Consider the following 263,285-nt stretch of genomic DNA (forward strand, 5'->3'; position numbering starts at 1 on the left):
ATGTATGCTACCTCCTAATGAACTCTGGGTTAACAAATAGCGCACGTTGAAGTTTATAATATCACGTTTCACTTCAAAAGCTTCAAACAGACCACAAAGGCATTTAAACACGCATTGGGTTATTTTTGCCTGTGAGTTGATGATGACAAACGGCTCGGAGAAAACAATGTGATTCTTTCTTTCCCACACTTGATTCCTTTTCTTGATTGAGAGGTGATTATTAAGAAATGTAAGATAAGCTTATTGAGATTTGTGTACACATTGTTTCCGTGCTAGTGTTATTTATAGTTTCCACCCTTATGAGATTTGAGTTGTTGCCTGGAGTTTTTGTTTATTTCCTTTTTTACTTTCATCCTGTTTTTGACTTGTGTCAAGGTCTCTAAGAAGAATACAAAAGAATCTATTAAAATATACTTTATTGTCCTGTCAATGCAAATTTGTTTTGTTCCATCTAATACAATTTTACAGAGTTTTTCCACATATAATGTCAAAAAACTGTAATTATACTGTTTTTACAGATTTTTCATGTATTTTTCAAAATACTGTAAAAAAGTTAAATTACAGAAAAAGACAGCAAATTTACAAGACGAGGAAAAACTTGTAATTTTACTGAAAAAACTGTTGTTTTAAGGTTTATTTCTGGCACCCCAGCTGCAGGAAAATATCTGTTTTTTACAGGATTACAGGTTTATTTTTGAAAATACGGTCAAAAACAGTACAATTACAGAAAAATACTGCAAATTTACATGAAATCGGGGAGACATGTAATTTTACAGGAAATTTTACAGGAACTATTCTGTTTTTTACTGGATTTTTTACAATGTAATAAATAAATGATTTGCATACTCATATGGAAATTCAATACACCGCTAGCCTATGTGTGTTAAAAGTGTGGATTTGCTGCCTGCATGCATATGCAAAGTAGTTCAACTCCACTAGTCTTAGTATGTGACTCCAATCTCTTTGTTTAGACTGAGCCATCATCTCTTGTAGAGATATAGATCATCCTGTAGTTTCTGTGATGAGACCATGATTAGACACTAATTACCCCAATCCACACACAAACAGCATGCTTTTAAGTATGCACACTAGATTTGTGTTCTTACATGGGTGTTTTTGCTTAGTGTTTTGTCTATGATATTGAGATTGCGTGTCTCGCTTACAGCAAAATACGGTTATTAGATGTCAATAATGTAATCCAAGATGGAGTTATGGTGTTGCATAATTGTGACTGGACTCTGTGCCAAGGTCGTATATTCGATTTCCAGGGAGCACATACTAACAAAAAAATCAATACCTGTAATGTGGTTTTAGATGAAAATGAAACACGTGACTATGAATTCCAGTGTAAAAGCATAGTGATATCCCTAGAAAGCAGATGTTTAGGGTTTCGAAAAGCAGGTGGATAATGCAATGAAAAGGATAAGAATCAAAGGCGCTTTAAAAGTACCGAGGGTACAGGAATGGAGGTGGAGGCTAGAAACAGAGGCTAGTAAAACAGGATGAATATTTCCCGGTGAGAAAGGATGTCTCCTCAGGAAATTACTTTCACACAGGTTATGAAGCTTGCCAAAGTAAAACTCTGTCAGCATTTCAGTTTTTTAATCCACATAGTAGCACACACTACTTTGACAATGCATTCAGTTACAGTTTCAGTTACAATTTCCTGTTCACAATAGTGGATCTCAGATGAATTAATATTCCAACAGTTGAACATACTAAATTTACAGGAGCTATTGTGTAATTCCAAAATAAACATGAAGTTGAGAACCACAAGATCTTGCATTTTTGAGCTTTGTAATTAGAAATGTATATCGAAATCAATGCTGTAAATCAGGGGTCTTCAACCCTGGGTCCGCGGTGGAACTGCAAGGGTTTCGCTAATTACCGTTTACTCACACTTTTTGTTAAAAATGTAAAGCATGGGTACAGAAATATTACAACCAATGTTCTCTTTAAGCCGCGCACGTGAGCGGCCGCGCGGACTCGTTGAAGCTCCCTGCGAAGCTCTGCGTGCGTGCAGATACAAACATCCATTCAGGCAGCGGAAGCAAGCAATGGAAGAAACGTTACATCTGCATCATAAAAAAACCGGTAGGGTTAGAATCAGTGCATTCTCTGTCTCCCTTCCGATAAAAGTACGCATGAAAGGAGTTGCGTACAAATAAAGTGCATTCTCATATGTTTCTGAACTTCTGTTCAAATTTGTTAAAGCTGTAAAGCGCTAATTTGAGAGCCAAATGACACCACACCGCTTCTGCATTGTAAACTCTGACAGAACTATCGTACGTGTTTAAAATCAATGAAACGCGCACCGTGCAGTACTGATGGTGAACGTCAAACAAGTTGCCCCGAAAATAACGTCGACTCCTTGCATCATGTTGCTCTCCTTAGTCTGACATGATGCTCTGCAGAAAAAAACTCTTGTTAATTTTCGTGTAACAGCCGCGACAATGCTGATCCACGATAAATACAACGAGCTCAGAATGATAAAATAGCGGTGTGTTCTGCAACACACAGATAAGTGGAAGAAACAAAAGAATGACACTTAATAAAACGGCCTGATTTTACAACAGAATGCATAAAATCTGCACTATTTCTTTCGTATACACCTCTACCTCGACTAGAATAGTCTTAGTCAGTCATCTCATTGAAGCCTTAATAAAAACTAAGGTTCAAATAAATATTTAATTGTCCATAGCACAGTAAAATGAAAATGTTTGATGCTGCAAATCCCTTAAAATAATCAAGCAATCTATATTAATAACAAAAATAATACACAGAAAAGTATTTAGCCTATGTGCAACAATAGCATAATAGTGCTAATGTAATGTCTTAACATAATATTGCTGTGACAATAGGGTTGTTTCTATTTAAATAGCTTTGTTTACACATTTATTATAAGGGGTCCCTGCTCCATGCATCTCTCATCTAAGGGGTCCTTGCCCCAAAAAACGTTGAAGACCCCTGCTGTAAATGAATAGCTTGCTGAATGTTTGTTCAACTGACTAAAAATTCCTGCTTTGTTTTCCTGATTCTGATTCTATGTCTAATTGTTGCACCAGGACACAGACACTGAGCCCAATGAGCCCCAGATTTTCTATTTAAAGTCCATTAGGAGCTAGAAAGGAGCATTGGCTCGAATTATGAAAGCCAGATGTTGCCGTCTGAGACGGAAAACTACAATTTTTAGTCCGTGCGTGTGGGTGTCGGGGTGTGATGGGGGTGGTTTTATGGAGTATTAAATGTGTGAGAGGATATTATATGAGAGAATTCTTTCCTTCTGGTGTGTAAAATTGAGCTAAAACATAAAGACTGCGAACCATGCAGACCAAATAAACGTGTAATTAGAATAAAGCATTAAAGTCTACATTCTGTAAGTGCATGAGAAGCCAGTCATATTCATGACTCCACCTGCTTCCTTTCGGCTTTCCTGAGGAGCTAATTGACTTCCTGTTGGGAACATGCCCTTTTTGGGCACACGGCTCCTTGGAACGGTGGGTGCGATGAAAATGGGGTGGAGGTGTAGCCTAAAGAATTTGTTTGGACTACATCCTTGCTTCCGTGAATTCTGCCCTGTCAGGAAGTGTGACTCGGCCCAAACAATAGGCAATTGTGAGACTGGATTTGAGCTAGCAGGAAACTCAACACACACTAATTTAAACACACATATGCACGTAGTGCCTAAGCAATAAAACAGTCAAAGGGAAAGCAGTAGTTTAATTGTCTTTTAATTTGTACTTTTGATGGTGGCACCCCAGTTGAGGCACAATGGTTTCCATAAAAACAGCTGTATCTCAATAAAGACAGCTTACATATCTGCGATTTACAGAGAGTACTCAATTTAGATTATTTTTAAGTCTACCGTGCTGGAAAAAACACAGGTCAAGTGTGTGTGTGTGTCCAGAGCTGTGAAGAATGTTGTAGTTTGCCCTCTGACCCCTCTGTGTATTTGTGTATCCACGCCTAGCTTGTCTCCACTTGTGTATGTGAACACACGCACGCGCACGCGCACACGCAAAATTACTAAAACATTTTCTAAAAGAAATTAGAAAAAAACTAGACACAGAGTCAAATAAAAGCATCTCAAACACTTTCAAAACGCTTGTATCCCCACATTGCTTTAATACTTTTAGTGAAGTTTCTCAAATAAATGTTTGGGTCTGTCTGAGTAAACATGTCTGTAAACATGCATCTGCAGTCTGTGCACATATCTCCGTGTAATTACCTCTGTGGTGTAGTAGGGGTGGAATTTTTTTATAGACATACAGCCTGAAAGCAGGCTGGCACTCACTGGCAAGTCATTTGGGTTTTTTAGCATGGACAAGCAATATCACATTTAAAGTTTGATTTGAGTAGTGAACAGAGAGAAATATAGTTTAAACACCTCACAATATAGAATTTTAAATCATTATTTAAGATTTAACAACGTGAAAGAATAAGAAACTTGCATAAAGAATGTGAAGAATAGGCATCAAGACCAACTATCTTAACGGTTAAAACCTTGTTTTTTTGTGTAATTGTTAAAAAAAAGGTATTGAGCATGTACATAAAGACAAGTGCGTCAAGTAACTTCCAATTTTATGTTTCAAACAGAGATAGTGATAGAGAGGCAAAAGTTACAGATTGCATCTTAAACAAAAACCATTTTAGATTTTTTTATTTGCATAAAAATATGCGTTTACATTGTAAAGTACCTGCACATAGTGGTACTTGCATTAAAGAATTAATTCATTTAAAATTGAATTTTAGTCCATAATCTACTTACACAAGACTTTAATAATAACAAAACAAAAACCCACGATGGGGTAAAATAACATGACATAGCGAAGACAAGAACAGTAACGGGAACGAAGACTACCAGGACTAGACTAGTAGCACATCACTGCAAAATAAACTAGACTTACTGACAGGACAGGACAGGACAGGACAGGACAGGACAGGACAGGACAGGACAGGACAGGACAGGACAGGACAGGAACTCACCCACATGACACAAACACAACAGTGATCCAGCACAAGACAGAGGACACAGGGGCATTAAATAAGGGGACAAATCAAGAGGGAACAGGTGTGGGGCATGAAACCAATAACGAGCAATTAAGGAGACCAAAGGGCGGGAACAGAGACGCGACACTGGAGAGTGGAAGGCCAACAGGGCCAAAACGCCTCTCTCCACGTAAAATAAGAGGTTCTGTCATGGTTCTGCCACTAGGTCAAGAAAAGCAAGACAAGATGGGGCAGAACCATGACAATAGCCATCATAAAACGAATCCATGGTTATTAATATATGTCTTCTGAATAGAAAACAACACATTTGTTAGTAAAAATGAAAGAAAGCTTTTTATGAGATTCACCAATAAAATAAACAGAGCCACTTTCTTATTAACACTGCATCATAACATTCATATGCATGTTTCAGCTGAAATTCAGAGGAGCAGACAAGCACAGAGTATCTGGCTGTTGTGTGGTTACCAGAGCAATGAGAGGACCAGGCTGGAGCCTGTGGCTGCTGTGCTGTTGTATGTGAAGGTCTGTCGCTCGGTGGCTCTACGCCCAGCCACCACTCTGGAAAAATTCTTTGGTAAAGGGTCAGAAGCAGAGAGAAGGCTGAAGCCATATACAGCCATTTTACTGAGTACTTGTAAAACTGTGACTTCACAGAATGTTTTTGCTGAAGAATGCATTAAACTAATTTGAGTGGTTCCGTATTTTGAATAAAATATGCTGTTTCTTGCTGACAAGCATTACAGTAAAACTAAATCAAAAGAGTTACATTTGTCTTGCTGACTGGAGATATGTGAAGTTGCTTTCCTGTAGCTCAACCAGTAGAGCGTGGCATGTCCATTTAATTCCCAGGAAAAATGTAAAGCATGAATGCACTTTTAATTTGGATATATAACATTTGCATAATGCATAAAAATATATATATACTGTATATATATATACTGTATATGTAGTTATATTGTAGTTATTTGTGTGTCAGTTTTCATACAAAAAACTTATAGCTCAACTACTTTGAATTAAGAGTGTCTTGTAAGTTTTAAGGTAACTTCACCAACACTTCTTTTCCGTATGGTTTATTGAGAACTCCCTAACATTTCCTGTAGTCTGCATGGCGTAGGACATTCCATGTTTTTTCCTTCCTGTATAAATTCACACTAAACATTTTGCTACCTGCCTTCCCACTGCTGCTTTTAAAGCCTAAAACAACATTTTTGTTACAGTAGGCAAGACATTTAAAGTTTGCTAAAACATGTAAAGCTAGAGAAAATGTTATTTCAGAAAACTTCTACTGATGTATAAGAATTACAGCCTTTCTAAAAACAGAGCTGTTGTGTTCATTGCAGGGCTGCATGTGGCTTTCTTGTGTGGTCCACCTGATGGTGGGCTGTACAAGCGTAGAGCTGTACCCCGTGTGAGCTGCTGCACCTGAAGTGGGGAGTCTGGGGACTCAGCAGCTGGGCATGGGGTCGTGGGGGAAGATGGCAAACAAATGAAGGTTGTTCCCTTCAACTCTGGCTGAGACAAAAGTGTACGATAAGCAAATTGTTTACAAATAATAAAGAGTACCGGAATCATGGGTAACGTAAAAATCGAATCAAGATTCATTTAGGTGAATGCAACTGAGACAGACATAGGTTTAGGGAACCTGACCAGATGATGCTCCAGGCATGTTTTCATTTCCTAGGTACAGGCTCCCTCTTATGGTCATAATCGGCAGGGACTTCTAAAAGATGTTTAAGTTCAAAATTCTTCTGATGATAGCAATTGTAGAGTTCATTTGAATGCACAATAAAAAAACATTGATTTAAAAAAAAAAGATATCAAATGACCCTTTCAATTACAACACTATCAAGATTAAATTGATCAAGATACACTTTTTTAATTAATTCACATCAAATTGGTTAGAAATACAAGACAACATCTTTTGTTTTTTAATTATTGTAAAAGCAAAGAAATAATTGTATTGGAATTAGAAAAATTTGAAAAAAAAAGATCTTCTGAAAGCTGACACAAACCAGGGCAATGTTCAAATGTTTATTTAATTTAAACAAAAATAAATGCCTTGGACAATCCAGACAGTTCCCCCACGGATTAGCTTCAGCTGACTCCTTTAATTCTTCACTTTTTTCCACAAAGCGAGTAAAGGAGCTCTATCTGTTCCGCATACTCAAAACCTGGGCTGAGCAGAGAGGGTCAAATAAAAGACATTGTTCATTGTTGCAATTACACCATCATAATTCACAGAACATTTTCCATCCTCAAACTTACCGACCAGGTGTTTCTAAAATCAGAGGGATATTATCCAGTCGAGGCTCATTTACAATTTCTCGGAAAGCAGTAATACCTATTTGGCCACGGCCAATGTCTTCATGCCGGTCCAGATGGCAGCCTAATTTTCCTTTAGAAAAATAACAGAAGAAACAATGTTGATTCAAGTTACTTTGGATTCAGGTTGAGGCCAGTTGAAACATTTGTAGCATAATGTTGAGTCTGTCAAGTCTGTCATGGCTCTGCCTCACTTAGTCAAGATTTTCTTGGTCCTGTGGCAGAGCCATGACAAAGCCTTAGGTTTTATGTGAGAAAACCATGAGTTGTTTGTTTTTACTTCTCATGTGTTTTCTCGTGTCTTGTCATTGGCCCCGTCCCTCTCATCTCATGTATTGCCTTCCTCCCGTGTCTCATGTTCCTCACCTGCCCTGTGTAATTATCCCTCGTTTGTCTTGCCTATTTAATGCCTCATGTTTCATTGTCCTGTGATCGTTCATTGTGTATGGTGGTGTTTTGTTTGCCTTCCCTGTCGTGTGCGTTAGACCATGTTCGCTATGTTGCCTGTGTACCTTGTAAGTATTTATTCGTAGTGTCTCGTTTTTGATTTAGTTCAGTTTTTGCCCTCTCATGGGAAGTATTTTGTTTTGATTTCTTGTTTTGTTGCCGTGTTCTTGTTCTGTTTTTGCACCCCATCATGGGTTTTTGTTTTGCATTCATTAAAGTCTTGTCCTGTTATCCCTTACCTCTGCCTGCGCCTGGGTTCTCTCTCCGTGTGACCGTGACAGAATGAACGAACCCAATCGAACCCAGCAGGCGGCTCCCAAGGATGATCCCGGGAGTGGGGTTCCATTTGGAACTTCTGCTCCACGGTCAAGCGTCCCGGGGGGTCTCGTCCTGGCTGCCGCTGCCCGGGGGGACTCAGTACCCTCTGGCTGGAGCTCCACGGTTCCCGGTTCCCTTGGCGGCGACCGTGGCGAGTGGGGAGGGAAGGACTCGAGGACGACGTCTGGGGGTTCCCCCAATGCTGAACTACCTCCGGTCCCCACGGGTCCGCCAAAGATGGCTGCAGACCCGGCAGTGCGGAAAAGGAGGAAGGAGCGACACAGGGGAACGTACCGTTCTATGCAGCCGGCGCCCAGTCCGGTGCAGCCGGCGTCCAGTCCTGTGTCCAGTCCGGTGCAGCCGGCGTCCCGGCCGGTGATCCAGCCGGCGTCCAGTCCGGTGCAGCCGGTGCCCAGTCCTGTGTCCAGTCCGGTGCAGCCGGCGTCCCGTCCGGTGCAGCCGGCGTCAGCGATTGATGAAACATCGCGTCAAGCGGTCGACCGGCTTCGCGGGCGTCAGCTCTGGCGCGGATCGTTAATATATACAGCGTCGTTGAAGCAACTTGTCAGAGAAAGTCTTCAAGGGCAGCGTAAGCCTGCAGCCGGCTCCAGTCGCGTAAGCTGTCCAGCGACCTTTACCGGACGTCAAGCTGTCCTAGCGGTCAGCCGTAGACCGGACCTTATCGCGCGTAAACCCTTGTAAGTCAGGGTTTCCAAATAGCACAAGCCCAGAGTTAAAGCTTCAGTGGATCAGTGTCGCGACGGCTCAAGCAACGGTCCCCCCCAGGACTTCCCCCACAGAATCCCCCAGGACTCCGCGCCCTCGAGCGCAGCCGGGGATTAAGACTGTTCCCCCCATGAACTCTTTTGTTCCCCCACCCCCTCTCCCATGTTTGTTGTTTTTGTTGTCCCACCCCAGTCCTGTGGTTATTTTGTCTTGCCTGCCTTTGATTTTGTTTTCATTGTTTTGCCTAGTCCTGTCTGTCACCCAGTCGGTCTTGTATTGTCAGTCTACCCCTTGGTGAGCACCTGGAGGTGCTCATTAAAGGGGGGGGGCTTTTGTCATGGCTCTGCTTCATTTAGACATGTTTTTCTTGGTCCTGTGGCAGAGCCATGACAAAGCCTTAGGTTTTATATGAGAAAACTATGAGTTGTTTGTTTTTACTTCTCATGTGTTTTCTCGTGTCTTGTCATTGGCCCCGCCCCTCTCGTCTCATGTATTGCCTTCCTCCCGTGTCTCATGTTCCTCACCTGCCCTGTGTAATTATCCCTCGTTTGTCTTGCCTATTTAATGCCTCATGTTTCATTGTCCTGTGTTCGTTCATTGTGTATGGTGGTGTTTTGTTTGCCTTCCCTGTCGTGTGCCTTAGACCATGTTCGCTATGTTGCCTGTGTACCTTGTAAGTGTTTATTCGTAGTGTCTCGTTTTTGATTTAGTTCAGTTTTTGCCCTCTCATGGGAAGTGTTTTGTTTTGTTGCCTTGTTCTTGTTCTGTTTTTGCACCCCATCGTGGGTTTTTGTTTTGCGTTCATTAAAGTCTTGTCCTGTTATCCCTTACCTCTGCCTTCGCCTGGGTTCTCTCTCCATGTGACCGTGACACAAGTCATTATATAACCAATTACAGCAATATTGATCATGTTATATGTGTGTTTATGTTATTGGTTCAAAGTAAAATAATACCTTTAGAGTCATTTAGATGAACTGCTTTCAAATAATGCAACCCAACCACACGGTCAAATTCATCAAGCATATTCTTCACACCTCCTTCTGGTGAAATGTCATAACCTACAGAGAACAATTTCAAAGTAACATTTTAAAGTAACATCTTCCATTTAGAAACCAAAAATATGTTTCCAATCAGTTACTGGTAATACAAAGGCTACCTGCTGCAAAAGCATGACAAGTGTCCAGACACACTCCAACACGTGTCTTATCTCGCACTCTGTCTATTATGCTTTTCAGTTCACTGAACTGCCCACCAACAGTGCTGCCCTGACAACTCATGTTTTCAAGCACTATAGAAAGAACAAAAGAATGTTTAACACATGCCAGGGTCCAGTTACACACTGAACGCCCACAGCCACAGTTATGCTCAGAAGCATTAAACATCAGGATTGCCTCTAGTTGACCTGTAATGACGGCAGGGGTTTGCTGGTGTGCGTGGTTAATTGCTTGGGCAATTTTCTCCATGCATTTCTCAGGGGTGGAGTCAATAGCAGCACCAGGGTGAAAGTTAAACTGGCTGAGGCCCAGTGCACTACAGCGACTCAGCTCATCCACAAGCATGGCCTGGCTCTTACTGAACACATCTGCAACGCAAAACATCATATTCTTAAATACAAGCAATGTTTACATACAAATAAAGTTGTTTTTAACTGTTTTAAATCAGTAACTTTTTATTATTTCAACATAGCATCATCTCTCTCAGCTTTTACAGTCAGTGCACATACTGTACCTTCTTTGGGAGAACCGCAGTTCATCAAATAAGATCCATGTGGCAGGATCTGTATCGGATCAAATCCATGTAGAGCACAGGCTTCTTGAAATTTAACTGCAGCGGCTGGATCGAGGGCAGGTCTGGTCCAGGAGCGCTGGGAGCCCAGGAAAAGGGCAAATGCATGACCTCCTATGGCTACACTTGCTTCAACTGCTTTCCATATTCCTCCTTAATAATATTTGGATATTTGAAACATGTTCAACAAAAAACACTTCATTCAAAAGTCCGCACGTTCACTCACCTGATATTGAGACGTGAGCTCCTATGTATTTTTTCATCCCCTTTATCTTCCTTTTCAATGGCTTTTCTTCTCTAATGCTGCCACCTGATGGTTCTGCATCAGAACGTTCATGCTCCTTTATTTCAGTTTCATTCTCCACCTTTATTTTCTTTGCTCCTTTTCTTCGTGGGGCCATGTTTTTCTGAGTTAAAGTCCCTGTGAACCGGAACTTTTTTTACTTCTGTATTCTGACACATTTCCGAGTGAAAAGGAATTAAAAGGAGAAAATGAGTGGGCGTGGCTTTAGTTTTTCACAGCGAATTGATTGGATATGTAAAAACAACTGTTGCATTGATTTCAAATGAAACTGGCAGCAGACTGACAATTGAAGGGGAGGAGTTAACAGATGCTCCGGCCAAGCCGTCTAATTTATGTCATTTCAGATGGATAGTCATTTCAGGGCGGAAGTGCATTTTCAGATTTTAACTGAAGATTATGGGGGTACATGAATTTTAAAAAGAGAATGACCCACATTGGTTAGCTATTTACTATAAACGCTGCAATATTTCATGAAAAAAATAAGAATTGTCATTTTTAATTTCACTGGGACTTTAACAATGAATATTTAGTTAGATTTCTTTGTTAAACACCATGTCAAACATGGGGTATGTGGTATGTTGTAGATGAGTGGTTATGAAAGCAGCAATGCCAAACCTATTAAGCCTTAAATATATTCTGTGATGGTGTGCACCTTGAAGATTTTTGTAACTGTAACAAAAGCTTAAATAAAATCATGTTCATATTTTTATACACAATAATAGATGGGTCACTGTATTTGAACAATATACTTGTATGTATATTATCTGGGCGGGTCATTTATGATCTGACATTGCATCTGATGTGGAAATTTAAATAAAATGCATTGAGTTGATACAAAGACTTCATAAATAATTTAAATAATGTATGTTAAATTTGACGTGATAAGATAAGGTTGCACGAAAATGTGTACATTTCAAAGAAATAATTGGATTATAAACAGTATAACTTACGTTTTTGTTACCTCCAATTAATGAGTTATTGGACTTTTAATATTGAAGGTCAAAAATCTGCCTCGACTGCCCCCCTTCCGTCAAATCTGTCCAGACACACATTCATACTGAGCAGTAAAATGGCCGACCGTCAACCAACTGACTTTACAGCGCTTTAAACATAGATTCCGCCTCTTTCAATTACATTATCGTATTTCATATTTAAAAACTAGCATTATAGAAGGAGTGTTTTCATAACTTGCTATTAGATCTTGATGGAGTATTGTATTTCACGTTGCCTCAAAACCCTGAATTTCGCACTTAAGCACTTTAGCTGTAGCTAGAACCCTAGCTGCAGTGTATGTAATTCCTGAGGTAAGTCCTTTATTTTATGGAGCAAATGACGCATATTGTTCTTTCTTACCATTTAACGTTACATCTTGTTGCATTTTATAACTGCATTGGTGTAAAAGCGTTCGCGTGTGAAGCAGATTTTTTTCGTCGACATCTGTTAGCCACACACTAGCTCCGTTGCTAGTTAAATTAGCCAGGCAGCTAGTTTATCTGCTTGTTTGCAACTTTAGCTTTCCGTGTCGCCGACGGTCGATGGCGAAAATATAGTGGTTTGTATTCGACCAGTACCTTGCATATTGACCTACATAATCCCTTGCATTCAGTGGTTAAACCATAAGAGTTTGCCCCATGGTATAAGCGGGAAAGATATCCTCTGGCTCGGTAATATTACATTACCCATATTTGATCAAATGCACGTTTTGACAGTTGCTTACCCTCGGATGTTTTTTGTCGTGATCCCGTGTGTAAACAATCGGTGCCTTCTGGGGGGTAATAATAAATGACCTCAGGTTTAATGTGTATCAGTGTTTTCTTGCTAACAAACTAACGTTAGCTAACCTTAACGTGCATCGGAGTTTGGCAGGACCACTAAAGCACATCAGTTTGCTTGTATGTGGCGAGATTATAGTAGTTGTCGCTAAAACTCAAATTGTCGTCGAATGTTGTGCAATATTTGTTTTTGCATTAATCGTTCGAATATCTAATGCATGGAATATTGCTTTTTGCACCGGAGGAAATGGGCGGGTGAACGGAGCGCCTATCCGAAAGCGCTGCCCTGTCAATTGCAGGCTCACTCACAGTCCGACAGCAAGGACAGTTTCGTTTCTCCGATCACGACGATGATTTTATTACGTTACTGCAATTTTAATCTAATGCTTTTATATCAGCAGTATAAGGCACAACGTGTTAAATGCGCCTAAAGAACATATAGTTGAGCAAGTTACATGTACAAAATACGGTTTGTTATATCACGATTGTATGTTTAGTGCCGCTGTTGTGTCGTGTGTTTGGTAATTTTGCATTTTAGGTAATAAAGCAGCACCTCTCATTCAGATTAAATGTGATACGCAATGAAACAGTAGATAGATTCTCTTTGGCATTGCCTGCATAGGCGGAACTGTTGACTGGAAAGTGCTATTACATTAAGAATAATTCAGTTGGATGTTTTGTTTTTGAATATGCCATTTATAAGTGTTATGGTTTTTGTGTGTCTTTTCTAGAAAGGAGTGTCAGGAAAGGGAACAGCAGTTCATGGAAGACAAGAAAAGGAAAAAGGAAGACAAAAAGAAACGGGAAACCTCACAGAAGGTAAAGGTTATCTGACAAGAGTGAACAACATAAATGTATAAATATGCATACTTTGTGAATTATGTTTATTGGGATCAACATAGATTGCCATTTTGTCATTTGCGATGTCTTTCCTAGTTGTGTCATATCTGTCATGACGGCTAGATGTCATTGGTTAAATAAAACTTAAAGCTGCAATCCGTAGCGTTTGCCTCTCTATTGCCATTTCTATTTGAAACATAAAATTGCAGGTTTCTTTATGTACTTTACGCGAGTTGTTCCTGCAAAATCTGAACGGACCGTTCAAATCATAATCATAATAATTAGCTTACTGTTGTGATTTGGGTTAAGTTAAGAACCAGGGCCCGGTTGCATAAAGCACCTTAAGTGTAATTTTCCCTTAAGTGTGTCCTTAAGTATACCTTAAGTTTTACTTAAGCTATTCTCCTATTGTCTTTGGTAAAGGAAAATCACCCCTTAAGTGTCATGCTTAAGGGAAAAACTTAAGGTGCTTTATGCAACCGGGCCCAGGGCTGGGCGATATATATATCGCGATTCACACAAATTATATATGTCTAAATCGGTGCTGTGTTTAATGCACAACTCTTCCGTGAACTACGGCTCTTTGATCAGTAGGATGTACTGCTCGATCTAAAATCACTACGAGATTGAGTCGTTTATAACGTGCATTTGAAAAAGAAACACTCGTCAAACATCATCCTTATAAATATACTTTATCTAGGGATGCACCGATGTGTAAATTTTGGCCAATAACGATAACCGATAATTCTTTAACATTGGAAGCCGATAACCAATATACTGGCCGATATACAGTATCTAAATATTAATATAAATTCCATAAGACTGAAACAAAAGGCAAAAAGTGGACAATTGCTTTTATTTGAAAACATTGACTGCAGAAAACAAGGTAAACAATAGTACTCTTTTTTCCCTCTGAAAATCAGGTTCCAAGCCTACTTTACACTAGTTAACAATTCTTTAACCCTCAGGTATATTTTTTATTTAATAAACAAATTATAGATGTTCTTCCAGGGCTACCCAGATATATCTTACTAGCCACATGTCTAACGGGTCTCAAGACAGAAAGCGTTCAGACAGCAGTCTGATTCAAACAATATTGCAATATTCAAAAAATAATTTACACATTCATAAATACTGTATTTACATACTGTTCCTACATCAACAATGTCTTGCTAATAGCAGTAAGTTAATGATCACGACAGAAAGACAGTTCTGTACTGTATTTTAACTGTGAACAGCGTGCAGCTGAAGTTAAACCAGAGGAAATGATTTATCAGCTATATATCGGCCGAAATGTTAGGCCGATATATACCGATACCATTAAAAATGACCATTTATCGGCCGATACTGATATGGCCGATAATTTATTGTGCATCCCTAACTTTATCATTTTTTTGAAGAACAGCGATAGAATAAGACCATTGGCATTTCCTGGAACTGGATCGTTCATCTTCTGTGTCCCACATTAGTTTCTGCGCGAGAGTGCCCTCTGGGTTTCGGATGTTGCGGCATTTAACCGTAATTAATTGAGGAAACTGAGCGTAAGAATCGCACGATATATCGCACAGCCCTAGTAAGAGGACATTGATTGTTTACGTACTTGCTGAGTAGCTCATTTTCCTCCATTTTTAACCAAAAAATTAATTACGGATTGCAGCTTTAATCATGAACCAAGCAACATTTTTGTACGTTCAGTCACTTTAATATCAATCAATGGTCAATAATAGTAATACTATTGTCACCTTTTTATTCCAGGTTGTAGAGCAAAAAAATAAAGGTAACTATATTGTTTATAATGCATATTATCATAATGGAGTTTACTGTGGAAGTGTGTAGAGATTTGATTAATTGGTAACACAGACCATGAAATTCACATGTCACTGTGTTCATGTTCGTAATTTATTTGTTCTTTCTTTACCTGAAAACTTTTCTGCAGTTCTGCTCTCATTTGATCCTAAATTTTCCACTACACAGTGCCAGAATTGACCAAGCCTCCATCTGCACAGTCTCCTGCCACCCCCAACTCAGCTTCCCTTAGCCCTGGCCCCGTCCCCTCTTCAACCCCATCCGCTGCCACCCCGGCTGCTGGCGCCCTCCCTCAGGGTGGGAACAATGCTAAGCGGCCGGCGGTGGCCAACGGACAGCCCTCCCCCGGCACCCAGAATTCTCAGCGCTACATGCCTCGTGAAGTGCCCCCTCGATTCCGTTGCCAGCAGGACCATAAAGTGCTACTGAAGAGGGGCCAGCCACCACTGTCCTCCATGCTGCTGGGGGGAGGCAACAGCGGGGGAGATAGCCCAAATGAAACAGTGGCGTCTGCCTCAGGTAATAATCATCAGGGGAAGTATTAGACTGAAGGTCAAACATAAATTTTAAATTGGGAATATGAGATGAGTTAATATGCTATTGAACACTGATTACAGAGCTAACAGTGATATTTCATTATTATTCCAGAATGACGTGTTACTAATGCTCTGTTACTTGTTTGCAAGTTGTTCATATTTTTTTTTGCACTTGAGGGCCTGTTGAAAGGTTCCTGAAGGTTTCTGCTTTATTTTTCTTTTAGATTCAAGCCAGGGCCCTGTGGGTCCAGCTGCTCCCTCACTGCCCCATTCAACATCCTCCTCATCACTCGCTGCTTCTTCTTCAAATTATGCAAATTCCATGTGGGGGGCCAGCTCTGGCAGCCAGCCCCTCTCTCAGGGCAGGGAAAAGGTGATAGTGGACCGGTCAGACCTGGAGGAATGGCCCAGTATTGCTGCTGGAGATGGTTCAAAGTTGGGGGATACAGCAGGTACCGGATGTGCAGATGGTAGCGGGATTCTGAACTGCAGCGCCTCATGGGGTGAGAGGCATCTTCAGCAGCAAGCTAAAGTTGTGGGCGGAGGGAATGGAAGCAGGAAAGGAGTCAATTCCGGCAGCCCCTCCCCACCCACATCCTCCAGTTCACCCAATGAATGTATGCAGTCTGGTAGTGTTTGGGCTTCATCCTCCCATGAACTCGTAGGGGGAAATGCAGTAGCAGCAGGCTCATTGCCCCCCATATCCAAAGCTGCCCCTCTTGCAGGGAACTCTGATGGGTCCCTTGGTGTCAGCTGTGGGATTCCAGGTGCCAATTTTACTCCTAATGCCAATCCCTCTGCTTGGCCAGCCCTGGTACAGGATGGGGCTGGGGCAGTTGCAACAGAGGGAGGCTCCTCTTCCCTCCAAAGCTCATCTTTGTCTGCCAGCAACCCTCTTTCTGTGAATCAAGCCTCTCATCAGCACCAACTTCACCAAATGCAATCCAGAGACAGAGAGCCATCTTGTGGAGAGTGGGGTGGCACAGCACTGGAACCAGGAGCAGGACCAAAAAACACAGGAGTGGCAGAAGGGGCTGATATGGACTCTGGAAGCACAGGTGGAGGGGATGGCTCTGCTTCCTCAACCTCCTCCACCGGCTCATCATTGTGGAGAGCTCAGCCTTTCCCTGCAAACTCCAAAACGGGTGCCTCAAGGACTGAATCTTGGGAGGATGGAGCAGGGGAAAGCTCCGTATCTGCTGAAGGGGGAAATGCGTGGGGTGTCACTGGCCAGGATGAACGGAGCAACTTGACTGGGGCAAGTGCATGGGGAACAGGCAGTGGGAGTCAGACCTCCGGGGTATCTCAGGGAGCATGGGGAGGGGACCACACATTGGTTGGGGACTGGGGGGCTTCGAGTGGAGTTGGAGGTGTCAGTAATCAAGGTAGGAAAGCTGCATCAAGCAGTAACAGCAGCAGCAGTGGTGGCAGTGTTGGCAACCCGACAACTTCCTCCTCCACACCTTCAACTATGACAAGGGCTTGGGACAATCAGAAAGAAGTTGGAGATGTAGGAGCCGGTGACTCAAGTGAGTGGGGAGGCCAGGGTAGCAGAGGTGGAGGAGAGACCTCATCCTCCAGTGGTGGAGGAAACTCTAGAAGTGGTAATCAGCGCCACCACTGCTCTCATCAGCCTCCCAACCCTGAAGTGGCCTTACAGAATCTGCTTAGCCGGTCTGACCTGGATCCCAGAGTGCTGTCCAACTCTGGCTGGGGTCAGACCCAAATCCGTCAGAATGTGGCATGGGATATGGAGACAGGAGGACCTGCAGCAGCACCAGGAGTGGCCAATTCCTGTTCTGCAATGAATGCACCTGGCCACACTCAATCATACTCTGGTTCGCCTGGTCCATCTACTACTACTGATCCATCACCTTCTTCTCTTCTCCAAGGTGCACCTTTGAATGCCAACTTGAACTCAAACTCCATCCATGGACCACCAGCTGTCTCAACTGGTGAAGTGTGGGACAACAGCAGTAGCAGCTCTTTGCACACCCGAGGCCCTCCACCTTATGGCGTCAATACCCAAAACCCTGGCGTCTTACAGTCAGGAGGTGGAGGCGGTAATTCACCTGGTGGGCAGAGCAAGCCATCTGGGGGCTGGGGAGGGTCAGAAGGCCATGGGAAAGGTTGGGACAGCGATGGACATGAGTGGCGAGAGCACAGAGCAGGGAGTGTGTCTGGCGGGTGGGGAGATTTTCAAACACACTGTACTCCAGCAAGTGGTTGGGGAGACAGTCAGGAGAAGAAAGGAACAGGGGGTAGGAAAGAAATAGGAAGGGGAGATGCAGGCAATTGGGGACAGAGAAAAAGTAGTGACTGGGGAGAGAATGAGCCCAAATCAGGCAGTGGTGGTTGGGGGGATGGGAAGGGTAGTGGAGGTACTAGCGGGGACCCAGATGTGGGTACATGGGGTAATTGGGATGAGGGAGCTCCTAGAGGGGCATGGGGAGCAGGAGGTTCAAGGGTGGGTGGAGACATGGGTAGCAAATCTCAACAAGGCTGGGGTGGGAAAATGCACCCTTCGCAAATGCCAAACAGCCAATCGGCCTCACAGAAAGGCCCGGCACAGCAGCAGCAACAACAATCACAGCCCCAGCAGTGTCAGTCAATGGACACAGGGGCCATGCAAGGGGGTTGGGGAAGACGAGGGGCTCCTTCAGCCCAGACCCAAAGTTCAGGGTGGACTTCAGGGCCCATACAGCAACTTTCAAGTGGTCCTGGCGATAGCTCGGAGTCCAGTGGTTGGGAGGAGCCTTCTCCGCAGTCCATTAGCAGGAAGATGGAGATAGATGATGGAACATCTGCTTGGGGTGATCCTAGCAACTACAACCACAAAAGTGTCAACTTGTGGGACAAGAATAACACCCCATCCGGCCAGGCACAATCAGCGTCCCCTCAGCAGGGGACCCCATCTCTGCAACAGCAGCCGCCTGGAAGAATACCAACAGGCCTTGGGAATAGAGACTTAAATCTTACACATTCATCCAGCAAGGGGCCAGGAATAGGTAAGATGCTTCTAAGTAATACATTAGTAAGGAATTCACGTAATGGGTGTTTTTAATGAGAAATCGCATATGAACTCTTCATTTACAAAACATCCAAAACAAGACATGGGCCAGGTTTGTGCATGTGGTTGTATGGATGTACTCGTTGGCAGAAGTTGTTCGGCCGAGGGTAGCGGGAGAACCACTTTCAGTGTTTAAATCGAAACGTAAAGTGATAGTTCACCCAAAAATGAAAATTCTGTCATCATTTTCTCACCCTCGTATTGTTCCAAACCTGTATAAATTTCTTTGTTTCGCTAAACACACAGGAAGATATTTATATCAAGCAGATATTATCTCAAGAGTCAATGGGGAACGAGATCTGACATTTTTCAAAATATCTTCCTATCAAATGTATTTGTCCATTTTTTGGCAATTTTTTGTTTTGTTTGCAGAGTATTTGGTACACTCAATCAAATAGCAACCAGTGTAGAGTGAGAGTCGCGCACATGCCTAATGTGTAGAACTCAATACTTGTTTTGTTTCTTTATTTGGGACATTAAAAGGGCTAATGTGTGTTTTCTATTTAAGATTTAAAATATCAAAATAAAAGATTATATTTTTAAAACTCAATGTGCGGCTTTTGTACTTTTGAAAGTACATATTAAACAAATATCCTGATTTGAGTTTGTTTCGTTAAAATGAGCAAAAAAAATAATTGAAGTTTTTGCTTTTTATCTGATTCATCAAAACAATAATTGCCTGATTAATCGATTAGTTGCGATGAATTATTGTCTGATTAACCGATTAGTTGTGATTAATAAGTAATCGCAATAGGCGCAGTGCTAAAACATAATGATTGTGTGTTTTTGTGTGGAACGCCTGTAGCATGAAATTACATCAAGCTTTTGTAGCATTGACAATGGACCTTTATCACATTTCCTGTATCCGGTAAGCGAAGCAGTACGTCACTTTTTCCCGGTAGCAACACAGTTAAAATCAATGGCTGAATCCGCCAACCAGCGGTGTTACTGCAGCACCAGGCTGCTTCAAAGCTGAACATCGACCTCCTTACCTCAGTTTTCTCAATTTCTTGACACAAAATAACGGGTGAGATTGATACTGTGAAATGAAGTGCCTTTCTTTTTTCAAATAACATGCAGAAGTACGTTTGTGTGCAGTATGCGCTTCGAAACTGAGGATGTTTATCTCTTTAACTTGCTGAAATGTTCCTATTAGGGCTGCAACGACGTGTCGTCGTGAGCGTGAAATGCGTCGACGTGTCGTATTATTTACGTTTATCTGCTGTAATAGCAGTTTCTGTTTCCGGGAGTGTGTAAGTGAATCAGCAGAATAAGAGAAAGTATAATACACTCGACAAACAGCGATTGAGAGCCTCGGACGCAGTAAGTTAGTGGACGAAGGAATTCCCCCTAACGTTAAGTTACCCCCGGAATGGAATCATCACAGCATGGACACGCAATCACAAACGGACGGAGAGAGGGCACGTAGATGTAGCCTTTCATAATAAACTACTTTATTTTAACAGTATGCTTTACATGAATGATTTACATTAACGCTATTGTACTAGTGTAAATTAGTGTATGTGAACCTTTGCAGATTGTGACCCTTAAATTACTCTTAAGCTTCAAAAAGGACTAACTATCATGAAACCACCAATGCACTTTTTATGTCATTTGATAGGTTTATGCGAGGAATAAACCAATATAGCATAATTAAGAAACTCTGACCTCCGCTGGTGCTGTCTGTCAATCTCCAGTCAGCATGCGTGTGTACGTTGACGGTCTAGTTTTAATGTAAACACGGATTAAAATGTTACAACAACAATATTTATTTATAAGATGTAGTGGAGTAAAAAGTATGATTTGCTTTATAATGTAAGAAAATACTAGAACTTATTGTTTATTTGCAAAGTTTGCCAAGGGATTAATAAAGTAATCCAAAAAATCTTTATTAAATTAATAAAATAATAATCGTTAGATTAGTCGACGAATCGAAAAAAATAATCGCTAGATTAGTCGACAATTAAAATAATCATTAGTTGCAGCCCTAGGTCCTATAAATATATTTCCCATCCAAATGCACATTCTGAATAATAAATTAATTTATTTCCTAACCTACTACAGTTCTGTTTTCTCTTACTAGTCCAATTTCATTTGAGACTAATATGACCGATAAACACCCATTAAGGAAAATACACATGGTTTTATTATAGTGAAAGTGTAGTGTACTATTGTAGTAAAACCATGGGTATTGTATAGAGCTTGGTCATTTTTCGTAAGAGCAGTATTGCTTACATGCGTTGTTAGTCCTTAAAATAGCTGAATGCATGGTAACTGCCTAAAAGAAACGTAATGATATTAAACAATTAATTAAACGAGATGACAGCTCGACTACATTTAATATTAATTCATTTTGGTGTATTTGTGAATTACATGCAGTAAAATGACTGTCAATGAAAACTCACACTACAAATAAATGCACATTCTAATCTTATTCATCACACTACAGCACATTGATCACTAATTTGAAGCACTAACTGACACAGTGTGATGAAATAATCACATATGTTTACCACTGCTTTCACAGATCGGCTTTGCTGGATTAAAACTTCAAATTCGGTTGAGTTTGTACAAATCTTTTCACAGTAATCATCAGAATATCTTTTCTCTTGTCTCTGAAAATGTCTGGAGTTTGAAATCATTTTGCGGACATTCATTATAAGAGGCTTTTAGTCAAATAGGCGATTGCAGCCTATTGTAATAAACGTAACTGGAAAAATGCTTCGACGAGCACTTCCGGTGTTCAATTCCTCTGTGATGAAGTTGATAAGTGAAAATTTGTTTTCTTAATCTCTTAGCTCCTGCTGGATGGGGTAGTAGTGGCTCTCCTTCTAGTCCATGTGTGGACAATGGTACTACAGCTTGGAGCAAGACCACAGAGGCACCCACCAGTTGGGGCGATCCTGATGACACTGGCAAGGCATCAGGTTGGAGAGACTCCTCCCCCAATCCAGTGAAGTCTGGTGAGCCCTCTAGATAATTTTGGTGCAAGTTTTTTTTTATCTTGCTGTTCTGCATATTAGGGATATGAAGAGACACTTATACCACGACATGAGACTGAGTTCACGAGAACGAGAACGAGACCAGATTTTTAGATTTTTTTTAAAGAAATCCTCAATGATGATGATGAAATAGGGGGAAAAAGTTTTTTATTCACCTTAAAAACACAAAATGCAAAAAATGCAGACGTTATAAAATCATCTTGTAATTTATGAAACAAATGAAACTTCTATTTTAATAAATTATATTATGCAGTAATAAACAATATGTAAACACTGCAAATGTGACATGTTTTGTCACAAACTCAACTGACAGGCATTAATTGCACAAAAATGATGCTTTGTTTTCTTAACAGGTGCAGCTTTTAGTAAAGATCTGTGGTTGTTTTCTCCATATGCTTTTGCATAGTGCTCGAGTTAGCAGAGGTGGCAATCATATCACACTGTCAATCCTCCTTCCTCCACTGACTGAACCCTCATAGCCTTCAGAGAAAAAGTTAAAACTACATAAACACGTCATGTTTTATGCTCACATTGCAGATATGTAAGAGATAGATGATCCGTTGAATATGGTGATATTTGTATAAAAAACTTTATTAGCCACCTGTGTCCAAACAAAGAATATAAATTCAGAAACTTTGAAGAAAGAATTTTGTATTTTACAGGTTCAAAGTCTATGCAAGAAGGTTGGGGTGAAGGAGAAGGTTCAGTCAGTGCTTCACCACATCACTCCAGCTGGGAGGAGGATGATGAGAGTGGGGTTATGTGGAACAGCACTGGTTCCCAAGGCAGCAGCTCTTCCTATAACTCGGGAGGCTGGGGACCCAAGAAGGGCAACAAGGTATGTCGGTGACATCTGAAAGCTGTTGAACTGCGTTTGTTGGAATCAGATGTTCCATAAGATTCTGTTTTGTGTAAAATCCGTAATTCTGATGTTATTTAGGGCTCCATGAAGGGTTCAGGAGACTCTTGGATGAATCCAGTGACAAGACAGTTCTCAAACATGGGGATTCTGGTAAGAACTGATTGAAACGCACAGTATCTATCATGAAAGTTTATCTAAAGAGAGTTGTGAGCTGGACTACTTCATGACACTTACATAAGTGTATTAAAGAAATATGTCAAAATACATACAAAGTACAAAGCTTAATGCGTCTCAAACAAGTTGAGACGTTTATGTTGAGCAAAGTTGACATTGTTTTTTGTTGCTAAGAAACATCACAGCATGCCACATTTATTGTAGAACTGTGCAGTCTGCTGTGTGTGTTTATATATCTTATAAGAGCTGCCAATGTGACTCATCTGATTGGAATTTGTGGTCTGAAATATCTGTTTTAGACTGTTAAATGTACTGCTTCAAGTCTTGAAGTTGAATGAAATTAAATTGAATAAAAGTACTCATTTGTTCAAGTTTGTGGTTATACCGTCCACCCCTACATCAGATAATAGGCTTCAGGGAGCATTCAAAAGCATATAGTAAACAGGGCTCTAGACTGCGACTAAATGGTCGCATTTTGCGACTATTTTTCCTGCCAGTGCGACAAGTTTTTCTTAATGGTCGCACCGGTACGACTGCCAAACTGATCAATATATCATTTTTGCGTAATATAAATTTAATGCGCAGAAATGTTATATTACGCAAACGGCGCATTCAGTCACTCATTTTCGTCTCCCCTCCTTCAACCATTCACTTATCTATCAGTGCCCCCGCCCCCAAAGACGTAATTCGCGGTTAAGAGCCGAAGGACCAAAAGAGCAGACGAGTGAAGTGCTCAATCTTGCAACTGAAATAAATATGCAGAACACAAGAATTTCCCCGGCTAAGGTACAAAACAGCAGAGACGAAATGTGTTGCAAGTATTGTATGCATGTGAAGCTAATGCAGGAAACATGCGTTTAAACTTTATGCACTAAACTATTGTATAAAGCTCTCTAACAATACTGAAAAGCATACAAAACATTATACAACACGCTACATACTATTTATTTGTGAGTCGCTATTGATAAAAGCCAAACGAGTATCAATGCAGCTTTCATGAAGAATAATCACTAAAAGCCTTCAGGTCTCGCGGGTTGTTTGAGATGCGTGCGCCCAGAGAGTCAGAGCACAAAATACTAAACGGAGTTCTCTTTCACGCCGCCTTACTCTGAAATGGACATATAAACACAAAGTAATGTCAAAATTCCCATATTAACAAGAAACCTTGTAATGGTATTCAGTTTCGTGACCAAACAGTTGGGAAACAAAGCGTGTGGTCCAGTATATTGCGCGAGCTGTTAAAGGGGCAGCAGCAGCAGCAGCATAATAAAGATCTCGGTTTATAATGTTCATCAAACAACAACGGACGGGCCCAAAAACACTGATATTAAAGGAATTTTGTTCTCTTAATAGGAGTTGTTCACAACAAATAAAGGAAGAAAGTAGCTTTAAGAAAGATGTGCTTTAAATATGGGATAGTGTTGAAAGAGAGTGTACATATACAATAAAAATAATTCAATCATAAACAATGATTTGTATTAATTTCTAATTGATTTATTAATGTATTAAATACATTTTAATGAAGTTTTAGTGATTCTTTTTATCTAACCCCACGACTCTGGTGCTATCAAATTAAGAGCTGGTGCCACCAACTGAATAACTTGGTAGCACCAGTGCCACCTCTCTCAAGTGTTAGTCTAGAGCCCTGAGTAAATTTCTTAAACCGATTTCAGTTTCACTTTAAATATATGTTTGGATGTCTGAGGTTTATTAAAATCATGAATTGCTAACAGGGAGAGGATCCCAGCGGTCGTTCCTTGGATCTGGCCCCCGGTCCACCGCAGGATAAAAAGATGGAAGGAGAGAAGCGTGGCATGGGCTTGAACGAGTACAACGGAGACATGCGTAAAGGAGGACGTGGAGGGGGCGCAGGAGCAGTCTTCCGTCCGCCTGGTTCCAAAGAGGTGGGAGCTTGTGAACCCGGGCCTTACTATGACAAGGTAGTTGCATCTTTTACATCTTAAAGTAATTGAAATGACGTTTGCATGTGTAATGCTACATATCGGCAGGTTTTTCAACTGATTACTAATTTAGTGTCTTTTATTTCAGGCGGGTGATCAGTTGTTTGGTAGCGGAGGTGGGATGGCACAGTCCAGGCACCAACCAGGGGTGCTGCCCATTAACCCATCAGTACGAGCGCAAGTGCCTCATCAGTTCCTGTCACCACAGGTACAAAATGTAGGTTACTGTGAAAATTCCTTATTTTTTTGATAATCTGGATTGTATTGAATATTTGATTAAAATCTCTGTTTACCTATTAGAGCTAAAATGGCAATAAATATAGTCAATCAAATTGACTAGAATGAAAGTGTGCAACACTGCCCACAATAAGATCAGGGTCATTTTTTGTAAAAAAAGAAAAAAAGAAATCCTGTTTAATGTTGATAATAGGATTGATTTTCTTTTTGTTGTTTCAGGTGCCAGGCCCTGTGCTAAAGCCTCCTCCCAGTGGAGGTGTGGGGGGAGGCATCTTTCCTCCCCAGCTTTCGCCGCAGCACATTGCCATGCTCAGCAGCATCTACCCCCCTCACATTCAGTTCCAGCTGGTGAGTTTCAGCCCAGTACTTCATCTCTAAAGTACAGACTCATCCACTGCGTTCGTTTCTGACGTCTGTTTGCTTCTGACCCTGTGACTCGTGTGATCTTGCAGGCCTGTCAGCTGCTACTGCAACCGCAGCAGCAACAACAACAACAGCAGCAGCTCCTGCAGAACCAACGCAAGTTCCCGCCAAATATACGCCAACAGACAGACCCCCAACAGGTGTTAAAAATCCATGATGATTGAAAATGCTCATTTGCATTTTGTGATGATAGAGCGCAAGATAGAATTGATCTCTTCAGGACTCACTGCAGTTTGCAGTGTTATAGCAGTGTTATATTTTGTTCAGATTAAGAGGTATTTGTGTAGATGCAATAAAGGAGTCTGTATTTGATGCAGAAAAAAGAGCAAGTTGGTTGTCATCTGTTATTGTGGAAATGAGGCCTGGGAGCTCCTGGTAAATTTTTGCTGTTGTGTCGAACCTGACCTGATGTTTTGTTACTCCAGCTTGCCAGAATTATGGCTGTTCTTCAGCAGCAGAGACAACAGCAGGGGGGAAGCGCAGTGGGCAGCTCCAAACTCTCTCCTTCTCACCTCGGGGGCCCAAAGATGCCCATGTCGGACCCCCTGACACACCCCGGCTTGGCAGGCTCTGTAGCAGACCTGCATCAGAAAACACAAAGCACTTATTCTGGTGAGTCTCTTTTATGTAACATACCACAGATGTTACATTAGAAATTCCTGTAGCTTAACTGTCATATAAACAAAATGACTAGCAGCGCATTCAATATATTACTCATTTGGTCCCGTTTTGCATCCTGAAGGGTTTGGACCTGGTGTGAGCCTCTCTGGTCTTGAACTTGGTCCCATGGTTAGTGGCCCTGCTGGGCTTAAGGACACTGGAGGCCAACAGTCTCGTTTTAAAAGGATGATGGAAGGTCACTCGCAGGCCCCCTCCCCTCCTGATAGCACTCTTCATAAAAATGGTGAGAGGCCTTTCTTATTCAAAGACGGCATCTTTAAATGTGTCATACAAGATTGACAGTCTCTGCGATTAACTGGTTTTGTGCTTGTATGTCACATAGGTCCCATTGCTGCTCCTCTCAAAATGAGTGGTAGTTCCCCATATTCCCAGTATGAGCTGCTGGGAGGTGAGGGTTTGGGCGTGCCTTCGCAAGGGCCTTCAGATCACTGGCACAGAAGTCCTGGGAACAAAATGGGCACCAAGACTGGCACGTCCAGCTGGCCTCCAGGTAAACAGGCATTTTTAGATGCATTGTTTGTACACTGCATTGTAAAGTCAGACTGTCATAAGAAGACTATATATTTTGCTTTTCATCTTTACGATGTAATACATTCATGATGCACTTACATCTGCTCTTTTTATTTCAGAGTTTCAACCAGGAGTGCCTTGGAAAGGAATTCCGAGTGTGGACCCTGAATCTGATCCCTACATGACTCCTGGAAGTATGCTGAGCTCATCTATGTCAAGCCTCAATGACACAGAGCACCAACTGCTAAGAGACAACACCGGTAAAGACTCCCTACAGTCACTACGAGGACACTCTTTTTCCAAAATGTAAAAAATTGTAATAAAAAGCCACTATAATAAAAAATGAACAAATCCTGTACAACACAGAAAAAAATTACAAGCATTTAGGAAATGTTTTTGAAGTCTGCATGAAACCATAATTGGAATAGTGTTTTTTTTTAGAATCGTGACATGTATATAAATGTAGATTCTTGAATGAGGGAAAAAAGTAGGGTGGGGCTCGATTTCCACCTTTCCGAATTGATTGGATTGTTGGAAGCATGGCCATTTGGCAGTTAGTATAGTCCCGCCCTCAGGCTGAGACGTGCGTCACGCAGAGATGTTGTTTGGAGAGGAGGGAAAGTTTCTGATTTTAATTATTGATTTATTTAATTAAGGATGAATTACAAAAAAGTAACAACCCACACAAATAATTCATATATATATATATATATATATATACTGTATATATACAGTATATATATATTGCAAACAAGTCAATAAGCAGTTTATATAATAAACACTGCAATATTATTGTAAAAATAAGAATTGTTCATTTTGATTCCATGCCAAATGTAATCAATCTTTAGACAGATGAAAATGATGGTAACCGTGATTTCTTGTTTCAGTTTCCAGTATACACACACACAGCACTCTTAAGCTTTGAATTTTGGAAGTAATTTACATGTTCATGTAAATACTCACAAATAAGTCTCATGTTTTGCATTTCTGGAACAGAATCTAATCCCACCCTCAACACCTTGCTGCCTTCACCTGGTGCCTGGCCCTACAGTGCCTCAGAGAGCCCCCTCAACAATGCACACAACCAAGGTACACAAGCACTTTTTAGTCTATTTCTAATGTTCACAATTTCCCTTTTGATTTGAAGAAACACGTGTAATACTTGAAGCATCTGTCCTCAATTAAGTTTGTGTTCCACAGCTAAGGACTACAAGCCCAGCTGGCCACCTGAGCCCATAGGACACAACAAGCCTTGGAAGACCAATCGCAACAGCTCTCATCTGCCACGCCCACCTCCTGGACTGACCCATCAGAAACAACCCTCCGCGTCTCCCTGGGCGGCAGGAGGCCCACGATTTGGTAGAGGCTGGGGAGGCTCTGGAGCCAGCCAGGAAAGCAGATTTGGGCCTGGTAATCGAATACCTTAAAAACAACAAGGGTCATTCTATAATTGCGGGAATCACATGTCTGGGATATATTTTTCAAGTACTGTCAAAAGTAATAAGCAAAATAAATAAAAAGTAAATCACATTAGCTAGCAAGTATGTCTAGCTATTTTTGGTTACTAGATGAACCGTTTCTTGGCTAACCGTAAATGCGACAGTTACACGACCCATTTAACAAATTGTTTATTTAATACAATTATTATCAAATAAAATATTCATATAAATTAATATAATTTATTATCAGCCATTAGCCAGACCGTTCAACAAAAACAAGCCGGTGGTTAGCCTCGGGCCAGGCGCTTGCGTCCAATGAAACATTCTAATCGCCTCTTTACACAGCAAAGGCTGCACAGAAACCGAATCTGAAGCGGCATAAAACCACGAAAATGTGTATTTACACTGACCGTTAAAGCGGCTCTACACAGGAATTAAAATTATGCAAAATAATGCTGAACATAACCACAAAAGCACAGTTCTAACAATATGCAAATAAAATAATGTCTTAAAATTTAAACTTTAAATTAAAAGATATAAACTCCCCAAAAAATACTGACACTAATATTAACAATGCATACATTGGATAAAAGCAATATTAGGCTATAAATGCAACATTTTTAATGAATTTCCTAGCTAACAAACACTCCATATAAATGTGTTATTAGCGCGCCTCACTGCATATTGAAAGACGCCAAAAGTTGTTTTAAAGAGCCTGAAAGTCACTGTTGACCAGGTAAATGAACAGTTCCGGTGTTACTGCAAATGTAAGCAGAACGTTGTCGTGTATGAAATATTGTCCTCAATGAGATGCGTTTGGAAATATAACGACAAAATCCTGCATTTCAATCCTAGCCCGATGAGGCCCAAATCATTTACGCTCCTAGGGCCGGGCATCTGTGCTCAAGCGCTACTGTCCCCACTCCTACTGTCCTCACTTTACGATCTGGACCGAAGCACATACATTATTATGATGCGACTGTTTTGAGGTAAGAGAAGCACACACTCTCTCATCACAATAGAGTAATGTTAAGTTTGTGATTTATTATGTGTTCGACTTCATGCGCGTGACGTGTTGCGCAGACCCATCCGCTTAAGTAACACGGGAGGCTATTCAAATAACTCCTGTGGTGCGCAGCACTGCATAATGTCCGACAAACCTAATATTTGAAGCAGTTACACGCGGTAACACAGGTCTGCATGTGATCGTGTCACGCGTATCGGAAGGATTTTTCCTTACGAAGGAGAGGAGCTAAAGGAGGAATTTAAACAATTCATGTCCAAATAAAAAAAATCACAAACAATCATACTCCAAACATTTTTCTTAATTAACTTTAAAACGTTAAAATAAATCAATTTAATTTGCCATTAAAAAATAATCTAAACTATTTTAATGGCTGAAAACAGTCTCACAATTTACATCAATGCTTTCATTTACATTTACGCATTTGGCAGATGCTTTTATCCAAAGTGACTTAAATTGCATCATACTATATTGATTCTGAGTATATGCAATCCCTGGGATCAAACCCATGACTGACATTGTCAGCGCTATATTCACTGAGCTACAGGAATCATGCATTCAAAATGTGCCACAGTCTGCCTGAGTAAACAGCCGCAGCATGAACAAAAACACTCCAAACATTTGTCCCCAATAAATAATTTTATGAAGAAATGAAACCAAAAATGTATGTTTGAATTATTTAAAAAATCTGCGTTGTTATTATTATCCTAAAACATGTCGCTGTGTGTTTTTGGCTTCATCTTCACTCTCTTGCTTTCTGCTGAAATGGCAATGAATGGCGTAGTTTAGAGCGGCTTTAATGCGCCTTCATTTACACTTAACCTGAGCCGCATCAGAATCGCCTTTCATACTAGGGTCTGAGGAGGGTCAGAGCCGGCATATTTTAGATCGGCTTTCATGCGGCGTTGCGTCTTTACACAGAAATTTAATCCGCCACAGAGACGCCTTAACTCGCCTGTGTAAAGACGCCTTAATATAATGAAAAAAAATCCCAAACCAGGTAACCCTTTGGTTGGCTAATAGAATAAGTATTTGAAAACTTGACATTTCCAAAAGCCAAATGTACCTTAAATTAAATGACTTGAAAGTATACTGTTGTAAAACAAAAAAAGTGGTCAGCTATCAAACATCACAAGTTTGACCTTTTTAAACATTATGTTTAGAGGTTGTCTAGAGACAAATTATCAGTGCATTTGAACAGGATCAAAGCATGATACATTTTCTCTTAATCTGTGTTTCAGGATCTGCATGGAGTGATGGAGGAGCCTCTAGGGGGAGCTGCTGGCTAGTGCTAAGTAATCTTACCCCTCAGGTATGCGTGCTCTGTGATGTTTAGAGAAAAGAATACATTCTTTAATAATTTCACAATATTTTCTCAAATGTATTTGTTTCTTGTTAACTCTCTAGATTGATGGCTCCACCTTGCGGACTATATGTATGCAGCACGGACCGTTGTTGACCTTTCACCTTGGTCTGACCCAAGGTAGTGCTCTGATTCGCTACAGTACTCGCCAAGAAGCAGCCAAAGCCCAGAGCGCACTTCACATGTAAGTGTTTACGAATCCTTGACCCAGAACCATTTCAAATCTTCTGCTACAACATGACGCTAGCATTCTCAAGGTCATGGGTCAATTTCCAGGGAACACATGTGTCTAATAAAACATAAAGCGTCATTTTTTTCTTTTTCTTACCAGGTGTGTTTTGGGCAATACCACAATCCTGGCGGAGTTTGTAAGCGAAGAGGAAGTCGCTCGTTATTTTGCACATTCCCAGGCTGCAGCAGCTGGAAGCAACAGCGGAGCCGGTGCAGCTATTTCCGGGCCAGCGGTTATGGCCGGGTCATCTGGGGCTGGCGCAGTGGGTACCATCAGCGCTGGGAGTGGCGAGAGAGAACGAGCTGGAAGTTCAACAGCAGGAAGTAACAACAGTGGCGGGACTGGGCCCTCTACCTGGCAGAGTTTGGACGGTACGGGCAGCTTCCCTGACCCAGCATCTGCCCAGGGAGCGGGCTTAAGCATTTTCGCCCCGTGGAGCAGCAATAGCGTGGGCGGCAATGCGGGGGGCGTCGATCCCGGCAGAGCCGGCTTGTGGGGAGGGGGTATACAAACCGCAGGGTATACAAACAACAGTCTGTGGGGGTCGCCAGCCATGGAAGATCGGCACCAGATGAGCAGCCCTGCAGCACTGTTGCCTGGAGACCTGCTGGGAGGAGGAGCAGACTCTATCTGACTGATGCAGACACTTACAGAAAATCGACATACAGCAACGCACACATACCTAACAGATATATAAACGTAAAAATTATCTACTATATTATCTCGAACACACGCAGGAACATTCATCACAATACAGGCAGTTTACGTGCATACCGTATATGCCCTCAGTCACCGGACGGGTGTAGAATGCATAAATGTACGGCCAAGTATTTAGTATACATTTGTAACGCCTCTGTAGACGAGATTCAAAGATAAGCACTCGAACAGCAGATAAACACTTAATCTCGCAAGTGCTGAGAAGCAGATCTGCAGTACGAAACCTAGCAAAATGCATTAAGATAAAATGATAGACAACACCGGTTACAAATGTACACGCACTGTTTAAAGCCCACTTTTACCCTAGCAGTGTTCCAGACTCTGTTCCCCAAAATCCAAGCTCCATAACAAAGCCCACCGCCGGGAACATGGAGGAGCAGCGTGTGGAATACAGAGTTTTACACGAGTAAGGCAGTACAGATAGCAACCGATATGCACACACACACGGACACATCCCATTTCTTACTCTTAAATGAAGACTTCAACAGCAAGACTTGAACGGGACGGCAAACAGTTGGACTTAAATACTGACTCAACTGGAAGAATCCTAAACCTTGAGGTCATAGTGATCACACTCGCATACTGAGACGCTCTCACTCAGGTGTGCACTGTAAAGGAGAAACCAGACACACAAAAAACAAGGACAAAAATATGCATCGTACAATGTTGTTACAGCTCCATTTTCATGCAGATTACTCGAAACACTGTTCTGATGTCTGACAAACTGTATCTTGTCTTTCGTTTTAAATGATGGTGAAATCCAGATTTGTTTTTTTCCGAACGCTGACCTCGTTTTATTCTTAATCAAGTATGTTGTCGAAACGACGATCACTTGGATGTTACTTAGCTGTACAAGGTGCCCTTTCTGCCTGTGCGTGCATGAGCGAAGTCCCCCGGTGGAGGCGGTGACGTTCAGAGTGTTTGCGAGGCATCGATGAATGTGTGGCGGCCAGAGATTAACAAGCATTGTGAATTTACAAAGATCAGCGCTGGATGAGGGAGGCGAGCAGATGTATGAGTGACGGCTTATTTCAGGTGTTTGATGTCTATGTGTGCATGATGAGTATGCAGGCGTGGCTGTGTGTGCGCGTGTGTGATTGTAGACGGCAAGTTCAAGAACATTGGCACTAATTAATATTTCTTAAGTTGTGGTTTTAGCAGCCTTTTTTGTTTTATATATTGTCTGAATTGCAATAATAATAAAGAAAAAAGATTTTTTAGAAGATGCAACCAACTGAAGGCATTCGTACAGAAACATGAAACATGCCAAACCTTATTGTACCAAGCCGAGCTGGATGGGTGTTTTAGCGACACTTAAAAAGTTACCAATTGTTTATTTTTGTTGTTGTGTATCATTATAAATTAAGGCGGGCTTTATCACTCGTGTTCAGGTTTTTGTTTCTGATTTTACGAAAGAAATTAATTTAAAAAAAGAACAAGACAATTAATAAAGGTTGAATTTAATTTTTGTTGTCAGTTGTGTGCAGTTTTCATTTATTCTTTATTTAATGTTACGTTAAAGAGAACTTTCATGGATCATTCACACAGCTACCTTTAACTTTACTGTGACATTACAGGCTTGCTGGACTATTGTTATTTATAACCTTTAAAGATCTTTTTGCTGATAAGGCCTTGTTAAAGTATCATTAATGTAGCTGTTATGCACTGCTAATTTTCGGCTGGATGAGAAAACGGAAATTCTGCTCATAGGTTTACATTCCTTGTGCCATTTTGTTATTAAAGAAATCATAAAAATTGTGTTTTGTACTTTTATGTAGTACTACCTTGATAAATCCGTTTGACATTTTCATGCACACTTATCACAGAAGGCTGCAGTGGCTGATGGTCAAAGAGACAACACAAATCAATTTTTTGTAATATTTGAAGTAAATTGTTTTCAAATGTTGCTCCGTGAATATCAATTAATTGTTAAATGCAGCTTATTAGTAGAGTAGATATATATACACACACGTACACTATAAAATGTATAGTGTGTACATGCAGTATACGGATAGTTGACAAATAAACCGTACATGTGTCCTATAGTGTGACAGCAAAAATCTTGAAAAAAAACCTAACAATGAAGATACATCTCTTATGCTATTTTCTACATGTATAACATGTTTTCAAATGTTTTTCTGTTGTCACGCCATAGGACACATGCACGGTTTATTTGTCAACTACCCATACATAACCCTAGTAGAATAGGTTATAGGCTACTAAAAGCTATAATCCAAACGAATATTTGTAAAACATCTGTCGAAAACCTAAAAAGTTTCCTAACAGTAAAGGGAAACTTGATTTATTGTGTACTGCGTGAGCGTTGTACGTCCGTTTGCTAGCACGCGCGCTGCCCCTTGAAGTGATCCGGGTCCTTTCGCTAGTTTGTGAATGACATCATTTCTGCGAGAAGTGCGCTGGGATACAAACAAGGGAGGCTGCTGCTCGCTAGCCTGCTAATGCAAGTAGGTCAATCCGTGTGCTGCCTAATAAAATGAAGGATTTCAATGTGTGAAGTGGGAAGCTGTGGTAAGAATGACATTTGTGAGACGTGTAAATGACGCTTTCACTCTTCGCTGTCCAGGGTCCTGTCGTACGAGCGCAAGACTGTCGATCAGCCTCACTTTTCCACGACCATCACGCTAGGTAAGCAAATATGTTACAGCTCTAAGGTCATATCGGGACACGGGCATTTAACATTCATTTGCTTGTGCTGAGTGATTGTGAGCGTTGTGGTCAGTTAGTGAAACCTCGGTGTCAACGTGTTTTTGGGTGCGGCTGCTACAAAACTGGCTGAAAACCATTGAAGACAGATTTGTCTTGTGTGTTTAAATATGCAAACGTCATTAAACTCTCACGCAACGGCTAGATTATTCTCAATCCTGGCGTTTATAGTTGTTGTTAAAATACTGAATGCACCATATGTAAGTGCACATTGATGATCTGTGATGGTGGTGCGAGAGAATAAATATTAACCTGTTCATTGCAAGTTCATTCGTATTGAACAGGAACTGTGTTGCACTGCATCACATGACTTGATGTCAGATGTAAGATGGATGCCTTCTAGTGGTTCTGACTACATGCGCACATGAGTTTTGTGTGCCTTTTCTGTTCAAAATGTTCAAAATCTGAGTTGGAGATAGTCTTTATATAAGAAATGCTAAAGTGATCTTCCTATGTGTGTGTTGCAGTTGTGTTTGGATACATTGTATCTACAGTATATAGAAGAAGAATTGTGTATTTGATCTGCATAGTACTAATATTCATGTGATTTTAAGGCTGTTTTTAGGGACAAAGTCATGGAGCTTCGCGTTGGGAGTAAATATCGCCTCGGGCGAAAGATTGGAAGCGGCTCATTTGGCGATATTTACTTGGGTAAAACATACATTCTAGGCATTTTCAGTCATTTGTGATTGATCTAGATTTCATGAGATTTGAAGTGTGAAAATAAAATCTTTCAGGCGCAAACATCACATCCGGAGAGGAGGTAGCCATTAAACTGGAGAGTGTGAAGACTAAACATCCACAGTTACATATCGAGAGCAAGTTCTATAAGATGATGCAAGGTGGAGGTGAGACGTCTCAGCTGCTGATCAGTTTCCACCAGTTTAATCTGTTATGTTGTGAATGGGTTTCTAGAAATGTGTCCTTCATCCATAGTGGGTATTCCCTCAATCAAATGGTGTGGTGCTGAAGGAGACTACAATGTCATGGTGATGGAGCTTCTGGGTCCAAGTCTGGAGGACCTGTTTAATTTCTGCTCAAGGAAATTTACACTTAAAACGGTCTTACTGCTCGCAGATCAGATGGTAAAGTTACAATGTTATTCGTATTTTTGATATAGTTTGGCTGTTTAACTTTTTGCTTGTATAATTGAATATAGACAAACTGTATAAAAGTGATAGTTCACCCAAAGATAAAAATTCCGTCATCATTTACTCACCCTCTTGTCATTTTAAACCTGTATGACTTTCTATCTTCTGCAGAACACAAAAGAACATGTTTTGAAGAATGTTGGTAACCAAACAATTGCGTGACCCGTTCACTTCTACTGTATGGACACAAAACCAATGCAAGTCAATGGGTACCGCCGTTGTTTGGTTACCAACATTCTTTAAAATATCTGCTTTTGTGTTCTGCGGAAGAAAGAAAGTCCTACTGGTTTGGAATGACAAGAGGGTGAGTTAATTATAACAGAATTTTCATTTTTGGGTGAACTATTGTTATAAATAAATTACTAAAGTAAACCTACTGTATAGTCATAAAACATAACAGCCAATAAGACATTTTTCATTTTGTACACTTGGAACACTTTTTCAAAGTACTCTCAAAATTTTCTTTTATCCAGATCAGCCGAATCGAGTACATCCACTCCAAGAACTTCATTCACAGAGACATCAAACCTGATAACTTCCTAATGGGGCTCGGCAAGAAGGGAAACCTGGTCTACATTATAGATTTTGGCTTAGCCAAGAAGTACAGAGATGCCCGCACACATCAACACATTCCATATCGTGAGAATAAGAACCTGACTGGTACTGCCCGCTATGCCTCTATTAACACTCATTTGGGCATTGGTAAGAGTACAAGACGGTCACTGCAATACATTTTGGTATTAAAAACATTGCATTGGACTGCTAATTTTGAGCTATTCCTTATTCACTTTCTTTTTTCACAGAACAATCTCGGCGGGATGATCTTGAATCCCTCGGCTATGTGCTTATGTACTTTAACTTGGGTTCTCTTCCCTGGCAAGGCCTTAAAGCAGCCACAAAACGGCAGAAGTATGAGCGAATCAGTGAGAAAAAGATGTCAACCCCCATTGAGGTGCTTTGCAAGGGCTATCCATGTGAGTAAATGGATGCTGATTGATGTTACGTATACAAATGTTCTGCATGGCTGTTATTCACTCTCATGTCATTCAAAACCTGTATATGACTATTTCTTCTGTGGGACCCAAAAGAAGATATTTTGAGTAATGTCTCAGTGGTTTTGTGACTATATAATGGAAGCCAATGGGGGCCAATGTTGTTTGGTTACCAGCGTTCTTCAAAACATCTTTTTTGTTCTGCAGAGGAAAGAAAGTCATACAGGTTTAAAATGACACAAGAATGACTAAATGATGAAAGAAATTTCATTTTCGGGTGAACTATCCCTTTAAATTGTTTTTTGGTTACTCCACATCCTCTTCTCTGATATTTCTGCAGCCGAATTTTCCACCTACATGAACTTCTGCCGCTCACTTCGATTTGACGACAAGCCAGACTACTCCTTCTTGAGACAGTTGTTCAGGAACCTCTTCCACAGACAGGGATTTTCCTACGACTACGTGTTTGACTGGAACATGCTAAAATTTGTATGCACTTTAAAACATTATTTACATTATTTAATGCAGAACAAGGTGCTCAATCTACCTTTCTGAATAAATTGAATTCACACTCAAACACACATCTCACTTTAATATTTCAGCAAATTCCAAAACTGTATTTAGTTTTTTTGGGAGGGTTGCATCTATAGTTCACATAAATGTAGATGTCCAGGAGCAGCGCATACTGTACTTTGAAGTACAGTACATTTGCATTACATCGTTCACCTTATGGGTTCTGGCTCTTTCAGGGCTCCAGCAGGACAGCAGAAGATAAAGAGAAGGAGCAGAGAGGTGAAGGAGAGGAGAGAGATGAGAAGACAGGAGGTGGACCCCAGAGTTCAGCAGCTCGTGCTATTCCCTCTGGCCCCAACCTCCCGGCCTCTAACAGGGTCCGCAATGGCCCAGATCCAGCCAGTTCCACACCTGCCTCACGTGTTCCTCAGTCTGGTCAGTTTAACGATGACTGGAGGCACTTTTTCTGTCAGCGGGTTATTTTTGAAGCATGGTTGTGACTCTTCTGTGCTGTTGTTTTCTTCAGGAAATGCATCTCCAAGAGCTGGTCGAGGAGCTGAGCGAGAACGGAGAGTCTGTTTACGGCTTCACCGTGGCGCTCCTGCCAATGCCTCCCCTGATCTCCCACTGCGCCATGATCAAATCCGCATCACTCCCCCACAGGTTCTGCTCACATGATTTTTCACTTCATTTTCTTAATATGTATTATTGTTATTAATGCTATATTTCTCTAACCTCTCTCTCACAGGTCAGCGTTCCATTCGAACATATGGGGAAGTGAGCGCATATTCAGAGTCATTTACTGTTTTTTTAGGAGGTCCGTCATGCAAACTCCTTTGTAGCATTATTATAGTATGTTATGTTATATAACTTGTATTGTTAAAATATTAACTTCCCTCATTTCGCAGGATTACAACAGACAACTCCCCTAAAGCATTTATATTCATCTTTCTATGTAAAATGGGAGTGTGACACCGAGGCTTAAGTGTAGGCAGGAATAAAGAAGAAAGGAACCACACTTTCGTAAGGGACAACGTGCTCCCCGTCCTCACGCACCGCAGATTGTTGCTGTTGGGATGAAACATCGAAAACGCAGATGCATGAATGAGTTGTGGACAGTGGATGAGAAGGTTTCATGAGGACCACAAGTTCTAGATCAAAATCAGTGGAAGTGGAAAATGAAATTTTTACGTCCAGTCTGATAATGGTCTTTACTCTGACTGTTCTCTGTTTTGTCTGAAATGCTGGGAAAGAAAGGGACTTGCTTGTTGGATTGTAAAGTTAAAATTAATTTTTGATAGACTGTAAAAAAATGTGTCCCTCACACTATTACTTTAAACAGAAGAGTGTTGTATGTTGATACCTTACTGATGTATGAGGTTTCGTGGAACCATCCTTTCCATGTACAATATTAAAATGCAAAAGTTAAGAATTTCCAAGATGTTGTATACAGTAAAACTGGTGTTTGGCTTGTGCACTTAATTGAATGGATTTGTAAAGATTTTGTGGATGATCGTTAAATTATTGAAGGTTATAAAGGCTCCAGTGAGCCTGAATATCAAATTGAATATCATTACAGGCCTGAATTTCTCTCTTACAAATAGAACAATGTGGCTTATAGAAAATTTAAAATGATGACCTGTGCATTGACATTAGCAATGATTCCATTTATAAATAAACTCACATATATATAAAAGTACTGAGCGTTTCAGTTTGTTTAAACACAAAATTCAAAAAATATTAATTTATTTTAAAATAATTTATTCCTATGCTAGCAAATTTTAAATAAGAAGTTTAGCATGACATATTTTAAACCATATAGCATATATATGATTTAAACACATTTTTAAATGATTTAAACACCTTAAAGTGAGATCATTCCGGCAGCCACGTTCCTCGAACGAGGACTTTTATTTTGAAGTTCGAAGCAGTAACCCATTTTAGAAAAAATGAAAAGCTCTCTGTTGTGGCTGTCTTCACAGCTGTTTTCTAGTTTTTTCCCGTTAAACTAATCCGCAAGAGATTTTACTCAGTGCTGTGTTTCGGCAAAGGAGAAATTGCCTTTAAGGCAATTTAACAAAGATAGTTTTAAAAGTAGTTAGAAAGAGTAAAAAATACACAGTAAGCGTTGAAAGGCGCGGTGAATTACTTCATGGGAAGAAATAAAAGGACAGAGAGCAGATTTAGCAGCAGAGAGCATCAGCGCAGGAGTATAAACATGGATGACGGACAGTAGCGATGTCTGTGAGGATCTAAGGCCGATTCTGTTTTCCTTTGTGCACGGCGCATGATTTTTAAACTGCGTTTATGTTGTTGGTAAGTTACATCTGTAACGTTGTTATCAAAACTTTGTTTAATAAACAATGAGCGACTAACCAATGAACAAACTAAGAACGACGTTCTTAAAAAGTAAGGCAATTGTTTAAAACGCGAAAATCTTTAAATGCTTGAAACAAAATTTAGGTGAATAAGAGTTATGTTTTTATATTGTATTTTGTTAATACTTATATTTTTTTGTAAAAACATGCAAAAATGGTCAGTTTGTTAGTAGAATAGAATTGTGTCTGGTGAAAAACGGTTCTTAGTCAACTTGATTGATATTAGCATGCCCTCCAACTGTTGTGTTACGTACTGTGTACTTTGTTAATATGTAAATTATAAGTAATGTGACCGTTATTTGAATTAAGTAAGAGATAATGTACAGGCAGCCGGTTGTTATCGCAGAAATAAGCCCCGACGAGTGTGATCAGGACCCGACGCGAAGCGGTACTTGCCACATGAGAAAAAAACTGGACATAAAATGTGAATTTGAAATATTTTATTAGCTCATTTTTACCGAATGCAGACCTTCCGCGAGGAAAAGCCGTTTCGTTTTAAAGTAAGAAACTACGTTCAAACGTCACGAACAGGCAAATTGGTTTAATCATAGAATCATAAAGACATAGTTATAATTCATTTTTGTGTAATATTAAACTGCCCCTCTCAAAATGATTTGCAGCATCCGGGTTACAGGGTGTTATTAGTTTTTTTAGAGGTTGTTATCCTTGGAATGTCGCGACTGGCCAATCAGAATCAAGCATTCAAATGAGCCATGTAATAATTTAATTTAATTTAAACATTGAGTGAATTGGGGCACGTTTTGACGTTGAGGTTCACCTGAATTAACCCTACAAGGGTCATCTTCGAAGTCAGAACTTTTTAAACTTCCTAAAGAATAGTCTGAATTTACTTTCAATACTCAACACTTTCAACAGGGAGAATAAATGGTCAATTAACTTACCATGGTAAAATTTCTCATTTTGTGTAATATTTGCTATTTAAATGTATTCATTGAGCAGACGCTTTTATCCGATCTATGAATGACAAATTGTGAGTGCTTTAAACATTTTGTCAAAATGTGGTTTGGAAACTTGTAGACCTAAATCATATTTGGTGGTTTCTAAACTAATTTCACAGACGTTGAGACGTGACGTGCCCTTGTTGGATCAGTTTGGAGGGGGCGTTGTCAGAATGGCTCCTGGATCGCTCGCCACGATGGCTCCTGCCGGGCCCAACATTTCCTGGTTTCCAGAGGCTCCTCTGCTCACACCAGAGCAGCCCATCTTCCTCATGACCACCACAGCCCAGGCTGTGTCTGGCTTCTTTGTGTGGACGGCACTTCTGCTTACCTGCCACCAGGTAACCAGCTGGATGTCTACCGATTCTCGCCAGCGTTCTGAACCTGTTTTATTCAGTAATAATAGTGTACTTGCAACATAAAACATTTTCTAAAACCTAAAGTTTCTAAGACCGCGAGGAATGTGATCTTTGCATAATTCTGGTTCACTTCAGTTTATTCTAAATCTTATTAAGTATTTATTTGAAGCAAACTTGATTAGTCACGATCAAATGCCTTTGACTGTTTTTCGCAGATCTACATGCATCTGCGTTACTACAGGTCTCCCAAGGAGCAGAGGCACATAGTGCGCATCCTTTTCATCGTCCCCATCTACGCTTTTGACTCCTGGCTCAGCCTTCTCTTCTTTACCAACGACCAGTACTATGTTTACTTTGATACACTCAGGGACTGCTATGAGGGTAAGTAACTGTGTCTAGCTGACTATTACAGAGGTGCAGCAAGGCTGTTGTGGTCTGTGCTTGTTAAACCGTACTCGGAGTCTCCGGTCTGCTGGGATTTCAACAAGCGATTGTTGCGTGGTAACTGTGTATAGCATGCATCAGTGCAGATGGTACAGAGGACAACTGCTCATGGATAAACTAATAAAGCTGATGCTCATTTGACACCAATATTCTCATTAGTTGTTGTTTGTGGATGAATTTTAAGTAATGTAGGTAAACCTTTGGATTTATGGACATTTGGTAGAAAGCTTTAAGCTTGATTTTTTTGCCTGATGAGGTGTGAGACTGTTTCAAATGTCATGTGGGTGGGATACAAAGCTGTGGTCCACGTTATCTGCGTAATACTTCCAGCTGCACTGACTGTCGTGTCGTCTGATTCCCGACTCGGCAGCAGTAAACTACAGTGAAGAGCAGCTGTGGCTACAGGGTGCATGTGCTATATATAGATCTTCAGCCTCCACTCTCACATACAGTGATTCACACATGACAAAGCAACGCAAGAGGACAAATTAACACCCACTGGAGATGCTTTTATTAATGCCACAGTTTACAAGAGCTAATTCCTGGAGTTTAAAGAGTAATATCCAGTATCTAGTCAAGTCACACATTTTGTTTGAAAATTGATACAGGAAGGGTTTGTCACTAGGGGTCTAATAGGGAAAAAAACTCAATAAATAAATAAAGCAGTAGGTTTTTTGCAATGATTTTGCAGGGTGCCTAATATACATCTGTATAGGGCTATCAAACAATTAATCGTGATTAATCGCATCCGGAATAAAAGTTTGTGTTACATAATGTATGTCTGTGTACTGTGCTTAATTTTGTATTTATAAACACATACACATACATGCATATACAGTATATAAGAAAAATATACAAATTAATAAACTTTATAAATAATTTCAGTTATTGATAAATATAACTAAATACTACTAAAACCTACATCTTTCCTAAATATATATGCACGTATGTGTATGTTTTTGTGTTAATAAATACAAAATTAATATGCACAGTACATAGACATATATTATGTAAACACAAACTTTTATTCTGGATGTGATTAACCTTGATTAATTGTTTGACAGCCCTACTTCTGTAGATGGTATAGATCATTTATTTAAACTAAGTGTTTAATAGGGGGGGAACTACACTGCCCATAGTCCCTGTGAAATAAAAAATGACAACTGCTAATTTTCATGGAATATTGCTGTGTTTATTATGAATAGCTTATCAGTGCGAGTCATTCTCTTTTTAAAATTCATGTGTCCTCCTAATTTTTAGTCAAAACCAGAAAAAATGCACTATCCATCTTCAATGATGTCAGTTGGATGGCTTGGGCGGAGCATCCATTAACTCCTCCCATCCAACTGTCATAATGTAACACCTGTTTTTTACTATTTAATAAGTTCGCTATGGAAAACACAAGCAACATTTAACAAAATGTTCATATATAATTGAATTCAAAACTATCACAACTTCCGGTTAATGGGGACTTTAAGGGCAACCTTTGTAAGAAGACAATCCTAATATTTGAAGAGTTTGGTTCCAAAATGTTTTTTATTATGTTATCATGCTTTTATTGTGTTAGTTATGGCTGGAATACACTACAAGACTTTTAAAATCTGAACAGATTGTTTAACTAGAAAGCATACACTTGCAGACTTTTTGAAAGTTGCAGAGAGAAACACACTAACTGATCAAATCTGCAGACTGGCACAGACTTTCTGCAACAAGTCCAGACTGAAAATCTGGGCAAAATCTGAGTAAAAGTCTTGTAGTGTATTTTAGCCTTTAGCTGTATTTTTTGAGTTATTATGGCTTAAATGAAAACAAACCAACTGGAGTTTGATTGATTTTAATTGGAATGCACAACAAAAAAACACAATATTTAAAAAACGGATTATCTCATTTTGGGACCAAACTCTTCATTTATTATTTGTATATTAATGCAGATTCTAATCTGTTTCATTTTGATTGTTTTTTGCAGCATTTGTGATCTATAACTTCTTGAGCCTTTGTTATGAATATCTTGGAGGTGAAAGTGCTATCATGGCTGAGATCAGAGGAAAACCCATTGAGTAAGTGCCACAGTTTATTCATTCTCTTTGTGTGATGGTTTGGCCCAGAATCAGTCATCTTATTGATGTTTTAATGAGACTCTGCAGGTGCATTTTTGCAAGTTCAAGTTGAGTGATGGCTTTATAAGATCCTGTCTTTTGTTGCAGGTCGAGCTGTATATATGGAACATGTTGTCTCTGGGGCAAGACCTACTCTATTGGCTTCCTGAGATTCTGCAAACAGGTTCATATACTAATAACCTCACAAATATTTAATATAAAACATAACAAAAATATGTTTTATATAGTGCCTTTAAAAGAGAATCCCAGGGTGCTGTTTGTCCTTACAATATGTCTCTAAATTCCTACATTTTATTTATTTATTCTTTGCTTGTTTATTCATTTCTCAGGCAACTTTACAATTCTGTGTCATCAAACCTCTGATGGCCATTATTACAGTCATCCTGCAGGCCTTTGGGAAATACCGTGATGGTGACTTTAAGTACGTGCTTCATATGCTTCGTCTAATATATTAAAAAAAACTACAGAACCTATGTGTTAAACTGACATTTTTATTTGTTTGGCTTTTGTTTCTCACCTAACAGCGTCGCCAGTGGTTACCTGTACGTGACTATCATCTACAACATCTCTGTCAGCCTGTCCCTCTACGCCCTCTTCCTGTTTTACTTTGCCACCCGAGACCTCCTGAGTCCCTACAGGCCCATGCTGAAGTTCTTCATGGTCAAATCGGTTATCTTCCTCTCCTTCTGGCAAGGTAAGCAAATGTTTTATATTTTCAAAAACACATCGTGTTTGTCTGCCAGCAGTGATGCTCGGGTATCCACGATATGCCATGTGGTTGTCAGAGTTGTCATGTGATGTCATTGGTCTTTAGGTATGCTGCTGGCTATTCTGGAGAAGTTTGGTGCCATTCCTAAGATCAGCTCTGCCGAGGTTTCTGTTGGTGAAGGAACAGTTGCGGCTGGCTACCAGAACTTCATCATCTGCATTGAGATGTTCTTTGCCGCCTTGGCACTGCGACATGCGTTTACATACAAAGTCTACATGGACAAGAGACTGGATTCTCTAGGTGAGTTTTAGACCGCAGCTTGGATTCTTTGTACACGAAAACAATGATATATATAAAATACTTAGTGTTACAACTTTTAAATGGATTTTACACGTCTGAATTTTCTTTTCCTGTTCTGCTTTTTCTGTAATCATTCCTTCATTTTTCATTAATTGAATTCATTAATATTGGCTGTTCTGTTCATTGCTTGCTTCATTCCTGTCTTCGCCTTTCTTGCTTTCATATCCCTTTAATTCCCATCATGCCATGCTATACTTCCCCCACCACTGTCATTTCTCTTGTTCTTTCCGTGCTGCATTTTAAAGGCCCTGTTCCTACATATGGACAGTACGGTAGGCAGCAGTTTCTGATCTTAACTCTATTTTCTCATCGTTCTTAATGTACGGACTTGTGTACCTTAAGGCTATGTTCACACAATGAGTTTACTGACAGGTGTGACTGTTCATACAACAAGCCCACAGGAGCGAACTGAATACTGTCTGTTTGAACAAATAACCAAAGTCAAGCCCATTTTATATTCTTGCAATGGCCTTGAATAACACCTGTAACCATAGTGACAGTGACTAAATGGGAAAAAAGAAAGTGTTATCAAAATTGGAACGGTCCTATTGAGGCTCAATTCAACCATCAAATCTTGATAAACAGGTGTTGTTTTCATTATGATTATGATAAGCAACTAGTTCTCATGCGATATTCTATTCACACATCACAGCTTCATTAAATTATGGGTGCTTATAAATGTAAAGGGATAGTTCACCCAAAAATGAAAATTCTGTCATTATTTACTCACCCTCGTGTCATTCCAAACCTGTATGACTTTCTTTCTTCTGCAGTACAAAAAAGAAGATATTTTGAAGAACGTTGGTAACCAAAACAACACCGACCCCCCAACCCCCCCCCCTGACTTTCATTGTATGGACAAAAAATATCTTATTGTCTTCCACAAAAGAAATTCAGTCATACAGATTTTGAATAACATGACAATAAATATATCGTGACAGAATTTCCTTTTTTAGTGAACTATCCCTTTATATAAGTTACAGAATTCGGTGGTCACTTTTGAACCGTGTGTGAATATGATTGTACTCTTTAAAACCGGACTGACAACTGTATTCATCTGCCGTGTGAACGTACCTTAAGAGTCAGTCTAAAAACACATTTCTTTCTTTCTAAAGCTTTGCACAGCTACACTCTTCATCTATAAGTTTTAATAAAATCTGTGTCCTTTTGCATGTAACAAATGTCCCCCCTCCCTCTTAAGGTCACTGTGCCCCCATGAAGAGCATCTCCAGCAGCTTGAAGGAGACCATGAACCCCGGAGACATGGTTCAGGATGCCATCCACAATTTCTCCCCAGCTTACCAACAGTACACCCAGCAGTCGACCCTGGAGCAGGGAGTGACTGCCCCGCCGATCTCCCGTAATCATAGCTCCATAAGCTCTCGGGACAATGAGAAAACCCTCCTGCTCAGCTCCGATGATGAGTTTTAATCCACTCACCCTTTGCGAGTTACCTAGTAAGGGACTGTTTATTGTTGCGGAAGTGTAATGGTGATGTTAACATAGGGGCAAGTTATTAAAGGACCATCTTAAGCAAGTAGTTCATAGTGCAGTAGAATACAGAATTTAAGCTTCTCATACTTGCTTGCTCGCAGACTTTCTGCGCTTTTGTTTAATGTCCTTGAAACAAAGAGTTAAATAACACGTTCAGCTATACATGGAATTCATAGGCAAATTTTGAATGTGCTCTTCAGCGTTTGAATCGATGTTTTTTTTATACTTGTAGTTTTACGTAAGGGGTGTTTTAACATCCCAACATATTTATAAAGAGAGGCAGAAATTTGATACAGTCACTTTTATTCTGGTTTAAGTGCACCTTCACGTCTATGTTTCAACAGTGTTTTATAGAGAGGGTGGGGCTGAAATGAGAGAGTGCCGTGAGGGTGGAGTGACTGTCGGCTCTTTGTAACATGCTGCTGTTGTTTTGACTGAACCGAGGGACAACACAGGAGTGGTTCAAGATTACAGATTTATAGAAATCTGCTGTAGGCTTGGATAAGGGTGAGCTGCGCTCGGCTGTTTGGACTATGGGGTGTAATTTGGGTATTACTTGCCTGGTGCTTTTATCAAATGTGGCCACCCCTGATGTTAAGCCATTATCTAGGTTAGCGGAGCGGTTTAAAAATATAGATCAAGGTTATGCGCTTGGAGTGAAGAAGCTTAGGGTGTGTGAGCTTGTCATTGGATTTATCTATTGTTTTTGCGAAAAAAAACTTACTGATGCAGTTTAAAATAGGCACTTTGTCTAGATATCCCACTAGAGGGAGGCATATTTAACAATTCAAATAGAAACACACATATGCTCATTGCTTATCTTCATGGGACACGTCTGTTATCACTGACCCTTTGAGAGCCACACCAAAGTCTCTGTTTCTTCAGAAGCACCCACCATTGCATATATTCAGAGCACTTGGCCCTCAAAGACCAAGCTTTATGGTTGGTTAAATAGTGCGTTCGGTGTTACATATTAACTGCTGTCCTGTGCTTTTATTGGTTCAGTGTAGGCCAGTATGAAAACAAAGCAGCAGAAACCAAGTACGAGTTTGTATGGTACCAGCTTATTCGTTTGCTAGTGTTTTGCAGTGTATTCTTTCCAGGAAAATTTATTTTAATATAGATGTTATTGTTACTTGCACTAAGCAGTTTTGTATATTTAGGGGGAATCCAAATATTCTAGTATATTTTGGCAAGCTGTCTATGTATTTTATTATTCAGAGAGTTACGGCTTATGTGATTTAAAGACATAGGAAGTCCTGTTATATTTCCAAAACAATATTTTGTGGACACATATTTTGTAGTAACACTAAGAAAGTCTTTGTACAGTCTTGTTGTTTTAAACAGAGCATTATGTATTACAGTGTCAAAGATTGCGCCTCTATTTTTTCTCTTTGATGCTCTGATAAATATCTAGAAGTCAATAAAGAATTGTCTGTATGTTTTTGTAAGGTTTTTCCTTGTAGACTCAATGAACACGTATCGTTTTATGTACAATTTATACAACATTTATTTCAATTAAATGATATAAAATAGACAATGAATTTACCATAGAAAAATACAGATAATAAATACAAACAACATTTTTTGTGCTTTACCCTTTTACAAAACATTTGACACGTTTGGAGGCAAAAGTGTCACGGTCATGATATTATCCGGGTTAAATGATTTTCAATATTGATAATGACATAGCTAAATATATATAATTAGAAAATCACCAGAGATATCATGTTTACGAACAATACAGTATTACCCCTAAAGCAGGCTTGTAGTTGTCAAGAAACATCCTGACAACCACGAGTTGATGTGACACACATGTGATAACCTCGTTTCCGTCTTTCTCATATTCCCTCTGTCACTTTCTAATCCTTCATCTTTCTACCATGTGAGCTGTACTGTAATTGCTCACTTCTCATTTTGCCTTCCCGCTTCCTCTTTGTCCTCTTATTTTCACATCTTTCTTAAATTTCCCTTTCTCACTTTCCATCCAATGGCATTTTTTGAATATTCCAACTGTTCAAAATATTCAGATATGTTTGTCGTCATAAATAGCAAATAATATGATCTTGGTTTTTAAATACAAAAATACCACTACAAACAAGCTGCTCTAATATTAGTACAAATATGACCCTCACGTGTACTGAATCATATGAAAAGTAATGGGGCTTTACCATTACTACACTACTCGTTACAACAGGTAAACGACGTTACGAAAAAATACTCAAACCCATTACAATTATTACGATTGACCCCAAACTAGTCAAATATAAGTAGTATTTAGACCAATCACAGCACAAATTACCTTCAACATTTGTCTTTAACACAAATAAAATAGCTTTAATGTTGTTGAACATTTGTCTTCTATACACAAATTAAAATAAACTGTATGTATCCATAGATCTGCATTGACATGACATTCTCTAGTCCCATCATTAATAAATACCATGGGGATATTCCAGCAAATCTAACCAGCTTCTGAAATGTTGGTGGTCACACATGATGAGTCAAGCTCACACAGTCTAGTGAAGACATGTGTGACTATTCAACATGCATGACCACCCAAAAAGCACAGTAATAACAACACGGGCATAAAAAGTAGCCTAATGGTATATCATTAGCAATAGCTTTATGCAGATGTACACATTTGTCATATTGAGGACAGCACAACAGTACTGAGATTACTCTTGGACATTTATTAGACTGTATTTGTGTATATATAAATTTATCTAAGTGAATCTAACAGTCCCAGACACAACTTTTTCCCAACTGGTGTGTTTTTGCTCCTGTGTAAGTATAAATAAGTTTGAAATCACTGCAAATAGTCCCGTGCAACCGAGCAAACGTGGTCCTGTCTGTCTGTGTACCTATGTGTGTCTGTGTATCCATGCTAGTATGGTTACACTGTGCCCTAGGATGCTCCCTGCTCTCTGGAAGTGTGCACCTGCTGTGGTGTCTTCACTATGGTGATGACGGAGGCCGTGTTCAGGCGGGGCGTGGGGGCCAGGAGAGTGCCTCCTCCAGATTCCAAACCCCGAGCGAAGCGTTGCAAAGCGGCGAGACGGGCACCCAACCCTTCCAATTCCCGCCGCATGCCTGCGTTCTCTGCACCCAGCCGCTCCACCTCCCGCTGCAACTCCTTCTTCTGTTGCTCTAAAGCCTCGCGCTGGGACACGCGCTTCACCCGGCAGCTCGCTGCGTAGCCTCGGTTTTTCAATGTACGCCGCCTCTGTTTCAGCTTCTGAACCTCCTCCCGTGACAAACCACGTAAGTGCATGTTCAGCTCGCGCACTGTTAATGACATGAGCTCGCTGTCGCTCAGCACTGGAACATTCTCGCCACATTCCCTCTTCACCTGAAAACATGACACAGTTTTATTTCAATTACTTTAAATAATGGTTTCAAGTCATCTATATTCTAGAGTTCTCCCAAAGTTATAACTATTAGTAGAGACACATTTCAAATTTGCACTCAAGAAACTGGAGCAAAAATATTGATGACTCAGCCTGCACTACACAGATTTTTGGCCAATCAAATGTCTCCCACCCAAAAACCACCTGCCACCAAGCAGCAGGTAAATAAATCAATGGATATTACCAGGCTCATAAATAATCTGAAACCCTGAAATCTGTTTTTTGCTTTTTCAGTGTTTATTTTTGAGGACAATCTGCAGAATGAAGTGGAATTGATCTAAATTGGTTAAAGAGAGCTAAAGTCTTACACTATTTTGGTGGCAGAAAGAATAATACAAGTAATTCAAATTGTTCAAATGTTGTAATAAACAAGTAGCGGAGCATGCGTACAACATTGTGAACGTTGTTATAATTCTGTGAAATTCTGCTTTATGGGCCTGGTCGTGGCTATAATGTTATGACATATACAACACTATACTATATATACAGTAATGTTACTGTATATAGTAGTGTTAATAAAATAAGTCAAAATGTCTTAGAAGACATAAAGGGATAGTTCACACGAATATATTTTTTTTTATCATTTATTCACCCTAATGTCATTTCAAACCCGTATGACTCTTCTGCAGAACACAGAAGAAGATATTTTGAAATACGTTGGTAGCCAAACAATATTGCCCCCCCTGGACTTCCATTGTATGAACACAAAACCGCTGAGACATTTCTCAAAAAAAAGCGATCAGGATTTGAGTGAACTGTCCCTTTAAATGAAGCATAGACAGACTTGACGTAATTGTGGGTCAGACAGCATTTCATGCTCCACATATATCCTCTGATGTAGTCTGTCAATGATCTTTACCTTAAGAGCTTTACTAGCTCTGCCGTCTGACGTCATTGTCCGGTTTTATGTATCCCTGTATATACTGTATTCTTAAAACCTGTAAATGTATAAAAAGAGAGCAGAAAATCAGACAAAAACAATGGCGTATTACTCGAGGTTTGTATTTTGTTTGAAGTCATGACCGTTTAAAAACGATTTTATATGAATTTGCTAAATCTGGACTTCAAGTATTCCGCCGGTGGCGTTTTTCATAACAGTAAATGTTGCCTGGTCAAAGTCCAGATGAAGAAGTTAACGAACGCTGCTGACCATGAGTTTCCAGTCATGTGTGGGCAGAGCGCCTGAAATAACCGACCGACAGCATTTCACGGAGTCACCGTGATTCAGCACAAGTCCTCCATTCCTGCCTTTACAGCAGCAGATCCCTAATTTTCACTTACATTTCGTGTTTTATATCATTTATTAAGTCTTTGTTCTTTTTAAGCTTGTTCCTTTCGACACATTTTCTCACTCATATTAACATACATAGCTTATATATAAATGTGTGTACACACACCAGTTGTTGGTCTGTTTCCCAATCAGCTTACAAGTTTCAAACTGCTTGTTGGACAAAATTCCATTTTGCAACAATTCATTAAAAAACGAGAAAAACACAATTAAACGTTTAACAATGTAAGAATTCGTTTATTACATAGTAAAAAATTCGAACCTTGCTGACTTAATTTCTCAGTAAAAACAAAATACGCGTTTATATATTTACATGATCGTAAAATAATATATATTCTTACTTATGTGATGTTTTATTTTTGTTTATAAATCTATGAGAACATGTTGTTCGTGGTATTTTCCACAATGTGAACCGACAGCTAACGTTATTTCCTTATTTCGCGTTAGCTCGCTGCTACAGCTCGTGACTTGATGAAAACACACGCCATACTGACGTTCTTGTTTACGAATACTATTGGAATTTATAAAATACGACTGTACACGAACAATTGAAACACAAATCCATAACATGGTATTATTAATAGTGGTTATTATGTTAAAACAAACACTGACTGCGTGCACTACAGCAGGTTCGCTAACACCCCCGTTTCCGTAGTGTAAACAAATACCGAAAGGAGAAGACAGAAAACCTTGCCTGTTGTGTTGTTTTCTCTTCTTTGCCTTATATCACACGTCGCCGAATACCCAGAAGTCCGCGTTTCGGCTCGATATTTTTAATATTATAGGTTATCGCAGAACGGCCCGTGTTTAGACGGACCAGAGAGCAAAACGCCTTTTTCCCGGAATCACTCCACCATCCGCGGGCTGGATCCTTTCATTCATAAAAAACACACACACGATGACTCAAGGCTTTAAGAATGAGGGCGGGACCTAGCAGACACACAGACACACACTGCACAAATGTGTCAACAACCTTGTGAAACTCCCAGAGTAGGCATAGTTTCTCTTTTAACAACCCTATTAATATTTTATTGCGTAAATGTGTGTTTTATTCAGGTTCTTTGTAATCTGAATTATAAAATAAAAGAGAACTGAGTAACGGCAAATGAAAGTAAAAGTGACAGAAGCTCACACTTCCTAAAATATAGATGAACTCTTTTAGAAATTATTGTTGTATAACTTTTTAGTTGAGTTTAAACTTGAACTTGACAACTTGAAATATATATTTAATCGTACGCTACGCAATCATAAACTGCAATAGCACCTCCCTGTCGATAGGTGGCCCAATAGGTTTTTGTGTTCCCCTACATGCGCCGGGAAGTACATCCGCCTCACGTGTAACCGATGTGACCTCAGGTTCCAATGCGTGCTGTGTTGATCTGTTGAGTCGTTGCAAGTGTGTAAATCATCGGGTTTAACAAACAGCACATATCCTTTAAAAATATAACAGCAGTTTACGTTAAATTTACCTTGCGTCAGATTTTAAATGGCGTCAATCCAGGAGCTCTCTCCGGAATCGGGCCGTGTGGAGACACGAATCCCTGAAGATGAGATCGAAGGAGATGATGAAGAGGTATGATTTACCTGGTGTCGGAAACATATAAAGATAAAAAAGAAAGAAAAATAATTAGTTTAGTGCAGCTGTCATGGAGGAGTTGCAGTTTAGCTTGTAAACTCTGACATCCGAGTCGCTTTTTTTGAGCTGTTGAGGGATTCTTGTGACATTTTAATGTATTTCACGGGTTACTTACGAGCTGAACTTACTTAGTTCATTATGTTTAAATGTTATGCATATGGCTTCAAATATCAATTTGAACAAATCAATAGCAGAAACCTCCTACTGTCAGGGGCAGTGTACCTGCTTAAATTTGAAGAATCCCAGGAAGCCTTTCGATTGAATGTTTCCTGTTTGACGAAAGTAATTTCATCTTATACTATATGGCATCCATTATAGTTATAGCTTTGACCCATTTGATCCTTTTCTTATGTGAAATTTTGATTTTGTCTTATAGTTGGATGAAACATTGCTGGAGAGACTCTGGGGGCTAACTGAGATGTTTCCAGAATCACTGCGATCAGCAGCTGAAGGATCTGCACAGTGTTCGATGTCTGTAGCAAAAAAACTGTACAGGTCAGATGAGACATCATATTAAAACGTTGAGCACTAACAACTACAACATCATAACCTTATAGACCTCACATAATATTTCTCCATTATGCTTTTCCATTAGTTTTTCCCGCTCGGCTCTATGGGTCGGTACAACGTCCTTTATGATTCTGGTTCTGCCAGTTGTCTTTGAGACAGAAAGGTTACAGCTAGAACAACAACAGTTACAACAGCAGAGACAGGTACAGTGAAGCACCAAATAAGTTGGATGAATATGAAAACTAACCCACCTGACTCCCAAGTTCAGTCACTGACTTTGTGTTCACTATAGTCTAGACTGTCTGTCTGTCTAATAAAAAATGTGGTTGTTCATTCTCTTCTTTGCTTACTCCAGCTTTAATCCTCCTAGTAGCATGGTCTTGTATACTAACGGTACTGTTTAGCGTGTTGACAAAATGTTTATATGCTCTCCTACTTCTAATCTGATAAAAGCGTCTGCCAAAGGAATAAATGTAAATGTATAGTGAGAGTGAATTCAGTCAGTTTCTTTAAAATGTTTTGCATGTTTTGGTGAACTCTGTCATGGCTATTGTCATAGGTCTTTAGAGGCTGTACAATCCTTCAAATACTTGCTTGTATTTGTATAATCATGCATTTGTATAAACGCATGTCTTTATCTTTGAAGAAATTTATTTTAAATGACCACTCATTGTAATATTTGCATATTTATTCTGTGTCAGTTCTGAGTAACATTCACTTTTGTGTTGTTATGCAGATTTTGTTAGGTCCAAATGCTGGCATGTCTGGAGGAATGCCTGGAATGATGCCTCCTGCTCCTGGAAAGCTCTGATAACATAATTTGACATCCTGGATTTGCATATCACAAAGACTGTAGACACACAGAAAGAGGGGAAAGAGAGAGGGAGCTGGAACTGAAGTTAAGATATTGTGGTTGGTTAACATTAAGAAATCATTTTCTTGTAAAGACTTTGTTTGTACAAGGGACAGGTTCTGTTTTTGTAGGAACTTCACTCTCTCCCTCTGCCTTTCTCACAAAAACATTCTGCATAGATGGATATCTAAGCTGACCTTTTACTTTTCTAACTTAAGACTTCAGCAGCTGTTTGACAGTAATTTGTGACAAATTTGTTATATTTTCAAAGAACCGTTCAGTCTGCGGTGCAACATTGACCATTATAACATACTGTAATAACACTGAAGTCGTAGAGAATCATTCATTATCAATGATCTGTACATTTTTATGAGGGCACACCAAGCCCATTGTTGATTGTCAAATTGTCTACAGAGGATTTTTTGTTGTTGTTGATTTAGAAATGTGAAAGCCTTCCGAAATGGCTCTCTGCCAGTGGTGTCTTTTACAAGTACAAGATAATGCAACGCTCCTGCAGCATGACTTCCAAAACAAGCCATAGTGCAATGAATCGTAAAATATCTCTGTAGGTTTTGAAAAAAAACTTGTGTTGCAGAACATAGCGCTGTCAATAAGTAATCCTGTGTGTTCCACATGACAACGAGATTAAAACAGTCCATCTCTGTCTTTGTATATTTGTGTCGCATACTTTTATAACAGAATAACTGAAACAGCACGTGTTCACGTTAAAGACTTTGACCAAAAGAATGAACTGCCTCAGTCAATTAAGTAATGCAAAATGAAGGTCACAATATCAAGTTATGTACTATGATGATTCACTCAAAACAACGTTGTGATATAAATGTATTTTTATTTATTTTAGGAGGAATAAGAGTTTTCTCACAGTCAAGAAAATTATCCACCAAAGGTTTTCCAGAGAAATACAGCACCACTTCCGGGTCACTTCCGTTAGTTTCTCGTGATCTTAAAAGTCTCTTAAATCTCAAGAAGTTATAAAATGGCAAGAGAACATGTGAAGAGTTCATATGCAAAAACAGATGTCCACAGATGCTCTTTTAAATCATGTTTTTATTGTGCATTACAAGTGCAAAAATTTGGCAAGATTAGATTTTTTTAATTCGTTTAGTTACATCTGTATTCTAGAATTTTAGTGAGTTTACTAGTATTATTATTATTATCTTAAAATGTGGAATAGAAAGAATGCGTAGGCGACCCTAAATGTCTTTTAGACAATTGCTAATTAAGTAACGTTAGTGCATATTTTTACCATCAAAGTGGTTATGTTAGTTATCAGTTGCAAATTAAATAAAGACTACTTGGAAAGTATCACAATTATTTTCTTTCAAATCTAACAAAAAAATCAATCACAAAGGTAAAATTTAACGCAAATATGGAGTTGATGACAGCTGTCAATCTAGACTGAGCTCGAGAGCCCCGCGCTAAAATCAGTCGGCGCGTGATCACTGAAGAAGTTTCTGTCAGCGTTCTCTCAGACTTAAACGTGAGGAGAAATGTCATTTATACTATTTTTTTAGTTTTAAAAAAGTTGTATATACCGTTATAACGATAAATAGCTGTTTATGGTTACGTTTAAGAGCGTCAGGTTAAGAGGTAAAACAGAATCAGTTTAAGAAAAAAATGTAGCCACCGAAACAATAGTATATAATATATTATGACATATTATATTATATTTTTTAACATCGATGATAGAATGAAGTGTGTGGAGGACCAGACTTTGGAGGATGAAGCAGGGTTCCAGGAAGATGAGGTGATGTAACATTCATTTCAATGACGCCAGAGCCATGTCCAATTACAGTACTGTAATTTAATAGTCTCAAAGAGAATATTATTCAAATGTGTTTATTGAAAACATGAACATTTTAACTAAATTACCCACAGGAATCTTTTTTCCAAGATATAGAACTCTTACAGAAGCATGGCATTGTAAGTAAAATGTCTTAGTTCAATAATGTAGTTATGTAATAATAAAGTAATGAAAAGTTCATGACTGTTGCTGTAATTCGTGTCCCTTTCTGTCAAGAACATGGCTGACATTAAAAAACTGAAGTCTGTGGGGATTTGTACTGTGAAAGGAATCCAGATGACCACACGTCGTGCTCTCTGTAATGTAAAGGGACTTTCAGAGGCTAAAGTGGACAAAATAAAAGAAGCAGCTGGAAAGTTGCTGGTAATTTGATTTGACCCCCCTAAACTTTATTAGCATGAACAATATTTTATTTTTATTAAAATTTATAAGTATTATTATAATTTATTTAGTATGCTTAAAAATTCCATACAGGTATGTGGATTTCAAACAGCTTCTGAATACAGTCTGAAAAGGAAACAAGTCTTCCACATCACAACTGGAAGTTTGGAGTTTGAGTAAGGAACAGATCTAAAACAATGGTTCTAATCTGATTGACTGAGACACAAAAATTGCTGGTCTGAGAGCAGAGAAAATCTTGATAAACAAAGCAAAACAAATAGACTTTTCTTTTGAACAGGACGAGGAAACTGAATATATTACTGTTGATGTTAAAGGCTGTGTGTCCAGTCAAACCTGCCACTTTTTATTGATATTTTGTATTATAATCAGTATTGCTATTGTGGTGGTTTGCCAACTGATGTACAAATCAGGTTATAGCAAAACCAGTTGACATCATCTCCTCTAAAAACTACAAGCAGTCCGCATGACACTTGTTAAATATTTTAAGAAAAAATCTTATTAGATCAGTAATGCCTATTTTATATCCTGTTTAGTAAACTCCTTGGAGGAGGTGTGGAGAGTATGGCCATTACTGAAGCTTTTGGTGGTAAAGTCCTGTTTTATTAAATGATTATATAATTGTATGCTATGCCTTTTACTTATTTTACCCAAAGTATAATGTATTTTTTTGTTTTGAAAACTTTTTTATGTCTCATTCAGAGTTCAGAACTGGAAAGACTCAACTGTCTCATACACTGTGTGGTAAGGTTCTGCTTTTTGATATTGTGTTATAAAGTAAAATATAGAATGTAATTTCTAATTATAGCTCTTCTCTGACGTTGAATATTTTATTTTACTGTTTCTTTTTTTCTTAAGTTACTGCTCAGCTTCCTGGTGAATATGGATACACGGGAGGAAAGGTCATCTTTATTGATTCAGAGAACACCTTGTATCCATTCCACATTTTCTGTGCTAAATTCACCTTACTAAACCTATAAAGAGAAGCCCATCTTTTCTCCTTAATAACTGTGACACCAGTCGCCCAGAGAGGTTGAAGGACATAGCTGACCGATTTAATGTGGATCATGAAGCTGTGTTGGATAATGTGCTGTATGCACGTGCATATACAAGTATGTGGAATTGTCATTTTACTTTGCAGCATAGAATGTAATGAGCATAATACCTGTTTTGATCTGTCCGTCTTTTTTCTGATAGGTGAGCATCAGATGGAGTTATTAGATTTTGTCGCAGCCAAGTTTCATGAGGAGGGAGGTGTCTTCAAGCTTCTGGTAAGTCAGAGAGTGAAAGCTTGCCAAAGTTTAACTTTTAGTCAGTAATCCTACATAATCGAAAGGCCATCAACAAGATAATAGATTCCATCATGGCTCTGTTCCGGGTGGACTTCTCTGGAAGAGGTGAGCTGGCCGAGAGACAACAGAAGCTTGCACAAATGCTCTCTAGACTGCAGAAGATCTCTGAAGGTCTGTTTTTCTTTGCAAAATCATCTACTCTATTTTCACTGACCAGAGAAACCTCAAGTAAAAATACCACATAACATCTACTCAATAGTATCTGTTTTGTTGGATATAGAGTACAATGTTGCAGTGTTTGTTACCAATCAGATGACTGCAGATCCAGGAGCTGGAATGACGTATGTATAAAACTAAAAGTTTACCTTTTAAAATATCTAATATTTAAGTTATTTTAACTTTCTTGCTGCTTCCGAACTAATTGGTTGAAAATTATGATCTTAGATTTCAAGCAGATCCAAAAAAGCCCATTGGAGGACACATACTGGCACATGCATCCACCACACGCATCAGCTTAAGGAAAGGACGTGCTGAACTGAGAATTGCCAAGATATTTGATAGGTAATTTATGTTTGCTTAGTTTAGTTTAGTTTGCTTAAGGTAAATAGAACATTATAAAAAACAAGGTTGCTTTTAGCCACTAAATATAAAGATTGAAAGAAACATATTTTACAATAGATGTCATTTCAAAACTGTTTTATAAAGTTTCAGTAATACAGTAAAAAATAGACATATACACACATTAAAGGTCCAGTGTATGAAATTTAGCGGCATCTAGCGGTCGAATTTACTAATTGCAACCAATGGCTCACTCCACCCCTCCCTTTCGAAGCACTTAGATTTCGTCACGTTTTGCTGAAGGAGATAACATATTTACGAAACACGCACCGTAGAGCAGTTTGTCTGTAAGGTCTTTGTGCACCTCTGAAGACATAGTTATGTATATTATATTGCATTTCTGTCCATAGATCCTCCAAAAAATGACACACTGGACCTTTAACATAGTTAGATGTGTGTAAATATGTAAACAACCTATTTGTATGACGGTTTGAATGGTCAATAATATATCAAATGTAACAAAAAGTATGCTTTTTACAGCCCAGACATGCCAGAAAGTGAGGCTACTTTTGCCATTACTGGAGGAGGAATAACAGACGCCAAAGACTAAACATCTACACAGAAAAGCAAATGTTAGCTAAATACCTGAAAATTTCTTCCAGTATTATTCATTAATGTTCCAGTTATTGCATATAACATTGGTTTTGTTTTATTCGAATGTTCACCTGCTTCCTGTCTATTAATCTATATTTAAAAATGCTTTTAAATGTAATTTTAAATAAAATAAATACATTTAAATAAAAAATGCTTAATAATATGTTCAGTAATTATGTATATTTATGAATTTATTGTTATTATTATCATAATTTTTATTTCAATATATTTAGTGAACATTTTGCAGATTCGTCGTTTTTTGTTAAACATTTACCATGTTTAATATTGTTACTTCACACTAATGGTCTTACTTTGAAAACTCGTCGTGGAGGCCATTACGGCGAGCCATCATCATCATCACACACATGGTCACTGCCTTCAGTCCACGTTTTTCCACGAGCCGCGAGCTGCTAACCAGCTACACGTCTATGGTGTCGCAAGAAGAACAGACGCCCCATGCACCATTTCACCACATTTGGAGTTTCCCAATCCCTCAATTCACCTTAAACAAACACTGACATACAGCAGGCTTGGTTTTGGTAAAACTGCGTTGTGGGTTATAGCGCAGCCCGCTAGAAACATCAGCTTACTCGCGTTACAGCCGCTATGGACTCGAGAGACACAGCCCCTGATTCCTGGGAACAGGAGGACGATGTCGAGGCCACGGCGGAGACTGAACTTCAGTCCGCTTTCACCGGGCTCAACGTGAACGCGCCGGAGTTCGTCCCGTCCTTTCTGTCCCGGGGTCCAGCGGAAAACGCCACGTCTGATGGTAAACCGACAGCGTTAATGCACGAGCTGATACGGTCTGGCCATAAAAGGGCTTTTAGCTGTAAATGTTTATAGGAGGTTAGCCGAAGAGGGGACAGTGTTTATAGCCGAGTGCCGTTTAAAGCAACCGTGTTTCGAGCTGTCGGTTTATAAAACGTTGCCTTGACTCGTTTTAATACAAAATGTTGTTCCGTCATAACCCCCAACCTGGTTAATCTTGCGTGGCAGGGTTAGCAGCACACCGGGATATCCTCTAAACAATTTCCCCTTCATTTATTTTGCTCGTATGATATATGACCCACACAATTTTTAAGTGCATAAATTGGCTTTCCCTTTAATGTAAGAGCAACAGCTGCCCAAAATGCATGTTGTTGAGCATGTCTTGTCAAAGTGGATTGCTTGCTGTCATATGTAAAAAACCAAAGTGATGAAATTCTGTTAAGCCCAGCACTGTCAATTTACAGACACATGACCCCAATGTGTCAATAAATAAGTAATAAAGGGAGCTAATATGTGACACCTGTTGTATATTTACACTTTAGCGTAGATCGCAACTTGGAGAAAGCTGTAACCCTATAATAATATTATAGTCAATATTGAAAGTAAGTCAATTGACAGTATGTTGCCTTCCCTGTGTTGGTATATCTATTACACTGATGTGATGTCACAGAAATGGAACATCTATGACAGGGTCACAAATGTTAACATCTTTGGCTTAAATTGTGTAATAATCTTTACAACTGGGTATGATTTATAATAATATTATAACATGTCTTTATTACTCCTTTTTCTGTCTGCAGGAACAGATGGAGTGGCCAGTATGGAGATCTCAGAACCAGCGGGTATGGTAGTGTTTTTTGGATAGTTAGTACTAAGGTTTAAGCTGAACTTTTCTGCTTGGGTTTTGTGTTGCGCTGCCTTTATGCTGGTTCATCTGCCATACAGAGACCAACTAAGGCTTATGACATCAGCACACATGTGCTCATGTTACAGGCCTTATTTATACTTTTACATGCACCTCCAGTCACAGACGGTAACACAGAGAAGCATTCAACACTGCTTCCATGAATGAATCAGTAGTGTTCAATCATTTAGGCCTGAATCCGAATGTACAGTTTATATATGATAAGGGGCAACATTTGATACTGGTCATTTGAATTCTCGGAACATGGATTGTTGTATACTTGCACATAGTCTCAGTTGTTAGCTTGATTCTTCCAAGCTGTTGAAAATTGTGTGGGTCTATAAGAAAGGGTTGCATTGTATATGATCAGCAAAGTGTTTAATAATTAATGCATTTTTATCTTCTGTCATGTGATGAAATGGACATGGAGCTGTTCTGTTAATTGTTATTCAGTGTAGTGTTTGTAGTGGAATATGAATTAGTTTATTGAAATTCCTGTGTTGAATTCTTGTAGTAGTCCTTACCAGTCTCTTTGTTTGCTTGTGTGATGAGGAGGTCCTTGAAGTATCAAAATCAACATAATTATATTACAATATAATATACAATACTATTGCAAAATATTTATTTTTAAGTATTTATTACCGAATATTTCTTTTGAATATATTCAAAAATGTTTTTAAAGATGTGGCTAATCAAAATATTTTCATTGCTGAATAATGGACACAACATGAAGGTATTTGGGCAATTCCAGCATTATGGATGCGACATTTTGAGTTATGAATGTGACACGTTCAGAGAATGTATTTCTTACCAATATGTTTTTATTTTACTAAACCCCTGTTGATATAGTCCAGACATCAGAAAATATCAATCTTTGGACAAGCTTTATATTAAAAAAAAGGGAAAAAATATGTTATGGGTGTGACAAAAAGGACACAATTTTTGAGAGGCAACATACTTTGTAGGATTTCTGTGAATTAAATGCATAAACCAGAAGCAATAATAAATGGAGAAGGGATGGCTTGTCATAAAACATGAACAGTTATTAAATTAGAATTTTCATGTGCCCATTTATGAGGAATATGGGCCGTTATGCATGTGACAATTGGAACTATGGAAATGTATTATTCAAAAAAATACTTACAAAACCTTACATGGGTATTTAAACCGCTAAATTTGACAACTGTGCTATGAGTATGGTAAAAACCTTTTCTAAGAAACTCTCTATGTCTGCACTAAAACACAAGCATGTCAATGTGACTGTGCCCACAGCTGCAGTGGAGAACGGAGAGACAGATGCCAGCACGGTGGAGACGTGGGAGCAGAAAGGAGAGCCGGATGAGGAGGAACCGGGGGGTGGAACCCTAGCAGTGACTGGATGCTGTGGGGACGAGGCACAGGATGAAATGATGGAGGAGGATGAGGAAATGCCCACCCCCAAACTGCCTCCACCTCCACCGGACGCTCCCAAGAAAGAACATGTTAATGTTGTGTTCATCGGACATGTTGGTATGTTTTTTTGGATGTTAACAGTTTCTAATAGTATATTATGTAGAATCATGTAAGATTGGGATATCGAATGTATATCAATTTGTCTTTTGTAAAAGAGCATGTCAAAGATGATATTAATTCTGACATAAATGATTGTTGTTGGTATTATTGTTTGATGACTTCTATTTTATTTTGATGTTGTACAGATGCAGGGAAGTCAACAATTGGCGGGCAGATCATGTGGGTGGATTATTCTGTGTTTTTCTAGCTCTTAATTGACTTGGAACATCTGTAATACATTAGTAATAATGCTTATTATTGTTCATTAAGGTATCTAACTGGCATGGTGGACAAAAGGACACTCGAAAAATATGAACGGGAGGCAAAAGAGAAGAACAGAGAGACCTGGTGAGCATTCAGTGTTTATACACCTTCCTTTGTATGCACTTTCATAATATACTTTTTGTGTCCTACGTGAAGTGTGTTAAAGTACAATATTAGGTAAAAACAAAGTATTAAGTCAAACGTTTTTCAAACATTTATCCCTAAATACGAAAAAAATGTTTCTTCATATAATGCAGTCTGCGTTGGAGTGACATATAATCAATCTGTTTATTTAGGTATCTCTCCTGGGCTTTAGACACAAACCAAGAGGAAAGAGACAAAGGGAAAACAGTAGAAGTTGGAAGAGCCTACTTTGAAACAGAGAAAAAGCACTTTACTATTCTTGACGCCCCAGGCCATAAAAGTTTTGTACCCAACATGATTGGGGGGGCGTCCCAAGCTGATTTGGCAGTACTGGTATGTTCAATGTCATTATCATATACAGTACACAATGTGCATAGTAATTATTTTTTTACTGCTGAATTGTGCATAGTGAATACTATATGAAAAATATCAACGTAATAGAACCAATTCAATAAAATGTATTTGTGTGGTGCTTTTCACAGTTTTGCATTGCAGCTGTATGCATATAGAAAGTAGTTTTAAATTTAAACCAACAGACAAATTCAAATTATGCAGAATAATAAAACTGCATCTGTCTGAGATATGGGTGGTGATAAAAAAAAAAACAGCAATGGCAAACACAAAGCAGGTGCATATATTGTACAAATTTGGCACCTCCTTTATTTCTCACACGGATGTTTGTTGTTGTTGTGTACTGTACACCTTATAGCTTTTTATAGTTTACAGATAAAGTAATAATATAAATATTGCTTGTTAAATTTTAGACAAAATGTATGAAATAATTGTTGGACTTTCAAGCTTTAGTGATTCAGAACAAAGTGGTACATTCTGAGGTCTTGAGGTATTTGCCTAGATTTATCGCCGAACACTTATAAAATGGCATTTTCTTTTTCTGAAGGTCATCTCTGGCAGAAAGGGGGAGTTTGAGACTGGTTTTGAGAAGGGAGGTCAGACGAGGGAGCATGCAATGCTGGCCAAAACAGCTGGAGTTAAACACCTGATAGTCCTCATCAACAAAATGGATGATCCCACTGTGAACTGGAGCTTAGATAGGTAAATAAAATACAGCTTGACTTTTAGATTTGCAACCATGCCTTTTTTTTTGACAGATTGTTCTCATTTTTTGCCACAGATATGAGGAATGTAAGGAGAAGTTAGTGCCATTTCTGAAGAAGGTGGGCTTTAATCCAAAGAAAGATATTCACTTCATGCCCTGCTCTGGGATGACGGGAGCCAACCTGAAGGAACCTTCTGATATGTGCCCATGGTATACGTAAGTAAATATGACAATCGGTACTTTTTATAGGTAGTAACGCTTTACAATAAAGTTGTATTTGCCAACATTGGTAAATACAATTAGCTAACATGAACTAACAATGAGCAATATATTGTAGTTTTATATATTGATACTTGGTGATGTTAGTATTTTTTTATGTTATATGTTTGTTAATAGTTACAACCTTTGATTTTGAAGATGTATAACTAAATGCTGAATTTAACATGAACTAAGATAAATAAATGCTGTGTAGAAGTATTATTCATTGTTATTTCATGTTTGCTAATGCATTAACTAATGTGAACAAATACAATCTTATTGTAAAGTGTCATTGAAATATATATATGCTGTGTTATATGTATTACCAAACAGAAGGAAATTCAATTGAACCTGCATTTTTTAGGGGATTACCATTTATTTCACATCTGGACAGTATGCCATACTTCAACAGATCAAGTGATGGTCCCATCAGATTGCCTATTGTAGACAAATACAAGGTAAAATGAATGAAAAGAATGAGAAACAATAAGTATCTTAAAAGTCTAACGTTGAACATTTATTCTAACATTTAATGACTCTGCGGTACTGTGATGGACGTTCTATAACCTTTGTTCAATCTTATCAGGGACATTTGCATACGTAACATCTTTCTAGTTCAAAGTTAGCTGAAATATTATGCTTAGATGTGACTTTCTATTATCAGGACTGCCTTAATGCTCCAAACCCTGCTATTATTTAAGTTTTATAATGATGAATCCCAATGATTTAAATACTGCAGTGTGGGGGAGTATTTTGTCAGGAAAGAAATCGCTAGTATAATGGAATGAGAAAATTGTGTTCTCAACGGATGCCAGTGAGACTGAATGAGCGAGATATTACATAATCAGGAATCTAGGTCCTGTTTTCAACTCACGAAATGATATTAAGTTCAGTTTATTAAAGCCTTGCCTAGTTTTTTGAAAGAGCTGGTAAGCCCCTGATTTAGTTGAGTGTCCATAACAAGACCGCTAATATCCAAGCTTTAAATAAAATTGACAAGTGGAAAAGGATTTGTCGTTCTTTGATAACCAAAGACTCAGAATTCATTTTTGTCTCTTTAACAATGTGCTCTATAGGACATGGGAACCGTAGTGCTTGGGAAATTGGAGTCAGGAAGTATCTGCAAAGCACAACAACTTATTATGATGCCAAATAGGGTAAGACTGTACAAAACAAAAGTATGCATAAGAGAATGTGTTTTTATTAGTTACAAATGCAATATGTTGTTAGGTCATCGGCTATTTCATATGGTAGCGTGTAACACATGATGTGTATAAAATATTGTGTTGGTTTTTATTCCCCAGCACATGGTAGAGGTGTTGATTCTGCTCTCTGATGATGTGGAGACAGAGTACGCCGGGCCTGGTGAAAACTTAAAGCTTCGGCTCAAAGGCATAGAGGAGGAAGAGATTCTCCCAGGCTTTCTCCTATGCAATGCTGAGAACCTCTGCCACTCGGGGCGCACTTTCGATGCTCAGGTCTTAATTTGTGTAGTTTGTGTAGTCTTTTGTTTATTTTTTATGATTTGAAGATTTAATGATATTTTTTCCTGGTTCTTGTTTACAGATTGTCATTATTGAACACAAATCCATTATATGCCCAGGTTACAATGCAGTACTACACATTCATACCTGCATAGAAGAAGTGCAGATAACAGTACGTTTTTGACCAGTTAAAACATTCACATATAGACTCAGACTGTAACTTACTTGATCATTTATTGTTACCTTAATATCTTCATAAATAGGCCTTAATCTGTCTGGTGGACAAGAAGACGGGAGAAAAGAGCAAGACTCGTCCACGCTTTGTCAAACAAGACCAAGTATGCATCGCCCGTCTTAGGGCTGCAGGAACTATCTGCTTAGAGACTTTTAAAGACTTTCCTCAGATGGGACGTTTTACTTTGAGAGATGAGGGTAAGATTTCCAAAACAAAACTTCCATTCATTTGTACACATGTAGAGATTGTGTTTTTTAACCTATTATTCGACATCAAACAAACTCATTGTAATGTGGCCTTATTTGTCATTTTTTATAGGTAAGACAATCGCAATCGGCAAGGTGCTGAAGTTGGTACCCGAGAAGGACTAAATGTGGATCGAAGGACTGCCCTGGTGCACTCTGAGATTGAGGAGGATGCAGTGGTGCCAGATGTCCTCCAGACTGTTCCATCCTCCCACTGTGGATCAGTCTAGAAAATTACTTTGGAGAAAGGACATTATCAAAGTAACAGTATAAATTTTAGGAAGAACAAAGACAAGCTCAGTGTGACAGCTTTCTCATATTGAGAGCTCAGCTATGCCACTCATGTAGCCCAATTTTCAAAGCCAGTTTCCTTCCACTGATACACTTTAAATCTTAAAATGGATGCAATTTTCTTTTAAAAGCATTGGCTTTTTAATTTAATGTTGGAAATGCAGATGACAGAGTTAAGCTTACTGTCATCTATTTAAGGTAAAGGCCATTCCTGAATGGCCCACCCAAACATAAAGAACATCAGTATACCTGTACCCATCCGTCCTCTCAAAAACTACAGGATCTCTGTTGGAAATCATTTTATAACAGTGTTATATAGGCAGTTAGGGACTGCTGACTGTTTATTATAAGGCATGAAATAGGGTCCATACTAGTCTAAGCTTGCTAGTGACCTGTATTTCCTGGCAAGTCCTGTAAGAGTAGTTCATGATAAAATCACAGATGAAGGCCATACAAGAGTGGCCTGGGTCCTTGAAATAAAATGACACTCATGGTAGAGATGTACTTATGCACAAGATGACCATATGAATTTGTTTACTGTAATGTCATTACTTAATAAAAACAAATGCACTTAAATGGTAATAAATTCAATTGTCACATTCACAAGTGTTCTGTACACTCCTTTTGGGGATGTAAAGGTAAAACTTATGAAGAATAAGCAAATAAATGCATGATCAAATGGAATTAAATAAAAAAAGAATTTTTGGGAAGAAAACATATTGATGACGACACTGTTTTTGCTCATGCATGATGTGCTGATATTCAATAATTTTGTAAAGACACAAAATGACGCTTGGGGGCAGTAGAGAACATCAGATGGACACATTCATAAAATCTCAGATGATAACAACACAAGTTTTTTTCATATTTGAATGGCCAAGAATGAAGAACACCAACCTCTAAGCCACATAAATGCGGTTTTCACTCATACGTTAAAACCTTATCAGTGTCTGTAAATAAAAATGTTGCATTTGGGCAATTCCAACGTTATGGACGTGACATTTTGCGTTATGGACGTGACATAAAAATGCTCAGAGAATGAATTTGTTACAAATATATTGAACCATCTGTTTATATTTTACTAAACCCTTGTTGATAGAGTCTAAACATAAAAAATGTCAGTCTATGAACAAATTTTCTATTTTAAAAAAGGGAAATAAACATGCGTTATGGATGTGACAAAAAAAGGACGTGTTTTTTGGGAGACGATAAACTTTGTAGGATTTCTGTGAAATAAAATGCACAATCCTGAAGCAATAATACCCAATTAATGGAGAAGGGATGCCTCTTTATAGAACATAAAATAGTTATTTTCATTTTCATGTGTCCATTTATGAGGAATATGTAGCGTTATGGATGTGACAATCCTGAAAATGGCACTTACCTGACTATGAAAAATCATGCACTAAAAATAAAACAAATGCTTTACAAATTTGAAGAGAGATCTCACATGGGTATTTGAACCACCAAATGCTAATATCTGTGCTGTTACCAAAGTAAAAACTGTTGGTAAAAACTTTATTTTTTCATGGTAAGGTTGCCATTTTCACCGAATTGCCCATTTATGGAAAGGTCAATTTGCTGATAAAGGCCCACAAAATGTGATTAAGAATAGATTTACGCACATAACCATAATATGCTGTTGTGCCAGAAAGTGAAATCGCATAAATGTCACTTCAGATATGGAGGACGAAAATAACGTAGATATAAAATATATAAATGTAAAAGATAAATGAATAAATGTAAAAATACAGAAATTATTCAGATAAAAGTTAATGTATGGAAATGTAGACATCAGTTATACTAACGATGTCCAAAATATTTGTTTGTTTAAAGACCTTTTCACATAAAACCTTTTTCTTTTCAAAATAAAAGTCTTGTGACGTTTACACCGCGCCTGCGCAGTTCTCGTTTTCGATACACGTGCGTCATGGAGTCTACACGAGAAGATGTGGTTCTCGATCGATCTCTGGTAATTTAGTAAACTGTTATCATTTCCCTTGATTTTATCCGCTGTATTTATTTTTCAGGGTTTGTGTTTATAATTTTAGTAGTTGATTATAAATCTCGAGTGATCGGCGAGGCAGCATGTTTGCGAACTGCTGTGCTGGCGGAGTGCCTTTGAAAACCCAAAAATTGTCTTGTTTTGTTTTAATGTTCTGGTTTGTTGACGAAAGTTTTTACTCGTCTTATAATTTTATTTGGAAAAACTTATAGAACTGTTTTCCATTGTAAAATATTTATTTTAATAATAATTATTACAGGTAAAGACAGCTGCACTGGCGTTAATTGCTCATTTAAAGAGCACCACTTCATCTAAGAAACTCATAATGAATGATGGTCAACCCATCTCTCTTTTGTTTACTCTATGGAAAATCCCTAAAAAAGAGCACACCATTCGCATGTAAGTTGTTTGACTGGCTTATTTATTAAAAGTCAATAATTTGCTGACATCTCATGAGGATTAATGTGCTGCTCTTAACAAGTATGTTACACTTTACAGTCGTTTACCCAATGGGCTGAGAACAGAGTCTGCAGAAGTCTGTCTCTTCACCAAAGATGAGGTCAAAATGACGTCAGAACAGACAGAGAGATTCTACAGAAAGTTGCTTGCAGAGAGGGGAGTCAAAAATGTCACCGAGGTATTCCATCTTTATTCAGTTCTTTCATTTATTGTCTTCGCTATGTATTTGTGCACTTCAGCAAACCCTGTCCTTCCGTCTTCGTGCTGGTCATGGGTTAAAAAGTGCTAAAGTAAATCAGAGTCAGTCCAGACCAGCCTTTTCTCTTTATTGAAGCTCGTCTCTACAGACTCTGAAACATCTGTGACTTCCAGATCAAGTCCAATTCTTGATAAAATAAAGTGTGGCTGTTTTAAAAAGTGGTCTTATGTTGAGATTGTCTTTTTAGGTGATTCCCTTCAAAGCGTTGAAGACTGAGTATAAGCCGTTTGAAGCCAAGAGAAGACTGCTGGGGAATTTTGACTTGTTTCTTTCAGATGCACGCATTCGCCGCAGGTTACCATCCCAAATTGGGAAGCATTTCTATGAACAAAAGAAGTAAGAAAATGGCATTTTCCAACTACAAATTCAAAACCGAACAAAAATGTTCAGTGCAGTATTGATTTGGTGGTTACAGTTATTGTGAATGATGAATTACTTTTTTTATTTCAGAGCTCCTCTGTCTGTAGATTTGCTCAGCAAACACCTGGCCAAAGACATGGAACTTCTGATTCAGGGCACCACACTCACCGTTTCAAACAAAGGGTCTTGTTGGTATGGACGTTGCTAATTTTCTATGATACAAACATTTAGAAACACATCAGCAAACCATCACAGCTGGAAGTGGTTTAGAACTGCTATAGTAGCTTAATGTGCTTCCAGATGAGCTTCCCCCTCCGTTAAAACTTGTTGCTTAAAGCTTTGAAACATGAACCTTTGGCACAGAATTTAACGATGCTTTCCATTTATGAAGATTGTGTATTTGTTATTTCCAGCATGGCACGTGTAGCACATTCAGGCATGACGGCAGAGGAGATTGTGGAGAATGTGCTTGCAGCAGTTTCCACCATCTCCACAAAGTTAGAAATGGTGAGTGGTGCTGAAGCTTTGTTTACGAAAAACAAAAACAGCCAACCGTCTTATTTTATTATTTCAATATTATTGTGTTGCTTTTATATTTTGGGGAATAAGTTTCTGTTTCCTCCTAGAAAGGAAAAAATATCAAAATCATCCATTTAAAAACTCAGAAGTCGGCTGCGCTGCCCATCTACTCCTCTGATCTGAGTCACATCACCTTGGTGGAGGAGAGCAGGGAAAAAGCCAGGTTATTAAAGGTAAAGCTGCCCTCGGGACAACATTCATTTCACACATGTTCATTATTGTCGCTTTGTTTCGTCACTAGTGTCCTTTAATTTTTAGAGGGTACAAAAGATAAAGACAGAAAATGACAACATGGAAGCACCTGAGGATGAAATAAAACAGGAGGGTCAGGACAGTGAAGAAGAGGAGATTCCACAGCTTGTCCCAATTGAGATGCCAACCAAAAGGCCAAAACGGATGGTTAGTAATGCATGCCCATCACCGTGATATTCCTTCTAGCAACGCTGTGTAAATGTTGTTATGGTCTTACAGCATTATTTTATTAATATTATTTATTATTATATATTATTATTATTACAGCATATATAATTTTTTTAGAAATAAAATGTATACAACTTAAACGATAGATATATGTACTTATTTTTTTAGGATTTACCCAAAAAAGGACTGAAAAAAGCACCCAAGCCTGCTGCTGGTAACGGACTAACGAAAACCGTGAAAGACAAGAAACTGGCCAAGAAAACGCCAAAGGTCACAGCACGTGGTCTGACAAGCAAAGCTCGAAGCAAATAAACACAGAAATGCAACTGATGGACAGCTTTTCAATCCTGTTAGCTGTTCATATATTGGACACATTCATATATTAGTTTTGTCTGTTTAAAAACAAATGTACTGTACATTCTTACATTTATAAGGCTTGTATCTACCATTGTTCTCTGACAGATTAAAATATTACAAAGTTTTTATTGCGAATTGTTTTTTTTCTTTCGAGAAAGTGTCATCATTTCAAAAATGAAAATTCTGACATCATTTACTCGCCCTCTTGTCATTTCAAACCTGTATGACCAGCGCTGGCACAATAGGTGCCAGTTACCAACATTCTTCAAAATATCTTTTGCGTTCTGCAGAAGAAAGTCAAACCGGTTTGAAATGACATGAGATTGAGTAAATTGAGGCAGAATTGTTATTTTTATAATTTCACTTAAATGCTAATGGGAAGTTATCTCGGTTTGTCGGTATAGATACAATGTTCTGTTTGCATTAGGTCTGTATAATACAAGTATTATATTACTTTTGTTGAGGCAGACAACACGCCCAGCGACATGTTGGGTCAGCTGCTGTTCCGCTTGTGCTGATGTTTCTGTTTACACTGCTTTAGGTCACAGGGGTTTGGAGTATTTGTATGAGGGTTTGAGAGAAGGCTTTCCTCACCGTCTGTTTTTTCATGATTTAAGAATTTGGATTTTAAAGTCCAGAAATGTGTTAAAAGACTGGGTTAGGAGATATATTGGTCAAGACTTGGATTGTTAGCACCTGTAGCGTTTGTCTTGTGAGGAAACTACCATTGGCTAATCGCAACACGAGGAACAAAATTGAACAGGCAAGTAAAAATGTAATTTCTGTTTCTTCAGTTATAGAGCTGATCTTACAGACCTTTAAAAACTAAAATCCATGTATGTTTCTCTTAATCTGGGTTAGATTTGGACCATTGGGATGCATTCCAAAGCTCAGGGTGATATCAGTGAAGACTGCACTGTGCAGAATGCTTTAGCTCCAGTTCATGACCCTGTACTCAAAACCCCCACCTGCTGTACTTACTACCACAAACCCATCTTCATCTTGATCTCCGGTGGGCTTCTGTTAGGCGCTGGGTTTGTATTCCTCTTGCACAGTTTTAGCGATTTAATACTGAATAGGAATGTGACCATGCTTGAAGTGACCCATGATGGGTTTGACATGGGGCCGTTGTGTATGTCAGTCGGGCTATGGTTTGTTGTGCTCGGTGCGGTCTTGATGTCGATCACAAAACGAAAAGTAAAACGTAAAGAGCGAAAGATGCGGGCGAGAGCTAGAATGGGATGAATAGTAGATGAAGGCCTATTATTGATTAGAATTCTATATTTTACTGTGTAGTTTATTATTATATTGTCAATGGACAAGTATTGCTCACATGGTTTATTTTTATTAGGACGCGTTTCTGATAGTGTATCTGTCAAGATAAAAGCATGACTTGCTCCGCCAAACCTCGCAAGGTTTATTCACTTCAATGTACTTTGAACATCAGTATAATTGGACGTCACCATTACACCACAGCACAGATTCGGTCTGTGACAGTCTTTCTCATGATGCTTGTATATCTGAATAGACAAGCTGCAGTCTAATGTTTACTTGAATTAAAAGGGACAGTAATACTACACGTGATTGCTGCTATGGAGAAAAAACATCCTGGAGTCGGTCGTTGCAAATGTGCCTTTTGGTTTGCTGTTTTTCACGACATCCTTGGACTTTTCATCCTTCTGACGGGGGTGTTTTGGGAGGTCTTCTTCCATGACTTTTTAATATATGCTGGAGCCGTGATCATTTTTCTCAGTCTCATCTGGTGGATCTTCTGGTACACTGGTAATATTGAAGTTCCCCCCGAGGAGCTGGAAGATGACATTGCTCAGTACAAACGGATTAAAGGAATTTCTGGTGTTGTGCGAAAGGTCTCCAGCAGTCTCTCTAATGGACTGAGAAGTTCCTTCAGGAGGAATGGGAGAATCAATACACGGACTGCCAGAGCAGACCAACCGGTTACGATTGTCATGAGTTCTTATCTGAATAATATGCAACCATCTGGGACGACCAACCACCTGAACAGAGATCCTTTAGTGATATAACATACAGGTAAGATAAATTACAACTGTTTTTAAATGAAAGCATGTGAATACAGTGGAAAATAAAATTAGTTTATTTGTTTGACGTGTATGATCTTTTATTGATCATGCAACGTGTTGACTTGTAAATCATTCATAAAGGCTAGCTTTTACAACAGCTCCAATTGGCCAGGACAGAGAGTCAAATATGACTTTTTCAACATGCACAGCAAACTTTGCTCTATATTTACTGTCATGCTGTGATTTGACTTGTTGTATGCACTTCTATTCCCACAGTGCTTTGCAGGAGAAACCCTTCCATTGATGCTTCACACTGCCTGGGGAGTAATGCATTATAGATTTTCACATTTATGTATAACCATAACCATACATATGATTGCCTGATTGCCTACTTGCTGGTTGTGTTGATGTTGTCCTGCTGCAACTAATAACCCGTGTTAAGTGTTCTTGTAACACAGTAAAATATTTGCTTAAGTTTTCCACAATGATTCATTTTAAGCATATTCTGATATAGTTTTATCTGGACTAAAAAAGAATGGAAGATAAAACAAGTTGTGCATAAATAAGCATTTCTGTAAATACGGACACAATTATGTTCCATTCAGAGGCATACATACTATTTTGTAAGTATATATGGGAAGTACCTTTTAACTATTTTTAAATGTTAACTATGTATATATTTTATTGTTTAACAAAAAAAAAACCCACACACACAGTAAAAACATTGAAAGATCAACTCTTTAAATGAATTTTGCAGCGACTTCTCAGCTGGCATATGATCGGGTTTCGAAATGTCATGTTTTTCAAACTTGTCTTGTTTGTAGCATTTATAAAAACCAAGCCAACTGAAAAATATAGATTCAGATTCTGAGCTGGAGTGGACTGATTTTTTTTTACATTGTACCTGTTTGGTGGGAAAATTGGTGTACCAAGGAGACAACAGTGTTAAAGCTGCAAGTTCAAGTTGGGGTGAGAACAGAATATTGTTTATTTTAAAGATTCGACATTTTTTTTAAATTGTTTATTTTAAAGTTTTAACCTTTTTAACATTAAGTCAAGACAAAACACTGTGCCATTTTATAAAAAAATGCCACAAAAATTCCACAAAATATGACGTGCTAAAAATGACATTCAGTATTCTTCTGAGATTCATTTTTTCAATAGTTGAAGAAAACACACAATTCTTGTGTGTCATATTTTGTGGAATTTTTGTGGCATATTTTTTAACAATACATCTATAAAAAGGTGTAAAATGTAAATGTAATATATGAGGGTAGTCCCATTTTAGTCATGCGCAGATGTGACTAAAATTTAAACTGATCACATTGTGAAAGAAAAAAGAGTTGATAGTTTAGGGACACCCCCTTCCCAAGAACTATTTACATACTGGGCTTATAAAATGTTTTCTGCTGTGTAAGTTCAGTGATCCCTTAACATCATTGCAGAAGATGATTCTCTATGCGTGGCTGCTGCTTTACATTATTTTTCACGCCGAAGGAAAATGTGCAAAAAATTATTATTACGATGGACTTCTTGAAGAATGTCAACCATGCTCCATTAGATGCAACTCTCCACCCACTATTTGCACAACATACTGTACCTCAAGTAAGTATTGTTTTATATTTGATTAAATATGAGTTCTTGTTATAGTTTTACAAATAAATTGCATTTTATTGCTGTTCTTCCAAAACCTTGAATGTCCAAATTTGCTGTTTTTCAAGAAATGGAAAACACTGTACTTTTTAAATGATTAAATTTTGTGTTGGCAAGCACTTTTGAATACTTTTTATTGGTTAGATATTTGCAAAACCCAGTGACAAACATAAAGAGTGACTAATAATGATTTATGACAAACCCCCCACAAAATATGGAGATACAAGGTTTCAGAAGTACAGCAGTGATTTTCACGTTGTTTGACTTCAAAATCGTATACAGACCCTCATTGTGCTCTTTTCAGTACCAGAAAACGAACCTGAAAAAACACAAAATATACATTTTATTTTGACCATATTTTTTGTGTTCCTGGGAGCTTTCATGGTCCTGACCATTATTCTGCGAGTTATACGCAAAAAAACCTGTAAGCCCATCAACATCAAAAAAGGTATCTTGATGAAGAATTTCACTTTTGACATATCAAAGGCAGACATCTTTTTGGTAGACTTGTTTAAACACCCTTGCACTGTAAATTATAAAGGGTGTGCATTTAATGTAACATTTTAAGCATTTCTCTGAACATGTAAATACATTTTATATGCAATGTACAGTATCTATATCTATATATGTTAAGTGACATTAATGGTATGGTAACCAAATCCTAAAGTCAATGAAATATCACACAGTAATAGGTCAAGAACAAAAGACATCTGTAAGTGAGAGAAGCTTGGATGTCACAGACAAATCTACGCCTGACCAGAGATCATCTAATGATGGACTGAGTCAACATCACTACAACTCCAGCCTCCCTCTCCCCTCCACTGAAGAAGGCACAACATTGCTGGTTACCACAAAAACAGTGCAAGCCTACCATTGCACTCCTGTCATATAGTGAAGAGACGATGAACTGACTGCACACTTTAAAACCTGTTGCCATTATGGGCACCTTCAAGATATTATGACTGTAAAATAACTAAATGCTGGATGTACACATTCATGTCTAATGAACTGAACACAGGATGGAAGTATTTGACTAGTGAACAGTAGCCTTTTGTATGTCATTTAGATGTACTATTGATCTGTGATGTTAGTTTAAAAAAAAATACTTTTGTAAAAAATCTTATTTGTCTCAGTTTAATTTTTTTCTTTCACATTGAAGTGAAAAACTATCTACATGGAATAGTGCTTTTCTATTTTTTAAACGCGTTGCCTGCGTACATGCCAAGTATTACATACGGCATTAAAGTATTACAAGTATTGCATTACAAGAAAGAAATGGCTAAGATGTGTGCAATAAATGCACAATTCGGTTGTACACGGTGATTTACAATTTAAAATGGCTCGTATTTGGCTTTAAAATACCTTTATACGATGTTTATGCTGGTTTTATTTCTCCCCACGTGATGTTACTGTCACGTGACACGCGGGCAATGTCATGTGACTCACACGAGCGCTCGGCAGTGGGATTAGCGAATTCGAGTTAGCACATCTTTACAAAGTGAAACTCCGCATTCCTAGTGTACTTCATCACTCCACTGCAATGGAAAAGTGACAGTTACTTTATAGAGCAAAGACTTTGTGGTTGTCAAGGATTAAATTGCTTTAAATGTGTCAGTGTTGACCGAGTTAGGCCGCGGTAACATCTTTGTTTTAGTCACAGTAACGTTAAATGAAAACTATGGACTCGAGATGTAAACAATCGTGTTAAACCTTCCCGGGAATTGACACCTGGGGAAAACATACAACCGCGATTCATGCCGTATGCTAAATCGCGATACCCCGTTTAACCTGGATATTCAGAATGAACGGTGAGTTGCAAATCTGGCGATGGATTTATATATGCGATCGGACCTCGTTGCACTGTGTTGTTTACCTGCAGGTTTCGAAACGTTCAGTACGTGTCAATACAGGGCGAATAGGCAACGCCGGGAATATTTGATAGTACCATGTTTAAATTGCCATTGCTTAAAAATGTGAAAATTAGATGAAACCATAGAGATGTAAATGGTGAATAAAGCATTTTTTTCCAGGACTTCCTAATTTTGAAACCCAGTTTGAACATTCACTGACCTTAAACAGTTGTACATACCAATGCAATATTTAAAAATATTTTCTTTATATTTTTCCTTCATACTCTTTTTGTAAAGTGAGTCATTTAGCTACACAAAATAAAAAGAGAAATATCCGTAACTCACAGTCAGGTGAATAAGTGGCATTGATGTCATGCATTGTGGTTTTATGTGTTTATTTTAAGTGTTTACATGTTACTAAATAAGGTAGTTTACCCAGTAATACATCAGGACACTATACCTTACAGGCACACAGCAAAATGACCTAAAAAGACAAAACCTGTTAGAGAGACTCCTTGATGCAGTTAAACAGGTAAGGACTTGACTTTCTTTTGTGAGACAAATAACTTATTTGTTTTCAGTGCTAACAGGAAACACTTCTGTTGGAGGATGCTGGCACAGTACAACAGTGATACAGGGTGTTTGATTGTAATACAGATAAAGGTCATGATGACTGATATAGTTTCAATAAATGCGACAAATTAACAACAATAAATTAGATGTTCGTAAAAATGCCTAAAAAAACAAAACATCTTTCTCAATCGGTTCCATTAATAATGTTAATTAGTGGGTAACATCGGATTAAAAAATATCTTGTTGCTGTTTGTCTCTTCAGTGCCAAATCCGCTTTGGTGGAAGGAGGGAGATCGCCTCCGATTCAGATAGCAGGTGAATATTCCTACTATTTTTCTATATTATTGTTTTGATCAATCTTCAAACAGTTTGGTCAGTTTTCTTCATTACGATTTTCTGATGAAACATGTGTTTATTTAATACATCTATAACACTAAGATAATATATATGAACAAGATACGCAGCTGCCATTACAATAAATTATAGGGAGGAATGCAACGCGCAATATGGCCGCTTTAGTGAAGGATGCCCCGCCTTACAGTAAAAAGAGCCAATCGTTAATGGATAAAGAACAAGCTGCAACCTTCCGATCTCTCTCGTGAGGCCAACACGGAAGTGACTTAAACTGCAATTCATCGACTGGCCGCTAGAGACTGACTCCAAAAGAGAGCAGAATCTCATTGAGAAAAAACACGTTTACAGCCTGGTAAAAAATATTTTGGTCTATATAGCTAATTTTACCCTTCATGAGAACTGTGAGGAGGGTGAAATATTTTTATAACTCACCCGTTTAACTTATATTAAGCCTTAAAATTCTGCGAATTAGGTGCGTGGCCACTTGAGTGACAAGTGTTTTCAGCAACCAGGCGCCTCAGCTGCAACCACGTCCCGCCTCTTTGCTCATTTTCAATTACCCTGGAGTGACGCTCTGCTAAATTGGCGACGGCCGGCTCCGCCCACTTAAAGCTTCAAAACAGCTCCTCAGAAACCTAGGGTTGACGTCACAGGCTCTACGTCCATATTTTATACAGTCCATGATAAAGACCTACGATTCTCAGAGGAGGTGAGGTGAGGTGCTTGCCAGCCTGTGCACATGTGCAGTAGCTGAAGCAACCTAAAAAAGGTGAGTTTTAGTGCAATATAAGCTTAGCAAACCAAAGTTATGGCAAAGTTCATTTCAGGTTTAATAATTGATTGAAAATATGTTTTCTAATTGTGATTTTGTTTAAACGGATTGTCTATTTATTGTACACTTGAGTACAAATAGCCCGCCTTGTTGGCAGAGACTGTTTGCACTAGCTCCGCCCACCAATATGTTATTGGAATAGAGAAAGTGTAAGAACGACGCCATTTCAAACAGCGACTCCAGTGGCGTAAGGTGTATAGTCTGTATAGCTTTGGCACTGGAGACCGGGCCTCTAATCCAACTCTCGCTGAAAACACTCTTTTACCTTTTTCTATCACATTACAGATCATAAAGGCATTTGTTTTCAATAAAATTGATGTGAGACTTAAAATTCATTTTAATTCATAAAGTTTAGGTTTAGGATAAGGTTAGGGGGTAGGGCTTTAATATCTCAATAAGGTGCCATCATTTTAATTTTTTTTATAAATATAATGATTTACACTCTGTTATTATTACATAATGTTAAATGCACAACAATACTGAGGTTTAAATATATCTGCCTTCCCCTATTCAAGTAGATAGGACTGTTGTCTTGCTATGATGTAAATAGCTTCCTGGATGCGTTGCGAACAGGGTGCCGAGTGGCGCGACTTCCGTAAATGGACTTTAAATTGACCCAAATCACAAAATGCACAAGCCACTTTTATTACTGCTGCTTTCTCCGTTGCACTACAATGTAACCAGATCCACTCTCATAACGGCTGCTCTCCCTTTTGCACAAAAATGTAAATATCTAAATACCTACATGTGCCGCGATTGTCTATAGTGTACATATTTTATCTATTTTATTTACTCTATTATTTTTTGAATTGTTATGTTGGTGTCTCACACCATGGGTCTTGAGAGAAACGAAATTTCAATCCTCTGTGTGTCCTGTACAGAATTGACAATAAAGTTGACTTTGACTTACTGCAACTTATTAAGTTTATTTAAATATATATTTTTCATTTTGTAAGTTTTTTTAATCTGTTTCTATAGAGTCATATGCCTGTGTGCTCAGTTTGAAGCGGTACTTCAGCACGGCTTGAGGAAAAGTCGTGGCTTAGCCCTCACAGCAGCTGCTTTAAAACAAGCTGCCGGATTTAGCAGTAAAACTGAAGCAGGTACTGTAACTGATTCTGTCAAATATACTTATTTTCTTATATTTAGCTTTGGTCAGTAGCCAGCCTTCTATATGAATGTGTCAGTCTTGTGAAGAAGAGGCTGACATGCTGTTTTTCATTCGGTGACCTCATTGACCTACTTCATGAGTTATAGTTGTTTCTCATGAGAGATTTTGCCTCAGAGACTTCCCTGGTAACAGTGAACACATGTGGTGCTCTGGGTTGTCCATAGAGGAAACAGATGCTCATTGGTGCACATACAGGAAAACCAGGTGCTGATACTGTTTATGAAACCAGATGGTTATGCAACAAGCCCTGTAAAAATGGCTAAAAAGAGAAACAAGTTTTTTCTGAGGTTTGTCCCTGCACCTGCCTGTGGTTTTGAGTTGTTTAATAGCGAGACTAAAAATGATACTATGAATCAAAGTTGAGTACTTAAGGTTTTTGCAGTAGAAAGTTTGTTGATCTCTTTTAATGGGTTTCCCCACTGTGCTGTTTTAAAGGTCCAATGTGTAATTTTTTGGAGGATCTATTAACAGAAATTCAATATAATGTAGTATATCTTGTGTATAAAGAAATTTTTTTTTAAACTTAGAACGAGCTATTTCTATCTACATACACCGCGGTCCCCTTACATGGAATTTGCCATGTTGTTTCTACAGTAGCCCTCAACGGACGAGCTTCTCTATAGAGCGTATTTCGTGAATACGTCTCCTTTGGCAAAAAAGCGAAAACGACAAACCTAGTTCTGTGTCAGCCTCCGTTGCGCTTTGAAGGGGGTGGGTGGAGTGAACTGTTGGTTGCAATTCGCAACCTCACCACTTGATGCTGCTAAATTTCAAACACTGGACCTTTAAATCCTTGTAGTTTTTTATATAAAGTGTTTTTCTTGTTAGGAGTTTGTATAATGCAATATATGTTGAAGTAGTGTTGCATTGCAATGTTGTTTATAGTGATGTAGGGAGAACACAATTTCTTATATGTATATCATCTGATCTGATAACATGAAAAGTAGGACTAAGCTATTTTTACCTGATATTTTTGTTGTGTTGTTGGATTAAGATTTGTTTGTGCTTAACAGTAAATCGAGCAACATTGTGTTAATTGATCAACCATTTATGACTGGGGATAAAATCTGAAATGCCTGTTCCCACAGGTTATCTTTTACCACCCCAGATCTTTGACCACCTGGCTGCATCACCCAATGTCCAGCCTGCCTATATGCCATAGAGCCTCTATATGCATCACCGCCTCAAACATTGAGCAATAACACTTTAAAAACTCTTATAGACAGATGCTTCATTGTGTTGATTCAATCAGCGATCTGTACACATAAAACCAGCTACAATTCATTCAAAAGGAATACAAATAACCAATACAAGGATGAGATTTTTTATTTTTTATTTTATGGAAATGTTTGTGTGTTTGGGATTTTTTGATGTATGAAAGTTGATTTCTGTATTCTTCTGCTTCTGCAAATCTCTTTCTCTTCATTTTTCTTATGACTTTAAGAAATGACTGCTATTCCTCATAATATTTTCAGTGTTCAATGAATTGACCTCCTTAGGGCTATTATTTAGAAAATGTTCAGATTCAAACACATCTCTTTGTGTTACAGAGCTGACGTTCTGGTTTTATGTAAAGGAGCACTTAAACCGCCATGAGCTGCAGCGTTTCTACTCTCTGCGGAATATCACGTCTGAGCTGGGACGGGGCCGAGCGTGGCTGCGCTGTGCCCTGAATGAGCACTCGCTTGAGCGTTACCTTCACATGCTGCTGGCTGACCGAGCTCGCGTTAGGTAAACCCCCCATAATGTCATCCTGCACTTCTGTCTTTTTGGGTCCCAGCTGAGTGTGTTTTTGTACTTCACTTTTAACAAAAGATTTGCTGCGTCCCAATTCGCCTACTTATAATATTCCCTTAAAGTATATACTCTTTTTGTCATGTAAAAGTATATACATTTTAGTGCGTAGCAAAACTACGCACGCACTGGGACATACTAACACGAAACGGAAGTGGCCGTTGTTGCCTAGACGACACTGTGATCCTTAACTGTCACGAACATCAAAATACAGCTCTTCCTTGCATTTAAAGGGGTCATATGGCACGAACACGTGTTTTTCTGTGTCTTTGGTGTGTTATAAGTTGCCCATGCATGTATTAGACACATAAAATTGACAAAATTTAAAGTGTCGGAACAAAAGATGCATTCTATCTAAAAGCGAATGGTCACCCAGACCTGTCTGAAACGCTTAGTGTAACCACACCCCCACAAATCTACGTCAGTTTGTTGTATGGTTTGACTAAGACCGCCCAAATGTACACGCAAGTAAGGTGGACGTACCTGTCAGTACAATTGCTTTACATTTCCGTCACACGCTTGCAGTATTCGACCAATCACTACGCACTGGTTAACTGGCCAATCATAGCACACCTCGCTTTTCAGAGCGATGAGCTTTGTTAAAAATCCGCGCTTTTCAGAGAGGCGGGGCAAAGAGGAGATACAAACATGCACGGTATGTGGAAAATACAGCGTTTTTGAACCTTAAATCGTGTATACACATTGCATTACATCTAAAATGATAATATGTGCTTTAGCCGTGACATGTGACTCCTTTAAGTTTTTATTAATTTATTATTTTGCATGTAATGTTGACTGTATGCTTACATTTATTAGTTTAGCGAAGCATCTTTCATTTAATTTTATTAATGCAGTGTAATATCAATATAATATAAGTGTCCATGGATTCACACTTCGATTTTCACCGGAAACAATAGACCATTCGGGTACTTTTGAGAATACTCATTTCAGCATGCTATGATTTGGGACATACTAATTCTATTTTCGAATACTATTGAGGACGGATAGTATGCAAATCGAGACGCAGCAATTATCTCTACATATCTTACAGAATTTTGACTGTAATCATTATATTTGAGTGTTTTAATATATGTGTGACTTACTTAAAATTTTATATCTCTGTATCTTAAATGGAACACTCAAAAGCAAAAACGCAGTCATAAATATACAAAAATGATAATTTACTCCTTTTTAATAAATTAACACATGTAAATGCCGCTTTTACATGTGTACACATCTAAAAAAATACAGAACATCTTTTCTGTTATTCTGATCTGTTTCTCCAGTGTTCATTTTCTGCAAATAAATGCAAATAGAAAGAATATTTCTATTTGAAATTTGGTAGAAATAAATTAAGTAAAAATAAAATAAACACATATAAACAGTAAATTCAGAAAAACTGAAAATGGTCTTTGAAATTCGTCATCCACTCCTTTTGCTTGCTTTTGCTATTTTGAATATGATGAGTTTTGCACATTTTGAACTTGTACCTAGACATAAAGGGAGAATGAAATTGCCTGTTGGTTCCATCTTAGGCACATTAATCTTGATTTTCAACACTACTTGCTATTTTATACCTTCAGGACAATATTAAATTAAAAAATGAAACCCAGCCTTACTAGTAAGAGTTATCTAATGTGAAATTACTCATTTTCCCTAATTTAGTGCCTTCTATGAAGAATGGGCTTTTGTCCTGGATGAGGAGAGAGCCAGTATGCTGCCTACAATGGCTGCAGGTGAAAGGCAGTTTTTATCAGGGTGTATGTGTAGACCAACTGTTGTTATCATTCTTCATCTTAATTTTTTGACATGTAGTGGTTTAATTACAGTAACCAGGGATGGACCAATACCAAATACTGAATATTGATCCAAAACTGTGTTTTCCCTGCACATCATACATTACCAATACCATCCAGTGTTCATTGTTTAAAAGTTGCCACATTGAAGATGACAGAGTTTACCTTGAAACCTTTGCATTTTGTTTTTAAAGAGTACATAACTAGGGATTTTTATGGTCCAACTTTGGTTTATGGAGTGTCCAACAACAAGTTTATGTACATAGAAGGTGTAAAAACACTATTATTTTGTAATAATAGGCAGTTATTCTTACCTTGCTTATTGACTGACTCTCAAATGATGCGTTCCGTGATTCATCTGTCTAATCCCCTCCTTTCCGCTAGCCTAGTCTGACGTGATTGGTTAGATGGTCTAGTCTGCTGTGATTGGTCTACCGTGAACGAGGCTCACGAGCTACAGTGTTTGGGGGAGAAGAGTGAAGTTTTCATTGGCAGTCCTAGCAAAACGTAGGCGGGGACTATATGTAGTGACGTAAATCCGCGGCGGTTCGTGAATCGGAATAGGGACAACTCGTTTGCGTGATTCAGAGTCGACTCCCTTTTGTCAAAGCCAATAAATTTGTTATTCATTCACCTTCGGATTTACAACTTGGCAGACTGCTTACTTTCAAACACGGCAACATTACACACTGCATGAAATGTGATTTTCCCGATCTCATGTTATGTACTCTTTAAATTATACAAAGTGTGTATAATATTGTCCAATGTCTTGCTGGACATCCTTTCCTGTGCAAGTGTAAATTTAGAGTGTGTCTAAACAGGGCTCAATTCCATCTTATTTGCCATCAACATTGACAACACGGATCTAAACGGGCAGATTCGCGGAGGGTCGTCTGTGTCCCACCTCCTTAAAGAGTCCACCCAGGGCATGAGCAGTTTATGGAAGGAGTCTACCCAGGGTGTAAGCACGCTCCTGCGGGAAATTGGTACTGCCACTGCAGTGGTTCCTGGTTTTATTCCACGCACAGATGTTCAGTCAGACCCGCTGCCTGTCCTGCCTCGCAGCACTTCTGCAGGTACAGATGTGCTTTAGTTGCCGATGCATGCCGTTTATTTTACTACTGCGACTTTTTATGTTGCTCCAGATGAATGTTTTTATAGTGTTTTAGTGCGACTGATGATAAAAATTGAAATCTGGTTCATTTAGCACTTAATTGCATTTTAGATTCAGGTTTGAAGAAGGAGCGCAGGCGGAAAAAGAAGATAACACACATCATCTCTTTTGACGATGACTTGGACGGGGGTGCGGAAGATGATGACGAGGCAGGTGAGGATGTTGTGAGGAGTCTCGGGAAGAGTGTGGTGGGTCATGTGAGTTCTGAGGAGGCTCTGGATCCTCCAGACTCCATTTATCCTACTCAGAACGGACTGACCGAGCCAGGGATTGTGAGCTGGGAGGAAACACCTCCACAGAACGGAGTCCTGCCTGATACCAAGAGCATTGATAATGAAGAGGAGGAAGAGGAGGATATTTATGGAAAAAGCAGGCCAGAGTTGCAAGAGGATCTTGGGAGTGAGGAGCCGTGAGTTTACATTCATCTTTCCTGGGATGTAGTGTCTTGCTCTTTTCTTCCTGGGTCTTTAAGAAACACCCTCTTTGCATGTGAAAGGATAAACGGGCTTTGCAGCTCTCAAAAGTATCGAAAGTTCTGCTTTCATTGTACATTGAACTCTTTGAAAAAATGAAAGAAAATTATGTTGCCCTGATATGACAGTAACTTTCAGTAACTTTAAACATTATGTTCTTCATAGGATGGTTGTTGGGAGCTTGTCCAGTATTTCCACATGGAGTCCAAGGCAACTTATCAGTGAAAATGAAAATGACGTTGCAAATATTTTCATACCTGTTGCCTCTACTGAGCTCTATACACAAGGTCAGACTCGCATAATAAAAATCATTAGTTCACCCTCATGTTGTTCAAAATCTGTATATAACTCTTTCTTCTGTGGAACACAAAAGAAGATATTTTGAGAAATGTGGTTTTGTGTCTATACAATGGAAGTCAATGGGAGTCCATGTTGTTTGGTTACCAGCGTTCTTCGAAATGTGTTCTTTTGTGTTCTGTAGAAGAAAGAAAATCATACAGGGTTATGATGACATGAGGGTGAGTAAATTATCAAAAATGTTCCTTTTTGGGAGAACTATCCCTTTAACATTGGTTAAGTATCTAGTAACATAGTATGGACTGTAAAATAAAGTGCATGACTGTATATCATAGTAAATTATGAGAGATAGTCATCATGGTTAGGCGCAATGTGCTATTTTTATATTTCAGCTGGTAGTTCAGTTGAGAATGCCGAATTTCATGAACAGAAGGAGATCTCAAGTCCACCAGCTGACAGTGAAAAAACAAGCCAACTCCAATTTAGGTAACTGATGTAAAAGACAACACATTTTCATAAGATTACTGTTAGTAAAGTTTTTTGAGGAGTGCTTATTTATGTTATTTTTTGCTCTATTAGCATTGAAGTCGGATCTCCACAACAGATTGCACCTGTGTCAAGTGTTCTGCCGACCCCTGGACTTCCTGAGTCCATGACTGTTGGTGAGATGACCTTACAATTTATTAAAGGCGGGGTAACCGATTTCCGAATTATGCTTTAGACAACTGAGTCAGGGCCGAGTACCAAAACAACCTTGTAGCCAATCAGCAGTAAGGTGCACAGTGCACAGGACGGACATTAGCCGAGGGTAGGGGTGTGTTTGTTTTGGTGATTTGAACATCAACAACAGCTTAGAGAAATCGGACACCCCGCCTTTAAGATCCATTTTTTGATCCCTATAGCTCATTTGAATAGTTTAGCCCGGCAACCTTCAACTTCATATTTTCCACTCACTTTTCAATTCAATTCAATTCAATTCAATTCAATTCAATTCAATTTTATTTATATAGCGCTTTTCACAATGTGCATTGTTCCAAAGCAGCTTTACAGGAGCAAATAAGAAAAACACAGAAAGGTAAAACACAGCACAGTGCATGGTGTTTATAGACCAAGCAAGATCATTATAATAAATAATATCTAATAAATAAATGAATGAATAAATAAACAAATAAATAAATGCAGTCTCCCGGTGAGCAAGCCAACACTGCACTGTAGTGCACTGCAACAGTGCACTACACTGCACTTTTCATGTTTATTTATTTATGTATTCTGTATATAAAATGTAAATAATCTTAATGCAACTCTTATCTATAAAGTGACCATCATCATCATAAGACTTGACATGTAGGTCCATACATATATGATTTAAAAAAATCTTCATATTTTTATTTATTTTTTTCATTTTTTTATTCTCTATTTGTGTTCCTCTGGGGAAAGGTAACAGCATATGGAAATTGCGGGTTAGTGAATATTTAATGAGAATTTTTGCATGAACTCATCTTTTATCTATACCTTTGTGTATTTGAGCGTTTTCAAAAGCATGTAGAACTGTGAACAGATGGCTAGGTAATTTGTGTGAAATACTGCTCTGTTGTGTAGTGATTTGGCAGATGTGCGGCATTTATAATATTTATTTAAATGGTCATGTGACTTTTCCATTTTAAAAGACCTTGAAATGAATATTAAGGTAATGAACAAGCTCTTAAACGTTCTTTCTTTTATCTACACTTATATGGACAGGCTTACCTATCACCGGAACTTTATCTTCTAGTCTTTCCTAGCACTGCTTTCTTAATTCTTCCTTTTTCCAGTTGAGGGCACTGTTGCTTCAGTTTTCAGGTTCTCATTCTCTCTCTCTCTCTCTCTCTCTCTCTCTCTCTCGCTCTCTCGCTCTCTCGCTCTCTCTCTCTCTCTCTCTCTCTCTCTCTCGCTCTCTCTCTCTCTGTCTTTTTCTGGACAAAATGCAACTTTGAGATGGAGCTGGAGGTGACTGATCCAGTTATATTTTGGCTTTCAAAAATACGAGTAGAAGAGATGAAAAGAGAAAATGTTCCGCGCAGTATGCCAAAATCTGCCCGCGCTTCGAAACAAAATGAGTAAAATTCAATTTCAGATCAAAAGTGGCTTACTCAGCTTGACTTAATAACCTATTAATTGCTTTTTAATTACCAATATGACAGACGTTACCTTTGGGGCTTGAAAATGCCATTGTCTCCAGAATACAATTAAACACAGACGGGTCAGTATTTTGCAGTCCTCAAAATTTTTTTTCACAGAAATGACACGCTTTACCTTTAAGGCAAACTTGCATGTTTAGTCCCTAGTAGGGATGATGGGGCAGTGATGGAGGCACTGACATCACAACACTGATTTGTTAGAATTGCACCAGACACTTAACCCCAGATTACTACAGTGGGAATCTTTCGGCGTGTAGAAAAATCTGATCCTGATAAATCACATTTATCTCAGATTTTTCATGATAAAAATGTGAACTAATGGCAGAAGCTTCATGCTGGTGTGGTGTCTCTGAACCTTCATGCTGGCAAGAACATCAAAGCTTTGCCTCTTGTAGTTTTATCTGTCTGCTTCCTGCAAGGAATACAAACATACTTAGACCAGCTCACCCTGGTGTTTCCCTATAGTTTTCGAATGGGACATTGCACATACACGTTCATTAAACAGCTTTCTGCCAAATTGATCTCCAGTGATCTGATCAGCTTTTTGAGAGAGAGAAAGAGAGACAGCAGTTGAACCATATCGCTCTTCAAAGACGCGAGAGTTGTAGCTCATCACCGAAATAACACAGACATCTGAGGTTTCCTTGTAGCGGAGGTGTTTTAAGCTTGGAAAATTTGAATCAGGCCAGCTAGGTTTATATACAGTAGATGGCGTCGGGCCAGCCTTAGGTTCCTGTGATATTCATTAAATGATAATGGACCGATAGGAAAGTGGAGGCTTTGTATTTCGGAAGCATGTTGTTGGGGTTATCTAGGTTATCCTGAGCCAGGTTATCCAGCTTTGAGAGTACTTGGAAAGCTCTCAGCTTGCCATGGAAGTCTGGATTTAGACATGCAGTGTTACGAAGTGCTCAGATAATATTCCACAGCAAGAGCTATATGTTACAGTCTGATTATTCATAAACGTATGCCTTTAGAGACAAAATCTGCAGAGGCTTCCCTTTCGACTGTTATAAATGTCTTACCCTTTCACGTCACCTTCACTTTAAAGAAATTAATGTAGTGCTGGTATTTTAAGGCTCGCATAGTTCTCTTTATTAGTTCTGTGGTGCAATACAAATGAAAATGTCAGCAGTAGAAAAGCATAACCCTCATTGAAGGAATGACAACGGGTCTGTACGGGATACAAAGTCCCACTGAGATATGGCGTCTTATGGTTCAGAAATCACTTTTTTTGGTCAGGTGAGGACAAAAGCCATTGTTCAGTTTTCTCATTTTGTAACATTAATGTTTCTACCCAGCTGAACTGCGGCAAGCCATTGTGGCCATGATGAATAGGAAAGATGAGCTCGCAGAGCAAAACACGTGAGAATTTCTCTTTTTTTATTCATTTTTTATTTTAAAAATTGTGGAAGTATAACTAAAATATTATATCTAGTATGTCTAGTTTTTTTTAGATACTAAATATATATATGGTATTGGTATATAATTATTATAATAATATATAATTATTCCTATTAGTATTAGTATCTAATTATTTTTAGTTTAGTTTGCTAGTAGCTAGTTTTAATATAAAAACTTTTATAGTTCTAGTTCATGTAGTATAGTCCAGCCTTAATGTTACTTGCAATCCTATTACACATTGTTATTTATTTTATATATTTTGTTTTGATTTAATTTGATTTTTATAGTAACATAAATAACAAAATGGCACACGTCAAGGTTTTTACCCCTATTTGAGATTAGACACGTCCCAAATATTGGAAACAAAACGGGTGCTCCTTATTCATGAAAAGTGTAATTTGCATAGCCAATAATGTGCAGCTGAGTAATTATTATGTGCACTAGTAATCATTAAAGAAAGGTAATGAAAATTGGGTCAGATCTGTGAGTGTGTGTGTGTGTATTTGGCACAGGTCTCTGCGCGGTCTTCTGGATGGAGAGATGGAGCACTCTGCCGGGCTCAGGCAGGAGGTGGACAGCCTGAAGAGGAGACTGGCTGAGCTGGAGGAGAGACATGCATCTAAAGTCCAGGCTCTCATGAGGTAATGTCATAGGAATATGATGCACCAAAAAGTACACAAGACTTCCAAATCTGGCCAAACATCGGACACTTGGAAGGAAAAGGCTGGGCAACATACGACAGCTTTGGAACAGCAGGTTTATGTGTTGTGGTGCACAACAACACACCAAAAAAAAGAACTAGAAAATGAGTGTTGACTTAGTTTGAAACTGATGATACTTTCTGACCACATGCAGCCGCAGAAAAATGGCTGATTTTCATTTCAAATCAGCATTTCTAGATGTATGGTGGCTATTCTAGTCCAGTGTCTGTTGAATTTCAACCTAATCAAACCTCAGGAGTGACATAACAGCAATGTGAACGACTGATAGGATGACAAGACACATGAAAACTGTGATAAAAATCGAGGTTATCACATAAAAAATATTTTTGAACTTTTTCTAAATATACATGTAGAAATTAGGGGTGACCCCTGCTTCGATAGGAGGAGCCTGATTCGACTACCAATCTCACGGTCGAATCTTTGCGGAGGTGTTATGCAATGGGGATCATGACATTTTGGTTATATGGGCAGTGGCGTAGCAGACGGGCACGCACTGTGCCGGCAAAAATATTATTCATGATGTAAAGAAATGGGACATTTTTAGGGTTGGGTACCGAAGCCCCCGGCGCACATGAGCACTAGGTCTGGCTATGACCCAGTGCAGGATCACGTCTCTCCGCGTCTTCTGTGCTGTGGGCCTGGTAAAGAGAAGCAACACGTTAAGTACGCACACGCATTTGTCACTTACTGAATGTGTGGGCATATAAATATGAATTAACACTTTGTAAATGCACGTAGTTCGTTACTTAGACTGAACTTTGCGCAACATGATACAAAAAAATAATAAAGTAATATAACCAAAATCACCACATATAGCAAGCACGGTGCAGATTTTCGGAGCTTGTCATGATACGTGATGTTTAAGGATAATGTCCTTTTTAATTTGACTAATTGTGCCTTGTGTTTTGAATATATGTTCCCCTGCATTTCAGACATTTTGCCTAAACACATTTATGTTGTGACACGAGTCCCCATGTTTTGGTGTGCATTCAGATCCCCACCGGGATATAAAAACATGTCCAAACACACACACATTCTGATTCGATTATGTAAATCCTTAGTCGAGGACATCCCTAGTAGAAATATTACTGTTGTATTGCTTAAAAATGTATTGCTGTTATTTTGACATTTTTCGTTTTCTGCAAATAGAAACAATATTTTTTATTTGAAATTTGGGAGAAATATTGTTAGTAGTTTACAGAATGAAACAAAAACTATCATTTTACCTCATCACGTTCATATAAATAGTACATTTTTAAATCAGAAAAACTGTCTCTGAAATAGTCTCTTAATTTTTTCCGCGGCTGTATATTGTATATAAGGATATTCTGTATAATTCAAACAAAATTCGGAATGTTTTACAGAGATTCAGAGAGTCTAAGTTTGACCAAGGCTTGTGTTCATCAGCTATAAAATGATCACAAGCCGTCAAGAGTTTCATGCCGTAATTAGCTTCAAGTGTGCGTTTTCACAACAAAATACGGTTTTGCTCATGGATCGCAGCTGTGCTTGGCACCACATGCGTATTGCCACATACGTAATAAATGTTTCTAACCACGTCTGCTTCCTTTCTCGGTGTACTGGAAGGTTGAGGGTCCAGCCAGTTTGTCTAACTCAATCCTATTCTGGCTCGGTCAATAAAGACTAAAAATAAGGTTTGGAAACGCTCCGTATGGCTGTGTGCTGGGTGGCAGCACCTGCGAGGCGTGCTCATGAGCTAAGCTCCATTGATTTGGCCTGGCTCAATAGGCAGTGTTTGAGAAGTGGAGATCCATACAAGAGGCCAAAATACTCACACTCCTGTCAATGTGAAGCTCTCCCACACTTTGACATCCAACCCGATTAAGAAAAACGGGCGAAGTGAATCTCGGCTGATGGGTTGAAGTGGGTTTCAGGTTTGTTGAAGCTTGACAGCTTGGTAGAATCTACAAAATAATACATGCATGATTATTGTTTATTACTGTATGACTTAGTCATACAGAAGATATTTTGAAGAATGTTGGTGACCAAACAACATTGGTCCCCATTGACCTCCATTGTATGGACATTATTCAAAATATCTTTTGTGTTCTACAGCAAAAAGAGTCATATAAAGGGAGGGAGTGAACTATGATAAATAATCTCGGTTCTGTGTTTGGTCGCCACTTGATATTCAAAGTAAAATCTGGGTTCTGAAGCCAAACCGGTTGAGAATCACCAGTGCAGGCCATTTTACTAACAGTCTGCTGCAGGTGCCAGTGCTGTGCAAGTGGTTTTCTCTTCCTGAAGTGATTCTGGATTATTGGGAGAGGCATCTTGCTTTTGTGAGCATTTCATCAGCTTTAATGTAGTGGTTCCTCAGGGGGATAATGTGGGGAGTGAATGAACAAATTAATTTAGCTCAGTAGGAGGACAGAAAGCTGAGAGCAGGCGGCAGGCTTGTCAGGATGATGCTGTGTCAAAGTGAGGATTATTGGGGAGAAAACCACATTCAGCATCGTGCTGTTGACATCTGTACCATGCCTGGATGGCGCATCCCTCCGCTTACTCTTCATCAGCCCATTTAGGCTAACTGACACCGAGTTGGCCTTGTTTTAAAGTCACTTCAGTTATGTGTCTCTTAAGTGCTGACAGCCAGTGCGCCGTAGACTGAACATTTTTGTATTTCATAGTTTGTGAGCGTTTAGTCCGCAAGTCGTCCAGGGATCAAGCTGTTTCACTTTAGAAAGTATTTGACCTTAATCTTCCTGTTCTGGCGTACTTAATGGGATCGTTCACCCAAAAAAGAAAATTCTGTCATCATTTGCTCACTCGCAGTTTGTTACAGACCTTGTATACATTTCTTTGTTCTGTTGAAGAAGAACTGTTGAAGAAGATATTTTGAAAAATGTGGGAAACCAAACAGTTCTGGGCCACCATTGACTCTCATAGTAGTTTTATGTGGTTTGGTTACAAACATTCTTCCAAATATTTTCCTTTGTGTTAAGCAGAACAACAAAATTCATACAGGTTTGGAACAACTTGAGGGTGAAAATATGAGGACAAAATTTTCCTTTAAGGTAGCAGCAGCCATTATTTGATGCTTGTCCTACGATACGTTTTGTTTTTTCGACATTTTATTTACATGTAGCCTTAGGGGATAGAAATGGGTTTTGGGTGGAGAGTCTAGACTGTTCATTTTGTCAGACTCTGTCATGCGTGCTCATGTCCAGTCCCACACGGAGTCTTTGCAGAATTATGTGGGGCACTCTGCAGGCTTCTGCAGAACTGGTGTTTCAGTGTTTGAAATGACTTTGTAGACGAAGATATAATTGTGCTAACATATTTATTTCTTATTATCTCTTTATATTAGAAAACATTTTTTTAAATGGATTACTTGGAACAAAAAATAAATAAAAGCAGCTAACAAGAGTCAGTTGCAATACTGTTTAAAAAAAGATTAAGACCTCAAGAAACTGGATGATGAAATGCCAAGAGAACAATTTAGCAAATTCTAGGCGAATGGTGGCTACTATGTAATTTGTGACCCTGGACAGTCTTAAGGGTGAAATTTTTTATATTAAAGCTGAATAAATAAGCCTTGATATTAGGTTAGGATGTGACGATATTTGGCTGAGATCCAACTATTTGAAAATCTGGAATCTGAGGGTGCAAAAAAATCAAATTATTGAGAAAATCGCCTTAAATTAAGTCCTTAGCATAGCATATTACTCACAAAAATAAAGTTTTGATATATTTATGGTAGGAAATTGACAAAACATTAGGGCTGCATGATATTGAGAAAATATGCGACGTTGTTGAATATTGCGATAACGATATTTCTTGCTATGTAACATTTCCTAGAGAAATGCTATTTTTTATTATTTATGTATATGTAATTATCATACTGAAATAAACAGGTAATATATATTCTTCTGATATAATTAAATATAATTCAGGCTAAAAAAAAAACTATCGAGGAAGAGGCAAACATTTAGACTTAACACTACAGTGTGCTCAATTCAACAGGACTTTTATTTTGACGGGTTTTCTGGGAAGCTCAAGATTTTGTGTTTGCCAATAGCTTCACTCAAACAGTAAAACGCTAGTAAAATAAACTCTCAGAACAACTCAGGAGATGAAGTTCATGTGTTCATGTCCTCATACAGTGCAGACGCAGATAAATCCTCGACCATCACCCGTGTTGATTGTTAAACTGTGCACGTAATTCACTCAGACAAGCAGAACAGCCAGATGACATTGAAATAACAGGATTCCGCGTTCGTAAGCACAACCACGACAAACGCACTTCACACATACACGCAGCTCTGTCTAATGCACATATTCGTATTATTCTACTGTACATATATGTCGCACTGTTGTTATTAATTTTTTTCAAGGTACTTGTCCGGTCGGGCAAGTAAAATTCTCTCTCACTTGCCAATACAAAACATTCACTTCTCCCGGACAAGCGTTAATGTCGAGCCCTGCAAAGTATTGCCATATTTCAGACGTAACGTACCGTTCTTTTTAGGCACAAGTTCGTCGCCGTCATTTTCCTCGCTCGTCTCTATTCCTGCCATATTTATTCTCCGCTCTCTGCTTTGAGCCGCTAGGTTCACCTTTGGGCCCGCGATCTAGCCAATAGTATAATAGCACTTACTTGGTGGGTATAAAGATAGTAATTCCCCTTCTGATTGGTCCAATTTGGACAATCTAAGCATGCAACACACAAATGATTGACACATGAAACAAATTTAATTTATCGCATCTCTTTGCGATATGGATATCGCATATACTAGTATCGAGATAACGACAATTTTTCGATATATTGTGCAGCCCTACAAAATATCTTCTTGGAACATGATCTTTACTTGCGTCTGGCAGACGCAGGCATTTCGCAAGTTCCGGTGACTATTCCGGTGACTATCCGGCGTAATTTTTCGTTTTGTTCAAATAGGATACCTTCTCCTCTGTGCGGGAGCTTTCCTCACCGTCATTTGACGGTAAAACAAGCCTCTGGTTCACGCACAGCAGAGGGATAACGGAATCTAGACATTATCGTTAATAGCGCTGTCAATATAAATATTTCTCTTAAACAAACGCATCGATTCGCTTCAGAAGACCTTTGTTAAGACCCACGGAGCCGTGTCGAGCCGTTCTTTGATCGATGGATGCACTTTTTGAAGCTTAGTGAAAGGATACGTAAGGGATAATGTACTTATTATGTACTGCCTGTACATTATCCCACTTATTACACCGCTACTTGCCACATGAGAAAAAAACTGGACATGAAATGTGAATTTGAAATATTTTATTAGCTCATTTTTACCGTATGCAGACCTTCCGTGAGGAAAAGCTGTTTACTTTCGGTTTTAAGGTAAGAAACGACGTTCAGATGTCACAAACAGGCAATTTAGTTAAATCATTTGTAAATATAAAGTCATATATGTTATTAAAAGATATAGTTACATTTCATTTGTCAAAAAAACTGTCAAAATTATTTGCTGCATCCAGGTAACCGTGTGTTTTGAGAGGTTGATATCTGGGAATAGCGAGCCTGCAAATGTTGCGACTGGCCAATCAGAATCAAGCATTCCAATGAGCCGTGTAATAAGGGGTATTATAACTCCGACTGCATTATTCTTCAAGAAGAAAGTAATAGTCAGTTAGGATGCCTAGAGGGTGAGTAAAACATGGGGAAATTTTTATTTCTTGCCTGAAATATCAGTTTAAGATTGTTTATGTGGTCCAGGGTCACATATAGAGTTCATTTATATGATTATTATTATATTATTTATATTATTATATTATATTCATTTATATTACTGTTATTCTAAAATGTGGAAAAAATATAAATAATGAATGAGTAAGGAATCCTAAACTTTTGTTTGGCATGCAGGTTAATTGAGTGCATTGTAAAGTTGTAAATTGTAAATCTTGATGCACTCTGTGATTATTTGTAACAAAGAACAATTCTCCAAAATAAGAAAGGCCAGGATGCCTGAATATAAACTGGCAGAGTTTCAACAACTGAACTTAATTGTCACAAGTGCAGGATGTCATAAAGGCCCAATCAGTGTGAAAAAAAACACATTAGTCTACAAATTTGGTTCCTAGCTTGGGCCTGTCTTCATGTCCATCTTAACATGCTTGTGATCAGTTTAATGTGCTGTGTGTACACTGACAGTCTGTCAACTCTTCTGTATTCGTTTGACTGGTGCCGCTCTGTATTTCATCACACGGAGGACATTGAGGTTGTTCTGCTTCTCTCTTCTTTGTTGCTTATTTAGTTAATTCTTTGTCTATGATCCAATTTCACTAATGGATTTACATTTAAGGAAGAGTGCTTTTAAAACGCAATATAGTTGTGAGGTTTTGAGTGTGTTTGGACATAAATGGGCCCCCAGCCAACCTGATGGAAACAACAGTACTACTAAAACGTCACTATGCACTCAACTCATATTCCAAATGACAGAATATTTCATAAGTCACGGTGAACTGTGTAATTTTTGCGCCGCCAATGAAGAAAAATTGCAAAAATAATGACCGTTGTTCTGGTTTCCCTGTCTATTCTTGGTAGACCAAACATAAATGTATGCCGTTGGGCCAGTGTTGATGCCGGCTTTTTGGGATGCTCAAGCAAACAACATTGTTATAAAGTCACACAATTTAGAATTTATTAAATGAATTAATAATGTGATTCTGCATATTGAATTGGAGTAGAAGGTGGTTTTTCAATATCAAATATTATAATCTTCACTTTAAAGCTAAAGGCTTTAACTTGTCTTATTTTAAACCATTATTAGAAACCACTGACCTGGTGTGTAATGAATAATGTCAAGATCAGTGACCTTTTTGTTCTATATGATTTTAACACGCATTAATACTGCCTCTTTTAGACTTTGTAGTGAATGACATTATCGGTCTATCCAAGGCGGCACTCATTAAGTACAAAACCATGTGATCCATAAGCCCTTAGAAGGGGCATCAACAGGCAGCGGTCCCCCTCTTGCGCTGGATGTTAATTCTCTAACATGAATATACTATCATGTGTGAATACCACGGCTCGCTCTGCAGGCGCAATGGAAAAGATCAATGTGGCGCACCTGACTCGCCGAATCCTCCCCACAGAGATGCTGTCACTTATTAACTTTAATTAAATCGCCGCTGAACCACACACAGCTCGCCGGTGCGAAAAACGACCGGGCCCACTCCTTTGAGAGGCTTCCAGACGCCTTTCCGAGCTCCTTTATTCTCCCCCATCCATTGAAGGGGTATAAAATGGGTAGTGATGAGCGAGTTACAAAAGACATCCTGGAGGAATAGCAAAGAATGTTTTTCACAGTAATACAACCTGGATTGATTCTGATTGATTTTTCCCAAACCAGCCCTGTAAGCACAGGTCTCTTTCTCTTAAACCTACAGTGTAAAGCAGCTGCTGGAATTGAATTCTGTGGGGAGCTTTCCATGGAAGGCTCACCGTGGGCTGCCTGTGCATGCTGCAGATTCATTTGAACTTTGTGTGTCAGTGTTAGATTCTTCTGTTGGCCTTCCGAAGGTTTCCGTACTTCAAGATTTGTTTTCTTGTATTCACAAGAAACAAAACGATTTTTTAGCTTTTTTCAAAGATAGTTGCAATAAATCTCAAACAGTTCAATCACAGTGCGTCATTGTTTTGTTTTGCATTTTGAAACATTATCTTCATTCTTGGTTGGTTTTGCAGGGAGAATGAGGTTCTGAAGGTCCAGTTGAAGAAGTATGTTGGTGCTGTACAGATGCTGAAGAGAGAAGGCAGCCAGGGCAATGATGGTAAGGCGTTGTGGTCACCGTTCAGCTCCTTTCTTGAAGCTCTGTAACATTTTCAGATGCTAAGGGACAGTCCACCCAAAAATGAAAATTCTGTCATCACCCTCAGGTTGTTCCAAATCTGTATAAATTTCTTTGTTCTGATGAACACAGAGAAAGATATTTGGAAGAATGTCGGTACCCAAACAGATCTCATCCCCCATTGACTGCCATAGGAGGTAAACTAAATATTATGGGAGTCAATGGCGATGAGATCTGTTTGGTTACTGACATTGTTCCTAATATCTTCCTTTGTGTTTAGCAGAACAAAGCAACCCGAGGATGAGTAAATGATGACAGAATTTTTTCTATTTTTGGATGAACTATCCCTTTAAGAGTTTAGCGATTATTTATGAAACACATTTAATATGGCTGTTAATATAACATACATTTTCCGTGAAGTGATGATAACTGCTATTTTCACTTCCATTCATTCTTATGTGAATTTGGTTAAATAGGTTTGCCTGTGATTGGGTATCTGTATTTTAATCTTTAAGTTCTATTGTTATAAATGATTTGCAATTAATTTTGGTTGATTAATTAGCATAACGTCTCGTTCATTTACCCATTAACCCATAGAAAATTTGACTTTTTGTGTATTTAATAGACATTTTATGTCTCTCGTGAACTAGGAGATATTTTTGTGTTCAAAAGGTGTGCAGATCAAACCACCTTATCAAAGACAGATATATTTTGTTAATTATGTTTTGTGTAAGATGTGTAGTTATCTGTGCAGTGATGCGTTTAATGGGAAGACATTTTCAACTCCTAGGGGGCTTACAAGAAACATTTCGGATTAGTGATGCACCAAAATGGAAAACTCTGGGCTGAAATCTATCCCAAAATTCAGGATGCACTTTGAAAATTGGAAATGGGTTGATTTAAAGTGTCACGAAACCTCCCCTTTCAGCTACATTCTACCGCAATGTCGTTTTTTTCCCAAATGCACTTAAAATGGGCGTGAACGCTGTGAGAAGAACAGCCGTTAAAAACCGGCGAAGGTTCCGGCATGGGAGACGGGCGCTCCAATCACAAGGCGCTGTCAGGAATAAGTAGGTGAAATGTCTTCTCATTGGTCAAGAAAACACAGTCTCATGAATAATAATGAGACACTGACGCGTCATCGATGTACTACAGTATAGAGGGTATGCACGTGTTGTCACTTTCCCACGAGAGCATACCGGAACGCGTCTGCTTGAGTGGTAAAACACTGGGAAAAATGAATGGTTACAAAATCATTAAACGCAATTCCGCGCAACATTTCAGTGTCCAAGAACACTTGATTCCTTTGTAAGTCATAAGGTAGTCGTAAGGATCACCGTCGAGTCCAGCTGCTTGTAGTTTCAGCGAATAATTGCGTGTTTTAGTCCCGGTTTTTTGTTCCTCCTATTGAATGCAGCCATTTTGCCTTAGTTTTACCACTCAAGGGAGCGTGTCCTGGTGTGCTCACGTGGGAAAGGGACGTCAATGCATACCCTCTATAGTACATCGCCACGTCACATCCTTTGACGTTGGCCAGATGAGGATTTTAAACCCGGAAGGCAAAAATAGCGCAAAAAAGCTAGAAATTAACTAGCTTTCTCTACTGTAATAACTCACAGTTGGTAACATTGTTTTCTATGATGTGCAACACAACCAACTTTGTTTACAACTAAATAAATGTTGTTTAGTGTTTCGTGGCTCTTTAAAAAAAAAGTTTAAGTTGGTGCCAGGGGTCCAGTGGACTGTGTGCCGACATGTTGTGCAGAACTTTTGGCGAATATAAATAAAACATTTTTTTGTAAAACTGTATTCATAGTAGATTTTTAACACCAAAATTAAACAGAAAAATTTGAAAATATTTTAAAACAATACTAAATACTGTAATGTATATTATTCTTCATTTACTTCTGTGATACTGGATCAATTTAACATTTAAAAAAAATGTTTTCAATTATCAGAATAATGTAAAATTCTAGTAAACTGAAGTTACTGACAGATCTGATGATCATTTACATCTATATATGAGTTGCATTTCATAGGTTTTGAGCTCGGCTGTAAAACATGCAGAAATTTTCTATTTCTGATCAAATTTTTTGTTGAAATATTGCACTGCAGTTGTTCCTTCTCTTCTGCAGACATTAGCATGTGTGTGATAAATGACATGACATCCCATATTGGGAAACCGTCGTATGTTTGAACAGCCTGTGTCTTATTATTTCACAGCTGTCTTGCGATATAGTAGATATTTCAATTGTCTGTACATCATTTCATCAACATATTGCATCAGAAGATTATTGTTTCTGTAAGTTCAGCGTGAAGTGCTTTTATGCATTGTTGAAAGAGTGCCTTGTGGCGGGAACTAGGCTTGTTGGGATAGTCGGTGTCACCGGTGATACACGGTGTCCACCCTTCAACCGATTACATCACTTGTCCACTGCGGCACCGACCCCCACCATCATTTTGAGTTTTTATAGTAATAAATCACTTAGTTTAGTTAAAGACCAAACTACAGTTGCGCGTCTGAATGCATCTGCTGTATTCAGCGTAAGCAGAACAAAAGATCAGCAGCAGGAATTCGATTTTATTCATCATGTGAGGAGAGTGAAGTGCTGACTGACAAGACGATGGCGGAGGCTTTTCTGTCAAAGAACATGTAGGCTAGTAGAATAGGTAAGCACTGTCATCAAGAGCCGGTTAAGTTTTAATTTTGTTTTTGTTCTAATTTTAAAAAGCCGGTGCTTTGCCATTTATTTAACATAAACGTTTTTCGTTTCGTATCCCTTTCTTATTAGTTTCTTTCTTATGTATTTATTTATTTGACATAAACGCTTTTCGTTTCGTATTCACTTTCTTATTTGTTCTTATTTATTTTTATTTTTTTTGCACAGTGTGTGTCGTGATTAATCGTTTTGTTAATATAGGCAACTTATTTAACGTAAAGTTTTTTATTTTCATTTATTATTTATTATTTTGCTTGATCTGTGTCGTGATTACTCGTTTTGTTAATATAGGCAACTTATTTAACGTAAAGTTTTTTTATTTTCGTTTCTTATTTATTATTTTGCTTGATCTGTGTCGTGATTACTCGTTTTGTTAAAGGCAACCTATCTGACGTTAAGGTTTTTTATATTTGTTTCTTATTTTTTGCATGGTGTGTGCAGTGGGTATTCGTTTTGCAAGGTCCGTGTTTAATATAAGCAAATGTCATTGTACTTTTTTGTAGTTCCCGAATTGCCCCTAATTCAAAACTGAAAGTAAAATGCGTCATGCACACGGCCGCATCTTAGACCACCCCACAGCAAACCCCCCACCCCCGGTGTCACCGGTACTACCAGTGTTTTACGCTTCTATTAACCGGTGGGAAAATGTCATCACCGTCACATCCCTAGCGGGAACTAAAATGTGAAAGGTTTATCAGAATTCCTGTGTGGGTAGGTAGTTTGTATCTCAGCCTTCCGATAAATCCGGTTCACTGGGTGATGTGCACCTGGCAACAATCGGTTGCGAACCTTTGTGGTCGGGTTTCATGCCGTAATGAATTCGACAAACATGCGCGTCTCCACACATCAGCAGTCGCGACTCCAGCGATTACAGTGTCAGTAAGATCTGTGTGTGAAAGGGAAGTCCCACAGGAGAGTGAGCTGAGAGAAACACCAGACTGATGCCTAATAAAAGGCCTTTTACGGCTGCACGCGGCGCTGGGTCTATTATGGCTCCTTGTAGGATGAGATGCTATTAATGCAGCACGATTAATGCAAATTTCTCAATTTTCCTTCTACGCCTTTCTTCTCTCCACATTGTTACAAAAAAAACCTGAAGCCACGAATAGCCGAGTCTAAATTATTCCTCTCTTCTTCATGTCTTCTGGGCTAATGATGTGTCGTACTGTACTCTGACTTTGATGTTGAACAGCAACTGGAAAGGATGGCTAGGACATATTAAACTAATTTACAGTCACACAATACAGACCTTTGTCATGTTGTGTGAGGATGTGATCACACAAAATAAGCTCCTGATGTGATCTCATGCTACCTGAGGTCATGGTACATTTTTAAAATTCCTCTTCCTGAAGTCGAACTATCACAGTTTTTCAAGCTTTGTATTAAAATGTGCATTTAGGTAAACGCCCCATTCTGACTAAAACTGGGAATAGAAAAATCGCTTTCATTCCCGTTTTAAATATCCTTTCATTTGGCTTTGGAAGGGAGCAGAAAATCTTGCAAATAATGGAGGCTACTGTAAGCATCTCATCGCTTGAGGAGAATGAAAGGGGAGCTGGAGCAGCTGGGGTTTCGCTCTCCTCATTCGTCAGATATGTGGGTCAAAGGAAGAGTCATCAGTTCTGGGATAACCCGAGCTGAGAGAATCCCTACATTTGCCTTAGAGGATAGATGGGAGTTCTGTAGGATGCTATAAATCTGTATCAGTGTGAGGTGAACTGAGAACTCGCGTGATGTATTTTTCAGTTACTCATTACCTGATTTTTGTGGAGATATCAATCTACGTGTCCGAATATGTATTGAAAAAGTAGTATGTCAGATGAGTAGGGTGCTGACCACTTAATATTCATGATATAGTAGGTGACTTAGTGCTTAGATGATGTACTGAAATTTGAAGGTGTGCAACCATATTGCCATCCCATAAGGCAGGGTTTTCACTTTTTTGTCTGCTGAACCCCTTTGACATAAATGATTTACTTGAAGTACCCCCTGAGAATTTAAGTAATTTTTAAAATAATTTGAGAGAACATTGTATGTTTAACCTTAAGAATTTTTTTTAATCTGTTTTAGCATTTATATCAGTAGTATTTTATATCATAACTATTGTTATTATTAAACCTGTAACATTTCTTTACAATTTAATCTTTTTTCTCAAAGTACTGGAAACAATTTTTATGTGGCCCCAAACTTAACTTCTGGTAGACCTCTGCAAAGAATCAATAATTGTTGAGTAGTTTTAATTTTAGTTAATACAATTAATTTCCAGTAAAATATTAACACAAATTTAAAAATATAAAAACTTCGGACCAGGTACGTGCGTCCGCTGAAACCCCTTGCAATTCCATCGTGAACCACCAGGGGTTCGTGACCCCCGTTTGGGAAACTCAGCTATATGTAATAATTTTAATGTATTAAATCAAAACAATACCTTAATGTTCGTAGACATTTAGGAAACATGCTAAGTTCATTTATTGGTTTGTCCAAAAAGCAATGATATAGCCAGTTATTCCACTCTGAAATGTGTGTTCCGTGTCGGAATGTCTGTTTTTTTTTTGGTCCGTGTGACCCCGCCCACTGACGATTTACCCACTAGTGTATTTCGACAGCTCGTTTACCAGTTGGTGACAATCATAGCTTATCGCAGCAAACAAACGATCTGGGTCAGACATAGCAGATTCCACCCTTTCCGGTACTATTACGTTGCAAACTTAGAAAGAATTACTATATATTATTTTACAACTTACGAGGAGTAATATACAATTTTATTACGCTTATTTAAACGAGACAGCAATATGGCCCGTAAATGCGATCTCCGGAGGACGCAACCTCTGAAACGAGCTGCTGATTGGGTTATATTTGCTACAAACGTATAAATGATCAGATAAACGTAAAGTGTAAAAGCCATTGCACATTGAGTGAGAAATTTGCATCTGAAATTTCCGCACGTTAAAAAATAAATACGACCTCACGTGGTTTCAATCACACTGCCTTCCGATATTTTCGTCCGTCATAAAAAGATTCAGACTGGGTTCGATTTTCTGCGTTTTTCGCATCCGTAGCAAGCATTTTGAGAGCCGTTTTGACAATCCAGAAACACCGTACAAACGAGCGCCTAATACGAAAAACAAAAAACGCATACGAAAATTTCGGACTGTATGTGCAAAGACCATAAGAGTTGATGCTTTCCATTAAACTCTTGTAAGTGTCTGGCAACTCCTGTGAGCGTTCGAATCTGAGGAGGAGGAGGGGCGGTAAAAAACCCTGGCCAACATTTTGAATTTGGACTGCGATACCAAGCTTAACCGTTACATACGGCTCCTTTAAGGCAAGCTGTATTATTTAAAAAGTTAAACAAAAAACACTTTAGTTCACTGAAAATATGAAACCCTACTTTAGTTAACTAAATTATGCCATCCTAGATTTTCAACCACTGCAAAAATGAAGATACCACTCCAGTTTTGCCTTTAATCAGCATTTCTGCATGTATTATGGCAATTTCCTTATAGTGTCTGTTGAATTTCAACAGAAACAAACCTCAGCAACCACATAAACTCACCAAACAGCAATGTGAAAGTCTGAGAGAATGCAAAAAACCCCCCACCAAACAGGCTTATTCCATCATATATAAATTTTTTAACTGATCATAAAATACATGTAAAACATTAGCATTGTGTTGTATAAACATGAATATGAACTAGTTTCGTTTGCAGTATTCAAGATCTGCAAACATTCCATCTTTTAGTCATTTTAACCCATTTGTCTAGTTTCAATTTTCTGCAAATAAAAGAAAAAAAAAACATATATAATTTGGAATTTGGAAGAAATGTTGTCACTAGTTTACAAATGGAAAACGTTAAATCTTCATTTTACTTAAACACATTCCTATAAATAATACATGTAGAAAAACTAGCTGCAAAATGTATATGAGCTGTATATGACTTCATTTCTTCAGTTAAACACAAATTCATAATTTTATGTAATGTCTATTACGGCATCTTATATGGGAGCCAGCATGGTAAAGCTCCGTCCATTCAACAATATAACAACTCCAGTGATTTAATAAATGTATTTAAAGTGAAATGATACCTTTGTAAGAGAATCTAAATGTATTTTAGCCACCCATATGTTGCATATCAATGGCCATCTACAGAACATCCCAGTATGTTATGTTAAAATATGTGACATGTGGATAACATTGTCAGGAGACACGCAAGAACCAATAACCAATGAGTGGTCACAGAACACCATGGGTTGAGAATTATATCCTTCATCAGATGCATCATCTAAAAATACAAGATTTCAGACACGTCCATGTCTATCATGATACCAAATTTCCACAGCGTTCAACTCGATGCATTGCTTCATCAGCCCTCATTGACTCGTAATGCATCCATTTATTGGAGCGTCTGACAGGCCAAATGAATCTCAGTTCAGGAAATAGATCAGGGTTGCTATTTAAAAATGAATAAACGTGCCGGGCTTTAGCCTCGCTCTCGCGACAGCCACATTTAATGAGTCAATGAAGGCCATTATTCACTAGCGCAGTCAGAAAGCCGTTAATAATTTCACGTTTCGAATTCATTACACAGTGGATTGTATTTACCCATCCCTCTCGGGTCTGGAAGCCAAAGCGGTTTGTTGTTCGCGCCTCCGTTTTGGTCGAGAGGTGCGGATGAGTGTGCAGCCGCGTGTGGGTAACGTGGGTTATTGTGTTTACTTTGACTAATGCGGATCCCCGCCATGCGCGAGAGAGCTTGGTCTTTATTAAACGGAGGGGGTGTGTTCGCGGCAGATCGGAGACGAGAGGGAGCGTAGGCGGGGCCAGGTGGTCTTCTGCGAGGGGGATGACGTACCTGATCACCTGTTAACCATCGGTGTTAATGAACATTTTTATAATCGCCTGCGGGTTAAACAGGGACCCTGGCACTCGGCCTCAGGCTCAAGCTGTGTTGGTTATTGAAAGGCCGATCGGATATAGAGAGGGCAGACGGGTGGACGCCAGGTACCTCAGTAGGAGCACCTGGCCGGTGATGCCTTTCATTGCCTGTGGTTATTTTTCATTTACTGTCGAGCTGTCGCCCGACACCTCCGGGGATGCTCCCCTCTGGCGACTCTAGTTCTCAACTGCTGGGGACCTCGAGATCTCCGCTGACAGTCGGAGTGCGACAGTGGCACTATTGCGATTTGGGTCCTTCGGTGGCACCATGAGAGGAAGAGAGAAACAGACAGCGGAGTGAAAAGGGCAGAGATTACATTCATCCATCAATACTCTGGGGGTTTATTTTTATTATTATTACATACACATCTTTCATTATTTAATCACCCTTATTACACGGAGTGCTCGATTCTGATTGGCCAGTCGCGACATTTGCAGGTTCGTTATTTACAGATAACAACCTCTCAAAACTAATAACACACGGTAACCCGGATGCAGCAAATCATTTTGACAGGATTTTTTTGACAAAAAAAATATAAATATGTCTTTTAATAACATATACGACGTTATATTTACAAATGATTGAACCAAATTGCCTGTTCATGACATTTGAACGTCGTTTCTTACCTTAAAACCAAAAGTAAAAGGCTTTTCCTCACGGAAGGTCTGCATTCCTTAAAAATGAGCTAATAAAATATTTCAAATTCACATTTCATGTCCAGTTTTTTCTCAAGTGCCAAGTAGCCGTGTAATAAGCGGGATAATGTACAAGCAGCCGCTGTTATCGCCAAATAAGCCCCTTCAGTCGGCTGCCTGTACATTATCCCTTACTTATGTCATTCCAAACCTGTAGGACTTCCTTTTCAGAACACAAAAAACTATATTTTAAAGAACGTTGGTAACCATACAGCGTTGACCCCCATTGACTTCCATTGTATGGACATAACCCCCTGAGACATTTCTCAAATAGAAAGTCTATTTTGATTTTGAACAACATGAAGGTGAATAAATGATGAATTATTGTTGTCTTGAGTGAAATTGAACAACTTGCATTAGAAGTAGCAAATGTAGAGGAACCAATGCAACAGACAGTTGCATTCCAGCGAGTACCGTCTGCTTATCTGACGTTATTCAGATGAAGCTGGACTTCAGAGGCCTGCATCATGCTGAGGCCCTCCAGGAACACTATGCGCTTGAACAGAGCCGAGCTTATTAGAGAAGCAGACCTTTGCTGCTGGCTTATCAAAGGGGGGCCGGCCGCTCTGTCTGTCCCCGGGCTTCACATGAAGAGTAAACGCAGGTGTAGATCACCCATGCTAATGTGCCTCTTCAACATACACATTGGTGGTGGTTACCACGGTTAATTGAACCGTTTCATGTTAACATAGCGACCATACTTTTACTTGATCAATTTTTTTCTTATGTGCATAACTATGTAATATTAAGAATTAGGGTTAAATTGCATCAAAGCCAGATGAAACTATGGACTGCAAGCTATGTGAGATAGTCTGTGTTATATGGAAATCATCACATTACCTACATTAAAATTTGTTTATTAATAATTTGTTACGTTCTATCTTTGGACAGTTAATGTTAGCTCAGAAAAAACAAATATTTTAATATTTTTAATTTAATGCATTTAATGAATAATTTGCTATTCTATAAGGGGGGATTCACATTTAATGAATAGTTTGCTATTCTATAAGGGTTGATTCACATTTAATTAACAATTTGCTATTCTATAAGGGTCGATTCACACTTAATTAATAATTTGCTATTCTATAAGGGGCGATTCACATTTAATTAATAATTTGCTATTCTATAAGGGTCGATTCACATTTAATTAATAATTTACTATTCTATAAGGGGCGATTCACATTTAATTAATAGTTTGCTATTCTATAAGGGTCGATTCACATTTAATTAATAGTTTGCTATTCTATAAGGGGCGATTCACATTTAATTAATAGTTTGCTATTCTATAAGGGTCGATTCACATTTAATTAATAATTTGCTATTCTATAAGGGTCGATTCACATTTAATTAATAATTTGCTATTCTATAAGGGGCGATTCACATTTAATTAATAGTTTGCTATTCTATAAGGGTCGATTCACATTTAATTAATAATTTGCTATTCTATAAGGGTCGATTCACATTTAATTAATAATTTGCTATTCTATAAGGGGCGATTCACATTTAATTAATAGTTTGCTATTCTATAAGGGTCGATTCACATTTAATTAATAATTTGCTATTCTATAAGGGTCGATTCACATTTAATTAATAATTTGCTATTCTATAAGGGGCGATTCACATTTAATTAATAGTTTGCTATTCTATAAGGGTCGATTCACATTTAATTAATAATTTGCTATTCTATAAGGGTCGATTCACATTTAATTAATAATTTGCTATTCTATAAGGGGCGATTCACATTTAATTAATAGTTTGCTATTCTATAAGGGTCGATTCACATTTAATTAATAATTTGCTATTCTATAAGGGTCGATTCACATTTAATTAATAATTTGCTATTCTATAAGGGGCGATTCACATTTAATTAATAGTTTGCTATTCTATAAGGGTCGATTCACATTTAATTAATAATTTGCTATTCTATAAGGGTCGATTCACATTTAATTAATAATTTGCTATTCTATAAGGGTCGATTCACATTTAATTAATAATTTGCTATTCTATAAGGGGCGATTCACATTTAATTAATAGTTTGCTATTCTATAAGGGTCGATTCACATTTAATTAATAATTTGCTATTCTATAAGGGTCGATTCACATTTAATTAATAATTTGCTATTCTATAAGGGTCGATTCACATTTAATTAATAATTTGCTATTCTATAAGGGGCGATTCACATTTAATTAATAATTTGCTATTCTATAAGGGTCGATTCACATTTAATTAATAATTTGCTATTCTATAAGGGTCGATTCACATTTAATGAATAATTTGCTATTCTATAAGGGGTGATTCACATTTAATGAATAGTTTGCTATTCTATAAGGGTTGATTCACATTTAATTAACAATTTGCTATTCTATAAGGGTCGATTCACACTTAATTAATAATTTGCTATTCTATAAGGGGTGATTCACATTTAATTAATAATTTGCTATTCTATAAGGGTCGATTCACATTTAATTAATAATTTGCTATTCTATAAGGGGCGATTCACATTTAATTAATAGTTTGCTATTCTATAAGGGTCGATTCACATTTAATTAATAATTTGCTATTCTATAAGGGGCGATTCACATTTAATTAATAGTTTGCTATTCTATAAGGGTCGATTCACATTTAATTAATAATTTGCTATTCTATAAGGGTCGATTCACATTTAGATAATAATTTGCTATTCTATAAGGGGCGATTCACATTTAATTAATAGTTTGCTATTCTATAAGGGTCGATTCACATTTAATTAATAATTTGCTATTCTATAAGGGTCGATTCACATTTAGATTTAGATTTAGCTTTGAAGGTTTGTGAAAAGCACATACAATTGTTTATTCTTTCATAATGTGTTTGAGGTGGAGTTGTTTGTAACTATGAAGTTATTCCATTTTTATTAGTCTCACTGTGTTTTGAAAAGATACAGGCAACGGTACAGCCATCGGTATCGGCGAGTATCAGAAAAAAATATCTGTACTCGTACTCCGTCTTTAAAAAATGGTATCAGTGCATCCCTACTCAGAATAACCTTCTGAGACTTTAATTGCTTCTGTTGGCTGCTACGTTTTTCATCTGTGATAAAGTAATAATTTGCAGTATTTCAATGAAATTTCTAATTTCAGAATGCTTTGAGACTGCTTTAATGAAGTGTTTATGTCAAGCTGTATTATAGTCTCCTTCCAATGCATCAGAAAAGTTCTGTATTCCACAAATGTTCCATGTCAAGAACAAGTAAAAACAGTTCATGCTAAAATGAGGGCATTTGACTATATATAGAACAATTTTAACAGCTTGACCTTTATGGACTCTCTTGGTATCGATTTTAATACTGTGGAAGAAACTGGAAGGTTAAGGAAGACTGAGGGAAGTTTAGCAGCGCTGCTCATGAAGCTTTCGCTTTCAAGGGATAGTTCACCCCAAAAAATACAAATTCTATCATCATTTATTCATCTTCATGTCATTCAAAGTCTGTATATGACTCTTTCTTTTGTGGAACACATATTTTGAGAAATATCTCGGTAGTCTTGTGTCCATACAGTGGAAGTCAATGGGGGGTCCATGTTGTCCGGTTACCAACATTCTTCAAAATATCTTTTTGTGTTCTGCAGAAGAAAGTAAGTCATACAGGTTTGGAATGACATGAGAGTGAGTAAATGACAAAATAATTTTTAATATTTATCCTTTCAAGAACTTTGTTCAAGGTGAGTCTCACCTGCATTTTACAGGTTCTAACTTTAACAAGTTCAGCAATGGTTATTGTTTAAAGATTTCAGGGTAACTTGATTCAAAAACTTAAGGTTATATAACCTTTCATTACACACAACCATGTCGTTGAACAATACATCTCCTCGCACTTTATGCTCCATAATGGTGTCTGTGCATTAATTATGCAGGCAGGCGTTTGACATTGTTTTTCATGTGCGTTTTGATGCAGCCGACCCTCTGACCTCTTATCCTTTCAGGATTTTAGTGTTTCCTTTGACATGTGGCGAGGAGGTCAATTTTTTCAACCCCAAACGGATTCACATCATTTCTTGCATCTCTAAATTCATCAACACTGCATCCGACATAAATTCACCCAAAACCAGGAACTATTGGCGCATCTGTTTGCTCCAGCTGAGTTCATCTCATAAGCGTCTCAAACGGCAGCTGCCATCGCTATTACTAAGGAAAGGAATTCTTCCAGCATCATTAGGCCTACAGGCTTTTCAAATATGACTATTATTTTTGGTTCATACTATCCTTGTGCTGTTTTTTAGTATTGGTCTGTAATGAGTTTTCAAGGAAAATATTCTAACTTTGTAAGACAGGAAATGTAAGACAGCTTGTTGTCGAGATGTGTTCAAATGCATGAGATCTGTAGGGAATGAGGTGCATTCGAAATAATGGTTGTTATTCTAGCATACTTATTTATCATAAATAGCATATGACTGTAAGGGAACAGCGATGTAAGGTTCGCATCACAATGCTCTATCTTATTAACATTTTGCCACTTGTGACTTAATATCTAATGACAGTTTAATCTGAACAGTAATTAGGTTCCCGGCTGATTAAATCGGATATGCATGTTGAAGCTTGTTTGTGTACTTGCATGGATGCCAAGGGAAGAGATTACCTCCATATCCTGTAAGAGAATGTCCTTGTTCAGCCTTGAAGACTTCAGAAAAGTTTGACATCCTCCATCATTGCAACAGTTTGATGTGGAAGTTTTAGAGGTATGAGAACTTTTGAACCTATTTAAAGAACAGGGAAGAATATTAGCGGCTTTTACTTGTCATGTGTCAAAGTCAATGAAAGTTGAAGTACTAGTTTGTTTCAAATCCGTATTCTGTTATTTGTTGTGTACAACAAAAAGTAAAAATGGCTTGGTGGCTCTTGTCATTTAGCAGCAGTATATAGACCATCTCCACAATGACAATAGAATACAACTATACAGTACATGCAAATATATAGTTCATATGAGTTTTGAAGCTCTTCTAAAGCCTTAAAAAAATAGCATTTAGTTCTTTTCCCCACCAATACGTTTTTGTTGGAAAAAATAAACTTTTCTCTCCGTTTTGGCTTTTCGTTTACTCTGAACCAGCATGTTTGTCAAAGAAAATGCTTTCCAAAGCGAATACATTTGAAAATTGTATTGTGAACTATGAAAACTAGGGCTGTCAAATGAATAATCGCGATTAATCACATCCAGAATAAAAGTTTGTGTTTACATAATCTATATCTTTGTACTGTGCATGTTCATTTTGTATTTATAAACACATAATGTACATGCATAGACGTTTTCATCTTAACGACATAAACAAACGTTACTGCGCATGCACACTTTTGTGACCCCAACTGAACTTCCGGTACACATTCACAAACAATAGAGTGCCTGTAGATTATTTCTGAATCAAAAGAAACCGTGAAGAACCGTTACTTTGCTAAACTTGTCTCTCCAATATTTTGAATTTAGACTGCGATACCACGCTCAACCGCTAGATGTCAATGTACAGTACCATACGGTTTCTTTAAATGCGACCGAACTACAGGACCCATTCAACAAATTGTTTATTTAATAAAATGAACATACAACAAAATTCAACAAATCGTTTATTTAATACAATTATTATACAGTAAAATAATGATACAAATTAATATTATCATAAAGTAAATAAAATATAAAGTTATATTATTAGACACTAGCCAAACACAAACCGGAAGTTAACTGGGGGGAAATTTCTGAATGTATTTATTTATATTTACCGATAATTTAAATGATATATAAATGTTGATTCATATTTATATTTTTCTTAAATATATGCATGTATGTGTATGCGTTTTTAAAAACAAAATTAATATGCACAGTACACAGACATATGTATATATATATATATATATATATATATATATATATATACTGTATATATAACGTAAACACAAACATTTATGCTGGATGCGATTAATCACGAGCTAATGAAAACCGAGGCCTTGAAAACGGCAACATATTTTTCGACTGCTTTGGCTGCTCTCTGATTCAATAGCATTCGATAGTCGTGTTGCATATTTCAGATTGTATTTTTCATAGAAGAGAGAATGTTTACTCGCAGTATTTGCTTGGCAGTGGGCATTTGTTTCTTTTGCAACTTTATAGTGTTGTGTTATCTGCTGAAATGACTCCACCTTATTGTGTCCATCCATTTAAAAAAATCAGTGCCTTTCCTCTACATTGCCATGACATTTTAAAGAACCGAAAAATAAATAAACGGCTGACAGAAATGATGCATATTGAAGCGTCTTTACTTGCCAACTCTAGTGTGGATCTGTGTTAGATAACTCTTTTGGTTGATTTTTATTCATAATTTGTACCGTGCTTGATCTTCTGGTCACTGTGAACTGTCATAGTGTGCCATTGTAAGAGCCGCATAACAATTCTTTAATCATTTGTAATCTTGTGTTTGACAAAACCGCACACCACATGGAACAAACTGAGGATGAGTAAACAAAGACAGAATTGTCTGTCAATTTGCAGAACAGTTTCTTTCATTTCTTTTTGTCTTGCAGCCACTGTTATTAGTCTGCAGTGACAGATTCTTCGCAATGATACGCACACGGCATATGGAGTAGTGATGTCAGAGGCCCACACAGGCGTGGTAATTACGAGGGCCATACGCTTCCTCTATATGACATTTTTAGATTAGTGCGTTCAGTGCCGAAGCCCTCTGGATATAGAAAGTATCACATAAAAATGCTCTGATGCGTTTCCTGCTCGTGGTCGAGGGGATGGACTGTAATCTCTCCACATGAAAAGAGTCATTCTCAGTGAAATTGCATGGAATAGCATCTTTCTCAGGGGTTGCTTTGTGATAACCTCACTGTCGGTTATTCATAGAGATTTAAAATGGAAAATTGTGCTCAGGAAATGTTTAATGGATGGCTGAAGGTCCACTTTGCGTCAGTTCAGATTTTGACAATAGAAAATTATTACATTTAAATTTTAAAAATATTAATTTAAAGGTGCAGTTTGTAAAAAAACGCAGCTAGAGGGCGCATGATCAAACCAACAACAATGCCGTAGCTTGGTGACGCTGTGAAGGAGCATGGAATGATGGGATCTGTTGTCTTCAACTCCACCGCTGATGGCCATCAATCAGACGGGAAAGAGAAATCATGTTAGCGGATGAGGTAAAGTTTTATAATTGTTGCGAATAATTGTGGTCCATAAATAAGTGACTGCTCGAAACAAGCTAGTGGCTTGCTAGACGCTAGAAACTACTGCCACATTTGTCCACGACACTGCTGTCATGTGGTTTCTACGTCAGTAAAGGCGGTAACAAAGGGGAACGCGGATATGACGCCATTGACAGGCGACTGCACAACCCGGTGTCACTGTTTAGAATTTTCTCACGATTTACAAGTAGTTGGAAACATTTGATATAAGTACTCAGCTGAACAAAATATGTAACAATAGCTTAGTGGTTTTTGGATATTTTACTGCAAAATTATTACAAACTGCACCTTTAAATGCGTTATACATTTACGTGTATGCATTTGGCAGACATTTTTATTCAAAGTGACGCATTCAATGTCCATATTTTATCTTTGTCCATTCCCTGGAATTATGACATTTTTAGCACCATGTTCTACCAGTCGTGGAACCCGGAGATTTACACATTTTCCTTCATCTTTCTGCTTGACATGTTGTGTTTTTATTAGTTTGATTAAGGCGATGAAAATAACGGCTACATGGCATCTTTGATTGAACATGATAGTGAGATTTAAATTGCAAGTTATTTTGGAAATGAGACGTGAGGTGGCTGCTTGCACAGCAGTTTTTGAGACTACATTCAGGTAATGGTGTCATTGTCAATATGCTGGTATCTTAATTCAGGTTTCACAAGATGAAAATGCTCACAAGATCATATATGATGCTATCTGGAGAAGTGAAATACCACATAAAATGTGGCCTTGATCAGATAAAAAAAAGCCAACAGGATGGTCAGGACATCAGTCTTGTCACCCTGAAAGTGTTCATTTTGCAATAATGGCCTACAATAAACAATTACTCGGCTGCCTACTAAAAACATAAATTTATGGACATGAAATATAGATTTTAATTTATTATTAGGGATGCACTGAAATGAAAATTCCATTGCAAAATGGTTTAAAGAAAAAAAACATCCATGCAAGCAATTCTGACTGACAACCATTACAGTTCACGTCACTCCTCCAAACTTCGCCCACTAAAGCTGACTGTTCTCTCAGAAGGTGCACTAGTGGCAGGGATGCACAGAACATACTTTGACAAGTTGACAAGTTGTTTAGTACAGGGAACTGTGTGCACGCGACCACTGTATGATGTCAAAGGATGTCGCGAGAGGCGGGGCTACTGTCAGACTGCCCGCTCCAGTTCAAGTACACAAGTTACCGACCGGTAAAGACGCTTTCATTCAGAAATTTACTCCGGTGCTGTGTCTGTCTCTGACACTTAAATGCTCCACACACTACCGACACGTTTGCTGAATTAATAAAGCGCGCGCATCGCTCTGTCTGCGCTGGTTGCTGCTTGATCATATCACACGTCACACGTTTGCTTTTTTCGGTTGACGAACATTCGGTGCATCTCTATTTATCATCTTGCTTGTAGAGAAACTTGAAGTACCTGCTATCAAAAACACAGAAAATGCAATAAACAATCAGCATGACAAAGACAGCACCAATATTACTATGTAAATATACATGTTATTTTTAATATCTAACACATTTTCTTATTGATGTTTTCTTTTTATTATCGTGCTCCAGGTGACCTTTTTTAAGGTTTTATAAACTTTATAGGCATATTTGTGTTGAAGTGAATAATGAAACCCTCCGAGACCAGTCAGTTGCAAGACGGTGAAACCACAGAAATAAAACTGACATGACAGTAAAACAATCTCACAGCAATTTGTAACTATTTTATGTGAAGGTTCAATTGTATGAATTTGTATAATCTCGTTTGTATATTCTTGTACGATTTGCTTCTTTAGGTTTAGTGTTGAGGATTCATTATTGTTTTTCCCAATAATTGTATATTTTTTGTGATTCACATTATACACATTTATTTGAATTAGGGCAATTTGATGCAAATGTCAAGCTTAAAATGAAAATATCTGTTTTTTTCACCATACTGATAGGTCAGATGTCAATATTTGGTGGTTTAAATACCCACGTGAAATCTCCATTAAAGTTTTTAAAGCACTTCTTTGTTTTTAAAACATAGTTTTCCATAGTCTGGTAAATGAATTGTCACATTCATAATGGTCTATATTCCTCATAATGGGTACATAAATATTAAAAAAAGGAACTATTTTGTTGTCTATGAAAAGCCATTCCTTCTTCCTTTGTTGGATATTCCATAACATCCATAACACATGAATTTTTCTCTTTTTAAAATGGAAAACTCATGTATAGACTGTTTTTTTCTGATGTCTGGACTCCATCATTATGGGTTTAATAAAGTATAAACGGATGATTCAAAATACCGGTAATCAAGGGTGTAACTTTGGTTTTTAGAAGTGGGGGGGACACAAAATGGGGGAAAATGTTTTTAATTTTGTTCCTATCACAAATTCAAAATACCTATGTTTTGCGTTGTTTTTGATTGTTTAAATTGATTAAACCATGAAACCAAAAGGTGTTTTTATCGTGTAGCAAAATTTGATGTTCATGAAGGGGAAAAATGCGAGTATTGACTGAGAAACGGAGGAAAACATGGCTTGTAAACCTGAATCTGCGGTCGGAATGAGACGAGCCTGATGACTTTCTAAAATGCTTAACAAGGTTTAATGAACCTAAACAACGACCAGGAAAGCCCACGTTTCTGTCAAGCCTTGTCATAAACACTAACTGCTGTTAAAAGAACGAATCCTTATTGAACGAAATCACGCGTTATGCGTTTCTTCCCCATAGAAGTCCATTATAAGGAAATAACTTTACATGGCCTACCGAAACAATGACCACGTAAAAACTAATTTCTATTAAATTCTAATCAAAACCAAATGATTGAAAACAATCTTTCAGTGATCTATTTTTAGAGTGTGCACGCGATGTGCGCATCGACACAGGCAGACTCTCTGTTTCCTGCTCAGTCCTAGTACTTCTCCATTGCGATGACGGCGTGTGGTTAAAAAATCAATACAAACAAGTTTAAAAGTGAGGGGGACACGAACAGGATTTTGAAAAGTGAGGGGGACATGTCCCCCCTGTCCCCAATGGAAATTACGCCCCTGCCGGTAATACATGCATTCTCTGAGAATTTAAATTTCAAGTTTTGACTGAAAATGTCACATCCATAATAATGGAGTTACCCATTAGCTGCCTCATAAAATAGTTACCAATTCCTGTGAGATCAATTTGGAAAGGAGCACTGTTTGTTGCCATAGACAGGGGCCAAATATACAGTTTAGCAGTCATTACACAAAAGTGATTGACCGTACAAACTCATAATTAAATCAGAATCAAGTACTACACAACCAGTGTATAATAATTACACTTAAGCACAGCTTTGATTTTTATTGTTGTGCAGTATGGTTTTTCCATAAGCTGATTTGAGTGCATGTGGGTTGTAATTCATTTCTATCTCATAACCAGAAATCACCTATCTGATGTCTGATGTACTGTATCACTGTCCTCAGCAGGAGCCTGCAATTTTACTTTGTGTCAGAGGTGGTACACCAACGGCCTCTCCTGTAGATTTCATTTTCAGCTCTCTTCAGAGACTCTCGGTCCCTAGTGATGAACGCTGGCCGTGGGTGAAGGCCATTGTGCCCCAGTGTCAGACTGCAAGTTCTCATGATAGAGTGTGATGGCATCAGACTAACACTGGGTCCCTGTGCCAGCAAATCCTACTCTGTACTTCCCAAGACTCCTAATAGGAAATATCTAAATTACACTTGCTAATGGAGTGCAGAGATGACAATTCTTTTTTTCTTAAATTTTCTATCAGGGACATCTTGCCTATTTGAAATGAAAGGCTTTCTCTCATTAACTATTTAAAAGGAAAAGGGAACATTCGCATATGCATACCCACTCAGCCCATTTCTTCTGATTTTACTGTGCGTTTCCGGTCTTTTAATAAATACTGGAGATCATTAATACCTAATTTTTCACGCCCTAGTTCAAAACACAATAGATGAAGGAAATCAATAATGTAGTAATCAACTGCAAACTTAAAGGGATAGTTCACCCAAAAATAAAAATTCTGTCATCATTTTCTCACCTCCGAGTTGTTCCAAATCTGTATAAATGTCTTTGTTCTCATGAAAACAGAGAAAGCTATTTAAAAGAATCTTTGTTATGAAACAGTAGGCCACCATTGACTAGGGAAAATGACAGTTCCCCAGAACTGTTTGCTTTCCTACATTCTTCAAAATATCTTATTTTGTGTTCAACAGAACAAAGACATTTATAAAGCTATTTTTCCTACTATGGTAGTCAGTGGTGGCCAAGAACTGTTTGGTTAGAAGCATTTTTCCAAATATCTTTCTCTTTGTTCATCAGAACATAGAAGTTTAAACAGATTTGAAATAATATGAGGGTGAGTAAAAGAAGACAGCATTTTCATTTTTGGATGAACTGCTCCTTTAATATGTGTTTTATATTCTTTAAGCTTGTGTTTGCTTATTTATTTATGAAAGCAGTGGCTTTACATTTTAATGTGACTGTATTGTGTTTTATTTGTTATTTTTTGGGGGGAAGGCTCGCGAGCGAACACAATTCCTAACTTTTGAATAACCCTACTGTCATAACACAACTTTTTTCTGAAGGGTTTGAACCGCGTTCCTGTATGCAAACAAAAAACTTCAGCAAGTGTGTAGCTTCTTACTTAAGTCTTATTTTATATACTCGTTCTGTATAGCTTACAGATATTTCCATATTACAGAGTTGACAACTTGAAGAATGCATCATACAGCAACTTTTTTCTTTTGGTAGCTGATTTCAGAATACAACAATGCTAATTCTAATTGCTAATGCTATGCTAACTCACATGAATTCATATGACGTGAATCTTGAAGCCCCTCCCTAACCCCACCCCTAAACATTACTTGACATAAGTCGATCATACTAAAATGTAATTCACAAAAATTAGCCACCTTGTAAGATAGTTACGAATTCCTGAGATATTGTGTTGCATATTCTCACTTGAATCATCTTGCGCGCAGTGCCATTATATACGCTGTGTTTTTCTTCTGGGATGAAGATTGAACGCATCTTCCCACATTCTCTCCTAGCCATCAATCCTGACAGGCACGAAGCCATGATTAGTATCAGACGCTGTATAAAACTACCTCGCCATGTTGAAAAACTTGCCTAATTTTGCCTCACGAGACTGGTGGATATTATGTTTTTTTTTTGCTAGTGTTTTTTTGGTGGCTGCGTGTTGAAATAATTGATTTGACCTACTTTAACATTTCTCATTAGTCATCTGCAGGTTTATCAGGCGCGGTGCATTTAATTATGGCGGGAAAGCAAATTAATCGTCTGTAGGCTCCGGTCCCTCTCATGGGGAGGGGCATTTCCCTTAACCGCTGTCAAGACTATTAACACAATAACCAAAAAGCAATTAGATTGACTTTTAGAAATGGCAGTCAATTACACTGACTGGAATTAGAGTGTTGAGTGTCCAATAAAGGATCTTTCAGCAAATAACAACAAGCATCTCACCCCCCATCCTTAAACGGCCCAGAATGAACTAAAAAACCAAAAAGCACTAGTGGGGGAACTGTGTCTACCTCATGACTTTTTTAATGACACAACAGAGACACGGTGAATGAATCACGGGTTATTAAGGCCACTAAAGGTTACAGGAATATAATTTGAATCTCAATTACGGACGATTCGAGCTTGGGTCTTATTTGTACTATGGTGTTTTCAGAATTTCACCATTAATGAACCCCAACAAACACTGGTTGTGTTGTCAGTGCAGGCGACATTTTCAGGTCACGATACTTATGGCTTTGATGATAATGTGGATAATGAGGAATGCTTTATATTTTACAAATAGGGATACTTTTTAAGATTCATAGTAAAGATCTGTACAAATCTGAAGTGAAGAGAAATTATGGGTAGTTTTGTCTGGTTTTGTTTTCAGTGTTTTGAAAGATATCTGCTGTGGTTAGACATCCCAAAGGAAAAAGTTTAGAAATGCACCGATTGCAATTTTCTTTGCAAATTCCGGTTTTATTACAAGTGAAACCTGCCGATTCCAATTTTTGCCGATTCCGATTTTCTATCCACAAAATATAATTGACAGTATACTGTATATAAAACCATATTAACTTTTCTTCAATACACATTTTTTTTATTTTCATTGAACAAATGATTGAACATTACAATTTCCCTAAATGCAGTTCTCCAAGCTGCATTAAATAACAGAATCTTCTCTTTCCCAAACAACTCTTAAATTGAATAAGTCTGTGACTGAAAAGAAGTACAAATAATAAAATATAACTAAACATGTCACTTAATTTACTTTTTTCATTTTTGTACTCATCTCACAAAAGTCTAAGATAACAATAAAATACTTCAACTTTATTCTCGTCTGTTTCCGTTTATGAAACTAACATTGCTTTATTTCATTTTTTCTGAAATGTAAAATAAATTGTCTTTATCTTGTGTCTGTAGGATTAAAAGAAGTGGGTTGATTTTGCTGCAACTTCAATAAAAAAGTTAAAAAATCTTATGAGTGAATTCTACTCTAAAGATGTATATGTATTTGCAGTTTTTTGTGTTAGTAAAGAACTCAATCAGATATACATCACATATATTGGTTGATTTATTCATTTTTTTATATTTTGAATTTTTAAAAACAAGTAGAAGTCGTGTTGAATGTCATTTTACCTAGGTGAAATGACCAGTTTTAACGTAAGACAAGGAATCAGGTTGAATGGAATTTACGTTTGTTTTACACAGAGTGAAGGACTTCAACATGAGTTTAGCATGTGTCAGAGTTTAGCATGATGCTAATAGCATCACTGTTAGCATACATACCCCATGTAGACAGAGCAGCGAGAGATGAACTACAGTGTGTACAGTACATGGTGCGTGTGCAGTGACCGGATATGAGAGATGCGCGTCAGTCAGCAGAGACTCGCGGTCCGGTGGACCCACATGCGAGTATAAACGAGCCGTGAAAGACATGCTGTGCGCGCGCACGTTTACATGTTTACTTGCGGCTTTGAGTGTACTGACGGCTGTGACGTTTTTGCCCGCATCACGGGAAACAGAAGATCGGCTTGGAATCGGCAGGACGTGAGACTGACCGGCCGGTCACCGGTCGGACCGATCATACGAAAAACCAGCCGATTCCGATCTCTTGCCGGTCAATCGGTGCACCTCTAAAAAAGTCTTGGTTTTGTTTGATGTGCTTTATTTTAGATGCTACTCAAAGATATAGAAATTATCAATTTTACTCAGATTGCCAAATTGTAAATCCGAAGGTGAATGAATAACAAAGTTATTGGCTTTGAAAAAAGGGAGTCGACTCTGAATCACGCAAACGAGTCGTCCCTAATCCGATTCACCAACCGCCACGGATTTACGTCACTACATATAGTCCCCGCCTACGTTTTGCTAGGACTGCCCAAACACTGTAGCTAGTGAGCCTCATTCGCGGTAGACCAATCACAGCAGACTAGACCATCTGACCAATCAGATCAGACTAGGCTAGCGGAAAGGAGGGGATTAGACAGATGAATCGCGGAACGCATCATTTGAGAGTCAGTCAATAAGTAAGGTAAGAATAACTACCTATTGTTACGAAATAATAGTGTTTTTACACCTTCTATGTACATAAACTTGTTGTTGGACACTCCATAAACCAAAGTAGGACCTTAAAAATCCCTAGTTATGTACTCTTTAAATATGTTAGTTTTTTGCTCATGTTTTTGCTTTATTTATCGCATAAATTGGCTTAATGATGAAGAACAGAATCAGGATTCTCAAAATAAAGTTCTTGTAAGATTACAAGCTGAATCAGACTGGGTTATTTCAACCCCAGTGCTAAAGAAAGGGATTTCTTGATCAAACACCGCCATCTTTCCATCCCCTTATGATCTATTGTAAGACGGCTTTACCATCAGACTATAAAAAGGAACTCCAACAGTAGTGAAATCTCTTTGTTGTTGTGGATGTTGCACAGTATTTGCATTTTAGCAGCGTCGCTCAGCCAACCCTTGCCAAATGTATATCTGTGTTGATGATGTGAGACTCAGCATCACCACCAGCCAAACAAACATCTCTGACCCCTTCCTCATTAATCTTGTTTTATCGCTTCCTGTTAGACGCGTGGCATTACTGTTATCAGGCTTTACTCATTTATTGATACTTGTTCTAATTTCCAACGTCTGCTTTTTTATAGAAGGGCCTAATCGCACACCCAATGCCCTTTCTTTGATGTGAGAGAAACCAGCTGGTGATAAAAGCAGTTGTTCGCGACATATTTGGATTGAACTGCGTCAAGGATTTTGTTTTCACAAAGTGGATGCGACGGGAAAATAGTGAAGTATAAGGATGAAATGGTAACAATTGCCGTGAAAAACAAAAAAATACAGGGAAAGATTAACCCTTAACTTTTAGTTTTAAGGTCACTACTTCAAAGAGAAAAGCAGAACGTTGTAATCTGACAGTGACCGTGTTTTTGACCGTTACTTATTTTATAATTTTTTTGTTGTATAATCTCTCTCAAGTCAGATTGAGGTCAGATGAAGGTGCTCAAATGTGTAAGATTAAGGATTGTGAGCAAAGTTCTCTATGGTTATTCTTTAAAACCCACTCTGCGTTTGCCCTCTCCAAGATTTTCTGTGTTAGTATGCAATTTCACGTCCGGGCTTCAGATTGACTGCATCCTGTACTTAGTAAAGATTGTTGATGGAATGATACGCTGCTGTTATCTCAAGCTGTCTCGCAGGAAGTGACTGGTGCATGATGGGAAAATAGACGGAGATTAGTTTGATCAACACTCTCATTAAGTCTGTGTATATTTTTTTATTCTATCTTCATCACATCAGCAGGGACTTCGTTTCCATATGTCTATCAATGCATATAGTGTACATTTACTCCCACAAATGTATTCAAGGGTGGGCTTTAATATCCTGCATGTCTTTATTCATATCTTTAAAAGATGTGTGCACATACTTTTTTTTAAAAATCCACCTTTCCTGAATCATATTGGATTATTTGAATAATCATGAGGTTCTTAATGAAAGCAGATGTCAGTTCATATTTCCTATATATAGCTGTTGAACAAGATAAGAGGCCGCCAATTATTATTAATTTTTTTGGCATTTAGTGCGTATAGGTGTAACGCTATGCATTACTTTCAAACGTGTACTTATTCAAACAGTTCAGTTCATACCATATTTTTGATGTATTATAACACTAGGGAATGTTTTTATATATATTAAATTGTAAATAGAGTATGTAAAGTGACTTGTACTTGTGATACTTGACTGTTGTGCATTTTATTTTCATCGCCCAACTCGAAACATGTTTTTCTCAAAATTCCGCTTCTGAAAAACACAGCGATCAGCTAACTTCGGATAACCACAAATTTCATTACATACAAGGTATGAACAAAATAAAAACAGTTTTGGAAAGGACTTGAACCCAGCTTCCATATGGTATCAACATCTGTAATATGTCAAATTTCACCATGTGTTGGGTTTTCCCAGATTGCATCACATATGTATATTAAATCTTAAAAATGAAACTTCTTTCATTATTTTACTTACCTTCAGGTTGTTGTATACATTAGTTCTGATGAACACAAAAAAGATATTTGAAAGAATGTTTGTAACCAAACTTTTAGGGGTCACCATTGACTACCATAGTAAGAAAAACTACCACTATGGTAGTCAGTGGTGCCCCAAAACGATTCGATTTCCTACATTCTTCAAAATATCTTCATTTGTGATCACAGAACAAAGAAATGTATACAGTTTGAAACAAATTAAGGGCGAGTAAATGATGACAGAATGTTCATTTTTGGGTGAAGTATCCCTTTAATGATAACCTACACCAGCACCTCAGGCAGTCCTTACAATCTCATTTTTTTCCCAATTCTGGGGCAGTTTTTTATCTTTATAGGCAATTAAACTTGTCCGACGCCCCAAAACAAATACATTTTTGCAGCATGCAACATAAATAAACGAAAAATAAGGTCCAATTTTATTATGTGTATTTCTGGCTGGCACAGAATAATCCTACACACAACAAGTTTTTCATTTGGCTCCACAGGACTATAACAAACCGTAGCATGGACCAATTTAATGGTGGCCCAGTGTGAGAAACCTCACACGCACCAGCGCTATATAAGTGCATGTATTATTAATGCTGTCAGCCGTGACTGTGGTCGACAGAAATCAAGGTTGAGCGGCACATTGGAGGTAATGCGAGTCCAGTCAACTCTTGCTGACAGTAGTGGCGTGTGAGTTAGTGGGATGTGTAGACTGTTGGCAGAGCACAGATAAGACTCAGCGCTGAAATGGCGGGCGGCTGTGTGCGGGTGAGGTGATAATGTTCAGGACTGTTGACTTGTACTGGGTAGATTTATTCCTGGCTTTATGGGAAACTTTTTTAGCTGAGCACCACCTCCTCCGCTCCATCGTTACCCCGGCAGATATGCGCCCTATGGAGCCTTTGCGTGCATATCTCCGCTGTGCCGATGATGCGGTCAACCCTCTATCAGCCGGTCGGTGTTAACTCCAGTCCCGTGCTGTCTAATCCACCAATCGCTGCACCTGAAATCAATCTCTCCCTCTCCATTTCTATACATATGCGGATTTACTTCTCTCTTGGGAGAGAACCTAACAGCTGTTCCGCTGAACGGCGGCCAGGTCCGGGGTTGATTTGTGTTCTTATTGCTTTGCTGGTTTCCGTTGGCCCGTGGTGCCTCAGGCGACGTTCGCAGTGCGAGAAGGTGCTGATTTTAATTGCGTTTTCAATTGCCGAAAGATTTCTTCCTGCTGCTTATAAGTTTAACATTTCAGCCGTCACAGGCTGCTTTACTGAAACTAGATTACACGGGAGGCTACAGTACTGCAGCATTTAAGAAAGCACACGTTTTTTGGTGTGAACAAGAAACTCAGATTTGATTGTTTTACCCCATTTTAAAGGGACAGTTCACCCAAAAATGACAATTCTGTCATCATTTGCTCATCTCATTTGTAACCAAACAGTTCTGGGGCACTATTGACTTCCATATTAAGAAAAGAAAAACTACTATGGTAGTCAATGGGGCCCAAGAAGTGTTTAATGTCTTCCATTTGTTGGTCAAACAGGAAGTATAACTCTGAGCTTATGCTATTGGTTTGGCCGCAGGTTGAAATGTTAGACCTCATCTCATTGGGAAGTTACAGATATGAATGGCTTTGGTACAGTAGTTATTTATGTACATTTACAATTTATTATGTGTACTTGTAAATTACATTTACATTTTATGTACACAAATACAATTGACACTGTATTTTCAAAACTGAGAAAAATGAAATACTGTGGTCGTGTTTGCGTATTGTTCATCATGTGTCATTTTCCCATCCTTCTTTTAAAAATATGAAGGCCTGTGTTGTATTTTTTCGTTTGAATTCTTTTTCTAACGCTTGTTACATTTTGTTCTCTCTTCCACAGCATTAATCATTCAGACGAATAGCGACGGTCCGCCTCCAGCCACACAGAACAAGTCTATGGCTGATGTAGAGGAACTGGCTTCCAACTACGAGCGTAAACTCATCGAAGTGAGTAATTTCTGTCGTTTCCCCTGCAAATTCTAACCTCAGCCTTATAATAAACCAACCTAAAATCATTTTTTTACTGATGTCAGTGGTGAATAATAATGACTTTAATATCGGCTCAGTTTTCTTGCAGCATTTGGTTTGTTGCTTTTATGAAGGTGACGCATATAGCTTGTTTAGAGCATCACGTAATACACTCGAGGTTCATTTTGAAAATGACACTAATTTGAAAAAGGTCTTTCATTGCCATAAATGCGTGATGAGTCCAACAGAGCAACATCTACAGAACTGCCTGGACAATTGATAATGAATGCTTATGAATAATTCATACATTCATAAAGTTCTTTATTTCTGGAAATGATTTCTAAAGCTACTTGTGTGCAGCGTCCTTTAACTTATATGTTTCAGGCTCATTTCAATTTCGGTATTTATGGGCTCATTTTCTTAGTTTTAAAGGTTCAGTGTGTAATTTTTGGAGGATTTATTGACAGAAATGCAATATAATATACATAACTATGTCTTCAGAGGTATTTATAGGCCCTACATAATGAAGCGCATGTTTTTATTACCTTAGAATGAGCTACTTCTGTCTACGTACACCGCTGGTCCCCTTGCATGGAATTCACCATGTTGTTTCTACAGTATTCCTGAACGGACAAACTGCTCTACAGAGCGCGTTTTGTAAATACTTTATCTCCTTCGGCAAAGAAGCAAAAACGTGACAACATCTCAGTACTGTGTCAGCTGCCATAGTGCTTTCGAAAGGGAGGGGTGGAGTGAGCCGTTGGTTGCAATTCACAACCTCACCACTAGATGGCGCTAAATTTCATACACCTTTAACAGTTAAATAGAGAGCAGTGTTTAATTTTGGTTTTGGTTGGCACACAGACATCCCTCTCATCTCCTGCTCGGCTATGCAAAACACTTGCGATTTTTCTCTGTTGACAAATACAGGATATTTATTTTGCTTTCTACAACAGCAGCAGTGAATATGAACCAAATGGAAGATTTATTACATTCGTGGTGTATTTATGAAACTAAATTCATATTTTCAAAGCCGTGCTGCTTTGCAAACTAAAATCAATGGCATCTCAGTCGTGAGTTATGATATAAAGACCAGTGTTTATGTCTATAAATCTAGTCAAATAATTGACTTCACTATACTTCTATACCGCCACAACAGTCCGAGGAGTCTTTGTACGAAAAGCTTTTCTAGTATGTTTCACATCTGCCAGAAACACAGTAAATGTGTCGTCTTAAATGTATGAGACGATTGAAGAGTTCATCATTCCTATGAAACGGCACCAGAGGATCTCTCTGCCACCCACACGCTTTCACTCTCGCCCTGCTTCCATATTATCACTATGGGATATTCTGCCTCTATCTCAGTGGCTGTGCAACACTGCCACACACCAGTAAATGACCCAGTGGGACTTTAGGCTTGGAGCGTGTTCAGACTGCATGTTTTGCTTTGATCTCTGCTGGACAGGGGAAACATTGGAATGGATTGTGTCTGGAGATCTGCGTCCAGAATGTTGCTGCAAACTGAAGGTGCTGAATGATATAAACTTTTACTGCATATTTATTTTAGTCAAGTATTTTATGACTTTTAAAATGGCTCTTTGTAGAAGCTGGGTAAATATTGGACGGAACACACTGCTGGGTTAAAATGACCCAGTGCTGGGTTGTCTTAACCAACCATGAGTGGAAACAAATGATATACATGAACAACAACATACAATTAAACAAGTGACCAGAAATTGTTGTTGTTTTGTGATAGTACATCCACCGATTCTGCAGTTCTGTAAATGCAGCATCCAAACCTACGATTACTGCAATTTTTCTCTGGTACAAGGGGCAGGATTTCATTAACTTTATTCTCCCTCTTCCTGTCTCAATGACTGTGATTAATAACGTGAAGCCCACCTCTTGGAGATATTTTAAAGTCTGGAGAACCGGTCTGTTCAGAAGAGATCTGCTTGAAATCGCTCTTTGATGCGAGTTTTCATTAAAGGGGTCATATGGCGGAAGTACAAATGCACAAATGAAAGTGTGGGAACAAAAGATGCATTCTATCTAAAAGCGAATGCTCAACCAGACTTGCCTGAAACGCCTCGTGTAACCACACCCCGGCGAATCTACGTAACTTCGTAACATGATTTGACTAAGACCGCCCAAATCTACACGTAGTTAAGGTGGGCGTAATTGTAAATCTCATTGTATCGCCTGTCAGTACAATTGCTTTGGAACCTGATGTTCCGAATATGGTAAGAGGCGTTACATTTCCGTGAAATGCTTGCAGTATTTGACCAATCACTACGCACTGGTGAACTGGCCAATCATAGCACACCTCGCTTTTCAGAGCGATGAGCTTTGTAAAAAATCAACGAGTTTCAGAGAGGCGGGGCAAAGAGGAGATACAAACATGCACCGTATGTGGAAAATACAACGTTTTTTAAACTTTAAATGGTGTATACACATTACGTTACATCTAAAACAAACAATAATATTCGTTTTAGCCGTGCAATAGGACTCCTTTAAAGATGTGGTGAATGATCAGCACAGGGGTTTGCGTGTTAACTGCTTCCCCAGTCTTCAATCTTCACACCCACTCTGTTTATTAGACCAGATCTCATTGTTTTCAGTGCGGCGGTAGAGGAAGACTGTTTTTGCTCCAGTCTGGTGGTTTGTGTGATTCCAACACTGTGAATGTGAAGCGGTGTCACTTCAGACTGTCTGAAAATGTTCATTCACATTTACATACAGTAGTGTTCACACCCCGTGGCACAAGTTTGACTTTAAGTAAGCTGTCTTTAAAGGTGGGCTGTTTAGGAAAAATGATATCTCAATATTTTTTAGCTTTTTGATGATTCGCCATGCAGGGCCTTCTGTACTTATATTTTTGGTTGATAGTGCAAGCTTTGAATCAGAGTTCTCAATTGATTGAAATGTACAATTTAAAGTGGTTGAGGGAATGAATGTGAATTGCGAACTCATATAATTTTTTTCTTCTTTTGAAGTTTACATCAGATCTTATTACTCTCATACTCATAAAACGAGAGCAGGTTTAAAACAATTGTAATGGCATAATCTTGAGGAATTATTTTGGCCTAATAAAAAGTGGATTTATTAAATTCATTAAATCACCCATGTTTATTATCATTTACGCCTTAAGCTTACAGTTGATTGGTTAACATTCTGACACAACATTGTGCAGTGTTGTAGGGGATGTAGGAAATGTTGGTGAACTCAGAGGTAATTCAGATAGGCTAATCCAATGAAAACATACAGTGCCTAGCAAATTTATTATATAACCTGTCATAATAAACACAAATATTTTAGGATTTCGTCTAAAAGTTATTTTAAACTTAAAATGTTATTGTCATTTAGTAAAGTATTTCCAAGTAAATGCGTCACTCAGAAGTCAGAAATTCAACCATCAAAACAGAGTTATTATATTTTTGTTTTTAGTTTTATTAATATTTTAAAATAGATTTTGTTGTTATATTTTTATAATATATATATATTTATGCTTTTGTCAATTTATTATTTTTTGTTTATTATTATGTTGCTGTATAATTTTTATTTATTTTAGTTTTGGTTTATTACTATAATTCTTGTGCCTCAAACTTATTTCAGTTTATTTCTGAGACAACATTTCAATTTTTCATTTAGTTTAAAGGTGCGATGTGTGAGATCAAGGAGGATCTATTGACAGACGTGCAATATAAAATACATAACTATGTCTTCAGAGGTGTACCTGTTTTTATTACTTTAGAATGAGCTATCTCTATCTACATACACCGTGGGTCCCCTTTCACGTTGAAGCTGTTGGTTGCAATTCGCAACATCACCGCTAGATGCCGCTAAATTTCACACACAGGACCTTTTATTTTTTCCAATCATTTTTAGGCCAATATTTGATTTGATTTCAATAAAGAGAAATGTTTTCAAAGTTGTACATTCAGTAAAACAATAATATCTCTTCTGCCTCTAAATTAGAAAATGGATAACAACTATAATGATATTTTAGCAATAAAAATACTCCTGTGACTAAAGAGCTTACACATACTGGTGGATTAACCATTACAGAAACATAAAAATGATTTTGGTAATCACTAATACTGTTAGTTTAGGGCAGCTGTGGCACAAACCTTACATTGGGTGGTGGTGGTCTGATACATTTTTCAAGCACTGTATATCTAATGGGGTTGTAATTGTGCATTACACTGAATGAGAATGAGGTGTGATGTTCATTAGCTTGGTTTGATGTATTTTGGGTAATGAACACCAATAGCAAACATATTGTGATAACGAACGCTGCTCGATTTCGAACTGTTTTTAAAAGCTTGCATTCTCCATTACTCCTATAGTACATTTTCTGGTTTTCTTTTACACTGTAACTGTGTCCCTGTCGATTTTCCCATTCTTATTTCATCCCTGCTGCATTTTTATCCATCGGTTAGGATCTAGCTTTCCCTGCCAAACTCTCTTTCCGTCAACAAGCGTTTGCTTGGGAACTAAAGTGATAACAGCACATTGACTGTCACACATTCAGTCCCCTCCCACTTCTCTCTCGCTCTGCATCTCTGACACCTCAAGTCTGTTTGTGTTTGCTAAGCCTGTCCTCTAAGCTCAATTCTCCAACTTGTTTCAGATCCAATTATGGATATAAGAGCTCCATCGGGCCACACTTCCCCATCTCCCCACTCCCTTTTTGACCAAGTCTGTTTTTATTCTGGACACTTGGCTCAGCATTTGTATCTGCGCATTGACAGCAGTGCAGACGAGCTGTAAGCAGAGCCCGCGTCTGGGAGCCACCTGGATACAAAATGATGATAACAGTTTCGGTACTCCAAAATTAAAGGAGTGTCACACTCCCAGTAGTTTTTGTATTCTTGCTTGTGTGACATTGCGTAAATATCTCTAAGCCACAAAGCAGCTTAAATTTGTAAAGTTTTTAATTAGTTTGGAGTCTAATTTCATTCGAATGCAGTTCACAAGCTGTAAATCAGCGAAGCATCTGGCAAACTTGTCATTCGCTAAATATAATATCTCCTCCGCTGCTGTTTATCTACAAAAGCGTCTGGCACATAAACCAGGTGGAAATAATGAACCACCGAATCCCTGCGATTCATCTAACACTCCTCTCATTTAACGCCTCCCATCTTCTCGTTCTTATCGCGGTTCTTGGCAGATTATTATGAAAATGCACACATGCTTCTCCCTTCTAGACATTTTTTCCCATTTCTGCTCGAACTTATTTTTGTGATGCTGTACTTGCATGTTGTTTGTTTTCCACGCAATTGTTTTTCTTTCATTCATGAAAATGACTGGGAGTAATTGAGGAATATGGTGTCCCGATATATCTGAGTCGGAGTGCCGGGGCAGCCCATAATTACAGATACAATGACACGTGTGGATTGGCGCTAATGAGGTTTGATAGGCTGTCTAAAGTGCGTGAACCTGTCGCCTGTTTAGATCATTTCCGAGTTGTAGCACACGGCAGCGCTGGTCGGAAAGGAAGGACGCGGTGTGCTTTTTGCTTACTGAACAACAAACTGATTAGCTCGATTCCTTGCAGAAAATTAATTGGGTTTCTTGACGCTTCCAATTAATTTCCATTTTTTAATGTCCTATTTGAAAATGGGGGCAAAGATGTATAAATGTGATGAATGGGAATACTACAAGCCGTATGTGTGTTTGTCTGCTGGAGATGAATGAATCCTCCACACATGCTGCTCATAAGCGTGTGTTTATAAATGAGCTCAGTGTGTGTATTGATCAGAGTGAAATATGGAAGAAATGCAGTGATTTTGCTTATTTCCCATTTGAGAGTTTTGTCATGGGTTTGGTGTGTGTGTTTGTGCATGCTTTTAGATAGGTGATTGTGCTGCATGCTTGTGTTTTGGTTAGTACCTACAATCCCCTTTATGTCAAGAGATTTTTTTATTCATGTTGACATTTTTTTTCAAAATATGCGTTTTCAACAGACTAGGGCTGGGCGACGTGTTTAAAAATAATTATCGATAATCGACTTTAGAATCATTGCGATATTCGATAATATCAGGTGTATTTGACTTCATGCAACCAGTGTTGCAGTGACTTCTTTCAGCAGGTAAAGCGCGTAGATAAACCATAGCTTTTATGCAATAGAAAAATGTTGCAGGTGTCCTGAAATTTCATCCTACATGTCAGATTATCCTACCAGGCATGCACACATCAATGTTATGTCATTTTTTTGCGCTATAAAATAATCCTACCTGTTTATTTTATACTGCTACGGGAATATGATAGTGTATTTTCGTAGTTAAATCATTCTACTTATTATTTAATACCTATAGTACAATTTGATAGGGTGTTGCACTGTAAATGAATCCTATATGTTTCTTTTATGCTGGTAGAATAATCTGACAGGGTATTTACACTGTAAATTTATTTTATGTGTTTATTTTAAGATGGCAGGACTATCTGACAGGATATTTTGCATTGTAAAATCATCCTACCTGTTTGTCGATGTGGTTTAGATTATATTAAATTTTGCCCTACAGTAGGAAAATCTGACAGGGTATGACAATTCGAAGACAGGTACAGCCCCGCGAGTGTGAGGATTTGCTTTGCCGACGCAGCTCGTCTTTCTCTTGGTCTGTCTGTGCAGCGACCGGCAGAAAACAGCAGCACTTTCAACTGACCGAACAAAACAGCGTTTCCAAAATTCTGTCGCTGTTACAGACTGCCTGGGCATATGACATTAACGTATTTTTTACTATTTGCCCTATTCTTTGGAACTCACTACCGACTTTGAGAATTGGAAATTATTCTGTGAACTAGCTATTTTTAAAGCTATTTAAAGCATACTATATTTATTTTCAAAATGTTGAAGGTATTTATGTAGTTTTGAGACCGCCACCTATTCCTTTCCAAATTCTTTTGAAGTTTCTTTTTAGATCAGTAGAATTGTAGTTTTTATTTGATCAAAACACATGGTTAATGCTGCACAACACGGCACAGGAACTGATAATCAAGTTTAATAAACATGTTTGATGTTTAATATACAGTTATGCATACCAGGGTTTTGGACCAATGAGACGTTGTGAGTAGGGCTGCAACAACTAATCGATAAAATCGATAATAATCGATATTGAAATTCATTGTCAACGAATTTCATTATCGATTAGTTGGTCTGTGACGTCACTTGCGAGCTGCGCAGTTATAAATCAAGCGCATCTTCTTCCCTTTTAAAATTACCGTTTTAGATGTGTCTCTCCGTGCAGCATGAGCTGCGCAGTTTTAAAGTCAGATGTGGTTCTCCGTGGATGCGTCTCTTCGTGCAGCGCGAGATGCGCAGTTTAAAAGTCACATGTTTCTCTCCGTGCTGCGCGAGATGCGCAGTTTAAAAGTCAGACGTGTCTCTCCGTGCAGCGCGAGGTGCGCAGTTTTAAAGTCAGATGTGGTTCTCCGTGGATGCGTCTCTCCGTGCAGCGCGAGGTGCGCAGTTTAAAAGTCACACGTGTCTCTCCGTGCTACGCGAGATGCGCAGTTTAAAAGTCACACTTGTCTCTCCGTGCAGCATGAGTGACGCAGTTTTAAAGTCACACGTGTCTCTCCGTGGATGCGTCTCTCCGTGCGGCATAAGTTGTGCTGTTTTAAAGTCAGACGTGTCTCTCGGTGCATGCGTCTCTCCGTGCGGCACAAGTTGTGCTGTTTTGAAGTCACACGTGTCTCTCGGTGCATGCGTCTCTCCGTGCAGCGCGAGGTGCGCAGTTTTAAAGTCAGACGTGTTTTGCATGCATCTCTTCAAGCTGCGCAGTTTTAAAGTTTAAAGGGGAGAGGTGTTTTAAATGACAAAATTAAAGATTATATTAGTAAAACCCAATTTGTGGCGTTTGCACTTTGCAAAGTACATAATAGGCTAAATACCCTGATTTGGTGGTTTATTTAGTTCAGAGGTGGGTAACGAAGTACATTTACTTGAGTACTGTACTTAAGTACACTTTTTGAGTATTTGTACTTAAGCATTACTTTTTCTGTTTACTTTTTACTGTACTTCACTACATTTGAATGACAAATATCTCACTTTTCATGGCACAAAAAAATGATTTCCTTGGCCGACCCTCCCATCACTCCCAAATTTGGGAGAGACTATTGTCAGTTGCTTCTAATATGACACACCTGAATCAACTCACCAGGTGTATTAATTATGGAGACATTCACAACATTTTGGGAGAAGGCTAATGAGTTCAGTTGTGTATACTTTTCCCATATCTGATTTACTTATTATAAGCAAAAGATGTAATTACATTTTTATCCGATTAATGATTAATCGAAAAATAATCGCCCAACTAATCGATTATCAAAATAATCGTTAGTTGCAGCCCTAGTTTGAGAAACGTTACGATGTGAGATTATCTATTTATTAGGGCTGTCAAAATTAACGCGTTAATAACACGTTAACGCAAATTCCTTTTAACGGCACTAATTTTATTAACGTGCGATTAACGCAGCGCGCATTTTCTGTTTGACCTTGGCCTTGCCCGTAGTTTGAGAAAGTAAACGATGCAGCAGCAAACAGAAATGGAGAAATAAATAGGTCTTCTGAACGTAAAATTCATATATAAAACGATGTCTGATGGTTCTGTCGACAAGACTAAAGTGATCTGCATTTATTGTCGATGTGAATTAAGCTATCACCGCAGCACGTCGAGTTTAAAATATCACTTGATGCGAAGCATACAACTGACGCAGAGAGCTCTCCTCCTCGCGGCAGACCACACTAGATTGTTTTCAGCAGAGACGGATGGACAACTCCACAAGCAACAGACTCACCACATCGATAGCTAAATGGGTGGCTACAGCATGTAGGCCAGTTAATGTAGTGGAGGACGAGGGTCTACTTGAAATTATTCGCATCGCATCTAACGATTACACATATGAACTACCTTCGAGAGCCACTGTTACAAGCAAGATTCACGACTCTTACGAAGAGGAGAAAGCGAAAGTCGAGGAGGCGATAAGACAGACAAACACGGTTGCGCTCACCAGAGATTATGGACTTCCCTCAGTAACCATAGCTACCTGGGGGTCACGGCTCATTATTTTGACACACACTGGAAACTACGGTCGACGCTTTGACTGTCATGAAGACAGACGAGAGGCACTATGCTGACGTTTGCGCTGAGCACTTTCTGCAGGTAGCCAGACAGTGGAATATTGAATTCAAAATTAGCCCACTGACCACCGATAGTGCACGCAACATGATTGCCGCGGCCAGGCAGCTTCCGTTCGAGCATATGCCTTGCATTGCACACAGCCTCCACCGAGCTATCACAGTTGCGAAAATGTAAACATGCTTGTGTAAGTAAATAGCTCAGTGCAGAGAAAGAAGTAATGGGAACCTGTGTTTTTCCAGTTTTTTTTCATGTGTTTAATAGACATGTACAAGTTCTTTGAAAAACATCTATGACCTTTGAAACATGTCTAGTCTCCATGCTCTATGTTGAGTATGGTTTCACTAATAATAAACAATGGATAAAAATGTGCGATTAAGTTGCGATTAATCACGAGTTAACTCATTACAATCATGCGATTAATCACAATTAAATATTTTAATCGATTGACAGCCCTAATTTATTTGTATAAAAACATTCAAGTTCTGTTAAATAAATAAGAAGTATGATATTATAAAGACAACATATTAAATAATAAGCTAAAATAAGAGTAATATTGGATGTATAAATCTTAACATTTTAAATTCAAATGTTTGCAATTTTCATTACAGTGTTGCAAAGACTACTTTACAAACTCCAATTTGTGAAATAAGAGAAAACTGTTGAAAGAAAAACAAAAATAGGGCTGTCAAACGATTAATTGCGATTAATCGCATCCAGAAAAACATTTGTGTTTGTATAATATATGTCTGTGTGCTGTGCGTATTAATTTTGCATTTATAAACACATACGCATACATGTACACTATACATATTTAGGAAATAATTACGTGTATTTTCTTTATATCTACCAATAATTTAAATTATATATAAAAGTTTATTCATTTGTATGTTTTATTTTTTCTAAAATATATGCCTGTGTGTGTATGTTTTTATAAATACAAAATGAATTTGCAAAGTACACAGACTTATATAATGTAAACTTTTATCAGGGTGCAAATAATTGTTTGACAGCCCTAGGATTCGCTTAACAGGACTAGGTGTTATAATCCCACTATTTCAGCACAGTTGAATTGCCCAATAGGACATTTCTCACGCCTTATGCATGACAGGGGGAAGCAGTCAAGAATATGAATAGAGGAAAGGAGGTCTGAGGTTTCACTGGGTTCGTCGGGTAGGCATCCTCTGTGTTTGGGGGATAAATGATTATAGAAATACATAGCATACTTACCTTTCCTTGCCATTATCAGAGAGACATCTCATGAGTTGTGTGTCCCACTTTCATCAAATCCATTATCCTGGGTGAAAGATGCCTTTTGGTGAGGTGCTGCTGATAATGCCCTTTGTATGGTTCCCATCAATGCGACACATCGTCAGTTGTGCACCTCAGCCTCATTTGGTGTTTCGGCCCTTTATCACAAGACCCTCAGCCAAGGGAGGTCCACCGCAGGTTGATCAGACCTGGGTGTGTGTCGCATTGTTACAAGGTCATCTGGCAACCCATGCTGTGTCCATCCACCTAAACCACAGCCATTGGCTTCTTCTTTCTGCACCACTGGCCAGTTATTGATTATCCTCCAATGGACCTGTCTTCTGAGAGTGACGTATTTGTCAGCTATGGTGACCACTGCATTTAACTCATCTAGTGAGTAGTGAGAAGCAGTGGGCAGCTATCACTGCAACTCAAAGGCACCTCAGTCGTTACCCGACGGCCCTTGAATCGAACCGGCAACCTTCTGGTCACGAGTCCGTCTCTCTAACTATTAGGCCATGACTACCCACACCGTTAATGCGCGCTCAGTGCCCCCGGTCCCGTATGGCATACCATTACAACACATTACCAAAATCAACGCAACCATACGTGCCAACCCGTTGGCTAAGGCTGTTATAGCCCCACTGGCTCCGTTAATGCAAGCTCAGTGCCCCTGCTCCTGTATGGCATAACAATAGAACACAACACCATTTTATTACATGGTCAATTGGCAGCCCATATTGCGTCCTTCGGTTTCAACCACAGCCAGTGGCTGCTTCTCACAGCAACAGTGGCAAGTTCTTTGACTCCAAGTGATTTTGCGCCGTTCAATGCCTTCCCACCTCATCCAACGGCCTTGCTGGGCTTGAGAGACCGCTCTGGCGCATCTAGTTGCTTCCTCTTGACGCCGAACCTCCTCCACTACCAGGTGACGCTGTTCCTTTGGTGTCGCTTTTCGCCACGTGGGTGTGGTTGATGCCAAACCAAGTCCCCCTCTGCCATGTTGAACTTGTCCCACGATGTCCTTATGTCTGGGGGCTGCCTTTGCATCTCCTACCACTGTTGTTGGGTTCCATTTCCTTCCTGTCGCTACTGTTGGAGCAGCATCTTTTACACAGGGATCACAGGATTCTTTGAGCATCATCTCTTACCTTGTTTTGGTGCATTTATATTCCTCCACAAGGCTTGAAATGGGTAGAGACAGAGCTCCATTCCTGTACAGCCCTAAGTTGCTAAGGCATCTTGGTAGCCCAAGCCATTTCCTCACTTGTGTACTTACCAATCTCTCCAGGTTATTGGCGTGAGACACCGTGAGCTCATACATTGAAATTGGCCACATCAGGCATGGCAACAAGCCAAATTGGAAGCACCGGAGTATCAGCTTCCCAGAAAGAGCTGTATTATTGACTTTCTTGAGTCCACTGGCTGTCTCTTGCCTGAGTTGTTCCACCTGTTCGGCGTCTTTAATGTCTGCGGTGTACCACCGTCCAAGGCTTTTGATGGGCTTTTCCGTGACCGTTGGTATGGGCTCACCCTTTATACAGAACCTGTCATTGGTAAGCTGGCCCTTGACAATAGAAATGCAAATAGATTTGCTGGGTTTGTCCTCCATTCGTGCCCAACTAATGTTCTCCTGTAGCTTATCCAGCAGCCGCTTTGTACATGCTTTGGTTGTTGTTATGGTTGTCATGTCATCCATGTATGCCTTGATTGGAGGTAGGCGCAACCCATTAAACATTACAGTAAATAAACAAATCTGGAAAGTATGGAAGAAAGAAGAGATAAACACTTGATAAACATGAACACTTCTAAATGAAACAGTAATAATGTTGAGTAGACTTTTGTGTTGTCATTTTATTTTTTTGAGATTTTCTGGGGACCCCCTTGAATCTTCTGGAGGGGTCCCCAGACCTCAGTTTGAATACAACTGGTCTAGTGTGATCTCGACAAAAGTACAGATAATTTAGCATCATGTCAATATACACACATTATTTTGATTCTCAAGAGCCACATCAGGGTTTATGACTCATTTTTTCACTAATTCATGCTTGTTTGTCTGGCCAGGTGGGGCCCTGCAACCAGGACAAACTTGTCAAAAAGTGACACGATGTGTCTGTCAGGCACAACGCAAACCCAAATACACCCTGACACAAGATTTCCATAAACAAATGACTGCGAGTGGGAAATAGCAGGCAGGAAGCTTCCTCCATGTCTGTGTCAGTTACTGTAAGTGACAGCTGACAAGTCACCTGGCAGGTGTGGGAGAGGCTTTAATGAGCAGCTACTGTTTGCCAGCCAAACGCTTCCACACCTGAGAGTCAAAACCCATATTCAGCTCGCCTTGAAAATATGACACTTTCTACAAGCCTTTTCAAGACAGCTGCCTGGTAAGCCCTTTAAGCAGGCTATCTCAGTGAGATTTTGCTGCAAGTTTGTCATATGTACTTGTTTTTTTTTCAGGTCGCCGAGATGCACGGAGAACTGATAGAGTTTAACGAGAGGCTGTACCGCTCTCTTATGGCCAAAGACAACCTGATCGGACAGATGAGACAGGAACTCATCGACTTGCGCGGCCCGGTAAGGACATGAAAACATTCACACACGCGTGTAACCGTTCATACATTCAGTGCTTGTTTACGCCTTCTCTATCTCTGCTCAACAGACACTCTGGACAGATCATTGTCTTTTATAGGTCTGCCTCCTCTTCCATCACCACCTATCTGTCTGTGCCAATATACCTTTACCCACCCATGTGACACAAACAAACACACACGTTTTATAGCTATCTGCATGTGTAGACCTGAACACAAAAGAAGACATTTTGAGAAACGTCTCAGTGGTTTTGTGTCCATACAATGGAAGTCAATGAGGGCCAATGTTGTTTGGTTACCAACGTTCCTCAAAATATCTTTTGTGTTCTGCAGAAGAAATAAAGTCATACAGGTTTAGAATGACATGAGGGTGAATAAATGAAAAAATGTACTTCTGAACTGATCTAAATTATTTTTAATTTAAATAGATCACAATAATATTGAATTTATATTGAATAACATGAATACTTGAGGCCACGATAATCAAGTTGTAAAAATCTGATATTGTATCTTCCCTAATCTGAACGCAAATAATATTAAATTAGTTTTTTTTACTTCATACAAAGCCTTTTTTCAGTTTTTGAAAAAACTATTTCAGTATCTGACCAGGACTATTGATCTGTCTCGGGCACAGTGGAGGACTCCAGCATGCCACAGTTTCCATCCTTCTCTCTCTTTCCTCTTGGCTGCTTATCTGTCGGCCATGGATTACTTTGATACATCTGACAGCAGTGTCCTTCTGTAACTGTGCTTAGCTGTATACGGTGAATGCTTTATCTAACCTCCATGGCTCATGTGTCTGTTCTTCTCCGGTGCCACTTTCTGCCTAGATTCGGCAGCCTGTGACCCCTGCAAATGCTGACATTACCACGCTCTCGTGAAGAGATAAGATGCACAAACCAATAGGATTAGAGTGCCATTGCTGCTTCCTGGAATGTGGGATAAATGCCTAGTCATTGGGATCTTTTCCTCTGATTTTAACATTTTCTGTAATTTCTTCTTAGCAAAGCCATCATTACAGTACTTTTAATTGATTGTGTTTTTGACCTTTAAATAGAAAGTAAACCCTTGAATTGTTCCAAATCTGTATAAATTTCTTTGTTCTTTTGAACACAGAGAAAGATATGGGAAGAATGCTTACAGGGCTCTACACTGCGACCAGGGGCGGATTTAGTGATTTGGGGCCCCTAGGCAAATCCATGTATGGAGGCCCCAACTATGCACCATTTTACTTTACTGCAACCCTTATTTTTCTTCCTCCTCAAAGCACACAACATTTCACCCCCAGTCAAAGTGACAGGGGAAAACTAAGCTTAATAAACAAAAATTAAGAAATATATAATAATGAATTCCCAAATGAAAAACATGGGATAAGTGTCTTAACAAAACACTTATATTAAAGTTCTAAAAAAATTTGATGAAATGAAAACTAATAAGTTATATAAAGCATTAAATTTATTCAATCAAACAGAAAAGTTGAACATTTTAATATAAGCCTTTTTTATAAGAGTTTTTAGCCCGTAAGTAACCAGTCTAACTAAATGAGCAAAGCTCATTCATACCCTACGTTCTCTTGTAGTTCACTGAGCTTTGAACGATTCACTGATCTCTTACATTCTGTGTAAACGAATTGGTTCAAAGGAGTCATTTGTTTGTGAGTCATTCTGATTGCAATGTGCGTTCATACTGGCGAAATGTGTACAGAATTAACGCTGATTCAACGAGCCAACTTCACAGCTAAAAACATTATAATGATGTACAGCAAGTTAATTTAGGAAATCTTTTCAAGAAATTCAAGAAAATGTAAATTGAACGTAAAACTCCTGAACAGCCGTGAAACACAGCTAATACAGCTCTTTTACTGAACTCTTCAGCGTCTCACTGCTGGTAACGAAACAGCGCCTCCATTGTGGCGTAACTGCAGTTGCAAATTACAATCTGTTTAATAATGCACGCAGTGTTTTTTGTGAAGACACTCAACATATTTTTGACGAGAGTCTAACTGAGCGTTCCCACCAAACGCGACTTGCGCGAATGAATCGCGCTATTTGCGCCTAGTTGGACGCTTGAACATTTTGAGTTTACTCGCTTCATTCGCGCGTGAAATTTGCGTCATTCGCGCGTGAAATTCACAACAGACGCAAGCTCGAAAAAATAAAATGGCGGCCAAAACGCCCGTTGGAGCATAGTTTTGTATAAATGTAAGTTTCATTTTCACTTTTAACAACTTCTGATTGCATTTCTAGCGAGAAATTAGTATTGTAGTTTTTAAATATGTGATTAGTTATTGCAAAGACGCTCTCTGTTAATAATTCAAATAGACTTCAGTTGCGCTGCTTATCTGTTTCTCTGGGCTGCCTTCGTGCACAGACGCTGCACGTCACTACTAGAGCAAGCTCCTGATTGGTTAACGCGGCGCGAATCTTCGCCAAAGTCCAGATTTTTCAACTCGCGCGAATCACGCGTCAAACGCCCGAAACGGTCAATTCGCGCGAATCGCCTCATTCGCGCCGCAAGGAGGTCTATCGCGTCTTTGCATTGACTTAACATGTAAATCACTCGCGCGTAACGCTTCATTCGCGTCTGGTGGGAACAAGGCGGCACGAAATTTGATTGAGGCAGCCGCCTCCAATTTCTTTATGCAGGAAAAACCCGGCGACTGCCGTCTCCCCGCCCCGCGAGGGTGCGTCTTCCTTGGTTTGGCATCAAGTGCCCTCTCTCCGTGTTTTTTGTGGTTAAAAACCTTTCATGCATTTAAATGTGACCAAATTTCTGTACTAGTGTGTACAGTATGAATCGTTAGCACTGTACTGACGTTATTATATTATGTCTTTATGTGCCCATCGATCTGCGCAGCGGAGTCAAACAACCTTTCTACCATTGAACTGGCCCTCTCCTACCAAGCGCACAGCGCTCTTTGTTTGACAGATGTTTAGGTCATCAGTCATTATAACTGTGTTGTCGGTGTTCATGGAGAAATACTCACCGGCACATTATCATTGCTTGTGGCCGGAAGAGTGCTGTGTCTGGCGGGAGAGAGATGCACTACTGCTGTAGGAGCAGCGGTGGAGTTTGTGTGGGGAAAAAGTCCACTTTGGCAACAATCTTTTGTAAATCGTCTTTTTTCCTCTCCGCTGGTATAGCTGCGTTCTTTGTTGTTTTATTTCCCTGCGACTTTTACTTCGTTTTGCAGCTAATGTACCACACAATGACACTCTCGCTGTGGGCAGTTCTACTAATTCTGCCGCTGCGTTAACTTTCTCTAGCTGGTGTCGTACTCGTCTTGCGCATATACAGTGGTAATGGAATGGTCCACTCTAATCTATAATGGGGGGAGTGCCTTCGTACAGATGTAACAACGTAAAACGTTAACAGGGATATCCCAACTATTTTGATGATTACTTGGGGCGCTATGTGGCTGCTGACATGGCTTATTGGTTAAGTCCTCCCCTTCCTTTTGGATTGCCTACCTTTGCCTAATAGTAAGTCCGCCCCTGACTGCGACCAGAAATTAGTCTCTGCGACCGTGAAAAAATATTTAGGTGCACTGGTGCGATGTTGCTTTTGGTGCTAATAAATAAATGTACGGTTGCATAGGTGTAATTTTCGGGTAGTCCCCACCACAAAAATAAATTAACAAATGCTTGCGGAAGATGTCTATTGTTTAAGGTCCATTAACATCTAAAACTCGTGGAAAACGCAGGATGCGCCACTTTTTCACCATCCCCCGTTGCTCACACTCGAGTTATATTTGCAGAAGACAGACAGCCGCAACTCCACAAACGCGGCCAGTATGAAATGTGTGCATCATCCGTGCTCGTGACACTTGCTTGTGCATCCAGTGTCCAAGCACAAACACGTGTAAACCAATGAATACATGACATTTTTAGTCATTGGAATAAACTGTTTTTAAGTGTAATGCACCGCAACAGCCAAGTGACCTTCCCCAAATGACAGTTTGGGAACCACACTTTGAGAGCTGAAGTCAAAAGCGAAGTAGCCGATGGATGGACCGCCCACTATATAGGATAAATATTCCCAACGAGTTATTACAGAAACAATTTATTAAAGTGCTGCGTCTAATCTCCCTCTTTCGTTGCAGTTGAGAGCTGGCTGTAACCAAGGCAAGACAAAAAGTCCACATGAGACTGTGCAATTTGATTTCATCGTTTGTAAATCTCAAATCAAATGTTATTAATTAGGCATATGTAGCCTATTTTTAAAATACATTTTAATGATTCCCTGCGTGTTTCGGTTGGTCTGTATTCTGTGGTGGACAGTAGTATATTAACGTTATTCAGTTAAATTTGGCACAGTGATATGAAACTGTAATGTGGTTGACAGATCTGGACCTACTTTATAGATATGCGCTTCCTGAAAAACAATGCACACCCTTAGAATGTTCGCCAGCCAATCACAAAGAGGCATTCAACTGCCCCCATGGTATAATCAATAATAACCAATAAGCTTAGTTTTTATGCTTTCCCATACTTTGTGCATGCTATACAGTGCCAAATTAATGTTTCTTTAAAAAAACATTCAATTGTCTGTGGACCTAAATGTTTGACTGCTCCTAAAGTTTTAAAATAAGGAGCACTGGTGCTCCTAAAAAAATAGGTTACCGTAGAGCCCTGGCTTATAAACAAACAGTTCTTGGACCCTATTGACTACCATAGTGGCAATGATGAACATCGGCAGTATTATCCCTGGTAGCTACAGTGCAAAACTTAATATTGATTGTGAGGTAAACTAAATTGAAAGACTGAATAATGAAACATTTTATACATTTATATTATTTAATTCAAGTACATTGTTGTTTTATTCAAAGTAGAGATGCACCGATTCTAAATTTCTCCATCGGGTAATAACTGCCGAAGCCGATACTGAAGAATAAATGAATATTTCTTAACTTTCTGAATGTTATTAATTCATATAATGACTATGAATTTTGAACATCAAACTGGTGATGTTCCTTAGCATTTTCTGTATACAGAGCACAAATTCATTGCACCTTCCTGTCCTCTTTTGATTGACAGGATATATTGTTCCTGATCATTGGCTGCTTTTAAACTATCAGCCGATAGTGTATGAAAAATGATCGACGATATCGATTATTGGCCGATATAACAGTGCATCTCTAATTCAAAGACTCTTTTTAGACTTTTACTTTATACACATTATTCCTTAGTGCTAAAAATTAGTGCAAATTAATACATTTCATCATTGATTTGCTCTTATGTAGGATACAGTGGAATCATATTCATTTTTTTATGTTTCATTCTATTGTAACACTTTCTGTACTCAAGAATATGTTTTATTTAATCTTTTTCATTGTAATGCTATTAGTAGTCCATATACTTTTAGCACTTACTGTAAGCATTTTTAATACTAAAAGATGAAAGATAGATTTGTATTAATACTTGATTTTAAAAAACATTAAAAAAAAGTGTTACTGTACTGTAATGCTCTTTATTAGATGGGAAGTATGCCAATGTTGGAAGTGTTTGAAACCGTACCGTTCTGATCAGCAAACTCGGCTGGAGATTCACAGAAATTCTCACCACGTCTTCCTGTGTTGTGTTTTTGAGCAGGTTCCAGGAGACCTGAGTCAAACCTCCGATGATCCCAGCCTATCTGACTTTGAGACGTAAGTGGCCTCCTCCTCGCTGTTCTTTTATAATGGTCTGTACATGTCTCTATAGAGAATCAAATCGATAGTATAGAATTTCACCCAATGCCTCTGATTTGCAGAAAGAGAATGTTCTAAAAATAAAGAGGTTGAACGCTGTTTCTGTTTTTACACAGCAGTAACCTTTGTATGTGAAAGGATGTCAGTCATAATAAGAAAGGCCCGGAAGGAAACGCATAGGACATTGAACCCTTGTGTCGTGTAAAGACCCTGTTGGTCTCATTGATGACTAATGGCATCAATATTTGTCATTTTTTCCCATCCATGTCAATAGACTTAATTTCAAACCCCTGGGAGAAAAATACTGTAGCTACTCTGATGTATTATTGTAACACGTTGAGGTATTCTCCATTAAAATTTCTCTTGTGTGTTTCCTTCCCTGTGTGTCTTAAGAACTCAACGTGCTCTTGTCAACGTGTGGATCCCTTCTGTGTTCCTTCAAGGTCGAGGTGCCAACACCTATCATGTGTATCAGGTAGCGCTTTTAATCCTAATAATAAATAATTCTTTCTTTTTATGTGCAGGGGCTGCGTTTAGTCGGGTGATGTTAAATCATGTAGTTCTGTTGAATTGTGTTACAAACAAATTCTTTATATAAAATTCAATTCCTTATATAACGTCTAATAATTTAAGAGGTAAAGGTCACACAACAGACATGTTGACATATGCCACTATATCACCCTTGTAATACGCCTATTTAGATATGATATTGGGCCATGCACTTTATATACAGGCATAGATTTCCATGTAGCAATAATTTCCCCACAGATTAGTTGCTTTTGCTGAGTGAATTGCTTTTGACAGTGTTTTTCGAAGTTTTCTCTTGAGTCTAACCTTGAAATGAATCCCTATGGAAACAGATCTGTTTTATTGTTTCATGAATGAGGGATAATTCTTCGCATTATTTCTCATTTAACCCTGTATAACCAGGCTTCACGTTTCCTGATGGGATTCCTGATTCTTACGCGATTCTTATTTTTAATGATTCCATCTTGACACACTTTTAAATAACAGGTTGTATGAAATTGGATTCTGATATCTTCAGTATTTCTATATTTTCTATATTTCTATATATATTAGGGATGTAACGGTATTGTAAATATCGAAGTATCGCGATAGCATTTTTTTTCGATACTATCGTGGTCGCATGACGATAGATCTTCCAGGCAAAGTGTAGTTTTTTCAGCCGAATGGAGCGAGTTGAGGGAAGCGGGAACTACAATTCCCATCAACCCATGCGTGCCCATCATCCTCTGCGCTCTGCTGCCGCCCGCTACAGATCAAGTTGAGCGAAAATGGCGGATGCCGCTAGTGGCATAGAAACGGATTTACAAATTGTTGAAGCTAGGGCTGGGCGGAATGATGGAATATTCCGTTACTGCGGAATAAAATGTCAACCGTAAGAGATTGTTCGATTCCATGTATTCCGCGGAATGTAAATAAGTAGGCGTGGTTAACTCGGCGCTCTGCAAATTAGGCGCTATTCTGAAAAAAAAAAATGAATCCACCCGTAACAAATGAACGTATCAAACATTTTTTTTAACCTTTTTTCAGTCTGTAGTTTAGTGATCCGCTCCAGTCCGGCGCTTCTCTCACCCGCAGTGCTCGTGCAGGGATCTGTGCCAGCATTTAAAAAAGCTCATTCTCAACACGTATTTCAGAAGTCAGGTTGTTTTGAAAAGCTGTTAATAGTTTTATAAAGTTTAACTTCAGGTGAGCCAAGGTGAAACTTGCGTTGAAATGCGCGATGATGCTCGCGAGCGCGTGAGCGCTTTGATGTGACGCGCTTCTACCTCCAGTTTTGGGAGACGCGTGAGGAGTCACCAGAGACTCGCAGTGCAAAAACAAGCCCGAGAATAAACAAACCTAAAGACAGAGAGTCGCAACACACTAAAAGTGCTCATCTAATAGAGAGTGAAGAGCGATAAAGACCTACAGTACAGACCCCATGAACACCAGTTTAGTCATATACTGTACTCTCATTGTTTGTGCATATTCATACTTTATTGTTATATATGTTGTCTATCTTCCTACTGTATAAATATGATATAGCCAGAAGATAAATATGAATAAATAATAATAAATAATACATCTGATTATCAGAACTTAATTGGATATCTTTAGTACATTTTCATAACTTACCTACATTTTAACTATGGTGAGCATTTAAATGAACTGTAATAAATAAATTAGTTAAATCAATCTAATAAAAATGAGGTATAAAATATAGAATTATAATGGGAGATTGTTTCATGAAATATATCGTTACCGTGAAATAAAATTACTCATTCCGTGAAATAGATTTTTGGCCATTCCGCCCACCTCTAGTTGAAGCTAAAGCGAATTATAAATCGCATGTGTGGAAGCATTTCGGTTTTCCGTAACAAGAAACGAGAAAAGGTGACGGACAGACAAAAAACAATATGCAGACACTGCCAGACTGCGGTGAAGTACAATTCGGGGAATACGACTAATATGAAGAGCCATTTGTTACATCACCCCAAAAAGTTTCATGATGATACGAGGAGAGAGAAAAATAGCAGTGAGTGAAGCAGTGAATGAGGTGAGTATGTGAGTGAAGCAATGAATGAGGCGAGTACCTGACTGGTTGTGAGTTGTTAAAAGTTGACAAACAACTCAAACTTTTTTCATTTTAATTTTTTTATGTTCTCAATTTTTATGTTATTAATTTTTATGCTATTATATTACTGTTCTTTGCACTTTAAAATGACCTAATCTAAAAATAATAAATGTGATCTTTGTTCAGTCATAGTTTAATAAACACTTATGCCACATTTTTCCAAGTCTTCATTTGTTTTTTGTTTTTTTCCTGCACAAAATTCAATAAATATCGTATCGTAGTCTTCATATCGAGGTACTATCGTATCGTGAAATGTTGATACCGTTACATCCCTATTAATATATATATATATATTATATATATACAGGTGCTGGTCATATAATTAGAATATCATCAAAAAGTTGATTTATTTCACTAATTCCATTCAAAAAGTGAAACTTGTATATTATATTCATTCATTACACACAGACTGATATATTTCAAATGTTTATTTCTTTTAATTTGATGATTATAACTGACAACTAATGAAAATCCCAAATTCAGTATCTCAGAAAATTAGAATATTACTTAAGACCAATACAAAGAAAGGATTTTTAGAAATCTTGGCCAACTGAAAAGTATGAACATGAAAAGTATGAGCATGTACAGCACTCAATACTTAGTTGGGGCTCCTTTTGCCTGAATTACTGCAGCAATGCGGCGTGGCATGGAGTCGATCAGTCTGTGGCACTGCTCAGGTGTTATGAGAGCCCAGGTTGCTCTGATAGTGGCCTTCAGCTCTTCTGCATTGTTGGGTCTGGCATATCGCATCTTCCTCTTCACAATACCCCATAGATTTTCTATGGGGTTAAGGTCAGGCGAGTTTGCTGGCCAATTAAGAACAGGGATACCATGGTCCTTAAACCAGGTACTGGTAACTTTGGCACTGTGTGCAGGTGCCAAGTCCTGTTGGAAAATGAAATCTGCATCTCCATAAAGTTGGTCAGCAGCAGGAAGCATGAAGCGCTCTAAAATTTCCTGGTATACGGCTGCGTTGACCTTGGACCTCAGAAAACACAGTGGACCAACACCAGCAGATGACATGGCACCCCAAACCATCACTGACTGTGGAAACTTTACAATGGACCTCAAGCAACGTGGATTCTGTGCCTCTCCTCTCTTCCTCCAGACTCTGGGACCCTGATTTCCAAAGGAAATGCAAAATTTACTTTCATCAGAGAACATAACTTTGGACCACTCAGCAGCAGTCCAGTCCTTTTTGTCTTTAGCCCAGGCAAGACGCTTCTGATGCTTCCTGCTGCTGACCAACTTAATGGAGATGCAGATTTCATTTTCCAACAGGACTTGGCACCTGCACACAGTGCCAAAGTTACCAGTACCTGGTTTAAGGACCATGGTATCCCTGTTCTTAATTGGCCAGCAAACTCGCCTGACCTTAACCCCATAGAAAATCTATGGGGTATTGTGATGAGGAAGATGCGATATGCCAGACCCAACAATGCAGAAGAGCTGAAGGCCACTATCAGAGCAACCTGGGCTCTCATAACACCCGAGCAGTGCCACAGACTGATCGACTCCATGCCACGCCGCATTGCTGCAGTAATTCAGGCAAAAGGAGCCCCAACTAAGTATTGAGTGCTGTACATGCTCATACTTTTCATGTTCACACTTTTCAGTTGGCCAAGATTTCAAAAAATCCTTTCTTTGTATTGGTCTTAAGTAATATTGTAATTTTCTGAGATACTGAATTTGGGATTTTCATTAGTTGTCAGTTATAATCATCAAATTAAAAGAAATAAACATTTGAAATATATCAGTCTGTGTGTATTGAATGAATATAATATACAAGTTTCACGTTTTGAATGGAATTAGTGAAATAAATCAACTTTTTGATGATATTCTAATTATATGACCAGCACCTGTATATATATATAATTTAGAACATACATACTCATTGTTTTTTGTTATTTTATCTCAGTTATATAAGGAAATGGAACCACATCTAATCATGCTCATTGTACTTAAATGCAATGCTTGCATGAGGTTCCTAATGAACTTTTTTAAGTCAACTCTGTAATCCCCAACCAGAGTTTTTCATGTTAAATTGACTTAAATGCATTTCACTGCAGGGTGCCCGTGTAGATGAATGACTAGTTTATCCCACATACTGATGTTGAATATTCTGCATTCTAAATAAAACACCAGAAATAAACTCGTCGCACATGGATAACTTCTATTAATTGCACACCACAACTCTTTACAATTTTTATAGGCCCCCTTACTTTGCCCATGCCTATAATTAAATATTAACGTGATAATTCACCCAAAAATGAAATTTCTGTCATATTTACTCACCCTCTTGTCATTTCAAACCTCATTTCAGACTTTCTTTCTTCCGCAGAACACAAAGAAGATATTTTGAAGAAAGCACTGGCCACCATTCACTTCAATTGTATGGACTCAAAACCAATGCAAGTGAATGGGAGCCAGTTAACAACATTCTTCAAAGAATCTTCTTTTGTGTTCTGCGGAAGAAAGAAAGTCATACAGGTTTGAAATGACAAGAGGGTGAGTAAATGATGACTCCCGAGTCAATTTTTTAATCCTTCAGTCATCCCCCACTGTAAATTATGAGACATTACCACCACCTCCCAAAATTACAGCTACTCCATTTTCCACTTTTGTGTTTCTGCCTCTCCTCTTTGCTTCAAAATTACCCTCTATAAAATAAAATCAGACTGCCGTTGGACTCCATAGAAAGAGCGTAATTGATCTTCACTAATATTAGCAGAGCTTTGTTTTGCTGGCAAGAATTCCACCTCCTCGTGTCACGTAATGAAAAAATATAACACCTGCCTAAAACAACTCATTCCGGTTACACAATTTCGCAGGGAAAAGGTTATTAAAAAGAGGACGTAATGACTCTGTGAAAAGAAATATAGGTTTGTAATGTGACTGGGTTGTTCTGCTGTTTTCCTTTTGTTAGATACAAGCTTTCTGTTATCTGACAGAAATGACCCGTATTCTGTGTACACCGCTGTGCCCGGTGATGTATGGAAAGCCTTGTGAGTCTTAATGGCGCTGCTGTGCCTTTGTAAATGTCCTCCTTAAATCAGAGCGGCTGCGACGAGCACGCGCGTGGCAGGCAGCAATCTCAGCCATCATCAGCGGCGTGAAGCTTACACGAGACACTTTCCCCTCTTCTCTATTTCCTGTTGATGTTTTCTTTCTTTTTTTAAAGAAGTTAAGGGCAAGTTATGGTCATGCGTAGGACGTAGGCAACGTGCCGGTTTTCATTTATATTTGTGTGTCAGTGTTAGACATATGCCCGGTTAACCGAAAATATATATCACGTGATTTATGCACAACTTGTGAGTGAAGTACGGTAAAATGCTGCTGCATCCGAAAGCCAGAGGGCGCTCTCGTGCAGAAACTCCAAATACGCACTGCAGAGGAAGACCATAACACACGTAGTAGTAGGAAATGCCTAAGGAAATGTTTTTATCACCGATCAAGCCTCCTCAAGTATTTTTATGATAATAAAGTATATTTATAATGATCATGTTTGACGGGTGTTGCTTTTTCAAATGCACGTTATAAGCGACTCAAACTCGCACTGCTTTTAGATCGAGCAGCATTTCTACTGATCCCAGAGCCGTGCTTCAAGGACAAGCTACGCATCAATAAAATAAACGATACCTTGCATTATCGCAGCCAACTCGGTTTCAGCAAGATTTGGTGGTAACCGCGGTTAACAGGGCACATGTCTAGTCAGTGTCAGCATCGACAGGCAATGACCACTAGGCATCAGTGTCCATGCGTGTGTTGCTTGTGTAACCAAGAAGAGCCGAAGAAGAAGCAGCTCGTTGTGTACGCTGCCTGAGAAGCATTAGTACTGATAGCAGCAAGTAAACAGTCACTTTTGTTGCAGCTTGAAATGTTAAATACAGAAGAACAAATCATTTACTTAGATAATTCATTCGGCAACGCTATCTCAGAGTTTTTGACCTTAGAGACGCGTCGTTTCATTTTTGGAGAGGTGCATGTCAGGCTACGCAGAGCTACGCACAGCCTACGGCGTAGGTCCTACACACGACCATAACTTGCCCTTTACACGTAATACAATCAGGGCCAAGCGCAGGATTTTAGAAGTACCAAGGTCGAAAAACAAAAAAAGACTTGCCTTGATCTACATATGTACATTTTGAAGGAGCAATGTGGAGATTTTAGCAGCATCTAGTGGTGAGGTTGTGAAATGCAACCAACGGCTCACACCCTTTCGAAGCACTATGGTGGCTTCAAAGAACTAAGATGTCATCACGTTTTTTTGTCCTATTTTTTGTTTTACGATTGTTATTACACACCGTTACGAAACTACAGAGGTCCGGACCTCGGGAACCTCAATGGTGGGTACGGCCATGAATACAATACAACATTTTACAGAAGTTCATCAAATATTGTTTTAAACTGAATTTTATTGGAAAAATATAAGTGCATTAACAAGAAGTAAACAAGTATATTTTTTAGCATTCAATGAAATATAGATGAATTACAAATCAATTCCAGTGTGTCTGTGTCGATTCCTGATACATCCAGTTCAAGGTTATTTTAGTTTACTAAAATTAGGACTTTGAAAACGTTTTTGTTTATTGAAATCAAATAAAATATTGGCCTAAAAATTATTGGGCAAAAATAAACTAACAAAAAATTGAAATGTTGCCTCAGAAATAAACTGAAATATGTTTAAAGCTCTAAAATTAGAATAATAAACAAAACTAACACAAAAATAAATTAATCTTATATAGCAACATAAAACATATATAAACAAATAATAAAATGACGAAAGCATATAACAAAGTTGCTAAATATTTAACTAAAATTAACTTAAAAATCAAAACTATAATAACTCTGATGCAGTTGTAGTCCCTAGTAGTAGTTGTACACAAATTGATTAAAGAAACTTTCTTTGACTTTTTTGATTGTTTCATTGAAATTGTTTGCAGTGAAGCAGTTGTAATGCAATGCAAATGGATGAATTAAACTTTTTTTACTTGACAATTCAAATTGGTTGCTCGCAATGACATTCTCTTCTGTTAGTTTTTATTATATTGAACATGCAACAACTAGTAAGATCTGCTCCAAATATATGCACCAGTGGGTTGCTCATAGCTTTCTGAAGTGCATATACACAAGCACTGATCTGAGCTTTTTTAAAAGACTCATTCCCTTTGATCATCAAGACCATCTGAGCCCTGTCTCTCAAATCTGAGTTCTTGTTTTCATGAACTTTTTCTTGACAACTCATTTTTCCTCCTTACTTCACCGTTGTTATTTTAATATTTTTTATCTAATGAGGAAGGTAGAAATGCCAACAAAATGTTCTCAGAATCAGATATCGAAATCGCTGAATATGAACAGAACACTACTGTAAGTGACTGCTATTAAATTAGTCTGAATCTGTTTTGAAAATGCACATCTCCATAATTTATGTCAAAGTGGACTTTTGAGTATGTAACAAGCTCTGTAATATCAATATCCCAGTCTTCACTTGCTTGCCCATTAAAGCGTCTCATTTAAGCCGAATTTGAGGAGTATGAGAGACTCTGCATGCACGAGCACGCTGCGGTGGGCTACGCTGAACCCTGCATATGTATTTTGAAGGATATTATGCTGATTATAGTGTAATGATGATCGGGATGGTGAAGCCGGTGGTTATGATTATAATGAGAATCACGATGACTTTTAGTGAGATAATGATTCTCATCGGAGTCACATCATCGGCGGCCCGTTATTAATTGCAAAGTACTTTGCACATTGACATTAAAAAATTGCCCGCCGGCTATTGTGTCACTCCGTTTGATTGAAATCTGGCAGCGATGGCACTTGTGATGGATGGACCATCGGCAGTATCATCTTGTAAGTCCTCTCCCTTAGATGTTACGAACCGATTGATACTGTAGACATTCAGTCGTTCTGATTACAAAGACGTTAGAAAACTGTCCTGTTTGTAATCAGATTTTTTCGACATCATCAATCATAAAGAGATGTTTTCAGAAATTTGTTGCGGGTTACGGCGGGTCACACTTTGGCATGGTATTTGCTCATGTCTGAGAGGTTGATTATTAGGTTAACACTTCGGGAAGGAAAGAAGGTGCGAGAGAGTATGTTTAACCTTTAGAAAGAGGCTTGTTACAAAGCCGAACCGATCTCCTGCTCATCCTCATTACGGTGGCTGTGTAGCCGGCATTCATGATTAATTCATATGGAGGTACCGGCTGGAGCTCACTGAGGGCCAGAACTTCACTCAACGCTGAGGAGACTCAATGTCTTCATCATAGCTGAGCGAGGAGGAAAGATGGCAGCTTTCTAAAACTCTTCTCCTCTGTACCCCAATAAAAATAGTGGAAAACTTTAAGGCGGGATGTCTGTTTATAATTGTAAGTGCCAATAATGGAATTTCTCGTGACTAAATTATGTTTTTATCAGTGCCAATGTAGGTCGTTGTTAATACATCATAGGTCAAAGGGCAGACGGGTCACATGACGCAAAAACCCAGGGTAACCCGCGGGTCGGGTTGGGGCGAATAATGAAATTGTCACTTTATTTGCGGGGCGGGACATTAAAAACAAAATAAAAAAACATGTGTTGCGTGCGATTCCCTATAGCCTATATTAAATAATTGGGAATATCGTATTTTATTAGGTTCTTTGATAAGGTTACAATACGTAGGCCTACATAGCAACGTAACTTGCGTGATGTCCCCAAACCGAACACGTCACGAAAGCGCCAAGCAGCTCCCGCCACCAGACACAACAACAAAACAAACGGAGAAATAAAAGTGAAGATGGAAGACGAGGTGCGGGAGAAATTAAGGTCGGGAATTTACATCATTAAAAGAAAAGAAGGTCAAGCTGCTAAATCTAATGTTTGGGACCGGTTCTCAGAAATAGTTGCAGCAGGAGACAACAGCAGTATCGGCTACGTGAAGTGCAAGTTTCTATGGTTCATAAGGGTATGTTGTTGCCAGTTTACAGGGCGATGTAATCTAAGGGCTGTTTCCAAGCACTTTTAGGCTGAAATAAAGTCTGTTTTCATTTACATTACAATGCCTAGTATGTCTTTTTAATGGTCGTGGGTGCAGGGCGGGTTTTAAAAATAGATAGAGCGGGCGGGCCACATAATTTCATAAAAGTGGGACCCGCGGATTGGAAAAAAACCCAAGTCGCGCATCACTAGCGCAGTGACACTTATGTAATGAGGTCAGGTGTATGTTTTTGGGAATTTTACAACAGCTTAGAACACGACACAACCAATCAGACTGATGCGTTTCCATCTCTAGTAAAACAGTGTCAACACAGATGCACACACTGTTGATCAGACCATCAACTCTCTAGTGAATTGGGGTTTAGGAGGCAATTCAGCCAAAGTTAAATGGACAAGAATCTATATTTCTTTTGGCTCCACTGCTGACCTTAGAAGGTTCATACTGCAGGACTGAGCTCACACTGCTAATAAATGAAGCTTTTATAGCAATCACAAACTCTTCACCTACTGTATGAACAGATAGAATTGCCTATAAACTGGAGCTCGGGGAAATAGAGCTATATGAGACATACACTGTAGTAGACTGTAAGGTGCAAACTAATTTCGCTAAATATAAAAGGTGATACCAGCAGGGGAAATGTCTTGTTGCAAAGGTTGCTGATGAAACCCCGGGGTCTTTGTCATACGTTCAGTGCTGAGATCTGTCCTTTTTTCACCTCATTTTCCCTTTTTTCTATTTAATTCTCTAAATCCCCATTTAAATCCATCTTCAATGACACCTCTAATAAACATCTTAGCAGAGTTTCTTTCATGCTGGCGTGTGATGGCACTAACCCAGTCGAACAGTATTTATGGGCCCATCTGCTGCTGTCTTCACCCCTGCCTGCATCGCTGCCTCCCACCCACACTGGCTCACTCCGCGTTGTTTGTCTTGACCCACGGTGGCCGAAACTTTAGAGGGCATCACGCCTGAAGTCTCACACCAAATGAGATCGATGCATGTTGGACAGAGAGGTCAAGGCGAGTGCGGCTCACTGACTCTACTGCTGGATTATTCTTGCCTTTATTTTATTCTGGTAGTTTCAGGGCCGTTCAACTGCGATTGGTTCTTGATGCCAATTTAGCCAGTCATATCTTGGAGTGACAGATGAGGTCTGATCATAAGTACTTGCAATGAATAATTACATACATTTCGGTTTGTTCATCATACAAGCTTTAAATCACAGAACTTAATCACGTGACTATAGTGTTTAGATTAAATAGACTGTGAGTAAATAACCGTTTGAATTCTTTGGTGAATTATTCCTTAATTCAACATATTCCCTAATTCATCTGTTGTTTTTTTGAAGGGTAATGGGTTTCCTTTGAACATAATGCACGCATACACACCTGCTCACACTCTACACACAGGTGACAGATGTTGCGGCTGAATGTTTGTAATGAAATACTCTCGTCACTGGTTCTTATTGCTCCCTCTTCTCCGTTCCTTCCTCTCTATTTCTTTCTCTGGCTCACTCATTCTCTTACAGTACATCATGGCTCTGGCACAGCAATCTACCAAATGGGTTCTATTTTCTGCCTAATTTGCCAAATGTTTTGTCTCGGTAGAACCGGAGAGAAGAGTGAACTTCAGGGTGAGTGGCAGATTGCGAGGCTGTGCACTGCCATGACTGTTTTTCAGAATCAGTGCTCAAAACTATATCATTGGATTTTGCTATTACATATTGATTCTTAAAGGTGCGATGTGTGATATGAAAGGTGGATGTGTTGTAAGAGGTGTATAAAGATCTTACATAATGAAGCGTTGTGTTTTTATTACCTTAGAATGAGCTATTTCTATCTACATACACCACGGGTCCCCTTACATGGAATTCGCCATGTTGTTTCTACAGTAGCCCTAAACGGACAGACTGCTCTACAGAGCGCATTTCATAAATATGTTATCTTCTTCGGCAAAGAAGAGAAAACATGACAACATCTTTGTCCTGTATCAGCCGCCACAGTTCTTCGAAAGAGGTGGAGTGAGCCGTAGGCTGCAATTCGTCACTGTAGTTTGTGGTGATGTAGATGAGATTAAGTGAACGGTGATGAACTTCTTTGATTTTTACCTTGAGTGAAGAGGAGAATTTTAGTAGCTCAGTGGTAAGAGCATGGCGCTAACAACGCCAAGGTCATGGGTTCGATCCCAGGGGATTGCACATACTTAGAAACAAATGTATAGGATAATGCAATGTAAGTCGCTTTGGATAAAAGCGTCTGCCAAATGCATACATATAAATGTAAATATTAAGAAGGTGCAGCAGTTTAATGGGGGAAAGTGTGGCTGCTCTTTAAAGAGCCAATCATCAATCGCTCAATTATGATCTGGGGGACGGTCTAACATGTGCGCATATGCAGCTGGAGCTTTTTAACACAATTTAGATAATTCACCCCAAAACATATATATTTTTCATGATTTATTTGCTTCATGTCAGTCAAGACCTATATGACTCTTAACGCCATACAATGGAAGCCAATGGGGTCCATTGTTGTTTGGTTACCAACATTCTTCTTAATATTTTCCTGTGAGTTTGGAGTGAGATGAGGCTGAATAAATGAGGAAAGAATTTTTATTTGTGGGTAAAACATCTTTAAAAACACATTTTATGGTACAATTGATGTCAGGTTTAAAGGAGTCATATGACACGGCTAAAACGAATATTATCGATTGTTTTGGATGTAATGCAATGTGTATACATGATTTAAGGTTAAAATCATCTGTTTGCCCCGCCTCTCTGAAAAGCGAGGTGTGCTATGATTGGCCAGTTAACCAGTGCGTAGTGATTGGTCGAAAACTGCAAGCGTGTGACGGAAATGCAATGCCTCTTACCATATTTGGAACATCAGGTTCCAAAGCAATTGTACTGACAGGTAAGCCCACCTTACTTACATATACATTTGGGTGGTCTTAGTCAAATCATACCACGAACTGACGTAGATTTGTGGGGGTGTGGTTACACGAGGCGTTTCAGGCAGGTCTGGATGAGCATTCGCTTTTAGATAGAATGCATCTTTTGTTCTGACACTTTCATTTTTGCAATTTTACGTGTCTAATGCATGCATGGGCAACTTATAACACATCAAAGACACAGAAAAACACGTTTTCGCACCATATGAACCCTTTAATGGTTGGTTATTGTCGAAAACATGGCTACCAAGTGAGGAGATTTTCCTTTAAGTTCTTCCTTTGTTTTATCTTAAAGTGAGCAAAGTCGAGTTAGTTTCTTGCTCAAAACTTGAGCAACAATTTCAGTCCATTCCATTCTGTTCTATTCCATAGGCCAGCTAGAGTAGCACCGGGGACCGCAAGATTAAAGCTTGATGACGACAATGAGTGAAATGAACCCAGCGGGGCATTGTGCATTTTTCTTTTTGCGCAAGACTGCAAAACATACCTTATTGGGCAAATGAGAATAATGCACATAATTCTAGTACTGTCTGAAAGACAAATCTCTCCGGGGAGCCCACAGCGGGAGGAGACCCCTGCACTCCGGCAGGCACTCTGACAGCTGTAGTTAAGCTGAATGGCTTGGCAGAGTATGCATGGAGTCTCTGTAAGTAGAAGAGTGTACCGCTCTCTCTCTGACATGAGGAGGCGTCTCCCCTGTATGATTTCACTGGAAATGGAAGGGGTCAAACAACAGCTTTTACCACAGCTGGGCACCTCAAATTAGACACTCTGCCAAACTGTCATTAACACCCGGCATTCCGTCTTCAGAACGATAGCACGTGTAGGGAGTCTGAGCTGGAATCGAGACGTGTGTGAGCGGCATGTGTGTGTGGCTCGGTGTTTTTTCTGTGCATCTCACGATATCTTTGTGAGAAAACACTTCCTCTCGCAATATGGATATAATGAGATATTGTAAATGCCTTTATAGCTGGGCAAAATATTAGCATCCTCCCCCAGGCTGACATTTGCTTTTAGTATGAATCATACACGGGCTGCTCTTTTCTTCCTCCATCACTGTTTCCAAAGATAAATGGCTTTTCCATTATGTCCATGGTGAAACAAATACAAGGCTGAAAATATACACAATATCTTGAATACTTTCCGTTAAAGTAATGCTCAATTGAACTAATTTCTTAATGTTTACCTGACAGTCCCAGATTGATGTAGTTAAACAAAACAAAACAAAAGCAAAGTTAGTTTGAAGTGCTTGGTTAGGCAAGCATTACAATTTTTATTAATCGTACTGAATGAATTATTGAATGAGTGTTATCTCCTTCGGCGAAAACACGACGAAATCTTAATCTTGTGGCAGTGCTTCGAAAGAAACCTGTGAGCGGTGGAGTGAGCTGTTGGTTGCAATTCGCAACCTCACCACTAGATGCCGCTAAAAATAACACACTGAGCCTTTAAACTAAAGGGTTATGTTTTTAAATTGAGGCGGGAGAAGGGTTGCCATAAGGTTGCCACTGTTCTCCTGTGGAATTGTCCTACTTTTAAACTGTTGCCGTGCGTTCATTTTTATTCCTCTAAGGTTTTATTGCAGGGTTCCCACGGGTCATGGAATTTCTGGAATATCGTGGAATTTCAAAAGCTCTATTCCAGACATTGAAAGTCAGTGAATTTTATATATTTTTTGTCCAAGTCATGGAATATCAGGGATTTTTGTTTGTCACTTTAAATTTTATTTTCCATTTATCAAAATGTCATTTTTCTTTACTGTATTTTTTTATTGCATTGTTTCACATATTTTGCGTATTGTTTGCTATTTTCAGCGCCATTAAATTCCCATCCCATTCGTCATCATGCAGCCGGCCAACTGTATCTATGAAGGTAAAATCGTACCAAAAAGATTTGCATGCTCAGGATAACATTTGTAAAAGCGTACGTGACATTGCAAGCGTAAAATAAATTTGCATTCGCAAAAAAGTTTTGTAAAGGTGTAAATCAAGCTGCAAGCGAAAGAAAACAAGTTTTGCAGCATTGTATCATTTTTCGTAAGCGTAATTCATGTGTAGTGAAACGGCAACTTCATATTACGTCAAATAATTATGATCTGTATTCTTCTGACCTCCGTTTTTCCACGCTTACACTTTTGGCACGTTTTTTGAGCTGAAATACGGCCAAAAGCATCGCGAGTCTGTAAACAGAGGTGTGCAAACACAATGGTGTTATGAACTGCAAAACGGATTCATCGCGCAGAACCTGTCTTTGTGTATGTAAAATAAATCTGTTGCAAACGTCTTGCCTACGCAGGCGAAAACTGTTTCTTGCAGTAAACCGATGGTTCCGTCTCGCGCTTACACTTTTGGCACGATTCTCTCACTAATTTGAGTTTGCAAGCGTGAAGTGGGAGGCGGGGCTACCTTCTTGTGACCAATCAAATGAGGTTCCTGATGACTCATCGTTTTCTCTTATCTGATTGGTTCAATAACGCGCCAGTCAAGCAGACATCAGACACTTTAATGCATGCACCCAGACGATCAAACCCAACAAACTTGCGGGTTTCGGGTCGGGTTTGGGTTAGTGTTTAATGAATAGCCTCGGGTCGGGTTTGTAAAAAAAAAGGCTATATACAAAGTTTGCGTGCCGTGGTGTGTGCTTGCGTGTTTGCTGCGTTGTGACCACAAAAAACACGAGAGAAAACACGCACACAAAACTGTTTTTCGCATAAACTGTTCTGCGCATGCGCTCCCGCTCTTGTCCTCGTTGTCTCAACACAGCAGGTGATGGTAAGATGAGTGCGATAAAGCAAAATATTAGCGAGGCATCCAAATGATGCAGAGAAAGCTGCACTCTGGAAGAATTATGATCTTGTCATTACTGTCAAGACTGGCCCGTAGTATCCTCAGCATCCCTGCAAGTAGCAGCAGCAGCGAGAGGAACTTCAGTGTAGCTGCGCTAACGTAACTTTTAATTAGAGGAGGAAGGCGCTCAAACCATCAACATGAGTTTTTGTCTTTGAAGTTCGAGTTCCAGAGAGGTGCAAAAAGGATTTTTGACTTTTACACCTGTTCACCCACAGCAAAGTTTCGTTATTGGTAAGTCTGTGCTATTTCTTTCTTTTTTTTAAGGAACCACAGTAATGTCGATGGGTCAGACTTGGGAATGAGCTCTTTTGACTGCAGGCAACCACACAGAACACCCAGCAAACTGCATAACATAGAACTAAAACCACCCCTGATCTGAACACCATAGTAACCATGTTGAAGATTTTACACTGCCAAGCATCACTCACAATTTCTTCCAAAGATGTATGAATCTAGTTTGAGGTTGTGGATGTATATGATGAAATGTAATTAAGGTTCTTGCCACTTTAATATTGGTTGTTTTGCTTGTCTGGCCTCATTCCAGAATGTAGTGACATGCCTTGAAAGTTTTATTTTATTTGAGGACGGTTTTATTTTTGTCAAGAAAGAGTTGCTTTTCTCCAAGGATTCTTCAAACGCTTTTAGAAGATTAATTTGCGATTATTGAGGTGGGATGTGATTGCTCTTTAGAGGATGATTTGTTGCCATAAATATGTATGCTAATGAGACCGCCTCTATGGGATTATGATCGCTTTAATACACCGTCACTTTGTCATTTTGATTTCTTTTAGTTAAAGCCATAAAACCTTTCCGGCTTGTGTGTGTGGTTTAGTGAGGATGTTCATCATTCAGTGTCTTAATATGATTTCAGTGAAATATCCCACTGATTAATATGTTTCAAGAATTTGGAGGTTTAATCGGAAGTAGGATTTACATTAAGAAGTTACTATCAAGCTCATTTGTGAGGAGAATTGCATTTAACTTTATAAACATCCTATAGGCCTATTCACGAAAGCACCAATCCAGACTAAACTGAAATCGAGCGCACAACCTATTAAAGAAAATGGTTAGTAAAGGCGTAAAAGCCTCCTGATTGTGACTAATTCTTATTTGATATTTTGCTACCTCTCTCTCCAGCACTACTACTCCTGCAAAACACAAGCCTATTGATCCACAAATGTATAGTAATCGGTTGTTAAGTGGCGATGTGAGGAATACCGTTTCCGGGTCCAAGCATCTATTCATTTCAAGCGGGGTTACAGCTTAAACAGCTGTTAATGAGCACTGTTTACTCAAATCGCATATTTATTAACTCGCAGTATACACCCCAGTCTCCAGGCTTACGGAATCTCCAACATCTATATTTTAATTAATTATGAAAAATGAATCACTGACTGGCCATATGGGATTTCGTTACGAAGATAAAGGAATCTTGGTTTTCGATCGTGGTTTTCCGACAGTTTTACAGCCCGCCATGAGCGTATATTAGCATTTTTTGTAGCGGAAACAGTATATGACCTTCCATATATGGTGGTGCGTTACATCAGACTTAACAACCGAATACTTGTCTGTAGAGTTTTGTTGTTCAAATCTTCAAATTAGGTGAGATTTTTAAAGCCATTCCTATTTCCGCATGTCTTCTCCCAGTGCGCTATGGGGAAAACTTTCAGGTGCCCTTTAGTTATTGATCTGGATCTCGGCTCTGCGAGATGTTTTTTATCATCCTCTTTGATCACTCATAGACACGCTTGCCTTCACACACACTTTTCACACTTGCAGACATCTCAATAGGCTGCGGAACGACGCTGCGAATGAAAGAAAGCTCAAAAAGTTTCAGGTTCGCATGCCGTGCCGGTTGCAATGACGTTCTGACACCAGAGTTTTACACTGTCAGCGTGGCCTCACAGGTTCTAACACGCTGTCAGAGTTTAACCTCTCATGAGATCGTGTTACTAAAGCCAGACATACACACTCTGCTCTGCATCCCAGTGGACTGACTGCTGCCGGTTTAGGAGACTTTAGTGTGCTGTTTCACTGTGAGCCCGCAGGTCCTGCTGTAGCCATTTGATCCGGGCTTCTCTGTCCTGCTCTGAAGGATAAAGCAAGGCTTTAAAATAGAAACTTCTCCTTCGTCTTCCTTCTTGGATTGTCTTTGCAATTGTTGTTTATATTTAGGAAACGATTTGTAATATTTAAAATAATTCATTTGAGAAAGTTTTACATGATAATGTCAGTTACTAAGTTACTTGAAGGGATAATTTACCCAAAATGATTTAATCATCATTTATTCACCGTAATGGCATTTCCGAACACAAAACACAAAAGAAGATATTTTGAAGAATATTGGTAACCTAAAAACATTGGTCGCCATTGACTTCCATTGTATGGACACAAAACCAATGAGACATTTCTCAAAATATCATCATCTTCTGTTACACGGAATGGAGTCATATACAAAATTTGAATGACATGAGGGTGAATAAATACATCTATCCCATTTACAGTCTTGAAATATTAAAATTGTAAAAAATAAAATAACAACTGAATATACTGATAAACTAAAACTTAAGCAGTCAAGGAGTACAAAATAAAGACTAAATTGAATTAAAACAACAAACCAAAAATAGCTTTAATATAATAATAATACATGAATACAGTTATCTCTTCAAAACCTGTGTATCGTTTTTTCATCTGTGAACACAAAAGAAGATATTTTGAGAAATGTGGTTTTGTTTTTATACAGTAGAAGTCAACGCGGTCCAATGTTGTTTGTTTACCAAGGTTCTTCAAAAAATCTACTTTTATATTCTGCAGAAGAAAGAAAGTCATACAGGTTTGAAATGACACGAGAATGAGTAAATGATAAAAGAATGGGTGAACTTTTCCTTCCTCCCACCTTGTAATACCTTTTCCGCCATTGACTGTGATATTATAGGAAATCTGGTTTTAACTTCAAATATATCACAACATAATTGCTTTACTCAGATGCATATTACTGTAATGGATGAAATATGTGCTTTCTGTTGTTTCAGGTATACATCAGGATCCTGGACAATGAGTGGAACGTGTATCGGCGATATGCTGAGTTCAGAGCACTGCACAATAACCTGCGGTCACAATTTCCACAGGTCAACACCTTCAATTTCCCACCTAAGAAAGCCATCGGCAACAAGGTACAGCTGTTTCTCTTTCTGCATCTAATACCTCAAACTTGTGTTTCTATAATAAAGCAATAAGCCCCAAGAAGCAGTGGGTTACAGTGTATTTTATAACAGCTAAGGGCGTTGTGGCACGACACGAAGCGGAGTAAAACGGTTATTCCATATGCTTAGCAAGGTTTCATAAAATAATTGAAATAAAATGATATTTAGGCTATGTGGTGCGGTCAGCCGTTATATATTGGGGTATTTTATAACGGCTTAGAACTCTGCTCAGCCAATCAGAATCAAGGACCAGAACTGACCGTTTTATAATGAATCTTATGAAATACTGACAGAATCAAGTCAGTTTTGCATTAATTTTCCAACGTTACTTTAGTAAGAAACATCTGATAGTTGTTTTATCTCAGCGGTGCACAAAATGGCAAATAAATCTAGTGTGTTCTTATAGAAAGTTTTTTAGCAAAAATTAACAAGGTGGTACTTTAAAGGTGGCCTTCAGATGATTTTTAGAAATTGGCATGTTGGAACTACAAATTTTGAATACTCTGATGGCTACCTTTCCAGCACTTTCATTTCAAATCTTGCAGACCAAGATTATGCAGTATTGATATGTGGGGCTTAGGAAGCCATTTTTTAATATTCTTATCTAAAGTCCAATACCAATCACCATCAATCTTGCCACCCGGGGAGCTCCGTGCTATCGACAGATTTCCAGCTTTTCATATCTGAGGCTGATGTGCTCTCAGACTGTCGAATGGTGCTTATAAGAACCCGATTGCTCTCGCTGTGATACTGTGACCCGTGGTCCTGCCCTCTACCCCTGCTCCCATCAGCAGCATCAACGGAGCAGCCCTGTATGCGCTAATGAGGATGGGCCACTCCGACAGCACTCTTGATTCCCTGTCCTTTCATTTTCCTCCTCTTTGCCTCTGTTCACCCAGGGGCGGTTAATTGGCTTGCGGCACCGGTCCCCCTTCCTGCCTGTGATTTGGAGAGTGTGCCAGCCAGAGCCGGTGGCCCCTGAGCAGCCCTTCAAAGGTAGACTTTTTAGAGCGTGAAAGGCAAACCTGATTTACTGGGACCCAGACTGGCATTGCCGGCCTGCATCCCACCTCAAGGACAGCCAATCAAAAGAGTCAATCAACCCCAGGTCTGGCGTGTAGACGGCACGCTTTGTAGATGCTCTGAGCATATTAGTTTTGCACTACCAGCAGTTGGTAGTTGGTCTCAACTTCAAAAACAGGCTATTTTTATCTCATGCTTGGGTTTTCTCTCGCTCTTAACATTAAGAGTCGTGGCCTCATGGTTAGAGAGTCGGACTCGTGACCAGAAGCTTGCCGGTTCGATCCTCAGGGCAAGCAGGTAATGACTGAGGTGCCCTTGAGCAAGGCACCTTACCCCTACTTGCTCCCCGGGCGCTGATAGCTGCCTACTGATCCGGGTGTACGTGGGTGTTCACTACTCTCTGGATGGGTTAAATGCAGAGGTCACATTTCGGGTATGGGTCACCATACCTGACAAATAGGTCACTTTCACTATCAATAGGTCAACTTGTTGTTGTTTTTAAAACAGTTTCATCTGTATTTTGAATTTGAATCTGCATTGTGTTGTGTTTAAGGATTAGTGGAAATGTCTATGAAATATGGCTGTGCAATTACTTGTAATTAGGGTTCTCAAACGATTAATCGTGATTAATCGCATCCAGAATAGAAGTTTGTGTTTACATAATATATGTCTGAGTACTGTGCATATTAATTTTGTATTTAGAAACACATACACCTAAACATACATGTATACATATTTAGAAAATATTTACATGTATTTATTAGGGATGCACCGATACCAGTATCGGGTATCGGCCCGATACCAAGCTCATGTACTCGTACTCGTAATGACACACCGATACCAAAGACTGATACCTCACGTGACATACATAGAGCCCTATGATTTCCGCAATGCGGAAAACGCGGACGGAATAGAGGAATCCAGGCATACAAACAGAATTTGCTGTACAACACGGAATGACACGGAATCTGGCAAATGTATTATTTCCTAACAATAAATTAGCGCTGAACCGCTAACGTAACAGCTAACGAAATATTCAGATACTGTTTAAATATGTATTCTGCTTGTTTTGCGTGACTGTGTGAAAGAGTGGTGCGGTTGCGTGTACTGAACCTGAACGCATTGTGCTTGTGAAGCTTTCAGAGCCAGCATTTCACTGCACGAGGACACGAACACATAACAAACACCATTTGCGGCGATCTGTCAAAATAAAAGTCCGGTTAATTTAAACAAACGCTCTTTGCGGCATCCCGTCAAAATAAAAGTCCGTTTGACTTGAACAAGTTATAATACACTCACATTTTACCACACCATCCCCCTTGAATTTTTTATAATTCAACCACAGAGTATATTGTTTACTTGAGCAAACTGAAGTAAAATTGTAAAATTGTAAGATACTGGTTTATTAACATAATTGTACATTATACAGGCATCGGTTATAGGTATCGGTATCGGTATCGGCGAGTACCAGAAAAAAGTATCGGTACTTGTACTCGGTCTTTAAAAAATGGTATCGGTGCATCCCTAGTATTTATTTATATTTATTTATCAATGAGTAAAATGATATATACATTTTTATAATTATGTTATAATTTACATATTGTAAAAATTACATGTGTATGTTTTGTATGTTACATATATGTATGCTACAAATTAATATGCAGAGGACACAGGCATATATTATGTTAACACAAACTTTTATTCTGGGTGTGATTAATCGTTTGACAGCCCTAATTTTTTTCCAACAATTTTTAAAAATTAAAATAATGAAATGTTTTTCAAAGACAATGCATAATCATGTAAAATAATAGTGATCTTAATATTGGCCAAAATAACCACGATTATGATTTTTGTCATAATCAAGTAGCCCTACTGTAAAATTAATAAATAATGTCAGGGCAAAATTTTGCTAGTACATTTTTTTTCTTTTTTAAACATTGTGAAGATAATTAATATTTTATTAAATAAACTAATAAGTAATATTTATTAATGCTCATTAATTATATTAATATTTATATTGTGTTATAATATTTATATATTAATCTGACTAAAAACGAACAAAATATATTGTCAAATTCCTAAGGACCTACTGTAAAAAATAGTTGAGTCAACTTAACATAATAAGGCAACCATCACAAGCACTTTTTTGAGTTAACTCAACAAACAAGGACTGAAGTCCAATCAACTCCCAAAGATTACGTTAAAGTCATCATTTGTCTATTACTACAATTATATATTAAAAAAATGTGTGCACTTGGATGGGTTAAATGCAGAGCACAAATTCCGAGTATGGAACACCATACTTGGCCTCACATCACTTTCACTATATTTTTTGCTTCAAGATAGACCAAAACATTGGTCAAATGACTGTTTAAACAGTTTGTGTTGAAGGCATTAATAGTGGTTTTGTCACTGTGTCTGCACATACTTCTCAACACTGAACACACAAATCTCAACCGTGGTAACAATCAACATTAAAGCATAAATTAAGCCTGCAAGAACTAAAGCACTAATCATGCTGCAATGCATCCTGGGAACTTTCAAACTCTTTGCAATATTGTTTGTTCAGAATACACTGTTTTGCAAGTTGGGCAAACTTTGATAAGTTTTTGACAAAAACTTGAGAATCTAAGTCCAGTCCACAAAATCTTTGTTAGAAACATGTTTAGTTTAAAATTCTGTTCACGTTACTTTATTGCCTTTGTAGGGAGAACATTTTGCAAGTTGGATTTTTTACCTGCCTATGACTACTAGTTCAATATGAATACTGTGAATACTTCTTAAGGTGTTTGTCTGTTAAGCTTACGCTGCAAGTGATATGAGCAGTTTTGTAAATTGCAATTATTTGCATGACAAATAATCCTCAGACAAAATTTCACGATCTTGACAGGCTTATGCACGGTCTAGATATAGCTCGGTTGTGCTGGTGTGCAGAATCCACGCACCTGCCTCTCTGTTCCTGTTTCTCAGAGCCGAGAGCTGCTAACTGCCTTCCGCTGAAGTTTCGGCAGCAACTTTGACATGCAAATTTAAAGTGGAGTGTGGAAGCCCCGAGGGCTCCGTTTCAACAAGAAAGCAGGGGAAAAAAGGGTGCGTAGAGTGCGGGCTTTTAAATCGAAATGATGGCAGCTGTGCAGGTTTGATGGCGACAGGGCTTTTGTTGGTCATCGGCCCCGTTGAGATTAGCTGCCGTGTAGTCGTTAATTCAGTTATTATTATGCTGGAACTTGGTGGTGGTTCGTAAAAACAGAGCCCGGTTCTCTTACTTTATGATACGCACCATTGCGTGTAGCTGATCCTTTTCTAATGCCGTCGAGATTTTGAGTGTCCTTAGACAGGTTGAATTATTATGTTTGATAAATGAATTTAGGTTTATTGAGTGGGTCATATACAGTATCTCGTACACCCCTCACATTTTAGTAAATATTTTTATTTTTTTTGTGTGACACACTGAAGAAATGACACTTTGCTACAATGTAAAGTAGTAAGTGTACAGCTTGTACAACAGTGTAAATTTGCTGTCCCCTCAAAATAACTCGACACACAGCCATCAATGTCTAAACCGCTGGCAACAAAAGTGAGTACACCCCTAAGTGAAAATGTCCAAATTGGGCCCAATTAGCCATTTTCCATCCCCGATGTCATGTGATTCTTTAGTGTTACAAGGTGTCAGGTGTGAATGGGGAGCAGGTGTGTTAAAGTTAAAATGACGGCGGTACCCATTCACTTCTATTGTGTAAACACAATACCAATGCTAGTCAATGAGCACCGTTATTCGGTTACCACCGTTTATACTTTTAGGTGAACTACCTCTTTAACCCTTGTGTTTGGTTTAGACCTCAAGCTGTTTATAGCCTGTTTGATATGCGTGTTTGCAAGAATTTATCTGAATGTGAAAGCACTCCATCAAATTGAAGGGCCCTCTTTTTGCATTGCTCTTTTTATGGAAGTGTTAGCTTTAGTGAAGTGCATGTACAACATATTGCACGTGGTTTCTTGCCTAAATGTTCTCTCTTTCTCGCTCTTATTATAGTGCGTTTGATGTCTTTTGGTCGTGAGAGACCATCCTGTAATCTTGCCTCACTGAACTAAAAGCCGACTTTGAACTTGCTACAGAACTGTGCTCTCCTCAGGCTGGATTCTGGGGTGCTTGTAACATTGACTAGAGTAATGATGGGAATTGCAAATAGCGCCTTGGTTTAAGAGATCTTTCCAGACTCTTTGAAAGTGTGTGCTCCTGATCTTCTGTACTTGGATGAAACTGAGGCCTTGCCTTGTGTAATCTGCATCTGAAAGTCTCTCATCGCTCGTCTCATTATTCAGTTTGAGACACCAGCTTGTGTAATTACCATTCCAGACGCTTCAACTATCAAAATGAACCAATCACAACACTAGGCCTGCTCTTACAGTACACAACAATACAGACAATTTCTTCAAGTTACTTAAGGGCTGTGTGTAATATTCAGGAGGATCTATAGACAGAAATGTAATATAATATACATAACTACTGTATGTCTTCAGAGGTGTATAAAGATCTTACATAATGAAGCGTTATGTTTTTATTACCTTAGAATGAGCTATTTCTATCTACATACACCACGAGTCCCCTTACATGGAATTCGCCTTGTTGTTTCTACAGTAACCCTAAATGGACAAACTGCTCTACAGAGCGTTTCGTTAATTCCTCTCTCCTTCGGCAAAGAAGCAAAAACTTGACGACATCTTAGTTCTGTGTCAGCCTCCGTGCTTCGACAGGGAGGGGTGGAGTGAGCCATTGGTTGCAATTCACAACCTCACCACTAGATGCCACTAAAACCTTGCACAAAACTTGCACTACTGTCATAAAATTCTGTGTTTTGTCATTGATCTTGGAATATGAATTTGGTATCTTGTTGTTGTCTCAGTCCATGACTCCATCCGCTCGGGGCATGTCACACCTCTCGGTGGTCAGCCATCCTGACAGCGCTTAAACAGATGATTTGTCAGAGGCTCGCTGGGCAAACACGCTAAATGCTCCCCAGCCTTCCCGTCAAATGTGCCCTGACTACCAAGCAGAGCCGCGCTGAGCCCAGCCAACCACGTGAAGAATGATGATATCAAAGAGAAGCGACTGTCAGCTCACCAGTCAAACTGTCAACTCATGAGCTCCTCAGCTACGCTTTTATTTCTTTCATAGCTAGTTTGAAATTTACAGGACGCATATGAGGCTGTGATTTTTGTTTTATCTTTTTAAGGAAGAGCTGATCTTAAAGGGATAGTTCACCCAAAAATGTAAATTATGTCATCATTTACTCACCCTCTTGTCATTTCAAACCTGTATGACTTTTCTCTTCTGCAGAACACAGAAGAAGATATTTTGAAGAATGTTGGTAACCGAACAACGGTGGTACCCATTGACTTCCATTGTTTTTGCCTCCGTACAGTAGAAGTGAATTCCTCAAAATATCTTCTTTTTCATATTTGTGATACTTGTGAATTATTGCTTCATTTCGTGTTTGTGAAACATGAATATGCAAATAAGTCCCCGCCTCCTTTCATAGATACCGGCTCAGCCAACCTGACCCACTCTTAAACCTCATTTTCAAGACGGTCTTTGGTAAACTGCAAAACATTCACAGCAATGGCACTGACTGATACATTTTACACATGGGTTGTCTTAAAGCATATTAAAACACCACATACATACATAAACAAAATTAAAAATTAGATTTTCACCACAGGGGGGGGTTTAAAGAAGGTCATCCATTTTTATATATGGGCAAAACCACATGGGAAATTTAGATATATTAATATTTACATCTTATGTGATTCTACACACATTTTTAATGAATTAGGCCCCTGGTGTGATCATATACTATAGACCCAGTAGACTGTAGAAAAATGGAAAAACTTTGAAAGTTGTTCATGTCTGAATTTTTTGCACATATTGTTTATTACATATCTGGTCTCCAGGGAAAATTAACAGAACCCTGAAAATTCTCATGACCCACATTTGTGGAGCATTTATGATTGAGAAAAGTAAATATTCATGTTTCCTTACGCTTTGGGGCAGTTAGTGTGAGATCTTCACCGCAGCTGGGATGCACAGATGTAGAGAGAGATGATACTGTACATAGCCACAGGCCACAATGCTTTTGGAGGTTCAGAGGGGCTGTGAGTGAAGACATGACGTAGCCTTAAAGGGACAGTTCACCCAAAAATGAAATCATTAACTTCATTAATCTTCATTAACTCGGTCTTCATTAACTCACCCTCACGTTGTTCCAAATCTGTAAACATTTCTTTGTTCTGATGAACACAGAGAAAGATATTTGGAAGAATGCTTGTAACCAAACAGTTCTCAGCCACCATTGATGACCATAGTAGGAAAAAACAAGAGAGAGGGAGCTTCATATGTGAGTGAACTGTTCTTTCAGTCATTTCACTCTGTTTCTAAGACTTTGTGAGTTCGAGACCACTTCTTACCAGCCGCTTGCTGTTGCGCTGAATTATTCACAAATCCTCTGCAGGTCCACACACATCTACGGACCCATTTGTTCTCATCGTTGGCTTTATTCCACACCTTGTTCAAGACTTTAGTAACCGTATTCTTATTGAGAGCAAGAGCGCGGACGGCTCTCGGTTCGCATCGCAAGGTCATTATTGTACCGGCTGCCTGCGTCGTACATTATTGATTTCCACACCATTTAGCTTCAACAAAAGGTTGAAGGAAGCATAGAAATAGAAGACGGTCTGTTGTCTGTTTGGGCTTCTTCTGCACAGCATTAATTGAACTGCGCATTATCTTTGCATTAAAGATGACAGCCCTGGGAGAATGTGGCTCGTTCTCAATGCAGTGTTTACCATTTCTGCTTTCACAAGTCAAAGTGAATAAATAATGACTCCTGGAATTTGTCTATATATTCAACATGCCGTGTGTATGCGGGTTTTGTCTTGCATCAACGTGCAGGAGAACATGCGTGAAATCCATGTGATCCCTCATGCGTCGCTTGGCAGGTGGTTCTTAAGGAAACTTGTGTAATCCTGCAGTTGCTCCGTCTTGCTCTGATTCTGGAAATTCCGTTTTTATTTTGCAAGATTTGTGTGCTCCAAAGGAGGCAAGAAAACTGACCTTTTGTACAAAAGCGTTAACACGGCCAAAATGTCATGCATTTGTTTTTACTTTTTTTTAATTCTCTGGTATATTATGATGGGTTGTGTTGGTCTTCACTGTACCAGCTTTAACCACACTTACACTTTGTCATTCAAATCCGCACACGTGTCCATACATACAGCACATGTGACATATACGAGACCTAACGCAAGCACAATCACTCCAGCTGGCTAAAACCATGTCCTCCTGCAGACAATAGCTTGTGAAGATGGAGAAGCACTTCAGCAGGCCTTTACTGGCTATAATGGAAGCGTCTGGCAGTGATTTTTTTCTGTGTCTGAGAGAGATGGCAGAATGGTGCTTTGAGGAATTTGGAGAGGAGCCCGCCGTTAACGAAAAGAAACAAAACTGGCTCGAAGCGGCACTCGGCGAAGATTGTTTTCCAGAGAAACACTCCATTCTATTTGGCTGGGGTGATCACTTGTTGGTTTTGTCGCGAGTTGTTTGTGCGAATCGCGGGCGTGTTGTTTGCCTTAGCACGTCGTTGGAACATCTTACTGTGGACAGAAGTGGCTAAAAACACCAGTTCTATTACACTTGCAATAAGACTCTGGTTGTGCGACTGTGTGTGTGTTGTTGTGGAATGTGTCAAAAAATAAGACATTTACTATGAGAACTAAAGGGAAAGTATCTCTGTCTGGGTGTCAGTGAGGTGCAGTAAGGATATACAGACACGGAAAAAATGAAGAGACCATTTCAGAGATCGTTCTTTTATTTATGGGTATGTGTTAAGGTAAAATGCTCATTTTTGTTTAATTCTGTGAACTACTAACAATATTTCTCCCAAATTTCAAACAGAAAGCTGTTATTAGCTTACTAATAATTTACCTTATTAGTAAGTTTATTTATTTTATTTAGCCTTGTTGTGCAAGCTCTCTGGAGCTTGTGCAGAGGCAGCAGCTTTTGCCAGAGGGGAACTGGAATCCCCTGGTTGGGCCTGGGTTCTCCTGAGGTTTTTTTTCTCGATTAGAGTTTTGGGTTCCTCGCCACCGTTTGCATACTGTTTTTTCCACTATTTGCCTGGCCGCGGGGGCTGCTTTAGAATTTTAAAGTTTTACTTAATATTGCATATAGGAATTTATTATCTGTTATATTTGACCTGTGCTTCTCTCTCCTTTATCTTAAATGTGTGCTCTCACTGAGCGTGTGTGTGCGTGCGTGCGTGTCTGTGTGTGTGTGCATACTTGTCTGTGTACGTGTGTGTGTGTGCGTGCGTGCGCGTCCGTGTGTGTGTGTCTATGTCTATGTGTGTTAGTACGTGTGCATATTGTGTGTGTGGAGTGATTTGTATGTGGGTATGTCTGTCTTCTGTGTTTTCAACTTTTTCTTGTTTTTGCAGGTACAACTTTAATTGTTTTGCTTATAGTCAATGTCTTATGTACAGCTGCTTTGTAACAATGAAAATTGTAAAAAGCGCTATATAAATAAAGTTGAGTTGAGAGTTTCTTTTTGCATTTATTTGCAGAAAATGTAAACTGGAGAAACTGGTCAAAATAACAGAAAATATGCTCTGTATTTTTCAGACCTCAACTACTGCAAAGAAAACAAGTTCATATTCACTTTTAAGCAATTCCACAGTAAAATTGGTCACACTTTATTTTAAGGTCCAATTCTCGCTATTAACAAACCATTAAATAAGACTTTTGCCTCAATAAACTCCTAATATGGTGCTTATTAATATTTAGTAAGTTAGTTGTTAGGTTTAGGTATTGGGTAGGATTAGGGATGTAGAATATGATCATGCTTTATAAGTACTAATAAACAGCCAATATGTTAATAATATGCATGCTAATAAGCAACTACTTAATAGTGAGAATTGGTCCCTATACTAAAGTGTTACAGCAATATTTCTACATGTATTTAAGAAAAGTTAAAAAATTATTTTTTATGTGATAACCTCAATTTTTATCACCATTTTCACGTGTATTGCCATGCTGTTAGTCTTTCACATTGCTGTTGGATGACTTTGTCACTCCTGAGGTTTGATTTTGATAAAATTCAACAGACGCTGGACTGGAATAGCCACAAAACATCTAGAAATGCTGATTTGAAATGAAAATTTGCAGTGGTCTCTTAATTATTTCCGCGGCTATATTTGGCTTGAGCCAAAAGTTTGTCTTGCTTGGTGACTTATTGGCTGCTAAAAACACAAAACCATCAAAACTTAGTCAGTTTTCCAATGTACTGTAGCATTTGTCATGTTAACAGTTTCACACTGTTCACCCTCATTTCATTAAAATACTGGCGTTGGAGGACATTTTTGTCTACTTTTTTGCTTAGTTGGGACACAACTTGCTCGATCTAGTACTGTGTAAAAGTCTTAGGCCACCATTAGCATTGTTGATTTAGCATGTTGTTTAAATAAACATCCATATTTATTCATTGGTCTTTCCTACAAACAGGAAACACAGAAAGTATGTACACAAAAGTAAAAAAAAAACTTTTTAGAACAGAAACATTTCATAACATAATGCCTTTTCAGGTAAAAGTCTAGTATTAGCATATTTCGTATAAAAATATTTAGTGTGACTTCTCTTAACACTAAGAACGTCTCGAACTCTTCTGAGAAGATTTCCTGAGGTCATTAAACAGTTAGTCAATAATGAGATATTAGGGATCCATTACATTTTAATGGTTTAAGAAGGGTATAAAATACAGTATAAAATAAGTTTCGGCATTTTTAAAAATAAGTAAATCCTGCATGAAATAAGTATTACTTCAAAGTAAATAAAGAATTTTAAGTAAACAAAGTGCATGGTGTCATGGTTCACATCTCTTCGCTTTGAAGAGGGTTCTGAGATGAAGTGGGCATTAAATCAGCCTTGGCAGGCCCGGCCCTCACGGGTAAGCTAATCTGACAGCAGTGATCTCCACCACATATCCCATATCATAATCAACTTTTATGCCTTTTCATGCCTGTTGACGATGGATCACCATTAGAACTTGATGCCCTGACAGTGCACTAATGCTGAGATGCAGGGTGACAGTGGTTCAGATGGCACACAAACGCAAGTTCACTCTCACACACTTAATGGGGTAATTGAGCGATCGCCCTCTGATAGATCAGAGAAGTAGTCATCTTCTTTAAGCACACAACTCATGACCGATGTCCCACACACACATAGAGGAGAGAACTGGAGCATCAGGGCCAAATAATCAGCCATCAAGGAGACATTAATACCATATTAATCTCTCTCACTCACCGTTTCTTGTTGATGTCACCCCCGCCACAGAACTGACTTTGATCTAGTTATCCATCAGCTTAAAACGCTGGGTAACTTTTGATGCTGTAAATTCTGCAAGTATTGATGACACGAGATGAAAAAGAGATGGAATAATGAATACATTTAATGTCAGCAGTTCATACCTTCAACTAACAATAGTGTTTGATCTTGGAAAAATAAAAACATTTACATTTGTGCATTTGGCGATGCTTTTATCCAAAGCAAGTACATTGCATTCAAGGTATACCCATATGGTATAAGGTTGTATTTGTTAACAGTTATGCACAAATAAACAAATGCACCTTGAACTAACATGAACAATTATATTGATATTAACATCCCAAATAGTGCTGTCTTGCTGACGGTTTTATCAGACGTACGCACTGGCCCAACGTTAACTTCTGGTCTGTTTTCGGTTATAATATAACAATTGATTTTATATTTAATTTATTCTACGAGTGTTCATTTATATTCACATTTTATTGTATATTAATTGTATTAAATACAAATTAAAACTACTCAACCGTTATTGATTCGTTGCAGAGGTCTAACGGAAGTTAAGTTTGGCCAACGAAAAGGTTTTTAGGGCTGGTTCATATGAACATGAATTTGCCTGTGCGATGTCACAAATCCAACAGTATCGATATGCTTTTTGGAGTTTGATTACATAAATGCTTTTTTGACGATGAATTTGAATTCATGATAACAAGACATCTTGTATGTCAAAAGCTCATGGAAAATTTGATTCCTCATATCAACATTACTCCTTTTAATTGGAGTTTTCAGTTATTTGAGCTGGTGAACAAAGAACAAACAGGATTTGCCTGTGTTCAGGAATAAAATTGCTATGAATCTGTATAAACAAACACAGAAAACGTGCAGTGAATCAGTGATTCGTTCAATTACCGTTTGAAACTTTAGATACAATACTAGGAATGTACTTTTCTCTTTTATTGATCTCTTACAGCTGGGATACGGCCCGCGGGCTGCCGGTTAAACTGCCCTGCAGCAAAACATAGCTCTGTGTGTCTGTGTTTGCAGGATGCCAAGTTCGTAGAAGAAAGGCGGAAACAGCTGCAGTCGTACCTGCGTATGGTGATGAACAAACTGATCCAGACACTGCCTGAATTCACTGCCCAGCCCACCAAGGAGACCTTACTGCAGCTACTGCCTTTCTGCCAGTGAGTAGATGCAAACCTTCACATGCATTAACCATCAGAGACATGCAGCACAACTCCATGAACTCTAGTTCACACAGAAATGTAGTGCTTCGGAGTGAGATACTGTATATGCTGAAACAGAGTTGTTACTTAGACAGTCCAATCAAACTTTCAGATGCTACAAATGCATTCTGAAGGAAGGAATGGAAGCATTGGGTTGGAATCTGAAATGCTTTTCTGTACAGCATCGCTTCGCCATTGCAATCCAGATGCCGTAATCTGATTTTTAAAGTGACGAACATGTTTATTTATCATGACAACACTTTACAATAAGGTTGTATTTGTTAACATTAGTTCGTGCATTCGCTTACACGAATTAACAATGAACAATACAGCATTTTTCAAGCTTAGTTAGTGATAATTTCAGCTTTTACAAAAACATGTTTAATATTAGTTAATACACCATGAACTAAAATGAAGAATTTTATTGGTATTAACTAACATTAGTAAAATTATATTGCTCACTGTAAGTTCATGTTAGTTAGTTAGTTAGTTAGTTAGTTAGTTGCATTTACTAATGTGAACAAACACAACCTTATTGTAAAGGGTTACCCAAATCACGTTTGCATGGTTAGTTGGCTTTTGCATAAAAAGCTGCATTTGAAAGAGTTAAGACGCACCGGTCAACACAAACATGAGTCAAAACCCAGCATCCCTAAACTGTTTTGTAACAGGAAATTCGATTTGTCAGAGACCAGTCACTTCCTGGATTTCACTGACTAATTGTCTATTTCAGTTGGCTCGTGGATCGATCAGCTCTCAGACTTTCTTCCGCGTGCCGCATCTCGTTGGTTTTTTGTTAGTCCCGCGTCTGCCGGCGTGACCCAATTACAAACAGGAAATTAATGAAAAACTCATTTTAGCCATACATCAAATCTGATTTAATTAAAAGAAAACCGTTGACACGTCGGGAGAAGATAATGGCTTCTGCTTGGCCATGACTGGAGATAATTTGCGTGCTGTGGCCGGATGAATCCAGCTGGTGGAGAAAGTTGGACGAGGTGTGCGAGCTACGTCGGCAGATTTACTAAGATCGTCATGTTTTGTCACAAAACCATAACTGCTGGCAGTAGTTTAGAATGCATTATTTATCACCAAGCTATCTAAAAACCGCCTTTATTCTAAATAAATAGCTGTTTGTCTGACAAATCAGTTCGCCAGTGTGATTTATGTGATTAACGCCGTCGTTCTTTCTGTTCCCGTGTTTTGGAAGCTGCTTTCAGACCGGGAGTGGCTGTTCCTGCCATTGAAACACATTGGTGATAATAAATAAGTGCCAATGAATCTCCCTCTTGGCAAACAGACAGTGGAAAGCTGTCGCACAGGGGTTACAGTGACTGAACGCTGCCAACGAGGGAATCCTTTCATGTTGAAACGGCTCTTGTGTGCCATTCCTGGCATCACTGCCACCTTTGTCTGAGGTTTTTTTTTTGAAATACCTTCTTGCGAGGAGGTTTTTGTGGAATGTTTTTTGCCTCTGCCTTTGAAATGGAAGACACTTGGGGTCTTTGCGCCTTTACAGTAGCGCTTCAAAGAGCCCGAGGAGGTCTCAGCAGAGGTGGTCTCAAAAGGGACTCTCGAGTTGTGAGAGGGACAGCATCCGGTAATCCTCGATTCGGTTTCCAAGCAACGGGCTCCATTCAAAATACGCTTCGTAGATATTACCCGTCTAAAACCTCAACAAGAGGAAAGGCGGACGCCTCGTTCCATAGATAAATGAAGAGTCTCTGTTCTTAGAGGTTATGTAACGTATAGAGGCTCTTTGAGTGGCTACTGTTTAGACTGCGGATCAGCCTTCTGCCGCACGAACCGGCTGAAAACTGTCTGCTTGCATGTGTGTGTATTCTCATTTTTGAGGAGCTGAGGAGGGATGGATGGATTTACTGGCAGGGGGCATGGCAACACCGCACTTACCTGCTCCTGACTTCTTCCCCGCTGCTCAAACTTGATTGAAAGCTGCTCAGCACTTCATTCTTTCCCGTTGTCTATTACTCCTTGTCCAACCTTTTTCATTTTCTGCCTCTTTTTTTTATCTCAGCCCTGTGCCCAATCTGACAGCAGCAGTACTGCTGAGGCACATCGTGGTGTTTGGCTGCGGGTTGCATAACCGCACTTCAGCCTTACGTTTGAATTGTATTTCCTTTGAAAATCTTTTAGTTGAGTGTGATCAGTATGGCTAGGTTTGCTTTCAATAGATTTCCCATCATGCTTTGCAATGATGCTGTGTTTTTTTTTCTGGATGAACACCCACCAAAGGTTTTTCCTCAATGTTAATGGGTCCAGCAAGAGGCACATTTCGATGACCGAAACAGTTGTTTGCTCTTTGTTGTGATTCCATACTTGTAAAGTATGTAAAACACACAGTATTGAGGTGTGGATTAAGTTGCCGTCCTTTTCATCCCTCAAGGCAGAAACAAAGACATTTATGATGCCTTGTCTTTTAGGTTGGCTACGATTCTCAGGTGGTCAGTGCTGTGGTGAATCTGTAAGATATTGTCACCCAGGGCGACAGTGTTCTTCAGAAAGCACTCTGATTGTCTGTCCCCCATCCGCGGGTGCTCTCCGTTCCCTTCGCATTTAAAATGATTCGTAACCTAGCAGGGAACTTTCTCCAAGCACCTCCCGTGCTGCCCCTAACACATCTCATAGTGTTTGTTTGCCCGTGAATATATAACCTGCGGGAAGGTCTAATGTCAGTAACGCTGTACAGCACAGGTGATGCAAGTCCGTAGCTGTGGTTTCCATTAAACTGTTTTTATGGGTATTTTGAAGTATCGCATCAGAAACGAGTGAAAAGGTTTTTACACAAGTTGTCACAAATCAGTTTCTTTGTTTTGTCATTATAGTGTATGGAGTGTAGAAAAAATAAATTTAAAGTTGTTTAACACTAGAGTAGCAATATGTGAAAATGTAAAAAAATTGAGGGGTATGAATACTTTTGCAAGCTACTGTATATAAATAATAAGTGTCTTTATACTAGAAATGCACCAATATATCGGCCTATAATCTGTATCGGTTGATAAAAGCAAATTTTCACAGTATGGATACACGGTCCGATATATGCTGTCAATCAAAAGACAACAGGAAAATGCAATGAATTTGTGCTTTGTAAAGTAAATGTTAAGAAACATCATCCGATTGATGTTCAATATTCAATCATTATATAAATTAATAACATTCAAAAAGTTAAGAAATATTCTTTTAAAGGGGTCATATGACACGGCTAAAAAGAATATTATCGTTTGTTTTATATGTAATACAATGTGTATACAAGATTTAAGGTTCAAAAACGCTGTATTTTCCACATACCGTGCATGTCTGTATCTCCTCTTTGCCCCGCCTCTCTGAAACACGCAGACTTTTTACAAAGCTCATCGCTCTGAAAAGCGAGGTGTGCTATGATTGGCCAGTTAACCAGCGAGTAGTGATTGGTCGGATGCTGCAAACGTGTGATGTAAATGTAACGCCTCTTACCGTATTTGGAACATAAGGTTTCAAAGCAATTGTACTGACAGGTAAGCCCACCTTACTTGCGTAAACATTTGGGAGGTCTTAGTCAAATCATACCACGAACTGAAATAGATTAGAAGGGGTGTGGTTACACGAGGCGTTTCAGGCAGGTCTGGGTGAGCATTCGCTTTTAGATAGAATGCATCTTTTGTTCCAACACTTTAATTTTTGCAATTTTACGTGTCTAATACATGCATGGACAACTTAAAACACAACAAAGACACAGAAAAACACATATTCGCTCCATATGACCCCTTTAAACTTCAGAATTCTGGATAATTGACTTTCAGTATCGGTGGAGAAATGTATTATGGTGCATCTCTACTTTATACAGAACCCTGATTTGCAACAGCAAGCTTGTAATATTGATTTTTAAGTAAACCTGTTGGGTATGTTTGACAACTCGTTAAAAAATAAAGACGTAGAATAACCTGCAATTTTATGTTTCAAACAAACATGCCGATATTTAGACAAAAAGGTACATATTGCAGCTTTAGGAAAATAGCTTACTTCAGGGTTTTTGCAGAAAATGATGCAAAATGTACAGCAAATGCACATCGTTTTTTTTAAAGCAACTTAAAGGATTAAGAGAAAGTGTTCTCCTCTTGTGTTATCGAGCCACAGCTGTGTGTATAGATGCTGACCCTGACCCAACCCCAGCTGATGTCTATATAGCCCTCAGGACTCACTTACATACTCATTCAGCCTCGGGTGTTGTCCACTTTGTGCCGAACCTATTAACTTATTCCGGTTTAATCACCAGTGATGTGTGTCTCTGTGCAGCCTGCGAGGTTGTTAGAAAAGAATTTGGTTTGCAGAAAGCTTGTTTCATTGTTTATTTCCTGCAGAGACATGTAACATTTAGTCATTGTAAGAGCACAGAAAACATCTCTGAGCTGTTGTTTCCTTCGCTTCAGTTAAACATTTAGGTGCCTGGTGGAAATCGGGTGTTTTCTTCAAAGGTATTACAGTGTTTGTGTTCTAATAGGGACACCCCAGCAGCCAGCGAGAGTGGAAACAAAACTGCCCGATCCAAAGCCTCCGGCAGATTCCCCAGACTGGGTCGCAACTCGGGTCGAGAAACCCGCAACCCCGAACCCCAGAGCGGAGACCTGTAACCTCTGATGCGCAGGAAGGACTGCAGGCTTCTAGAACTTTAGAGTGACGTATCAGAGGCAGTTGTGCAAGAGGTACGAAGATTTCCCACAATCCTCGGAGCTCATTAGTATGGCTGTACTGAATCCAGAACCCTCTCTTCTATTATGGATGTACAAACACCGCAGTTGGCAAAATCAACAGTGTTTGCAGAAGGGAAAATTTGGCACATATCAGTTTAGCGGTGAAACTTTGAGTTACTATTGTGCCTAGCGATTTATAGCAGATGTTGTTTTGGGCAAGAGCCAGGATGTACTTTTTACTGCAGTGACATGAAACTTTTATGAGGCTGCGATGAGAATTGTGGTACAGTATCATCTAGAAATAACTTGCACATCATTATGCTTTCATTTATGACTTGACTGTGACAGGAGGGACTTTTTCATTTGTATACATTTTGTTTCCACTCTTTGCTTATTTTTTATGACTGCTTTATTATACATGTAGAAAACAATCACTCTCAACCCTCTCCATTATGTAGATGTTGCTCCTGATTTACATCCACAGTAATTCAGCAAGTCAGCCTTGAATGTTTATTGATGAAATGCTTGTAAAGTATTAGACGGGTCTCCTGTGTGATGGAGCCTTTGTCTCTCTGCCCCTGAAAAGCTTCCATTGGAAATGTCCTGGGCAGCCATTATCCTCTATGACCTGAGAGAGAACTACGGGAGCAGGCGGTGTTCCGCATTGTGCCAAATGAACAGGAGAGATTTTCCTAGCGGGGGAGCCTATGCTGAGTGACCAAGGAAATCATTTTGCCCTATTTTAACTAGAAGCACAATAATGATTGGCCAACATTAAGAATATATCGTTTTTATGATTCTTGACAAATGTGTTGTAAAACAAAAGGTCATGGGGAGGAAACATGAAATGCATAAATTGTCCTCTATCAGATGTAAAGCAGTATGATGTAGAATTGCCTTCCGTCGCATAGAAGGCTCACGCAGATCAGTTTTATTGTGTGCTTTCCATGTATGTCTGTTCACAACCTTTCGCACAGTATGAGTAAGCAACTGTATATGATGTTTTTTAAGCAAATCTTTCTGTCCTAAATTGGTGTGAAGGGAACAAGCTGAATCGCAGAGCCACTGCCGCCAGCCTTAGCAAAAGAGCTTTCTGAATACATGAATAAATACACAAGTACAAACACAGATTCAGTTTGTGTGTCATATTTGCATGGGATGCAGATTTTTGATGGAGGAGGTAAAGCAAAAGTTGGGGATGTGTTTGTCCTATAAGGGTTGTGTCAATTCAACTGGACTTTAACCTTAACGTGGAAATGAACCATCCAGTCAAGTTTACATTATTTATTAAATAGGTTTCCACTTCAATCAAAAATGATATAGTAAATATTTCCTCTGATAATCCTGTGGCTTTACAGTTTCCATGTTTCACGGTCTCAACTGTTATCTTTCCCTATATATCCTCCACTGTCCTGTATTTAACAGTGTCTCTCCCATTATGTCTGATGTTTTTGTGAACATTTTATTAATGTATTAATTATTAGTTACTGCAAGATGCTTGCTACAAAACCTATACAAAGGCATCCTTTTTTCCTTTAAATGGTAACACTAATCTGGTTTACTATATCATTTTTGATTGAAGTGGAAACCTATTTAATAAATAATGTTAACTTGACTGGATGGTTCATTTCCACTTTAATTGGTTAGTTGACAAATAAACTGTGCATGTGTCCTATGGTGTGACAGCAAAAATGTCAAAAACAAATAATAATATATTATTTTACATTATTTATATTTATACTATTTTATATATGTACTAATTGGCTTCGTAACTCTGTCTCCTCTCCACCAATAAGCTGGTGTGTGTGGTGGGCGTTCTGGCGCAATATGGCTGCCGTCGTATCGCTGCACATTGGGGGTGGTAGAGGAGATTCCCCACTTCCATGTAAAGTGCTTTGAGTACCCATAAAAGCGCTATATAGATGTAATGAATGAATTATAATATAAAATTGCATAAGAGATCTTCATTGTTCAAAATGTTGGCTGTCACACCATAGGACACATGTACGGTTTATTAGTCAACTACCCTTTTCTTAAATTTTTGCTCATTTTAAAGACTCAGTCTGTTTTTAAAAAATCATTAAAGGAACAATTTACTCATACGGTTTACTAGTTTCAGATCTACAGTAAGTTACAGTATGTTTTTAACACAAAACAGACATTTATACAGTAAAGAATTGTTTATTAGGTTCATAGCAAATGAAACAAACATCATAAAAACACTGTAAATGAGCTATATGGAATATATTCACTGTACAAACCTGTCTGTCAGGTACACTGTAAAAAAACTAATTTTACAGAATTGTACTGTTGTTTTTTACAGATTTCTCTCATATAATAATAAAAATAACTATAATTTTACCAAATTTTACAGATTTATTAAAAGGTTTTTCATACATTTTTTAAAATATGGCCCAAACTGTCAAGTGACAGAAAAAAATGCTAATTTATGAAAAACAGGAAAGACGTGTAATTTTACGGAAGTTGCCAGGAAAATTCATTTTTCACTAAAAAATGTACAGTATGTTTTTAAAATACGGTGAAAACCCGTCAAATTACAAAAAAAGACTGCACGTTTACAAGAAACATAGAGAAACCCATGGAATTTTTCATGGAAAAAAAATATTTTACGGAATATTTCTGGTGCCCCAGCTGCCAGAAAATTTCTGGGGTTTTATTGCAGGATTTTTTTACAGTGTATGCCTTGAATGATGCTAAGTATCTGTCAAATGACTGGATGAAGAGGTAAGAAAAGATATCTTGAGCAGTCTTTTAAAGTTGGTTTTGCAGTACTTAAAAACTAGATTGCGAGGAAACAGCAGTGTTTGCAAAACAGTTTTCAAGTTTTAAAATTTTTCAAGTTTGTCTTTTTGACTAATTCTGTGTGAAGTAAATAGTGCTAGAAAGCCACTACATTTCAGTATGCAGATAGAAGGAAGATTACTATTTGCAGCTCATTAATAAAATATTTGGATGTTGTTGCTGTTGGTTACATTTTAAATGAAGTTCATGAATGTGGAAATGATTTTCGAACTTACATAAAAAAGCTAAATGTATGGCACACCTAAGGCTGAAATTCTCTGTAAAACAAAGTTTGAATTGAGTCTGTACTTGAAGAATTAATTACTGAAGTTTAGTTGGGGGTTAGTGGTTTAAACCAAAGTCCACACCGGGATGGTTGAGGAATATTAATTACAAGACTGCTTTATAAGCTCTTCAGTTATCACAAGATCTAAAGTGTAGTCTCAGCAAAACACCTAGACAAAGTCTAGGACAGTCTAAAGTCTTAGACAGGCAACATTCAGACTACCTAAAAAACATTCTGGCTGTTTCTCAATACCAAGTTCGCAGAGTCCGGAATTGCGTCCTTCCAAGATCGGACTTGGCAAGTTTGACTCAGAAGAATGAACTTCCGAAGACACAAGGAGGCAAGTCCAGTTATTTTACAAATGGAACAGCAGCGTACTTGATAGCGCAGCTCAGCACCTCATGCTTCAATTAGCGTCATTGTATATCTTTTCATTTTTTTATTTTTAATGTACATATTAAATTTAATTAGAAAACGTGTGTAATACGATATTATACAGCTGCCTCTTTTGTATTTTAAAACTATTAAACATTAATATGTGGTTCAGGCAATATTTGCCTACTCTGATTATATTAATTTCATTTGAAATAAAATTGAATATCAAACAACGGACTCTTCTCGGTTTCAATTCAAATAAAAAAAGTGGGAAAGACGGTGGTGGGAAAGTGTTGGACGTTACGAGGAAAAATTAGACACAGAAAAAAAGGAAAGTGAAATAAGTAAAATAATCAATTAATCAATCAAAATGGATCCACTACAGCAACGCTATTGACAGCAGTATATTTCAGGAGCACTTGCCGAGGTAGGGCTGGCCTCGGCAGGTACCTAAGCGCTGACTACCCGGGATCTCCCACCTCTGAAATCGTCTGAAGAAATTTTCAAATAGTAGCTAACCTTATAATTCAACGCCAGATTTGAAGTCTAAGGGCGTTTTCACACCTGTGTATCGATTGCTTTGTTCCGAAACCGGGGGTTAAATTGCTACAATATTGAAATTGATTTTAGTTCGGTTCGCATTCACAAGGCAATATTTCCAAACAGACCAAACTTTGTTAATAAAAGTCACGTGCGAGTAAACTCTCCTTCGATTGGTCAGAGTGCATCTGTTTATTTTCCGGCCGGTAATGTGAGTGATAATGAGCGTCAGTCTCACGTTGTTTCGCGTATCTCACGGCGGAGCTCGGGAAGCATAAAAGGAGGAGAAGGACGAGAGAGAACCAGGCCTGGATTTTATGTTATGTTTTATTGTGTTTGTGTGGCCGGCAGTCGACTGTGAGGGAGTTGTCAGCACTTTACTTTCTTTTGTTGTTTGTTTATTTTATTAAAAGTTTGGTTTAACGTTCACCAGTTCCCGCCTCGTTCCTTCTTTACTTTGAACATTGTTACAGGGAGCCATTAGCAAAACAATCCCTTTTGACGCAACTTTACATAATTACCCATCATACATTGTGATACAGTCTGGTTCGTTGGTCCGTTGGGTCGGATGGCTTTCACACGTCTACCGAACCACTCCAGAGTTCGTTTGCAATTGGGTCGAGACCACCTTGTTCAGGCGGTCTCGGAGCGAATGTTTTGGGGCGGATCCTAGCGCGGTTGCCGTGTTCACACATGCCTAAACGAATCGAACCAAGAGAGAAAAGGCACCAGGTTCCGAAACAAACCCTTATGTGTGAAAACGCCCTAAACCATCGGTTCCCTACAGGGGGGTCCCGGCCACAAGGGGGCCTCAGCGAGCTCTGTGGGGGGTCGTGTCATATTTTGAAAAGTGTTGAGCAGTGAGCATTAAGGAGAACGATCATATTACTTTAGCTAATTTATCCATGATCCCCTGGCTGACCAAAAAATGGACAAATTTGTAATTCGTCCTCCACAAAAACGACCGAGTCCCACTGATTCACCTACAGCAGCTGATAGTAATGACCCAGGCATACTGGACCCAGGTGAGGAAGCTCCCACCAATTCGTGTCGCAGTTTTAGCAGTGCTAGCAATACTGGAAATACGAAATGCCGGAAATACCAAGATAGTTACCTGAACTACGGTTTTATTTCATTTTCTCGTAGCAAAGAGTCCCTGCTACAGTGCATTATCTGCGCCAAAGTCCTTGCTAACGAATGCATGAGGCCGTCCAAACTAATGAGACATTTACAGACAACTCATCCTCAATACCGCGACAAGCCCAGGACATTTTTTGAGCGCAAGGCAAAAGAATTGACACACTCCCAAAATGAGATGAGGGAAGTCACAGCTACTGACAAGAAACTTAAAAAAATATCGTATACAGTTGCTGAAAAAATCGCCAAAGCAAAGAATGGGCATACAATTGCAGAAACTTTGATTTTGCCATGCGCAACAGAGATTGTCAAGGAATTATTTGGAGAGGATAAATCAAAACAATTGGCTAAGATACCATTATCAAATAATACGGTCAAACGTCGAATCGCAACAATGTCAGAAGATGTGAGGGGTCAGCTTTCTGTGCGACTTCGTGGTAATAACTTCGCACTTCAAATAGACGAGTCTACCGACGTGTCAAAAATGGCACAACTCCATGCATACTTTCGTTATTTGTTTTGTTTTGTAAAGAGCCCTGTACCACGACGACGGCAAACAATATTTTTGAAACTTTGGATAATTTCATGAGATCAAATGAGCATTGACCGAATTATTACTCACTACAGCAGCAATCCTCACACTGATTGATAAAGCCCCACAAATAACATGCAAGTATTGAGGTGCCAGACAGCAGTCATTTTGAAATAGCCTATATTCATTCTTTTTTTTCTTACACACCAATGTGAATACTTATATTTTTGATGTTGCATTTCAAATAAGGCCAATTTATAGGCTACTCCTATAGGCTTACATTTTTAAATTACAAATGACCTCCTAGTCTACTGATGAATTGGTTATTGTATTTTAAATATTATAAATAGGCTATTATTTGTGCATAAACATATCTGGTTATAGTAATAAACATACCGTTTGTTTGAAAACAACAATTTTTTGTCATCCTTGCTGCAAGCTTACAAGAGCGATAATATCATTAGATATGTGTAGGGGGCCCTAAAATATTTTTTGGGAAAAAGGGGGTCTCAGACAAAAAAAGGTTGGGAACCACTGCCCTAAACAACTATATTCTCGCCTCAAAAACTACATTTCGTGACATAATAACAATAGCATTTCCAAATGTATTACTTACAGTTGTGCGTTCTCTCTTCCGCCATTACGGAACATCAGTTGGAGCGAACTGAATTCTGGGTTATGGCCCGTATCAAGTCCGCACAAGTCACCTCCCTATGCAACCTCGATAAAAGGGGCGGAGCAAGAACACATCCAAGGATTTGAACTGTACTTGGCTAGATGTGAACTTTGATTTGGAACAGTACTTGGGCTGCTATTAATGACGTTTCACAAGGACACAAGTACAGCTTGCATTTATCCAAAGCTGTTATCCGCTTTTGGAAAACATGATCAATTTAATGCTTTTAAAGTATATTTGTACCGTATATTTTAAAGAATTTTGTGATTTAGTAACCAAATACAGCAAGGCAAAAATTAAAGTGCAACACAATACATATGGAGCCATTTCTTGATAAATTCAAATACAACATACTGTACTGTTTCCTTAGCTATGTCCGAATTCGCCACCTTTACATTCATTCACTACTTTTTACCCACAATACACCTTGAATTTTGAGTTATTTTCAATCCAGCGTTGGGTCAAAAGGGACAAGCCCAGCCGCTGGGTTCAATTAACCAATACCAACAATAGGTTCAAACAACCCAGTATACTGTAGGTCAGGGCAAGTCAACTAGCGGCACGCGGGCCAAATGCGGCCCACCAATCATCTTTACTTGGCCCGCCTTAACATTTCAAATAAGTGGAGAGACATTAAGAACTGTGTTCTTTAAGAAATGCACGTCCTGAGACACCACTTCTTTGAAAGTCCAAAACGCTGCTACATTCATTACGAAAGTAATTCCCGCGGCTCATAACGATTGACGTCTTATAAAGCTGTTTGATCTATCTGTCCAAAGAAAATGTATGATATTTACAACGTTATAATCGTCAATCCACAGGCAGTCGGTTTGTGCACGTGATGGGTCATATTCCAAAACGCGTCTTGTGCCCTTGAAAGTAACTGCAGGAAGGGTACACTACGTTGAACGGTTGTCTCAGATAAGGGAAAAAAACTGTTGTTTTTATTACTGCATTACTAATTATGTATGATTTAAACGGCTATATTTTCCAAAAACAGCTGTTCATCTCCCTCCAGAACTTGCACTTCAAAGGATCTGCCCTTCTTAGTGTGTGGGGCACATGAATGCGATTGGAATTCACCTGAAGATGCGATAATAGCGTTCAATTTCTTGCACAGATCAATTGATTCGCTTTATAAGATGCCAGTTTAACGTGACAAGGGGCAGGGATTACTTTTGTGCTGAATGTATTATTGTTTTTAACTTTTATTAATTTAACTTTCATTACTGGGGACTGGGGGTGAGTAAATTAACAGAAATGTCATTTTTGGGTAAGCTAACGCATTAAGGAATATACAATACAATTGAAAAGACAATATCATTTTTAATTAAATATCATAAAAAGGCACAAATACTGGATGCAATAAATAACAGAAATGCAAAATAGCAGAAGAAATGAGGCATATACTTTTGGAATCCGGCCCTCGAAGAAAAGTAGTTGAAGACCCCTGCTGTAGGTTAAATCACAACTCAACTGTTGGGTTTGTCCCCCTTTGACCCAACGTTGGGTTAAAAATGACCCAGCATTTTTGGGCGTACAGGATATGTCACCCACTGTTAAAGGTGCTTATGAAGCAAAATGTTGCTTGATTTTGCTTGACGTTTTTAAGGTTGTTGGCAGTTAGGTGGGTGTGTTAAAGTTGTAACTTTACAATCTGCTTTATCTATTATGCAGCTGAAATAGTACGTATTACTTAGAGCACTGACCAAAAACAAAAAAACTAAAAAGTTTCTCTAATTCCTTGAGGGCTTTCTGCAGAATGGAAGACTCTGCTGAAACTGAAATGAGTTACACTTTTACACTCTTGCAGAATAAGCTACAAATCCGTGCCAGATTTTATGCCAATAGTCATACGTCTGGCTGGCAACACTACATCTGATTATATTAGCAGATTGCAGCTCTGAATGATTTTATAAATTACAAAAACGACTTGATACTAAAACATTCAGTTTTAAGTGCTGAAAGCCACACCCTTGGTGCCACCCACAGTCAGAAGTAGATCAGAGGGAATAGTCACAGCTGAGTGAATACAGGCCAGGCAATCTGCACGCTTCCACTCAGATAAACATCCAGATGATGTTACTTGGCTCCTGGTCACAGCTTAGCATTTAAAAAAGAAAAAATAAGGGTCTTTTCCTTTACTACCAGGAGTGATGATGCTATAAATGTTCCTATCAGATCTTTATTATTAGAATGCACTTGCCCTTCGAGAAATTACCTTTGTCACAGTTTATATTTAAACAAACAGATTTATTCTGCGGATACATTGCTAACATTTACTGTTTGGCTGAATTAGATTTCTGTGATTTTTTTTCCGCAGAGAACAGTGACCTTAGTTAAGTCAAGGCTGTTGTATAAACAGTCTTGAGTATTTTAGAGAAAATATGAATACGGAATCCATTTCTTCTTTTAACCCTCTTTTCTCAGCGGCTTTATATAATTGATTTGCATCTCAAAGCTCTGGCTGTGTGTGCAGAAAAAGTATTTTAGTTCTGAATTATAAAGAAGTTTCATCCTTAAAAAATGGACATTTTAATTTTTTGTTGCTTAATTCAAAGACTCCTCTGGACAGGATTCCTGTTGATGTTGAATTCTGTTTCCTGACGACCTTCAAACTTCAATACAAAGTTAACTTTTAGTTGTATCGTTTTCTTTAGCATAATTCTTCTTTCACCTTGAAGCTAGATTTGCTTTGCCGAAGAGCCACCAGTTGAAGAAGCACAACCACACCAGTCAAGAAAAATGGGAGCGTGCAGTCGCTCGCGAATCGCCCACAAAATTCACACCCGCTCGCGAATCTAATGCTTAATGAGGAGGAGCAGCCGACAGGTTTGTAAATACAACATGTGTCGCCTGCATAAACAGTTGGGCTGAAAGACGAGCCAGATTTAGATGATAAATCAGCTTCGCTCTGGGATCATCTGTACAGTTGGCTGTGTTTGCTTTCGTGAGAAAGCCGGGAGGAGACATCATATTTGGCCCATCTGGGAGGTAAAGGAGAAGCCCTAGTCACGGCTTATAAGAAAACACGGCACGTTATGTGTCATTTTGTCTGAGGAACATCTCATGATGAGCGAGGAACAACATCGGTCGTATCTCTATCCAACAAGCCTGATTCAATGTCCTGAAAACTGTAGACAGTAATACCAGGAGATTGGCCCCATTATGGATAGGCTATTTATACGCTGTTGTGCATGAAGCCTTTGTGCTTATTTCAAATGTAATTATGATTCAATTATTGTGATTATGCTAATCTGGGGCGTAGAAGTCTTAGCGAAACATGAAAACACTTAACAACAAAGAACAGGTACTCAAGCAAGGAATTGAAACCTGGGTGTAATTTTGGAAAAACCAGGAAGTGGATACTTGTGCACTCTCTATTGATTTTTGAGGTGTAAGGGCATGACTTGTGTAGACTTGCTCTTCTGCCTGACTCAGTGCTGTGTGCCCGCTGTATGCTGGTCTCTTTAGATCTGCCTGGCCTTACGTGTTCTGAGAACCATACGATCCAGAGATGATATATGACGGCACAGTCTGCAGCCAGTTATTCACAAATACTGTGGATACTGTAGGTGAGCATTAGCTTTTAGATAGAATGCATCTTTTGTTCCAACAATTTCATTTTTGCAATTTTACGTGTCTAATACATGCATGGGCAACTTATAACACATCAAAGACACAGAAAAACACGTATTCGTGCCATATGACCCCCCTTTAAAGCGTATACGTATAATGCATTATAAAAGTAGTTTTAATGGATTTATTATGCCTTGCAATGCACCTTATACTGCATTGTGATGTTTCATGAATAACTGTAAATACACTTAATACATTAAGGGGTGGTTTCCCGCACAGGGATTAGTTTAAACCAGGGCTAGGCCTTTGTTAAATTTGTATGTGTAAGTCGTTTTAAAAGAACATACCTTATAAAAACATTACTGGTGTGCATCTCGAGACAAAATAAATGCACTACAATATTTTAAGATATGTCAGTGTGAGTTGTTTTCAATCAAGACACCTATAACATTTGAGTTAGTCTGAGACTAGTCTTAAACCCTGTCCGGGAAACTGCCCCTATAACACTTATCGATTCATTGTTACACTTTGCATTTTTAATTTGGTTATTCTTTACAACAACATTTATTACAACACACTTTATGAACAATTGTAAAGCTTTATACCCTTTAATAACCATTTACAATGCATTATACATAAAACCTTTAAGTAAAGTGTTACCATGCTTTTTTTTATACAGGTGTCTATGTTAATATAGTTATGTTGGTTTCAAATAGCTATTTCAAATAACTTTTTCTATTTTTTGTTGTAAAAATGTTTCACAAAATCGGTTTTCCTGGCCAATATTGATAGAAATGTTTTGTAGTCTCGTAGTTTTGTAGTCTTGACTTTAAGGTACATGTATGTGGTGGTTATACACTGTAAAAAATCATTTCAAAACTTCAAAAGCTGCCTTTAATCTTTAAGTTAAATTAAGTTGGCTTTAAAGTGACAAAATGAAGCTAAAATTGGTTAAAATAGATTTTTTGTTATACGAAAGGCAGCTAGATGCAAGAACTCAGTTTAATATAATTTAAGTTCAAGTGACATGTTTTTAAGTTACTTTTTAACTTCAAATGTGTGAAATTTTATAGTCTAACTAAACTGTGAAATATTGAATGGAACACAGTGTGATAACTAGCCCCAGATTTGCTTTGTGCCGGTTGCATAAAACAGCCATTATCCTACGAATTAAACTAAAGTCAGTGAAGAAAGATTGTTGCCTGAAATAAGCTCATGGATATCTCTAGTAAGACAATCACGAATTGCACTGCTTTGTGGAATAAAATGAGACGTTGAACAACTTAAACAAAATAGCTGACAGTGAGCACCGTCACAGTGTTTCTTTGCTGAAAATAGGTAAATAACATAAACGGGCACAACAATATTCTACATGAGATTGTTTATCTGGTTTTCCATTACTAACCTAATACTATTTTAGCAAGACTACATTATACAGCCTCACTCAAACACATCACACTCACATACGTTACATGTGCTGTGATACACTTCCACCACCGTGAAGGTTAACCATCAACAATCCCTCCAAGAAATGAACTCATCTATACATTTGATAAATGGAGGTAAACATCATTTGTCTAGCACTGCAAACACTTCATCACTGGTCTAATGGGAAAGGAGATGAACGATGACATGGACAGGTCGACTGAGGTTGTTTTGATTCATTTCTATCATTCACTTTCACCCCCTAGATTGATGTTCCTCAGTAGAAATGCATCCAGACATCTGTGCTGCAGAGCGCTTTAGTTCAAAGAAATTCTGAAAGTTACACCTGACAAAGTTTCTTCCTTCACAACTCATGCATTGCCACACAAACCTGTCACATTTCACACGCATTTACTGCGGAATTTCCCCTCCACGTGCGTCGTGGACGATTCCTCATACCTCTCTGCACCCGGCTTTCTCCTCTGGGTGTGCATGAAACCAGTCAGTGGCGATCAGTGACTCCTCTTCAGGGGAAGCAGTAATGCGAAGCTCGGCAAAACATGTATTTAGCCCGTCATGTCAAAATACGTGCCTGCTGCAGACGCGTCGAAAGGGTTTATGATAAAAGAGACGCTCACGTTCAGAAGACACTGCGTTAACACTTAACTCTGATTACTTATGAGACTAAGCGAGTATCTAGCAAACGTGAGCGTCTCTTTTATTAAAAACCCTTTCGACGCGTCTGCAGCAGGCACGTATTTTGACATGACGGGCTAAATACATGTTTTGCCGAGCTTCGCATTACTGCTTCCCCTGAAGAGGAGTCACGGATCGCCACTGCATGAAACAAAGGTACTTTCTTCTCAAACTTTACAGCATCACACCATCTCTGGATCCATTTAGCAGGTCCCACAGCAAGCTTTTATTGGCACTGAATGCTGATCTGAGATGCCATAGAAACCTTACAGGAACACTTTGAACTGCCATCTCACAACACTTTAATAGCAAAATCAAACCCGCTTGAGAGATATGGAGGTGTGAACCAGGAGGACTTAAGATCTGTGAGGTCATGAAGGGAGTGTACGTGCAGGAACGTTGTATTTCGCTGGGTCATGATGCTGTGGAAGCCAATGATACATTCAGGAGGTCCTTGTGGTCCATGATGGATTGTTTAGTCCTTGAGACTGAGGTGAAACTGTGGTTATTGTGAACTGCCCACAGGAGACCTTGTCAGTCAATATAGGAAATGGCTTTCATTACATTCTTTAGGTTATCACTAGAAAACACAATATAGACAATGGAGCCTTTATAGATTTAAAGGGATAGTTCACCCAATAATAAAGATTCTGTCATCATTTATTCACCCTCATGTCATTCATTTTGACCATTTTTGTTGTGGAACACAAAAGAAGATATTTTGAGAAAGGTCTCAGTGATTTTGTGTGACGTCAATGGGGTATAATGTCGTTTGGTTACTGACGCTCTTGAAAATACCTTCTTTTGTGTTCTCCAGGAGAAACTCATACAGGTTTGGAAAGACATAAGGACGAGTAGATGATGACAGAACTTTAATTTTGGGTGAACTACAGTATGCTTTGGAAGAAGTCTCAAAAGAGAGTCAACTAACCAACATTTCGATTTTCCTGTAGCACTTTGTCTGGGTGTTAGTTTTATTTTTTTAAGTTATATTTTTGGGCCTTTTGCCTTTATTATGATAGGACAGTGGAGAGGTGACAGGAAAGTGCTGGGAAGAGACACAGGGGAGCAGGATCGGCAAAGGACCGCACGACATGAGAATCGAACTCGGGGCGCTGCGAGCGTACTAGCGCTATATGTCGTGCACTAACCACCAGGCTATTGGCACCAACTCTCTGTGTGTTCATTTTGCCACTTTTTAATAAAGTCTCTTACAAGACAGACCCTGGGAATTCCCATTAACATGACAAAGCCTGAGAATATAGTATGATTTTAATATTAAAAAGTTTAAAAACGTACATAAAGGTGTAATTTTATGATGTTAAATGATTGTTTCCTTAAAATCTTACAACTTAAACCACTTGAACCAAGTTAATATCACAAAAAGCGCTTTTAAAATATACAGCTGCGGAACAAAATCAAGAGACCATTCCAAATTTTTATTTCATCAGCATTTCTAGATGTATTCTTGCCATTCCAGTTCAGTGTCTGTTGTTTCAACTAAATCAAACCTCAGGAGTGACATAAATTCATCCAACAGCAATGTGAAAGACTTGACGCATGAAAACTGTGATAAAGATCGAAGTTATCACATAAAAATATTAAATCCTAAATACATGTAGAAAAATGACTGTTGTATTGCTTAAACTTGTTGTATTACAGTATTTGAGGTCTGAAAGAAATAATACAGAGCATCTTTTCTGTTATTTTGACATGTTTCTCCAGTTTTTATTTTCTGCAAATAAATGCAAATGAAATGTATATGAAATTTGGTAGAACTATTGTTAGCAGTTCACAGATTGAAACAAAAATGATTCATTTTATGATCTCTACATTTATGATATATATATGCCTACATATCTAAACAGTTAATTCGGAAAAACAGAAAATAATTTTGTAACGGTCTCTTAAATATTTCTGCGGCTGTATTTCTATTTATGTTTGAGCGGCTTAAAGGGTAACTCCGGCCAAAAATGAAGTAGTTTAACATCTGTATTTTCCCAAAAACGCAAATTAAGGTAGTTTTGGAAGCTTTCTGACTCCTCCTTAGATTGCAACGCAACCAAACACACGAGCCACACGACGCATGCGCGTTCAGACCACACAGGCTCTACATCAGAACGCACATGCGTCGAGCGATGCTGACACCGGATGCACTGTCGTGTGGCTCGCTGGAAACTAACACTCAAATCAAGAAGTTTTTGAATATAGTAGTGGTGGGCAGATCGATCCTGAAGTATCGATACTTTCGAATACTGAGGTTGTATCGAAAAGGATCAATCCTAACAAAAATATCGATACTAATGAGTTTTTAGTTTTTACTACTGATTTTATTTATTTATTTACTAATGTAGCTAATAATTGTATAATGAAGAAATACTATTTCCCATACACCTAGTTTTGCACACGTTGCTCCTCCCTGCCCTGCTGTGTTTTGTAGTCCGCTATCACGTGACTCAGCAGCGCCAAGCGCAAGCGCGCTGACGCTACTGCAGCCGGCGAAAAGAAGAGGAGCATCGTGTGGAGTTTTTTCACCTCGATGAATAAAAACACTGCGAACTGCGATGTATGGCAGTGGGCCTTTGGGGGTAAAAAGCCAAAGATTGAAAGTACTTTATTGTTTGAGACACAAAGTAAATAAAGTGCTTAAATAATTGTGTGCACTTTGTTTATAAAGTCACTTAAAAAAGTGTAATGAAAGGGAAACATGTTAATTTGTTCTATTATTTTGTCTAAACATAACACTGAACAAAAATGGAAAAGCAGTTTTAAAATCTTTATTCTTGAGTAATAATTTTGTGCACTTTGGTTTTTTTTAAAGCTAGAGAAATAGTACTGGGATAACGAGAAATTGTTTTGTTAAATATCGTTTTTCTGTTCTGTTAATCTGTTATTGTACTATTTTCCAGTAATAATTGGTGCAAAGTTCATGTTTGCAAATTCGATTACAGGAATAAATAACTAAGTAAATAGATTTATTTGGTTTAAATGATGTCCAGTGTTTTAACATCTACATGATTGATTAGCCTACAGGCACATTAAGAGCACAAATCACAAAATATTTTAGTGGTCATGAAAATGTATTCAGATTTAGCATATTAATGATGCATTCATCTGATAAATCATGACATTTCATTTACAGGAAAGTAAATGTAAGTTCAAGTGAATGCTTTTTAAAAGTAAAAAGTATCGGTATCGAAATAGGCAATACTGGCCCTGCATTTACTTGGTATCGGATCGATACTAAATTTTACAGTATCGCCCACCACTAGAATATAGTCGTTAGTTTTGTTTGCATTACATTAATGTATACTGAACCACTGGTTGCAATCTAGGAGGAGTCCGAAAGCTTCCAAAACTACCGTCATACAGATGTTAAACTACTTGAGGGTGAGTATTTAATGGCAGAATTTTCATTTTTGGCCGGAGTTACCCTTTAAATGTGAGCGATGATGTGCATTTAAGGTGGAGCTATTTGTTTGTTTGATCGATGACAGACATTCATTTCATTTTTGCATTTTCATGTGTTGATGATAGTGAGGCAGATACTGTATTATACACTGCACCCTTAATGTCAGTGATAACTGTGTGAAGATTCTGATTTGTTGATTTTCACAATGGGTAGCTGTGAAATGTGTGAGACTGTCTGACACACAGTTGGCAGCCGTCTGTATCATGATGTTGAAGATTTACCAAAACGAAAATTCTATCATCGTTTACATGCCTTTGTGTCAGATATACTGGATGAGAATTTTGACAGTATTTTTGAGTGAACTATTCCTTTAATTACTACAGATGCTTATGTAAACGTAGGTCATTCCTGGTGTACATTTATTAATTTGGCAGATGCTTTTATCCAAAGCGACAAGTAGGGGAGCATTTTGTCAACATGCTAAACAGTACCGTTAGTTTACAAGGCCATGTTACTAGGAGGATTAAAGCTGGAGTAAGCAAAGGAGAGAATGAACAACAATAAATTTAAACAGTTATTGGTTAACCACTGAATTAGAGAGCTGTTTGCACTTTAACATCTATAGAGCCGATTCTGATCACTTATCTCATACTGGGGCCGCAAGTCCTCAATTCCCTGTAACTTTATGATGGCTTTTGTCCTTGCACCCTGCAATTTCATGATAGGCCCTGGAGGCTGTGTTCTATCTTCATGTAATCCGCTCTATAGGGACACATCTGCATGGAGCGTCGCCCAGAAAGCTGGGCATTTGTTCTTCTTGTGCACAGCGGCTTGATAGCGTACATGGTCAAGAAACAATTACATCTCTTGAATATTTAACTACGTCTTAGGAGTTCATTAATGCATCAGTTGCCAAGCACAAGACATTTCATGGATATTAAAACATTTATATAGTTGATTTGCCTCTATAGGTGATTTGATAACGCATTGTTTTTATGCCTTGTCATGTTTTGCAGATTTACAAACAATAACCCCAATAACTCCATATTTAGCATGTATGTGCATCACATACAGTCTGAACACTTCACGCTGCTGTATGTTACCATGGAAACATCTCATGCTGTGATTTTTCTTTTGTATGAGGGCGTGTGTGAGGAATGTAAAATCAGATGAGTTTCCGAGTGATCATCATCGAGCCACATATACCGCAACAACAAAAAGAAAAAAGATCCATCTTTCAGCAGAATAACAATTTGCAGAAAAAAATGCCTCAAAGCAAAGAAATAAACAACTTCATCAAAATCGTTCCCATCCAGCACACATTTGGCTGTATACCGAGGGCTCCTACGTCTTTGCTTTTTCTTTGTTTAATCTCCACAAGATCAAACCCAAAAATAAAACATCCCTTTTTTGTAGTTATTCTGATGTTATTTGCATTGCTGCAATATATCATTTGTGAGCGGTATATTTTGTTATTACTTAAATCAATCACTTTTAACTTCAACAGTCTTATCCAGCCCATGATGACCTGTGCAAACGTTCACTTTTTTTGCATTATTTATAGCACATTTTGTTTATATGGCCAAGTAGGTTCAGCACATGGAGGATCATTGGGCACATATGCACAATCCAGATCACGCAGGTGCAAGAGATCATCACATCTGTGCACCTCTACAAGTTAGACAACATAAGTGGGTCTGCTCAAATTACCCATGAGAATAATAGTGTCTATTTCACCCTGACTAAACACAGAGTCCAGCTGAGGACCTGCCATATGAGGAAGAAAACTGGATATGCACAGTTGATTTAGTGTAATATGGTCTGCTCGGAGTCCACACTTTGTGGACGTGAAGCCACATACACTGTTTAATAGACACACGGGCCCTGTTTACACCTGTATTAATATTTGTCTCGAGTGATCCAAGTGATTAGCTGAGACATCGCTATCTACACCTCGTAGGAGCATTTTAAATAGGTCTTCTATGACCACTTGTGACGGTCTTTGATTCCTTGACTGCATCACTAACAGAAGTATTGAAATCATTCAATACAGAAGTATTGAAAAATTGCAAAAGAAAAATGAAAAATAAATTGTGAAAGAATCTGTAAACCAGTTTTGTAATATTAGTAAGATTCGAACCAAAAAAGTAACAAAATACACTGTAAAAAATTCACCAATTTCAGCTGCCTTAAATTTTAAAGTTAAAGGAGCCATTCTTTTGCTGTTTTTGAGGCTTTGATTATGTTTTTTGGGTGTTTAACAATGGATGTTCATGTTTCTCATTTTTAAAAAACGCTTTATATTTCACATATTTCAAGTCTATTGTTCACCGCTGTCCCTCTTCTAACAAAACGACTGGATTTCTTCCGGTTTCTATAAAGTCCCTCCTTCCGAAACGCTCTGATTGGTAAAGCTGACCTGGTCTTTCGTGATTGGTTCCCCGCTTAGAGCGTGTGTCTGAAGATGTCCCGCCCATACCATTTTTGCCTTTTTATATTGGACCCGAGATGGATAATAAAACAAGCAGATTGACCAGCAGACATTTGCAAGCAGGACTTCAAAGGACGTTTCATAGAAGTGTTTTAGAGGTATGCGCACATACACACAATATCAGTGTATTACACAGAACAGCTTTCACAGCCGATGTTAAAATCATGAAAGCTGTTATTCGACCGTTGGTTAGAATGTGTGTAGCTGAATTCTTATTACCAGCTGTAGGACTGTGATGAAAGTGAAAGTAGTTTAGCGCGTAGCTCAGTCAAATGTTTATAATCTCTGATAACCAAACACTACTCCAGCGGCTCTTCCTCTTCTCTAAGGAAGGCCTCGCCCCTTTTTTGGTGTATACCTTTGGGCGGAGGTTATTAAAAGCACTCGGAATAGTGACATCATTTACATGGGAAGTAGAGGGCTGTAGTCCGATTCCAGCCGTTCTCTGTAGTCCTTGAAAAGCGAATTCTGTTATAGACAATATCTCGCTTTGCATTAAACTTTGAGCTTTATCATTTTGCAGATATTATTTATGCTCTAACAGCAACATTACACACTAACTAAAGGTTGAAAAATGGGATCGCGGGGAATGGGACCTTTAAATCAAATTAGCTTTATGGGTCAATTGAACTTAAATAATATTAAACTGACTTAGTTGTATACTAAAAATGTTTAAGTCAGCTCAATATAATGTAAGTTCAATTGACTCATAAAGCTAATTTGATTGAACTTTACAGAGTAGTTTTATGATTTTTTACAGTTTACTTGTTTTACAGCAGCAGTTGGTTGACAGTTGAACAGGTTCTTGAATCCTTCATTGTTTTCAGACGTTATTTATTCTTATATCTAATTCTGTCCACTTTTGATCATATCACAAAAGATTAATACCAGTTAACGGGACAAAAGGGTTCTGGAAAAGCGTACTGTGGCTGTGGAGGTTGCCATTCTGAATTATAATAGTCTATTCACAGACACACGGAAGCGAAGGCCACAAAACCTCATGTTTACATCAAGTATACTTTAAGACAAGGCCGTAGCCTCGATCTGGCCTTGTTTTTCTGCACTTTGTAGCTGGGGTCTTCTACGTGCAAAAATTCTGTTTCATTGTCGGAAAACAAATGCATAGGGCAGAGAGACAAATTCTATATAGTTCATTGTGCACAGATCAGTTAAAGGGATAGTTCACTCAAAAATATATATTTTTTATAATTTACTCACCCTCATGCCATTCCAAACCTGTATGACTTTCTTCTGCAGAACACTAAAGAAGATATTTTGAAGAATGTTAGTAACCAAACAACACTGAACAGAATTTTATGGCACGGCCCACATGCAATGTAGCAGCTGAGACATCAGCAAACAAAGTCTGAATATATCGTCTTCAGTGAAGCAGTTGTGAGCATCACCGAATGACCATTTTTCTGTGTACTAGTATCTTATGTAAATGCAAACCATTATTTACACAGACTGATATTTATGCCTATTTTATAAGCTGAGATCTTGACAAACAGTTTTCATTTCCTTGCAGTTGTAAGCTTTGATGTTTCTTCACATGATTTTACAAAGGATGTTGTTTATGTTTCAGATAAATAAATATTCATGAAATTACTCCCATTTTGTAGTTTCCTTTTGTGCAACCCTTTCATATGAAAGAATATTAGAGGTTTTCTAGTCTTCTATTCATTCGGTCAATCATGTAACTATGACATGTGTTTGTGTAGTTTGTGTGAATATGTGTGTTTGCTTAACTGTAGTGCTTCAAGCCATTCGGATCTAATCTACAAATTGATAGTTGATGCTAATGTTATCTTTATACATACCTTTCTATATAGATATTTTATTTTATTATTCTATTTTAATGACTTTTTTAATCTTAAGTATATAATTAAATCGTAAAGATGTTCGTTTGACATTTTGTTTGTATATAAATATTATGTTGGTGGTATTTTATTTGCGTAGTGACTTCAGATGACCTGTTTTCTTTTTACATGTATGTGTCGTGTGTTGTTAAAAGTTATAGCAAAAACAAATGTTATCCTCTATCAAGTGTGGTAGTACCACATCCATTCTGTCAAAGGTCAAAATGAAAGCATGTCATTCGATTCTCATTCTGTATGTGGATTGAGGTAATGATGTGTCTGAGGGCAAATGTGCACTGACTGGAGCAAAGCAGGTGACCTGTAAGAATGCACAGGCTAAAGGTGACGGTACTGAAGCATGAGCTTCTTACAGACCTCATCCTCTCTTCATTATGTACCCTTAGTGCTTTTCTCAGAGTTGCAAGGTTAATAACATTCTTACAAAAACATTTTTTGCTTTTAATATATAGGGCCAGATAACAGCATGTGCCAGTGCAAACACCTCTTTTGACATTGACTACTGTCAGGATTTACAGTGACACAGTAAAATAAATAGTGCTGAAAAGATGTGGACATACAGTAGTGCATTTTGCGACTGACCTTATTGCATGTTGTAGAAGTTTCCTGTTTAGACGCAAAATTTATGGGAGGCAAGTGTATTTTTTGTAATAAAAATAAAAGTTCTGTCATCATTTACTCATGCTTGTAACAGTTCTTGGCCACCATTAACTACTATAGTATGAAAAAATACTTATTTTGTGTTCAACCGAACAAAGAAATGTATAAAGTATTTGTCCTACTGTGGTAGTCAATGGTGGCCAAGAACTGTTTGGTTACAAACATTCTTCCAAATATCTTTCTCTGTGTTCATCAGAACAAAGAAATGTATACAGATTTGGAACAACTAGAGGGTGAGTAAATAATGACAGAATTTTTATTTTTGGGTAATGTGTTTCTTTAACTTGGGCAGGGGAGTTTTAGTTCCCAGCATGCTTTGCGTGAAAGCAGATAGACAGTGTAAGAAATAGTTAAAGCAAGAAAGGAGACTGGTTATATTTGCATTTAGGAAAATTTCTGATATGTCACAATTTTGGGTTACTAATAGTGAAGGGTGGAGCTTGTGCTTAAAGCAACACTATAAAACTTTTGCTCACGGGTTCCCCGATGTGGTTGACAAGCGCAATTGTCTGTTACCCAGAGGTGGGTAGTAACGCGCTACATTTACTTCGTTACATTTACTTGAGTAACATTTTGGAAAATATGTACTTTTTAAGTAAAATTAAAAGTGTGTACTTTTACTCTTACTTGAGTAAATTTCTAATAGAAAATCTGTACTTTTATTTCGTTACATAACTTACATTGCGTGACGTTCCTTCGTTACTTCATTTTAAAATATGCATTATAAAATGCGTTGTTTATTTCAAGGTTGTCGTCTCTTTTTACGGGCATTCCCGAGTGATCGATTCTTTTGAAAGCATTAATTGAACAATGGGCAAAACCATTTGAATAGGCTAATGAATCAGTTCAAATGATTTGTTCAGTTCGCAGCACGATCTGAATCATCTGAAGCAGGATTAGCGTGAAACTTAAGAACACGCAGAACACAAAGAGCATTGGATGAAGTGGATATTAATCTATATCTATACAATCAAAATTGCAAATGTGTCATATTGTTTGCCGCGACCTGTTCGTCAGACACAGCAACATGCGCGTTACCTGTCAGACACAGAGACGTGGGCTTGCAGAAATATACATTTCATCCTTCTGTTCATATACAGAACAGAAGGAAGAAAACTTGTTGATGGGCGTGTGGTTCACTGTTTACTGTTTGTTTACAAGTAAGAGCGTTTCACAACACACACGTGACACAACACGAGAAAACATGAGCTTTGTTCAAAAATGTGTATTTCATTTAAGAGAGCACTGCAGATGTTCTAGATCATCTTAGGAAATGCTCTGAGCTTAGTTCATGCTTTAGTTTGACATGGTCTATTATTCTAAATAAGTTGTGTAAACTACATTGACATCAGGACTAGATGAAATTTACAGAAATGCTTGTCTCTTCTGTGTTTGTCTATTCTTTAGTCTCTCTAGTATATTGCAAAGATATCTGCTTATGATAATTAAAAATATTGATTAAAATGTAATATTAAAATATTGGCGTTAATATTAATTTTATGTAGTAGGCCTATATAATCAGATACAAAGTAACTAAGTAACTAGCTACTTGAGTAGTTTTTTCATTGCATACTTTTTACTTTTACTCAAGTAATTTTTAAAATAGTGACTTTTACTTTTACTTGAGTAAAGATTTTGGTTACTCTACCCACCTCTGCTGTTACCAGTGTTGTAAATAATGTCACTGTATAAGCTTCCCCGTGGGCAGTGCAGTACACGTAAATTTGTTTACTAAGCTGATGGAACCGGTGACTGCAGAGATGTTTTTTTGGACTGTGTCGCACTCTTCCGCAGGCAGGGGATGGGCAGGGCTGTGTGTACTGACCCGAAAGCAGTTAAAGAGTGGTTGTAGCCGATATGAGGCTACTCAGGTAGCAGCGGCAATAGAATTCGTCAGGTTAAGAGTTGTTCTACCACTGAAATAATTTTAGAGACATTATTTTTAGGTCGAAAAACTACAAAGCCTTGCTTTAAGCTGATTTACAATAGTATATGCTGTATAATGTAAAATAATTAATGTTAAAGTAAATGTAAATGTAAATGCCAATTGGGTAAATAGTCATTAATAGTAAATAGTCATATGTAACCATATGATGTATTTGTAAATGAATTACTGTTGTTGCTCGTATTCAGGTTATCTTGATATGTCTGGTTTTATTTCATTTTTACAACTACTCATTTACTGTAAGATTTCAAACGTGTGGATGAACTGTCCACCATTAAATTAAGTTTAGCCAAAGACTATTAAGTGTTGGTGAATAACTAGAAAATATCCTCTCTGATCATGAAGTGTAGAGAAGCTTTTAGTTGTATCTAAACTGTACCAGAGACAATACGTGATCCTGGACAACAAAACCAATTTTTTCATCTGAACGCTGATTAAACACGCTTTTCATTGATGTATGGTTTGTTAGTGTAACGGAGGCCAGCTAGTGAAGAGCTGTGCAGTGTGTAAACCTCACTCCCCGACCAACAGAGACGCTCTAGCGACAGACGCTAGAGACTGCGGTCTTTAGCCTCCTCGTTAGAGCGCCCGTCTCCCATTCGGACCGTCGCCGGTTCGAGGCCCGCGCAGAGCAGGTGCAAGTGGGACCGGTTACATTAGGATACGACAATATTTGAAGGGCGTATTTACGGTAGGAAATTTACAAAATAAATTCATGGTACATGATCTTTACTTAAAGTCCCAGAGCAACGCAGCATTGTTTGATGTGTTGACATAATTTCAACTGAAAAATGCTGAGCGCGCGAGACATATCAAGTGGCCCCGCCCCCTTTTAAAATAACAAATAGCGTTCGTTTACGCGCAGGGGTGTCCAATGTCGGTCCTGGAGGGCCACTGTCCTGCAGAGTTTAGCTCCAACTTGGTGTGTTTGATTAGGGTTGAAACTAAACTTTGCAGGACACCGGCCCTCCAGGACTGACTTTGGACACCCGCCATAGTCAGCCTGGCAAAGCTGCATTTAACAGCGTGACAGATGTAAAACTCTATTGAAAAAAATAGGAAGATCAGTGATACAGTGATGTGTCGTTTGAAGCTTGTTATTTACGTTGGTGAGTGACACTGGTGTTTGTCTTCTCCTTTACTCATCAAGACTGCGATGTTCGATCTCTTCCACAGAGCCTTAACATTTAACATGCTGTATAGACTTTAAACGGGTCAGATACATTTTGTTTTCTCGGCAAATTTGTGCGTATGACCGCGCATATGATCAGCTCTGTGCTCTCGTGTCTCTTAACCGGAGCACACTCACTTGCAACGGCTCGCGTGACACTAACGTGAGATTAAGACTTTAATGTTTACACTGTCTGGATCATCCCGTCTCCCACCTAGTGCACTATGCGTCATTCACCATGTAGGACATAATAAATGTGCGAACAAGTGGCTGATATGAGGCGGCGCTTGAGCAGGTCTCATAGGGAAGGGGGCGGGACTCTTCGGATTCTAAAGCCGATTTGATTGGACGAGAACTTTGACGAGAGGCTGAAGTGTAGCGTGATGGCATGGAATTTATGAGTGCACTTACCCTAATAGCACACATACATCTGGTTTACGTCTATTTGACGTATGCATTTACATCTGCAAGACATCTACAATACATCGTTTGCTCAACTGCAATACGTCTCGGAGATGTCTGCTGTCAGACGTCATATAGACATCTAGAAGATGTCTGTAAGATGTTTATGATTTAGAATGGATGTACAGCAGCTCTTTCTAAGATGTTTAGCAGATGTTTTTAAGCAGCAGATCGCCAGATCTTTAGCAGACGTATTACAGACGTTCGGACGTCTCCGAGACGTATTGCAGATGAGCAAACTGTGTATTTAAGATGTCTTGCAGATGTAAATGCAGACGTCAAATAGACGTAAACCAGATGGATTGTGCTATCTGAGTACCAGACTGTTAGCTTTGAACGCTTATATCTTCTAAATGGGAATTTTGTCAGCACTTAGGAGCATATCAGTTTAGTGATGTCCTTAAGGCTAACATATTTTTAATAAAGGAAAAACTTTCATTTAGATTTCACTGGGGCTTTAATACCCTAATGATTTTTGGCATAAAAAATAGATAATCGAGATTTTCTATTCTCTCTCCTACTCTGTACGACTCTCAGCTCCCCAACTGATAGAGGAATAATGCACTAGCAAGGATGTGGGTAAATTATGAGTCTTGTGAAACCTGTGTGCTCCATACAATCCACTGAGGTATTCTGTTCATTGACAAAACACAGCAGCACTTCCATCATATCATCCGTACAAAAGGTGTGTCCTCACCATCCGACTGCCTCCTATGTCTCAGTCATCTCTTCCTCTGCATTTTACTCCGTGTATAATCCACCCGCTTTAACACAGATACAGACATAATCCGATAATTTCTGTTCAAATGATTTTGCACACACTTTAAAAATATTGGGCTCTGAGACTCATCACATGAATACATCATTTGTTTCATGTTTCATCCAGATTCATGTAGGGCCTACTTTTGATGAATTGTGATATGTGGAAATATTTCTACATATGCCACTGTCGGATGATACGGAGCCCGTCTGGTCACCCCTCGGAGAAAAAAAAACAAGACCCGCAAATCCACAGTTTTATAATTCATCCCTCAGTTTAAAAATCCGTACTCAACAGATTCTAAAACTGTTCCCACAATTTACAAAACCGTGCTCTCGGATTAATAAACTATACCCACGAGTTTACAATCCGTGCTCTCGGTTTTGTAAACCGTCCCCTCAATTTTTGAAATCTGTACCCACAAATTCATAATCTGTGCCCATGCTTTCGCAATCCGTTCGCACAGTTTTGCAAACTGTAGCCTACTCGCGGAATTGAAGCCTCTGTCTGTCACACATTAACACATTAAGACAATTTATAATATAATCTAAAATAAAACAGTATACAATATTCGTTAATGTTCCTGTAGGAGCTTGTTCTGTTGACAGACAGAGGCTTCAATTCCGCGAGTAGGCTACAGTTTGCAAAACTGTGCGAACGGATTGCGAAAGCGTGGGCACAGATTATGAATTTGTGGGTACAGATTTCAAAAACTGAGGGGACGGTTTACAAAACCGAAAGCACGGATTGTAAACTCGTGGGTACAGTTTATTAATCCGAAAGCACGGTTTTGTAAACTGTGGGAACAGTTTTAGAATCTGTTGAGTACGGATTTTTAAACTGAGGGAACGAATTACAAAACTGTGGCCACGGATTTGCGGGTCTTGTTTTTTTTTTCTCCGAGGGGTGACCAGACGGGCTCCGCAGCATGACATTTGGAGTGAAGAGATGAGCAAAATGATAGAGCAGATTCCCAGCTAACAATTTTTGGTTCTCCAGGAAAGTTTTCTTTACGGAAATAGAACGTTCGTTTCTGGTCCCCATAACGTTCTGGGAACGTTCCCTGAACGTTATAGCATAAAATATTTTTCTCGGGTCCGTTTGGCCTCACTACACGTCAGTATACATCCATGCTGTGTTTTTATCCATCGCTTGTTTAATCTAATTAAAATAAGTAAAATACATCATCCCACACAATATGGAGGATGAAATCAATGCATTAGATTATTCTTTTAGCCTAATAATTGCTTTTTCATTACTTAAGTAGCCTAATTTTCGATTTAAACGGCACAGTGTATCATTTCTAATAAAACCACACTGTGTGTAGACCTACCTCAACATCAGACCTATAGATATTGAAATAAAATGACCAATGACTTCAGCACAATATTTAAAGCAGATTTTTATTGACAGAAGAATAAACATTTAATTATCTTCAGGCTAACAATATTCTTGTCTCACCACAGAAGTGTAGCGCAGCTCCGTCTTTAGATATAACAATCAAAAGCCCTGAGTTTCAGTCCTTTCATCATGGTCTGTTGATTTAGATGTGTCAAATCAATAGAAAATCACGAAAATATAAGTTTACTCTCAAATCTGTACGTTTTTAAATAAAAAATAAAATGAATAAACTGCTAAACTAAGTTAGTGGGTGAGGTAAAACGAAATGACCGTTAATTTTTAAATGACGGGAGTGCGCGGCAGAGTGGAGAATGCACGTGCTCGAGCGTACACGCATACTGTAACAGACAACCACACTAAAGAAATACACATGGATATATATGATTGTTTTTTCATTTAGCTTAACTAGTTTATTATTTTCAGCCATTGAAGGGCATATTTACTTATTTCATTTGGTCAGTATAACATATGTTAATGTGATTTCTGTATTGCACGTGTCACTGACGTTTACCAGTTTTGACTGTTTACCATTAAAAAAGAACCAAAAAAGAACCATCAGGTAACGTTATTTTCTGGTTACTTTCTGGTTGCAAAAAATAACCAATAAATATAACCACCAGGGAACGTTATTTTCTGGTTATTTTTAAAAAACCAGCCTGCAACGTTCTGGGGACGTTATTTTCTAGTTGCAAAAAAATAAAACCTGAAAAGAACGTTCTTTTTTGGTTCCCAAAAAAGAACCAAAAGGGAACCAAAAACTAACGTTAGGGGAACGTTCTGTGTTTGCTGGGTTGCTACAATCATCTCAGACCGCTTTCAAAATGTTACTTTTTGATCAATAGAGTTAATATCCCCCCTTGGAATGACAGTAACAGAAGAAGTATAGTGGAAAAAACACATTATGGGACAGATAAAAAAGAATTACTCCTGGCATTTCCAGCCACAAATTGGGAAACTTAATGAAGCTCATTAAAACATGTTTTACTACAACGCACAAAGGCCATTAGCTGTCTGTGATTTATTCATAGCACTCAAGGACTATAAATATGGAAATGGCTTTTGACTTTCTTTGTGAGGAAAAATAGGTGAAGGCTGTAGGCACTGTAACAACAAACGTCACATAGCTCAAATAATAATTAAATGAAATCAAAATAATATTTTTGTTCAGAAATTACATATACGGATATACAGGTTATTCTCTGTTTCTCTGACGTGTTTATTAAGGCAACAGTTATGAATGAGTACAAATCTTAATGCTACAGCATATAATAATATTCAAGAGAATTGTACGCTTCTAATTGTATAGCAACAGTTTGGACATGGCCCTTTTCTATCCCAACATGACAATTTGTCTGTGCACTAAGCAAGGTTCAAAAGAGATTCAGTCTAGTGCGAAAGAACTTTACTGATGTGCATAAAGCCCAGACCTGAACCCAGCTAAACACCTTTGAGCCAAACCCATCAATGACTTGTATACAGTGCTACAGTCATTTCAGAACAGAAAAACACCCTTTCCACCCAAAGATAGAAGCTAAATTCTTTAATATGGTATTGTAGGGTATAGCATTATTAGTTGTTTCGATTGGAATTAATGGAATAGATAAACATGTTTATAAAAAGGGGCGTCCCAATATCCATATAGTGTATATCAAGGGGTGAGGACCAGAAGGGCGTAAGTGACATTTTGGGTGAAATGGAGATATATATATCAAATGAAAGCCCTCTATGAGCTTTTTCTACTGCCAAAATGACACAAGTGAAATCTTAATCTATTTGGAGTTATTCATTAGAAGCCAAAAGACTTATCACTGAACTTAAGCCAGTTGGTGCCAAAAGGGCGTAACTGCATTTTAGAGAAAAGCCTGTGTGTGGCAGATGATTCAAAATGGCTGAAACATTGGTGCCAGAGCCATTGAAAAACAGAGTTGCGACACTCCCATAGACGTCCGTTGGAAGAATGGAATGGAAGTAACTCGTGTCACGGAGTGACCAATAGTTCCAAACACTGCACTGAAGCCTATTCATTTCAATGTCTCCCAAACGCATTCGCTGTACAGTTGGTGAAATAACGGCATGTTTATACATTTTAACGAGTTGGCGGGCATATCTTATATTCATAGATCTTAGGCGGCGATTACACCACTGCGCTTTCCTTTAAAAACGCATAACTCTTGATACGGTTATGCCTGGCGTTTACACTACTCTGGAGTTTTCGACTCGGAGACTTTTGGAAACGCTGCAGACCCCGTTTAGTTAAAAAACTCCTTGGTTGCGTTTCTGTGTAAATGGACGAAAACAGAGACTTTAGAATACGCAGACATGGTCCCAGCCAACATTTTTTTGGGGGGCCAATGTAGGCCCCATATGGGCTTGAGGCATGGGCCCCAAGTGGGTTTGTCCACGGGTTCCATGTCAGCCCTATGTGAATTAGCCCATATGAATCCTACACAGAATCTGAGTGGGGCCCATGTGGGACCCAAGTGGGCAACATGCGTAAGGCCCATATTGGTCCCACCTTATAAAACCCATGTGGATTAAACCAAGGCCCTGTATGTTTAATGGAGGAGCCCTGCATAGTGTATACTTGAGTGGTTCTAGATGATGTTTTTTGAGGTTTCCTACCTAGACAGTACAATTTTTGTTATTGCTAAATTGTAATTGACCTTTTCCATTCTTATGCTCTACCAAATACAATGCAATTTTTACTGATTAAATGATAACTGCAGCATTTGGATGTTGCTTTCTTAGATGTTAGTCTTCAAAATGAATAATCTACTACTTTATATTTGCCTGTACATCATGAACATAATTGGTGCATTCTGAAAATGAAAAACACATGCATGTTCAATATCAAATTTATTATAATTTTCTGATCCTTAACACAGAATATTTAACTCAACCTTAAAAACAGTCTTAAATGTTAAATTCATTAAAAATAGTTTGATAGATTTCAGATTAGAAAGGGTACTTTAAACTCAACTGAACAAAAAATATTTTGAAAGCTTAAACTGCTGACAGTCTGATGTTTTGTGCCAGACTGCGTTAAGGGCTCTTTTTCCACCCCTGTCTCGTGCTCCAGTGGTTTCAGTCCACACCTGTAACAGAAGAACACAAACACAGTTATTTGATATGTCCAGCATCACATCGTTTACAGCACAAATGAGTACTCTACATGCTATCAATTTAATGTCAAACAATTCAAAAATGCATCACCTCACAATAACAGAATTATTAGTTGACAAGTACAGTATATACTATATACTCTTATGAACAATCTGTTATGTGTAGTCTGCATAATGAAGGCAATGATGCTGCATCTATGTGCAGATCAATCATTTAACCCCCTGGGGTCCGAGTTGGTTTTAAATCCTGGAGAAATTTTGTCATGTCCTGAGATTTGTGCTTTTTAGTAATGCACCCATATTTTAATACATTGTTATAAGTGGTGGGAAATTATCACGTCGTGCTGTCAATCACTCTCTGGTAACGTTACGCTGAGAACCCTCAAAGGCTTTTCATTTATAATTAGCACTACACGAACCAGAAATATCACGCAAACAAAGCAAATACAACAAATCCGTGTTATATGATGTACATTGTCAGTAAAAAAACAAGGTTCTTGAAGAACACATTAACGTATTTAAAATGTAATGGGAACTAGCATTCTAGCACTACACAGGCTGCAGACAACGATAGCGCGGGCTGCATAAATCTGGTCTCAGAACAGATTACAATTTATGTCCTAACGTTACATCGTTTCTGACATCAGCCTTTTGAGCTTTACACGTCTGAGGAATTAAAAAGAATGGCATTAAATGGTTAAATATCGTAAATTAGTGTCACTCGTCATAGGCTGTGGTAAAGTCAATTCAATTTTACCTCAGGTGGAAAAATGGCAGGTACACGCAGGCTTACAAAATGCAAAGGAAAATAACGGTCAAAACAGGGTTCCCGGTGCTTGATAACACGGATAACAAAAACACGCTTAAGAAAATATGAATTTTACCTTCTTATTTTTGATTATTTCCAGTCCCGACTCGATAAACTTGCTGCTCGGTGGAGTTGCCAGCGCGCCACTGCTCTGCCAAAGATATCCTTCCGCCGATAGAGAAACTCCTCTGTAGTTTGATTTATTTATTTGATTTAAATCATAGCTGTCATTTAAACATTAAACATTTTCAACAAAAGAATATTTAATTATGTGATATAAGAAAAATCTACCAAAACTCAGGAGAACTACTTTGTCAAGCGGAACAAAGTGTTCTCGGTCAGGGGTGTGCTCGACTCCATGCATCACCTGTGCAAAGCAATCGGGTTATGACATCAAGATACTGCGACATCGTTTCTAGGCAAGTGCTTCCTGATCGATCTCGCGGTAGTGTGACGTGGGCCGGTCGGTCTGCGCAGCTAAGTACGAAGTCGAAAGTATCTGTCACATTGAGCAAGAACGTCGCTTGTGAGACTCATGTAAATTGACCTGGATTTCTACATTTATCTATCGTGGTTGATTTTCATACAGTTAGGACAGTGAAAGGAAGAAAATACTGATACAGGCCTATTGAATGAATTAACAAAAATATTCCAGAAACTCCATTTGCATTAAATACATAACAAAATCAGCCTAAATATCTGAGATATTTGTATGTTTAAAAGGATTATCAACCAAATATAAGAACTTTAAAAAGTTCAAATGCATAATGTATTTTAAGCATGAAATCATATGCCCACTTGGAGCCCATGAAGGTCTCATATGGGCAAAGCTATGTGGGACCCATATTGGTATCCCACATGGGGCCCATATGTTTTGCCCATCTTAAACCTATGCCCATGTGGAGCCCATATCGCCCAGATAAAACCCATATGGGGCCCACATACAAATGTTCAAATGTACGCATTTAAAGGAGTTTAAAGGCATAATATGTATTTTAATCATAAAATCCGTGTGCCCACATGCAGCCCATAAAGGTCCCATAAGGGCAAACCTATATGGGACCCACATTTGTAATCCCACATGGGGCCCATTTATTTTGCCCTTTTTTATCCCATGCCCATGTGGAGCCCATGTCGCCCAGACATAACCCACATGGTGCCCACATACCAATGTTGGCTGGGGTTGCCTACATTTGCTTACTGATTGGGTCGTCTGTATAATTGCGTTTGCTTCCCTGATTCGTTAAGCCCCTGTAACATGAGCCATTACGCTACCTGAAGGCGACAATGACCAACCCGGTAAGGACCGTGTGAACAACATGGTTGTTTAACTTCAAGCGCGTTGCGTACACGGATAGACACGGTGACATTACAGCAACGCGAGAGAGAATCAAGAGCCGTATGCTTTTAAAACGTGCTCTCAGTACTGCGATGTCATCCGTCGATCGGTCTGCGTGGCGCCGAATGAAATCAAACAAGCCTAATAACATGGATTTCCTCGTCTAATGTTATCCACATGAAGACGTCCTTGCTTTTCCTCACCATCATGTTCATTTTGTACCGGTCGGGCTGTGACTAGTAACTGTAATCAACAACCAACTTATGTATACCCATACAACTGTTTACATTTACTGCATGTGCGCATTGCCAGCGTGTCTGAATGGTCATGTGACATGCGTTTTCGGTAGTGTAGTGTAAACGCAGATTTGTTCTAAAACGCACGTGGAAACGGCAGTATAAACGAGGATCGTTTTAGTTTTAAAACGCCGTTTTTGTATGACAACGGGCTAATGTAAACACCACCTTATATTCATAGATCTTATATTCATATTACTCCCCAGACAAAATGCTGCTATAAATGTAGTCAACATAGTATTCAGTGTACACAATGCGCTAATATATTTAGCAAAATTCATGCAAATGTAGTGCTGTTGCCGGTTCAACTAAAATCCATTCAAATAGGTTGACAGCACGGATTTGTTTGGAACTATTGAGCGCTCCATGAACCACGTGACCACACGGCGGCGAGATCGAGTGTCGTAACTTTGTTTTTCAACGGCTCTGATTGGTGCCAAAAAGGCGCATATGACATTTTTTATTTAAAAAAAAGTTTTCTTTTGAACAAATGATTAAATACTGTTCAATAAGTATACTGTCGTCCATGTGTGTAACATCTTTATTATAAAAGATCGAAATCAATACACAAAGTCTGATCAAAATATCATATTGTTTTGTTCTGGCTCTTCTGTAAAGAAAATATTTACAGAAGGTTTCAACAAGGATTAATTGTTGAAATGAAATGGCAGACTGCCTACATCAATGAGCTCATGTTGTCAATGACAGTATAAAAGTCAACAAATTCTATGATGCGAAAGGTTTTACTAATACCTTTGAATTAAGCGTCATACTAGTATAGCATACTAGATTAGCTAATGTAACAGATAAACCAAAAGGAGATTTGCATCCTCAATTGATTTGTGTTCTTTGCTGTGCCCGTGATTTAATGGAAGAATACTGTATGGTATTGCAGGTAGGTCTCTTCAAGCATCTTGGAGACATTGACACAGTGCTTCTGGATTTAGTCTCTCGCAGGTTTTTCTCTTCATGTAATAAAAGACAAACTGGACGATGGTGAGATAAGATTTCCATGTAGAGCACCGGTTGTTATCAGACTCCTTGTGCAAATACAAATCTCAATTATGGATTATTGGAAAGCATGGCAAAAATATTTGGAAATGTAACTGATATTTCCTACTGACATACAGCAAAATATATAAATAGCTGTTTTAAAACCATTTTGGGGTTTAAAATACTAACATGCCCAAAACTTTTGCAGAGGACTGTATTTATGTTATAATATACTGTACTGTTATAACTTTAATGTACTGTATATTGATCATTACATTGGCTTGGTATTGTTTATATCAGCTGTTCAGAGGCTTTTTCGGTTACACTTCACAGCTCAAGATTTTTTATTGGTGTCAAGATGTGATTTCTGAGCTTATTTTATTACGACTTTTGCTACTTGCTTATCTCGTATATTTGCTTTTTCTCCCTTGACAGCTGAACAGATCAAAGTGAAAAACAGTGTTCTGCACACTGACTTATGTAACACAAAAACACAGATGTTCCTTAGGATGTGCTGAGCGCTGGAACATCTCAGTGGTCTAATGAGTCTGGGCTGTGGTCTCTGGGGGGATACAAACGTAAAGAGCGCAAAACAACCCTCTGCCGCTTCCACGTGTGGCTTGAACATTCTCCAAATTTCTGCTGTTCTTGTTGAAGTTGAAATGTTAACCCGGAGCGATGCAGTATAAGAGGTCTGATCCAACGTTCCTCTTGATTTAGAGATCAAGAGCCTCCGTTTTATCCCCTCAAGCAAGTCTCTACAGATCGTCCTTGTTGCAAAATTATGATAAGAGAGACAGAGATAAATTGTATGCACCAGCCCACGGCCAGAAAGGGCATATGCTAGGTATGTAGTACTGAATTCCTTATGATCAGATCATATCAGCTCCATTTGTTATTCCTGGAACATATATGCTTTCATGCTGTGGTTGACTTGTCGATGATCCTGCTATACACATCCCAGGAACACTGTTGTTCACCCACAGCATTATGTTACAGCTGTGGTCGATTATGAGAACAGTGCTCCCAGATTCACTTTAATAAGTTTCACCCACATTGACAGGTTCATATTTCACAACTGTTAGCTTCATGTTGATGATAAAAAGTACTTGTACGTGGATTTGGTTGTGTTCTATGTAGGCCTACCTCTCGCTTATGTAATGGTCAAAGCAGTGGTCCTTTACTGATTAGTCACAACCCAAAAATGGGTTGTAGGTCTGTTCTGATAGGAATATGGATAGCAGGAAAAATATAAATATTACCCAGACCACATTAAATATTGATCCACCTGTAACCAGGACATGGTTTGCCACAGTATGTTTTGTGAGGTAGAAACCATTGAAATTCATTTTTGTACAATACACAGTTTTTGTTTTGTGTTTGTTCGCATTTGATGTCAGGTGTAAACGGCAAACCTTTGGTTTAAAAATGAATGGCAGTCACCTAAGCAAACAAATAAACATTTATATGCATGAATGAATGTATGCTTCTATATTATACTGATTTTTTTACTATACACTGTAAACAATCTTGTATCTGTTTAATTTTACAGAATTTTCACGTATTTTTGAAATGCGGTAAAAAAGTCAAATTACAGAAGTAGACTGCAAATGTATCTTAGATGTAAACAACATGAAAAACATGAATATATTATTATAAATAAATGTTAATTTAAAATTTTCTGCCGCCCCAGCTGCTAGAAAATTACAGTTTTACTGTTTTTTTGGCTTAATTATTGTTGTTTATTAGGTGAAAAGCTGATTTTCAGTACATGGGGTTTCAAACTGGCCAGGTACAATATTCACTTTAAAATGTATTATAATCAACCTGGTAATAATGTATGAACTTTATATCACAAAGACACTATTCAAAATCAGGGGCTGGTTTCACACAATTGCATCATTGCAGTGTCTCACCTACTGTACAGTAATCTTTTGACAATGAAAATAGAGGTTGTCCTAAAACAAAATAAATTTCATTTATCTACAAATTTATCAGCAGGGATTGCATATTACCACTGTAGCTTAAATTTGAGTATAAAAATTAATAATTTATAAAAGCAGTATGAGTACAGGTGAAAATAAGTCACTTTTTGAATGTTTCCCGACTTTTATTTTAAACCTTTTCTAGTGAATATGGAGATGCTTGCCAAACAGCAATCATAACAGATAAATAAACATTTGGCATCTCAGTAAAGATGAAACCAAGTTATGAATTTTCACATCTCGTGGAAGCAGAAAACCCTCTATGGAGGTCATCATACATTCAATTAAACTTCATGTAGATGATGAGGATCAAGAGCACAAAAACCCCTCAGAATTATGCATTTCTCAAGCAATTACTTTAAAGTGCCTGCACCAACAAAGCCTGAGGGGAATGTTTCATATCACACATCCTTTATTATGTGAAGAAAGACGTTTTAAGTGAACAACAATGACTGACATACACAGGAAATTACCACAGTGCTCATGTTGCAAATATTGCTCTCTTTGTATGATTGATAAGTATGTCAAATGTGACCCAAAAACCCAGTCATTTTTGTGATTTACTGTTTTCTAAATAAAATGATTTTACACAATGTAAAGAACATTATGTGAAAATATAACCTTCATATCTTTAATAATGACTAAGTAAGACCATGACAAATATTGAAATTATAGTGAAATTAATGGTTGAATTCAAACTCTGATGCCCATTATCTTATAACTGAGACTTTAGTCTGATTTTCACAGGGAGCGTCACAAATATTTTAATATATATAACATTAACATTAACATCACAAATAACATTAACATATTTTTAATGTTTATCTAAAATGTATGTGCTTAAATGCATATAGCAAAGATGTGCAAAAAATGTTACACATAAAAATACACTTAAAGTTAATTTTCTTGAAATAATGGGTACCTACTGTATGTCATGGTTGGTTTCCAAAAGTCCAGACCACTAGTAAAAAATGCATCACAGTTGGATAATTTTTTTGCTAAATAACTACAGCATCATGTATTGTTGTATTAGATTACATTTTTCTAATTAAATGCATTTTTTAATATTACATATGATATTTCCAGCATTACAATGTGCAAAACCTTGATGATCATGTTATCCCAGCTGGATTCTTTTGTGCTTCAGCAAAAGAAATGTGACCTTTTGTTCAAAGGAGTTAGTGACCTAGAAATAATACAGAATCTTAAATATTTCTACATTATTTCACAGCATAACATTTCTTTGCTCGAAGTTATTCAGCATCCTGAGTCTTTTGGACCTCATTGTATGTACGAAAGCTATAATGTGGTATAATAAGCATATACTGTGTAATGTTATACATATAGACAAACTCTCCTGGGGCTGCATGAAACACTAAAGTCATGTGAAACACATTGCCTCAAGCATTTTAGAGATACAGAAATGCCTTTTTATATAATTACCTCAGATCTTTCCATTTCAGCTCCTGAATCTTGTGAGAACACGGAACTTATAGCGATATACTGTTCAGCGTAATAATAATTCTCTGAAAACCTTCATCTACACAACATAAAGCTACAAAGACAGTTCCAGTTTTTCCATTATTATAAACAGAACAATTGTATGGCTTATTATTATATATTATAAAACAGACTTGGACAGTTTATTAATCTAAATGTATAATGTAATCTTTTTAGTTGTTGTGATGTATATGAAGAGTTTATTTGCAAAAAACAGATCAAATTAGATTTTAAAATGTAAAAATAGAACAGATAAAAATGTTTAAATATCGTGTTTTTATTATACTGTGTATGTGATCATGTTAGTTAGCTGGTTTTTTTGTTTGTTATTACATCAAAACAACCCAAGTGCAGTTTGATTGATATGGAATGCACAATAAAAAACAGTAAGCATATCCTAGTAAGTAAAGTTGTATCATAGGAGAAAATACTTTTTAAGTCACTGTTATAGGCAAATTGATAGTTCACCCCAAAAATATATAAACTTTGACGTTATTATTTACTTACGTAAAGTCCAAATCTGTAGGAATTACGATCAAATGCTGAACATAAGTAGTTATTTTAACATGAGCTGCTTTTTTCCATACGAAAGAAAATTGCATTCACTGATGCTCATAGTCTCCATCCACTTTAATTATATAGAAAAGAGCGCTTTATCTCCTTTTGTGCTCTATTAAAAATGTATAAATAGGTTTGGAACAACACCAGGGAGGATAAATGTAGGTGAACTGCCTCTTTGAATTTATTGGCATTTCTAAATGATGGGAAAGTCTAACTGCAGCATGTTCTGTAGTTAATTATTTGGGAAAGGAAAGATTGGAGAGATTTGCTCAGCTGTTTTTCTGAGCTCCGGAAACGTGTAATTGAGAATGTTCTTGTGAGTCTTTGTGGAGATGGTTCACCCTTGATCAGATCGGATTAGCGTCGAGAGTCCCACTGTATATGACAACACCTGTGCGTCTCCAATCTGCATGCGTGCTACACTGTGAAGTGTGGCAAATACCAGGTGTGTGTTGTTGTGCAGAGCAGCATTCAAACCAGTTCCAAACTTGTGCATAGATTGTTCAAAGTGTATCGGCGCAGGGTACTTAAAAACACAGAAAACTTGCAGAGCTCATAATATTATCCCTTAAACAGCTCATTTATCTTACAGGGCTCTCACATTCACATCTCATTGAATGTTGTTCCAGCAGCTTTGTCACCCAGTCAGCCATCTGTTAATGCTGGCTAAGAGCCCAACACAAGGGCACAACCAGTATGGCCAGGTTGGCTCAGGCCTGAGGTATGAAAATTAGCATGATTAGATGAGGAACAGCTCCATTATACTCCCTACATACTAAGACAGCACCATCTCCCCTCAATATCACTTGAACTTCATTTTGGTAACACAAAGTAACGTTTTAGATGCGCATATTGGTATATTACTCCAGAAAAGTAAAATCTCACGTTAGCATGAAATTAGTCATAAAGTTATTTATTACAGTGTTTATTTTTTAAATATTGTTTTATGTATAGGGCTAATGCTAATTTATAATGGGGAGTTGAGTCTAATTCCCTATTAGTAATGTTGTTGATATTATACAGTACCTGCGGTCCTAGACCGTATGAAAGGTGCTTTTTAAAGGGATACTTCACCCAAAAATGAAAATTCTATCATCATTTACTCCCCCTCAGATTGTTCCAAATCTGTGCAAATTTCTTTGTTCTGCTAAACACAAAGGAAGATATATTTTTCCTACTATGGCAGTAAATGGGGATGAGATCTGTTTGGTTACTGACATTCTTCCAAATATCTTCCTTTGTGTTTAGCAGAACGAAGACATTTATACATGTTTGGTTATCCCTTTAAGTTTTGTTTGGTGGCGCCAATTAAAGTTCCTTTAGATATGCGTGTCACATGCAGCGTGTGCATATAATGTTTATCTGCAAGTGGCAGGGTGAGATGTTGATAGATGATTGGTTGTTGTTGTTGAGCATTATGAGAAAACTGAAGAATCTTTTAGTGGTTTGCAAGAGTTCAGTGCTTAGATTCCTCCCACAGCCTTCAGCGAAACTAGTGCAATCCATATTTCGTTGGGGGAGAAAACACTGTCAACATCTGATGCAAAATAATGCAGGCTGAGGAGAAAACTGAACCCTTTTGGTTCAGAGGTGCATCAAAATCATATTCTGCTGTCAATACTGTTCTTTTACTGGCACTTTAATTACGAGAACACTTGTGCTTTAATGTTATTTGAGTTCTCAGTGATCTGTTCTTATTAGTGTCATTCCAAGAGTGCTGATATTGTATTTACAGTAGGATAACAGCAACAACAAACCTCAGATGGTTAACTGTGTGTTTCACTCCACTTGTCTTTGTTCATAGATCTTGAAGTAGAAGTTGGATACCAGCCTATCTCAACTGAAAACATTTACATATATACTGATATTACCGCGTTCATGTTTGTATCTCCTCTTTGCCCCGCCTCGCTGAAACACACAGATTTTTTACAAAGCTCATGGCTCTGAAAAGTGAGGTGTGCTATGATTGGCCAGTTAACCAGTGCGTAGTGATTGGTCCAATACTGCAAGCGTGCGATGGAAATGTAACGCCTCTTACCATATTCTGGGTAATATATGCAGGTTTGGGTGAGCATTCGCTTTTAGATAGAATGCATCTTTTGTTCCGACACTTTAATTTTTGCAATTTACGTGTCTAAAACATGCATGGGGAACTTATATCAACACCAAAGACACAGAAAAACACGTGTTCACACCATATGACCACTTTAACATCTTGCAGAACGGTTGTGTAAAAGCAATAACACAATCTCAGTTGTGCTGTTATACTAAATATACGACACTGCTGTGATAATCTGCTCCTGAATAACACATGTGTTGATGAAAAAAGCATTATACTGCATATTACTGTACATGTTGCTTAATTGATGTTGTTTGTGGTTGATGTACTGTAGTTGATCTAATTGGCCTTAATAACCTTCAGTTGCCTACAGGGACGCTGGATGTGAATAAATTGTATCAGAAGAATATTTATGCAAAGGTTATAGCTTCTTAAAATAAACTATATGTTAAGTAGAAACTGAAAGGGCCCGATCAGACAGAACGCGCTTCTTGCTGTTAGACACGCCTCTTTTGAATTGTTTTCAATTGGCAGGGAACGTTTTGAGCGCTGCTTATGTGCGCCGGGCGCCTCCCGTTTTTGCCACCTGTTGTGCCTCATGTTTTTGGCGGAGCGCTCTGAGCGCCTGAAGTTGAAAAAAACTCAACTCTGAGCAGAAAAGCGCTTGACGTCGTGCGCCTTTTTTACCATTGTCCAATCGAATGAAAGGCAAGGCGGGCCTTCCGATGTGGTGACAGGACTTTACAGTTGAACGTCTGGAGACTGCAACAATGAAGGAGAAACTGTTGGCTGACGCGGGTTAACCGAGCAAGGTCAGAGCAAGCGCCATCTGCTTGTACCTTTTAAAAGTTTCTGATAATATGACAGTTACTAGCAACTATAATCCTTGACTGACAGGACAGCCGTTTCCGTGGTTAGCCTGCAAGGAAAAAAAAAAGCTGCAAGCTCCTCTTTTCAAAGAAGCGCGCCTCGCATTTTTGAACATGAAAAGCGCGTTCAATCTGATCGGCCCCTAACACTTTACAATAAGGTGTTTGCTTGTAACTTTTGCTTGTATATGTACATTTCTATGTAAAACACAAAATTGCAGGTTATATTATTTTCTTTACGTGTATAGAAGTTAAATAATGTCAGACTGACATGCTCTAGGAAATCATAGCTGACAGCTTGTAACAACTTGTAAATACTTCTTCTAAGAATACTTTTGTGAATTGGGTGTTGAGACAGTTTTGAAAACTTCCTCAGTCATTTATTTTTGTTGTTTTTTACCTAGAAAAGTCAGACTGTGCCTTTAACATTTACCAACAATTAACAATACTGTGAATTTTAATGTTTTCAAATTCAAAAGTAGTGTCTCTCAAAGTAATACAATCAAGTGCGCATTAATGCACAGGCTTACAGGGGCTGAAGCCCAGGGGCCTGCACTGGGGAGGGGCCTACTGACTCCACAAAAAAATATTACAAATAAAAATAAGTTTAATATTTGAAAAATAATTTTAAAGTTTGTTGATAGCGGTAATTCATTTAAATTTACATGTAAACTAAATTTCTTTAATTACGGAGATTTGACGGCGTTGGCGTTGCCGTTGATTGGTTAGAACACATTCTTTTGTTAACCTGCACACGCCGTGTGACTGACTGTATAGTGTTAACAATGGCAGACCTCAAGAAGCACAAAAGTGGGGCACAAAAAAGAAAAATGCCTAAACTGATGGAACAACACAATCAGCAGCTTTGCATTGTTGAAAACAATGCCCAAACTCAGATAATAGTTCATGCTCCGCAACAACTGAGGTTAACCAGCCTTTAGGGGATGCTAGCCAAAGTGACGGGCATAATAATGGATCTAAAATGTTCCCTGAAGACAACCAAGACAGCGGCAATTCTGAACAACAGTGCCTAAGGTGAGGGAACATCTACACCCATTGTGGGCCTTGATAGTGTACAGTATGTAGTTCACCTGCTAATATGGAAGACGAATCTAACATTACCTTGACTAGCATGGTGGTGGAACCGGCAGTGTGGGTGCGACAGAGGGAGAAAATCGACACAGCAAGTCCTGATTCTGACGCCTGTTTCAAGAGCATTGTTGACTATTCTTTCAGTACAGATCCGGGTTGCTGAAATAAAAAAGACTCTAATGTGTAAGCATACTGGGACAAAAAAGGACCAGAATCTTGTCAAAATAAAAATGCCGACGTGTGAAGTTATTTCAGAAGTGAACTTGGGAATGGAGAGTGTGTTAATAGAGAACGGGTTTTGTGTTCGCCTTCCAAAGGAAGAATGTTTTGCTTTGCATGTAAAATTATAAAGGACTCCTCAGTCAGAAAAACACAGAGGAAAAGCTTCTGACGGTAGGACATTCAAATTTTTTCGTACATTGGCACTACACAGGGGCGTAGCTATATAGTGGCCATGGGTGGCAACGGCTACCCCTGAATGATGGATGGCCACCTATCTGGCCACCTCTGCTGTGCGAAGCAGTTTTAAGATGCGTGTCGGAGTTTACGGAGTGCTGCGCAGATCATTTAGCGTATGCACTGAAAGTAACGCGAGGACATTACTCTCGCGTTAATATGATGTCATACGCTGACGCAAACAGTCGGAGCGCTATTATCTGAACAGCTGCTAACCTCTTCGCTTCGTGACAGTGTACTGTTTGTGTACCATGGAAGTTCATCGCGTCACGAGCAGAAGGATCAGGGTAGGGTTGCCGCAGCCATTCGTAAGTTCTTTCTTAAACGTGAACGTAAAGTCCACACTAGAGGCTTAGTAACTACTACTAGCTAGTTTGTAACTAAATCTGTAATCTGTATGTTATTTGGTTGCACCATTTGGTCTTAAGGCAGAAAGTAGCTATCATAAGCTCTCCGTAAAGTAATGCGTAGTCATAATATGACGTTTACCTTCAACAGTCCAATAGCAGCCTTTAAATTCGTGAGAAAAAGTTGTGTTGAAATGTTGTGAATTTCAAAACATTCTTGATTTAAACTTATTTTACCTCACATAATAACGGTAAAATCGGTATATAGAATACTACCTTTCATGAATAACATATTTAAAAGTAAATTTAATAAACAAATGCGGTATAAAACAATACAGCCTACTTAATGCAATAATAAATTACATGCAATATAGGTGATTTCATTTTACTGCCAACCGGCAATTAAATAAAAAGAAGATTATTTCATTTTGACGTGCACAACACGGCAGATATACACACACGGATAACACAGGCAGATATACACACACGGATGCGCGCTAGGACGGTTCGTGTTATGTCATCACATAATGTTCTCTATTTTAAAAGGTAAGTGACTGTAAATGTCAGCATTATCATGTGTGTAAATCATTGAAGAATGTCGAGTGAAACAAGAGCTATGCGATTTTATTCCTACAGTTATTCCTGATAGGAGGCTTCCATAAATATTTAGTTTATACATAACATTACGCTTCAACTAAGTTGAATGGTGCAACTCAAAAATATTTTGTAGTACGTAAGTTGTAACTTAGTGCCCGTTTAAGTCAAAACTACAGTAGGCTAGGTTGTAACTTACGCACAGCTGGTGCAGCCGGCCCCAGGTCAATAAAATCAGTCTTGTTTAACTGGATTTCATTCATTCATTATATTTTCGCGAAAGTTTAAATTGGGGTACTGCAATGTTTATTTTCTCTAAAAAATGCTAACTTACTGCAAATGATAGCTAGGAAATTATTTTAAAATAATGTTAGCACACGAAAGCATTGCAAATAAATTGTTTACTTTACGTTCTTTATGTATGTTTTGACCAGCAAACTATGTGTAATGAAGAATTGGTGTTAATTACAGTAGAAGTTAAAGAATTTCTGTCTGTAAAGGATTTTTTGGTCACCCTAATAAAATCACTGAGTCTCACCTGACAACAAAAAAAAAAAGTTCTGGCTACGCCCCTGGCACTACATACATACAACATACACTAAATGCAAATTAATTCTTGAAAAATTAAAAACACATTGCTAATTGTTATTTCGTGTTAGTGAAACAATTAACATTTTACCATTTAAACAAACAAGCCAAAGCTCCACAAAAGTGCTGTTGTTTATGTAGTGCTAATATTATGCATTTCAGTGCATAAAAGTGTGTACCTGTTTACCAACGATCTGTTGTTTTGTGTTTTTATATTCACATTCCATATTTAGATCTTTCCACAGCTTACACTGAGATAAGATCCTGCCTGGCTTGTTTGAATAAGAAGATATATCACGCCAATGTGAGCTTGTGTGTGCGTACCTGTATCTCAGTACGGTTCGCTTGATGCACGCCATTCTAATTGTTTTCTCAGATAAACAGCATCTCTCAGTAGGATAAGGTTTTATTGGCCCTGGGTGCGGAGCGGAGCCTGCGAGATCTCAGCAGAAGACTGTGTAATTTCTATACTTGCTATTCTCTCATAATGAGAAGTGCCGTAACATCAATTTGCCGTGATTATCGATATACCTCCATGTCATAAAGCCTGGCTAAAGGTGTTTTTTGGCTCTGCTTCATCCTGTGGAGGTTACAATGGTTAACAGATGCTCATCCTAGGTTTAAAAAAAATCTTCAACAATAACAGAATCGCTGTGTAGAGCACTGCCCGAGCTTCAAAACATTTCAGAAGCTTGCCAAATATCACAACAAAAACACATATTCTTTTTTTAACAAAAGAAACTGTCAATTCCCATTTAACACGGAGGGTTGCAAACGTTTGTGCTGTTTTGAAAGGTGCAAATGAATATGGATAACCAACTGTGTTAAGTGGGCTATAAAGGCTATAAACAAGTTTAACTCCCCGCAACAGATCTAATATAAACAAAAACTTAATCTTGTGTGATATCTCCTGTATCGTTTAGCTTAGTTTGGACAAGTTGAAACTGCTGAGTGCTGTCGGTTGTATATGAGAGATTCACACCAGTGAATTCCAGTGCATAAACAATGCACACAGCACTCCCACTCACACACTCCTCCATACAGCCACCCCCTCTCCACACATCTACTGTTGTTGCCGTGGAAACATACAAAGAGATTTGTAAGCAGGCGGCTCAAGTTCTGTTGCCTTGGCAACGGCTGGGTTTCATCAAGGCTTTGGGGGTCTAGTTCTCGCAGTTTTCCTAAATTTGTCAAAGTGACCACCAACAGACTGCCGACTTCGCAACAAACCTGCAGAATAAGCAGTAAATTACGCATGATTGCCATTGAGAAATATTCCTGAAACCACACGGTGGAAGCTTATTAAAAGGCGCTTGTGGCATCTTACGTGACCTAGCTTTTCTTTATGGAAAAAATCCCTCTTCCTTCAAACGTTCATTAAACGAGAATGGGTTTTGTGAAAACCTAATTGTTAGATCTAAAGACGTTAAAATTGCCCTTGCGAGTTTCATTTCCGCCGAGTGCTCACCTGTCATAATTTCATCATAATATTATTCAGAAGCGCAAATGAACCGAAAGGGATCCTGACAGTAACAAAAAGGTATTATTAGAATTTCCAAAACTGCCACCCGGGTCTTAATTACAGCACTGGATATCTCACAACGGAGAGAAAAGACTGCTATGAATATTTTACAGTTCAAGTCCTTCCTGATGACCTGTCTTACGACCTGTCACGGCTTATATATAATTTTAAAATGACAGAGACACATGTGTAACTTGTAGTGATATAATGTTAAGACCAAGGACACACATTTACATGGACCGACAATTAAAAATTTAGACAAAATAAACACATGCTGAGCCAATAGGCAGCCATAACTGATCAGGGTCATTTCTGCGATCAAAATCTGAGCTCATCTTACTGACAAAAAAAAGCAATTTTACAGAATTTTACTGATATTTTGAGAGTTTTTCATAATGTTAACTCTAATGTTTCATAATGTAAAAGACTGTAATTTTACAGAATATTACGTTTTTTACAGACTTTTCACATATTTTGGAAATACAGTAAAAAACTTGTAAAATAACAGAAAAACACTGCAAGTTTACAAGAACATGATAAAACCGTTATTTTACGGTATTTTTTTACAGTTTTGCTAATGCTTTGTTTCAGATAAAATGAAAGAAACTCTTGTGCAAATGCAAGGTTTTTACTACATGACCAACCAGGACATTAGTAATTTGAGTTAGGTGAGAAACAGTGGAGTAAAAGTGTACCTTGTACTAAATATTCACATCGGTCGTGGATAAGATTTGAGAATTTCATTTTGGTGACTCTCAACTTGACAGGCACTTTAAACTCTGCAAACTCAATAGCATTCAGTAATCATGCCCGTAGACCAACCAACGGGCTGGCGTGTGTGTGAGATCATCTCTGTGATCCAAAAAAAACTACAACTTGGACAGAAAATAAGTCACTAGGGTAAATATTTGTCTTGAACGTAGAGAATGAGATGCAGAAGTGAGCACAGCAGCCTCTGTTCTGACATGAGAGATTGCATCAGTGGTTTTGTTTTGTGCAGTTAATTGGGTTCTGGTTTCTCATTTTCAACAGTATAAATGAAAAAGGTGCTGATGGAATTTAAGCAGACAAGTTCTGGTCCCTTTGGTTGATGTTTTGGCAAACTCACATGAGGATGGCTAGCAGGACAAAGCATGAAACTAATGCTTGGAAAAATCTAGTGGTTTATAACCGGTGTCCTTTTTATGGGGGGCTGCTAGACACATTTAAGGTGTGTTTAAAAGAACCAGACTTTTTATATGAAACACAAAGGTCAGATGAGGCTGGGATAGTTCAACAATACCTTTATAAAGGATTGTTTTTCAGAAACATAAACATACAGCAGGAGACAGAGGATAAGCCCTAAATGCCAAAAAACTCTAGAGCGGAAATAATGACAGAGACAAAGGTGAAGCAAAATGGCATTTTAATTCATGTGTAAACCTATGATAAGATTAAGATCAATGTTGGTCACTCAAATGCAATGTCAACTCATACGGTATACTGTATAGAATATGTTTGATAAACATTTAACATTTTTCCTAAAATTCCTCAATTTGACATAATTTTTGTTAATAAATAAATCTCTTTGGAGAACATAACATTTAACATATAATTTTGAAATAAAAATAAATTTGCTTTTAGCAATAATCACAGCATTTGTCATGAAAACATAATCACAGCATTTGTCATGAAAACACCCCAATCTAATGTAAATGGTCGAAAAATCATAGAACAATAAAATAAACATATTCCTTGAGATTTGGGGGTTGGTTTTGTGTATTTTTAATACATGCATGTAAACAAACACATTGCACACAAATTGTATATACACAACTGTTGTAAAGTTATCTTATCTGCCACATTGTCATAAATTAACCTAATAATCCCAATAAACTGTAAAGAAATTTAATTGCAGTTACCCTAGATAAGAACAAGCGGCAATACTGGAGTATGAAAAGAAAAGATAAGCCCTTGATCTGATTAGTTTATTCAGAAGAGGTCCAAATGATCATTTTCTAACTTCAAATGAATCATAACCTTCTAACAATCAGATGTATATCTGTCACAATCCATTAATCACAGTCAATAGCATTTCTCAACCTCATTTCTAATTTGAATTAAAATTAGCTTGTGCACATAATTTGAGATTTCTGACTATATAGCCATGGCATAATACCTATGAATATAAGAAATAATCGTATCTCAAATGACTGAATTTGGAATAATATGCATGCATTTGATTGTTTGATCGGCAAAGAATCTGAAGATACATCTCATCTGTGAGAACATGTTGACTTTTTTTAGAGACAGTACTATGTTGTTATGTATTCCACAATTGGATAACAGCATCTGCTAAACAAATAAGTGTAAATCCTCTGTTATGTTTTTGAATTAAATGTGATCATTCGATGTTTTAAAATGACCTAAAAATGAAAATTCATCATTTACCCACCCTCACGCCAAACCTCTATGACTTTCTTTTGCAGAACACAAAAGAAGATATTAACAACATTGACATGCATTGACTTCCATTGAATAGACACAAAACCACTGAAAACCATTTCTCAAAATATCTTCTTTTGTGTTCCACAGAAGAAAGAATCACATACACGTTTAAAATGACACCAGGGTGACTAAAATGAGAAAAACGGTTTAATAATAAACAATTTAACCCAGCAAACATTATAATACATACTATTTTAAGATACTCCGAATAACTGGACCTGATTAAAAAAACGGACTCTAAAACCATTATGTTGCAATGATTGCCATTATTGCATTTACTCAAATAAGGTTAGACATTTGTCTTTAATAACTTAAAAAGTCATTTGAAAATGAAGCCAGGGTTAAAGTTATGGACTTTTGCTGTTAATACCAGGTTCTAAAAGGTCTGAAACCTCAGCTCCAATTGACACCCAGTCTCTTAAACCATTTTGCTTGTATGCTGAACAGACCAGTGCTGATTCTGTTAACTAGGTCACTTGCTTATATTGCCGAGCAGAACTTTGATTTCTGGCATCTCAACAAGGCCCCCACAGAATCAAGCTCATTCAATCCCTGTTTCCAGGCACCTGTTCAGAGGTGAATGCGTGCAACTGAGGATTGGATTTTCTTGCGCAAAGTGCCTGAATCAAATCAATCAAAGACCCTCATATGGGACTTTCTCTGAATTGCAGGAGAACAAAAAACACAACAACAGCCTTTGATGGACTACAACTTCAGGAGATTTAGAGTTATGGGACCTTTAAAAAATTTTAGTTAGACTTTTAGTTTCATAATCTAGACTTTTTCATGCTTCTCTGTGGTATAGTGAATGATGTGATAAAATAAAAACAAAGATGAACAATTCAAATTTCATATCCCATGATGCAAAACCAAGCAAGCCCTCGCATACTGTTTCACCATGACATGCACACAACACACAGCAGATCACGAGCCAGACATTTCACCAGACGGTGACATTGCCAGGATTTATCCTAGACTTCGGTTATTCCACATGATTTGGCTCCCCTGCACACTGAACACGGGGTTCGAGTTCTTTGGGCTGATATTTCCAGGTTTACGCATTGCTGAATTAACTCAATTGGATACAACAAACTTCATCGACCTGTTTACGAAACTCTCACAATGAAACGTTTTGTTAACATCAAAGACGGCGATGGAAGGAAAAAACATGAAGAGAATATGGAAAAAAAAGCTCATTTTATTCCAGTTCTTTAAAGTACATATTCATTACCAGAGCTAAACTCCATTATATCATGATGAAGCAACAGAAACATTTTCTCTCACACACTAGTTAATAAAACAGAAAATAAGCTAAATCATAACGGAACACAACGACTTCAACCAGCTACTTCTTGGCACAATGTACTGTATAGTGTGCATACATATACTGGCAAAGGTATAAATATATATAAACATATAGTTTCTCGCCATAAGTCTCATCTGTCTGGTAAATAAATAATAGATAAATAAAAAAGTAGCTTCCGTACCACACAAGTGCAAAAACCTAGCAAAACAAATGTGGCAGCAACTAAGTTGCAGATACACTGATGTTAAGAAACGTTTTTGACAAATATTTCAACATGCTCTTATGTGTTTGAGAGTACAAGTATGAAATCAATGTCAAATTTATGCGAAAAAAGACCAAAAACATACTGTATTTCAAAGATCATTTTCAAAGACCAAGCTTCTGTGTCCTTTTAACAGTGTTGCTTGTGTCATGACAATGCTACCTCGTGGCACACTCTTCTGTCTCAAGACTCAAATATCTTTCAAGCCTTTAGTTGTTAGTTGCTTTATACTGTTAAAGGCACAGCCCACTTCATTGTGTTTCACTCCAGTGTCTGTTATATCCCCTTTAAAAACAAGGTTCCTGTCATCAAATCAATATCTGCACCTGATCCGTTCACTCTTTATTATTTTGGATAAGATCGTCACCTTGTATTTCATACTCCACTCCAGCCCTTTAATATCTGAAATCAATAATGTGGAATGTTTTATTTCTGTTGTCTTATCTCGTCATAGCCATTCTCTGCCCATACAGTAACTTTATTAGATCTTATTGCTTGTTTTATATTTTCTTGTGCCAATTTGATTCTGTTTTGCTCTTTACCTTGTCGTCGACGGAACACAAACATCGTTACAGTGTAAATAAATAGTGAACATTTCCAAATGTTCCTGGCCTCAGTCAGCTGATGTTGTCTCTGGTGCCAGTCGTAGCATGACATATTCACCCCGTGGGGCCTCCGGTCCACTAGGGGGCAGTGCAGAGAGTCATGATGATAATCGTGTTCGGCTCTCTGCTTTTCACACAGTGACTTCTGTCTTACTGTTGGTTACAAAGTAGGGTTGCGTGGGTAGGTAATGATGACTGCGGGCAGTGTGTAGCTCGTGAACCTGCTGTACCGTGCACAGCTTCCTAGTTCCATAGGTTTTGCGCCTACCCATTGTCTCTGTGGCCTCCCAGTTCCTCAGCATACCGGGGTTGGCAATGGTATTGGAGCTGTAGGCCATTGCAGGATGGGGCACACTGGGTTTACTGCTTTTGGGCTTCTGTCCGTTTTGTTTCAGGCATGGGACCTCGGTGACGTAAGAGGCTGTGGGCTCCACATGCTCCATTCTCACTGGATGGAGGGGCAGAGTTCCCTTAGCCGCCATCTCGACCAGGTGACGGTGTTGCTTGTTGAGAAAGTCTCCGTTTGCTTTGGCCGCTGCCAGCAAGGTAGAAAGGAAGAATGAATTAGATGAGAATGTGGGAAATTGCATTTGTGTAGAAAATTGTCATATGGAAAACATGTAATACTTTACAAAAAGTGCGCCCCAGCTGCTGGAATGTTACAATTTTTTACACTGTTGCTAATTTGTGTGATCTCATTCATATGCTTTAGTATGATTTGCTTTTGCACCAGGGATGGTTATGTTTAAGTATGAGGTTAGGGGTGGGGCTTCAGCATTGCTTTTTCTAACTTCCTACCACTGATCGATATAAATGACTGGATTGCGCACAAAACGCTAAACCAGGTGAAGGAGTTGAAGCCACCAGAAGTGTTCCTGTTGTAATGGCAGGTATAAATGTTAAGAAATAAAACTTAATGACTTTAAGAACATACACAGTCTATATTTATCTGTATTTAGAATGAGTATATTTGTCATATGTTGGTATTATAAGTTGGTGTCTCGTCTGTCTGCTGATCTGTTATGTAACGCTACTGTCATGAAGATGAACTCACTCAGAGATGGGAAAATTTCAGACTTTAAATAAATAAACCTTTACATACCTAAGACATTTGCGTTGTAAGAATGTACTGGGAGACTTCAGTTAGAAAAATGGGGACTGGTAAGGTACTGTTTCATTGTTATGTGATAACTCCCTAATTCAATAAAATGTTTGGGCATACCAACATGGCGGCGCGGTGGCTTCAGTGAAATGATGTCATGAGCAATCCAGACATTTATATAGATCAGTGCTTACTACCCACACTAAAACTATTAAAAAACTTCAAGGATCCTGATGGGTGATCAGGGTTTATTTCCTAACAAGCACCCAGATCATTTAATGCTGATTTTGATATTTTGCATGTAGGGTATTTTACACCAAATTGTTTCATGACTGCATCACAAAAGATGCAAGGCTGTAAACCCGACAGCAAACCTGCAAGCCTGTGTGGTGCTTATGTCAAATGGAGGTTTTTTTAAGGGGCAGCAGCCAAATTGTTTCAGTTTTGAGAGACAATGTAAAATAAACTGCGAAGGCTGCGTCCTCGGAATTTCCCGTTTGTCGTCCACATACGTCATCGTGGTTGTCTCATTTCAATTATAACATTATCAAATTAACAGTTATTCTTCAGAAGACAGAACCTGAAATAATAAACCTCGATGATGTATGCAGCCAACAAATACGATCTCCAGAAAACGCAGCCTTTGAAATAAAACACATAGATAGCCAGCAAAAAAAATCATAGCTGCAATCCTTAACTTTTGTCTCTCTGTTGTCATATTTGTTTGAAACACAAAAATGCATTTACTTTACATATATTTACATGTTTAAAAACAACTAATATTTCCCATGAAATGTGACCCCAATTTATAAATAATTATTAAAAGGATAGAGTTGTGAATTGTGGTTAGGTAAGGAGTCATTTTCAATCGTTTTTGGGATTAATCGATTTTTCAGTTGTTTATGCACTTGCTCAATAAATTATTTTTGTTTGTTTTAACATTCAAATTTTATGACTGCAGCTTTAAAAATTATTTTATATAATACAATTAAAATGAATATAAATGTCTTATATAATATAATATAATATAATATAATAAAGATAAATCGTTTTGGTCATGACCTTCATAAATCAGCTTACAAAGTCCATGACATTGCTTCAAAGTGCAATAGTAATAGTCAGAATCTGTGGGCAGTGAAAGCCTGGCCTATTGTGTTCCACCGGGACTGAAAGACTGTCCTTTTACCAGGTGATTCATGGTTACAGGATGAATCATTACTCTTAGTTTACTGGGCATCCTAGTGTGACTTCCTCAGTCTGCTTTTGATGTTGTGTGGTTTGACGACCTTGGAGATAAACTTTTTACACTTAAAACGAGATTGGTCTGTGGTGCTATGATACATCTTATTTATCGCTTGTCTGCCCCCCGTGGGAGGGGAGTGAGACATCGAGTGTGCAGACATTTTTACGCTGGTGCACAGCCCCCTGTATCAGATACACTGATCATCACAACAGACAGGTAAATCAATTACAGTGCTCAAGAGTGCATATCCTCAGGAACCATAATCAAAATGAATCTGAGGTTTTGTATCTGCTGCCCAAGACGCTGTTCAAAAATCTATCAGCTTGTGCCTCCACACATGGAGTCAGTGTCATCTCAAAGGAACAGGTGACGTGTGTTTGGTTATAGGACAGATTGGTAAAAGCCTTCATTAGTTAGGGCAACTTCTCTGTGTTGGCTGGAAATCCAATTCTGTGACCTTAAAGAGGTATTTGGGAACTGAGAGACATATCGATTGGTAGAACTGGGACTTATCAGCGGTAAGGAAAAGGAAAAAATTATAACCAGGCCCCCAGAGAGTCATTTTATTCTCTGCTTAATTATCTCATAGTATGTCATCACTGATGAGAGAAAGTTAGGGCATTTAGCTGGCCTTGTAAGGGCAGGGATGTACAGTAAGCTTAATGTGACTTTACAGCATAAATTACAGTATGTGTGCCAGTGATAATCTTGCTCGGTTTTAGGAGTAATGTCATGGTGATTGAGAATATTTGAGGTGAGCATTTCGAGAAACATTATATATACAGAGACTAAACTAGTGAAATAGCAATGCCGCGATTTAATGGCTTGAAATACAAATGGTTGATCTAGTCCTCCTCTGTAAATCACGTTGGAATGAAGGCTGTACTAATTACATAAATTTAAATCAAATTAAACTGCCAACCTGGTCTGATAGCAAATACGTGCCTCTGTACACTTTTTACAGCGCCACAAAATACGTACCATCAGGTGCATTTTGCAACCCGGTAACACAATTTCCAACAAGAATAACGTTAACAACATTATATTATATTATATTGGGGTGTAATGATTTTGAATTTAATAAGACGTCGTATTTTGTGTACGTTTATTATTTCGTACACACTATTTAGGCCCGATTCACATTTCGCGTCTTTTCCGTTCGCATGTTCGTTATTTTAAATGTAGACGCGCGGCAGGCGCACACAAATAGGGGGGGCGACGCCGCATCGAGATGGAAATAGTTAAACTTTCGCGGGTCATTTGAAGAGAGAAAGAGGCGCGGCTCACGTTTTCCTTGCGGTTTTAGACGCGAAATGTGAATCGGGCCTTAGACGTATTTATTTGAGCATGTAACCCGCCCCTAAATCGTATATTATACAATATGAAACAGAACACATAATAGGAAGATACGGATACATATGCTGTTTATTCAAAAAGTGCAAATATTCCAAGTGTTCCGAGGCCGAAGATCAGAAGCAAAAGCAATCCCCTTCTCCGTCGGCCATAAAACTCTGATCTGGACCGGCTGCAGGCAGTGACAAAATAAAAAAATTGCCACTCGAAACGCAATGCGACCTGTTTGTAATGCTTTTATACTGTTTTTGGTCAATAAATACCCATAACTGACTTCTATTTCTGTAACGTGTAGCGGGTATAAACAACGCACGACAAGGAGCAGAATTCCAAAATAGTTGTTTTAATAAATCCACAGGAACATAAACCACACGTAATCGAAACAATACCCGACAAAGGAATCCAAAACAGAACAAAACACAACTGTGACAGTTCGCCCCCTCCCGGAACAGCGCGTCCTCATGCCAACAAAGTCCAACAGAGGAGGGAGGGCGGAGGCTCAGGAGGTGGACAAGAGGCAGGCAGGGGGAAGGCAAAAGGGAAAGCGAACAGTCCATGGAGCCAGTGTGGTGATGATGGTGGGAGGAGCCCGGAGCAGGAGGAGCCTGATAGAGGTCCAGAGACCAGCCAGGACAGCAGCCCATGGTGGAGTCACCAGGGGGAGGAGCCATGGTGGAGGAAGGGCTGACGATACCTTGGGCCCGACTAACGGAGATGGAGCCGTTAGAGGAGGAGCCCAGGATGGAGACGAGCAGACGGAGCGCTAGGGTGACACTGAGGATCCTGAGGGCCAAGGTGGAACCGGGTGATGGCTGGCTGGTCTCTGGTTCGGGAGTGGGGCTGGAGATGTCCTCCACAGGACAGACGGAGAAAAACAGTCCATTTCTCTCCAGCACCCACTCCACAAATGCTGTGACGTTCTCTCGGGGACCGTCTGCTGGCAGGCGTGTCTTACACTGCTCACTCAGGCTGACAAAAAAAAAACACAGAGCGAACGGTCAGGGAAATAGGTAAGGCACGCCAGATGCACTCCAGGCAGAGGAGCTGAATTGCGGGTAAGTCCATTCCGGGAGAGGGAACAAAAACAAGACAAAAGTGAAACAGAGAAAAAATGTAGGCAAAAAAAATGTTTCTAGGTCCGGTATTCTTTAACGTGTAACGGATATAAACAGCGCACGACAAGGAGCAGAATTCCAAAAGAGTTGTTTTAATAAATCCACAGGAATGAAAATAGGAACATAAACCATACGTAATCAAAACAATACTGGACAAAGGAATGGAGCAAAACACAGTACTTAAATACAGGGGCAAACATAATCAGATAGAACAGAAACAGGTGCAGGACTAATTAACAACCATAGGAACAAAGGAGGGAACACAGGCAAACTACAAACTACAACATAGAACTAAACCAAAACAGAACAAAACACAACTGTGACAATTTCCTTGTTGCGTGTTTATGTGGTTGGGAAGTGGGCAGTTTTAGCTTTAGCTTTAGGGTAGAAATGGTGTTAGATTCTCTAAAATATCTATTAAAGTACAAATAATAAGGCAAATCGTGACACTGACATGCATTCTCTAGCGACCAATACAGTTCTTCTCTTTAGTGCCCCCTGTGGACTTCTGTGTCTCAAAACTGTAGCAATATGTACCTGATGGTACGTATTTTGTGGCGCTGCAAAAAGTGTACAGAGGTACGTATTTCCTATGAGACCAAGTTGGAAACCGCAACATCCAGCGTTTTGAAATAGCTTTATTACATGCAGAATAATGGTGATAGCACTGTATGAATTACGTAGCTGCGCCATCTAGTGGCTGTGTATAAAAATGTCTTGAGGCCACAGCATTCTTTACTTTTTGTGTTCAATGATTGTTTAATAAAACGTTTGCACTCCAAGAAACCCAGTCTCTCGCATCGCAGAAGTTAGTGCCATGCTAGAGTGCCGTTTTTTTCTGTGCGTTTCAGGTTGGTGCGTTCACTTTGGTGCATGGAGCATCTGTGTAGTATGTCTCGATGGCCGCACGTGTTTTCGACGTTATTTGTTCACAGAGCACGTGACACGCGTCGGTTCGTTTTTGGTGTCTTGCACTTTTCCACACTAACTTTAGGTGTTAGTAAGGTTCTGGGTATAGTAAATAGTTTGTGTTTTACATTTGTGTTAAGTCTTATTTCTTGTGTTTCAGGAAACCATGGATGACTTTTACGATGTGTCAGTTGAGAATATTCATATCTTGTGAGTGCCTTTCAGAGTTCTGCCAGTGTGGAAGAGTTTCTCAGGATTGAAGAACTTCCTATTTTCCCTGTGTTGCTGTCCAACTTTTTGAAGAAGCACCTGCCACTCCATGAGTACAGTGAACTGGGCTCAGTGCTGTCCGTAAAAGCTTTGGGTGCGTCTTGGCCTTTGATGACGGGGGGTAATTTCTGAACTTCATCTGTATGCCATTAGGTTTGAAAGAACCCAGTCCCATCTATAACACATCTATAGCGGCTGTGAAGGCCAAGGTTCTCAACATGTTCAACGCCGTCTTCAAGGAGTTTGCACAGAGGCTCAGAGCCCTCCCCCAGAGGCTTTGAAGCGGTTAGGAGGACGGTTTTGGCTTGCACAACATTGTGCATTCAGTGTCAAGTTACCTTTGTGAGACTCTCAGCGATCTTTTGCAGGAGAATAAAAGGCCCGGGTGGCTTCAAAAATAGTTGGAAAGCGTTCCAGTATGAGTTGGCACTGGAGGAGATGTTCTTTGGATGCCTGGTGTTTCACTCCTCGAGACCCTATGCCATCAGTCTGGAAGTCAATTCCACCCATCTAACCCACCTCCCTTGAGCACCTGGATTAGGGACGAGAGTCAGCAAGTCAGAGTGTTGAGAGTGTAACCAGTCACCGAATGTGTGCAATCGAGTCCTCCGGTCATAGGCAAAGCTGTGATGCTGGTGTTGTTGGGTGATTTATGCAAATGAAACGAATGGTGGCTGGTGCAGATGCTCAAAGGGACTGACATGCCCATTGGAAAACTTGTGGATTTCAGATCCGTTACGGAACTCAGATCTGTTACGCAGTTTGCAAGAGAGCTGGTCGGTAGCAAGGGATTCGGCTATACCAATATTTTCAGAAGGGCCGTTGAGATTGTCTCTGCTGCTAGTGTTGACGTCTACCATTGCGTCGAGCTGGGTTTGCTTCGTTTGAGTACTTTCTACGTATGAAGTACTGGAACGTGAACCGTAACCAGAAGGCGAAGTGGAATTGGTAGGATTACGTCAAACTCACAAAGCCAACAGAGACTCCCTCAATTCAAGCCTGTGTAACTTCCACCAGAGGGGACAACCTAACAACCATGGAGAAGAGGGGGCTGTGCTACGCTAGACAAGTTAGTTAGGGTTAGGAAAATATACATTAAAATGAAGTTTGCACCCCCTGGCACTTTGAATTGCAATAACTCCTTTTTAAAACTTGGTATATATTTATTGGTGGATGGACGATGGTATGGCCAAGGTGAGTGTTTAGAGGCAGTTTTGGTGACATGTTTGGGGGGGTGCACTTAATGTTTTTTGACATATGGATGCAAAAGACATGTTTCTATACTAATTAGAGGCCGCTGAACAAATCGACCGGAAATTTAATTTTGAATGCACCCCTGGTACATTTCTAAATTTTTATTCCCGAGAGACAATGTTTTTTACACCTTTCAGGCCACGTAGTCACCTGATTTCGGGAGTTGGACTGTGATTTTTTGTTAGTTTTGGTCATATGTTTGGAAATGTCTTTATTGCTGATGTATGAGTTTTTGCTGATGACAATAAAATTAAACGTAAGTAAACTTCTCAAAGGATGCCATTTGTTAATCTTATTTGATATTATAATAAGATATTTGCAAAAGCATTAACGTATTTGATTAAACATTGTTTAGGTGACATTTTAACACCAAAATTGCCTGAATTGGTTTGTATTTGTGTTGCTAAGTGATAAATATCTATTTTTGTGTTTATGTTTTTTAATGATGTAACATTTGTGACCTTGGACCACAAAACCAGTCTTAAGTAGCACGGGAATATTTGTGGCAAAAGCCAACAAAACATTGTGTGGGTCAAAATTATATATTTTTCTTTTATGCCAAAAATCATTAGGATTTTAAGTAAAGATCATGTTCCAAGAAGATATTTTATAAATTTTGTGCGGTAACTATATAAAAACGTTATTTTTGTGAGTATATGCAGCAAATTCGCTAACAAAAAGGGCCAGAAACATACCTACAAACATCACTCGCTGCTGCCCGCTCTTTGGGAATTACCCACTCAAGTTTGGTATCTTTCTAAAGCTTAGAATTTCAGCTTTCATATGCTCTCCACAACGTCATTACAGCGGTAGACCCATTGAGAGCATTAAAACAAACCTGTTTCTAGCAACGGCCTGCTACAGCGCCTCTGATTAACAACTTCAAAGGCTATTTTCTCAATATTTAGATTTTTTTGCACCCACAGATTCCAGAGTTTCAAATAGTTGTATCTTGGCCAAATATCGTCCTATCCTAACAAACCCTACATCAATGGAAAGCATGGATTATGCATTATGTAAATCTCACTTTTGAAAAATTGACCCATAAGACTGGTTTTGTTGTCCAGGGTCACCGTTAATTATTAACATTAACAATCATTTTCGTGTATTTTTTGGAGGGGGTGGTTGGATGAGGGTGCATGCAGTCTTCCTTCTTTTTTGTCCTTGGCTGATCACATGCCTGTATAGTACAATGCTTTACATTTGAGCTACAGTACATAAAATGTTGGTATGTATGCTACATTAAAAGTTGTAGTTAGTATGATTTCAGCAGGTCATTGGAAACTTAAAATTAACAGAATAACAAGAAATTGCTCAAAAGACATTTGAAACTGCTGTAACCACTCATTTAAAACATAAAACTTTTTGTTTCCAATGTTCTGTAATCATCCTGAATATGTTTGGACCGTACTCTTGGGCATAACTCACACAGACAGTCCTATTTACTGCTGGGCTAAAAAGCTAACGAGATATTTCTGAAAACTCCCAAGTGACTTTATGTCAACTGTAATGCAGTACAGTGGCTCCTTCAATACTGAGCAAGCGATAATAATACAGTTTTTCCTCTCAAAACCTCTTCTTCTGAGACACATTAATCATCTGGAATATATTCTGCAGTAAATGCTACGTTCAATAAGCGGAATAATTTATGAGTTTAGCACAGGAAAGATCCACATGAGAGTATAACGCTGACGTGCTAAAAATGATCATTTGAACTATATACTGTATGCTTACCCACAGCCTTCAGCGACGCATATTTGTTGAAATCTTTTCCTGGTTGCTGTTGTTCATAGACATGGGACAGCTGGCTGAGAGCTGGATACGGGTGGGTTTGCATCATGTTGTTTATTTGGCCGCCTTCTGCAAACAAAACAAAATATTGATAAAGAGTGGCTTGTTATTTTCACTTAATCTACAACATTTTATTAATCATCCCTAATACGTCTCACATATCTGCTGACTAACTGCAATGTGGATTCAATTCCCACTAATGGTAGACACAGATACCAGTACCAACATTACGTTTACATATTTTGCAGACACATTAATCCAAAGAGACCCACAGAGCATTCAAGGTATACATTTGAATCAACAGTTTTTTATAATACTCCTTTTTGATGTGTACGCGACAAATGTCACAACCGGGCTCAATCTCCCTCTTGCAAAGTGATACACACAGAATAAGTAATGATATGTATATACAAGAGGTCCCATTGATTTTCTTCTTTGACTCCCTCTGGTTCATAGAGATGAATTGTCAACGGTGAATGACGATGAAAGAGGTGTAACCTGCGTAGTGGAGCTGTCAGCGTCGAGCTCCTGTTGTGACTAATTAATCACTTAGCCCTGCAGCGGGGTTGCTGACACACGTCTGTACTGAGAGCCATGCAACGAGTCACAGCACAGCAGACAGAACACAGATTAGTGCTCAACGGCGCTTCTGGAAAAACACTACACATTACTGTATGCACATTAGTAAGTAAGGGTTTTTATGTTTCGGCAGGATTTTCTCAGATATGATCAATCATTTTGCTTTGTTCTGCCAAAGTGTTTGGAAAATGTTATTATCGACTTTATAGAATTCAGACTACAGTATGTGTATGTTGGTCAAAATTCTGTGCATGGAAAAGAAAATGTTTCTTGTTGCAAAATGTATATTTGCTATAAGTGGCAATAAACAAAGTATTAAAGAAAAGATGATTTGCCAGAATCGGCAAGATTTCTTTGACCCAGTAATACTTACACTATGATACTCACACTCTTCAAGAAAGAAAGAAAGGAAGGAAGGAAGGAAGGAAGGAAGGAAGGAAGGAAGGAAGGAAGGAAGGAAGGAAGGAAGGAAGGAAGGAAGGAAGGAAGAAAGAAAGAAAGAAAGAAAGAAAGAAAGAAAGAAAGAAAGAAAGAAAGAAAGAAAGAAAGAAAGAAAGAAAGAAAGAAAGAAAGAGTTATACTCTCAGTTAGTGTTATTTTACTTCAATTTCACATTTTGTAATTTCAAAATAAAAAATAAACTTAAAAAAGATATAAAATTCTAGCATTTATGGTCAAAGGTCAAAATATGGAAAAGCAACACAGAGTTAGTATAGCTTTGTTTTATTAATATTTTAAATTTGCTTTTATTGTTACATTTTTTGTTTTTATCTTCATTTTAGGTAAAGTTTACCAATTTGTCATATGCTTTTGTCATTTTATGATTTATTTCAATTTTTCCATTAGTTAAGTTTTTCCAATAATTTTAGGTCAATATTTGATTTGATTTCACTGAACAGAAACGTTGGCATAAAATAAACTAAACTTGGAGCAACGGTTTTTACATAAATGAATGGTGTTACTTTAGTTTTCTCATGTTTGTGGATTCAAAACACATATGGAAATTGAGAGTTGAATTAACCATTACAACAACAAAAATACATAAGCACCTCTCTTTTCATGAACATTTGTTACATTTTTGGGGCTGCCATAACGTTCCCGTTAACCATACATGCTGTTCATTTTGTACACCACAGATTTTGCGTCCTACTCTCTTGAATATTTGACAGAAGTAGCAGATAGGTGGGAGTGATCCCATGCTCGGCTCTATTCAATTTCCTGGGTATCTCAGTGTTTGTTTTGTTTTGTGTAAGAAGCTGACTCATCTCCACCGGGAGAACTTCCTCCCAAGTGTTTGGTTGCAAATTGTCTTTACACCATCTTCTTCTCGTGCTATATCTCTCGTCATGGCAACGCAACCATTTGTGCTCTGTTTGCTGTGAATGCAGCCAGTCTCTTGTATGGTTTCTACCACCCACATGCTAAAGCGAGCTCAATGTTTGCAATCGATGGAAGTTCAGTGTTTTTATTGTGTTGTTAAATACCTATCTCCAGTAGACAGCTAAACAAGAAACATACAAACACATTTATGAGTGTTATCTACAGTACCGCTGAGTAGAAGGCTGATTTTACATGGATAACGTCTAGATTTGTAATGGACGGCGTTGTGGTCTGCTGTGACGGACTGGGTTGTTTATGGATTTTAGTAACATGACAGCCACCCCCATGTTTGGTTTGTGAGGAGGCTTTTGTGTGCACAGAAGTGGGACGGGATTATTGGAATAAGGGAGCTGCTAGAAAAAAAGTTACTTGTAATGTCACAATTGATTTTAAATGAGAGGAGTGACTGGAAACTGCTGCAGACAAGTGATAGACGTTCAAAAGTTTAGAGGCACATCAAAGGTTATTGCACGCATAATTTTAAATGTTTCTGTGATTAATTTGGGGTCACAAGGATGCCCCCTAGCCCTCCCTAGACCCAGCCCTGTTTTTATAACAGTACATATAATAATAATAATAATGATTATACTTTTTATAATAATATTTTTATACTAGTACACGGATCAAAACTATGGACTATGCACAAATGTAACTAAGGAATTATGTTAAAAATAAATCAATTCAAAGAAAAAAATGTGTCTTGTTCAGTACATGAATATAGTGTACTTCCTATATATAGACCACTTCGGAAGACATAAACAATGCTGATTGCTGGTCTAACGCTGGTAAAGAAGAACTTCCTGCTTGAGTTTTTTAACACTACACAAACATTTGACCATAATACAATCAACAGAACATTTATTGTCATGGAATCCGTGGAAAGAAGAACCCAATTGCAGGCAGCAGTTTAGGGGTTAACAAAAAGGGGATATTTATTCAAACACAAAAACGAAACAAAAACCCACGATGGGGTATAACTGAACAAACAGGATAATAAACAGGACGTAGACTGACTCACACTAAACTAAGCTAAACATCACTTGACAAACTAAACTAAACACTTACTAGACTTGACGAGACAATCCAAACAGGAACACGAGCATGGGAGAAACAGGTAAGCACAGGATACATCAAAACATAGAACGCAATGCACGAGCAACAAGACAATGAAACATGAGGGCTATTTAAAGGGGAATACAAACGAGGGATAATAACACAGGGCAGGTGAGGGTAATGAAACACAGCCGGGAAGTGATACAGGAAACGAGAGGGGCGGGGCCAATGACAAGACACGAGAAAGTGTAACCGGTCCTACTCGCCCCGCTCTGCGCGGGCCTCGAACCGGCATCGGTCCGGATGGGAGATGGGCGCTCTAACGAGGAGGCTAAAGACCGCAGTCTCTAGCGTCTGTCGCTAGAGCGTCTCTGTTGGTCGGGGAGTGAGGTTTACACACTGCACAGCTCACTAGCTGGCCTCCGTTACAAAAGCACATGGGATGTCAAAAGATAAACACCCCATGACTTTCTCACACTAAACATAAGGGATCTGTCACGATCCTGCCCCAAGACTAGAAACTCATGAACAAGAAGGCAGGACCATGACAATTTATAACCGAATCAAAATGTTAAATGATTAAATTATACACAGTATGTAAGATTTATATAATATTACATAAAAATGAAACCGGAAGTGCTTCTCGACCAGCATTTACATTTTGCAAAGTGGTCTATAGACTGTACATTAGTACAATAGGATGAGTATAACACGGTGTAAAAAATCAGTAAGAAATATACCGTAAAATAACATTTTTTTCCTATAAAATTACAGGATATTAGGATATATAATAAATAGCTTTCCCCGTTTATCTTGCACATTTACGGTCTTTTTCTGTAATTTTGCGGTTTTTAACGTATTTCAAAAATACATAAAAAAGTTTTTGTAAAAAAAACTGTAAACTTCTGTTTTTTTACATTTTGGAAAATCTGAATAACAGAAAATAAGAGAACAATTCCGTTAAATAAATCTATAAGATATTTCATGTTGCAGGCGAACAAGCATGTATGTTGCGTTTGAGAGATGTTAAGATTGTTAAGGTTTTTCCATTGTAAATCACAGATGATGTCGTGACTGATAAAGATTTTGTGTTTAGTGCTGGGCAAGTGCACAGTAAGACCTCTTGCTTCCTGCTTACATCTACTCCACTCTGCATGCCAAGAGAAGCGAAATAATGAGCTCTTTCTGCACTGACGCTGAACCAGACATGAATGAAAATGTGCAGAAGAACTTTCATGAGCAACATGAAATGAAATCAATAGGGTTCACAATATTACACAAACAACACAATGTACAGTGCAATTCATATTAAACATATGAAGTGTGCCAACTGTAAGAAAGTGTGAGATTGGACTGCTTGGTGTTATAAACACTGATGTCCTCATTATCCACCACTCCATATGCTTATTTGTTCACCAGTGCTCATTAGACATGCAGGATGCCTCTCATGAGAGAGCGCCACAGAAATCCACACAGAGTCATTACCAACACCCCACAAATGTCAGCATTTTGTTGCATTTCAAAAACTGAAAGTCAGACAGCAGATAAGACACTGTATATTTCAGATCACGTCGATGATGAGTTTGAATTACAATAATGCCAGCCGGGCATTCAAAGTGAGAAGAAGTGGTTTCTGCTGATGCAATGTCATTAAACAGCAAAAAGGTACACTTTGACATTAGTGGAAACAATAAATAAAAAATGTGAATCAGTCGTGCATTGTTATTCTGTAAAATGAAAATTATTCCGATTAAATAAATAACAAAACAACTTGGTTTTGATGTAATGAGCTAGCTTGGAGAACTATAGATCCAGTTTCTTTTGTTACAGAGCACCTGACTCTTGCACGACAAGATAATGCTTCAAGAAGACAGATGCATATGTGCCTGCGTAAACATCTGTCTAGATGAAAAGCAGATAATTCATCATTTTGATACGCACTGTAAAAAGAAACAACACTGCTTGTCAATGAATAAGTATATATATTTATTTGACGGAAAGGTTGATTGTAATCTATTACAGGTTTAAAAAATGTGTCTGTTTTTATTATGTACTGTAATAACAGTTCTAGAAAGCACCTGAATACGGATATGTGCACGGATAGTCTATAAGTGCTACATTAAGACAGATAAAGAACCATACATTCAAAAATAATTCATTCAACGAAATCCACTTGAAAAGCAGCCTTCTTTTTCAAAAGAATGCAAGGGTTTGCAGAAAACAGCTTGCCTCCATCATTTCACCCTGTCTCCGTTCCAGCACCCTTTTTAATACTTTATTGGCCTAAAAAAGAGGCTTTTATTAGATGTAGCACCTTAAGTTATGCATGGGTATTTTCCTCCGTGTATCTGGGTCAGCAGCCTTCACTGTGTCTAAAACAGCAGATAAACACTGGCAGACGCGGCATTCCTCGACACCTCTGCAGGACTGTGCGCTGGGATATTATAATAGGCTGCTGCGTATGAAGGAAAATGATTACACATGCTTTTAAATGCTTCTGTTACATCATTTCTGAAAGGAAAAGTATCACAGTTACCCTGCGCTGCAAGAAAACACTTCATTCAAGAAGATAGCCATTAACTGAATGGGACAGCAGAAGTGTAGTATGGTTGCTGAGTTGCAAAATGTCACCATTGTGTTTGGACACAGTCCTTGTTAGACGAATGATGGATGTGATAAAAGATTTAACTCTATAGTCTTTCATTTGAAGGTCTGTGTGCAATGCTGCTAAGGAAGACGATAAATGAAACGTTTCGGGTTTGGGATAAATCCAATTTAACTGCTACACTCTTACAGCGATGCCATAGAAGAACCATTTCTGGTTCCACAAAGAACCCTTTAGTCAAAGGTTCTTCAAAGAACGATCTCTTTCTTACCTTTTTATAATCTGAAGAAGCCTTTTTTAAAGGTTTTTTATGGAACCATTTAGACAAAAAAGGTTATTCTAGGGCATCACGAAGCACATTTATTTATAAGAGTGTAGTTACTTCAACATTGTCCTTTCCACTAAAAAGCTTTTGAAAATGCTCGAAGGGTGCATGTCTAGATATGTCCTGCTATAATTACTACACCATCATTTGGTCATCAACTCAAACCATTAAAAATGCAATTCCGATGGCAGTAAATGGATGTTACGAGCATGCAGGCTCTTCATTAAACAATACAAATATTCCAGCAAACAAAATCAATAAATAAACGGTTGAATATCAAAATCTTTGTTTAGATTCAAATAAAATGAAAATGAAATGAAAGGGATTAAATGAAGATCATTTAAATGAAGATTAAATAAAGATTTTTATATTTGCCTATTTCTTAAAAGGTTTCATTTATTGGTTTAGATTTTTCCTACCTGTTCTCATCGATCTGCATATAAATAACACGCTGTTGCAACATCGTGTAATATATACGCCAAAGTTCAACTGTGAGTGCATATGATACGCCAGTGTCTGCGTGCACCTCGGTGGAGAGCAGCCATTTTGAAAGGTACATGAAGAGGAAACGTTGAAATAATTAAAGTCATTCCGTTAGGTTTAGAGTTTGGGTTAGGGTACAGGTTAATAGGACAAATTGCCGTTTAATAAGGACGCACACTAAAATTGGCGTATCATATGCACGGAAAAATAGGCGTAAATAGGCGATGCAACATGTGATGATTACATGTGAAATTCATGTTTCTTTTCTATATGTGTAATGATCTGGTGGTATAAAAGGTGGCCGGATGAAAATAAAGAACCTGCATGCTTGAAATGTCACATTTGTATAAGACTCTATTATTAAACTTATTGTATTTTTTGGAGCTTTGGTGTGCAGACTTCATATATATTTTTCTCCTCTGAGTAATACCAAAGTACTCAGTGTAGAAAGCAAATAGAGTTTCTTGAATAGCATGCAATCGTTAATGCACCTACCTTACATAGAAATGCATGTTAGTGCTAAAAAGAGTCCGAATTATTAGCGCTGTTTTTTCAGTGCCTGAATTACATTCATTTTGCAATGCATTTTGAGCCAGCAAAGTAGTTTGCAGGTGGTAAGTAAAAAGAAACGCTTTCCTGTAGCTCAGTGGTAAGCTCAGTGGTTAGAGCATGGTGCTAGCAACGCCAAGGTTGTGGGTTCGATCCCATGGGATTGCACATACTGTACTTAAAAACAAATGTATAGGATAATGCAATCTAAGTTGCTTTGGATAAAAGCGTCTGCCAAATGCGTAAATGTAATGTAAATGCTGTGCGCAAATCTGACACAACTCTTTACAGAATTCACCCCAAGGCCTAGTCACATAGGTAGAGCAAAACTGCAACAAATAAACCATTTGCATCTGCCTAACCACCTGCCTGTCAGTCAACCCTCACACCTGTCTGATGCAAACACACGTTCATTTACTACTATTTATACATTTACCACGATTCACCTATCTGTCATCTGCTTCTAACCGGCTGCCAAGTATCTAAAAATCCCCCGACTCTTCAATGTGTCTTGAGGTTAAAAATGTCAAGGTTATCACAAAGCACATAGAGTTCAATTCAACAGTGTCACTATAAGATACCTTTCCAGTTTCTCATTAAAGATGCAGGAGGGTATTTCAGGAGATGCACATCCCTCTGGGATGGAAGCGGTAAGGGCAGAATGAGCTCACCAACGATCTCTGCTGCAGATCAAAGAGCACTATTTTCTGTGTGTCTGCCACTTACTCTTGACATTAGCAAAATGCAGCCATGGCAGGAAGAGTGGAGCAGTTATTGCCAGATGTCAAGTACCATTGCCTACGTGTCACTCGTTGTATTCGGGCTTGTGTCACATCATCTTTATCGCTTAGGCTGTGGACAGTGAGGTCATATTAGGTTGTTGGTAATTCATTGGTAATTAATTTCCAGGATGGAAACTAGAATGGTGACATTTTAATTGTGATATAAATTGTGATCTTTAAGAGATACTTGTTTGATTTAGGGTGTCTAAAATGAATTTATAGCTGATGTAAATGTAGAAATATTGACTGACTGTACTAAATTCATTCTGTTATTCATAATTATATCTAATTTATAACATTTGCTACACTTATATAAGAATATGCATAGAACAAACTATTGCATGTCAGATCATCAAACCAGAAGCTGTTTTTCTTTTACTCGTTTTCTGCACTGACTTTGGGGCAAAATGTGCAATTTTGTGGGACAGATATTAACATGGTTTACCAATTTTATTGATCACTGGAATTATTATGACATTATCCTATTTCTTTAATAAATGAACATGCAAGTGTAGAATCTGTGCAAAATTCTGTGATCCACAGATGTTTAAATTCCGCAGAAATCTGTGTAAAGTTCTGTAATGCTCTACAGACTCTACGTGTGCCTGCTCATTACTCACACCTTTGTGTCTGAAACTTATCTGACAACAGTCATTATGGTATGTCATGCACTCCAGAAAAGGCATTGGGTTAGGGCGGATATTACCTTCACAGTGCAGAGCTACTTTGGTACCTATATTCAGTTGTCACTGAACTTATTACATCAATACACTGTTAAGATCATATTCGCAAAGTCCAGAACAGTGCTTCATACACACAGGTGACTCCATGCAGCCTCTTCCAGACATTCTCTCTTACTCTCTTTTTATTTGGCTTTATTGTCTAATAGAAAAATCATTGGTGGAAATGAGACAGTGTGACAGCAGGAGTTCAAATGGTGCTGCAAAGCAATAGATCTCCTTCAGTTTAATAAAAAAAACTGATGCCAAGGCACGCTGTTCTTCCTTCCACTGGTGAAACATTCTTGTTAAGGGTAATCCCATATGCAACCTCAATATTCCTTTGAGCAAAGTTTCAAGCTCTTTTGCAGAAGGAGAGCACGAGAACATGATAGGTTGAGAGATTTGGAGTTTATGAATATCAGACATCAAGGCAGGATTAATGGGAAATGCACTTGTGATATGTCAGTACATCTGGGACAGAATTTTGTAAAATGTAACGTATTCTTTATCAAATAACTTAACATGTATTTGTACTGTCCCAACATGTATTTGTACTGTCCCAGCTTTTAGAATTAGTTGCACTTGAAAGTTTCAACAAGACATTACTGTATGTGAATACGTGTCTGTACATGTATAAAAAAACGTAATTTTACGAAATGTTACTGTTTTATCAACAGATTTTCAAGTATTTTTTATTTTAAAATTACAGAAAAAGACTTCGAATTTACAAGAAAAACAGGAAAAACTTTTATCGGGAAAAAAATGTTTTTACGATATACAGCCGCGGAAATAATTAAGAGACCATTTCAAAGCATCGTTTCAGTTTTTCTGAATTGACTATTTATAGGTAGATATTTATGTAAAATTATCGTTCTTGTTTCATTCTGTTTCTGTAAACTAATAACAATATTTTTTACCAAATTTCAAAAAAAATATTGTTTCTATTTGCATTTATTTGCAGAAAATATGAAAATATTCAAAAATATTTTTTTAATGTGATAACCTTGATTTTTAACATAGTTTTCAGGTGTCTTGTCATGCTGTCAATTCAACAGACACTGGACTGGAATGACCACAATAAATCTAGAAATGCTGGTATGAAATGAAAAGGTGGAGTGCTCTCTTAATTTTTTATCTCTTTAATATTTTATTTCTGGCACCCCAGCTGCCGGAAAAAAAATTCAAAGGGTTTTTAAGCCAATTTTTCAAATACGGTCAATAACCGTCAAATTACAGAAAAGACCGTAAATTTACAAGAAAAACTGAAAAACATGAAATAAAAAAAATACTTTCACAGAATATTTCTGGCACCCCATCTGCCAGAAAATTTCTGGGTTTTTTACGGGATTTTTTTTGCAGCAGTATTTATTTGATTATTTATTCATACAGAGTGATGCATGGTGTGTCTAAAGTCTTACCTCCTCTCATGGAAGATATAAGTTATAAATACATGTACAATTACAAGGCTGTATCGAACCTTTACTTATCATGCTTCTCACACATATCCATATTATACCAGCATTATTTCAACAACACGTCCAACCATCCAGTTTAACACATGTTAAGCAATTAATGCCAATCATTCCCACTAGGGAAACATTTCCATTACTATAAAATCTGAATAACATTGTAAGTCTGCCACCATTGCTCTTTCCAAATTCCGACCTGTGTTTGGATTTAAACTGAATGAGAGAGAATTCAAGCATAAACAAATAATCAATTTGACTGTAGTGCTTGATGGAGTGGCACTCATCCATGTTTACCACCAGCATTAAAAGTGCATTTAATTTAACCTCTACTTAAGATGGCAGTTCATTTGTATGAAAAACTGGATTTGGATATCCTCTGTTTCACACTCTACTCTAGAGGGCAAATGCACATTTAGTCACATTGGTTAGCTTGAACAGTGCTAGCAACAACAAGGTCTTGGGTTTGATTCTAGACATTCTATGAACGGCCATATATCTGACATACTATTACGGTTACTGAATCCAAAATTTAACAATCCAGAAGTAATTTTGTCATGTTCAATGCTGAATTTTGCCTTTTCAACATGCTCCAACATGCTCCACCCTTTCTTTAAATGAGGTGAATTCCAATGAAGATGGCAATTCAATACAGAAACTACATATAAACTATTCTTGTTCAAGTCACGAGATGTCAAAGAATAGCTAAATTGTTGTTACTCCTAAGAATGTAATTTTCTATTGAATTTTTGTCCTCTTGGAAAGCACATAATTCTTTAGGGTTTCTGCGCTGTGTATTCATTGTGATAAAGAAATGCCCACTTAAAACCAGAATTGAACAGACAGAGAACAGAAATTATTCCCGTTTCTGTCATGTTAAATGATAAACAGTCTTGAGGTGCTAAGTGTTGTGCAGCAAATACATTAATCTGTCATTTCCCCTCACTGCTGAGTGTTACATGAAATGAATTATGCATAATATTTGGACGATGGTTTGTTGATCTAAGGGCTGGAGACTAGGTGTGTATGATTATGTGTGTTTGTGCTATGAACGTGTCCTCCATGCCAACAGACACAATCAGTCATGTTGAGGGGAGGAAAGGAAAAACCGCACAGACCGATTAAATCAATGCATATGTGAATGATATCTATATGTGACAAAGACAGTCTGGGTTGAATGTAATTCAGTAGGAGCCTCATTACAGAAAAGCCTTGTCTTGTTGCACAGTAAAAATGTTTAAATATCCTTTACAAGATCTTAAACAAGGATCTTGGATTCATTTTTTATTTTTAACATTTTGTAACAAACATTCAACTGTCTTTTTTGTCATTTCTACAAATTATGTGTGTTATGTGCACTCGGAAAGAAGTGTATTTTTTCCAAGCAGATGGACAACATTCCATCCCAACAGAACTTGAACATGTGCAATTAAAAAAGATCTTTGTATCAATAACATTTGGACAGTTCCTGTACATCTTTGCTTTTTTAAAATCTATTCAGGATTCAGGATATTTTTTAAATAATCAGGATCAACATATCAGGAATGTCTCTAAGCTAACCGATATGTTTCTGAAATAAAGCTTTTGTATGAAGCATTAGTGCTGCAAGACAGAGACTTCTCTGATTAAATAACCACATTAAAGTCTGTTAAACTCTTCTAATGCTTGTAGATTCAGAGATCTATCAGATGTATTGCCATGCTGAAATGGTACATTTGCATATATGTAGACAATGACATAAAAAGCAGAGTAAAGAGCAAGGAAGCAACCTACAATTAACATTTACGATCTTCCAAAATGTAGTACTGTGCTGCCATTTAGATCATCTTTATTTGGATGCAATGGCGAGTCTGGCAGTTGACTACCATTTCAACAAGCAAATTATTGAGCCCAGCCACCATTATATTGCAAAAGTAAAATCTCATAATTCATTTCCATATTTACTCTGTTTTATCCTTTAATTGGACTAGAGTTGGAGGATACTGGTGGAATTTCCTTGTACACTTTTTTTTTAAAGAAAAGATGCTCAACCATTAAAAATAGGAGGTGCAACCACAAATCAAAAACACATACTGAATGAAAAAAGGGTGCAACACTCACTCTTTTTAGAAAAAGTATCAAATTTTATTAGTTAAAATCAATGATGTTATGGCCACTATCAAGGCCTTCATCAGACATCAAGAACAGCAAGAGACAAACACACTTTATACACACTCAAACACAGCAACAGGTGTTTGCAACTAATTGTGCTGATTGTAGGAGTGGCTTCATAATATAATTAAGAAAAAAAGCAAAGCATGAATAAAACCATTTCTTAATTCACCCGTTGGGGAACAATGTATCTAGAGTGAAAATCCAAACCGTTTCTCTGGACTTTAATACATTAAAGAAAAAAAATCTGATCCAGGCTTATCAAACATTTTTCAAAATCTCTCACATTTCGTAGAGCAAAAATGTTTAAATACTGTAATTCACTAGTTAGGGCCAATGTTTATAGAAGTCCTCCAAGGCCTTTATCATCTGTGTTCCCACCTGGTAACTATAAGTGTGGAAATTGCACTCAATGCCAATATACTAGGAGGTTGAAAGAATTTGCACATCCCAGAAAATGTATCTATAAAGAGTGTTATCAATTGTAATTCATGAAATGTTATTTATGCTATTCGTTGTCCATTTGGGTTGTTATACGTTGGGGAAACATTAAGAATTGAGAACATTTCAATGAACATTCTCATTCAATTTATGAGTACTTTTATTTTGGCATTGAGCAAATTCAGTTTTTAGGTCAGGGAGGGGACATTTGCCAGGTTTACATTACAGATTTACACGATATTTCTAAATGGCGATAAAAAAAATATTGCGGAATGACTGCGTTTCCATTAAACGATGTTATGCGATTAAAGTGTATTTTGTTTCTTCTCGGGATAAGTCATTCTGGCCATACCTCTTCTTTGTAAGTTTTATTGCAGGTTGAAAACCAACTTTAGGGCATAGTGCCAATCACTGTGATGAAACAGTGAAGAGAAATGTCTATATTTCCTTATATATTTTCATATTACCTCACTGTTCCTAATAAATCTCCATACTGCACTCAGTCGTTTTCCGTGCGCCATCATATAAGATAATGTGGATTCCTTAGATCCTATCTTACCAAATGTTCTGCCAAAACATACCGCGAATGGTCAAGTGACTTTTTTTGTACGCCACGTGACTTGCAAATACGACAATTTTGTTTCCATTGCAGTTTTGCGAAACATGCCTGAAAAAACACTTCATGCCAGCGTTTTTTGCGATACATGGGAGTTTTTGCGAAATTGACGTGTTTCCATTGGTCGTATTTTCAATGCGCTATTTCAATTTGTGCATTTTGAAGGCTAATGGAAATGCAGCTATGCTTTGCTTTTTTTCTTAATTCTATTTAGGAAGCCACTCCTACAATCAGCACAATTAGTAGTGTTAGTTGTGTTTGTCCCTTGCTGTTCTTGATGTCTGATGAAGGCCTTGATAGTGGCCGAAACGTCATTGATTTTAACTAATAAAATTTGATACTTTATAAAAAAAGAGTGAGTGTTGCACCATTTTTTCATTCAGTAGGAATTTCCTTGTGACAAGGAAAATAAATTTATGAAGCAAATTTAGCATTACCCTCAAGTAGCAGACCTGTCTGAGTGGCTTTCAGTGACGCACATTAGATAGCCACATGTCCCTGTTCGACTGCCCTAGAGGAAACAGGATGCCAGTCTGCCAGTGTGTGAAATCAGAGCCAGTTCTCCTTAGTGGAGTTCTCTGAGCGTGGGGAGACTATGTTGACCTAAATGCGTTGGTTGGGGGGCGATTGTCAAGGTGTTTAGCCAAGAGAAACATGCTGCCTGGCTTAAAGGGATGCTTTACTATCAAATCAAAATTTCCCCATGTTTTACTCCCTCAAGGCATCCCAACTGAATATGTTTTTTTTCTTGAAGAATAATGCAGTCGGAGTTATAATACCACGTATCATTTTACTTCCAAGTGGTAGAATGGGAGTGAATAAATGGGTGTTGAATTTTTGAAGCTCCAAAAAGTGCACCCATCGATCAAATAACTGCTCGACACGGCTCTGTGGTCTTAACAAAGGTCTTCTGAAGCGAATCAATGTGTTAGTTTAAGAGAAATATCCATATTGACAGCGCTATTAACGTTGATGTCTAGCTTCCGTCATGTCTCGAATGCGCGTGAACCAGAGACTTGTTTTTCCGGCAGATGACGCAGGCATTTCGCGGTAAATTCCGGTGACGAACGCTGCATTTTTCGTTTTGTTCCAATAGGATAGCGTCTACTCTGGCGGGAGCTTTCGTCACTGTGATTTGCTGGAAAAAAACTTGAAGGTGCATGAAACGTGGCCCAGTTGGGGACGGTATGGTATATTGGGAGGATGGTTGAGAGGATCTGTTCTCACTAGTAAATAGAGTAATGCTTATATAAGTGGAAGAAAATAAGTGGAAAATCGATTTCACTGGATTATTTATAGTGTTATCATTAGAAACAGAGCAGAGCACACTTCACAATTACTCAAGGCTACAAAATCAAAGAAGTCCTGAAATGTTAAGAGATTAAAATCTTAACATAAATTTTATCTCTTTTTGTTATTTTGTCTCTATTCTTTATACTTATGGTGATAAAACAAGTATGGATAACAGTTAATCTATCATGTGACATTTTTCTTATCTTTGTATAGATTAAACATTATGTTGACACATCTTTCATTTTAAATATAAAAAGACTCTGTTAGAAGCTGTGATGTGTTTGTTACATAATTCCAACATGAAGAAAAGATACAAATTTATTTAAGCCATAAAGTAAGAAAGCCCATGCATTAAATCCAATTAATTGCAACCCAACTGATTCAACAAAATGAATGATCATGATTAATTTAGCATAGTTCTTCTGCTGCAAGATATACTGTAGACCCTAACATGTACAGTAAACTGTACCAGAATGTTGCTATGCAACCAAAAAATAATGGTTGTCTATGGGCACTGTGCAGTAATACACATACTGTAGAAGCTAGATAAAGAGGTGCTATCGTACATGCACAGATTTTTGGCCAATTAGCACCCAGGATTGAAACTAAGAGTGGTTTTAAATGACAATATTACATCAACAAGTTTTGAATAATCATGAAGGGGTTGTTAGCATATGTGGTTGTGGAAAACATAGCTGATTTTAAAATTAGAATAACTTGTCAAATGAAAGCTTTGTCCTTTCAAAAAAACCTATGGGTGGCAAAATTTTATAAAGTCACAATATCATGCAACAATATTTTAATATTACCATTTCAAAGTGAAATGTCATTTCACTTGTGTCATTATCGCCAAAGCAGTAAACGCCAGACTGTGGCTGTCATGGTTCTGTCCCATCTAGTCTTGCTTTTCTTGACCTAGTGACTAGAATCATGACAGAACCTCAAGTTTTGTGTGGAGAGAAACATATTATTGTCGGCCAAGACATAAAGTGCTCGTCTTTGGCCCCGCCCCTCTCGTTTCCTAGTTTAGCTTCCAGCCTGTGTTTCATTACCCACACCTGCCCATGGTTATCTCTTGTTAGTTACCCTTTAAAATACCCAGGTGTCAATTGTCCTGTGCTCGTTTGTACTACGTTGTTTGCCATACATTCTTTGTGAGTTTTAATCTTGCCTGTTTATCGTTATCCTGTCCTATTGTTCCTGATCCGGCCTGTTTAACTGCCCTGCCTTGTTTCATTCATTTTATAGTTAGTTCGACATTGTCATGTTTGGTTCCTGTCTAATCGTTAGTCTTGTTATTTAGTACCCTTGGTTTATCCCCCTCGTGGGAAGTGTTTATTTTTCAGTTTTGTATTTTAGTCGTGTTCGTGTATTACCCCATCGTGGGTGTTTTGTTTTGTCCCCCTTGTAAACAAAGTCTTGTCTTTCGTACCACCGCTGCCCTGCACTTGAGTTTTCTTGCTTCTTGCAGCCTCCCTGACAGTGGCTCTCTCTCACATAAACTGTTCAGAAACCAATGTTTATTAATGAATTAAAAAGTTTGAAATATTAGGATTTTGCTTACACAAACCTATCATTTCACTTTAGAAGACACTAATCAATAAGTCTTCTTGATTACTTTTATAATGGATGGGTGGGCTTTTAAGAGCTTTCAAAATTGTGGCTCCATTCAACAGCTTAATTAAAGTAATGAGTAAATTATGAGAATTTTCATTTTTCTGTTAACTTTTCCTGTAACCAACTGAAGTTGTATGGATTACTTATGTGTACTTTTTGGAGTTTCAAAAAAATTAAGGACCATTCAATGGCACTATAAAGATAAGGAGAGATTGAATATTTTTTTTAAAAATAACTGTTTGTATTCAGCTGAAGAAAGAAAAGTCTTATACACCTGGGATAGCATAAGGGTAAGTCAGAAGATTTTCTACTTTGGGTTAAGGATGCTTTATAGGTAACCAGTGCAAGGTTGACAGAACCGGGCTAATATGTTCATACTTTAGCCAAGAGAAATATGCTGCCTGGCTTAAAGGGATGCTTTACTATCAAATCAAAATTACCCCATGTTTTACTCCCTCAAGGCATCCCAACTGAATATGTTTTTTTTCTTGAAGAATAATGCAGTCGGAGTTATAATACCACGTATAATTTTACTTCCAAGTGGTAGAATGGGAGTGAATAAATGGGTGTTGAATTTTTGAAGCTCCAAAAAGTGCACCCATCGATCAAATAACTGCTCGACACGGCTCTGTGGTCTTAACAAAGGTCTTCTGAAGCGAATCAATGTGTTAGTTTAAGAGAAATATCCATATTAACAGCGCTATTAACGTTGATGTCTAGCTTCCGTCATGTCTCGAATGCGCGTGAACCAGAGACTTGTTTTTCCGGCAGATGACGCAGGCATTTCGCGGTAAATTCTGGTGACGAACGCTGCATTTTTCGTTTTGTTCCAATAGGATAGCGTCTACTCTGGCGGGAGCTTTCGTCACTGTCATTTGCTGGAAAAAAAACTTGAAGGTGCATGAAACATGGCCCAGTTTGGTACGGTACGGTATATTGGGAGGATGGTTGAGAGGATCTGTTCTCACTAGTAAATAGAGTAATGCTTATATAAGTGGAAGAAAATAAGTGGAAAATCGATTTCACTGGATTATTTATAGTATTATCATTAGAAACAGAGCAGAGCACACTTCACAATTACTCAAGGCTACAAAATCAAAGAAGTCCTGAAATGTTAAGAGATTAAAATCTTAACATAAATTTTATCTCTGTTTGTGATTTTGTCTCTATTCTTTATACTTATGGTGATAAAACAAGTATGGATAACAGTTAATCTATCATGTGACATTTTTCTTATCTTTGTATAGATTAAACATTATGTTGACACATCTTTCATTTTAAATATAAAAAGACTCTGTTAGAAGCTGTGATGTGTTTGTTACATAATTCCAACATGAAGAAAAGATACAAATTTATTTAAGCCATAAAGTAAGAAAGCCCATGCATTAAATCCAATTAATTGCAACCCAACTGATTCAACAAAATGAATGATCATGATTAATTTAGCATAGTTCTTCTGCTGCAAGATATACTGTAGACCCTAACATGTACAGTAAACTGTACCAGAATGTTGCTATGCAACCAAAAAATAATGGTTGTCTATGGGCACTGTGCAGTAATACACATACTGTAGAAGCTAGATAAAGAGGTGCTATCGTACATGCACAGATTTTTGGCCAATTAGCACCCAGGATTGAAACTAAGAGTGGTTTTAAATGACAATATTACATCAACAAGTTTTGAATAATCATGAAGGGGTTGTTAGCATATGTGGTTGTGGAAAACATAGCTGATTTTAAAATTAGAATAACTTGTCAAATGAAAGCTTTGTCCTTTCAAAAAAACCTATGGGTGGCAAAATTTTATAAAGTCACAATATCATGCAACAATATTTTAATATTACCATTTCAAAGTGAAATGTCATTTCACTTGTGTCATTATCGCCAAAGCAGTAAACGCCAGACTGTGGCTGTCATGGTTCTGTCCCATCTAGTCTTGCTTTTCTTGACCTAGTGACTAGAATCATGACAGAACCTCAAGTTTTGTGTGGAGAGAAACATATTATTGTCGGCCAAGACATAAAGTGCTCGTCTTTGGCCCCGCCCCTCTCGTTTCCTAGTTTAGCTTCCAGCCTGTGTTTCATTACCCACACCTGCCCATGGTTATCTCTTGTTAGTTACCCTTTAAAATACCCAGGTGTCAATTGTCCTGTGCTCGTTTGTACTACGTTGTTTGCCATACATTCTTTGTGAGTTTTAATCTTGCCTGTTTATCGTTATCCTGTCCTATTGTTCCTGATCCGGCCTGTTTAACTGCCCTGCCTTGTTTCATTCATTTTATAGTTAGTTCGACATTGTCATGTTTGGTTCCTGTCTAATCGTTAGTCTTGTTATTTAGTACCCTTGGTTTATCCCCCTCGTGGGAAGTGTTTATTTTTCAGTTTTGTATTTTAGTCGTGTTCGTGTATTACCCCATCGTGGGTGTTTTGTTTTGTCCCCCTTGTAAACAAAGTCTTGTCTTTCGTACCACCGCTGCCCTGCACTTGAGTTTTCTTGCTTCTTGCAGCCTCCCTGACAGTGGCTCTCTCTCACATAAACTGTTCAGAAACCAATGTTTATTAAATGTGAATTAAAAAGTTTGAAATATTAGGATTTTGCTTACACAAACCTATCATTTCACTTTAGAAGACACTAATCAATAAGTCTTCTTGATTACTTTTATAATGGATGGGTGGGCTTTTAAGAGCTTTCAAAATTGTGGCTCCATTCAACAGCTTAATTAAAGTAATGAGTAAATTATGAGAATTTTCATTTTTCTGTTAACTTTTCCTGTAACCAACTGAAGTTGTATGGATTACTTATGTGTACTTTTTGGAGTTTCAAAAAAATTAAGGACCATTCAATGGCACTATAAAGATAAGGAGAGATTGAATATTTTTTTTAAAAATAACTGTTTGTATTCAGCTGAAGAAAGAAAAGTCTTATACACCTGGGATAGCATAAGGGTAAGTCAGAAGATTTTCTACTTTGGGTTAAGTAGTCTTTTAAAGGGGTCAAATGACATCGCTAAAACGAATATTATGGTTTGTTTTAGATGTAATGCAATGTGTATACACGATTTAAGGTTCAAAAACGCTGTATTTTCCACATACCGTGCATGTTTGTATCTCCTCTTTGCCCCGCCTCTCTGAATATGGAAAATGAAGATCATCAAGCCATACATCAACTTTGCCAGCGTGACATGAGCAGGATGTAAAGGATTGGTAAGGTTTTATTAAAAACAATATGATGTTAAATAGTTAAAAACTATAGCTAACTGTTTTACCTTTTATATACGAGGTTATAAAGACTATAAACAAACAACCATATAAATCATACAGAGTTTGTTTGAGATCGAAACAAGCATTCGTTTTTAGTTGTCTCATCTTTTGACAGGGTAAAAACAAAGAGTATTTCTTTTCGCAATGAAACACACAGCATCTCCGCGACATGGCTGCAACAGTGACGATACAATGAGATTTACAGGTACGCCCACCTTACTTGCATTTAGATTTGGGCGGTCTTAGTCAAGTCATGTTACGAAGTGACGTACATTCGCCGGGGTGTGGTTATACGAGGCGTTTCAGGCAGGTCTGGGTGAGCATTCGCTTTTAGATAGAATGCATCTTTTGTTCCCACACTTTAATTTTTGTAATTTTACGTGTCTAATACATGAATGGGCAACTTATAACACACCAAAGACACAGAAAAACATGTATTCGCGCCATATGACCCATTTAAAGGTAACTTGCTTATAGGCATTAAATTGGTAGAATATTTTCAAAAACCTAGTACACAAGCTTGAATCAAGTGTGAACAATTTGCTGTAAATGGACTCTTTGCAAACAGCGTCAATAGAAAGACGAATGACAAAGTTATTAATGTAATAGGCTTTAAAACATGAACAGAATAATACATGTTATTTTAAAATAGTCTCCACTTGGGTACATGACTTGGGTTTGAGTTGAGGAAAAATGGTTTTTGACTGTTTCTTATGCACGGTTACCTCTTACAGTCACAACTAGCAGTGTTTGATTTAAGGTGTTTGTGCTGGCACATAACTAAAATTAATACAGGCTAATAGATTTATGCTGTTTCTATTGGGAGATCCTGTTACAGTAATTAGTTTGAGCTGTTTCGCTGTTAAAAGCCCCAGTTGATCTGTAGTCATATGCAACTGTGCCTCATGAATTGCTATAAAATTCAGGTCACTGATACAGAATTTAACTATAAAGAACGAATTCACACTGGGCTTATGTCTTTCAAGGTATGACCAAAAATATAAAGGCATTCTATTTTCAACTCCTCTTTCTTTCTCGCCAAAGCCATGGGTACTCTCGTAATGCCAAGCTGTGATGGTAATAGAGCACAGCATTGTATCCTCCAGAACTGTGGCTCATATAGTGAATAAAGGTCTAGTAATTGTGCATGTTCGCTGAGGTAACAAGACCGTTTTGATAGGATCATTCAGCACACTGTGGGTGAGCATCTAGGTTTTATGTCAGCTTGTCAATGGAGGAAAATGCGCGGAGGAAAAAGCAAGGCAGGATTTTAATCTTTCGATCCATGGTAGTCTCTCATGACCACTAAAAGTTCTCATGACCAATCTGACAAAAAATAAATGTAACCTTGCATTATATGTTGAAAACATTTGAGTTGTACAGTCAATTGATTCACTTTAATTCAATCTGTTAACTAACCAGCTTTACATTAAAACATTAATGACAGTTAACCATCAGCACATTAAAGTCTGATGTCTCTTTTTCTTATTTCATGTTTGAAAGAAATAATGTCACGTTTATCATTTGAAATTCAGACTTTATTAACTTCTAAAGTGACAGGATTTAATCATCTTCTCTGTGACAGGTCGTTTCACATTCCGGTCTTTAAGATATGGAACAAAATGTCAGGTATCTCTTATCCATTCTTCTCTTATCCCTTCAACTCTTTGATGACTTATTGAAACAACCACAAGTTTGAAGTATCTTTAAGCTGTAAAACACATCTTTAAGGTTTAACTGCAAGGTCTCAGTATTCGCCACTGACGGGTCGACCTCAGAGTTAAAAAAACTCTCAGGCATATTTAAATTCAAGTAATCCACTCCATAATCTCTGGAATTACTTGCTCTTCCTGTATCGGTTCTCATTATTTCAAGTCAAATCATTATCTCATATGTGTAGCCCAGAGGATGGTATTAGATCCCTGAGGTCAGGTCATTCCACATAATTACACTCAGGGCTATGAATTAGGAGCTGGTACCGTGTGGCTAATGATCATGATTGTCGAAGTAGAGGTTGGCCGTCATTACTCTAATCCTGCTATTTTTCTTTTAGAGGACAGAACTGACATTATAGCGAAGGGTAAAGGGTAAAATCTGTATCAAGCTTGTTACGTGAGATTCCATGTAATGGTTATCGGAGTATATCATTATTGACATACTAAGAATGTTCCATTTTTTCCTGTTGCTTATTTTATCGCGCTTCTATTTAAAAGTTTTTAGTTTTGGTTATTTAAGGGAAAAAATGGTTCTACATGGCATCACTGTAAAAAACCTTTTGTAGCACCTTCTTTTTAAGAGTGTTGGATAAAAGTGTCTGCTAAATGCATAAATGTAAATTTCCATTAATCGCCAAATAGGGTAATATTGTTACAAATCAAAATCAAAAGATAAACAAACAAGTCAAATAAATAGAATCTAGAACCATCTTTGGGCCATTTAGACTGTACAGGAGCATGGCTTGAGAAAGTGTATAAAAGGGATCTGCGCTTTCAACAACTTCACATCTCTACAGTAAGCATTGCAGCGAGGAAACTGTGACATTATCTTTGTAATGAGATAAAAGGGAAATTTTTCCAGCTACTGGCTCACATCTTCAGTGTCAAGCAAAATGGATGCCTCTGAGGGGGGCTTTGATCGTCTTACTCTGTTTTGTGTTATTTCAACACAGATGTATTTAGGGAGTTGATAACCACCAAGGGGGTGATGCAATCACTCTAGAATCATAACAAATGAGAGTTTGAACATGTGTGATAAAGTCATTCATTTTGAACTGTTTGATCCCAGTGTTAAGCAATATAATACACACAGTGGTGTAGTGGTGCCAGGCAAAGTGGGTATACTGTTAATTTATGCCCCCATTTTTAAAGCGGCCCAGCAAAGGATAAACGCCTCAGTGTTGTAATGCCAGGTTTCCACCCTGGTTTTATGCACATTTTGATGTTTCGTATCAGAAATGAGTGATGGCCACAGAAGAGGTGTAGATTCTGCAATCAATCCTAGCCTAGGCTAAGTGAAGAGACAACCAGGGCAGTAGCAGGATTTTAGAAATACCAATGTCAAAAAAATGTTGATTTCCTTGATATATGTGTATTTTAAGACTTTTAGAGTGCAAATTAGATAACAATAGCTAACGTACAACTATGTCTGTCTTTTCATGCAGCATCACTAAAAAAGTAAACTCATGGTCAATATTTTTATACAAATATTATTATACAATCTATGTTTCGTGATAGAACATTTGGGTTTGAAATGACACAAAGGTAAACAAGTGATAACAGAATGCAGTTTAGACTATCCCCATGTTCATGTTTTTATTGTACTAATTGACGATAGATATGCACATTGTCAGTACAATTAACTAATACTTTTTAATTCATGAAAAAAATTCAGACATATAATTAATGAACATTGACATAATTCTTATTTAAGATGTTCATTTATTTTAAACGTTTTAGGTAAAATTAGGGTCTAATTTGCTAAAACTGTGGGAACGGATTGCGAAAGCGTGCGCACAGTTTATGAATTTGTGGGTACAGATTTAAAAAACTGAGGGGACGGTTTACAAAACCGAAACTCGTGGGTACAGTTTATTAATCCGAGAGCACGGTTTTGTAAACTGTGGGAACAGTTTTAGAATCTGTGTGTACGGTTTTTTAAACTGAGGGAACGAATTACAAAACTGTCGCCTCAAATTTGCGGGTCTTGTTTTTCTCTGACGGCTGACCAGACGGGCTACGTAAAATTACAAAAGTTGCAGATGCTTGTTTTTATTTATTTAAAGTCACCATGCAATCAAACAGGAAAAAATAATAAAAATTTAAAAAGTAAAAAAGAAAAAAAAAAATATAAAAGAACAAAAAAATAATATTTTATAAAAATAAACAAATAAAATATAAAAAAAAAAAAAAAAAACAACTCACCCTCTCAACAACAACTCTTCACCACATGAGGTCAGCAACAAAAAAGAGGTAGGACTATACTGACTGTCCAATGGCGAGGCATTTTTAGCCCTCCCCTCCAGAGCCATTAAGAGAGAGAGTTCTGCCAACGGAAGTCCAAAATGCTGAAAAAACACGTGATTCATGGAGCCTTCAGATAGTTCCAGGAAGTTATGTTTTCTCTTACGATGCTTTATTTCTTTCATTTTTTATTCATTAAATGGCTTTCGTCTTTAAATGGGTTAGAAGTTTACCTCAGTTGGTCTGTTTAGTCGCAGCTCCATGCGTTACTAGTAACTTCCGGGAACTATTGAGAGCCTCCATTGCTGTGAAAAAAACAGTTCCATTGGCGTCAACGGAATTGACGCGACTCTCTCTCTTACTCAATGGCTCTGCTCCCCTCCATGCCCAATTTACAACAAACCAATCAAAAAGGTTACGGCAGAATAAAGCCCCGCCCTAAATTTTTTCTAATTTCAGAATTTATCTTGTCAATCGCAACTTCCGTTTCACGGTGACTTTAAAACAGGTAACATTTAAGAATATAGAAACAGAATTAAAGAACGAGAAATCATTTAGAAGTTATGCATTTGAAATATTTGCAAACATTATAGCTGTTTTAACCACAACCTAAACACACCCGAGTAAGCCATACGCATTAGCATGAACTAAGGTCTGGTCATGTTTTTGTCTTGTCACACTGACATTACCTGAAACGTGTAAATGCTTTCGGCGTTTTGTAGTTTATGTAACCGGTCCCACTCATGACTGGATTTTACATTCGGTCGTTTACCATGTTGAAGCGGGTCAAGCGCGCTCACAGTAAACGACACCACGGGCGCGCAAACTCCCCAGAGCTGTGGAAAGAGGAAGAAATAAGCGACGCAGCCAGCGTTTTGCACGCGTTTTTAGACGCGGCATTTGAACGACCCCTGTCATTTCTATGATAAAACATTTAGCTGCCTAACATTGCGCTCTTTCACAGTTAAACTGACCTCGAGCTGGGCTCCTGTCAAAGCAACTCCCGCCTTCTTTCATTTGATTGGACAGTAATGCTCGGTCGGCTTCCTTCATTTGATTGGCCATCTCAATTAGATTGATGAGCGCTTGTGGAACGCTGAGGTAGATCAGGGCTGCGTTCAATCCCAGACAAAACGTTTTTTAAACGGAAACGGTGGTGCGGTTGAACACCCTGTTGAGATGAAGCAAGAGTTGAACTATGGCAGCGGAGAAGGCCATTCTTTGTGTTCTTTTTGAAGAATTTTCGGAGCATGATGAAATCGGTATAAATACGTGTTGAATACTGCAAAATACATCTCTTCTAATATCTTCAATTGTTGCGTTTACCGAGCTGCAGCGGACACATTTAAACGACTTTACTTGGACCCATTGTGCGAGCTGTCTCTTTAATACCAAGTGCTTAGGCTATATACCATGTTGCTGCTGATTGGGCTGACATTCTTGACACACCCACCAAACAAGAGAAAACGTATCTCAAACCGTGTTGCAAACCGTTTCCAGGAAACGTGTCGTTCAACCCGGAAACCGTAGCAAAACGTTGCGTACCGGTTTGAGCTTGAACGTGCCCCAGATCTGAGACCAGTTGCGTTTTCTACAATATTGGCAGCAGTTCTTTCAGTTTGTCCTGTTATTCGCGACTTTTGTGACACACCTTGGAAAAATTACCGAGGGTATACGCCGTATACCAGTGCATACCCTGCACTACACAAGTGGGTATACGCAATGCCGACCTAAGTATACACCGTATACCTGCGTATACCCTCGACTACACCACTGAATACACACAACAGCAGTGCCAGCCCACAGCGCCGTGCTCATGAATGGGTTTCAAAACCGCTTTGTGCTCTTCTTATATTTGTTAACCTTAGAATACAAGATCTAACAATTTGCCCAACCAGCAAATGCCCCCTTTTGCCACACAAGCAAAACTAGAAACTGGATTCTTTTTTAATGTGTATAACTTTTAGTAAAGGTGCATTATACTAGAAAATATGGAGCAATGAGAAACTAATTTCGAACTGTCTTAGTCCATTTTCACACCAATTTGAATATAGTCCATAGGTTACGCTTAGCTCATGGGAAAAGAGAAGAGAAAGTAAGCAACAAGCAACTTACGCATGTTGGTTGCTCTCGCCTGCACGGTGTCATAATGCTGTGTGTGCATTCCGATGGCCTCCTCGTGCTGAGCCTGACGAGCACCTTGCATCACACTTGCCACCGCTCTGTTAAATAACAAGCAATTTGCCACATTTAGTATTATAATGAATTCTCTTGTTTTGATTTAGAGAGAGAGAGCGCGCGCACAGGAACACAGTATACAATGATATAACGTCAACATTTATTAATTCAGTCATATTGTTATCGCTGTCTATGGTGCTGATTTACGCAGAACATCATTTCCACTCACAGAATGAATGAGCGCTCTTTCAGCAACCTGCACACTGTGGGTGCATCGGAGTTCTCATCGGAGGCTCTGACCCACTGTATCAGTGGCAACGAGAGATTCCCACCTCCACTATCCGAGCTGAGTATAGCTAAATGGTAAAAAAAACTAACAACTGGACGTTATGCAACATGCTGTAGGCTAATCTAAAACGGGTTTATCGCGTGTGTGTTGATAGACTTTGTTTTTGAAAAAGCTTTACCGTTTTAACCCTCACAAATATCCAATTGATTGTCGTTGTTTTTAATAAAGAATGCATATTTATAAACAAAGACATAACAATAAAATGTAAAGGCACAGGAAAGAAAACCAACTCTGAAAACGAAGATTGGACCTCAATGAAAGGGAAGTATTTGCTTAATGCCTAGATAATTTCTGCAACCTCAACGGATGAAGCGAACAATAACTCTTGCATTAACAAAAAAAGTTAAGCACGCTACTTTTATTCATAATCACAAACAGAATTGAATATATTTTGGCATTCAAAGAAACACCAAAAAAAAAAAAACACTGTCCCTAACTTACCGAGACATACTTTCTCTGTGAGGTCTGTGCGCCTTTTCTAGTCCAAGTTTCGTAAATATCCCGACTAGTGCCATGATCGCCACTACTCCACATATTACATAAACAATCATGTTTGTTTTATCCTTGGTTGGATCATGTCTTGGGTCATTTTTCTTATATGGTGTCTGTCCCGTTAACCATATTGGCGTATCGTAATTTTTACAAGTGCTCTGATCCAAACGAGAGTTTTTATAAGCGCAGCAAAATCGGAAGCCACAAGTGCCGCAACAATACAAATAATTGCCAGTTTGGCAAATGAACGGCGGGTCCCACTGTCCCATGACATCGTAGTAACCCCGACATTTGTCCTCTGTGTGTGGAGGTTCGGAAACGCCACTCTCCTCATCCCGGGACCCATTGGATCCTGAGAGCATTATAAAGCCCTCGAGTTGCTGCTGCGCTTCTCCGTCCGCGCAGCACAGCAGCACCAGAACTTTCACCAAGAAGTATTTTAAGAGCAAGACTGTCCGTTTCATCCTGAAGTCTTCCTTTAGAGGACAAAGAGAAACAGTGAAACGAGTTGGTTCTACCACTGACAGAAGGGCATAAATCCACATGAGTGAACAAAGCCATTCGGGGAGGTTTGCATTTTCAAAAATCTTCTTTGGTGAGAGGGGGCTAAATTACGACCACTGATTCTGTGAAGTCCATTTAGAGAGTTGCTTATCTTAATTCCAGTTATTATGATGATTCTTAAATACTTTCATCCCTGTGTAAGCACTGCGCTACCCCGAAGGCTGTCTGTGTTTCTGAAGATGACAGAAGTGAGATGCAGGAGCGCAAAGGCAGAACTCTAGAGCGCGTCTGAGAAGGAGAGAGAGAGAGAGAAGAGGAGGAGACATGGGAGGGATTGGCTACGAACAGACTAGTAAAATAAAATCATAATGAAATGTTGCTCTGTAACATCTGTACTGTAGCATAGAGTTTGGTTTTACAACGACTTAAACCGATACGAGGCTCGTGCAATTAGAAACAAAGTATAGTCTGTAACTAAAAAAAGCAGTTTTAGTGCTAGCTGTGCTTGAAAAAGGCAACTGTTAAAATGGTACATGATTTTTTGAAGACCAGCATTTATTTGCGCAATGTATGGGGCTGTGGCCACCACTTCTAGAGTCTTTATCAGTGCAATTCTTTTAGAGAGATTGTTTAAAGAGCCACTTAGTAACTGTAAAAAATGTGTGATGTGTGACAACGAGTGATATTTTTTTTAGCAATTCTTTAAAATGTAAAAATATGAAATTTCATTATATAACGTAAAAAAATTAAGGATTGTTGGCCAAATTAATTTAAA

At 38.3% G+C, this 263,285-nt stretch overlaps 12 protein-coding genes and 1 non-coding gene across 18 annotated transcripts; 10 read left to right on the forward strand and 3 right to left on the reverse strand.

Annotated features, from left to right (window-relative positions):
* Window positions 1-6,911: 6,911 nt before the first annotated feature.
* si:ch211-141o9.10 (probable endonuclease 4) lies at window positions 6,912-12,920 on the reverse strand. Of its 3 annotated transcripts, none has more exons than XM_057357959.1 (8): window positions 12,630-12,920; window positions 10,835-11,029; window positions 10,552-10,761; window positions 10,226-10,405; window positions 9,980-10,111; window positions 9,777-9,881; window positions 7,276-7,405; window positions 6,912-7,186 (listed from the first exon to the last, which is right to left on the reverse strand). In XM_057357959.1, the coding sequence occupies exons 2-8, from the start codon at window positions 11,007-11,009 to the stop codon at window positions 7,126-7,128; spliced, it is 993 nt and encodes a 330-aa protein (XP_057213942.1). In that variant the 5' UTR covers window positions 11,010-11,029; window positions 12,630-12,920; the 3' UTR covers window positions 6,912-7,125. The 3 variants fall into 3 exon arrangements, with proteins under 3 accessions (XP_057213942.1, XP_057213941.1, XP_057213943.1); XM_057357958.1 differs by having other exon boundaries at window positions 10,835-11,061; XM_057357960.1 differs by lacking the exon at window positions 12,630-12,920 and adding an exon at window positions 12,266-12,347 and having other exon boundaries at window positions 10,835-11,061.
* Window positions 11,948-33,310, forward strand: tnrc6ba (trinucleotide repeat containing adaptor 6Ba). Of its 2 annotated transcripts, none has more exons than XM_057357956.1 (21): window positions 11,948-12,216; window positions 13,416-13,503; window positions 15,280-15,301; window positions 15,499-15,849; window positions 16,091-18,874; window positions 21,735-21,899; window positions 22,601-22,776; window positions 22,879-22,950; window positions 24,708-24,914; window positions 25,024-25,152; window positions 25,392-25,520; window positions 25,625-25,735; window positions 26,021-26,207; window positions 26,338-26,499; window positions 26,599-26,766; window positions 26,906-27,046; window positions 27,783-27,875; window positions 27,987-28,196; window positions 30,491-30,561; window positions 30,657-30,796; window positions 30,944-33,310. In XM_057357956.1, exons 2-21 carry the CDS (start codon window positions 13,447-13,449, stop codon window positions 31,476-31,478), a joined length of 5,910 nt encoding a protein of 1,969 aa, XP_057213939.1. In that variant the 5' UTR covers window positions 11,948-12,216; window positions 13,416-13,446; the 3' UTR covers window positions 31,479-33,310. The 2 variants fall into 2 exon arrangements, with proteins under 2 accessions (XP_057213939.1, XP_057213940.1); XM_057357957.1 differs by having other exon boundaries at window positions 25,024-25,143.
* Window positions 33,311-33,945: 635 nt separating this feature from the next.
* csnk1e (casein kinase 1, epsilon) lies at window positions 33,946-38,640 on the forward strand. Its single transcript, XM_057359303.1, has 12 exons — window positions 33,946-34,026; window positions 34,146-34,207; window positions 34,840-34,936; window positions 35,023-35,133; window positions 35,222-35,370; window positions 35,910-36,138; window positions 36,240-36,410; window positions 36,769-36,917; window positions 37,178-37,376; window positions 37,468-37,604; window positions 37,690-37,758; window positions 37,850-38,640. The coding sequence occupies exons 3-11, from the start codon at window positions 34,861-34,863 to the stop codon at window positions 37,720-37,722; spliced, it is 1,254 nt and encodes a 417-aa protein (XP_057215286.1). The 5' UTR covers window positions 33,946-34,026; window positions 34,146-34,207; window positions 34,840-34,860; the 3' UTR covers window positions 37,723-37,758; window positions 37,850-38,640.
* A 266-nt stretch (window positions 38,641-38,906) lies between these two features.
* tmem184ba (transmembrane protein 184ba) lies at window positions 38,907-47,201 on the forward strand. Of its 2 annotated transcripts, XM_057358616.1 has the most exons (10): window positions 38,907-39,257; window positions 40,398-40,619; window positions 40,853-41,018; window positions 43,048-43,138; window positions 43,286-43,361; window positions 43,528-43,619; window positions 43,723-43,892; window positions 44,013-44,207; window positions 44,513-44,539; window positions 45,469-47,201. In XM_057358616.1, exons 1-10 carry the CDS (start codon window positions 39,249-39,251, stop codon window positions 45,696-45,698), a joined length of 1,278 nt encoding a protein of 425 aa, XP_057214599.1. In that variant the 5' UTR covers window positions 38,907-39,248; the 3' UTR covers window positions 45,699-47,201. The 2 variants fall into 2 exon arrangements, with proteins under 2 accessions (XP_057214599.1, XP_057214600.1); XM_057358617.1 differs by lacking the exon at window positions 44,513-44,539 and having other exon boundaries at window positions 38,908-39,257.
* Window positions 47,202-47,252: 51 nt separating this feature from the next.
* On the reverse strand, window positions 47,253-51,363 carry maff (v-maf avian musculoaponeurotic fibrosarcoma oncogene homolog F). The gene is made up of 3 exons (XM_057358618.1): window positions 51,154-51,363; window positions 50,031-50,109; window positions 47,253-49,113 (listed from the first exon to the last, which is right to left on the reverse strand). The coding sequence occupies exons 2-3, from the start codon at window positions 50,064-50,066 to the stop codon at window positions 48,670-48,672; spliced, it is 480 nt and encodes a 159-aa protein (XP_057214601.1). The 5' UTR covers window positions 50,067-50,109; window positions 51,154-51,363; the 3' UTR covers window positions 47,253-48,669.
* Window positions 51,364-51,767: 404 nt separating this feature from the next.
* tomm22 (translocase of outer mitochondrial membrane 22 homolog (yeast)) lies at window positions 51,768-54,125 on the forward strand. Its single transcript, XM_057358400.1, has 4 exons — window positions 51,768-52,032; window positions 52,472-52,590; window positions 52,691-52,808; window positions 53,342-54,125. The coding sequence occupies exons 1-4, from the start codon at window positions 51,946-51,948 to the stop codon at window positions 53,414-53,416; spliced, it is 399 nt and encodes a 132-aa protein (XP_057214383.1). The 5' UTR covers window positions 51,768-51,945; the 3' UTR covers window positions 53,417-54,125.
* A 192-nt stretch (window positions 54,126-54,317) lies between these two features.
* dmc1 (DNA meiotic recombinase 1) lies at window positions 54,318-58,256 on the forward strand. 2 transcript variants are annotated; one of them, XM_057358399.1, is made up of 14 exons: window positions 54,318-54,959; window positions 55,169-55,226; window positions 55,358-55,402; window positions 55,500-55,646; window positions 55,758-55,840; window positions 56,219-56,271; window positions 56,385-56,426; window positions 56,541-56,613; window positions 56,703-56,794; window positions 56,880-56,953; window positions 57,019-57,145; window positions 57,255-57,315; window positions 57,419-57,535; window positions 58,073-58,256. In XM_057358399.1, exons 2-14 carry the CDS (start codon window positions 55,170-55,172, stop codon window positions 58,140-58,142), a joined length of 1,041 nt encoding a protein of 346 aa, XP_057214382.1. In that variant the 5' UTR covers window positions 54,318-54,959; window position 55,169; the 3' UTR covers window positions 58,143-58,256. The 2 variants fall into 2 exon arrangements, with proteins under 2 accessions (XP_057214382.1, XP_057214381.1); XM_057358398.1 differs by having other exon boundaries at window positions 54,318-55,226; window positions 57,031-57,145.
* Window positions 58,257-58,552: 296 nt separating this feature from the next.
* gspt1 (G1 to S phase transition 1) lies at window positions 58,553-66,127 on the forward strand. Its single transcript, XM_057359343.1, has 14 exons — window positions 58,553-58,958; window positions 59,758-59,799; window positions 61,134-61,370; window positions 61,559-61,592; window positions 61,683-61,760; window positions 61,973-62,153; window positions 62,719-62,873; window positions 62,953-63,093; window positions 63,500-63,593; window positions 64,212-64,292; window positions 64,440-64,613; window positions 64,702-64,791; window positions 64,883-65,051; window positions 65,173-66,127. Exons 1-14 carry the CDS (start codon window positions 58,793-58,795, stop codon window positions 65,223-65,225), a joined length of 1,695 nt encoding a protein of 564 aa, XP_057215326.1. The 5' UTR covers window positions 58,553-58,792; the 3' UTR covers window positions 65,226-66,127.
* Window positions 66,128-67,280: 1,153 nt separating this feature from the next.
* Window positions 67,281-69,959, forward strand: rsl1d1 (ribosomal L1 domain containing 1). The gene is made up of 9 exons (XM_057358874.1): window positions 67,281-67,362; window positions 67,655-67,794; window positions 67,894-68,032; window positions 68,301-68,449; window positions 68,564-68,665; window positions 68,887-68,980; window positions 69,100-69,225; window positions 69,311-69,451; window positions 69,641-69,959. Exons 1-9 carry the CDS (start codon window positions 67,321-67,323, stop codon window positions 69,782-69,784), a joined length of 1,077 nt encoding a protein of 358 aa, XP_057214857.1. The 5' UTR covers window positions 67,281-67,320; the 3' UTR covers window positions 69,785-69,959.
* On the forward strand, window positions 68,085-68,215 carry LOC130569678 (small nucleolar RNA SNORA55). Its single transcript, XR_008964873.1, has one exon. It is a non-coding gene; the product is annotated as a small nucleolar RNA SNORA55 (small nucleolar RNA).
* Window positions 69,960-73,167: 3,208 nt separating the features above from the next.
* On the forward strand, window positions 73,168-74,599 carry LOC130569328 (tumor necrosis factor receptor superfamily member 17). Its single transcript, XM_057358916.1, has 3 exons — window positions 73,168-73,473; window positions 73,826-73,969; window positions 74,208-74,599. Exons 1-3 carry the CDS (start codon window positions 73,317-73,319, stop codon window positions 74,411-74,413), a joined length of 507 nt encoding a protein of 168 aa, XP_057214899.1. The 5' UTR covers window positions 73,168-73,316; the 3' UTR covers window positions 74,414-74,599.
* Window positions 74,600-74,952: 353 nt separating this feature from the next.
* On the forward strand, window positions 74,953-178,832 carry snx29 (sorting nexin 29). Its single transcript, XM_057357802.1, has 21 exons — window positions 74,953-75,329; window positions 75,839-75,903; window positions 76,207-76,259; window positions 78,109-78,233; window positions 79,852-80,032; window positions 81,761-81,831; window positions 82,713-82,967; window positions 83,117-83,474; window positions 83,704-83,825; window positions 84,228-84,321; window positions 84,415-84,497; window positions 87,314-87,377; window positions 87,929-88,057; window positions 95,823-95,908; window positions 122,919-123,025; window positions 135,901-136,017; window positions 141,623-141,678; window positions 142,114-142,195; window positions 160,174-160,314; window positions 172,786-172,925; window positions 177,463-178,832. The coding sequence occupies exons 1-21, from the start codon at window positions 75,323-75,325 to the stop codon at window positions 177,590-177,592; spliced, it is 2,466 nt and encodes an 821-aa protein (XP_057213785.1). The 5' UTR covers window positions 74,953-75,322; the 3' UTR covers window positions 177,593-178,832.
* A 44,582-nt stretch (window positions 178,833-223,414) lies between these two features.
* shisa9a (shisa family member 9a) lies at window positions 223,415-262,773 on the reverse strand. Its single transcript, XM_057359019.1, has 4 exons — window positions 261,956-262,773; window positions 261,103-261,209; window positions 235,651-235,776; window positions 223,415-227,205 (listed from the first exon to the last, which is right to left on the reverse strand). The coding sequence occupies exons 1-4, from the start codon at window positions 262,549-262,551 to the stop codon at window positions 226,802-226,804; spliced, it is 1,233 nt and encodes a 410-aa protein (XP_057215002.1). The 5' UTR covers window positions 262,552-262,773; the 3' UTR covers window positions 223,415-226,801.
* Between the last annotated feature and the right edge of the window lie 512 nt (window positions 262,774-263,285).

Source organism: Triplophysa rosa, linkage group LG18 (genome assembly GCF_024868665.1).
Source record: "Triplophysa rosa linkage group LG18, Trosa_1v2, whole genome shotgun sequence".
NCBI lineage: Eukaryota > Metazoa > Chordata > Actinopteri > Cypriniformes > Nemacheilidae > Triplophysa > Triplophysa rosa.

What these genes read in the sequence shown, in the direction of transcription:
- snx29 (XM_057357802.1), top strand. An exon ending in TAGCAGTAAAACTGAAGCAG is followed by an intron (nt 78,234 to 79,851) that starts GTACTGTAACTG and finishes TTTGTGTTACAG; the next exon opens with AGCTGACGTTCTGGTTTTAT. An exon ending in TCATCGACTTGCGCGGCCCG is followed by an intron (nt 136,018 to 141,622) that starts GTAAGGACATGA and finishes GTTTTTGAGCAG; the next exon opens with GTTCCAGGAGACCTGAGTCA.
- gspt1 (XM_057359343.1), top strand. Translation starts at nt 58,793, where the DNA reads ATGGACTCGAGAGACACAGCCCCTGATTCCTGGGAACAGGAGGACGAT. An exon ending in GGAAAACGCCACGTCTGATG is followed by an intron (nt 58,959 to 59,757) that starts GTAAACCGACAG and finishes TTCTGTCTGCAG; the next exon opens with GAACAGATGGAGTGGCCAGT. An exon ending in GTGAACTGGAGCTTAGATAG is followed by an intron (nt 62,874 to 62,952) that starts GTAAATAAAATA and finishes TTTTTGCCACAG; the next exon opens with ATATGAGGAATGTAAGGAGA.
- tnrc6ba (XM_057357956.1), top strand. Translation starts at nt 13,447, where the DNA reads ATGGAAGACAAGAAAAGGAAAAAGGAAGACAAAAAGAAACGGGAAACC. An exon ending in TCTCAAACATGGGGATTCTG is followed by an intron (nt 22,951 to 24,707) that starts GTAAGAACTGAT and finishes AATTGCTAACAG; the next exon opens with GGAGAGGATCCCAGCGGTCG. An exon ending in GGAAAGCAGATTTGGGCCTG is followed by an intron (nt 28,197 to 30,490) that starts GTAATCGAATAC and finishes TCTGTGTTTCAG; the next exon opens with GATCTGCATGGAGTGATGGA.
- dmc1 (XM_057358398.1), top strand. Translation starts at nt 55,131, where the DNA reads ATGACATATTATATTATATTTTTTAACATCGATGATAGAATGAAGTGT. An exon ending in ACTGGAAGTTTGGAGTTTGA is followed by an intron (nt 55,841 to 56,218) that starts GTAAGGAACAGA and finishes TATCCTGTTTAG; the next exon opens with TAAACTCCTTGGAGGAGGTG. An exon ending in ATTGCCAAGATATTTGATAG is followed by an intron (nt 57,536 to 58,072) that starts GTAATTTATGTT and finishes TGCTTTTTACAG; the next exon opens with CCCAGACATGCCAGAAAGTG.
- tomm22 (XM_057358400.1), top strand. Translation starts at nt 51,946, where the DNA reads ATGGCGTCAATCCAGGAGCTCTCTCCGGAATCGGGCCGTGTGGAGACA. An exon ending in TCGAAGGAGATGATGAAGAG is followed by an intron (nt 52,033 to 52,471) that starts GTATGATTTACC and finishes TTTGTCTTATAG; the next exon opens with TTGGATGAAACATTGCTGGA. An exon ending in AGTTACAACAGCAGAGACAG is followed by an intron (nt 52,809 to 53,341) that starts GTACAGTGAAGC and finishes GTTGTTATGCAG; the next exon opens with ATTTTGTTAGGTCCAAATGC.
- LOC130569328 (XM_057358916.1), top strand. Translation starts at nt 73,317, where the DNA reads ATGATTCTCTATGCGTGGCTGCTGCTTTACATTATTTTTCACGCCGAA. An exon ending in CACAACATACTGTACCTCAA is followed by an intron (nt 73,474 to 73,825) that starts GTAAGTATTGTT and finishes TGCTCTTTTCAG; the next exon opens with TACCAGAAAACGAACCTGAA. An exon ending in GCCCATCAACATCAAAAAAG is followed by an intron (nt 73,970 to 74,207) that starts GTATCTTGATGA and finishes AATATCACACAG; the next exon opens with TAATAGGTCAAGAACAAAAG.
- shisa9a (XM_057359019.1), bottom strand. Translation starts at nt 262,551, where the DNA reads ATGTGGATTTATGCCCTTCTGTCAGTGGTAGAACCAACTCGTTTCACT. An exon ending in CACAGAGAAAGTATGTCTCG is followed by an intron (nt 261,210 to 261,955) that starts GTAAGTTAGGGA and finishes GTTATTTAACAG; the next exon opens with AGCGGTGGCAAGTGTGATGC. An exon ending in GGCGAGAGCAACCAACATGC is followed by an intron (nt 235,777 to 261,102) that starts GTAAGTTGCTTG and finishes TTTTGTTTGCAG; the next exon opens with AAGGCGGCCAAATAAACAAC.
- maff (XM_057358618.1), bottom strand. Translation starts at nt 50,066, where the DNA reads ATGACGTCAGACGGCAGAGCTAGTAAAGCTCTTAAG. An exon ending in GAGCTAGTAAAGCTCTTAAG is followed by an intron (nt 49,114 to 50,030) that starts GTAAAGATCATT and finishes TCATGTTTTCAG; the next exon opens with GTGAAGAGGGAATGTGGCGA.
- si:ch211-141o9.10 (XM_057357959.1), bottom strand. Translation starts at nt 11,009, where the DNA reads ATGGCCCCACGAAGAAAAGGAGCAAAGAAAATAAAGGTGGAGAATGAA. An exon ending in TTGTCATGCTTTTGCAGCAG is followed by an intron (nt 9,882 to 9,979) that starts GTAGCCTTTGTA and finishes TGTTCTCTGTAG; the next exon opens with GTTATGACATTTCACCAGAA. An exon ending in TCATCTAAATGACTCTAAAG is followed by an intron (nt 7,406 to 9,776) that starts GTATTATTTTAC and finishes ATTTTTCTAAAG; the next exon opens with GAAAATTAGGCTGCCATCTG.
- rsl1d1 (XM_057358874.1), top strand. Translation starts at nt 67,321, where the DNA reads ATGGAGTCTACACGAGAAGATGTGGTTCTCGATCGATCTCTG. An exon ending in CATTTCTATGAACAAAAGAA is followed by an intron (nt 68,450 to 68,563) that starts GTAAGAAAATGG and finishes TTTTTATTTCAG; the next exon opens with AGCTCCTCTGTCTGTAGATT. An exon ending in AAAAAGCCAGGTTATTAAAG is followed by an intron (nt 69,226 to 69,310) that starts GTAAAGCTGCCC and finishes TTTAATTTTTAG; the next exon opens with AGGGTACAAAAGATAAAGAC.
- csnk1e (XM_057359303.1), top strand. Translation starts at nt 34,861, where the DNA reads ATGGAGCTTCGCGTTGGGAGTAAATATCGCCTCGGGCGAAAGATTGGA. An exon ending in ATTTGGCGATATTTACTTGG is followed by an intron (nt 34,937 to 35,022) that starts GTAAAACATACA and finishes AAAATCTTTCAG; the next exon opens with GCGCAAACATCACATCCGGA. An exon ending in ACTGGAACATGCTAAAATTT is followed by an intron (nt 36,918 to 37,177) that starts GTATGCACTTTA and finishes TGGCTCTTTCAG; the next exon opens with GGCTCCAGCAGGACAGCAGA.
- tmem184ba (XM_057358616.1), top strand. An exon ending in TCCTGAGATTCTGCAAACAG is followed by an intron (nt 43,362 to 43,527) that starts GTTCATATACTA and finishes TTCATTTCTCAG; the next exon opens with GCAACTTTACAATTCTGTGT. An exon ending in CTTCCTCTCCTTCTGGCAAG is followed by an intron (nt 43,893 to 44,012) that starts GTAAGCAAATGT and finishes ATTGGTCTTTAG; the next exon opens with GTATGCTGCTGGCTATTCTG.